Raw genomic sequence first — 255,533 nt, forward strand, 5'->3', positions numbered from 1 at the left:
TAATCACTGCACTAAACATTTGCTCCCAAAGTAGTTTTTTTTTTTTTTTAAATTGTTGTTTAAGATTATTTATTTGAAAGGCAGAGTGACAGAGAAAGGCATTCCATCTACTGGTTCACTTCCAAATGGCTACCAATGGCTGCGGCTGGGCCAGGAGCCCAGAGGTCCATCCGGAGCGTCCACATGGATAGCAGGGGCTCAGGCCCTCGGTCCATCTTCTGCTGCCTTCCCAGGACCATCAGCAGGGGGCTGGATCAGCAGCACAACAGCTGGGACCCAAACAGCACTCTGACGTGGGATGCCTGCATCCCAGGTGGCGGCCTAGCTCTCCGTGCTACCACACTGGTCCCCAGAGCTGCCCACTGCTGCTGTCATTTCCGTTAGTTTCTTCAATGCCTGAAGGCAATCTTATCCCAAAGCACCACTGGATAAGTCAGGTGCTGGAAGAGAGCTGTTGGCAGCTCGTGGAGGACTTGACTTTTGGGGTTCTTGGGGCACTCCAGAGTATCCCTTACGCCTGCCCTGGAAGCCATCTCCAACCCAGCTCCAAACAGGAGCTCAGATGGCAGTCACACGGAAAAGGCGTTAATTCCGGAAAGGAGGCAGAGTGTGGTCTCGCCAGGGTCTTCTGCCTGTTTCTATGCGCTTGTGGGAGGGGGCCCGACATCCTTGCTCTGTCCCTGGAGTAGGACAGCTCAAGGGTGAGGAGCACAGTGGAAACCAGGAAGCAAACAGAGCCACCGCCATCTATGCAGAGACCGAGTGTGTGGGGCCAACAGAGCGTGCAGTGGGGGGCTTCAGGCAGGCACAGGGGCCGTGGGACGCAGCCCTGTGGTTGGGAGCTGCTGAACACCGCACCTCCACGAGCGTAGGGTAGTGAGGAAGATGAGCCAACACAGGGCCAGCAAGGTCCTCTGCAGGTGAGCCGCAGGGCTGGGATTTGAAGGACAGGCCGTCTGCCCTCAGAGCAATTCCAGCTATACCTGGCCCCACCCCCAGCCTCAACTGACCACGCCCCCAGCCTAGCCTGGTCACGCCCCCCTCTCCCCCGCTGCAAAGGAAACCTGCAGCCTCCTAAAAAACCACTTCACTGTAGTCCCAGCACCCCCAGGCTCCCTGCCCAGTCTGTGGAACACTGTGTCCTGCCAGTGCGCTTGGGCACACCACTAGGGGACCCATCCCCCAGCCACCGGCTTGCTGAGGTACAGCCCCCAGGTTTTCCTGTCACTCGGCCTCACGCCAGGGGCACACAGGGACAGTACAGGGGCCTGCTTCGTGCTCCTGGGAACAGGTGGGGAGGGGCAGCAGGTGAACCTGGGAGAGAAAAGCCAGGCTGCAGTCTTTAGTCCAGAAGAGCCAGGAGCCAGCCAGGGTCCTGGGGAGGCCTCTTCACCATGCGTGAATGTTCGACCAAGTGCAGAGGCCACACGGCCCAGAAACTGCGCGGTTCAACTGTGCTGGGAGCCGCCGAGCTGGGACAGGATTTCTCTCACTTTGTCCACAATGGTCTCCACCTCCGCCATGGCTCCCAAACCTGGGAGCAAAGTTCTGTTGTGACCGTGGGTCTACCAGACAGGTCCTGCAGCACCCCATCCTGGGGCTCTGCCACGTATCCCACCCAGAGCCCGGGGTCCAGATCAGTGCCTCCGCCTCAGTCATCCCCCAGGATTCCCTCCAGCTCCTGGATAGCACAGCCCAGGCCCCGAGATTCCACCCAACACAACTCTGACCACATCCCCGTGTGCCAGTAGGGACAGTGGTGTTGCCCACCCTTGTGAACCCCTTCTGTGGCCAGGGCCGTGAGCCTGGTGAGATGCCCACCTTGGTCTCCACACACCAGCTTCTTGGCCACGCAGGGGATCTCAATGTAACCAAAGGCCTTGAGTTGGTCCACCTGCTGGGCGGTGATTGGGTGCTCCCACATGGCCGTGTTCATGGCTGGGCAGAAGAGCAGGGGCTTGCTGCGGTCCCAGGCCCGGATGACACAGGTCTGTGAAGAAGGCGGGGGATGAGGGCCCTAGTGCTCTGCCGGCCAGCCACCCTGTCCGCCCGTCCTCTGGGCCCTGCCGCCAGCAGCACAGGCCCCAGCTTGGGAAGAGGACCAGCTGCAACCAATCTGCAGGGAGCTGTCTTGGGGGCCCTCGTGGCCTCGCCCTAGGAAGGGTTCAGGCAACCGTCCAAGAGGCGGCCCTGTCACTTCCGCAAGCCTCAGCTCCTAGCAGGAAGTCTCCCTCAGCTGTGGGCTCACACCTCTTCTGGAGCCGACTGGGCAGGTGGGGCCTGTCTCTGCATAGCTGTGCCTCAGGGCCATCTCACACCTTCTCAGACACTCCCTCCCAAATGTCACTTTGACCCTGAAAAAGGAGCTCACTTCTGCCGCCTTGTGAAACCCCACTGCCTCCCAAAGCCAGGCCACCTGCACCTCTGTACCTTCCAGCCATAGGCTCAAGGGGCTCAGATTTCAAACTCTGGCTTCGCATCTCTCACTGGCTGGGACAAAACCCCTTCCCACATAGGGGCCTTCCCAGGGCCTGCAGGCTGCTGAAGCTCACACCCAGGGCCTGGTGTAAGACCCCATGCTTGAAGCAGCTCCAGCGGATGCCCCAGGCACAGGCTCCCCTGGGAAATGCCCAGTGCAGCATCCTGTCTTGGCTGTGACCCCCTCTCCTGACAGTGCAGGCCATCTGGGGTTAGGACCACAGCTGCCGGCCCTGGGCACCCTTGTCCTCTCCCCTGGGGACAGGAAGGAAGTGCTGTCCCCACACTGCCCTGAGTCCTGCTGCCTGTGTCACCCCAGGCTTGGGCTGGCAGCACAGCAGCTGGGCGGTGAGTGGTGTTTCAGTTGCACTTCCTCCTGACACCAGGCCACCTGCTGCTTTCGCCAAAGTCAGGAGCACACCTGGCAGAGCCCGGCCACTGCTTGGGGGTTGCTAGGTGTCCCCCTCAAAGCATAACCCAGCAAGCAGACACTCAGACTCCTCCCACCTCACCTCAGAGCTAAGCAGGAGGTAGGAGAGGTCGTGGGTTTGCACGGCCACTGCATGGGTCAGAAGGCAGGCGCAAAGGTGGGGAGAGCAGGCCCACCCCTGCCTGGCAGGCTTCCCTGGGTCTGGGCTGAAAAGAAGAGTTGGGGTGGGAGGAAGGCAGCAGAGGGTGCCTGCAGGGGGAGGAGAAGCCATTGCATGACTGCTGGGATTCCTCGATAGCTTTGGAACAGGGGGGCTGGGGGACGGGGCGCGGCTCTGGAGGGAACAGGAAGAGGCCCCTGGGGGGCAGTGTGCTTTGTCACATGGGCTGGGCAGACAGCAAGGAGCATGGGACTTTGTGGGGCAAACTGGTCACACATACTGACCACTCTGAAGAATAGTGGCCGGGGTCTCACATGCTGGTCCCCTAACCCGGGTTCCCTGTGAGGTCAGCTCTCTGCAGGATGAGGCATGGCCCCCTCTGCTCACCCCACGCCCCTCCTTGGCTGGGCCTGGCACTGGTGGGATCCCCTGGGGAGAGGGTTGTGGGGAGCACCCACACAGTGGCAAGCCCAAGAGGAACCCAATCCTGTGTCTGACCCCAGACCCTGCCTCAGCTTCACCACTTGCTCCGGTGAGGAGTAGGGCTGCTTGTGAGAGGGAAATTGCTGTCTGTATGCCTCCTACACATACTTGCTGGATAGTCACAGTTCCGGAGGTCTCCCCAGGTCCCGGGCAGCGCCCTGCACCTCTCCTCCAACAGCTCCCACGCCCCTCAGCCCTTCGGCCTCTTCTCTCCCTGTTCAGCTCCCCCTATCTATCTGTCGGGAACACAGTGTCTCAGCTGAGGCTGCAGCTGCCAGGGGACATGACGCACGTGGGAGACCCCTCTGGAGGTCAGCACCCTCTGAGCTTGGCCTCTTGTGTGCGCATCCACAGTTGACCAGGAGGCCATGCGGCTGGGCAAGGAGAGCAGCAAGAGACTGAGTGCCAAGGCGCAGGGAAGAGGCTGAGCACGCCAGGGCCCTGGGGCCAAGGTATCCTGGCTGCTTGCTACAGAGATGGTAAGGTAGGCCAGGGGCCCATCTAAGAGGCTTCCTTGCACTCACAATAAACTCTGCAGCTTAGCAAACACGGAGCCAGCCCCCGGGGGAAGTGAAGAGGGTGCTGGGGGGGGGTCACTCACAAGCAGGTTGTCACAGAGGCCGCTGGCCACCTTGCCCAGGGTGTTGGCGTCCAGCGGGGCCACCAGCATGAGGTCTGCCCACCTCCGCAGCTCAATGTGCAGCACCGGGTCGGAGCGCTGCTTCCACATCTGGCCAAGGAGGGGAGAGGGGAGGTCACCGAGCTGGCCACTCGCAGTGTGTGTGACGGGAAGGGGCAGGCCAGGTACATCAGGGGCCCACATTCCTCCCACAGCTAAGCAGGGGGCCTGAGAGAAACCAGGCCCAAGGAGACAAATGCCCCAGTGTCCTCAGAGCCACTCCCTTTATGGCCTGGTTTTTGAGCGTGCTGACATCTGGCAGGAATCTCCCAAGTCCTCCCCCTCCCCCAGCAGTTGGAGGCGGATGCTCCGACTGTCCAAGCCAGAGGAAGGGCTCTGGAGGTGGGGGGTGGGGAGGCAGGCCAGCTAGAAATGTTCTGGGCTGAGAATGTTTAAAAATCGCCCCGGGAGGGCAGACCCCGAGAGGCCCCCCACTCGCCCAGCATCCGGTGAATGGGCCTTGTGGTCGTGGGAAGGGAGGCGTGGATGCTGGGAGCCACGTGGACGGGGACTGGTGGGAAAACAGTCCTGCTGGGCAGCTCCGGCAGGCCAGGACAGCACAAGGGTGCTGGACCTCGGGACCTCGGGCACCCGGCCACGGAGCAGCTCCGCCCGCAGGCCAGCAGCCCGACAGATGTTCTCCTCTCTGCCTCTGCCCAGATGGCCTTGACGGGAAGCAGCCCGTCTGCTCTCGCCGCTGGCAGGACCAGAGGCTGCCCTGCTGGTGGGAACACGATGGTGGAAAGTTCTGGGGGACTCTGGGTGGGGTGGGGGTGTCACACTGACCTCCCACTCATCAGCGTCACTGTACAGGGTGACAGCAATATCCCGTGGGCTGTAGAAGTGCTTGGCTCTCTCAGTCGTGACCACCGCAACTTCCAGCTGGGGAAGGAGGAGAAGGGGGAGGGGAGGGGAGCAGTCACAGAGCAGCAGGCCCAGGGGACCTTCCAGGAGGCTGAGGGCTTGCCTGAGACAGCACTTCCTCCTCAGCTCCTCCTCATCCAGCTCCTGTCAGTGGCCTGGAGTTCAGGCTCTCCCAGGTGTGCCCAGGGCTGCTGAGCCATGAGTCATTGGCTAACCACTCGTGGTAGAACCTGCAGCGCTCTGCGGGCAGAACCGGGGAGAGAAGGCTGGTTACAGGAAAGGGTGCTAGGTCTGGCCCTGCAGCTATACCACCCCCACTCACAGGGAGAAAGCAGAAACTTCTGGGTGCTTCTAGGAACAAGGGCTCCTGGGTAAAGGAGCAGAGCCCACACACACCCCATCGCTTACTCCTAAATAACCCACGTAGCACGAGGTGTTCAATGTGCAGCAGGCAGTGGCTGTGTGTGTGAAACACAGGGTCAGGCTACCAAGGCTGGCAGAAGCGCCCTCCCCCCCGGGAAGTGGCTGGGAGGGGAAGGGAGATGGAAATGGCATCTCCACCCAGGGAGTCAGGAGGAGCAGGTGCAGGGGTGACCCTTAACCAGAGGCAACACACAGACTAGAAGGTTCCACGAGGAAAAGGAAACTTCCTGGCTTCCCGTGGGGGTGGGGCAAGAATTTGAGAGCCTGGGTGCTGCTGGCTCCACATCCCTAACTTGCTCAGGCCTTGGTGGGGAGGCCCAGAGAGAGGGCTGCCTCCCCAGCTGGTCTTGCGTGTACCACACCCATGCCACTCAGCCCCAGGCCCTCTGGATGGCACCTGGGAGCGCAGCTGGGAGCAAGACAGCACAAGTTTCAATTCATCTTCCACCTCACTCCCCTGAAGGTCTCCCTTACATTCCAGCCCAGCCCCAGAAACTGCACAAACCTTCAGGGACAGCAGGAAAAGGCTTTCGACCCCTCTCTGAGGGGAGCTGCCATTCACCCTCACCCCACAGCACGGCCCCACACAGGCCTTGTCCAGTCCTGACCGAGACAGGAAGTGGGCAGAGCTGCCTCCGTGAGCAGTTGTGTGTGTGTGTGGGGGGGGTTGTTACAGGACAGGGCCAAGGTCGAGTGGGGGGCATGGTCACCTAGGCTAACCACAGAGGACATGTAGGTGTGAAAAAAAAGGGGGAGGAAGGAGAGATCAGAGGTGACAGACAGCCTCAGACAAGGCGGCCTCCGCCTTAATAACCATTCTCTTGTTTGAGAGGCACCTGCTGGTTGACTCCCCACAACCAGCTCAAAATAGCTGGGGCTGGGCCAGGCCTTAGCCAGGAGCTTAGAACTCCGCACAGGTCTCCTACGCTGGTGGTGCAAATCCAACACTTGTTGCCCTCCTCTGCCAGGGTGTGTATGAGCAGGGAGCTGGATTCAGAGGCGGTGTCGGGACTTGAACCCTCTGATGTATGGCGTGGGCATCCCACCAGACAGGTTCCCCACCTGTAGGAGGAACCGTTACAGCCCAGGCAGCCTTCCTAGTACCCCTCCCTGCCCCAGCAGGAGTCAAACTTGGCAAACAGAGGTTAAAGGCATCTTGGAATAGAGAAGCCTACCATGTTGTAGCAAGCTAAGCCTCCACCTGTAGTGTTGGCATCCTACGTGGATGCCAGTTCAAAACCCAGCTGCTCCACTTGTGATCCGGCTCCCTGTCGATGCCCTTGGGAAGGCAGAGGAGGATGGCCCAAGTGATTACCCACATGGGTGACCCAGAAAAATCTGTGTGGGTCCTGGCTTCAGATGGGCCCAGCCCTAGCCATGGTAGCCATCTGAGGATAGAACCAGTGGATGAGAGGTTCTGTGCCTCTCCCCCTCGCCCTGAAACTCTGCCTTTCAAATACAGATAATTAAATCTTTTAAAAAAAGAGGGCCTGGCACGATGGCTCAACTGGCTACTCCCTTTACAAGCACTGGGATCCTATATGGGCGCTGGTTCTAATCCTGGCTGTTCCACTTCCCTTCCAGCTCCCTGCCTGTGGCTTGGGGAAGCAGTTGAGGATGGCCTAACTCTTGGGACCCTGCACTTGCATGGAAGACCTGGAAGAAACTCCTGGCTCCTGGCTTTGGATCAGCTCTGGCCTGTTGCGGCTACTTGGGGAGTGAACCAGCTGATCTTATCTCTACTATCTGTAAATCAGTCTTTCCAATAAAAATAAATAAATAATAAAAACCTTTATTTCCACCTAACACATAAACAGGCTGTTCCTGGTGGGCCTGAGGATCTGGCTCAGTGACAGAGGCTCTCTAGAATCTGAGGCACCTGTAGGCTTCACCTGCAGTCAGGTGGAGTCTACCATGTCCAACTTCTAAGGAGGACAGCTCCAGCCACTTCCAGACTCTGCCCCCTCCCACCCCAATAACCCCCCCCACCCACCCTGTGGGTCACCAGCCACAAACCCCATGCACCCCAGCAGCCCAGTCGGGAATTCAACAGGTTGAGAACAAACCCCAACCTGTGCCTAGGCCTCAGTTCATTCCAGCCGCCTCATTGTGCCTGTACGGCCTCCCGTCCGCCTGACCACTTGCTCAGCTTTTCTTCGACTTCCCATTGGCCTGCACCCTCTGCTACTCAGAACTCCTTGGGTCCATCTCCTGTCCACTGGGAAACTTGGAAAGCTGCTTTTGGACTGCCTGGCTCTCACTCTCTCAGGCCCTCCATCCTGCCTCCTCCAGCGACCCAGCTGACATACCTCTCCCCACCCTACACACATACACTCCAGCTTCCCTTGCAGGTGCCAGTCACGTGGCAGGGAGCTTCATGGGCCCACGTGTCCACTGGGTGCTGACGTGAAGCATGTGTGACAACAGGCAGGTCCCAGAGAACCCGGCAGGCCCAGGCTGGTTTTTCTGGTTTCCAGGGATGCCACTGGCCCTGAGTCAGGAGCCCTCAGGGCTTTGTTCTTTCATTTTCATTCACTGCCTCCTGAGGTGCCTGCAGCCAGGGGCTGGGGCCTGCGTGTGCACACCACACACAAAGGCATACTCTGTTTGCGTCCCAAGCACCCAGCCATGCAGAGCTGGTTCACTCTGACCTTTCTGGCAAATGCCACCCCGAGCCCTGGCAGGGCGGAGACTCCCTGAAGGCAGGAGCCCTCTTCTGTGTCCTCTCACATCCCCTCAGGTCCTGGCAGCACCAGGGTTGGGTGCAGAAATACCCCGAACACACGGGCAGCACACAGAAGAGTGCCCAGCGTTCCAGTCCCAGCTGCGGTTTCCAACTCCAGCTTCCTGCTGATGGAATACAGTGATGGCTCAAGCACTTGGGTCTCGCCACTCACACAGGAGACTTGCCAAGTTCCAGCCTCGCCTGGTCACTGCAGCCATCTGGGAAGTGCACCAGCAGATGGGGGCAGGGTGTATGTGTGTGTGCATCTCTAAAATATATTACAAAACGAACAAACAAAACCAGTTTTCCACACACTGCTGAATTCCTGAAAAGCAGTTCTGTGCTTGGTGCCCTGCTGAAGTTCCTGGGCACAGTTTCTGTATCTAATATTTTCCTAAAAGATTGACTTATGTGAAAGCATAAGGGACTGGGGAGGAGACACACACACAGATTTTCCACCTGCTGCTTCACTCCCCAGATGTCTGGGGCTGAGCCAGGTCGAGGCCAGGAGCCACTAGCTCCATGCTGTTCTTCCACGTGGCTGCAGGGGGCCCAAGTGTCCAGGCCATTGTCTGCTGCTTTCCCAGCGCGTTAGCAGGAGCCACATCAGAAGCACAACAGACTACCAAATGAGATGTTGGCACTGCAAGGGGAAGCTGACTTTGCTGCAGGGACTTGCCTGCCCCCGCCCATGGTGTCTAAGAATTCACCTTAAACTTCTGTGTGTGACCCACAGGGGCCTGGCCAGAAGCCTAGCACACCTGCTGCCTGTGGTTTATCTACCACCTCCCTACCCCCACCACCGATCAACCCCAAACCAGCCAGCAAGCCCCGCTTCCCTCCCTCCCTCCCTGCCGAAGCACCAACAAGCATCTCCACCTGGCACAGGGAGCCCCTGCTGGGTGGTAGGAAAAGGGGCACAGACCATATGGCCATCCCTTCACCCTCAGCTGCTGCCTGCTCCTGCTGTGGGCAGCTGGGAAGTAAACCAGAGGAAAGCAGACCTCTGCCTCTCATATGACAACAACAAACCCAAATTTAACTGACTAAATACATATATTTTTACTTTTTAAAGAAAAAAGACATTTATTTTTATTGGAAAGGCAGATTTGCAGAGAAAAAGATTTTCCATTTATTGGCTTACTCCCCAAGCAGCTGCAATGGCCAGAGTTTGAACTGATCTGAAGCCAGGAATAAGGAGCTTATTCCAGGTCTCCCATATGGGTGCAGGGTCCCAAGGCTTTGGGCCCTTCCTCAACTGCTTTCCCAGGTCACAAGCAGGGAGCGGGATGAAAAATAGAGTAGCCGGGACACACACTAGTGGTTCTTGTTGAACAACTTGTTTGTTTCCAGCTCTGGTTCCAAATTATAAACCATGTTACAATGAGCAACCTGTGTACATGCTGAGCTTTGTAAAGACTCACACAGGATTTGCATCTGGGGAATTGGAGGGCATCAAGGGGCTGCAGGCACTGGCACATGGTCCTCTAGGAAAGCAGCATTCACCTTGTCCTGCCCTTGACAGCCCCTGATGACCCAACAGGACACTCCACCCAGCTCCAGGCCGACCTCCCTCTAGCCCTCTGTCCAGCTGACCCTGCCCCAGGCAAAGCGTTTGTGCCTGTCTTCAGCCACACCAACCAGGGTAGAAGCTGACAGAGCTGACCCCGCCAGAATTCCTGGGCCCAGAACTCCAGGGACAGATGGCCTTTACATTCCAGCCCTTTCACCTAGAACCTTCTGGTCACTTGATGCCCTACCCCTCTGTCATGGTCAGAAGAAAATGGAGGCCAGAAAGACCCCTCTTGGGCCAGCACCATGCTATAGTAAATCATCTCTCCACCTGCAATGCTGACATCCCATATGGCCAGCGGTTTGAGTCCCGGCTGCTTCACTTCCCATCCAGCTCCCTGCTCATGTGCCTGGGAAAGCAGTGGAAGATGGCCCAAGTGCTTGGGGCTTGTACACAGAAATGGATCCTGGTTTCTGGCTTCAGACTAGCCCATGGAAGATCTCTTTCTTTGTCTCTCCTCTTTCTGTAAATCTGCAATATCAAATATAAATTTTTTTAAGATTTATTTATTTTTCTTGGAAAGTCAGATTTACAGAGAGAAGAGGAGGAGACAGAAAGATCTTCCATTCGCTGGTTCACTCCCCAAGTGGCCACACTTAAGAAAAAAAGAAAGACCCTTTTCATCTGCTGCCCCATCCCGCTGGCTCAGGCCTTCACTGCTGGTGGTTAAACCCACCCCTCCTGCCCCTACCCATACCCACTCCTGGAGCACAGCTGCTGTGGGATGCCAGGACATCCCAATGAACCCAGGGCTGCGGGGAGGCCAGCCTCCTGCGGTCCACACCCAACTTGTTCATTTGCCAGTCAAAGTCTGCGTGTCCCCAGGCAGCTCAGGAAAGCCCTTGAGAGAGGGAACCCATAACTCGGAGACCTGTCAGGGCACATGGGGAGAGCTTGGAGTGCTCAGGTGGGGAGCAGGAGGTGTGAGCACAGGCAATACAGGGGTCACCCTGGCCAGCAGCATTATCTCCTATAAGCCCCCGTGGTACAGTCAGACCGATGAGCTATCCACATGCAGGGGGTGAGGGGTGGGCTCGTCCCACGTGTCCCCAGTCCACGAAGGCTGACCCCAAGGCCTCTGCACCAGGAGCAAGACAGGGTGGCCTTCAGGATGTCCTCAGGAACGCCTCCTGAGCCTCACGGGAGCCTGGATGACACAGGGTGCTCACTCCCACCTTAAATTGAGAAAGGCAAACCCTAAGACACCATGCCCGGGAAGCCCTCTCTCAGCTCAGTAACCCCTGGCTGCCCCAGCCAGAGACATGGGGTCTGGTTGGGGGGGAGGGGTAGGAGCCAAGCTCTGTTCCAACTCTGTTCTAAGCTCAGCCTCTCCCCCCGGTCAGGGCCCAGGTGAGAAGGCCGGGGTGGCCTGGCCTGGCCGGCCTCCTGATGCAGGCTGCACTGTCCTCCAGCCCCGGCAGGAAGTGGTGGAGCTGCCGTTTTCCCCTGCTTGGAGGTGCCCATCTGTTTCCTGGGATAGGACTCCCCGCCCCTGCCCTCCCCCAGGCCGGAAGCTCGCTTGTTCCAGGCGATGGGAACAGAGAGCTGTGGGGTGCCCTCTCTCCAGGGACCTCCCAGCTAAGGCATCCTACCCTAACTGGCCAGCTCACTCCTACAAGCACAGAGCCCAGCTCTTACTCCTCCCATTCCACACATTGCATCCCCAACCCCAGGTCTGGCTGGTATCCCCAGCTGGCAGCTTCCCTGCTTATCCCAGCCTGAGGGCGGGGCAAAGGGTAAAAAGAATAAAAAGGGTAAAAAGGGGAAAAAAACAGTGAGACAAGCTTTCCCAGCCTCTGCAAGGCTTCCCAACCAGGCCGTCCATGAGTGAACACAGCCCCCTGCTGGCCAAGACACATACAGCTGCCCGGACTGCACAGGGAGCCCAGCACCGACCTGAAGGGACATGCCTGGCCTGCATCCGGAGCAGCGCGTCAGCAGGGGTCCCAGTCCCAGCTCTGCTCCTGCATGTCCCAAGAAGTAGCAGGTGATGGCTCAGTTTCCTGGGCGTCTGATTTCAGCCTGGACCAGCCCCAGCTAGTGTGGGTATTTGAGGAGTGAATCCAAATTAGCAGATGGAAGCTCTCTCTCCATCCCCCTTCCAAAACAAATCTTCAAACAGCCATGTCTCATGCACCCTAAGACTACACAGAAAACGAATAAAGAAAGAGGGGAAAAAAAAAAGAACCCACACAGGGCTGGGGCTGACATTGGTGGCCCAAGTGGACAGCTGGCACCGAGAGGGTCAGAGTGCTGAAGGCAGCATGGCCTGGCTAGAACAAGGCATCAGGGCAGAGGGAGGGGGAGTGGGAGGAGGCTGGGTGAGCCAACGGATCCACGACCTGTGGACTTCACAGCCTGAAACCTTGAATTTATGCTCTATCCCCCAATAGATGTCAAACTGGTCCAAGGTGGGGTGGTCCAGCCAAGGGTGGGGAACTCAGAGGTGGTACCTGGGGCACCCATGCAGAGGTTTTTGGGGTACCTGACCAGCAGGCAGGCGACAAGGAGGGAAGCCAGAGCTGCATGCTGACCACAGAGGGCAAGGGGTATCTTCCAGCCAGCCCTCCTCCCACATGGGACCTTGTAGAATCTCAGGGTCAATGTGGGGAACCCCGTACCCCATGCTGTGTGTAACCTAGCACTTGCCTCTGTCACCCATGAGATCTGTTTCCTATATGGCATCCCCACCCATGCACACATCATGCCTGGCAGGAAGCAGGCTGATTGGGAGCAGGGCTAGGCCCAAGCACTTACCCCAGGGACCTCAAGCAGCCCAGATACCAGGAGGGGAAGCTTTAAGGCCGCAACGCTGCCTGTGACCCCCACGAGGACCCGGAACTTTCTCTCCTCCGAAGGCTCCCCTGGTTCTGTGTGGGGCGTGGGGGCTCCAGGCCCTGGCAGCCTGGTAGGTGCCGGTTCCATGAGGCTGACAGGATTTAGGATCTGAAAGTAGAACAAAAGGTGCCCCACCAAACCCGTTAGTCCATCAGATGGTATCCGCTCTAGTGGGGAATGGGCTTGGGAACAGGAAGTAGCTTAGAAATGGGGCCAGGGGCTGGTGTTATAGCACATGGGTTAGGCTGCCCACCTCTGATGGCAGCACTGCTCCACTTCCGGTTCAACTACCTGCTGACATAGCCAGGTAAAACAGCAGAGGATGGCCTATGCACTTGGGTCCCTGCCACCCACACTGGAAACCTGGTTGAAGCTCCTGGCTAACGAATGTGGCCTGACCCAGCCCAACTGCTACAGCCATGCATAAGAGCAAACTAACAGATAGAAGATACATCTCTCTCTGTAACTCCACCTTTTCAAATATATAAAATAATTTTTAAGGGAGAGGGTAAATTGAGAGGTGGGTGCATGGCCGGAGGTCTGGCTGCAGAATCAGGCTGAGGCCTGAAGGCCAGGCATGGTGAGGAGGGTGCTGGTGTCAGTGCGGAGGGCACCTGGACAGGAGATGCGTCTCCTGCAGCAGGCTGGGCTGACTGAGCAAAGGGAGTAGCCAGAGGAGCCAGGAGCAACCCTGGCCAGCTAAGGGCTCTGCCTGCGTCAATGTGGATGGAGCTGGGTACCATCCTGCAAGTGACAGCTCAGGAAGGGATGGACCTAGAGGGGGAGACAGGTCTCCTACAAGGTCAGCTGGACTGGGCCTTCAGGCATTGCAGGAAGCACAGAACAACAGTCAGGCCGTGAAGCCAGAGTCCCAAGGTTGGGCTCCCGAGCCTGCCCTGCGGGTCACCGTCGTCCAGGTGGTCCAGGGTTCCATTTGCCAGGGACAAGGGTAAATCCTTCCAAAACCAGAGGTTAAGTTTCAGCGGGGGTCGAGTGGGTGTGTGTGTTTTCACCCCCAGGAAGCCCTAAGCTTCAGGCAGGTTAGGGGGCTGGAGACCCCAGGGTACCAGCTGTCCTCCAGCTCCATTCCCCACCAGCTAGCACTCTGCCCCAAGCAGTAACTCACAGCCCTCCCCCCAAAGTAAACCCAGAGTACCCAGGGCAAGCAGCTGTCCAGCCCTGGTTAGCCGACTGCCCGAGGGACCCCGTGCTCCCCATGCACAAGATGGCCAGTCCAGCCCCAGGCCGCCATCCAAACACTTCCGGGACCCCCTTTCGGCCAGAGGCCCCCCTCGCTGGCTACTCCGGTCCCCAGCGGTCCCCAGGCGGCCCGGTGAGGCTGCACCGGCTGCCCGGCCCACACACGCCCGCGTTCTCCGGGACGCTGGCCTCCCCGCCGACGCGCCTGCACCCACTCGCCTCCCGGCCGCCCTTCCACTGCTCACCCGCGCCAACCCCAAATCTCGCGTTATCTGGACCGCTCTTCCAGCTACACATAACCTTACGTCATGAGCGAGCAGCCAGCGTCGTCGCGAGGTCTTCTGGGAGTTGTAGTCCCTTTCTGTGCCTTCTAGCTCATTTCTCTGTCATCAGGCCTTGTGTTCATTTTTAATTTATTGATCTTTTTTTTATTGGTCTTATTTGAAAGGCAGAATTATATATAGAGAGAAATATCTTCCACCTGCTGGTTCACTTCCCAAATGGCCACAATGACCAGAGCTGGACTGACCTGCACCCAGGAGCTTCTTCCAAGTGGGTGCAGGAGCCCACACACTTGGGCCACCTTCTGCTGCTTTCCCAGGCCATAAACAGGAAGCTGAATGGGAAGTGGATCTGCTGAGACTTGAACCAGCACCCATATGGGATGCGGTGTCACAGGCAGTGGTTTTATCCACTACTCTACAAAACTGGCCCTTGCATACCATTGTTTTTGAAGGACACCAGGGCCAGAACTGCACGCTGTGTGAAGACTCAGCACGAGGAGCTGGAAGGCAGCAGCAGCCGGGTGTACATGCAATGGCTCTCTCACTGCCTCATTCCCCAACCCCCTGACCTCTTACCTGGGTCACTGAGGCTGCTCAGCCAGCTGGGGTGAGAGGGTCCTCCATGTAGGGTCCCTACCCCACACGCACAGTGAACCATCTGAATCTGTAAGCAGAGGCCTCTGCTGCCACTCCAAGGCCTGTTCAGGGTGCCAGAAGGAGCTACAAAGAACACGGGTAGCAAAGAACAAACCACCCATCCCGCCCGCCTCTATGCCTGCCTCCCCACCCCCTGACAGCCCTGGGCCCCTAGCCCACAGCCAGGCTCCACGCAGTCCCCCACAAAGACACAGGAAACAGCAGCCTGCACAGGGCCAAATGTTCCTTTATTACGACTCACGCAGTCACCACAGACAGACACATTGACTCAGGCAGATCAACTGCCAGCAGGGGACAGCCTGTCTCCCAGAGACAAGGAGGCCCACCAAGTGCCAGGAGGATGCATAGGTGACCCCTGGCTGGCTGCAGACCCCAGGGGAGGACCCTAGGCCTGGCCTGGGCCCTTCTTCATCCCCACCCCCTACCTTCCCCTCCCCCCGTGGGCCCCCTCCCCAGGAAAAGTGCAGAGTTGCCCAGAGGTGCAGCGTTCCAGGGCCCAGCTGGGCTACACACAGGTCCCAGGATCGCCAAGGGAAGAACTGGGGTACAGTCACACAGGGCTGTGCCAGGCAGGGAAGAGGAAAGCCAGGTGGGACAGAATGTTGGCTCGGTCACCGATACCAGGCTGGAGGCTGTAGCTTGGGCTGGGCAGAGGGACATGGGGGGCAGGGCCTCATCCAAGGTTCTTTGTAGGTATCAGGGCTGGGACCACTATTCTCCAAAGAGAACATGGCAGAGGAAAGGAGGCCCTGGGAGCCCAGACGGCGGGCTGCAAGCTGTAGCCGGCCCCAAGTGGGCGAAGGGTGTCCATGGGCTTCTCCTGGGAGGAGGGGGCTGGAGGCGGGACAATGGCAACATCTTTGGGAAGGACCCCTCCCCTCTAGGTCATGGCACTGGGACCCCACCAGCCTGGGGCACTCCCAAGTTGTCAGTCTCCTGGAACGTGAGGGACTCTGACAGTGCGCAAGGGCCTGTGGGATGAGGGCAGTAAATGACGTGGAGGTGAAGGCAGCCAGCCTCCCCTCCACACCTGCGCTTCTGTGCCTCAGCACACAGCCCACGCAGGGCCTCATGCTAGCAACTGGGATCGGCCTGCACTTCCTTCTGGAACCCGAGTCCAGGTGCCCAGAGTGGACCTGAGACCAAGAGCCGACTGTGCTGGGGACAGGTGAGCTCCCCTCTGCCCTGAGCTCTGCATGCCTGCTCTCCATCCCAGCCCCAGCCAGTCACCCAGGAGCCAGCCACAGTCACCCAGGATCCAGCCAGACCTCCCCAAGAAGGAACCTACAGTTCCATCTGTGCCCTGAACTCCAGCTCGGCCTGTGCCCCTGACACCTGTCTCCCACACCAGCCAGCCCTCAGCAAGGCCGGAGTTGGGGAGGGAGGCAGCGTGTTGCAGGGGACACAGGACACAGCAGCTACAGGGACAGGTAGGAGGCAGAGGGGCTTCGGGAGATGAGGGCATGGCGGGGACAGAGGCCCATCCTGTACTGCCCTGCCCTGGATAGGGCCTCTGCAGCTGCCTGCCCCACCCACAGAGGGCTCAAGCTCTGTGAGCTTCCTGGGCCTGGGCCTCTGCTCAGATTAGGGAATTCTGGCAGCAGGGGAGGGGGGTTGCAGGCAGGTGGGCAAGCAAGGAGGAGAGCCAGGGCAGAGCCCCCGCCGGTCCCACCTCCACCACCAGTGAGATCCGAGGTGGAGGCGGTTCCCGCCACAGCCGCTGGCTGCTGCAGACACAGGGAATGCAGGGTGCTGGGCTCTCTGTCACGCCTCCCTAGCCCCAGAAGGAGTCTTTGGGACCATGTCAGAGAGGGGGGTTTGGAACAGGGTACGGGTGGGGCTGGTTTGGTTCTAAACAGACATCTAGCACCACAACAAGAGACCTCCACGGCACGGTATTTCACAAAGGGACATGGACACAGCTAGCGCCCCTCCAGGGGCAAGTTCCCTTGTAACCCACCTCCTCCCCCAGCTCTAGGGGGAGGGGGCGGGGGACAGAGGCCAAGGTGCAACGTAGATATAGAACTCTGTACAAAGAGGGAGGAAGAGGAAGGAAGGGAGGAACCCTGCTTTGTCACCACAACACATAATGTGGCTTGAGCCCCCTGCCCCGCCGGCGGGCAGCCCTGCCCAGCAGCAGCGGCCTCGGCAACCACCTCACATCTCGTTGGAGTATGTGTAGCTCGGGGTGGCGGGGTACTGAGTCTGCGGCTGGCTCATGGCTCCCTGGGCCGCCCCCATCGCTGCGTTCTGTGCCGCCTGCTGCACGTGGGGGTTCTTCCACGCCCCCGTGGTCCACTCCTCCTGGGCTTTGCTGAAGCTGCCCCCACTGCCCCGGTAGAATTTATGAACCTGCGCAGGAAGGTGGGGGGGGTGCAGGCATTTCAGGTCACGGCCCCTTCCCAAAGCCCCACCACCCTCCAAGCAGGGGACTGCATACCATGCTGAGGGCAATGAAGGAGAAGACGGCCACGGCCGTGAACATGACGGTGGGAATAAGCATCACCACCGCAGAGCCCACGTTTGTCCCGAAGAAGGCGATGGTGGCGATCCAGCCGCTGGAGGAAGAGGCTGCCTGTGGATGTTCCGGCGGGAGGAGGGGCCCTGGGAACGCCCCCTCCCCTTTCTCACTCCAGCGGAGCAAGGGACCCTCTTATTGATCCCCAAGCCCTGAGGGCAGCTGGAGAGGCCCCTTCCACGTGTGGATCCTTCCACTCAGACCCACTCCTGAGACACAATGTGTGACACCCCTGGTAACCCAAAGCCACAGCCCAGCTCTCCTTGCCCTCAGAGGACCTTGAGACCTCCTTTGCTGCAATGCCTAGGTCTCCTCCCTCAGCAGGGAGGTAACTTAGCTCCCCAAGAGCCAAGCACCCCGCAGCCATGGGTCACCCTCGCTCTGCACACACACACACGCACGTCCCAGCCTCTTACCAGACTCCCCAACCAGGAATGCCCACAGCCTGGATGATGCTGATGACCAGCTGGGCCATGAAGGTGAAGAAGAACGCCATGAAGCTGAAGGAGCTGTCAGTCCTGTGGCACAGGAGAGGCTCTGAGCTCCGGGTCTCCCTGCCTGGAAGGCACCCACTGCTCTCCAGGCTGGAGCCAGACGAGGCCAAAAAGGTCTCAGCCAGACGGCCAGAGTGGCTTGGCGTACACTGGTACATCTTGTGAGAGTTTCTGTGCATCGGGGCTGGGCATCCACGGATGTCAGGAGGGACCCCCTCAGGCACGGGACCCCTGCTGGTGCCAGGACAGCCAGCCAGCCAGCTCCACAGGGGCATGGTCCCATAGGTTCTGGAAGGACACCTTATTGACACCAAGGCAGCAGCTGAGTGGCACTGGCTGGCCGTGAGGTATGCTCCACCGGCACTGAGAGGGACAGTCCTGCTGGTACATGCCCTTGTCCCACTGGCACAGACAGAAATCCCCGTTTGGCAGTAGGCTGACCCTAGTGAGTGAGACGGCCAGCCTGCCCTGGCAGACGGAAGGGCGGTGCCTCAGGCACAGGCTGGGCCATCTCCTGCATGATGTCGGGGTGCCCGGTTTTTGGCCCCTTTGGCTGGCACACGCACCGGTGGACAGTCATCCTGGCACTGAATCAGCTGGGTACTACCACCAGGACCAGGGGTGGGGGGAGCCCATAGGCAAAATCTAGGGAAGGTGAGGGCAGAGAGAGACAGCGGCCTGCTGCTACGCTGCCCCGACGCAGGAGCAGGAGGGGGAGTGTAGAGAGGATGACTCTGACCCCCAGCCTGGAGCTTCCAAGAAGCTGCACCACAGGTGAATGAGGAAAAGTGCGTTTAGGGGATGGCTACAAAAGCAGAGGAGTAGGGGAGACGGGGGGAGGAGATGCAGAGGCAAGACAGGGGCAGCGAGTGGGCAGCGGCAGGGCTAGGGGCTGGGGGCCATTGCCAAGCACTTACTTGAAGGCCTTGTAAATGGGCCGAAACCAGCAGACGTAGGAGCAGGGTGTGAAGAGGACGAGCCAGAGAAAGGCGAGGCCAAAGTTGGTGGCTCCCCCGCCTCCGATCAGCCATGCGAGACAGCCCACCAGGTTCACGGCCAGCGTGACGCTGTTCACTGCAGACCCGGGAGCACAGGCACACGCAGACACCCAAGCCCAGACACAGGGACACACACATATATAAACCACGAGGCCCACATTGCACACGGACAGACACATACACACCCACCCAGGCCAGCAATGTCATAAAGACATGTGTGGGTGAACACACACATATACAGATCACAAGACCCACACCCCACACAGACACACACACACAGAGAAGGAGTACAGATGGTAAGAAAGAAAGCTGGGAATTCAGGGCAAGCTCCCTCCTCACACCCTCTGCTGGGGACCCCAGGGTGCTGTGTGTGTATGTGTGTGTGTGTGCGTGTGTGTGTAGTGGGGGACCAGGGCTCTGCCCAGCCAGCTCCTTCAAAGGGCCCCAAAGCCTCGGCTAGTGGAAACGCTCTTTAAGCACGACAGATAACGGCCTCGGTCCCCACACCCTCCCACACCTGCCAACGCCGTGGGTCAGACACAGGAAACCCATCTTAGACCCTCTTCTGCAAGACAGGGGGACACAGAAAGGGGATAGGAGAATGCCTTGGTGCCATGGACCCCACATTTAACTAGGGTGCGTAGGCAGCAGTGTCTGGGATCTTGTCTTTATCTCTTCTGTTTCTCATGCGACTACCAAGCCACCTCCCGCACAAAGTCTTCCTTCACTCTGCGTATACCAGTCCCACTTGTCTCCTATACCTCAGGCCCCTACAGATTTGGGCTGAACTCACAACTCCCCCAAAACAAATCCCAGCCCATCAGTCAGACCAGAAGCTCCTGGAGGTGGTTGTGAGGCCCGGCTCCCCTTCCTCTATCCCCACACCAGTTCACTCAATCGAGGCACCACAGTGTCCCGGGGTGCAGAGGGCAATACCACAACACTGACACTGTCCGCCATCAGGGTGACCCCTGCCCTGAGCACTGGGCTGGAGTTCAGCCTCCGACAGCCAGCTGCCATGGTCCCGTCTTTGGAGAGACTCCGTGAGCCTCTCAAGGGTTTACATGCATTGCCCGGGAACCGAAGCACCTGGCGGCACCCACTGAGGACTTATGGAGGTATTTATAACCTTTAAATCCAGCTCCTTTGGAGGAGACGCTGCCCAAGTCGGGTCTGGCCTAGCTGCCTGTGCCAACGCCAGCTTGAAGCGCCTCATAAAGACGCGGGCATCCCTTCTTGTATATTTCCACCTGCCCTTCTCACTCACTGACCCAACATTTCCTATAACAGGCTCTTGCTGACTTTACCCAGCCCCCGCCACCCTGCCGAGCTCCTGGCTAGTAGCTCTCTCTCAGTCCCACGGCTCCCTGGCCTGCTCACTGCCTACCCCTCTTCCTCTGCCACCAGCCTGCTTTGCCTTAATGGCATACCTCACCAACTCCCACCTGCAGGGGAGGTTTGGAGAGCCTGAGCATGCTGGGCACGCAGTGAGTAGCCTGGCTGGCTGTAAATGGAGAGATGTGGCTCCCAAGTGCCAGGGCCACGCTTCCCTGTGCCAGCCGGTCATCACCCCCTCTGCCCACAGTATAAGCTCTCTCACTGGATGCCCCCGCCCCCCAAATAAAAACACTCCCACCTCCCTACTTCTACATCACAAAGGATGCAAACACTGGCTGCTATCAGAGACAACCTCCTCTCCTCTCCTCTCCTCTTCCAAGCAACTACAGGCCCCGTCACCTTCTGCGCCCAGAGGCCAAGCCAGGTCCCTAGACTGACTGCCTGACCCTCTTCCTGCCACGTCACAGATCAAGCATGCCAGCTCACCAGCTCCCATGCCCGGTGCAGCTCCCAGCTGCGCCCATGTAGTTGGCATGGGTGTCTAGGGCTCCCAGGATGGCCAGCTTTCGGGCCCACCCCCCGCCATGTCTATGACGTGCCTTCTCAGCAGCCCCAGTACAGCCAACACCTACCCATCCTCACCTTCACCCTAAGGAGGATGCCACTCCCACCAACCTGCAACAACTATCAGGAAATGGTGGGGGTTGGGAGCCTTCTGCTCTCAGCCTGAGCATGCTGGAGCCTGGCCACACAGCATGGGGCCACCTGGAGCCCTCGCCATGGCACAGCCCGTGGTGCCTTCTGCTGCTGGGGTGTGCCCCAGCACCACCCCCGGCTCCCACCAGAGGGCTCTTTGAACAGTATCAGTTAGAGAAAGCAAGGAAAAAAAAAAAATTAGTGCTTGGAGAGAAGGCAGCCTCCCTAGAAACCTGGAATCCTGAGGGCTGAGCCGTTGTTGACAGTGACCAGCCAAGGCCATTTCCTGGAAACTCTGATTCTAAGAGGAAGGGGAGGAGCAAATAAAAACAGAATCACACTGCAGAGACCCCTACCCAGATATGTATGAGTGGAGTGGGGGAAGCGGAGAAGGGGGACCCACAGGACAGGCTAGTGAAAGGAGCTGCTGGAGCCACACAGGGATACCCTCTCCCGGCCCTCCTGGCAGGGGCTGGAACCCCTCCCGGCAGGGGCTAGAACGGAGGGAGGGGGCTGCCCCACATCCTCACCCTGCCACACCCTTCCCCCACCACTCACGCATCCAGAGGTAGTAGAGGCGCTTGGTCATGTTGAGGTGCTGGGGTGGAATGTCCGCCTCGAAGTCTTGGTAGAAACAGGGCTTCAGTGGGATGAACTTGGGCAACGGGGGGAAGTTGTTCACTTTCTCTGCGGATGAGTGAGGTACATGTGTGACATCACCGATGAGCTCCGCTCCCCACCACCCATCCCATCTACTCCTCCCCTGGACACTAAGCAGCCCCCTCTCAGCTGCCCTGATGGCCCTACGTCAGCCGACCTGGACTTCCCTGAATGTCAGAGTCACTAAGGACCCCCAGACAGCATCACTGGCAAGAACAAGAACCGAGGGAGGCTGGGCTGCGCGTGGAGGACAAGCTCCCTTGGTGGCCAGGCAGACGAAGTGGGATGGATGGGTCTGGAGATGAGGCTGCCAGTCTCCACCCTGACATTCATTCATTCATTCATTCATTCCAGCCACTGCCGCCATGTGACCCCCATTCATTCAGGGGGCAAGGACTAGGACACACATTTCTACCCTCTGAGCCTTTCAAAGCCACAGGGAAGAATGGCAAGGGTGACCAAGGGGAGGAGCTGGGCCACCCATAGTGTCACTCAGTCGAAGGGACAGCGAGATAAGGCCGGTGCTGACCCCAAGGCCAGGCATCTGACAGGGTCATGGATTACACTGAGGTTCTTGGCCAGACTTTGGGGTGATGGGGCAGGAGACATGTGAAGACAAGAGGGAATCAAAAATAACCTGCAAAGACCGGGGAGGCAGGTGAACAAGGAAAAGAGCCACCCACCCGAAATACACTTTTCTACCCATCTCCACGCACATCCCTCTCCTTACCGGCCATGGTGGCACCAGCTGGTCCAGCAGCCTGCCCAAGCCTTTTGTCTCGAACTGCAAGGAAAGGAAGGCCAGAAACGGTTGAGGACCAGGGTCCTGCCTAACCCAGCCCCCCTGGAAGCCCCTGCTGGGCCAAGGCCCTGAGGCAGAACCCCTGGCTCACATCCCCCACAGCAGGTACTCCCAGTGCAACCAGCATCTCAACTGGCCCAGTCATGTTCCACCAGGGACACCTGTCCCCCACTCACACCTGCCGCTGGCCTCAAGGCAACAAGTTTGTCCTCAGAAGACCCCAACAATGGGTGGGAAAGAGCTTTGGGAGGCAACGCCATTCAAGAAGAGCCAAGTGCTGGAAAAATCCCAAAGAAAGATCTCTGCCCTTTTGCCTCTCACAGGTGGTTCACTCACTGGCAGACATGGGTGAGGCTCAGACCGTCCCCGTGGTGGCATGAAATGGTCAGGTCAATACCCTCTACTGGAAATCCCCACCATGAAAGCAGGTGCTGTGCGGGTCAAGGTGACCCAACCTGGGCTGTCAAGGCAATGAACCACACAGGGAGACTGGGAAAAGAAGCTGGCCTGGCCAGGGCCTCCAACACCCGTGGGCAGGAGGCAGAGAAGCAGTCAGGAAGACACCACCACCAGCTCTTCCATGACACTGGTAAGTGTGTCGAGCAGCACATAGAAGAAGAGACACAGGGCCCGGGGAAGGAAGGACCAGCAGGTCTGTCAGCCTTACACCCAGGCAGGGAGCATTTGCTAATCAACCAAAAACGAGCAAGGGTCAGGAGGCAGCGGCTTAGAGAGTACGGACACAGCGGCAGGCTTCGAAAGGCAACAAGCAGTTGGCCTAGCGGCTGAGATTTCCACGGCCCACATCGGAGTGCCTGGCTTCACCGCCTTGCACCAGCTCCTAGCCCCAGCTTCCTGCTGGTGCTAATGGCGAGGGCTTTAGTGACTGGGTTCCTCCCGCCAAGTGGAAGATCTGGACTGAGTTCCAGGGGTTACATGTAGGGGGGTGAGCCAGCACAGGGAGCTTCTCTCTGCATGTCTCCCTGTTTCTATTCTGTCTTTTCCCTCTCTCAAAAATAAATAAATAAATAAATAAATAAAATAGGGGGCCAGCATAAGCTACAGCCTGCAATGCAGGCATTCAGGCTCTGGTTCGAGTCCCAGCTGCTCCACTTCTGATCCAGCTCCTTGCTAATGTGCCTGGGAAAGCAGCAGAGGATGGTCCAAGTGTTTGGACCCATGCTATCCATGCGGGAAACCCAGAAGAGGCTCTAAGCTCCTGGGTTCAGACTGGCCCAGCTCCAGCCATTGAGACCATTTGAGGTGTGAACCAGCAGATGAAAGATCTCTCTCTTTCTCTCTGTAAATCTGCCTTTCAAGTAGAAATTAAATAAATTCTAAAAAAAAAAAAAAAAAAAAAAAAAGATAACTTTCAAAGACAAAAGTAACTAGAAGGAAAGCTGGGGCTTCAGCTGGCTTCCTGGAACTGCTGGGTCCATCCTAAACTTGGCCTTCTAGGACAGCACAGGAGTAAATGTGTGGATGGTCCTGGGAGTTCTCACGTCAGAGCAAACACACGTGGCTTGGCCAGGACAGGGACACAGCAGATGCACCTGCATTGTCCTGTATGGAAACAAACAATGAAATAACCAGCCCGGGTGCAGGAGCCAGGCTGAAGGACCACCAGTCAAATTGGGAACAACCAGAGCATGAAAAGTCAAAGTGATAGCCGGGTATTGTCACACTGATTTACCGCTTTTAGAGGTGGAGCAGGGCACAGCAGGGCATGAGGAGATAAGACTGCACACCCGCAGGTTCAATTCCCCAAGGCTAGCAATGGCTAAGACTGGCTCAGGCCAAAACCAGGAGTTGGGAACTCAATCTAGGTCTTGGCACACGAGTGGCAAAGACCTACCTGCTTGCCACTGCATTAGCAGGGAGCTGAGCCAGGGTCCAGCTCTGTAGCCCAGGCCCTCTGGACATCTCAACTGATATCCTAACTGTAGGCCCTAATATATTAAATTTTAAAGTAGGGGTCTGGCACAGTAGCCTAGCAGCTAAAGTCCTCACCTTGCACATGTCGGGATCCCATAAGGGCGCTGGCTCTAATCCTGGCAGCCCCACTTCCCATCCAGCTCCCTGTTTGTGGCCTGGGAAAGCAGTCAAGGACGGCCCAAAGCCTTGGGACCCTGCACCCGCATGTGAGACACAGAAGAAGCCCCTGGCTCCTGGCTTCAGATTAGTGCAGCTTCAGCCATTGTGGCCACTTGGGGAGTGAATCATCAGACAGAAGATTTTACTTTCTGTCTCTCCTCCTTTCTTCATCTACCTTTCCCAATAAAAATAAATAAATACAATAAAATAAATGATTTTTAAAAGGGAGAAACAAAGAGAAAGATCTTCCATCTGTTGGTTCACTCCCCAAAGGGCTACAATGGCCAGAGCTGAGCTGATCCAAAGCCAGGAGCCGGGAACTTCCTCCGGGTCTTCCATGTGGGTACAGGGGCCCAAACACTTGGGCCGTTCTCCACTGCTTTCCCAGGGCACATCAGCAAGAAGCTGGATGGGAAGTGGAGCAGCCAGGATTTGAACCAGCACCCGTATGGGATACTGGCATTCTCAGGAGGAAGATTAGCCATCCTCCATTGTGCTGGCCCCATCCTCAGAAACTTCTAACTCACAACAGAGAGATATACTTCTATATCTAGAGGCTCTGGCGGACCCACTGGACCAACAGCATTTCTGATAACGGGATGAAGGAATGTTATGTGTTTCTCAGTGGAGTGGGTGTAGAAGTGGTCCAAGTGGTAACACTGTTACCAGAGAAGTTTGACCTGAAATACCGACTGGACAACAATGTGACAAGACCAGACTGTAGGGTGTTGTCCCAAAGGTAAATGTCACTCCCAAAGAAATGGATAGAGGGGAGGCTTTCAGCACAGCGGTCAGCATAGTGGCTAAATCGCTGATGGGGGTGCCTACATTCCACAGCAAGGGTCCCAGGTCCACCTCCCATCTGGCTCTGGCTCATGTGCGCTGTGGGAGGCAGCAGGTGAAGGCTCCAGGACCTGGGCCTTTCACTCGGGAGACCTGGATCGAGTTCTAGGCTCCTGACTTTGGCCCGGCTCAGCCCTTAGCAACACAGGCACTGGGGGAGTGAAATAACAAATGGGACCTGTGGCAGAGAATCAAGAATACACAGCTGTGGAGAGGCTGGTGCTGTGCTGCAGTGGATAAAGCAGCAGTCTGCCATGCCAGCATCCCACATGGGAGCTGGTTCCAGTCGCAGCTGACCCACTTCCGATCCAACTCCCTACTAACATGCCTGGGAAAGTGGCAGAGGCGAACCCAAGTGAGTGAATCCCTGCCACCCACACGGTGCACCCAGAAGATGCTCCTGGCTCCTGGCATGAGTCTGGTCCAGCTCTCACCACTGCAGCCACCGGGGTGTGAACCAGCAGATGGAAACTCTCTCTGCGTGTCTTTTTCGTTTTGTGTCAACCTCTATCTTTTGAATAAATAAATACACCTTAAAAAGAGAGAAGAGAAAGAGAAAATAATAGCTAAGGTTCCTGGAGGGAGAGGTGTGGAGCCTTTCAAAACTGAATTCATCATTATATTTTTTAAAGATGTATTTATTTACAGAAAGACAGAGATTTTCCATTTGCTGGTTCACTCCCCAAATGGCCCCAACAGCCACAGCGGGCCAGTCTGAAGCCAGGAGCCAGATATTTTTCTGGGTTTTCCATGTGGGTGCAGGGCCCCAAGCGCTTGAGTCATCCTCTGCTATTCTCCCAGGAGCATTAACAGGGAGGTGAATCAGAAGTGGAGCAGCTAGGCCTAGCCCAGCACAGGCTGGTATCCCATATGGGCACCAGTTCTAATCCCAGCAGCCCACTTCCCATCCAGCTCCCTGCTTGTGGCCTGGGAAAGCAGTCGAGGACAGCCCAAACTCTGGGACCCTGCACCCACATGCGAGACCAGGAAGACGTTCCAGGCTCCTGGTGTCAGATTGGCTCAGCTCTGGCCATTGTGGCTACTTGGTTAGTGAGTCATCAGATGGAAGATCTTCCTCTCTGTCTCTCCTCCTCTCTGTATATCTGAGTTTGTAATAAAAATAAATAAATCTTAAAAAAAAAAAAAAAAGAAGAAGAAGAAGTGGAACAGCTGAGACTCAAACTAGCTCCCATACGGGATGCTGGCATCACAGGCCGAGGCTTTACCCACTATGCCACAGTGCCAGCCTCAAGAGGGAGTACTTCGACCTGGCACCTTTATGCCATGCTCTTACAACCCAGGATCCCCTCCTTTCTGAGAGCGGATCCTCCTCCTTTCTAAATCGTTATTTAGTCGCTGAGAGAAAAAACACTGCCAGTTTGTGGGATGCAAGCAAATCTGACACACAGACATTAAAATGCGACACACAAAATATCAAAACATCCACCTTAGAATCAACGACATTGGGGACATCATTTTGAATCACGAATCAAGTCAATGCACTTAACCTGTTAAATAGATCTTGGGCAGAGGAGGACAGTCTTAGAAAAACTGAAAAGCAGCAGCCGAGGAGGCAGCAGGTCAGTGGGGCAGCCTGGAATCTGTAGAGGACAAACACTACAGAGGCCACTAACGTGCCTCCGGAGGCAGCCAGGGCTGGAGAGTTCTCACCGCACACAGCAGCAGTGAGTCAGACACGGCCCCAGGGAGAGGCGGTAGGCGCAGCAGCCAAAGGCAAGCGAGCTGGCTGGGATGCAGAGCTGGTGCTGACAGCTCGTTTAAGAAATCTGAGGGGCGCGGCACAATAGCCCAGCAGCTAAAGTCCTCATCTTGAATGTGCCAGGATCCCATATGGGAGCCAGTTTCACTTCCCAGCAGACCCCACTTCCCATCCAGCTCCGTTTGTGGCCTGGGAAAGCAGTCGAGGACGGCCCAAAGCTTTGGGACCCTGCACCCTCATGGGAGACCCAGAAGAGGCTCCTGGCTTCAGATTGGCTCAGCTCTGGCCACTGCAGCTGCATAGGGAGTGAACCAACATACGGAATCTCTGTTCCCCGTCTCAGTTTCTGCCTCCTGTCTTCAGCCTGGCCCTGCCCCAGCCCTTACCACCACTGGGGGAGGGAACCAACAGAAAGAAAAATCTCTCTGCCTTTCAGCTTAAGTTCCTTTTTTTTTTTTCAAGACTTACTTTTATTTATATATGTGAAAGGCAACTTACACAGACAGAAGAAAAGACAAAAAGAGAGAGATCTTCCATCTACCGGTTCTCTCCCTAACTGGCCACAATAGCTGGGCTCTGGTTGAAGCCAGGAGCTTCCTCCGAGTGTCCCACATAGGTGCAGGGCCCCAAACTCTTGGGTCAGCCTCTGCTGCTTCACCAGGCACATTGGCAGCGAACTGGGTCGGAAGTGAAACAACCACTATGGAATGCTGGCATTGCAGGTGATGGCGTGAAACCTCTAGGCTACAGTGCCGGTTCCCAATAAAAGCTTAAAAGGCAGCAGCAGTTGCTGCTAAGACACTAGAGAGAGAGAAAACTACAGGATGGGACAGGGGTCCAGGTAGGGCTGCAAGTGGTAGGCATGTTAGAGACCTGATGGCTCCAGGGTGAAGCTGCGATTATGACAAAGACAGAAGCAAACTGAGAAAGGCCCCCCGAGAAGGGGAGATGCAGGAACTCGGGCAAGCGGTGGCAAGCCTAACCCGCAGGCCAGAGACGCGGGCCGGTGTGAGGTCTGCGAACACACAGTGACAGTCTCACCTATCTAGTTCCAGCCTCTCTCTGTGATCCAGGACACGACACTGGGATTGAGGAGGAGGACCCGGAGGAAGAGATGATACAGCTCCATCAACAGGCAATTAAAGCACTGAGAGAGACCATCACATTTTCCATCTGTTGGTGGCAGTGCCCTTGTCAGCCACCGAGAACTCAGGGAGGGCTTCCTGGAGGAGGCAGTAATCAGCCTGAGTCCTTATGGATAAACACGGGTCAGCCAAGGAGAGAAGCGGGAGAGCAGGCGTGCAGGAGGGGAGAGCCACAGCACGGCATATTGAAGGAATGCAAAGAGGCAGAGAGTTGGGCAGTAGTGGGATTGAAGGGAAGGCAAAGATTAGAATGCCAAGTGGGTGGTCTAGATCCCTCTGGCCTCGGAGGACTTCATCTCAGAACACGGCAGCAACTGAAGGGATGACTGAATTTCCAGCTCTCGGCTTCAGGCTGCTGCTGCTGGAATTTGGAGATGGAAGCTAGCGTTCTCTCTCTCTCTCAGCCTTTCAAATGAAATAGAAACGAGGGCAGGCATTTGGTGCCACTGTTGAAACATGGCTCAGGACACCCGCACCCCACAGCCCACTGCCTGCTTTAAGTCCTGGCTACTGGCCTCCAGACGAGCTTCCTGTGATTCACACCCCAAGCAGCAGCAGTGGCTCAGGAGCTTTGGCCCCTGCCACGTGGGAGGTTAAGGTCGGATCTTGGGCTCCCGGCTTCGGCCTTGCTGAGGTCTGGCTGTTGCCAGTATTTGGGGCAAAGTCAGCAGATGGAGGATCTCTCTCTCTCTCTCTCTGTCTTCCAAATAAAATGAAAATACATTTCAAATTTTTGAATGAAAATGTTTTCAAACTACATAGCCTACCATATACTGTCTTTCAGCTATGCATAAAAATATCTGAAAATGGACTAGCTTTGTGGCACAGTGGGTTAAGCCATCAAGGGCAGCGCAGGCATCCCACAGGAGCACCAGTTTGAGTCCTGACTGCTCCACTTCTGAGCCAGCTCCCTCACAATATACCCGGGAAAGCAGCGAGGATGACCAAAGCGCTTGGTCCCCTGCCATCCATGTGGGGGACGTGGATGCAGTTCCCGGCTGCTGGCTTCAGCTGGGCCCTGCCCTGGCTTTTGTCACTATCTGAGGAGTGAACCAGCTGATGGAAGGTCTCTCTCTCTCTCTTTCTCCCCCCACTCCGCAACTGCTTTCCAAAAACTTTTTGTTTAAAGAAACTAAAGTGCATGAGGTGGAAAGCATTTCTAGAACTAACCTTCTCAGAGGCCACCTATCAAGTTTTCGTTTGGGGCTTTGTTGTTCTTCGTCATTTCTAACATATACACAAGCGTATGTGGCAAACATGAGATAATATGTTCTTTCCACTCAAGCATTTCTCACTTCAACGAACAGAGATGTCATCTTTGTCATCATCGGGCAGTTGGGCAACAATGGCCGTGACCATGGAGCAGTCAGGTGTGGCCGAGCAGGCTGGACCAGGAGGCCACAGCCTCGGGGAGGTGGCTGGGTAGAAGCCAAGATGCCAGAGTACTGGGAAAATGGGGTGGGGGGAAGAAAGGGGAAGGGCGGCAGAGCAGTCACTCGCAGAGCTCAGCTGAGATGCGCACACACACACACACACACTGTGTGCGAGGCTCAGCGTGTGCACACCAGAAAATAACAGCCGTGGCCCCTTGTGAGATAAGTTCCAGGCTTCGAGCAGCCGGTGCAGGTATTTGGGGAGTAAACCAGTGGACAGAAGAGATTTCTCTCTGTCTGTAAAACCTGCCTTTCAAATAAATCTTTAAAAAAAAAAAAAATGGGCCCAGCGTGGTGGCCTAGTGGCTAAAGGCCTCACCCGGCAGCTCCACTTCCCAGCCAGCTCCCTGCTTGTGGCCTGGGAAAGCAGTCGAGGACGGCCCAAAGCCTTGAACCTTGCACCTGCGTGGGAGACCTGGAGGAAGCTCCTGGCTCCTGGCTTTGGATTGGCTCAGCTCTGGCCATTGCAGCTACTTGCAGAATGAATTATTGATGGAAGATCTTCCTCTGTCTTTCCTCCTCTCTGTATATCTGACTTTCCAAAAAAACAATAAAACAAATCTTAAAAAAAAAAAATGGCAGCAGGCAGAGGCTGACACATAGTAAGAGAAGCTGTGACGGCTATTTAAGAGTGGGAGGAATATGTTGGTTATTCGGTGGTGCATTTTTTGACTCCACAATGCTGTAAATTTTCTGTTTTAACTTCATACCTGTTGTTGACTTTGTTTTGTGGCTTTTCATTTAAGGGAATGGAGCTTATACGTTAAGGGAATGTACAGTGTCGGCATAATAGAGACTATCACATCCAGATGTAAAGATACAATGCAGTAGGCATCCCTACTTCCAAATCTAAGATGGACTTCCCATGAAACTGTTGGGCATTTCTGGACAATGGGATGCTGGACTGTCTGACATTGTCTGTATCAGCAATGTCGGAGCACACCTAAATAACAGACTGATAGACTTATGACTGCTTATGAAGGACTATCCTACTGTAATAATATGGGGAAAATCAGTCAGGGGGAATTTGGAAAGGGGGTCGGGAAATCCCAGACCCTATGGAATTATACACAAAATTCAAAATTATTATAAAATTGCCTGGCCCGGTAGCCTAGCAGCAAAAGTCCTCATCTTGAGTGTGTCGAGATTCCCATATGAGTGCCAGTTCTAATCCCAATTGTTCTACTTCCCATCCAGCTGCCTGCTTGTGGCCTGGGAGGGCGGCTGAGAACAGCCCAAAGCCTTGGGATCCTGCACCCACGAGGGAGACCCAGAAGAAGCTCCTGGCTCCTGGCTCCAATCGGCTCAGCTCTGGCCATTATGGCCACTTGGGGAGTGAACCAGTGGATGGATGATCTTTATCTCTGTCTCTCCTCCTCTCTGTATATCTGATTTTACAAAAAATAATAATAATAATAAATAAATCTTTTAAAAATGCACTTTTCAAGTTGCCTAGTACAAGAAGGAATTATAAAACTTATCCTCCTTAGAAATATATTTCATAGCTTTCCAAAAAAAGAGAGAAGAGTGGAAGGAGTGAAGCAACACCTGCAGGACCTCTCTCTTCCCCTCTGCCCCATGCCTGTCTTACATCCTTTCAAATAAATAAATACTCCTTTAGCTGTCAGAGACATACAAATCTTGTGGTCACCCAGCACGTAAAACTGAAGTTGGACCAAGGTCAGAGAAGGAAGCGGGGGTTTAGGGTTTCCGAGGTGGCTGCAGGCCAGGGATGGCCACACTCGGGGTGATAGGGGACAGACAGGCACAACCTCCTGCCAGACAAAGGCAGGGGTGGGAAGCTGGGACCAGCACCAAAGCCCCCAGGAAAGCCAGGAAGAGGAGCAGGGACAAGGACGGACACCTCAACAAGGGAGACTCCAAGCTCTGGCTCCAGCCTGACCCATCCCTACACTGAGGCTTTCACACCCAAGATGTGTCCACAGACACAGAAAGTCAGGGCAGGAGGACAGTATGGGGGACTCAGAGTGTGTGGGACACCGCTACTGTGGATCTAGGTCAATAGCAGGGAGCACTTAGGGAGGGCTGTGGGAGCTGGGTTACACAGACTGAAGGATCCAGCCCCTTGTCTCCCGAACAGCCTTGACACTTGAGGGGAAATGTGGGGTGGGGCAGGTGTACAAGGCAGACAGCAATCTGCTCCTCAACTGAGAACACTTCCTTTCTGCTGGTCCAGAGCCTTCCCTTAGCCCAGCCCTCAAGCCCCAGAACTATGAATCATCCTCAGAAAACAGCGCTCTCTCAGCCACTGTGACTCCTCAGCAGCAGACTCCCACAGATGCTGTGCCTACCGTTGCCAGGCTTGCTGCCTGCCAACTCCCGTTCTCCCATCCCAGGCTCACCTGCTTGCTGCCTGCCCAGCTGCTGCGTGCAGGAGGTCCTGGGGAGCAACCCCCACTGCCTGCAGCGCCCCTCAACTCCCAGCGTCTCTCAGTCCCACTGTTTTCTCACACCCCCGTGGCATCCATTCTGGGCATCAAGTGCTCATCCTCCCGGATCTATTTCCTCGGTTTCCTAGCAAGGTGGGGATTGGAGGGCTTCCGGGAGGGGCCTGACGCAGGGCACAGCCAATCCGTATGTTCGGGTGGAAATGGGGCAAACGGATGTTCTCTCTCTTTAGGCTAAGCCAAAGTCGCGCGCACGCGCGCCTGCCCGTCAAGCCTGCCGAGTCCACTTCCTCCAGGAAACTCGGACTCCAAGCTGGCGGCCGAGGAAGGAAGTGCAGCCCCCAGAGGGAGAGGCAGTGGGCAGCGGGGTAGCCCGAGGGGATCCAGGGAGGCGCGCGGCCCGGCCCTGGAGAAGCGGAGGTGCGGGACACCTGGCCTCCGGGCATCACCTGGCACAGAGGGGGCAGCGAGCGGAAGGGTTAATAGGATCAGAGCCGGCGCTCCTTCCAGAGCTCCCAGACTTGCTGGGCCGTGACCTAGCTGGGGGGGGGGGGGGACTTTGCCCTCCAGCTCACCGCGCCCCGGAAGAGGCCTACCCAACGGCACGTGCGCGCCCCCCACTCCACTGGCTCGCCCAGCCCGGCCCCTTCCCAAGCCCTGCCCGGTGAGACAGGGAAGGCGGGACCCCGGTGGCCAAATCCTCTCCCAACGCAGACCGTCGCCTCCTTCCTGGCAACCCCTCCTTGCACCGGTGGGAAGAAGGTCCGCTAAGGCCTTGCCATCACAACTCCCCCACACAGACCCCTCGCTCCAGGAGAGCGTCGCGGCCGCCAGGACCGCCCCCGCACCCGAGCACCCTTTCCTCTGCAGCTGGGGGTCACCAGGGCCCGGTGCACCTGCAGCCACCGGACGAGGGACGGCACCCACAGAGGTGCAGCCGCACCTGCCAGCAGCCGCCCTCACCCCAGCAGGTCCCTTCCCCTCGCCGCCCCTGTCCCCCAACCCGGGCTTCAGCTCCGGATCCTGGTCTGACGTCACCTCGTGGGGGGACAGGAGGAGGGGGGCTTCGGAGCGCCCTTCCCCCGCCCGAGCAGGGAAGGTCACCCCAGCTCCGGTGGCGCGGGCGTCGCGGCGAGAAGCCTGCAGCCCCAGGCTCCCCGCTCGCACCCCCAAGATGCGGGCACTTACCCGCCGCGGCCGGCCGGCTGTGCGGAGAGGCCGCCGCGCTGCGCTGAGCTGCGAGGCGCGGAGAATGCGGCGCGGGACCGGCCGCGAGCCGCTCCGGGGCGGGGTGGAGCGGGAGCGCGCGTCCGCGGCTGGCTCCGGGGCGCGCACACGCGCGCGTCCTGCCGGGCGGCCTCTCTCGCGAGACTCCCACTGGATCCAGTGCCCGCACTCGCGAGAGCCTTGGCGCGGCCACCCCCGCAGCCCGGGACCGGGAGCTGTCCACGGTGCTGGTGCCCAGGCCCGGCCGGAGCCGCAGGACGAGCAGAGCCCATGGGAGGGCTGTCAGGGCGCAGCGATCGGAGCCCTGGGTGTGGGGCGCCCTGGCTGTGGGGCGCCCTGGGTGTGGGGCGCGCTGGCTGTGGGGCGCCGGGGACAATCACCTCCTAGGACGGGGGCCTCCTGCACTTGCCAGTAAAGTAAAAGGGGGGCAGGGTGGGAATTTGGAGCAGCAGCCTGCACCCCCCATTAGATTGCCGTGCGAGTTCTGCCTCTATTTCTGGCTTCAGCCTGCCCCATCCCTGGCCGTTGCAGGCATTTGGGCAGTCCTGGATGGAAGATTCTCTTTGCTTTTCAAAATGAAAGAGACCGAATTTTACAACCCCAGGACTTTGGAGGGGTGAGAGGTGCCCTCTTGCACACAGGAGGCTGGCAGTAGAAGGCAGACTTTGACCTTGAATGGCAGCCCCCGTGTGGGATCTCCACGGCAGGGCCACCCTGGGCACTGCCCCCACCCACACCAGCCCTCCATCTTGGCTTCAAAGGGACCTTCAGTGCGGTGGCAGACACTGTGGAGATTCTTTGCCCAAAACAAGGGCCCATTGTCCAGCTGCAGCCTGCCAGGAGAGGGGGCCTCCCTCCCACAGCTGGGGAAAAAGAAGGGGTGGGAAGAAAAAAAAAAAAAGAACTAGGGCTGGCTGGAGAAGAAAGGGAGGGAGCCACAGGGGCAGGAAAGGACTCAGTAGGCAGTAACAGCTGACCGCTAGGGCAGCCAAGAGAGGAGAGGCCTGGGCTACGGGCAGGACTGCTGCTGCTCCTACGTGCCTGGCTGCCCCACAGCAACGGGGCAAAGACACAGAGGAGGGACCGGAGAGGCGCCAAACGGGAGGCTGCAGAGGTTGGTGAAGCAAGGCCCCCTTTGGAAGGCGATATTGGGGAGTCCCTATGGGCCTTCAGGTCGGGGGTCTGAGGTCCATGCTGCCGCCTGCAGGAGAGCTATCTTGATTCCACACATGGGATTTACTGGAGACATCTTGGGGTTCGTGTGGGCCCTGCAGGGGAAGCGTCGGAGTAAACAACAAACAAGCATGGCCGTCCGCATTTAGCTAATGGAAGAGAACAACACTAAGGGTAGGGAAAATCCTACGCTTTTATTTGAGGTCTTTGCCGTCTGCCTAGCACGGGCCTAACTGTGGTTAGGAAATGAACTGAACCATGGATGCCTGTGCATGCCAGCAGTGGGATTGGAGCAGAGTCCTCACACCGCCAGTTTTCCACATGCACCAAGGGTTCCTGAACCCCTGTAACAGCCCGGACGGTGCCTAGCACACAGTCAGGCTTCCGTGAGGGCTCCCCGTTCCCATGTGCCAGGCGCTGGGCAGGGGTGGGCCAGCCTGTGCCCAACTGTGAATTCTGCATCTCAAGGGCCTTCTCAGATGCAGTGATCTTATATCAGCCATCAGGCAGAGCCTGCCCTGGGTAAAACCTAAAGCTTACAGGGGACAGACAGGCTCTCCCTGTAGTATACCAGGGAACATTGTCCCATGATAGTCCGGAATCCAGCCAATGGCCAACCTGGAAGGAGGCTGCTGGCCACCAGGCCTTTCCAAGGGAGGCATGCCCATGCAGGGGTCTCTGGGAAAACAGTGGGGTTTCCAGCCAGCACGGAACCTGTGAGTGCTAGGGTGAGATGTTACACTAGGGACAACCGGTCACATAAGTGGCAGTGTCCCATCCACCCCCAATTTTATACACCAGCCAAGTGAGGTTCCAGCTCACGGGCTCTGATCTGCCTAAGGAGTCAGAGCAGGTGCATCTGAGAAGTGGAAGAATCCTCCTGCCTCTCCCATTTGTCAGCCAGCTGTCCCCAGAGGTGACCTCTGAGAAGGAGACAGAGTACAGACATTCACTTTGGGAGAGGAGGCCAGGAAATACCCATACAAGAGCTGCGAAGGTGAAACAAAGAAGGAAGGAAAGTGGGACCAGCTCAGTGGCCAGGCAGACAAACCCTCTACCTTGCAGAGCCGACATCCCATCTGGGCACCAGTTCTAGTCCTACTGATTCAACTTCCTGATTATGGCTTGGGAAACAGCAGAGGATGACTCAAATTCCTGAGTCCCTGCACCCATGTGGAAGTCCCGGAGGAAGCTCCTGGCTCCTGGCTTCAGCTCAGCTTAGCTCTGGCTCTTGTGTGGTCATTTGGGAAGTGAACCAGTAGACTGAAGATTCTCCCTCTGTTCCTCTCTGCAAATATACCTCTCAAGCAATAAATAAATCTTTTAAAAAGAAGAAGAAGGCAGCCAATACAGGGTGTAACAGTGAGCAGGGTACACTGTGGACAGCCAGGGGTCAATCCTGCTGGGCACCTGGCGGGCAGTGCAGAAGACAGCGCAGGCACACTTCAGGAGGAATGCACTGAAGGGATCTTGGTCAGTGGAAGGCTGCCCCAGCCCCACCAGCCTGCTTCATGCGCTTTTTGAAGTCTTAGGGCCTGGCACAACAGAGTCATCAGGAGTGGCTCAGGAGGGCTGGCAGGGCATGGGCAGTAGCATCCACCACAGCCTGGGGTCAGAAACCAGGACTATGCAGCTCCTGAGCCATAGCGCACTGCCCCAAGGAAACCCCAGTACTGGTCCTGCAGAAGTTTGCAATCCGGAGTGTCCTTTGCAAAGCCAGGGCCTCCCACATCCCTCAGCCCCCTTGGAGCTTCTGCTCTTGTGACACACCTGTCCCCCTGGCATGGATGCTGGAGCCGTGGATATGTCGGAGTAGTGCATGCAGCTGCCCAAGTGGGCAGCTCCAGGGCTCCTGGGAAAAATAAGACCTCCTTCCACACTGCCCTCACGCTGCCCTATGCTTATCCTTTCTGAGACAACCCACTGAAAGTGCACAAGTGTTGTGGGCTAAAGAGTTGATTAGTGCTCCTTAGCCTGGGCAGGAACAGGAACTGGGCTTGTGGCTAAGAACACCTAGACTAATTGGACTCATCTGTATCCAATATCCTGCTAAATGAGGATGTAGGGGGAAGAGTATATAAGGAGAGGTGAAGGAGCAATAAAGTGAGACTTCTACTATCACTGGTCTCCTGTTGGTGCTTCATCCCCAGACACTCTCTGTGTCCACCTGACTGGCTCTGCCGGAGTACAAAAGTACTCAGGAATTGCTTATCTGTTAGAGTCTCATAGAAAACGTGTGGAGGACCCGGCGCAGTGGCTTACTCCTTGCCTTGAACGCTCCAGGATTCCATATGGGCGCCAGTTCTAATCCCAGTGGCTCCACTTCCCATCCAGCTCCCTGCTTGTGGCCTGGGAAAGCAGTTAAGGACGGCCCAAAGCCTTGGGACCCTGCACCTGTGTGTGGGAGACACGGAGGAAGCTCCTGGCTCCTGGCAGTGAATCGGCTCAGCTCCAGCCGTTGCACTCACTTGGTTAGTGAATCATCGGGCAGAAGACCTTCCTCTCCGCCTCTCCTCCTCTCTGTATATCTGACTTTGTAATAAAAATAAATAAATCTTAAAAAGAAAAAAAAGAAAAGAAAACGTGGAGACAAATAGAATCCAAAACTGGGCAAAAGGGGACAGGCAATGCGGCAAAACAGGCAAAGCCACTACTTATACTGCCAGCATCCCTCATCAGAGCATGGTCAGCATCCAGCTCCCTGCTGATGCGCTTGGGAAAACAACAGGTGCTGACCCAAGGAACTGGGTCCCTGCCAGCCTAGTGGGAGGCCCAGATGGAGTTCTGATCTCCTGGCTTCAGCCTGGTTCAGCCCTGGCCATTGTGGTCATAATAGGGAATAGAAAATCTCTCTCTCTGTCTTTCTGCCCCTTTTCTTTCAGACAAATAAAACAAATATATTTTTAAGAATATACACGTTTAGGCCCGGCGCAGTGGCGCAAGTGGTTAAGGTCCTCGCCATGCACACCCGGGATCCCATATGGGCGCCGGTTCTAGTCCCGGCAGCCCCGCTTCCCATCCAGCTCCCTGCCTGTGGCCCGGGAAAGCAGTCGAGGACGGCCCAGAGCTTTGGGACCCTGCACCCGTGTGGGAGACCCGGAAGAGGCTCCTGGCTTCGGATTGGCATAGCATCGGCTGTTGCACTCACTTGGGGAGTGAACCATCGGACGGAAGATCTTCCTCTCTGTCTCTCCTCTCTGTATATCCGCCTTTCCAATAAATAAATAAAAATAAATCTTAAAAAAAAAAAAGAATATACACGTTTATTTATTTACTTGAAAAGCAGTTACTGAAAGATACAGCACTCTTCTATCCATTGCTGCGAGCCGGGCCAGGTTGAAGCCATACACTGGAATCCCATCCAGCTGTCCGGCATGAATGCAGAGGCCCGAGCTATTGAGCCGTCGTCTGCTGCTTTCCTGAGCGCATTAGCAAGGAGCTGGATTGAAAGCGGTGCAGCCAGGATAAGCCAGTGCTCATAGGGGATGCCAGTGCTGCAGTTGGCAGTTTAATTGACTGTTCCACAATGACAGACCCCAAATAAATCTTAAACTGGGCAAAGGAGCTAAACAGAAATTTCTCCAGGGAAGGTGTACAAACGGCTCCTTGCTGAGTGTCATTGGACCTCAAACAAATGCACCGCAAAGGCCCAGGCAGTACCACTTCACACCACGAGGTGGCTCTCGGCGACAACGCGGCTGATCCGCTCGCTGCAAAAATGGCAACGGGTTTTTAAAAATCCAAACCGAGTGATCAGTTGACCTATCCCTCCCTGATGTGTGCAAGAGACATAGAAACGTAGTCGTCCAGAGAATCTGGGTTGCAGCTTTAGTCGCGGCAGCCAAAGACTACGATCCCACAGCGGTAAGATTCGGCCACGGAAATGAATGAATGAACAGTCGGCACCCTCCTGGGAATGGGTGAATCTCAGAATCACTGTGTGGAACACAAAAGGCCAGACCGAAACCCCACACAATGGGATTCCACCGATGAGCCACTCCAGAACAGGAAACTCGGGACAGAAGCCGGGGTGGGCTGCCCGCTGGGGAGGCAGACCCACTGAAACAGGCCTGGAGGACATGTGGAATGAGGGAGATGTGCCTTTTATTGTATATAACGAAGTACAGATAACATTTTTTATATATGATTGATCCCTTGTGTATCTTTTTAAGATTTATTTATTTTTATTGCAAAGTCAGATATACAGAGAGGTGGAGAGACAGAGGAAGAGCTTCCGTCTGATGATTCACTCCCCAAGTGAGCGCAACGGCCAATGCTATGCCGGTCTGAAGCCAGAATCCAGGAACTTCCCCCAGGTCTCCCACGCGGGTGCAGGGTCCCAAAGCCTTGGGCCGTCCTCGACTGCTTTCCCAGGCCACAAGCGGGGAGTTGTATGGGAAGTGATGCTGCCGGGATTAGAACTGGCGCCCAGATGGGATCCCAGTGCATTCAAGGTGAGGACTTTAGCCACTAGGCCACCGCGCCGGACCCCCAGACAGCATTTTTTTCAAATGCTGTCCCTGAGTGGCTTGAGTCTAGGCAACAAGTCCCTAGCCCCCACCTTCTTGTTCTTCCGTTCCACAGTGGAAGTGCCTCCAATGGCCCACTTCGGGGGCACCCACATGCCAGCCTCCACAGACCTGCAGAGGTCACTCTGCCAGCTACATGGCTAGGAGAGCTGAACACTGGGCAAGCGACTGGCCTATACACAAACCAGCTTCCTCGGCACTGCTTTGCAGTTTATCCCACAGCTCTGAGCATAGAATCCGGAACGCTGCCCGCTGCCCACTTGCTGAGTTAGAACAGGAATAGCATAACCAGCAACGCCCATCTGAGCATGCTCCTGCCAAGTGCCTGGAAGAAAGACACGTTCTCCTGAGCCCCAGCCTGACCCAGCAGTAACTCCCAGCACCAGCCAAGGGGTGGCAAACCACAGGAGACCACCCAGTCTCCCCTGCCGGCCCTGCTGGACAGGTGGCCGAGCAGTTCTTACTTTCACCCCGAGCCCCCCTTCCTCCTCCGGCAGCCTTGCCCCATAAGCCTTCAGCTGAGGTGTAGGGCACTCCCAAAGCCCTGGGTCAGCTCTGACTGGTTCACTGCACCCCTGCCCACCCTACACTGGGGGAGTAGGTAAATTATCTTAGCATCTCTCCAAGGCCAGCCCCAGGGAATGGAGCTCCTGCCTGGATCAGCTGACAGGAATTCCACAAACATAAGGCTCCCAGCCCAGGTCCTCTGAAGGAGAGAGAGCTTTAGACGCTTGGAGTACCATTAAGTAGATTCACCCTTACACACACACACACACACACACACACACACACACACCAACTTCTACAGTGACTTCCCCAAGCCAAACTCAACAACAGTTTCATTTATGTTTCAATTCCAGTTAAAACACATGACACGGGGCTCAGCACCATGGCTCAATGGTTAAAACCTCACTTTACGGCAACTGGTTTCGCATATGGGAGCCAGTTCATGTCCTGGCTACTTCACTTCCCATCCAGCTCCCTGCTGGTGGCCTGGGAAGGCCTTGGAGGATGGCCCATCTCCTTGGGCCCCTGCACCCATGTGGGAGACCTGAAAGAGCTCCTGGCTCATGGCTTTGTGTTGGCTCAGCTCCAACCTTCACAGTCACTTGGGGATTGAACCAGTGGATAGGAGATCTTTCTCTCTGTAAATCTTTTAATAAAAATAAATAAATCTTTTTTTAAAAAAATAACTTGAAACGTTCCAGGTGTGTCATTGGGTGGTGTTCAGTATATTCGCATTGCTGAGCGACAGAGTCTAGACTTTACCACCTGTTACCCAGCACCTCCTCCCAGCACCATCTGTTTTCTGTGTCTACGAGTTTGATGATTGCAAGTACCTCATACAAGGGGCATTACATGGTACTTTCTTTTTTTTTTTTAAAAAAAAAAAGGTTTTTTTATATTATTTACATAATTGAGAGAAATACACATCATGTGGGCCTCTGATTAGGATGGAGAGGGTTGAGGCATGGAGGAAGGTGGGTGGGACAAGTATTTCCATTACTTTCTTTTTATTCTCCTGATCTTCCTGGGGGGGGGGGCGTTGAGGAGGGGACTGCTTTCTGCTGTCAAACTACATTAACACCCAGGGATGGGGGGTGGTTCTTTGGTGATGCCTTGGAGATCCCGATATGGGGAAGAGTGTTTTGCGGCTGTTGTTACTTGAGTGGCTTTTACAGTTGTGAGACATTGTTGGCTTCATTGCACCAGGGTTGAGAAAATCTTTCCAAGGTCTATTAGCTGACCCAGTCCACTTCAGTGTCCGTCCACACACCCAGACGCTTGCTGCAAAGCTTGGCCAGGAGAGTGGTCCACCTTGTTCTGCTTTCCAACATCTGAAGAGGCAGTTGACATCTCCTGTTGGCCTAGATGAGCTGGCTGTCATGTCCCCGTGTGCATCTGGACATGCTGTGCAATGCACAGGCATCAGCAACTGAGGAGGCTCAGTCCCAATACGTGTACTTCAAAGTCAAACCACATAGATTGTGATTTTCCTTGTGGCCAGGATTTTAAGTCCAATCATTTAGTTGGGGAGTTGCCCAAGAAACCTCACCTGGGGTGACCTCAGACTTGACTCTTCTGTGCACCAGCTAGTGCAAGGTCAGGTTTGGCCCATTACATGCCCCAGCCAACACACATATGGGTGGATGCAGCTGCCTAGTCAGTTTGCCTGCAGCCCCATCTCTCACATAAATGGACAGGTACTGCAGCCTAGCCTAGCCCAGCCCACCCGCCACAAGCCAGGGCCTCGCACACATCATCAGGTGTCGTGGCCTAGTCACAGTGACCCCCAATAATCCACAGCAGGTCCACCCCAGCACTGGTTTTTGCCATCTGTCACACATCCCATCTGCTTTTCATGCACACCCACGGGTACCCACACCAGACCTGGGTACTATCATCTTGACTAGTCTAGCCCATTCCCAGCCCTGGCTTTCACACTCACTAATGGGAACTACAGTTCAGTGGAGAGTGCCCACAGTTCCCCTACCAGGCCCACTTCCAGCCCCAGATCTTGTGCCTACCAGGGGGTTTTGTGATCCATGCACTCAGTCCTGGTACCTGCCAGCTGGTGCTATGGTCTAAACCTGACTGGCCTATACCTGTTTTGGCTCTCTTTCACATCAATGGGTGCAGTAGCCTAGTTCAGCCTGGTCTGCCCCTAAACCAGCCCAAATGCCAGCTAAAGGGTGCTTTATCCCTGCCCAGGTTGGTATGGATGGTTTTTAATACTTGTATTTAAATATTTTCATTGTATTTGAAAGGCAGAGAGAGAAAAACAGAGAGACAGCGGAATATAGACTTTTCATTGGCTGGCATACTGCCCAAATGCCCACAATAGTCCAGTTGGGTCAGGTCAAAGCTAGGAGCTGAGAACCCCAACATGGATGGCTTCTGGGTTTGGGTTGGCTTAGACCTGGCCGTTGTGGCCACTCTGGGCGTGAACGGCATATAGAAGATTGATCTGAAGCCAGGATCCCAGAGCCTCTTCCCGGTTTCCCACACAGGTGCAGGGTCCCAAAGCTTTGGACCATCCTCCACTGCTTTCCTAGGCCACAGTCAGGGAGCTGGATGGGAAGTGGGGCTGCTGGGATTACAACTGGCACCCATACGGAATCCTGGAGCATGCAAGGCAAGGACTTTAGCTGCTAGGCCACCGTGTCAGGTCTGGAATCAGTTCTGCCTCCCAATTCCAGCATCCTGCTAAAGCAAACCCTGGGAGAAAGCAAGTGAGGCCCATGCAGTTGAGTTCCTGGATTGAGCTCCTGGGTGTCCCAAAATTCAGGCTGGTCCAGCCCCGGCCACTGAAGGCATTTGGGGAACGAAGCAACTGATGGAAGCTCTGTCTGTCAAGCACGCAAATATTTACTTTTTAAAGGATTATTTATTTGAGGGCCCAGAGCGGTGGCACAATGATTAAGGTCCTCGCCTTGCACACCCGGGATCCCATATGGGCGCTGGTTCTAATCCCGGCGGCCCCTCTTCCCATCCAGCTCCCTGCCTGTGGCCCGGGGAAAGCAGTCAAGGACAGCTCAAAGCTTTGGGACCCTGCACCCACGTGGGAGACCCGGAAGAGTCTCCTGGCTTTGGATCGGCATGGCATCGACCGTTGTGCTCACTTGGGGAGTGAATCATCAGACGGAAGATCTTCCTCTCTGTCTCTCTTCTCTGTATATCTGCCTTTCCAATAAAAATAAAATAAATCTTAAAAAAAAAAGATTATTTATTTGAAAGGCATAGTCACAGAAACAGGAGAGAGAGGGAAAGACAGGGAGAAGGATCTTCCATCCACTGGTTCACTCCCAAATGGCCACAACAGTTGAGGCAGGAGCTTCAGACCCAAGGCAGGAGGCAGGAGCTTCTTCTGGATCTCCCATGCGGGTTCAGGAGCCCAAGCACCTTGGCCATCTACTGCTCTCCCAGATGCATCAGCAGGGGGCTAGATGGGAAGTAAAGCAGCTAAGACTGGTACTGTTGTGCCGGATTTTGATATCCCCAGAAAATCATCGAGTCTGAAGTCGGTGCTAAGCCATAAAGGGCAGTTTATTCAGGTTAACCTAGGTCTCCCAGCCACCTCTGGCACCCATACGGGATTCCGGTGCATGCAAGGCAAGAACTTAAACTACTGCGCTACGCTATCAAACCGCACCCCCCCCCATACACACACATTTAAAACCAACCAACCAACCAACCAACCTTGAAAGTGTCCTATGAAAACATGAATGTTGAGGTTTCTTTCTTGAAAACTGGACCTGAGTAGGACACTTGGACTTCAGGACAGAATTTTTAAAATGTGTCCACAGACACATCTGCAGCCCTCAGTTTAGTGGGCTTAGGAACCCTTAGCCCGGCTCTCCGTGTATCCCTGTCCCCCCGTGGCCCTGACCCCGGTCATGAAGGGTATTTCTCCTGCTCCAGCTCATAAGTGGCGTCTGAATTAGGATCTAGTGATGGTGAGAGAAGAGGACAGTGTGGACTTCATTCTGAAAGTTCCCAGCAAAGTCACTCCACTCTCCATGTTCTCAGAACACAACACCAGGATGAGGGCGGTGGTAGCAAGGTGTACAATTAACTTGCCCTTGAGGATCGCTCTCTCCTCCGCCTTTCCTGGGTCCAAATTTGTGAACTTTACAATCGCGCTCAGCCCCCCCACCATGCGTACTAGAAAGATCATTGGTGGCTCCGTCTCTCCCTGGTGAACAGTGATGAGCTGGCTATAATGCAGAGGCTCAATTTTTACTATTCTTCCTCCAAAATACAATAAATGAAGTTATTTTCTTCCCCACCCAAAAAGAAGTGTGCCCCCCAGCCCCCAGCAAAGACCCTGGAATGGGGCATGGGGGGTAAACAGGGCCAATTCTTCTTGCTCCTGTGACTTCTCCAGGGAGAAGTGATGGGAGCTGCTGACATCGAGTCCCAGCTGCTTCACCATCATCACCATCTCTGCTGAGGCTGGCGCTCTGGGCAGGCTATCTGTCAGCAAGCGCGGATAGAGCGAGCGAGAGCGTGTGTTCTCCAGTGAGTGTTTGCAAGCCAAATATGTTCTTTTTCCTTGTGGAAACATAAAATTTATCTTCTGGGAGGCTATTTACAGGGCACCTTGTGATTGATTTAGAACAGAGGACGGCAAGGCACACTTGAATAACTTCATCTTAGCTGAGGAGAAAACCTGACGGTGACAGGGGACGCCGGTGGCCATGAAAGGGCATGTGGTTGAGTGTCAGATGGAACCAGAAAAGTCCCTGAAGCAGCTGGCTTCACCAGGGGTCTCTGCTCTGGCCTGGCAGGCTGGGGCAGCGGGGTGTCCAACGCAGAGGAGCTGCGGGCTTTTTCTCTTTGCACTCTCAGCACGCCGAAGGACTTGGGGGAGGAACGGTGGTGGGAAAGGATGGAGCTGATTCCTGCAGACCCCGAGGGTCTCTCCAGCAGCAGAGCTGCGTTGTTTATCACAGCCTGGCTCAACAGGGAGGCTTGATGGAAACAACGACATTCAGAAACGCTGACGCAGCCACTCCCCATTGAAATGAAGCAGAAAATGCTCCCTGCGTCTCGCCACAGACAGCTGGGGCCCATGGCTCTCTGAACACCCGTTTCGCTGTTCTTTTTCTTTTTTTTTTTTTTTTCTTTTTGCTTATGGTTGCTGTTTTTCACCCCATTTTCCGCGTTTGCACATAAGCTACGCTGCTCAAACCTGAGCCTGTGGCCAAGGAATGAAATCTTGCTCTGAGAAATGGAAGTAATCGTGCCATGGAGGGGAAAGCTTGAGCCAGTTCCCAGAGGCAAGAACTACAAGCAGCAGGGCCCGGCGCGGTGGCCTAGTGGCTAAAGTCCTCACCTTGAACGCACTGGGATCCCATCTGGGCGCCGGTTCTATCCCAGCAACCTCGTTTCCCATCCAGCTCCCTGCCTGTGGCCCGGGAAAGCAGTCGAGGACGGCCCAAAGCTTTGGGACCCTGCACCTGTGTGGGAGACCTGGAAGAGGCTCCTGGCTTCGGATCGGCATAGCATCGGCCGTTGCGCTCACTTGGGGAGTGAAACATCGGACGGAAGATCTTCCTCTGTGTCTCTCCTCTCTGTATATCCGCCTTTCCAATAAAAAAAATAATAAAAATAAATCTTTAAAAAAAAAAAGAATTATAAGCAGTGTCATGCAGTGCTGTTGTGGCACAGTGGGCGCTGTATGCAACATCAGCACCCTTATGGGAACTGGTTTAAATCCCAGCTGCTCCACTTCTAACCGGCACCTGAAAAAGCACGGGAAGATGGCCCACGTGCTTGGAGCCCTGCAACCATGGAGGAGACTCGAATGGAGTTCCAGGATTCTACTTCGGACTGGCCTAGCCCTAGCTGTTCCAGCCATCCGGGGGAATGAACCAGCGGATGGAAGACTTCTCTCTCTATCTACCCCTTTCTCTGTAAATCCATCTTTCAAATAAATAAACCATGTCTACAAAGAATGATCAGCATCATTCCCATTGTATAGGGGGGAAAGCTGAGGCCCAGAGAAAGTCCATAGCTTAACCAAAGGCACGGCTAGCCTGTGATAGGGCTGAGAGCCAACATCCCCACACACACCAGCCCACACCCAGGCTCATACTCTATTTTTTATTTTTTCTAATTTGAGAGAAAGAGACAACCACTTGCTGACTATCTCCCCAGATGTCTGCAGCAGAAGCCAAGGCTGGGGACCCGGCATGGTAGTCTAGTTGCTAAAGTTCTCACCTTGCATGCGCTGGGATCCCATATGGGCGCTGGTTTCCATCCAGCTCCCTGCCTGTGGCCTGGGAATCAGTCGAGGACAACCCAAAGCCTTGGGACTCTGCACCCGTGTGGGAGACCTGGAAGAGGCTTCAGGCTCCTGGCTCCTAATTGGCTCAACTCCGGCCGTTGCAGTCACTTGGGGAGTGAATCAATGGACAGAAGATCTTCTCTGTCTCTCCTCCTTTCTGTGAGTAGATATTGAGGCCTAACCTAGCCAGAAATGGCCCTGAGCCCCAATCAGAGGGCAGCAAGCAATGCTATTTAACCCATCCCAGGTCTTCCAGCTGAGCAGGTGCCTTGGCCTAACCCAGACATGCCCTCCTGTATCCTCCAGTATCAAAATCCTATATTTCAACTCCCCCATCTACCTCTGAATGCAGTGACTGGGCCCATGGAAGCCCCCGGAAGTCAGTCCTCCTTTATCAAACATGCTCTCAGCCATTCCTTCTGCAGTGTGTTTCCAGACTCCCTTTCCTGGGCAATCTGCAGTCCCCCCTGCCTGGGGGCTAGGGTAGCGTGTCCCTGCCCAGAGATTTCTGCCTTCCCTACAAGCTGGAGAACAGCCCCGGCTGACTCGAGAGCTTGCAATGGATGCTTGGATCGGCAAGAAGACAAGAAGAGGAGGCTTGATGCTCATAAAGGACAACTCAGAAAAGTTGTCTTCTTTATTTATACACAAATCATCACAAGCTTTTTTTTTTTTTATTGGAAAGGCGGATATACAGAGAGGAGAGACACAGAGGAAGATCCCCCGTCCGATGATTCACTCCCCAAGTGAGCGCAACAGCCAATGCTATGCCGATCCAACGCCAGGAGCCTCCTCCAGGTCTCCCACATGGGTGCAGGGTCCCAAACCTTTGGGCCGTCCTCGACTGCTTTCCCGGGCCACAGGCAGGGAGCTGAAAGGGAAGAGGGGCCGCCAGGATTAGAACCGGTGCCCATATGGGATCCCGGGCGTGCAAGGCGAGGACCTTAACCACTTGCGCCACCACGCCGGGCCCTTTTGCATAACATCCAATTGTTTCATTTTTACTTCATTATAAAAGAATGATGACAAAAACAATCCTAAAAAACATGATTATTATTACACTTCAGAAAAAAAATATTTCAACAAGCTAGTACTCATTCAAACCTGCAGTGACCTGGCCGAAGCCAGGAACTCCATAGTTACATGCATTTACATAGTGACAAGTGGTTTACTTATATCCAAAATCAATTTTCACTAAACCTAAACCAATATTACTTAAAATATCAAAAAGACAGAACTGGGCCTGGCACTGTGGCCTAGTGACTAGAGTCCTTGCCTTGAACGCTCCAGGATCCCATATGGGCACCGGTTCTAATCCCAGCAGCTCCACTTCCCATCCAGCTCCCTGTTTGTGGCCTGGGAAAGCAGTCGAGGATGGCCCAAAGCCTTGGGATCTTGCACCCATGTGGGAAACCTGGAAGAGTTCCTGGCTCCTGGCTTCAGATCAGTTCAACTCCGGCCATTGCGGTCACTTGGGGAGTCAATCATTGGACGAAAGATATTTCTCTGTCTCTCCTCCTCTCTGTATATCTGACTTTGCAATAATAAATAAACAAAACTTTTAAAAATACAGAATTAAAAGGAAAACTCACTCTCTTTTCTGGCTAGAACCATGGAGGCTGCCGAAGAGAAGAAGGTTGCTGCCGTGCCAGAAACGCTGAAGAAAAAGCAGAGGAATTTCACAGAGCTCAAGATTAAGCGCCTGCGGAAGAGGTTTGCCCAGAAGATGCTCCGGAAGACCAGAAGGAAGCTCATCTACAAGAAGGCCAAGCACTACCACAAGGAGTACAGGCAGATGTACAGAATTGAAATTCAGATGGCGAGGATGGCAAGGAAAGCTGGCAACTCCTACATCCCTGTAGAACCCAAGTTGGCGTTTGTCATCAGGATCAGGGGTATCAATGGTGTGAGTCCCAAAGTCCGCATAGTGCTGCAGCCTCTTCGCCTTCGCCAGATCTTCAATGACACCTTTGTGAAGCTCAACAAGGCTTCTATTAACATGCTGAGGATTGTGGAACCCCATATTGCATGGGGCTCCCTGAATCTGAAGTCAGTGAATGAGCTGATCTACAAGCGTGGCTATGGCAAAATCAACAAGAAGCGAATCGCCCTGACGGATAACACCCTTATTGCACATTTTCTTGGTAAATACAATATCATCTGCATGGAGGAACTGAGATCTACACTGTTGGAAAACACTTCAAAGAAGCAAATAACTTCCTGTGGCCCTTCAAGTTGTCTTCTCCCCGAGGTGGGATGAAGAAAAAGACCTTCCATTTTGTAGAGGGTGACGATGCTGGCAACAGGGAAGACCAGATCAACAGGCTTATCACAAGGATGAACTGAGGTACCTGTTCCTGTATTTTTTTAATCTGGTCAGATAATAAACGTCAACTCCACTAAGATTGAGATAAACTATTGTATTGGTTAAAAAAAAAAAAAGGATAACTCATAAATGAAAGGAATTTATAAAGGCATATATCATAAATTCTTTATTAAATCTTATAATCAATCATGCATTAATTACCATTACCTTTACCTAGTACTAATTCAATTGTTTTTTGTTCTTTTATTAAAGGGCAGTTAAAGGGATCAGGGCACCTCAGCCAAACAGAGGGCCTTTACAAGAAACTTCCATTTTACCTTTATAAACTGTTTTATCTCCCTAAATGTAAGTGCCAATGGTAGAAGTTTCCAACCATTTTCTTGTGAGGGCTCACAGTATTTGTTTCCCTTAGAAGATGCTCCACGTACTTTCTGCTCTATGTGGTGGAAAGCCAAAATGTGTCATTCCATGTAATGCAGCAGTTTGAGACAAATTCTTTGTACCTCCATGATTGCCATCTGTTCCAAGATGTTATCAAGCCATTTCTTAAGGAGAACATTACTTATATTAAAGAAAGCTCCAGGACAAAGGCGGCCACGTAATAGGATGTTTGGGGACAATGTGGGCTTCACTTGTACTATTGTATGATTTCAGCTGTGTGTCATTGTCTTACGTTGCAATTGGATGTTGTGCAACTTAAAGATGCTTTTACCATAACTTGATTGATCAGTTTGAGGTATTATACCAGTTATAGGAATCATTTCACATTTGCAGAAAAACAACAACATCCTCAGGAGAATTCGATGAAACATCAGAGAGGTGGTTGAGTGTCCATACAATGGGGTGAGGCAGCAATGGGGTGATTAGAGACATTCTGCCGGGCCTTGTCACACAGCCAGAAACTCCTCGCAGCCTTGCTAAGCGAAGTGTGGTGCTCATCACACACCCATGCCATCCGACCCAACTGCATGGCTTCCCGCTCCTACATATCTTTTCTTTTCCTAAGACTTATTTATTTTTATTAGAAAGTCAAATTTACAGAGAGGAGAGACAGAGAGGAAGATCTTCCATTCACTGGTTAACTTCCCAAATGGCCAACAATGGCTGGAGCTGAGCCAATCTGAAGCCAGGAGTCAGCAGCTTCTTTGCAGTCTCCCATGTGGGTGCAGGGTCCCAAGGTTTTGGGCCATCTTTGACTGCTTTCCCAGGCTACAAGCAGGGAGTTGGAAGGGAACTGGAGCTGCCAGGATATGAACTGGCGCCCATATGGGATCCTGATGCAGGCAAGATGAGAACTTTAGCCAGTAGGCTACTGTTCCAGGCCCATCAAATGATTTAAAAAGTTTTAATGGGGCCAGCATGGTGCCAATAGTGCTCTGCCTGCAGTGCCAGCATCTCATTGGGCAGCAGGTCTAGTCCTGGCTGCTCCGTTTTAGATCCAGCACCCTGCTTGTGGCCTGGGAAAGCAGTTGAGGACGGCTCAAGTCCTTGGAACTCTGCACCTACATGGGAGACCCAGAAGAAGCTCCTGGCTGCTGGCTTCAGACTGGCTGAGCTCTGACTGTTGCAGCCATTTGGGGAGTGAGGCAGCAGGAGAAAGATCCTTCTCTCACTCTCTAAAACTCTGACTTTCAAGTACAAAATATATAATATATATGTATATTTAATAAATTTTATTTATTTTTTAAAGATTTATTCATTTTTATTACAAAGTCAGATACACAGGAGGAGAGACAGAGAGGAAGATCTTCCGTCCGATGATTCACTCCCCAAGTGAGCGCAACGGCCGATTCTATGCCGATCTGAAGCCAGGAACCAGGAACTTCTTCCGGGTATCCCACATGGGTTGCACGGTCCCAAAGCTTTGGGCTGTCCTCGACTGCTTTCCTAGGCCACAAGCAGGGAGCTGGATGGGAAGTGGAGCTGCAGGCATTAGAACCGGCACCCATATGGGATCCCGGGGCGTTCAAGGCGAGGACTTTAGCTGCTAGGCCACGCCGCCGGGCCTGATAAATTTTATTTTTGATGATGTTTATATGGTTGAGATGGATATGTACCCATGTGGACCACTGATTAGGGTTCGAAGGTTTGAGGACTGGGGTAAAATGGATAATATGATTGTTTCCAATTTTTTTTTTCTTCCTGTACCTGGGAGGAGTAAGGAAGAGAGGGCCGCCCCAGCAGCCCAACTATGTTAGCACTCAGGGATGGTGGCCAGCCACCTGATGTCATCCCAGGGTCCCCAATGTGGAGCATGTTGTGAGGGTATTGCGTAAGTAGTTTTAACAGTTCTGAGATGCTGCTGATTTTATTCTTCCAAGCTTGAGGAAATCCTTCTAAGTCCCATTGGCTGACACACTCCACCTTGGAGTCTCCACTCGCTTAGATATATGCTGCCAAAGCTTGGCTGGGAGAGCTGTCCAATTTGTTCTGCTCACCACCCTCTGCCATGGTATGAGACATCCTCTGCAAGCCTCAATGACCCATCACGTCCTCAATGTGCATCAGGGTTTGCGGTCCAATGCCCAGGCTACAACAACTGACACATGCACTCCACAGTCAGACCATATAGATCTGTGACCTTCCTCGAACCGGAGTTCTCAGTCCGGCAATCCAGTTGGGGATCCCCAAAGAAACCTCATCTAAGGTGAGCACAGACCTGACTGTCGTGTGTGCCAGGCAGTGTGGGGTCTCGCACAGTCTGTCATCCACATAAGCCTACGCATCTACTGGTGCTTGCAGTCACCCAGTTAGTTCTCATACATAAGCCAATGGATGCTGTGACCCAGCCCAACCCTGCCCACCACACACCCGGCTCTCACACATAGCAGCAGGAACTGCAGCCCAGTTAGAATGACCCCCAATAACCCCACCAGGCCCACCCCCAGCCCTGGTTCCTGCACATGTTGGTATGTGCAGCAGATTGGTTCAGCCTGTCCCACATCCCATTCAACTTTTGTGCATATTAATGAGTGGTGCAGCCTAGCTCAGCCCAATCAACCCCGCTATCCAGTCCACACTTACGCTGGTGGGTGCTACCGCCTATCCAGGAGGGCCTGCCCCCAACCCTGGTTCCCATGCTCACTGGAGGGAGCTTCAGTCCATCAGAAGGGTACCCATACTTTCCCTATTAGTTTCCCTATTAGGCCCACTCCCAGCCCTGGATCTTGTACTTTGTAATCCTGCCTCACAGGACTTGCTCCCAGTCCCAGCACTTACCAGCTAAAGCTATAGTAAAGTCCAACCAGCCCGCACCTACTCTGGTCCATGTATACACCAGCGGATACAATCAGTTAGCCCAGCCTGGCTCTCACCCTAACCCGGCTCACATGCAGGCCAACAGGTGTTGTAGCCCTGCCCAGTCTGGTCTGCCCTCAGTTCCAGTTCTCACGCTCACCAGGTTCAGCAGGGACGTCTGCACAACCCCCTTACCTGGCTTGCCGCCACCTACCCTGGATCTTAAGTGCGCTGGTGGGTACTGTGGCCCAGTCTGGCATGGCCCGCCTCACCTTGTCACTCACCAACTCCACCTGACTGGTCCCCAGTTCCAGCTCATGCTGGTAGGTGCTGAAACCTGGCCTGGTCTGGGCTGCTCCCAGCCTTGGTCCTTGTGCTCACCTGCAGGGACTGTATCCTGAAAGAGGAGTTCTCCAAGCTTCTCCATCAGGCCACTTTCCAGTCACAGATCTCACGCACATCAGTGGGTTCTTGACCCAGCTTGACTCAGCCTACCTCCTGTCCCTGCAGGTACAACAGTCTACAACATTTTTTTTAAAAGAAGTGGGAATCTAGTTTCTCTCTCAAATGCGAGCTGGGCATCTTTCCAAGTAATAGAATGAAGCGGAAATGATGGCTGTAATTCCAGAGGAAGGCCTTCAAAGGCCCTGCAGCTGCCTGCTCACTCATTCCCACTCTCCTCCCTGTCTTCCACGACTGACTCTAGGGAAAGCCAACTGCCCTGTCTCAACTAGGCCAGTGGGACACCTGGGGCCTGTGCCCCACAGACACACGAGAGTTATCCTGGAAGTGGATCCTCCAGGCCTGGCTGACTAATCGGCAGCCCTATTTCTCTGAGTACCAGGTCTTCAGATTTGGTGCGAAATAATAAACGTTAGTTGAAGGCAACTGTGATGGGGGGCTCTGTGTGATACAGCCAAGGGGACCTGAGGCATCCTGCCCACTGAAGAAGCCCCCTGTTACGCTGTGACCACCACCACTCTCTCCCTTACCTCCCCCCCATCCCAGAGCTCAGCAGGGGTGGGACCCCCAAGTTTTACATTGATGATATGAAGCCAATGACAGTGCAATGAGGAGGAATGCCCAGAGCTCATCTCAATGGTTTTTTGGGGGAGGGAAGGAGACTACACACACACACACACACACACTCTCCTCCTGTTTCTTACCCCTTTCTTGTGGTCCTGTTGCAGATCCCACCAGACAAGTCTAAGATGTGCCAAGGAGTCTTTGTTAAACAAAGCTTAGTGATGGCAGGGTCCTTTAGAAAGTAGCAAATGACAAGTCCACGTGGCAAACCAGTCTGAATCAAAACCTGAGAGGAACAAATGGTCATTACCATGAAATCCATCCATTAAACTGAAGACTTCAGTCCCAGCTTCCCCAGGAATATGTTACCCCAACAGACATGTAGCAAACAGCCTGGACACACTTACAAACCTGCAAACATTCACCTTTTCTTCTGGCTTCTCTGTCCACTTTCCATTGCTGCTAGGCCTCACCTCTCCTGGAACTCCTGAAAGTACACAATCTGGGGCCTGGGGCCATGGCCTAGCAGCTAAAGTCCTCGCCTTGAACGCCCCGGGATCCCATATGGGCGACGGTTCTAATCCCAGCAGCTCCACTTCCCATCCAGCTCCCTGCTTGTGGCCTGGGAAAGCAGTCGAGGACAGCCCAAGGCTTTGGGACCCTGTACCCATGTGGGAGACCGGGAAGAAGTTCCTGGCTCCTGATCGGCACAGCACCGGCCATTGTGCTCACTTGGGGAGTGAATCATCAGAAGATCTTCCTCTCTGTCTCTCCTCCTGTGTATCTGACTTTGTAATAAAAATAAATAAGTCTTTAAAAAAGGAATAAGAAAAAAGGAAATACACAAACTGGGCCAGTGTGATGGCCTAGCAGCTAAAAGTCCTTGCCTTGAATATGCTAGAATCCCATATGGGTGCCGGTTTTAATCCCGGCAGCTCCACTTCCCATCCAGCTTACCATTTGTAGCCTGGGAAAGCAGTCAAGGATGGCCCAAAGCCTTGGGACCCTGCACCCGTGTGGGAGACCTGGAAGAGTTGCTGGATCCTGGCTTCAGATTGGCTCAGCTCCAGCTATTGTGGTAACTTGGGGAGTGAAGCATCGGACAGAGGATCTTCCTCTCTGTTTTTCCTCTTCTCTATATATATCTGACTTGCAGTAAAAATAAACAAATCTTTTGTTGTTGTTGTTTTTTAGAGAAAACGATAGTGTAGTGGTTAAAGTGCTTGCCTTGAACGCACCGGGATCCCATATGAGTGACAGTTCTAATCCCGCCTGCTCCACTTCCCATCCAGCTCCCTGCTTGTGGCCTGGGAAAGCAGTCGAGGACAGCCCAAAGCCTTGGCATCCTGCACTTGTGTGGGAGACCTGGAAGAAGCTCCTGGCTCCTGGCTTCGGATTGGCTCAACTCAAGTCGTTACGGTCACTTGGGTTGAATGAACGGATAGAAGATCTTCCTCTCTTTCTCTCCTCCTCTCTGTATATCTGACTTTCCAGTAAAAATAAATAAATCTTTAAAAAACAAATTTACTTTACTTTTGGGGAAAAAAAAAAAGAAGGAAAAAGCATCTTAGCATTCGCATCTTCACTAACTTGCTCGAGCAGTGAACAGAGGGTGAGGAACACAGACATACAGGGGCCATGCTCAGGGGCTACCTCTGTCCTAGGTGTCTGTCCGTGGAAAACCAGAGAGCAAGCGGATACTGGGGAGGCCCAAGAGTCCAAATGCAAGAGCGACAGAAGCATATGACCCACAGAGTGAGCCCCTCCTTATCGTGGGTCTTTACAGGGACTTGTGAGGGGCGCAGTTACGTAACCAAGCAACACTGCCGTCACCCCCGGGTGATGACAGCATCATCAACCCACAGGTGGGCAGAAAGAATTACGTGGGAGAGGGGAGGCAGGGCCTCCAAGCTCGTGTCCCAGAACTAGCTGCCCAAGACCACCACAGTGCAAAGTTCTAGGAGGAGGCCTATATGCAAACGAGGCTCACCCAGTCCCAGGGTGTGAACCGTGTGAACCTGCAGAATGGAGACGAACCGAAACAACCCTCTTTTCTGGATCAAGTCAGTTTGCCCAGGTATTGCACTGCAACCGTGCGAAGTAAACACATACCTTCCTGGGGCAGCTGAGAAGTGACTTCTCCAAGCAGTGACAGGAGACGCCGCAATGGCCAGCTTCGAGATCTGTGGTTGCTGTTGGCACAGTAGCCACATCTCTCCACCTCTGAGACTCCACCTGGGCCTGGCATCCAGGAAGGCAAGGGGGTGGGGTTTTAAATTGGCCACTGCCACTAACGTCCCCTCTCCCTGACTCTCCCTGCAGGCCCTGTAGGAGCCACCCTGGGGCTGGAGGCTGGGACTGGCACCAGGGCTCAGGAGGAGACCAGTTCTGTCTAGGGGTGAGAGATTTGGCCGCAGGAGGTGTGGGGGGTGGTGACAGGGGCTGCTGGGCAGTCAGTCTGCAAAGGCCTCTGCACGCAGGCAAGGCCTGCCTCTCCCCAGGCCTCCAGTTTGCCACTCACAACGGAGGCGTTTTTTTCCCCAAGATACACCTGTTCGCTTTTCATCAGTTTTTCCCTTCATTGCCTTTTATAAAATTTGGGGGAGTGCCTGGTGCAAAGGCTCAGTGGCTGAATCTTCACCTTACCTGTGCTGGGATGCCACATACCTGTTGGTTCACATCCTGGCTGCTCCCTTCCCATCCAGCTCCCTGCTTGCGGCCTGGGAAAGCAGTACAGGATGACCCAAGGTCTTAGGATCCTGCACCTGTGTGGGAGACCTGGAAGAAGCTCATGGTTTCAGATGGATTCAACTCTGGCCATTGTGGCCACTTGGGGAGTGAACCAGAGAATGGAAGATTTTTTTTTTTTTTCCATTGGAAAGGCAGATTTATACAGAGAATGGAAGACAGAAAGAAAGATCTTCTATCTGCTGGTTCACTCCGCAAATGGCTGCAACGGCTCAAATTGAGCCTATCTGAAGCCAGGAGATTTTTTCGGTTCTCACACATGGGTGCAGGGTCCCAAGGCTTTGGGCCGTCCTTGACTGCTTTCTTCTTCTTCCTCTTCTTTTTTTTTTTTCTTTAAGATTTATTTATTTTATTGGAAAGTCAGATGTACAGAGAGGAGGAGAGACAGAGAGGAAGATCTTCCCTCCAATGATTCACTCCCCAAGTGGCCACAACAGCCGGTGCTGCGCCAATCTGAAGCCAGGAGCCAGGAAATTCTTTCTGGGTCTCCCACACAAGTGCAGGGTCCCAAAGCTTTGGGCCGTCCTCGACTGCTTTCTAAGGCTACAAGCAGGGAGCTGGATGGGAATTGGGGCCACAGAGACATGAAGTGGTGTCCATGTGGGATCCTGGTGTATGCAAAGTGAGGATTTAGCCATTAAGCCATCACACCAGGCCCATTGCACGGAAGATCTTTCTCTCTGTGTCTCCTTCTCTCTGTAATTCTGCATCCGTATCGGGGACCTGCAAGAAACGCTCCTGGCTTCAGACGGGATCAGCTCCAACCATTGTGGCCATCTGTGGAGTGCACCAAAGAATGGAAGATATTTGTCTCTCCTTCTCTCTCTCTCTCTGTAATTCAAATAAAAATGGATCAATCTTTAAAAAAAAAAAAAACCCTCAGAAACATTTTGACCACAGATGATACAGGAGAAACGGTAGCAGTCAGCATTGCCGACAGCCTGGCAGCTGGAGGCCCAGGGGTGAAAGAACCGGTCCATGGGAGGAGGCAGAGCAAAGCTAATGGAGCTTGGAGTCAGGGTCAGACCCCATTTACAGCAGCGGCTCCAAGGCCTGGGCCCCGACCTGGATTTGTGCTCATATGGAACAGCCCTTTTCCAAAAGACAGCCACCTAAATTGGATGCAGCCACAGAGGCTACAGGTCACATTCTTGAGGGTTTTTTGTTGTTGTTGTTGTTAATTGCATTCACGCCCAGAAGCGCAGACACACAGGCGCAGTTTGGGTTTTTGTTTAAACTTGGGAAGCCTGGGAAGCCCACTCCTTTAGCCCCTCACCTCCCCACTTGCCTCACCTGGCCCCTCTATCCCCTTTTCTCCTTGGATCCTGCTCTCCAACCCTGGCAACCTGCCAACCTCACCCCCTCTTCCGTCCGGTCTCCCGTTTCTCCCCTCTTCTTATCTCCCCCACTTCAGCACTGTCCCCAGTGCCCACTCTCCCGTCTCCGCGCCCTCCGGTTCCAGCTCAGTTCACCTCTACCCCGGCCCTCGCGCACCCCCAACTCGGTCCCCGGGCAGCTAAGCGGCGAGCGAGCGCGCAGCCGGCGGGCCGCGACGCGCGCTGACAGCGTAATGAATGGCTCTGGCGGTAATTAGCGACCCCGTGGCTAATCACCGCGCACATTTGCATCTTAAGTGCTGCAGAGGGAGCGAAGGCGGGGGACAGGGGGATGCGGGTTTTCTGCCTGCACCAACCGAGGAGCCCAAGGCTTGGGGACACTGGCGGCGGCGGCCGGTTACCGGAGCCGGCACCGAAACATAGCCGCCAGCCCCCTTGGGCCCATCTGCAGACCCCCGCCCACATCCGCTGCCATACAAGATGCCAGGCTGGAGAGGAAGGGCTCGGGGTGGTGAGGGTCATCCGGGTGCAGCGGCCACCACAGGGGGCAAGTCCCACCCAAGCTCTGCCATGCAGGAGACGCCAAGAACAGGAGGCCCAGGGTCGCCCCCTCAGTTCCAACCGAGATGGTGAAGGGAGGTGGAGGGAATGAAGGACACGCTACTCCCCTCAGCAGTTTTAATTCTCCTACAGCTGCTCTTGTCACTCGGCGGGAGACCCAGACCCCCCTCAAAAAAAGGGGCGTCCCTGGCTTCCCAAAGCCCCCTTCCCCCACTCCGTCCAAGTCCGCTCATCGTCCCCAACCAGCCTCTCTGAGAGAGGTCCCCCTAGCCACTCAAGGGTCCCACACCGACTGACAACGAATTCCCCCTCCAGGGGGTCGCGGGACGCTCACGGGCTGGGAGCAGCGCCTGTCCCAGCAGCTCCGAGGGCACCGACCATCAGCCAGCTAAGGTGGCCGGGGCCAGCACTTCCCGAGGGGGGTTAGTCTCGTTCTCCGGCCCCATTCACCACAGCGCATAACGCGGCCCCGAGCCCCGCTCCGTGTGCCAGGGGAGCCCAGGGCGAGCAGCCCCGCTTGGCGAAGCAGGAACTAGCGCCCCGGTCGCTCCGGTAGCACCCCGCCACGGGACATGGGGGTTCGAGCCCCTGCGTGCGCCGAGCTGGGGCCCGCGCCTCCCGCGCTCTGCTGCTAGCGCACTTGCTGTCCTTGAAGCACGAACGTTCTCGGGCGCATGGGTCGTCCCCGAGGGATGGGGTGGCGGAGGACGGGGGCGCGGGGGAAGCGAGGCCGCTCGGTGTCTCTCCCCCTCTGCAGAGGGGCTGCGTCGGGTTGGAACGGGAAGGGCAAGGGAGCCGAGTTTTTCTTCAGGCTGCGGGTTTAGGAGAGAGAGCTGATGGCGACTAACAGCGACAACTTGGCTTCCGAGGCGCCCCACCGCGCGCGCGCGCCTCTCCAGGCCGGGTAAGCAAGAAGAGGGGTGCCCGGGTCCGGGACCCCAGGCCTGGCGGGTCAGGCGGGTCAAGGGGGGCGCGGCAAGCTGGGGAGAAGGGGTCGACCGCCCGGGGCGGGGCCTCGACTAGGGGCGGGTGCTGTGCTAGGGGCGGGGCCTCGGCGAAAGCGCGGAGCCCGGGGTGCCCAGAGCGCATAGTAGCAGCTCCCACTTGGGAAGCAGCAGGGGCCTGGGAGCGCTCCGTCCCTGCCCTCCCGCCAGCATCCACGCGGCCCTGCGCCCTTACCCCTAGCGCGGCGCCACCGCCACCATGCAGCCCCGGGGCTGAGGCGGGCTCATGGCCACGCCGGGCCCCGGCGACGACGGCGCATGGAGAACTTCCGTAAGGTGCGCTCGGAGGAGGCGCCGGTGGGCGGCGGGCCCGAGGGAGGCGGCCCGGGCCCCGGTCCCTTCGCGGACCTGGCACCCGGCGCCGTGCACATGAGGGTCAAGGAGGGCAGCAAGATCCGGAACCTGCTGGCCTTCGCCACCGCCAGCATGGCGCAGCCAGCCACGCGCGCCATCGTCTTCAGCGGCTGCGGCCGGGCCACCACCAAGACCGTCACGTGCGCCGAGATCCTCAAGCGCCGCCTGGCGGGCTTGCACCAGGTCACGCGGCTGCGCTACCGGAGCGTGCGCGAGGTGTGGCAGAGCCTCCCGCCCCAGCCCGAGCCGGGACAGGCTCCTGGAGAGCCGGCCGCCAGCCTCAGTGTCCTGAAGAACGTGCCCGGCCTCGCCATCTTGCTGTCCAAGGACGCGCTGGACCCGCGACAGCCAGGCTACCAACCCCCCAACCCTCATCCCGGACCCTCGGCCCCGCCGGCCGCGCCGACGGCCAAGAGGAGCCGGGGGGAACCGGCAGCTGGAGAAGGCTCGGCCAAGCGAGCGCAACCTGAACCTGGAGCTGCGCACGAGAACCCGACGGCCTGAGAACTCCGTCCTCCCCGGGGCGCCTGCCACGGCTGGCTGGGATCTCACCCCCTCCATCCCATCCCACTCCACCACGGCCGGGGCCCTGGAGCGCACGGCTGGGACACAGCGCCTCGGAGCCACGGCCAGAGGGAGCCCCGACGACCCCAGGGAAGCCTTCCGGGATGGTGGCAGCTCTGCGGGTATAACCTGAGGACACCGGACTACCCACCACCTCCGCCTGGGAGGGAGCAGCCTGGGGCCTTCAGGGAGAGAACCGTGGACCCCGGAATTCCTGAGACTGCGGTGGGTTCACCCCGGCGGTGGAAGACACCCAGCATTCCCAGTGGAGGCGCCAGCTCCGGGGTCTCCCCTGGCCACTGACTAAGGAGAGCAGGGCGTGAGAAATTGGCTGCTTGGGAGAGGGGAGAAGGGAGGGATGGAGGGGGTCGCGGAGTCTTGGTTGCAGGGGCGGCCCTGCCCCTCTCGCTGCGCCCTAGGACAGTTTCTGGTTTTGTGTTTGGCCAGCAGCCAGGACGTGTCCGCAGGTTCTGTGTTTTCGCACCGCCCCCCCCCCCCTTTCCCAGGCTGGTCCAGAGGGAAAGAGAACCCAGGATTGCACATCCCCGCCTTCCCTCGCCCCCCCAACTGGAGTCATGCATCCAATAAAACAAACACAAAAGTGGCTGCGTCCCAGGATTTTTTCCTTAACCTCCAGCAAGTACAGCGGGTTCTGGCCCTCCGCAGGTCTCAGGCCCCAGCAGCCACTGGCTCCTTGGCTTTGGGAGCCTAAGGGGTCAGTCACTGGGTGGGCAGCCTCTCCTTGCCTTCCCCCCTCCCCAGCAAGCCCCAGGGAGGGGCTGTGGACGGTAAGGGGCTTGTCTCTCCTTGTGCAGCACCCCTGGGTGTGGGGCAGCACTTGGCTGTCTCTGGAAGGAAAGAATCGAGTGAATTGCTGGGGGTCCTTTCCTTGGACCCTACCCACCCGCACGCACACACCTGAGCCTTACCTGGAAGGCTGGCGCCAAACCCCTGTCCCCACACGCAGGAGCTCCCCCTTCACTGCTCGCTCTCACTCGCTCACTCTCTCTGCCAGAAAGGACAGCACACCCTTGGGGGAGGGGAGCGGAGGGAGCACAAATCGGGCTGCTGGAAATTACTATTCAGCAGCAGTGGCAGCGGGCGAAGCAGCGAAGCTGTGAATCACTGCCTGCTCCCTGATAAGCGCCTGCCACCGGCCCCGCACAGCTGGCTGCTGAGCGATAACAGCCTGAGCCCTGAGCCACTGCTGCTCGCCGCCCAAATCCGTGGCGGCCGGAGTGGGCAGGCCTGGGAGGGGGCTGGGGAGGGGGCAGCGCCACCAGAGTAGACCACACTTCTTGCAGTCCCTCCCCCCGCCCCACCCCGGGAGAGGAATGCAAAATGCTGGCAGATCCTTCCCAAATGCATCGTGCTGTTGGAGACTGTAGACAGCAGGGGCTCCTCAGGGGAGGCTGCCCTCGGAGGGTCAGCACCAGCAGTGAGAGTCCACATTTACTCTCTCTCCCTACTGTGTTGTTCTCTCTCTCTCTCTCATAGATTTACTTTATTTTTATTGAAAAGGCAGATATACAGAGAGGAGAGACAGAGAGGAAGTTCTTCTATCCATTGATTCACTCAAGTGGCCATAGCCAGAGCTGAGCCAATCTGAAGCCAGAAGCCAGGAAGGAGCCTCTTCCTCTAGGTCTCCCACCCGGGTGCAGGGACCCAAGGGTCATCCTCGACTGCTTTCCCAGGCCACAAGCAGGGAGCTGGATGGGAAGTGGGGCTGCCGGGATTAGAACCAGCGCCCATATGGGATCCTGGCACACTCAAGAAGGTGCAAGGCAAGGATTTCAGCCGCTAGGCTACCGCTCCAGGCTTTATTCTCTCTTTTTAAGTATTGATTTGAAAGGCAAACACACAGAGATCTTCACCCACTGGCTCACTCCTCAAATGGCCACCAACCATTAAAACTGAGCCAGGCTGAAGCCAGGAGCCCAGAACTCCATCTGGGGCTCCCGTGTGGGTGGCAGGGGCCCAAGTTCTCAGGCCATCTTCTGCTCCTTTTCCTGGGGCCTTAGCAAGGAGCTGGACTGCAAGTGGAGCAGCCAGGTCTGACTCTTTGGTCACAAGTGGCAGCTTAACCTGTGTGTCACAATGCTGGTCCCCAGGGTCCTCAGTGAACCGTGGGGTGGCCCAACAAGTGTGGGGAGAGAGACCCATGGTGTCCCCAGGCTCAGGTCATTCACCTGTCCCCGTGCCGGAAAACAGGTTGGCAAACACCTGGCACACACAGCCCACCCCAGCAGGTTGTGCTCCCAGACTTTTGATGGACAGGCCGTGGGCACCCTGCTCTGCCTTGCTGGTCCCCTGGCACTGCTCACCAAGGTGCAGACTCCTAAGGAAGTTTCCCTACCCACCCACCCTCAACCCCACAGGAAGGTGAGAAGTCCCAGAATGAAGGGAGTAGGTGGGGTAACACAGAAGAAGCACAGCCAACTCAGGGAACCAACCAGGGGCAGAACGGGAGAAGTGAAGAGCCCCTCGTGATGTGAGAACCACCCCCCATGACTTTCCTAGGTCCTGCCAGGTGTGGAGGGGCAAGGGGTGAAGCGTCACACCGAACCATCAGACCTCAACATCAAAATGCACTTGAGACTGTATGAGCATAAAATGCAAGGCCAGAACTCACACTCAGTGAACTCCCAGCTGGGCCTGCATTTAACACGCCGTCAGTGTCACTGAGGCAGGTACCAGGACAGAGGCAGGGTGGCATTTCACGCTAATCACCTGTGGTGCCAGCGTCCCATATGAACACTGATTCACGTCCTGGCTGTTCCACTTCCCATCCAGCTCCCCGCTTGTGGCCCGGGAAAGCAGTCGAGGACGGCCCAAAGCCTTGGGCCTCTGCACCCACATGTGGGAGACCCAGAGGAGGTTCCTGGCTCCTGACTTTGGATCAGCTCAGCTCCAGAAGGCTTTTAGGGAATGAGCAGCAAATGGAATACCTTCTCTTTGTGTCTCCTTCTCTGTAAATCCACCTTTCAAATGAATAATAATTATTATAATAATCCTAGACAAGGGAGAATTATACTGCCCTTGCATCCAGGAAAGGGGAAGGACTCTCTTTGGGCAAAAACTCAACCTGGCCAGGACCTGGCCGGCTTGGATGGCAGCCCAGGGCCTCTGGAAACAGCGAGGGGGGTTGACTACAGCTTCAAACTGTTCAAAGTCCTAGCAACGATAGTCCATTGGCCGCAAGTCAGCGCAGGGAAGGCGGGACCCCACAAGCGCTTGCAGTTTGGGTCCTTGTTCTCCCCTCACTGGCCACGAGGGGGTGCTCTAGCTCCCTTTTCCATTAGTGTGGATTGGATGAAACACAGCAAGTCACCCAGAGGGTCCAGGCAGAGAAAGGGCGAATAGAGGGATGGAACTATGACAGAATGGAGAGATGAAGGGATGTAGAGATGGATGGGGGAGCGATGAGAGGATGGGATGACGAAGGGAGGGAGGGAAAGATGACAAGATGGAGAAGACAAAGCACAGATGCTAGTCTAGTGTGTAATGTGACCCCCACAACTGCCTGTCTCGCTCTCTGACAGCAGCTGGCCACAAGAAGCCTCCACAGAGCTGTTCATCGAACGCAGAAAGATTTGCTGAGCTAGCTCTCCCAACTGTCCTAACGCCATGACAAAGTCCTTCAGGGCAAGAACTGCAGCTGCCCTATCCCCAGTACAGCAGGGGCCCCTTCAGGGCTCCGGGGGGCGAGGGCTGGGGCTGCCCCTACAGCATGGCTCCGGGGGCGAGGGCCGGGGCTGCCCCTACAGCATGGCTCCTGGGGCGAGGGCTGGGGCTGCCCCTGCGTCCAGCACAGCACTGGCTCCCTCAAAGCTCCGAGACCTCCTTGTATTTCGGAGACACTGGGTCATCCTGCTTGCTGAGCTTCTATATTCAGCCTGAATATGCCTGTGTTGCTTCTACTGCTGCTGCTTCTTCTCCTTCTTTTTAAAAATATTTATTTATTTTTATTGGAAAGGCAGATATACAGAGAGGAGAGACAGACAGGAAGATCTTCCGTCAGATGATTCACTCCCCAAGTGACTGCAACGGCCGGTGCTACACCAATCCGAAGCCAGGAGCTAGGAATCTCCTCCAGGTCTCCCACACAGGTGCAGGGTCCCAAGGCTTTGGGCTGTCCTCAACTGCTTTCCCAGGCCACAAGCAGGGAGCTGGATGGGAAGTGAGGCTGCCAGGATTAGAGCAAATACCCATATGGGATCCTGGCGCGTTTAAGGCGAGGACTTCAGCCATTAGACTACCGCACTGGGCCCCTCTTTTTTAAGGTTTATCTATTTGTTTTTAATTGGAAAGTCAAATTTACAGAGAGAAGGAAAGGCAAAGATCTTCCATTAGCTAATTTATTCTACAAACAGTCGCAATATCTGGAGCTGAGCCAATCCAAAGCCAGGTGGCAGGAGCCTCTTCCCAGTCTCCAACGCAGGTGCAAAGTTCTAATTACTTGGGCCATCACTGATTGCTTTCCCAGGGCACAAGCAAGGAGCCGGATGGGAAGTGGGGCCGGTGCTTATAATGTATCCCGGCACGTTCAAGGCAAGGACTTTAGCCACTAGGCTACTTTCCAGGCCCAATAAGTGAAAATTAATTCAAATCAGGTAATTCGGGGCAGAGCCGTGGATCTGTCTGGATCATCCATGTGGCCGTGGCTGGGCGTATCTGAGCTGCTCCAGGCTTCTTGCTGGGGACTCTAGGTCTCCATCCGCTGCTGCCAAGTGGTAGGCCAAGTGGTGGCAGAATTCTGAGCTTGTGGATTGCCAGAGCAACAACAGAGCTGGGCTTTGCCTGCTGGCTGCCCACCGATGGGGTTTGCGGTCTTAAAGGGTGTGGCATAACTGCCGAGGGACATCCACTAATAAGGCCACAGTACATGTAGGTGAGGAATGAATCCTAAGGGACACCCTATGACAAGGCCACTGTACTTGCAGCTAAGTGAGGGGGCTGAGACCTTCTGGTTTGGAGGGGAGGTGGGTCAGACTGATACACCAGCTCACATGGGAGTCCTGAGATGGGCTTGTTAGCATGGAACGTGGCTGACCACCACATGCCTTTCCATGTGAAAGCTAGGGCTGGGGACCTATCTACCAGGGCTAGATCCCACTACCTGACTGAATGTCAGAACAGGGGATGGGCCACATTAGGCAGGGCCATGACATTAACCAGCCCACGAGAGAACCAGGGGTAGGTTCTGGGGGGATGTGTGGGCCAAACCTTGTGAAAATAAAAGTCCACAGGTTAGCTCAAGAGTTGGGGTGGTGATGGGCTTAGAGTTAGGGGCACAAAAAGCCTCCACAGAGCTGGGTTAGGGTTAGGGTGATTGACTATGGAACCTGCCAACACTCACAGGTACAGGAACCGAGGATAGTCTGGGCAGGTCCAGGCTGCAGCACCCGCATGTGCATCCTAAAATAAGGTGTGGGGCCCGGCGCGGTGGCGCAGTGGCGCAGTGGTTAAGGTCCTCGCCTTGAACGCCCGGGATCCCATATGGGCGCCGGTTCTAATCCCGGCAGCCCCGCTTTCCATCCAGCTCCCTGCCTGTGGCCCGGGAAAGCAGCTGAGGACAGCCCAAAGCTTTGGGACCCTGCACCCGTGTGGGAGACCCGGAAGAGGCTCCTGGCTTCAGATTGGCATAGCATCGACCGTTGCGCTCACTTGGGGAGTGAATCATCAGACGGAAGATCTTCCTCTCTGTCTCTCCTCTCTGAATTTCCGCCTTTCCAATAAAAATAAAATAAATCGGGCCCGGCGCAGTGGCACAGTGGTTAAGGTCCTCGCCTTGCACGCCCGGGATCCCATATGGGCGCCGGTTCTAATCCTGGCAGCCCCGCTTCCCTTCCAGCTCCCTGCTTGTGGCCTGGGAAAGCAGTCGAGGACGGCCCAAAGCTTTGGGACCCTGCACCCGTTGCGCTCACTTGGGGAGTGAATCATCAGATGGAAGATCTTCCTCTCTGTCTCTCCTCTCTGTATATCCGCCTTTCCAATGAAAAAATAATAAAAATAAATCTTTAAAAAAAATAAAAAAATAAAATAAATCTAAAAAACAAAACAAAACAAAAAAACAAGACAAAACAAAAAAAACAACAGGGTGTGGAGCAGGCTGAGCCGCAACATTTACCAGCTTCTACAAGATCAAGATGGAGGGGGCAGGCTTAGCCTGGCAAGGGCCTAGCACCTGCTGGCATGCGTGAGATCTGAGTCTGGGAGTGGGCCGAGTGGGGGAACTTGGGTAATTCCCCAAGTAGGTCATTAGCTCCCACTGACGAGCCTGTGTTCCAGGCATGGGGATCGGGCAGGATAAGGTAGCTCGAGCTTTTGGCAAAGGTGTGGGTTGGTTTTTGAAGGGGGCAGACCGGGCAGAACCAAGTAAACCTTAGCTCACTGGCAAGTGCACAAACCAGGCTGGAGTGCAGGTCATACCGGGTTAGGCTGTCACACCTACCAGTCAGCATGAGCTAAAGATGGGAGCAGACTGAGCAGGGTCAGGTTCCAGCATCTGCCAGCAAGAGTTGGGACTGGGGGCTGGCCAGGCCAGACCAGGCTACGGCACCCAAACGCAAAGGCCAAGACAGGGTAGAGACTGCATCAAGCTGGGTCAGAGCAACCACGGGCACGTGCAAGACCTATGGCTGGGAACAGGCCTGGCTGGAGAACAAAGGGGATGCTCTGACTGGGTTGTGGTTCCCACTGGTGAGTGTGAGGGCCAGAATGAGGGTTGCTGCCTGGTCTGGATATGGTTGCAGTGTTCCTTGGGGCATAAGTGTGGACTGGGTCTGAGATGTGCCAGACTGGACTAAACTGCGTTCACTGGTGCTCATGAGAACCACGATAGGTGTGGGACAGGCTGCGTTAGGTCTCTGCCTCTGCCGAGCTGTGTCTGGGTGCGGACCAGGCTTGGCTGTGGTGTAACACCAGTAGTAAAAACAGGAATGGGTGAAGGCTGGTCAAGGAAGGCCACTGTTCCTGCTGGAACAGGAGGTAGACTGAGTCGGGCTGGCCCATGGACCCACCAGTGTGTGTAAGATCTGGAACTGGGAGAAGTTCTGATGGAGGAGCTTGTGAAACTCTTCTGTTGGGATACAGTCCCTGCAGGTGAGCGCAAGAACCATGATAGGGAGCAGCCCAGACCAGGCTAGGGGATGGTACTCCCCAGCATACAATTGGCACAGGTTGGGGGCAAAACTGGGCCAGTTTATATCATCAGTTGGCAAATCCGAGCATCAGAATGGAGTATGAGTCAGGCTGTTATGGGCTGCAACACAAACCAGTTCACATGAAAGCCAGGACAAGGGGTTGGACTGGGCTAGGTTGCAGCCTCAACCAGCATGAGCTGGAATTGGGGGTGGGCCGGGCCTGGCCAGGCTACAGCTCCCACTAGCAAATGCCAAGGAGAGGTGGGCCATGCCAGACTGGGCTACAGCACCCAACCAGCACATGTTAGACCCAGGGATGGAGGGGGCGAACCCTGGTAGGGGGACTGCATGGGGTTCTACTGCTGGACCACACTCCCTCTTGTAGGTGTGAGAGTTAGGATAGGGGCAGACCAGGCTGGGCAGGGCTACAACGTGTTGGCCTCATGTGAGATGGATCAGGGGAAAGCCAGGCTGGGTTGACTGTTCCTACTGGTACATGCTTAAGCCAGAGTGGGTGTGGGTAGGTTGGGCTTTGCCACAGCATCAGTTGGCAGATGCTGGCATGGGCGGCAAATTCTGTCAAGTTAAACTGCAGAACTACCTGGAGAGTGCAAGATCCAGGAATGGGAGTGGACCCGGTAGGGAAACAATGGGCACCTCCTTCTTGGGTTGCCACTCCCACTGGTGAGCCTGAGAACCACAACTGGGGTAGGCATGGCTAGACAGAGAGTGGCACACGCTGGCAGGTGTGTGGGCTGGATAGTGGGGCTGGTTGGGTTGAACTAGACTTCAATACTCATTGACATGTATGAGAGATGAATGGGATGTGGGATACACTGGACCTGTCTGCTGTGCATACTGGCAAGCATGGGAACCAGGGCAGGTGGTAGGCCTGGTGGGGGTTACTGCTGATCGCTCTGACTAGGTTGTAGCTCCCACTGGTTTGTATGAGGGCCAACTGTGTGGTGGACAGGATTGGGCTGGGCTGCAACACCCATTGGTTTATATGAAAGATAGGGCTGGATACAGAACTGACCTAGCAATCACAACCACCAGCATGTGCATAATAAGCTGATTGGGGCAATAAACTGAGCTGGACCCTGTATTGACAAGCACATAGAAGAATCAGGTCTGGGATCACCTCAGATGAGGTTTCTTTGGGCATCCCCCCAACTGAACCACTGGATTCCGAACCCCAGTCATGGAGACAAGTGGAGTTTCCATGGTCTGGCCGTGGAGTGCTTGTATCAGCTGGGCCTCAGTGGCTTAGATGGAGCAGTGGACAGCATATCCAGATGCACATGGAGGATACGGCAGCGCACTGGAGTCTGCGGAGGACACCTGCTGCCACAACAGAGGATGGAAGACAGAACAAAGGAATCAACAACCCCAGCCAAGTATAAGCAGTGAACTATCTGGGCAATTGGAGACTCTAAGGTGGACTACGTCAGCCAATGGATTCTGGAGATATTTCATTGTGATTGGAGTGGCGAGATTGGCAGTAATTCAGAACTGCTGAACTATCGAAACCACTTGAGCAGGACCCTCCGAGCATGCCCCGCATCAGGGACCCCAGGGACACCCAGGTGTTGTGTGGCTATCCTCCATCCCAGGATACAAAGGTGTTTGGGGGATTGAGTGTGGCTTTTCCCTTTATCTCCCTGCTTCCCCCAGATATAGGAAGAAAAAAAAAAAAAAGGAGAGTGTGGAAATAATGGTCTCACCCACCTTCCTGTAGCCCTTGACCCTTATCACCCTAATTAACTATGTACAATCGTCCAAAAATAAAGATGATTAAAACAAAAATTCACAGCCCGGTGCAGTGGCACAAGTGGTTAAGGTCCTCGCCTTGCACGCCCGGGATCCCATATGGGAGCCGGTTCTAATCCCGGCAGCTCCACTTCCCATCCAGCTCCCTGCCTGTGGCCTGGGAAAGCAGTCGAGGACAGCCCAAAGGTTTGGGAACCTGCACCTGCGCGGGAGACCCAGAAGAGTCTCCTGGCTTCGAATCGGCATAGCATCGACCGTTGCGCTCACTTGGGGAGTGAATCATCGGACGGAAGATCTTCCTCTCTGTCTCTCCTCTCTGAATTTCCGCCTTTCCAATAAAAAAAAAATTCACTCCAATAATAGAGTTCACCCCTTCTCTGGCTCACTGCCTCTGCTCCCCCAAATGCCCACAAGAGCAGGTGGTGGGCTAGACGGAAACCAGGAGCCAGGATATCATCCAGGTGTCCCACGTGGGTGGGAGGGGCCTAAACACTTTGATTATCTTCTCCTTTTCCCAGGCCATCAGCAGGGAGCTGGACTGGAAGTGGGGCAGCCAGGAACTTGAGCAGGTACCCATACAGGATATGGAAACAGCACAGTGCTGGCCCCAAGTATGGGGTTTCCTTTTTATAATGACAAGAATCTTCTGGAATTCAAAAATGGTGATGGTTGTACATTGTAGAGAACACACTCATTGCCACTGAGCTCCTCATTCTCTGTCTTGTGTTTTGTTTTTTTAAGATTTATTTATTTTGGGCCTGGCACAATAACATAGTGGTTAAGGTCCTCACCTTGCATGCGCTGGGAACCCATATGGTCACAGTTTCTAATCCTGCTGGCCCTGCTTCCCATCCAGCTCCGTGCTTGTGGCCTGGGACAGCAGTCGAGGACGGCCCAAAGCCTTGGGACCCTGCACCTGCATGGGAGACCTGGAAGAAGCTCCTGGCTCCTGGCTTCGGATTGACTCAGCTCCGGCCTTTGCGCTCACTTGGGGAGTGAATCATCGGACGGAAGATGTTCCTCTCTGTCTCTCTTCCTCTCTGTATATTTAACTTTGCAATAAAAATAAATCAATCTTAAAAAAAGGAAGAGAAATAGAAACTTCTCTCCCGCGTAGCGGGTCACAGCAACTGAAACCTAGGACCTGTGTGTGCGCTCCAGGCTCAGTGTCTTTCATACGACATGGGTGACCTCGGGACAGGCTGTTCAGTTCTCTGAGACCACAGACACTGCTGACCTCTTGATTTCATCCTGGGGCTCAGCACACAGAATCCAGTGCCACTGGCCTGGACTGCTGGCCGAGAAGCCCCATGAGCTGCCGCTGGGAAATGGTGTAATCTGTGGTAAACCCTGAGGCAGGGAAGGAAAGCCAACACACAGAGGAAGGGTGGAGGTCACTGCTGGGTCATCCCAGCCACTGGCAGGGGGAAGAAACTTCTGGAATCAGACTAGACTAGACAGAGCTGAAATCAGTTGTGACCAGGGGCAAGTATCCTTTCAGTCTGTCTTGTAAGACTTACCTCACAAGGCTGCCCTGAGGCAAGCACAAGATCCAAGTGACTCATGATGGGCCTCACACGGGAGTATTTAGTAATTGTGTTTAAGAAAACAGTTCTGGGGCTGATGCTGTGGTGCCATGGGTCAAGCCATTGCTCAAAACCTTGGTTGCCCCATCTTTTTCAAAGATTTGTTTATTTTTACTGGAAAGTCAAATATACGGAGAGGAGGAGAGACAGAGATCTTCCATGTGCTAGTTCACTCCCCAAGTGGCCACAAAACGGCCAGAACTGAGTCAATCTGAAGCCAGGAGCTTCTTCTGGGTCTCCCACACAGGTGCAGGGTTCCAAGGTTTTAGACCGTCCTCGACTGTCTTTCCCAGGCTACAAGCAGGGAGCTGGATGTGAAGTAGAGTAGCTAGGATTAAAACCGGCACCCAGGGAGTCCAGGCCTTGGGGTTGGGGGCGGCTTGCAGCTTCCTGCAGTGTGGCAGCTGTGGGGGTGCCCCTACCCAGCTGGATCCAAAAGCTGGGGACTCAAGCCAAAGCCACTGTGGAACGGCAGTGGCTGAGTCCTTGGCTTTGGGCAGCCCGTGCACCAAATGGTGTCAGGCTCTGCCTGCTGGCTGCCCAGCGGCGAGCTCTGGGGTTTTTAGGATATGAAATTGCTGCTTAGGGACACCCATGAATAAGGCCAGTTTTAATGTAGGTGAGAGATGAATGCTGGGTGATTCCTAGTAACAGGGTCATGAAACTTTCGGGCAAGCATGGAGACTGAGACCTGATGGTTTGAAGGGAGTGTCCATAAGATCTATTTGGGCCAGACTGATTCACTAGCCAAATTAGGAATCCTAAAATGGGCTGTTAACCTAGAGCATCACTGACTGCCACACACCAGTCCACACCAAAGCTATGGATGGGGGCCTGTCTGGTAGGGCTAGGTACCATTACTTGACTGGGTGGGGGAATAGTGGACTGGTCACATTTGGCAGGGTCAAGACACTAACCAGCACGCGAGAGAACTTGGTCCAGGGGTAAACTCTGTGGGGGAAGTATTGGCCCAACCCTGTGGAAATAAAAATCCCACAGGTTAGCTCGTGAGTTGGGGTGGCGATGGGCTAAGCTAGGAGTGACCATGGCACCTGCCATCACTTACAGGTAAAGGAACCGATGGCAATCTGGGCAGGTCAAGGCAGCAGCACCCGAATGTGCATCCTAAAATAGGATGTGTGGTGGGCCAAGCTGCAACTGGAAGGGGGCGGACTGGGCAGGGCCAAGCAAACCTCAACTCACAAAAAACGAAAAGAAATCAGGATGGAGCACATGTCATTCCGACCTAGGCTCTTACCCCAGCTGGTCTTCATGAGGCAGGGATACTACAGCACAGCATTGAAGGCAAAGGCTGAGACAGGTGAGGGGCTAAGCCAACTGGGTCAGAACAACCACTGGCACGCGCGCAATCTAGGGTTGGGAATAGACTTGATTGGGGAGCTGTGTGAGTGCACCCTTGCTGAGTTGGGATTCCCATGGGAGGGTACAGGGGGCTGGAGTGGGGGCTGCGTTCTGGTCTGGATATGGCTGCAATCTCCCTAGGCACAAGTGTGGACGGGGGCTGGGCGCACCAAGCTAGGACACCAGCACCATCTGGTGTTCTGGAGAACCTGGGTAGATGCAGGACGGACTAGGCTGGGTCTCTGCCCCTACCGAGCCATATGTGAGCAGTGTCTGGGTATGGATAAGCCTTGGTTGGGATGAAACAGCCAACACCAAGAACTGGAATGGATGGAAGGTTAGCAATGAGGGCTGACCCATGGAACCACCAGTATGTGGAAGACCTGGCATAGGGAGAGGTTCTGAAGAAGGAACTTGGGAAACTCCTCTGTCGAAACACAGTCCCTACAGGTGAGTGCAAGAACCACGATATGGAGCAACCCAGACCAGGCCAGAGGAAGATACCCACCATCATACATATGACATAGGGGGCAGACCAGGCTGAACCCGTTCACATCAACCGCTGGTGAATCTGAGCACCAGCATAGAGTGTGGGTCAGGCCAGTTTCAGTTGCAACACAAACCAGTGTACATTAAGGAATGCCAAGGTGAGGTGAGCCATACCAGATGTGGTTGCAGTGCCCAAACAGCACACGTGAGAACTGGGGCGGGGGGCGGGGGGAAGGAGGCAAAGCCGACAGGGAAATGTGGGCTTCCCTGCTGGACAACCACTCCCATTGGAGAGCATGAGTTGGGATGGGGGCAGAACAGACCAGGCAGGGCTATAGCACCTGTGGGCCTCATGTGAGCTAGACTGGGAAAGGGCCAGATTGGGCTAACTGTTCCAACTGATGCAAGCAAGCAAAAATTAGAGTGAGTAAGAGTTGGTTGGGCTTTGCCACATCATCAGCTGGCAGAGGCTCACACTGGGGGCTAATTCTGTTAAGTTAAATGCCAAAACCACTTGGAGAGTGCATAATCTGGAAGTTGGAGTGGCCTAGTAGGGAGACAGTGTCCCTAATCAACTAACCACTCCCACTGGAGAGCATGAAAACCAGGCCAGGGGCAGGGGTGGATAGATAGAAAGGCACCTGCCAGAGTATGTGTGTGGGTTGGATAGTAGGTTGGTTGGGTTGAACTAGGCTTCAATACCCATTAACAGTTACGAGAACTAATGAGACTTGGGACAGACTGAACAAGCCTGCGGTACATACTGGCAAGTATGGCAACCAGGGTAGGGAGCCGGCCTGGTGGGGGTTATGGGGAGTTGCCCCAACTAGGCTGCAGCTTCCACTGGTTTGCGTGAGGACCGAGTGGGAAGTGGGTAGGATCAAGCTGGACTACAACACCCATTGGTTCAATGGAAGACAGGACTGGAAACAGAACTGACCCAACAATTGCAACCACCAGCATGTGCATAAGCTGACTGGGGCGCAACGGACTGTGCCAGACCCTGCACTGGCAAACACACACAAGAATCAGGTTTGGGATCATATCAGATGAAGTTTCTCTGGAGATCCCTCCAACTGAACTGCTGATCTCAGAACCCCAACCATGAAGGGACTATGTCAGCCAGTGGATTCTGAATAGGTTTCATCATTATTAGAACGGCAAAATTGGCAGCAATTCAGACCTGTTGAACTATCAAAACTGCTTGAGCAGGACCCTCAGAGCGTGCCCCACGTCGGGGACCTGGGATGGGTGGGAGGCTGGGCGGGGCTTTTCCCTTTGTTTCTCCCCTGACTCCAGATACATGAGAAAAAAATGATATTAGTATGGAAACAATGGTATTACCCACTTTCCTGTAGCCCTTGACCCTTTGTACCCTAATCAACTAAGTAAGATTATTTAAAAATATAAATAAAATATACATATGTGTTTTTAAAAAACGGCACCCATATAGCATCCTGGTGCGTGCAACCTGAGGACTTTAGCCGCTAGGCTACCACCCCCGACCCCTGGTATCCCATCTAGGGAGTGTCGGCGATCCCAGTCCTGGCTGCCCTGCTTGCCATTCAGCTTCCTGTTAATGCACCTGGGAAAGGAGCAGAGGATGGCTCAGTGCTTGGCTCCCTGTCATCCTGCAGAGTGAACCAAGAGGTAGAAGACATCTTTTCCTTTCTGGCTCTTCCCCTAACTGTGCCTTTTCAACAAAATAAATAGATATATAAGTAAATATGTAAATAAAACTCCTACAGTACAGTGGACTGGGATTCCGTCAAAATACAATCCAGTGCTTTCTCGCTCGTGGGAGGGCTGCCGGCTAGGAAAGGGCTTTCCTGGACAGTAAGTGACCCAAATGTCCTTTGCCTTCGGTGGGAGCAGGGTGGGTAGGTGCGAGGCTATCAAATACACCTTCACGTTGACTCAGGCAGGTTCACATCCTACAGCTAAACTAGTAGGAAGGAACACTGACAGACACAGCAGGCCCAAGTGGGAGAGAGCGTGAGCTGGAGGATCTAGCCATTGAGCCATCACACTGAGCCCTGAGCAACCGGAGGAAAGGGGGCCCCAACTCTATCTTTCCTTTCCTCATTGGGTTCAGGGGTTAAGGACAGGACCAAGATCAGTGGGACAAGCCTTGTTACCTCTGGGCAGCATCAAGCCAGTTCCAGCTTGGGAAAAGCCCCTGATACCCAGGGACTCACGACAGGTGGCTGTTAGTGACAATAAGGCCAGGAGGAAGCTTCCTAGAGGAGCCCTGCCAGCCAGCCAACAAACAAACCCGCAAACAAAAAGCTTCTGAGTCTGTTTCTGCCGTCTGTGCTCCTATTTTTAGTGTAAGCATATCCACCGTCGCTGTTTTTTAATTGCAAAGTCATATAGAGAGAGAGGAAGAGAGACAGTCAGGAAAATCTTCCTTCTGTGCTTTTACTACCCATGCAGCCACAATGGCCGGAACTGAGTCAATCTGAAGCCAGGAGCCCGAAGCCTCTTCTGGGATCTCCCACGCGGGTGCAGGGTCCCAAGGCTTTGGGCCGTCCTCGACTGCTTTCCCAGGCCACAAGCAGGGAGCTGGATGGGAAGCAGGGCTGCTCAGGATTAGAACCAGTGACCCTATGGGATCCTGGCGCATTCAAGGCAAGGACTTTAGCCGCTATGCCACCTCGCCGGGCCCACCATCCCCATTTTTGAGGGTGATGCGAAGATAAGAGGAAGCGGGCCTTCCGGTTGGGCCAGGGACTCGAACTCCGATCCTCACCTTGCCGGCGTCCTCTCTCCTCAGGGCGTGTGTCCTCAGCGCGCCGCCGTAGTTCGCGGCGAGGGCCGGCCCGCGCGCCTCGCACGCCGTGCGTCGCTGCGTGCGTCGGGTGCGCCCGTTCCCCGCCGCCGCGCCGGAGCTGCCCGCCCGCCTCCCCGCCGGCTGCCCTGCGCCCCGCCGCGCGCCGCCATCGCCGTCATGCTGGGCTCCGCTCTCCGCCGCTGCGCCGCGGCCGCGGCCGTCCGAGCCGCACCGCGAGGCCTCCTCGGGCACCCGGCCCCGGCTCCCGGCGCTGCCGCCGGTAAGGTCCCCCCGCCGCCCGCGGCCGCGTGTCCTTGCGGTGACCTGGGCCGGGCTCCTCGGCGGCCTAGCCTCCGCTGACCGAGCCTGCTGGCCGTGTGCGCCGCCGCCGGGAGCCGAGGACCGGGAGGACGGGAGGGCGCGACCTCCGCGACCGGCCAGGTGTGCGGGTCTCCCGGGGGGCGCACAGCGCTGCCCCGGCCCGGCGACCGTAGCCCATGGTCGTGTGCCGGCCCCTGCCCCGTGGTCGTGTCCCGGGGTGTCCGGCCCTGCCCCGCTGCCCGTGGTCGTGTCCCGGGGTGTCCGGCCCTGCCCCGCTGCCCGTGGTCGTGTCCCGGGGTGTCCGGCCCTGCCCCGCTGCCCGTGGTCGTGTCCCGGGGTGTCTGGCCCTGCCCCGCTGCCCATGGTCGTGTCCCGGGGTGTCCGGCCCTGCCCCGCTGCCCGTGGTCGTGTCCCGGTGTGTCCGGCCCTGCCCCGCTGCCCATGGTCGTGTCCCGGTGTGTCCGGCCCTGCCCCGCTGCCCGTGGTCGTGTCCCGGCCCCTGCCCCGTGGTCGTGTCCCGGAGTGTCCGGCCCCTGCCCCGAGGTCGTGTCCCGGGGTGTCCGGCCCTGCCCCGCTGCCCGTGGTCGTGTCCCGGTGTGTCCGGCCCCTGCCCCGAGGTCGTGTCCCGGGGTGTCCGGCCCTGTCCCGCTGCCCGTGGTCGTGTCCCGGGGTGTCCGGCCCTGCCCCGCTGCCCGTGGTCGTGTCCCGGGGTGTCCGGCCCTGCCCCGCTGCCCGTGGTCGTGTCCCGGGGTGTCCGGCCCTGCCCCGCTGCCCGTGGTCGTGTCCCGGGGTGTCCGGCCCTGCCCCGCTGCCCGTGGTCGTGTCCCGGGGTGTCCGGCCCTGCCCCGCTGCCCGTGGTCGTGTCCCGGCCCCTGCCCCGTGGTCGTGTCCCGGAGTGTCCGGCCCTGCCCCGCTGCCCGGCGGCGACCTCTGGGCGGCCCGGTGAAGGTGACATTGAGCCTCCGGCGCAAGTGCGCAGGGGCGCAGGTGACCTCCGCGGGGGAGGGCGGCCAGCGTCTCGCCACAATGGGCTTCCTGTTTTTGTTTTATTTAAATAGGCCTTTGTAGGTTAGCGGTCTGGTGTGTGTGTGTGTGTGTGTGTGTGTGTGTGTGTGTGTGTGTGTGTGTGTGTGTGTGTGTGTGTGTGTGTGTGTGTGTGTGTGTGTGTGTGTGTGTGTGTGTGTGTGTGTGTGTGTGTGTGTGTGTGTGTGTGTGTGTGTGTCACCTTCCCAGCTCATTTTGTTCTTAGGGTTCTTGTGTGAGACAGACGGGGGTGGTGATGGTGGTGTGCAAGAGATTGGCTTGCCATAGCTGGGCACCTGCTTGTCCATCTGCCTTGGGATAAGGCTGCTGCTGTTGGGGAAGCGCTGCGCTCTGGCCACGAGGAGCGCCCTCACGGGTTCTTGTCGTTGCTCCTTTTGCCTCTTCCTTATATGCACCTAGGGAGCGGGTGGTTGCCTAGCGCCGAATGGGCACCTTGGACCTTGGTCCGTGGTGACGGCACATGTTAAAATTACCGAAATGGCAAAAGTGTCTTGGTCCCTTTGGGAAATGGTGGAGGTTTGGGCCATCTCTTGACTACTGGGTTTTCAAAACCAAAAAAGCCAAACACCACATACACAAACCCACGTTGTTGTAGACGTCTCTGCCACAGGGAGGCAGTGTTGGTCCTAGGCCACTGTGACCTTGGGTATTTTAATAAACCTTTTAAAGCCTCTGGTGCCTTTCTCCTTCCCACCTCCCCCTTTAAATACTCCTAAGCATTGTGAGAAATGCCATAGCTCTGAACACCTTGCCTAGCTGTGCGGGATTTGCTGCCTTCCACAGCGTGGATTGGGATTTGTTCACTGGTGTGAGCTGAAGAGCCCTCAGGCCATGCTGGTGGGAGGTTGACCCTCCACCTGTGACCCTGGCAGTCCCAGCTGTCCCACTTCCTGCTCCGAAGGTCTCTCTCTTTGCCCCTGGAACTCTGCATCGAGACAGAGAGAAGGAAGGTTCTTTGGTGACTGACAAGGTCGTGTACTTGACAGAGCGGTCTGAGACCCCAGAGACCTGTAGTTGGCAGTCAGCGCCCCATGTCGGGGTGGGAGGAAGCTTCCAGCTGAAAGCCTGATTGTACCCCAGGAACTGCTGAACCCAATGATTTACTGCTTTAAAATGCTGGTAGGCTCTGTTTGGTGCTTAAAATCAAAATTGCTACCCCAGTCCTCAGGAAGGCCCAGGGAACTGGGGTTCTCGATGCAGGTGCCACTTCTGCTGCCTTCCTGCCCTCTCTTCTGCGCTGGCACTCCTGGCCAGACGCCTAGCCCAGGTCCCCAAGGCCCAAGGCTGCAGCTGGCCAGCCTTGCACTGTCAGCATCTTCGCAAGCTTTGTGTGGGACCGACCATTGGTGTGCCGTCTGCGTCACCAGCCACCACCTTCCGTGCCTGCAGAGACAGGTGCCACCTGAGCTCCTCAGCTGCCAGTGTCCTTGGACTTAACTAAGTACAAACCCAAGGAATTACTAAGCCCTGTGTTTTCTAAATATATTAGCTTTTCAGCATTTTTAAAACGTATTTAAGAGCAGAATGACTAAGAAAGAGAGTAGAAGCAGATCTTCCATCTGCTGTTTATTCGTCAGATGGCTGCAGCAGCCAGGCTGAAGCAGTCGGGGACTGCATCGGAGTCTCCCGTGTGACTGGCTGGTGGCGGGGCTTCACAGTCACATAGTTGGGGATTGCAGGTAGGGGTTTGCTTGACTCCCTGGGCTACAATAGGGGCTGCTCTCCCACCTGCCTTTGTGTGTCATATAGACCACCTGACGGAATGTCGAAAAACAATGTTAGAAACTTGAGAAACATTCCTGTTTTTCTTCTTTCAAGATTTGCTTTTTGTTGGAAAGAGTGGAGGAGAGACAAAGATCTTCCATATGCCCATATGCTGATTCACTCCCCAATAGGCCGCAGTGGCTGGAGCTGAGCCAGGTCTGAAGCCAGGAGCCTCCTCTGAATCTCCCACACAGGTGCAGGATCCCAAGGCTTTGGGCCGTTCTCCATTGCTTTCCCAGGCCACAAGTGGGGAGCTGGAAGGGAAGAAGAGCAGCTGGAACACAGACTGCCACCTGTATGGGATCCCAGCATTTGAGAGTGAGGATTAGCTGTTTGAGCCCCCTGCCTCAGGGTCCCAGTTGCTCCATTTCAGAACCAGCTCCCACATGATAACAGTGCTAGGGCCCCTGCCGCCATGGGTGACCTGATGGAACTGCTGGCTGCTGACCTCAGTGTGGCCCAGTCTTGACTACATGGCCATCTGGGGAGTGAGCCAGCATTAAATCTTAAAAAATTAAAAAAGATTTTTTTTAATGTATCCATTTGTGTACATGAGTCCTGGTTTGCTTGCACATGGCGTGTGGGAAGTTAGCTCTCTGGTAAGATCAGAGACTGTGTGGTTCTTTTTTTTTTTTTTTTTTAAGATTTATATTTTTATTGGAAAGGCAGATATACAGAGAGGAGGAAGGAGAGAGCTTTCATCCAATGGTTCACTCCCCAGGCGGCCGCAACAGCTGGTGCTGAGCCAATCCGGAGCCAGGAGCCTCTTCTGGGTCTTCCACAGGGGTGTAGGGTCCCAAGGCTTTGGGCCGTCCTCAACTGTTTTGCTGAGCTACAGGCAGGGAGCTGGATGGGCAGTGGCGCTGCCGGGATTAGAACCAGTGCCCATATGGGATCCCAGCGCGTTCAAGGCAAGGATTTTAGCTGCTATGCTGGGTCTGACTTTGTGGGTTCTAAGTGGTGATTTCAATCAGATCTCCCACCTGCTCTAGCAGTGACGGTCACTCCAGCATCCTGCCTCCGCCCTCCTCTGTCCCTCACTGTTGCTTGCAGTATCCTGAATGCTCAGATTCTTCCTGTTAGATTCCACCATGTTCTGTTCTTTAGAACCACCTATTGAGATGTTTTTTGGTGAGATTTTTATAAAAACATATTAAGCCTCACATATAAGCTCGAATTTATACCAAATTTGTGTAGCACAGATAATTGGAAATGCAATTCATATGTTTTGTTTCTGTAAACTGATTTTTATTAAGTAGAAGATCAGGTTTTTTTTTTTTTTTTTCCGTTGGAAAGACAGATATACAGAGACCGAGAGGAAGATCTTCCATCCACTGATTCATTCCCCAAGTGACCGCAATGGCTGGTGCTGTGTCAATCTGAAGCCAGGAGTCAGGAGCTTCTTCTGGGTCACCTATGCAGGTGCAGGATCCCAAGGCTTTGGGCCATCCTCAACTGCTTTCCCAGGCCACAGGCAGGGAGCTGGAAGGGAAGCGGGGCAGGCACGATATGGACCAGCACCTGTATGCGATCCCAGTGTTTTCAAGGAGGAGGATTAGTAATGGGGCACAGCACCAGGCCCTGGTAAAATCATCTAAAATTACCATTGCTTTGTTGGGATGTTCAGTTTATTTTGGAATATAATGAGGAGGATAATGTTTTGAGGGAAAAAATTAAACAGAAAAAAAGCCTTTTTGTATGGCAGAAGGGGAGAGAGATCTCCTCCCATCACTGTTTTATTTGCCGGATGGCCACAAAGGCCAGGACTGGCCAGGGTCAGGAGCTCATGTTTCCCAGGTTCTTGCCCAGTGAGCTGGTTTCAAGGTGGAATGGCCAGGACTCGGACCACTGCCCAGGGAGGGAAGGGGCTTGGCTGCTGCTTCCAGCTCGCAGCCATCATTTTGGGTCTTCTGGAGCTGTGGGGGGTTGTGCTTTGGGCATAGTTTTCCAGGAATTTGGTGACTGCCCAGTTTCTGGGCTTTTCGTGAAGTAGTGTGCCGTCAGGTGTGTAGTGGAGAGGCGTGAGAGCCGTGATGGTTTGATTGGGATGGTCTTGTGATAGGCTGGAGGACATTGTGGGAATGGAGTCAGCAGTCCCTCCCACCCCCACCCCGCCTTAAGATTTATTTTCTTTCTTTGAAAGGGAGAGGCAGTTCTTCCACCTGCTGTTCACTCCCCAGATGGCTTCAGCCTGGCACAGCTTCGGCCATCGCAGCCCGAAGCCCCAGCTCGGTCTCCCAACGGGCAATCTTCTGATCAAAAGTGCAGCACCTGGGACTGGAACTGGTGTTCCCAGACGGGATGCCAGCGTTAACTGGGGCAGGACTTAGCAGCAGCCCGGAGGCTGTCCTGACAGCTCCCCTCTGGCCGTTTCAGTGATCCCTCACCTCGGAGATTTTCACCCCTTCATGGGAAGTTGAGGGAGGAAGTCCCTCTTCTGCCTCACCAGTGAATGACACCCCTGCAAGCTATTCTCGAAGGAAGGTCCTTCAAGGGAGCTAGAGTTTGGCCATCAGTAAGTTTGATCACTGGGATGAATGAGCATACGTACTTGGGCCAAGAAGGAGCAAGAGTGAGGACCGTGTTGGGGTCATCACTCCAGCCTGCCGGTGCTGCTGTACTGGAGCCCACATTCCTTTTTTTTTTTTTTAAGAATTATTTATTTTCATTACAAAGTTACAAAGTCAGATATACAGAGAGGAGGAGAGACAGAGGAGGAAGATCTTCCGTCTGATGATTCACTCCCCAAGTGAGCGCAATGGCCGGTGCTGTGCCGATCTGAAGGCAGGAGCCAGGAGCTTCTTCCTGGTCTTCCACATGGGTTCAGGGTCCCAAAGCTTTGCTTTCCCAGACCACAAGTGGGGAACTGGATGGGAAACGGGGCTGCCAGGATGTGAACCAGCACCCATATGGGATCCTGGTGCGTTCTAGGCGAGGACTTTAACCACTATGTTATCTTGCTGGGCCCCCCAGATGAGTATTTTTAAAAAGCCAAAGTTTTCCTTCCTAAAGATAGCCATTATTAACAATATGAAGCTAGTATTCCGTATGTAGCAGAAACATAACAAATATATTTCTGTAATAGCTTTTCTTCTATTTACTGTTCTTATTTTTTTTTAAGATTATTTTATCAGCAAGTTGATCTTGTAGCTGTTACTGAGAGACTATTGTGATAATTCAGGGAATAATAGTGGGGGGGGGGATGGGGAAGAAAAAAAGGGAGGGGAAGCCCTATGAGACTGTCATGGTAAATAATAAATACACCTTAAGAGAGACATTTATTTACCTACTTGAGGGCAGAATCACCGAGGAGGGGCAGGTGAGAATAGCCTTCATCCACCGTTTCTCTCCCCAGCTGACTTTAGTGGCCAGAGCTGGACTCCTCTGAAGGCAGGAACTTCCCTGGGGTCTCCCATGTGGGGGCAGGGATCCAAGGACTGGGGCCATCTTCCTCTGCTTACCAGGCAGATTATCAGGGAGCTGGATCAGAGGAGAGCAGCTGGGACTTAAGCTGGGCACCACAGACGGCAGCTTTACCCCCTATGCCACCACAGGCCCGGTTAATGTATAAGAGTTATGTGTGTATCTATTTATTTATGTCAGTGACAGAGAAAGAGCTCTTCATCTGATGGTTCACTCCCCAAAATGCAGCAGCCAGGACTGGGCCACGCCAAAGCCAGGAGCTGCATCTGGGTGTCCCATATGGGTGGCAGGGCCCAGGTATTGGAACTATCTACCGTTCTTTCCCAAGAGCTTTAGCTGGAAGCTGAGTTGGAGGCAGAGTAAGCAGGACTCGAACTGACGCTCCGTATAAGAAGCCTGCTTCGCGGATGGCTGTTTAAGGACTGTGCAGCAGCGCCTGTGTGCTGCATTGTACAGGCGTCTCCTCCATCAGTGCGCGGGAGTTCTTTCCATTGGCCACAGCACGTGGGGCGACTCACGGCTGTCATGCACTGTGGGAGGTGAGGGCTGTGCCAAGCTCTCATGGGGCTGCACTTTGTGTTACAGCGCTGCAGGCCGCCCGCTGCTACTCCCATGGCTCACATGAGACGGACGAGGAGTTCGATGCTCGCTGGGTGACGTACTTCAACAAGCCAGACATAGATGCCTGGGAACTCCGCAAAGGTACGTGAAGCTCTTTGGTGTGCAAGTGCTAGCTGTTTCCACTGCTTTATTAAAAAATGTGCATTGTGTAAACTGCTTGCTGTCCTGCGGCTTGTCGTTAGGAAAGTGTATCTCTCTTATATGTGTGTGTATATATAGATAGATATAAATCTAGTTTTGTGGTGTTTTTTTTTTTGGAAAGGCAAAGTGACAGAAGGAGAGACAAGAGAAATCTTCTGTCCACTGGGTCACTTCCCAGATGGCCACAGTGACCGGAGCTGAGCCAATCTGAACTTGTGAGCCTTGAGGTTCTTCTGGGTCTCCTAAATGGATGCAGGGGGCTATGGACATGGGCCATCTTCTACTGCTTTGCCAGGCCATTAGCAGTGAGCTGGATTGAAAGTGGAACAGCCAGGACACAAACCAGTGCCCATTTAGGATGCTGATATTTGCAAGGGGAGGATTAGCCAATTGAGCCATCGCTTTGGGCCCTGTTTGTTTTTAAAATATGCTTTTATTTGAAAGGTAGAATGGCCGAAAGGAGGAGACTGAGAGCCACTTCTATCCACCAGTTCTTTGCCCAGATGCTTGTACCATTGAAATCTGAAGCCTGGACCTCCATGTGGGTTTCCCATGTAGGTGTCAGGAGCCCAAGGATTTCTGCCATCAGCATCTGCTTCCCAGGCCCACCAGCAGGGAGCAGGATGGGAAGTGAGGATAGGCCAGGAATGCAATGGGTTTGTAGCAGGTGCTGTTGGCATTTGGGGCCAGAAAGTTCTTTCTTGTAGGAGGCTATTTTTTTTTTTTTTTTTTTTTTTTTTTTGCATGGTAACATTTTGGTGATAGTGCTGCCTTCTACCTGCTGGGTGCATTTTTATGACAATCAAAAATGTGTCTATACTGCCCAGTGTCCCTGGCGAATGAAACCACCGCTGATTGAAAACAGTTGCTACAGGGCTCAGTGCAATGGTTCAATTGACTAATTCTCCCCTTTCAATCTCTGGGATTCCATTGGGGCACCGGTTCCTGTCCCAGCTGCTGCACTTCCCATCCAGCTCCCTGCTTGTGGCCTGGGAAAGAAGCTGAGGATGGTCCAAAGCCTTGGGGCCCTGCACCCGTGTGGGAGACCTGGAGAAGAGGCTTCTGGTACCAGATGGCTTCAGTTCTGAGCATTGTGGTCATTTGGAGAGTGATCTTTCTCTGTCTTTCTTTCTCTCTGCAAATCTACCTTTCCAATAAGAATAAATCAGAAGAGAGCAGCTGAGTGACAGAACTGGGTGAGCCCTCAGGTCACAGCTTTCTACACAGTCATCTGTCATTTTCCCTGTGGATAATGGTCTGGATTTTTCATCAGTCAGTACTTGAGTATTTAATGTGAGTAAGTGATGTGACTAATAAGTAGTCATTGATTTTTAAATATTGGGTGATTTATGTCAGACTAAAACTTCAACATCCTAGCATCGCCTGCTCCTTCAGGTAAATACTGTTAGGATGCCCACGACAGCAAATCTCAGTGCTTCCACCTGCCTATCGCAATGTCATGACTCCTTAGCGCTGTAACCAGGGGAGACCTAAAGAATAATCTTGAGCGGAGTGAGGGAGGCAGGTGTGCCTGTCCGAAACAAGACCTTAGATGTGTCATTTGAGCAGAGAGCAGGTAATGAGGCCCTGAGATTTGAATGTGTTGGAGTCTGTGCTCTAATGTGTCTCTTTAGCATCCCCTTAATGTCCTCGTGCAGGCTGCATTAACTCTCTCTTTCAGCAGGTCTCTCACTGTTTTTAGATCTCTTTCCAGTTGAATCTTTTTTTAAAGATTTATTTTTATTATTTTTTTTTTTTTTTATTGGAAAGGCGGATATACAGAGAGGAGATACAGAGAGGAAGATCTTCCATCCGATGATTCACTCCCCAAGTGAGCCGCAACGGGTCGATACTATGCCGATCCGAAGCCAGGAGCCTCTTCCGGGTCTCCCACGCGGGTGCAGGGTCCCAAAGCTTTGGGCCGTCCTCAACTGCTTTCCCAGGCCACAGGCAGGGAGCTGGAAGGGAAGCGGGGCTGCCGGGATTAGAACCGGCGCCCATATGGGATCCCGGTGGCGCAAGTTGAATCTTTTTTAAGGCTTCCCAAATCGACACTTGGTTTGGAAGTTAGAGATCTGAATTGGAAGTGACCCTCTTGTTTGGAAAGAACCAGGTGTCTCCCAGGTGACTCCCTGCGGAGGGTCCCCTGTGGTGCCATCACCTGGTGATGTTCAGAAGCAAAGAGGGCCCCAGTGGGTGAAGTTGCATGGCTGTTCCTAGGCACAGATGGGGCAGCTCTATTGCTGTTGACCTGAGGAAAGTCCTCGCTGACCAGCCCTTCCCTTTTTTTTTTTTTGACAGGGATGAACACACTTGTTGGCTATGATCTGGTGCCAGAACCCAAGATCATTGATGCTGCTTTGCGGGCGTGCAGACGGTTGAATGATTTTGCTAGTGCAGTTCGCATCCTAGAGGTTGTTAAGGTCAGTGTCACTACTGTTCTGGAAGCCGGTTTGGTTGTTGGTCAGGTGTCAGAATGCTGTTGTGCTTCTGAGGATGAGGCCTCCCGGGGTGGGTGTTTCTGCGCAGCTGTCAGCAGGGACCTTCAGGCATTTCAAGGGAAATGCACATTAAAGAATTATCCTTGTACTGCAGATTTTTTTCCCATCAAAATAGCATGTTCAATTCCATCTTCCACACGTTTACAAGCACTCTTGTATACAACTCCTTTCCCTTTTGTTCAGATTTTGTTTAATTCCCTCTATGGAGCACATATAAGGCATTGTTTCTCATGGCCTGAGAGCATACTTTTTTTTTTTTAATCAAAAACAAAAGGGACCACGACCAAAATTATGGCACATACTGTGCATTGTAAGGAAAAATCTACTTGTAAGAATGCAGTCGAGGAGGCCTAGAAGTCACGCAGGCAGAGGAACAGCTGCTGCTTCATGGCTCATTTCTCTTTTTCACATTTGCTGCTGAGGGAGTATGCGCCAACACAGGTGTGAGCGCCAGGCACTGTGGTCCCTGCAGCTCCCCGGGAACTGGAGCGGCTGCTCTGTGAGTCGGGGAGGGGCCTGCCTTCACCCCAGTGCCAGGGGTCTGTAGGCTGTCAGTGCGCTCAGCACTGGGGGCTAATTCAGTTAAGATTTCAAATTGGAGGCAAATTACAAAAACACTTTTCCTGTGTTAACTTAATTATCGCTGTTGCCTGCCAGGCATGCTCAATTACCACTGTAGAGTTCTGTCATCACCACATTCTTTCCTAGGAATTCCAGGCTTGCAGATACTCTGTGGGTTTCATCCAATTGTCTGTTCCTCTCTGGGCATCTTAACACCTGCTATAAGCAGTACCTCTCTAGGATGGCCGTCTCTGTGGGCACGGGCAGATGGAAGTTCATTAAAGTGTGCTGTGCTGCTCACCTGTGCACCTGTGATCAGCGGAAGTTCATCTCACCTCTCAGACACTGAAATGTGACTGTTCTCTCTCTTGGCCAGGACAAAGCGGGACCTCATAAAGAAATCTACCCCTATGTCATCCAAGAACTGAGACCAACTTTAAATGAGCTGGGAATTTCTACTCCAGAGGAGCTGGGCCTAGACAAGGTGTAAGCCCCTGTGAGTAAGCCTCTGGTCGCCATGGACGGAGGGTGGAGCGGAGCCGGCTGCTCAGTGTGAGCACTGCCAGGCCTTGGCAGGGGGCTGCCTGAGCACGCAGGGGTGAGAGTGGCAGGGTGCAATGCAGGGAGCTGCAACCATGGTTTCCAGTAAGGCAAGTACAAGCTGCCCTACCTAAAGAAGTGCATATCAAATGTTGAGGCATGAAGGGAAGCACAGATGGCAGGGTGTGGGCCCTGTCCCACACTGAGGTCTCCAGGTGTTACTGCCATGTTTCCTTTGAGTCCCTTCATTATCTCCCTCCTATCTCACAAGAAATGACTGGGCTCGTAAATATCAGCCTTAACATGAACTTTGATAAAGAACATTCACATTAGAATTTAAGGTCAAGTAAATATCCATCATTGAATAAAACTCCCTTGATATCTTATTGTCTATAGAAAGAGATTAGGTAATAAAAGCAGTCACAGGATTATTTAGGCAGTAGGGGTGTGGAAAATTGTTCATAAAACAAAAATGTGAGCAGCAAGCTGTTTTTTTTTTTTTTTTTTTTTAAGATTTATTTATTTTTATTACAAAGTCAGATATACAGAGAGGAGGAGAGACAGGAAGGAAGATCCTCCGTCCAATGATTCACTCCCCAAGTGAGCACAACGGCCGGTACTGCGCCGATCCGAAGCCAGGAACCAGGAACCTCTTCCAGGTCTCCCACACGGGTGCAGGGTCCCAAGGCTTTGGGCCGTCCTCGACTGCTTTCCCAGGCCACAAGCAGGGAGCTGGATGGGAAGTGGAGTCGCCGGGATTAGAACCGGTGCCCATATGGGATCCTGGCGTGTTCAAGGCGAGGACTTTAGCCGCTAGGCCACACCGCCGGGCCCAGCAAGCTGTGTTTTTATTAAATAAGCACATGCAGTGTCTATAGCTGTGACTGTGCCAGGCACTGTGTGGAGTGCCCCTGGTGTGAACCAGCTGCCAGTCCTGGGGGGGGGGGGCTCTGTTACTGTTTCACTGAGGAGACGGGAGTGCCCTTGCGAGGTTGGGGTGGAGGGTTCCAGGGGCAGGATGTGGGCAGCACCCTGAGTCAGGGGCCCTTGCACCCTCCCTACGCGGGGCATCTCGGACGAGTGTTTCAGGACTGGGCTCTTGACCTACCACGCTGCTGTAAAGGGGAGGACCTGCTTCCTCAGAGCCAGAGGAAATTTATTTTTAAAGGTGGAACTAAACTGTTCTGTCAGAAGTTTCTGCTTCAGTGGAAAAAAGTTCATCAGGAAGCTAACATCAGATTGTTCAGGAGGCAGCGGGCTGGGGCTGGGTTGGGAGCTTGCAGCTAGCAAGCACCTCTAACACACCTCCAGAACTCCGAGCTCCCGATCCTCCCAACAGTCTCCAGGCCAGCCGACCAAGCAGAAAATGCAAGAGCTGTGTCATCTACTTTGGGGAATCCTTCTTGATGCCTGTCGTAAGGCAGTGGGGTCTTTTCATTTTGTCCTTGTCCACACACCCCAGCACATCTGCTGGGATCCCCAAGTTCTCGTTGAGTACCTTTGTCACTGTCCTGCAGCGATAGAATTGGTGCACGGAGCCGATAATAACACGCGTGGACTACTGACTGATGATCAATAGCCGAAATTTATTCGGGGCAACAGACTTTATAAACTGAGGGTCCTATAGGACTAGGGTGGAGGTATTGAGCTCATCAACAAACCCATCAACTGTTTCTATGCTTTTGTTTGGAAGTCCTTGTGTCTTGTATGTTCCACCAAGTGTTCTCATACACATACTTTATACAAGTGATATCCCATCAGGTATACAAAAGGTAGTCATTCCATGGTTCTCATGCAGAGGATATCCAGTCAGTCACAAAAGGCACCCATTCAGTTGTCCAAATATTGTCCAATCAACTGTAATCCTGCCCTCAAGGGTCACAATGTCCTCCTACACACCTTCAAGGTTTGTGTTGTTCTGAAGCTCTCAGTGAGGACGTGGAGAGAACACACAGGCCCTCAGAGTGAAGGCTTTTCCAGTTAGAAGGCTGCAGCTCCTGCCTGTGGTGCCTGCTGCATGGTGGTCTCTCCCCGGGGGACTCAGCCATGCTCAGCTAAGTGAGTTTATCTGGAGTACAGGACATCTTCACATAAGATACAGTCTAGCCACGGGTGTGTGTATGAAAAAAATCTGTTTCAGAAGAGGGCAATTGCTGAACACTTTCTGATGGAAAAGATGGGCCAGCACCAGGGTGTTCGTTAGGCCACGTGGCTCGGTCACAGGTAAGACTGGCATCAGAGTGGCTGCTGGCCCAGCCACACCCCGGTAGTTTCCATCAGAGGTGCACCTTCTCTCTGCACTTTCCTGGCTAATTCTTTATGCTTTCTCTTCCAGGTAGTTCCCAAGCACTTCCTGGTATTACTACTTGATTGTAACCGGCACCTGGAAATACTGATGATAACATATTACCTTATTCAGACCCGTTTTCCTTTATTGAGTGCTAAACCATGTTATGGCAATGTGAACTTTAATAAACGGGAAATGAGTTTGAACTGAACCCACACGTCATCCTGTGTTTTTGCATTGAGAAGCAGAAGATAAAAGTGCTGACAGGTTGTTCGTGTTTGCTGCTGCTGTTGTTTTGTTTTTTGTTTCCTTAAAAATTTTGTTATTTTTATGGGAAAAGCAGACTTACAGAGAGAAGGAGAGACAGAAATATCTTCCATCCACTGGTTCATTCCCCAAGTAGCTTCAATAGCTAGAACTGAGCCGACCTCAAGCCAGGAGCCTCTTCTGGGTCTCCCACATGGGTGCGTGCAGGGTCCCAAGGCTTTGGGCCAACCTCGACTGCCTTCCCAGGCCACAAACAGGGAGCTGGATGGGAAGGAAGCAGCTGGGACATGAACCACATCCATATGGGATGCTGGCACATGTGAAGCGCAGGCATGGGTTCCTTTCTTGGTGAGAGAATTATGAGAGCAGGAATTTCATCTGACCTCCTGAGCAGGGACTCTGGGCAAGGAGGCTGTCTATGCTTTGCTATGGAAGAGGCAGGACCCAGGAAAGAGCGTACATCCGGGATTACACAGAGGGGGTTACCTGTGTGGTCTGGTGGCCACAGGACCCGGGTCCCTGTCCCCAGGCCAGGATGGAGGGTTTATGTGTGAAGCTAGGCAGTGATGGCCCAGAGCTAACCTAGTGCACCAAGCACTGCCCCCCACTCCTGATCTTAGATAAGGGCCATTCTTGGGGCTTGTGTGTGGGACAGGCTTCTAGTTATCTTGTTGACTCCCATTACTTCAGGGAGTTTGGAGTCACTGTCAGGGTTCTGTCCCAGGATGGGTGACTGACTGTACTGGTGTCAAGCTGAAGCCCCACCTGCTCTCTAATTCCAGTGGACACAACGGTCCAGCTTGGTGAGCTCCAGCATGAGTGCCTGCATTGTAAAGATTTTTTATCCGGCTCTGTGGGTGCCTGCTGTAGGAGCAGCAGTAGCCCTGTGGTCCATGGGACCTGCCCTTCCTGTAGCTTCCTGGTGAGATTGTGATGGAAATGAAGCATAAGGAAAATGATCATGTTCCGGCCGTCACTACAGCCCTTCCCTATTACCAGGTTAACCAGACACTGCGGAGCTTGTCCTAGCTGCCTGGCGTCCACCTTCCACTTAGCAAGGGCGAGGAGACGTTCCCCAGCTGTGGAGAGACAAATCCTCCACTCACCAATTTACTTCTGAAACAGCCACAACAGCCATAGTTGAGCTGATCAGGAGCCAAGAGTTTCTTGCAGGTCTCCCATGCGGGTCCTGGGTCCCTAGGCTTTGGCCATCCTCCACTACTTTCCTAAGTCATAAGCTGGGAGCTGAATGGAAAGAGGAGCAACTGGGACACAAAACAGCACCCATATGGCATCCCAGCACTTGGAAGGTAAGGGTTCAGCCATTGAACCCTTACAGTGGTCCCAATTTTTTGTTTTGTAATGTTTTTTTTCTCTTCATTGGAAAGGCAGGTTTACAGATATCATCGATCCAATTGTTTCACTCCTCAAATGTCCGCAATGGCTGAAGCTGAGCCAGTGCAAAGCTGGGAGCCAGTGGTTTTTTGGGGTGTCCCACATGGGTGCAGAGGCCCAAGAACATGAGCCATCCTCCACTTCCCACTGCTTTCCCAAGCTGTAGATGGGAGCTGGATCAGGAGTTAAGAGCAGCCAGCACAGGAACCAGCAGCGGAATGCAGTGTTGACATTAAATGCAGATTATCCTATGAGATCACTGTGCTGGTTCTGAAGATTTGCGAGTGGCCAACATGGTCCAAGTGGCCACAACAGCCTGGGCTGGGTCAGGTTAACCAAAGCCAGGAGTGGAGGAGAACACCGAGTGTCCCAAGTGCATGGCAGGGACCCCAGCTCTTGGACACTGCTTCCCTAGACCCATTAGCAGGAGCTGGATGCTAAGTGGAGCAGCCAGGGCTCCAGGCTCGGGCTAGGATGCTGAATGCCGGCTCTGGCTTAACGCGCTCCGCCACAGGACAGGCCTGTGCACTTCAGGCAGTTTTCAGGCTTCCCCATGTTCCATCACAGAGCAGCCACTAGTGAATGCAGCAGCAAGTGGGGTCGGCTCCCGTTTCCCTCATCCGTCTCACAGGCGCACAGACATAGGAAGCGGGTGTTGCATTTTCCACCTGGCCAGGCTGAACCCTATTGTGTGACCCGAGGGCATGAGGAATAAGTCTGTGTCACGCGATATCGGTGTTTCTGGAGTCTTGCAGGTGGTCCCCTTGCTCCACCCAGCCGGCCCTGGGATAGGTCCTTCCTGTGCCCCAGCCGGCTGAGACACCCCCGCGGGACTCCGAGGGTGCAAGCTTCACCTGCCCCGCGGAGGCAGAGCAAGGCGCCAAGACCTGCAGCCGGCTCCCCGGCGCCTCCAGCGTCCTCTTGGGAGTCCCAGCTCCGCAGCGGCTCTTCCCTCTCGCCCGGCGCACGCCGCGAGGAGCGGGGAGAGCGCGTGCACATCAGAGCCTAAACGCCTGTTTCCATGGGAGACGGTCATCCTCCGCAGTTCTGAAGGTGTCCCGACTCGTGGGACAAGCGGACCCGGAACAGCCCAGTCCCTCGAGAAGCGGAACCTTAGGGGAGATATCCCCCCTACAGCAGACGAAGAAAATACTCGTACGCCGCCATCTTGCCGTGGCGGGCCCCGCCCCGCGCGGCATGGCTCGTCAGCAGTGGGCGGGCCCACGTCGGCTGTGGGCGGGGCCGTGTGTGGCCGTGAAGGCCGCGCTGTCCGCTGTAGGCCGGGTCACGTCAGCTGTGGGCGGGGCTCGTCTGTTGTGGGCGGGGCCGCGCTGTCCGCTGTGGGCCGGGTCACGTCAGCTGTGGGCGGGGCTCGTCTGTTGTGGGCGGGGCCGCGCTGTCCGCTGTGGGCCGGGTCACGTCAGGCGTGGGCGGGGCCTGTGCCGCCGTGAAGGCCGCGCCGCCGGCCGCGGGGAGGAGCCGAGCCATGGCGACCGCGGATCCCGGCGTGCGCGGGGCGCGGCCGTCGGCTCCCGGAGCCCGGCCCGGCGGGGTCCCGGCGCGCGCTGCGGGAGCGGCGGGGCCGGCCCTCGGGCGGAGCGGCAGCGGACCCCTGCGTGCGGGAGAGCGCACTCCGGCGGCCGTGGAGAAGCGAGGGCCCTACATGGTGGCGCGCGCGCCTTCCCTTCAGGCCAAGCTGCGTGAGTGTGCGGCGGTCCGGGGAAGGGTCTCCAGAGGGGCTCGGCACAGGGAGAGGGGCTCAGCCCTCTCCACCCCGCCTGGGGGCCGTCCGGCTGACCCGGGTCCCTTCAACTTCCAGAGAAGCACCGGGACCTGGCCAAGGCCGTGCTGCGGCGGAAAGGCGTCCTGGGGGCCCCGGCGGGACGGCCCGACTCTGCAGGGAGAAGGTCTCGGCGGGCCCTGCCCGGACGGGGGTGTCCGGCTGCCGCCGGCCAGGGAGGGGCGTGGAGGCCCGGGCGTCCTGGGGGCTGGATGGGAGCAGGTCCGCTTGCATGCGTTTGACACATTTGCGGGAGGACCTAAGTGAGGCGGGGATGTGGGGCCGGGAGGGGGTGAGCTGGAGGGCCTCTTCCCGGGGGCTGGATCTCCGGGAGTGGGCCCTTTTCCCGGGAAGACGAGGCCTCTGGCTTCCCCAGGGGGAAGGCCGGCGCTTTCATCTGTGCTTGGCCTCCTCCCCATCTCGCCCTCGCCAGGCCCGTGAAGTTTAACAAGGGCTACACCGCTCTGAGTCAGTGTCCGGATGAAAACCTGGTGTCCCTGGACTCGGACAGGTGAGTGGTCGTCTGCGTCCCTCGGGCTTGGTTGTCGCCGCCTTGGCGCGCCCGGGTCAGAGTGGCTGGGCTCCTGCAGGACCTGGCGGGGAGGGTGTGGGTGGGATCGTCCCTGTTCCCATGGGTGTCCGCGGGGCGCGGTCTGGGCTGCCCCCACACTCCTCCTGCCCGCTGCCCACCGTGAACTGTCTCCTCTTGTAGCGACGGGGAGCTGGGATCCAGATGCTCGTCCGGGTACTCCTCCTCAGAGGCAAGTCCAGGGCGCCCCGCTGCGGGGGGCGCCGCCACTGCCAGGGGCTTGTGTGGTGCCTGCCGTGGGCGCACGGCGCTGTCCCAGGGCTTCCGTTCTGTTCTCCAGTCCTCCACTCTGCCCTCTTGCCCCAGCAGAAGTATAAGGCACCGAGAAAGGCTGTGGAAAAACCCTCCAGGCTGGCAGTGTCCAGGCCACACCTTAGGAATCTTCCCATCACTTGCTTGAGTGCTTGTTGTGATGGAGTGCTCCCCACTTCCACTGCCCACCCCAACCCTCTTTGGAGGTGGACAAGCCTTGTTCATCGCAGCTGTTCCCAAATGCAGCCTGGACTGACGGGGCCTAGGCTTGCCTTCCAGCAGCACACAGTAACCCTAGCCACTTTTCAGTTGTTTTGAAAAGTTATCTGAAATGTACAAAGATACATACACACATCTCCTATCACTTGGTTTATTCCCCAGATGCCTACGGCAGCAGAGGGCAGGCCACGCCAAAGCTGGGAGATGGGAACTCTGAATCTCCCACCTGGGTGTGTCACCTGCTGGCCCCCCAGGACACGTTAGCAGGAAGCTGGGATGGGGCTGGGGCCAGGACTCAGGTCTGGGCACCCAGCTATGTGCTGCTGGCCTCCCAGGATTCTTGGGGTCGGCATTCCTGGCCCGCTCCTGCCCCTGTGCCACCAAGCTGTGTTCCTTCAGGGCCAGTTTGTGTCTCCCGTGTCATCCCTCCTTTGGGAATTCGGGCAGGGCTGTCCAGACCAGCTGTTTCCTGTCTTCTGCTGGACTTTGGATTTCTAAGTGTCTTGAGATTGTTCAGTCTTGCGCCTGGGCCACAAGAAAGCTACGTTTTTTTCCCTCCTGCTCAAACCAGGCTGACTGGTTCCACCCTGCACAGGGAGGGCCGCAGTGCACACAGCACTCCAGCCCATTCTGTCTGCCTCAGCGCTTGGGATGGTAGGGGCACTGTGATAATCCCATCAGCACCCCAGGGTTCTTCAGTGGAACAGTTCAGTGGTTGGGGGCGGGGTGGGCAGTGCAGCCTGGACAGTGCCAGCTGGAGCTCCTGGGTGTCCCTTTTTCCTGCAGCCCAGGGCTGTGTGGACAGGAAGTCCTAGTGGTCACAGTGGGATGCAGGCCTGCTCCCCAGCAGCAGTCACTTCTGCTTTGCCTCTTGGCTTATGGTTCCCTCCTCCACTCTTAGCAGGTGAACCAGGATGTGAGCCGGCAGCTGCTCCAGGATGGCTACCACCTGGATGAGATTCCTGATGACGAAGACTTGGACCTCATCCCCCCGAAGCCCGTGGCCGCCTCGGCTTGCTCCTGCTGCTGGTGCTGTCCCGGGGACTCCGCCTGCACCCTCCAGTAGGCGTGACCCTCCCTGGGACCCCTGCCTGCCCACAGCCTGACAGGGCCGCTGCCACCTGGCAGCTTCGGAGTTGCTGACCTATGCTGTCCCCTCTCTGGTACCTCTCAGTCCAGAAGGCCTGTGGGGGCCACGGACGGGCAGGTGGAGTTCAAGGTCAGACCTCCGAGAAGCCACTGAGGGCAGAAGCTTCTGAGGAAAGCACTGCAGACCTCCTGACTCACTTCAACACGACAAGCTCAGGGAGGGCAAAGGAAGGTGGCCAGGCCCGGGCCTGGTGTGCTGTGTGGTGGCCAGTGGCGCTTTGTGGGTTCAGCTGAGAATGGAACTGTTGGGACCCAGTTCCTGAAATCTCACGTACCCTCCTTCAGCTTGTACCTGCCTGGCTGTGGTAGGAACACAGCAGGCTGCCCCATGGCTTCCAGAACCCCCAGGCTTGGAGTTGTCCCAACTGGGACAGCCTGTGACTGGGTGTAGTGACTGTTCAGCTCCTCCCCAGCTACAGAGGAGCTGCTCTGTCCTGTCATGCACTTATTTATTTATATTTCCTTGGCCACAGTGCAAAGGTGGTTGTGTGTTGCAAACCCTGGACACCTGCGGTTGTTCTGGTCACCAGCAGAGGGCACCTTCCTTTTCAGCTGTTAAGATGAGCGATGCTGCTGCTATGCAGCATGGGTTTAGGCTTACCCTGGGACTTGCAGACAGGATGGGGGGCAGGGAACATAAGGCAGGCCCTGCCCCAGGGAATCCACATGCCAGAGCAGAGGGCCCTGCAAGATCCCCAGGACCCCACAAACCCTGGGACAGCATAGCACAGCACATGGACATAGTTTCTGGACAGGGTTCTCAGGGCAAGGCCCAAGGGAGTCTAAAGCAGCAAATTGGGCCCACAGGGCTTTGCTCAGTGTCACCCAGCAGGAGAGGCTTCCCCGTTACCTGCCAGCTGATCTCAGGAGGGGAATCCATAACAGGGACTACCTGGTGTCTAGGCCCATTCTTACTTGTCCTGCTGGTTATGTCAAAGGGAGGAGGAGCTGAGCTGAGAGCAGAGCCTGCCACTTGGGGGTCTGGGCTTCTGCAGCTCCACCCAGCTGCTCATACCCCTCCACTCAGAATCGTTGCCCAACTGCAGGTCCATATCAGGCCTTCCTGGTTCTGCAGAGCCCAGGTTCCCATGTGGGAAGTAGATGTCAGAGCAGCTAGACGGGCACTGGTGCAGGTGGCCAGGGTGCCAGGTAGCTGCTATGAGCCAAAGTGGTAAGCCCCCTGGGTGGCTGCTGCTGTGGACAGCCCCTTTTGAGCCTTATAGAAAAGGCAGCAGGGTGACCACAGTGAGGCCTGGGGGACCACACTACCACCCACGAAGGTGCCCCATGCCCATATCACACCTCCCTGCTGAGTGACAGCAGGTAGGACAGCACCTGGGCGGGGTTTGCTCCTCACACTTGGCTTGCGCACGTCTGCCTCTGTATGTTACAATAAACGCAGTCCTGCTGCTTGAGCGGTGTCCCTGTTGCAGCAGGCATACCTGGGGTGCCGGGCTGTTCCCCGTGGGCTGGCCGGGTTGTGAGACCTGCACTGTGAGTGCAGCAAGCCTTTGCAGTCACTTCTTAGAGCAGGCTGCTTTTCTAGCTCATTTTTGTTGTCCTAACTAAAGGGAATTTGGAGGCAAAAAAAAAAAAAAAACCCAAGCACTTTTCGGAGGTAGCTTCCTGGGGCTCCAGCACATAGGGGTCTAACCCCACCCAGGGCCTGTAACAGAACCTAAGGCTACAGGGCAGTGCCCTGTGTAGCAGCCACCAGCAGAGGGTGGCAGATTCACCCACACCCTGAGGCACTGCCCAGTGGCTCAAGAGAGTCGGGTCCCTTTCTCCTGGGTCCACTCCTGAGGCCCTATAACCTAGGAATTGAATGGTCCTGGGATGGAGCTGAAGGTCAGGGGTGCTGGGTTTGGAGCAGTGACTCAGGTGGCCTGCAAACTGGCAGGTGGTGCCCAGGCCTACACAACAGCAGCAGAACCTCACACTGGCACCTGGTGTGTGTGCTGAGCCTAAGGCTGTAAGGGAGGCTACAGCTGGCCTCCCCTCCCACTGCCACCCCAAAAAGTTCCTGGAACCCAGAACCCCAGGAGGCTATGTGAAATAAAGCAAAAGTGATAAGGGGGTGGGCATTGAGTCTAGCAGTTACGGTGCCCTCCTGTAGGGCCAGCACGGTACACAGGCTTAAGCCGCTGCCTGCCATGCTAACAGCCCCTGGGAGCACTGGTTCAAGTCCTGGCTGCTCCACTACCAATCTAACTCCCTGCTAGTGTGCCTCAGAAGACAGTAAACAGGGCTCAAGTGCTTGGTGTCATGTCACCCACAGGTGAGACTTGGTGAAGTTCTGGCTCCCAGCTTCAGCTGGCCCAGCCTATAAGCTGTTGTGGCATCTGCAGTGAACCAGTGGATGCAAGTTATCTGTGACTCCTTCAGTCAAACCTTTAAAATAAGATGCCCTCATCCCATTGCAGTCCCAGCTTGACTTCTGCCTACACAGCCCGGGAGGCAGTGGCAATGACTGGGTTCCCACAATCCATGCAGGAGACCCTAATGGAGTTCCAGCTCCCTGCCCTGCCTATCATGGGCAAATGGGGAGTGAACCAGCAGGTGCAATCTAATTCTCCAGTAAAATTTCCCAACTAAACAAGATCCAGGGTAGGGGCCTCTTTCTGTTCACTCCAGGGACAGGAATATCAAAAGCCACACAGGGACCACTCACACAGGTGGCCTTTAATTGCTTGGGGCAGGCAGCACACCGCCAGCTCCCCTTCTCCACAGTGACAACTGTCCTTAGAGGCTGACCCAGAGCCTGACTGTAGGCCAGGGCAAGCCTGCTGTCTTCTGAGCTGAGGCCTGGCCCAGATGTTGGCGAGACTAACAGCTGGCACATGGGGCTCTCCTCTCTAAAGATGGTGAGCCTGAGAGTGCTTTAGATTCGTTACCTACAACAAGCCCATCCCCTCTACTCTTACTTAGGAAGGGTGTGTCCGCAGTCCAGTGCTGAGCCTGGGCTGGGCACGAGGGTGCCCGGTTCTTACAACAGGCAACAGGCCCGGAACATGAGTAGGTCCTTGGGTGCAGTAAGCTGCAGGGAGACACTCTCGTTGGCCCCAATGAAGAGCACCCCACCGCGCTGCAGGGCAATGGCTGCCGGGGCGCTGGGTGTGATGGCCATCACCGTCCCCTGCACCATCAGGAGGATGCTGGCAGAGTCCAGTGGCAGCACCTTGTACTCCGAGACAGAGCCAGGGACCTGGGCAGGAAGAAGCAGTAAGACAGCACGGCATGGGCAGTTCCCAGGTGCAGGACAACCCCCAGGATAGCGGAAGCTGCATCTGTAGAGGCGTGGGCAGGTCTGGCCACACATCTACCCATCCCTCCCCACCCCAACTAGGCAACAGGTGAGCTGGACAGGAAAGAAAGTCAGGCCCAGGGGGACTTCACACCAGGGTTCAAGCCACGTGAAGGACGCCTGCCCTGCCCGCACGCCCCTCACCTCCATCTTCATAACAGTGAAGTCTGGCACCGGGGGGTCATAAATGGAGAGGTAGGGATCTTCCTGACTCCGTGTTGGGGCAAAGAGCCTGTCCCGGCTGGGGCTGGGACGATAGCTCAACATCTGGCACAAGGTAGGCACATCGATGAACTTGGGAGTGAGGCCGGCACGCACGGTGTTGTCTGAACATGCCATGCATTCCACGCAGTCTGGGAACACACAGAAGATGGCTTGCGAGATTCTAGGCTCCTGGCCTCGGCTCTATGAATGCCCTGCAGAACTAGTTGAAGGTACAGGACTAGCATTCCCTAGGATGGGGCTGAAATGGCGGGAATGGCAAGTGACATGTCAACCCACCTTTGTGATAGACATCATCCTAACCACGGGGGTGGGAGGCCCAGCCCTGGACCCTGCGACTTCCCACGCTTAGAAGTTTAAAATCCCCTGTTTGAGTGGATGGATGATCATTGGCAAACTGAGGCGCCCCTGGGTGTCTACACGCGTACTGTATTGTCAACAGTCCCAGGAAGACAGAGGACATGAGCTAGACAACCAATGGCCTCACCCCAGAGCAACCTGGGACCCAACTGGGAAGATGCAAATGGCACCCCACACTAAGGTAGCACCTGCCCATCCCTCCTGGTTGGTGCTTTGCTGAGCCAGGGACCCTTGGAGGACAGAGCTCAGATGAGGCCTCCTCCCTCCCTCTCTGTTCAGATGTGGACATGGACTTGGATAGTTGACCCTGGGGGGAGTGGGGAAGTTGCTCGCTGTGGAAGTAGGACTCACCTCCCTTCAGGTAGGCATGGGGCACGTTGGCCTCCAGGAACATGGCCTCGCCGGGCTGCAGGGTGAGCAGGTTCAGGAAGTAGATGGCGAAGCAGCCGATGTCCCCCGGGTACTGCTGGTGCAGCTCCAGCAGGAGCTCCCCGTGGATGTCCTTCATGTGGTTCCCAGCAGACACTGGAGGCCACAGCACACCCCATGGCCACTCATGGGGGTGTAAGGGGTCTCCCGGTCCCAGCCTGTCCAGCTCACACGATGCCATCTTTCACTACAGCATTGGCTAGCACTGGCCGGCAACACACCAGTCACTCAGAGGGGTTGAGCTTGGTCCTGCTCAGCACTGGCAATGCTTGGAGCCAGATAGTTCTTTAATGTGGAGGGGATGCTTCCTAGGGACTGTGAGGTCATCCCTCTGCTGCCATCTGGGTCTGGCTCCTGGGGACAGCAGCTGTGCCCTGGCTGCACACCACTGCCCTGGGGACCCAGAATCTACGAGGGGAAAACCCATCCACAGGCTGTGCACGTGGGGGACCCCCAGAGAATCCATAGAAACTCAGAGTCCCACATCTCAGGCAGACTCAGTCCTGGGCTAGCTAACTGTAGGAGCAGAGCATGCCAAGGGGACAGCCTGTGGGCCGGGAACTGAGCAAGAGGGTGAGCTTGGCTGAGCCGGAGGGGTGAGTGCTGGCTGCTGAGGGTGGGCTGAGCCAGATGTCCCCGCCTGCAGACGGGAGCCGAGCACCAGCAGGTGAATACCAAATGGGTTAAGTGCCACAACATGTCTGTTCCATATCAGGCAGGTCATGTGCTCCTGGTACAAGGCCTAAAGGAGGCACATCTCACACAGGGGTGGGAAAATGACCCACCTTACTTGAGAAGCACAGAAGGACCTGCTGATGGCTAGCTCTGCCATGCATAGGAACGAATCCCCCAGTTCAAAAAGCCAAGATGAAGAACCTTAGTTTTAACAAGTGCACATAACAACATACCTGCTCACAGGAGCCATGGGCTGTGCCCATGTGAGCAGTGCATTATGGGAACTCTGAGCAAAGGCTTATGGAGGAGGACCTGTGCCACTCACCCCCAGCATGGAATGGACTCTGGCCCAAGGGGACATGGCCACACCCTCACAGGCACTTCCTGGCCTCTCCTTAGTTAGCACAAGGTTGGGCAGGTTGGAGGAAAAAGCTAATGCATGAGCAATCCAGGCAACAGATCTGAGCAGAGGGAGGCTCCCCTGACCCCCTTCCTGCTCTGGCGCCCCAAAGTGTAAGCTCATGCGTGCAGGTGGGGGGGCAGAGCTCAGAGTGCCCCAGGGCAGGATAAAGGAGTGGTCCCGTTTTCCTCCAGGCTAGTCCACCTATACCCCACTGCAGGAAGCAGCACCAAACCCAGGGCCTAGCAGTGCCAACAGGCCATGGTGGTGCCAACCACATCAGGACCCACCCCCGACCCCTAGCCCCAGCCCACCTTGCTGGGAGATACGCATCACCAGCAGTTTGAGCTGCTCCACCACCGCTTTCTTCTCACTGGTCATCAGCTGGGAGAAGCAGCCTCGCAGAGCCGAGGCCACGGCCTGGGGTCCTCGGTCCACGCTCTGCTGCAGCTGCGTAGTCTCCGCATCTCCAATCAATAACTGCAACTCAGGAACCTCTGTGGGAAGACCGGGCTCGGATCAGCACAGGCAGGGCAGGGAACCTCCCTGCCTAACACCCTCTCCATGCACACAGACCCAGCGAGCATGCCCAGAGCATTCTGCCCAACCTTACTCTGCAGAAAGGCCACAATCTCCTCCACCGGCCGGAAGCCACACAGGCCCTGGAAGGGAGTGAGAGCAATGGCCATCTCGGGCTTGTGGTTGGCATCAGGGTAGTGCTGGGGAGCCTGGAGGTGCAGCCTCTCAGCCAGCTCCTGTGGGTGGGGTGGCCAGGGGGGAGAGCACGGTTAGGACACGACCATCACGGACAGCCTTGTTCCTCAGATACCAGTGGCTGCCCACGCTGGCAGCAAATCTCACACAGGGCAGGAGGTAGGCCCAGCTCCAACACTAATGGGCCATGTAGCTCCCTGCTCTGCCTCTGTCTTTGCATGCCTGGGGTCCAGTGTTCATGCAGGGACTGAGAGGCCCATCTGGGACGACCCCACAGCCCTGTCCCCCTGCCCTGGAAGTGGAACCCTTCAGACAGCCAGGTGAGAAGGCGGCAGACAGTCTTGTGGGGAGTAGGGCAGTGGAGTAAACCAGGAGCACGTCCTCAGGCCTGAGCTTAGCGAAGCATGCCTGGGCCCTGGTCAGGCCAGCTGGCCTGGCGCAGTTAGCCGCTTTCGCATCTCCAGCATCTGGCCTGCAGGGCTAAATTGGGAATCATCATATCTAGATTTAGCATTGGGCTGGAGCCTGCGACGGGGGCAGAAAAGGGCAGCCGGCAACACTGTCTTTCTCTGCCATGACCCCTGCCACCCACCCCGCCCCGCCCCACCCTACCCCCTCTACCTTGTTGGGGTGTGCCTGGATGGACAGAGCCGTTTCCACCGAGAGGACTTTGAAGAGGAAAGGCAGCTGGCCGTGGAAGGTGGCCCGCACCTTGGAGCCCAAGCTGTCCTGGTTCTCGGCGATCCACTGACCTAGGGTTTTTGGCATCATGCCGCTGTCCAGGATCTTGGCATCCCCCCGGGGGTGTGTCCCCATCCATAGCTGGAAAGACAAGAGGATCCTGGAAGTCGCAGACTTTCAGGACAGACACCCAACCCTGGGGCAACAGCAAGGACGGCTGGGCCCTGGGTCAGGCTGGCGCAGGAACCATCATGGACACACAGGCAGTGGCAGACCCAGCCCCTTGACAGCGCTCCCTATGGAAGCAAAGGATTACTAACCCTTTGGAGTGTCTCCTGTCTGTCTGACAAGGAGACCACAAAGTAAAAAACACTTGAATTGTCAGTCGATGAAAACTACAGGTGCTGACAGCTGCTGGAGCAAGGGGGACACAGGGACGCCCAGAGACCCTCCTCCACCCTGTCCCCTTATCCCCACCCTGTCCGGCTGACCTCTCTCACTGCCCAGGCCCTCCCCTCTCACCTCGGCATAGGGTTTGTCCTCGGAGATCTGGACCGAGGGGTCACTACTGGCCAGCAGCCGCGCCACCTCGCTGTTGGAGCCTGTCTTCCCCCAGGCATACTGCTGTACCACGCAGGACAGCGCAAAGACTGTGAGCACAGATGGGGAAACGGGGTCGGCTGCCACGCGCCTGCACCCGACCCCTGCCGACCCGGGACACCCGGCGCCGGCGCGCGCTGAGGGCTGTCGGTTGCGGGCTGAGATTCCTCCCGCCTGCCCCGCCTCCATGTCCCCTCTGTGAGATGAGCAGCGGTCACCCTCTGCTGCCGCCCTAAGTGGAGAGCTGCGCTGGAAGATGCAGGCCGGGGAAGCCAGCGCAGCCGGGGGACGGCGCACAACCCCCGGCCCCTCACCGCACCCCCAGACGGCTGCAATTCCCCCAAGGGCAGGTGCTCGCCCTCTGTGCGACGCCCACCCATCTCTCAGAGGAGCCCCGGGGCAATGCGAGGGATGCGGTTCGATCTGGCAGATCTTGCCAGGCAACGACTCGCCAAAAGGCGTCGCACAGCTCACCTCGCTGACCTGCCGCCATCCCGGCTGCTGAGGACCTGGCTGGGCGCACGTCGGCCCTTCCCGGCGGCCTCGCGGGCCGCGCCCAGAGCTTCACGGGAAATGTAGTTCTCCGAGCGCCCAGCGCCCTCCCCGCACCTGCCCAGCGGGCACGTCCCTCTCCTGGCCTCTGCCCATAAGTGGTACCTTGCGACTCAAGGGTTTCTGGCCACAAGCGGCGATCTCAGAAGGAATCTCCTTCCTTCCTTTCTTCCATCGTATACTTAATAGAGAATCGGCAAAGTACCACTGTTTGAAGCCCGTGAATAAACGAGAGCAAAACAACAGAGCTTAGGTTCCAATTGTCAGGGGAAGGAAAGAGTAGTAAACCATATGGGAGAGAGCAAGCTAAAGGCAAACTAGGGTTTGGGTGGCATACTTTAAAATTTGAGTAGTTGATGGCCTGGTACAGTAGCCTAGCAGCTGAAGTCCTCACCTTGTACGCGCTGGAATCCCATATGGGAGCCGGTTCTAATCCCAGCCACTATGCTTTCCATCCAGCTCCCTGCTTGTGGCCTGGGAAAGCAGTAAGGACGGCCCAAGGCCTTGGGACCTTGTACCGTATGGGAAACCCTGAAGAAACTCCAGGCTCCTAGCTTCAGATCGGCCCAGCTCAAACCATTGTGGCCATTTGGGGAGAGAATAATTGGATGGAAGATCTTCCTCTGTCTCTCCTCTGCTGTGTATATCTGACTTTCCCATAAAAATAAATAAATCGTAAAAAAAACAAAAACAAAAAAATGAGTGGTTGAGTACAGCACAGTAGCCTAATAGTTGAAGTCCTTGCCTTACACACACCAGGATCTCAGATGGGCTCCGGTTCTAATCCTGGCAGCCCTGCTTCCCATCCAGCTCCCTGCTTGTGGCCTGGGAAGGCAGTCAAGGACGGCCCAAAGCCTTGGGACCCTGCATCCATATGGGAGTCTTAGAGGAGCTTTCTGGCTCCTGGATTCTGATCGGCTCAGATTCTGACCATTGTGTCCACTTGAGAAGTAGATCAACAGACAGAAAATCTTCCTCTTTCTCCTCCTCTCTGTATATCTGACCTTTTTTGTTTCTTTTTTTTTTTTTAAGATTTGTTTATTTTTATTGCAAAGTCAGATATACAGAGAGGAAAGACAGAAAGGAAGATCTTCCGTTCAATGATTCACTCCGCAAGCAGGTGCAATGGCCGGTGCTGTGCTGATCTGAAGCCAGGATCCAAGAACCTCTTCTGGGTGTCCCACACAGGTGCAAGGTCCCAAGGCTTTGGGCCATCCTCGACTGCATTCCCAGGCCACAAGCAGGGAGCTGGCTGGGAAGTAGAGCTGCTGGGATTAGAACTGGCGCTCATATGGGATACCGGCATGTTCAAGGTGAGGACTTTATCACTAGGCCATGTCACCAGGCCCAAAAATAAAATAAATCTTAAAAAAAAAAAAAATCTTTCTCTATCTCCTTATCTTTAAATCTGCCTTTACAATAAAAATATTTTTTTAAAATAGGTTATTGGGCGGGAGACTGGAGTTGCAGTGCTGTGGGTTAAGCCTCTACCTACAACGCCAGTATCCCATGTGAGTTTTGGTTCAGGTCTCAGCTACTCCACTTCCAGTTCAGCTCCCTGTTAATGTGTCTGGAAAGGCAGCGGACAATGGTTTGAGCACTTGGGCCTCTGTCCCACTGCCTCCCACCCTGGGAGACCTAGACAGAGTTCCAGGAGCCTGGCTTTAGTTGCTCCAACGCTGACGATTACAGACATTGGAGGTCCTACCTAAGAACTGCTGCCATCATCGGGGGCTTGGTGGCATGATGATGGCAAACGTCACAAGCATGACCCTGAACTTGAGTTTTGGTCCCTAGCCTCTGCAGGATTTGGATGACGGTGTCAACCTGTCGGACATGGTGGAAGGACCTACGGCTCTGTAGGGACACATCACGCTCTGTGCTCCTCCAGTGTCCCCTATGCTGAGCACAACGTGAGCTCAGAACCCGGCCTCTGCTGAGGGCTGCATTCACGGATGTTGGGTGCCTGGCTGGGGAAGCCCGGGGCCCTAGCCTCGGCTGTGTGGCTGCATCCTGTGGAGGAAAGGCTGCTTGGTCAACGGCTCCAGTTGTTAGGATCAGACAGGAGCAGGTTCCTTGCTCCCACCAGCGTCCGCAGGTGAGGTCTGCCTGTAGCAGGAAGCCCCCAGATCCCCATGACTCCTTCTCAGCCGTCTGTGATCCCTCCACCCCTGAGTCATACTTAGGGGAGCCGGGTGGGGTGATGGGCAATGAAGCTCAGAAGGTCCCCAGTGCAGCTCTTCCACCCGCTTGACCACTGAGCGAGGGCCAGGACAGCTTTCCCTGAGGTCTGTGGGTTCATTTCCTGAACCTGAGGAGGACGCGTTGGGAACACCGATTCTCAGCTGGTTGCTCAGAAGCTACAGGAGGGGGTTGTGACTAGCATCAGAAGCTAGGGTCAGGGTGGTTCTGCTGGAATTGTTGATGGTTGTTTGAGAAACTTGGTGTTGGGGAAGCCACCCACCCACCCCCTGCCGAGATGGTGTCAGGAAGAGCTGCGTTGGCTGCAGGCCTTCAGGTTAGTGGCTAAGACGCCCTCAGCCCATACCGGAAGCCCTGGGCTCAAGTCCCGGCTCTGCTTCTTCTTCATTTTTTAAAAATGAATTTATTCATTTTTCATTTTTATTACAAAGAGAGGAGGAGAGACAGAGAGGAAGATCTTCCCGTCTGATGATCCACTCCCCAAGTGACCAAACAGCCAGAGCTGAACCTATCCAAAGCCAGGAACCAGGAACTTCCTCCAGGTCTCCCACATGGGCACAGGGGCCCAAGGCTATGGGCCGTCCTCAACTTTTTTCCCAGGCCACAGCAGGGAGCTGGATGGGAAGTGGAGCTGCCGGGATTAGAACCGTCGCCCTGCAGGTTCAAGGTGAGGACTTTATCACTACGCTACCGCCCTGGACCCCCAGCTCTGCTTCTGAGTGCAATTTCCTGCTGTGTCTTAAGTAGCTGGATCCTCGCCATAGACCTGGATGGAGTTCCTGGTGTCAGAGAAGCTGCAAGCACCATGAAAGCGGACACGCAGCTCCTTCGGGACCTTTAGGCTCAACTAAGAATTTTAAAGGACGCAAGAAAAATGACCGAAAGATTTTTAAGCAGCATCTCTGGGATAATTGTGTCACCTTTCCACAGCTCTCTGGTCACTTAATGCAATAAACAACACACAACACACATCTCCGCACCCGTCCCCGCCGCCACCGAGTAGGCCGGGCAGAGGGCGGGACGCGCCTCTGTGACGCCAGCAGGCCGCGCCCGTCGGGGCGGGCGTTGCGCCTGCGCACAAACGGCCGCCTGGCTCCCGGAAGTGGAGGGTCTGTTCCGAGCGCCGCTGGGTCTGCGCGCCCGGAGGCAGCAGCGCTCGCGGAGCTTGCCTGCCGGTCCCCGACCGCCATGTCGTCCTTCGACACCAACCCCTTCGCGGACCCAGTGGACGTAAACCCCTTCCAGGTAGAGCTCACAACTCTCAATTCTCTTCAGGGCCGAGGGCCGCCGCCTGGGCCTCTTCCACCGTCGCCGTGGCGTAGGAGGGACGGGCTGCTCGCCCAATGGGAGAGCGAGCTCAGAGAGCTGACCTATCGTAGTGTCCGGAAGGCGGGCGTAACTAGCAGGTGGCACGGAGGAGGGGCGGGGCGCTGTAGGTGGGTTGTAGGGTGGGATTTTTCCGACTCGGTGCCCTGCAGCCCCCCTGTAACTGCTGGATACTGTTGGGCAAAGGGTCCTGGAGCAGCCACAGGCGCACCCTTGGCGAGGCCCTGGCGGGGGGTGACTGTCATGTGCCTGCCCGTCCTGGGAAGGCACCTATCTTGAGTCACTTTGGGGAACAGGAGCTGACAGCAACTCCTTGAGGAAGTGGTAGGGGAGTCTCCGGAGGGATGAAGAAAATAGGGGAAAAGCCCAGAACATCCCCGACCTCCGGTCATCAGCAGCGGTTAGCCTGCAGGAGAGTCCCCTGAAGTTTCCAAGAAGAGAAGGCTAAGGGGTTGCTGGAAAGTTGGCCCAAGTTTCAAAAATGGCCTTGGCTCCCTAAACTGTCCAACACGTTGGGTCTGGTGCGAAAGGGGCTTGGAGCAGATGAGAGAGATCGAGGAAGGGAGGGAGGGAGAATTCCTGAAAGCTCAAGGAATGCTGGTGGATGGCCCTGTGTGCACTGGCAGAGCAGCGGAGACACACACTGACCCACAGGCTTGCCTGACCTTTGACCGTACAGTAAAGGAGGAAACTGCCTTTGCCTAAAACCAAAACCTTTGGAGCAGGAGCCCAGGTGGTTCCAGCCCTCTTTGCCCCCTTGTTGGTGAAAAGCTGGCTGTTCTGTGAGGTCCAGAACCCTTGGGCAAGGCTGGCTCTAGGGTGCTCTGCTTGCATTGACTGATTTCTGAGCCCTGGTGTTCCTGCCCTGTGGAGATGTCACACGCTTTGGTGCCAGGGACAGCTCCAGTGTCCTTGCAGGTGTCAGGGAAGTCCTGGGAGAGTTCAGAACACACACAAAAGGGACTTGGAACTAAATAATCAATCGCGCACCTTTGTGAGTTGGAAATTCTGTGTGTCTTTCTGGGTCTCAAGGTGACTTAGCCGACAGGTGCCCTTGAGGCAAGTTTTATGAACTTATTTCTGTATCAGCCAGGAATGCTGGGCTTTCCAGTTGTAGCTTAATGCTTCCTCGACAAAGCCTTTACAAGGACCTCCTCTCTCAGGCAAGGCCAGCAGTCCTGTCTCATAGTTAAGAATGAGTCCTTTGCTTGTTTTATTTGTGCCATTTGGGTTTGGGTAACTTTTTGCCTTTTACTTACCATACCACTGTGTAATAGTAGAGTTTGAATTTCAGTGATAACTAGTAAGCTTTTTTCCTTTTGTTTGTTTGTTTGTTTTTGGTCCTGTCTGCATCAGAAATAGGCTGGGTGCTGTTATCTGACCTGGGAGGTGATCAGCTGCCCCGAGCTTTTCTGGGGCACTGGTGGTGGGCGCGGTCATTTGTATTAATAGCTCCATGAAGGCCTCAGACCGCAGCTCCAGCCCCAGCAATGATTGTGTGGCTGGCAGCAGAAGTAACTTCTGCAATTCAGGCCAGATAGTCCGCCCAGTGGACAGGCACCAGGATATGCAGGGCAGGAAGCAGCTGTGCTCCCGGAAACCAGCAACATCTGGTGGGGAATCCTGTGTGGGAAGAAGAGAGTTGGCCAGCCACGACCCTGTCTCTCTACCCCACGTCCTCCGGGGCAGGCGCTTTCGCTGCTGGCAGGCAGCCACAGCCGTATAGAGCGAAGCAGCCTTAGGTGTGAGGCTTGCGTTCCTCTGGGCTCCCCTGCCTTCCCTTCCAAGAATGGAGCCTGCCTGCCTGCCTCCCAGGCTACAGGCCTGGGGGCTGGGTGTGAGCCCAGAAGCTTCGTTTGCTCAGGGTGTTGGCGCTGCTCAGCATAGCTGGTGCCCGTGGGGACAGACGTCAGAACTATCCACCTTGGTGACTTCCAGAGCAGGGCTAGTGTTCCGTTGTCACCCCACTTAAGGGTCAACTGTAGGAATATGCCTTTGGGACAGTGTCGGGGCTTGGCTGCTACAGCCAGGAACTTTCTCAGACATCTATTGCTAACTTCTTCAGTTCAGAGATGGAGACCCACGACCCCAGGAGTGTAAGGCAGGCCGAGTGTGTCACCAATGCCTGCTTGGCCGCAGGAAGGGCCCAGACCCGGGTCGCATTTCCAGAGCAGTGTGGTTTTATTTTTATTATCTATTTATAGCTTATTTATTTAAGAGGTGGAAAGAGTAAGCAAGGGAGTTCCCACTACTGGGTCACTCCCCCAAATGCCCGCAGTAGCCAGGGCTGGACCAAGCCGAAGCCGGGAGCCATGAACTCCCTCTACATCTCCATGGGAATGGCAGAAACCAAGTTAGCCAGGAAGCGCTGGAGTTGGGAACAGGAGTGGGGAATGTGGACAGAGCCCCTAGCCAACACTTAAGACCCCTGACACAGACTCTGGTGTTGGACAACCAGTGCGGCTAGGCTATGGGGGGGTTGTTTTCCTCTTGCTAAGGAAAGAATGTAACAGCATCACCCTTGCCACTGTTCTTGAAAGGAGAGTCCTGCTGTGGTGAAAGTAACACATTGGTACTCCTCCTTTTCGTGTTTTTTTCTTCCCCCAGTTTGAGAGGATAGAATAGTCCCAGTGTGTGTCCTGCTGTCAGCCGTGCCAGGCTTGGGAGGTGCCCGGGGCTCAGTGCTCCCCACCCTGTGAGCCGCTGCCAACGGTTTGGAGAAAATCCACAGTTAACACACCTGCTCAGCTTTGTCAGATCTCTCGTTTCTCTGAGCCACTCAACCATGGAACCCCATTTCTGCACACCCTGGTGACATCTGGTGGAAGTCCCAGTGTGGGCACTTCCTCATCCAAGTGCCTTACCAAGCCCCTGCTTGTCCACCCCAGCTCCGAGGTGCAGTGCGGCCATGGGCTTTAACCACCTTCTCCTCTTTTGCATGTTGTATAGAAAACTTCCCACAGAGTAAAGAGCCCCATGTGGGACGTTACACCACAGGGGAGCAGCTGAGGCCCAGCTCCCAGGAGGAAGCAGGAAGCTGCCCCCCAAGCGGGCCTGTTTCCCAGCCTTGGCACGTCCTCATTGCTGTGCGTTATGGTGCGTCTGCTGCGGGCCTGCCAGGTGTCCAGGCTTCTCACCGAGCCTCTTCTGGCGGTCAGGAAGCAGGAAGCCAAAGGAAGCTGCTGTCCCTCCTGTTCTGAAGTCTGCAGAAATCAGACCTCCCAGGCAGGTGTCAGGGCAGGCTCCCTGCCCCCTCTACCTCATGGCCCAGATTGTGCCAGCTGCCAGCTTTATGCACACGCACACGTTGTGCTGCCTCCTCACACTGGAACAATCACTCTGGTGCTGTGGTGCTCCCTGCCCTGTGGGTGGAGAGACATGATTTGGGTGTGAACAGAATTATACAAAGTCCCCTGCGTGCACACTGGAGACCTGGCTGCTTCCCAGCACAGTGTGCTGCAGCCGGATGGCAGCTCCGTGACCTGCCAGAGCCCCTTGAGAACCCAGCAGTGCACCCTGGCATCCACCCACGGCCGAGTTCACTCAGCGCAGAGTGGGCTGTTGCTGGCCTTCTGGTTGGCCCCTGGTACTGGGCTGTACATGAGGAAGAGCTTGGCCAGAGACACGGGGCACATGGAGCCTACACCTCTGGTTCCTTTGGAGCTGCTTGGCATGGGGAAATCCCACGTCCAAAGGTGCGGTGGCATTCTACCAGGACAGACCCTGGGGACTGAAGGAGCACCGTGCACAACTGCATGGTGTGACCTGCATGTCAGGTGCCCCTCCAGACGCTCCCCCTAGAGTTCCTGTCGCTGAGGCCCACCGCGGTGCAGACCTTTGTGAGGCCAGTGAGCACGGCCAAGCAGTCGATGCCTGTCCGAGCTGCTCATCTGGAGGGGAAGCCTGGATCGGTCACCCGTGAGGACAGGATGCGCTGGGCAGGAGGGCGGTGTTCCAGTGCTCCTGTGTGCTGTCACGCTGCAGCCCCAGCACCTCCACACTGTTAGGTTCTGAGGTCTCCTAGGAGACACGTGCTTACTATGCCAGGCTCGTGTGCATTCATCCCTGCCATGATGATGTTCACCTCAGCCCATCTTCCCACTGCTGAGGGCCCCAGATGTCTGTCCTCAGCCTCGCTTCCCTCACCCTCCCACTGGGCCTCTTGGGAACATCCTCACACCCAGTCCTGCCCTAGATCCCACTCCCACTGCCCTCCTGAGCTTCAGACCAGCGTTCCCAGCTCACAGCTGGGCCTCGCCAGCATCCTACTTCACGGGCTTCCCTGAGGCGCCTTTCACCAGGTGAAGGTTCTGCACCTCCGCTCCTCCCTCCTTTCTCTCCTCTCACCCCCTCTCTCCTCTCCCTTCCCTTTCCCTCCCCTTCGATCACCCTACAATCCTTCATTCCCTCCTGACCTCTGGCCTTGGCTTAAGGATGGTCCATGGGGTCTCTCCCTTGTCCGTCCCCAGTTGCAGTCCATCACTATCAGTCATGTCAGCCATCCTGTGCCACCATCATCCCCTTACCCCTTATCTTGCATTTTACCTGATGGCAGACCTCTAGTTCTCCCTTAGGGTCAAGTCCAGAGTCCTTCGTCTGCCCTCGCCGTCTTTGGGCACTCCTGGCTTTCCCCCCGACATAATTCCCTCCCAGGCTCCAGGACTGCCCATTTGTGGAACACACTAGTGCGCACGTGTGTGCGTACACGCACACACACACAAGCAAGCTGTTTACCTAAATTCTGTGCCTTGTCGGGGTGTCTCCTGCCGCTCTCTTCCTGCACCTCCAGGCTCACGCCACAGGCCTGACCAGCTCCCCAGGCTGTCTGGAGGAGCCTTGGGGCCTGATTGTCTTGTGAGCCGCTGCCCTGGCCTTGCAGCTGCAGCACTGACCATGCACCTCCCCTGCCTGCCTGCCTTCTGTCGGAGCTTTGTACTCTGCTTCCCAAGGACAGGAACTGGGACATTTTTTCTGGTGCTCAGTATGGACTGGTTTGTGCTGGGAGACCAGTAAGGGCAGTGGGAGGGGCTGACCTGTAGCTGTGCTCAGAGGAGGGGTGTTCGGTTAGGCAGATCCATTTCACTTTTCCGGGCAGGGAGGGAGGCCGGAGGGTGCCCCTTGGCTCCAGTGGCTCTCAGGCTCTCATCTGCAAAGTTGCAAAGCCTGTGGGGATGCACCTGTGAAGTGACGTCATCTTGTAAAACCCAGGAAGGGAAGAAGCTGGCTTTCCACCAGGGTTTCACAACCTTTATCACAAACCATGGTCTATAATTATGGTTATGCTTTTTTCGCAGCTATAATTTGGTATTCATATAGTAGAGTCTTTCTGTATTGCTGCACTATCTTTATATAGCCATGTTTTTGTTTTTTGTTTTTAAACAGAAAAAGCAAGTGAGCTTGCTAGTTCACTCTCCAAATGGCTCTAAGTTAGAACTGGACTAAGGCGAAGCCAGAAGCCCAGAGGAGGGTGGGGCAGGATGGGAGAGCAGGGAACAGGCGCAGAGGCCTGTGCCTGGTGAGGACCTGCAGGACCCATGGGAGGAGAGGGCAGGCCAGGCCAGCCAGTGTGTGTTCATGCCCTGCCTGGGTGCCGCAGCCCATCCATGCCGGGCACTTTCCTGGTGTGGAGGAGTTGGACAGGGTTGCTGACCCACACACCTGCTGCCCCCTTGCTGTCCCTCTCTAGCCCCCTCTGTCCCCATCATCACTCTGCACCTGGGTGTGGCCCCTGGCCCCTCTCAGGCTGCGTCCATGGTCTCAGCTGCCTGACTCTGGTCCCCAGAAGGGGATGACCACATCCTTTCCTTGCAGCATGTTGCCCAGGCACACTGTTGACTGGCTGTGAAGGCCTGTCATTCAGTCCTCGTCTTGGCTGGTCAGAGCGGAGCAGCACTGAGGGGGTTTTAGGTTACTTCTCCTTCGAAACTTGACCTCGGCATCCTTACAAGTGACTTTGACCCACTTCAGAGGCAGGTGGTGCCCCATGAGTGGAAGGAAGGCTGCTGACTTGGTGTTGTGACCCAGTGGAGTTCCCCACCCCCGCAGGCAGTCCCTGTGGCAGGTGACCTTCCGTGTGTGTCTCACCAGGGCTTCCTCAAGGACTACCTGCTTTTAAAAAAATTATTTTTTTGACAAAGATACACAGCCAAGAAAACCACTGATTAGGATGGGGAGGGTCAAAGCATGGGGGAAGGTGGGTGGGACAAATGCTTCCAATTTTTCTTTCCTCCTGTGTCGAGGGAGAATGGAGAAAGGGGGTTGCTCCCATCTGCCAAATTATATTAAGACCCAGGATAGGGGATGTCCACTTGATGTCATCTTAGAAGCCCCGATGTGAAGAGGATGCTCCGAGGGGATCACTTGAGTGATCTTAACAGTTCTGAGGTGCTGTTGGTTTCATTGCGCCAAGGTTGAGAAAATCCATCCATGGTCCATTGACTGATAGAGTTCACCTTGGTGTATCCACTCAAACCCAGACACTTGCTGCCAAGCTCAGCCAGGAGAGATGTCCAACCCGTTCTGTGCTCCATCTTCTGCCATGGCACTAGGCAGGCCCAGATGAGCTGGCTGCCTCATCCCCCATGTGGACCTGGGCATGCCGTCCACTGCACAGGCATCAGCAATTGCGGAGACATTAAGGACTGCCTGCTTCAAGTAGCTAGGAAAGGCCTCTGTCTATTGCCTCCTGGGGTGACCATGTTAACTGGCACCTGCCCTTTGGCCGGCAATGTCCTGGGCTCTGGGTGCTTTCCCTGCCCTTGGCCCCAGGCAGAGGGACCTGAGTCATCCTGGCGTGGCCTTGTCTTGGGGGGTGAACTGACCCACATCCTGCCTTGCCAAGCCAGCAGACATAGGCTCCTCCCCCGGGCCCTGGCACAGCAGCTACTGCCTGGCAGGGCCCAGGTCTGGTCCCACCTCTGCTTGCCATCCTCACCTGCTAGGGTGAATCTGGGGAAGCTGGGATGGAAGCCCACGTAGTTGAGCTCCTGCCACTCCTGTATGACATCCAGTTGGATCCAGTTGGGATTCTTGGCTCCTGGCTTTGGTCTAGCCCTGCTCCAACTGGTGCCAGCTTTTGGGGAGTAAACCAACAAGCTCTGTGTCTCTCCCTTTCATTCTGCCTTTCAAATAAATAAGTGCATTAAAAAAAAAAAAAAAAAAGCTAGTGCCACTGTAGAAGCGAGTGGTTAAGTGGTTGTAGACAGCGGATCCCAGGGCCATGGGCAGACATCTCCCGAGGTTTGGGGTTGAGAGGGGCTGGTGGGGCCTCTGTGGATGCTTGTCCCAGGGGCCACTGCCGCACTGTTGTGGGATGATTCTGGCCCTCAGTGTCAAGTCCCCGCCAGACCTCAGCTTCTCTTGAGCCCATCACAACTTTTAGACAGAAGCCAGGTCTGGTGAAGAGTGAAGCAGCTGGAGTTTCAGTGTTTTCAGCTCCCCTGCACAGGCCACGGGCCCCTGGGCCCTCGGGCCCCCACCATTCTGCAGGAGTGCCCTCCTCCACGCCCTGGCATCTGGGCAGAGCTTCTAGGGAAAGCGGAGGCCCTGCAGTGGGTACCATTGATCCTGAAATGTTGGCTAAGCTGGGCTCCGTCTCAGGCCCTTCACCAAGTACAGGGGCAGATGGGATGCAGTAGAAGATGTGGAAGGCAGACTCCTGGTCACAGAGACCAGCAAGTGTTTACAATGAGTCTGGGCCACGACTCAAAGATTTTACATCGTGTGGACACAGCTCACACACTCTCCTCCTACTTCTTGTCCCATACCCAGGACCCCCTCAGGCTGTCATAGTGGAAGAAATGCAGTCCGTCTGTGGTGCTGGAGGTCGCCTGTTGGCCACGGGTGTGTGTGCCAACACCTGGAGCTGCCACCAGAGCCAGCCTGTTAGCCTTGTCCTGCGCTGACTCAAACTGGAGGAGCTTGTCTGCTGGGGTGGAGCAGTGCCCTCTCTGACTCTGCCCGGCATCTCAGGTGTGGCCAGCATCTGCTGCATCTGAAAGGGGAACAGGCACTGAGCCCCAAACCTTGCTGCAGGAAGCCAGGGGCCTCTGAAAAACCACGAGCCACTCGGGCATGAAGTCCTGTGGGATACCCTCCAGCCCCTGCTCAGCAGCAGGTGGCCACCCAGACCTCACCTTGTCCCTTTGTCGAAGCTGCAAGGAGCCACTGTGTGTGCAGCAGAGGAGGCTGGGTATGGGGACTTGTGGAGAGTGAGGCTGGCCAGACACACCAGACACCCAAAACAGGTTCAGGCAGTGTGCCTGCTGCGGGCTGGGTCCTGGGGACAATTGGGCACAGCCTTATCCTCTAGCAGATGTAGTGTCTGAACAAGCTGGAGGACACGCCAGGTGCTGACTTCAGCTCTGTGGCCAGTGGGAATAGGGAATAATAGCTCGCTGTGACGGTGTCGGCCTCAGCCCCTACCAGTCCCCCAGGCTGCCATCTGAGGCTCAAATGTTAGCATTGTGGAGGAGAGGGCCATGGAAGCTTCCTGATGTAGGCAAAGCTAGGGGGCAGGGGGAGCAGAGACTGAGCTGATGGTCCTCTGGCCCCTCAGACCATCCTTCCCAGAGCCTGGGAGTGGCTGTGTGTTACACCTGTGCCTTCATCCATTGCCCAGAAGGAAGGGTGCCCTGTTGGGTGGGGCTCAGGGTGAGGACAGACTTACCTAGACCAGCAGGTGGCCCATGAGCTGAGAGGTGGCGGGAGTCCTGGACCAAGCCTGGGCAGACATCAGATGGGAAAACCTGAAGAAGGCCATGTTCTGAGGACATTTTTATGTTTGTTTCTTTTTCTTTTTTTTAAGAGAATCCAAAAGCAGCAACCAAAAACGATTTCCTATCTTTTCCCATCTCTACTCCCAGCAAGTATGCCTGACTTAAGTCGGCACTGGTGGCAGTTTATGTTCCAGAACCTTTGTCCTCCTTTGAGAAAGTGTAAGAATAATAAACGAAGCAGCAAAAGGAAGCCCAGAGACCACTTTGAGCCTGCAAGGCTGCTGACAAGACCCTGGGTGGCACCTCAGTCCACTTTAAGCCTGTTGTGGGAGGCTGTGGGTGTGGCCTTTCCAGGAAGGACAGGTATACAGCTGTGCCACAGGAGTGCATTCGGCAGCTGCACCTGTGCCTGCTGTCCCCAAAGACTCGCCCACCTGTCTCTGCATCTAATATGCCTCTTTCACTTTCTAGGACCCCTCTGTGACCCAGCTGACCAGTGCCCCACAGGGTGGCCTCGCTGAGTTCAACCCCTTCTCCGAGGTGGGTGCCCATGCCCTTCTGCCTGTGGTTCTACAGGCGGTTCTGGGGATCTCGGGGCACAGGGTGCAGCAGAGACCCCTGCACCTCCCAGCAGCCACCGTCCATAAGGGTTGGTCTCTGTGTACTCTCAGGGTAGGGGGAGGACAGGGTGGTCACCACAGGTTTCCCCTGGAACCTGTGACCCGAGGCCCCTTCTGAGGATGGGGTCAGGCTCTGTGCCCCAGAGCTCTAGCTGAGGGTCCTGTGTTTGGAACAAGCTGGGAATGGGCCTGGAGGGTGAGGCTGGCCAGATGATGGCCAGAGGGCTCTGGAGGGAATCCCCTGTAGCAAGAAGGGACAAGTGCTGTGTTCTAGGCTCGACACTCACTTCCCTCCTGGGATCTGTTTCGTGCAGACAAATGCAGCGACAACGGTTCCTGTCTCCCAGCTTCACGGGCCCTCGCAGCCGGCGGTTCTGCAGCCCTCAGTGGAGCCCACCCAGCCAACCCCCCAGGTATTGTGGGCAGGGGTTCCTGGGGCGTTCTGTGCAATGAGGGAGGGAAGCTCTGTGGCCACTGGGAACAAGGAACAGCTTGCTGTGACAGTGTCGGCGGGAGCTGCAGAACACTGTGGCCAGCCTGCATGGTAAGCAGACTGCTGGGCCCTGGCCACCCTGCCTGGCACAGAAGAAGGGTGCCTCGCTGGGGACAGCTCGGAGGCAGAGGGAGCGAGAGGCTGGGATGCGGAGCTCCTGCCCCCACCCTAGGCAGAGCCTAGCCCCAGCTCCCGCCACTGCCCTTTTGCTGATGTGTTTGCAACCATCACTTGCAAGGGAGGGGCTGCCCTCCCCTCTGATATCTTCAGCCCCTGTCCTCAGCCCTAGCCACCACCAACCCCACACACAGCCCAGCCAACAAGGGCTGTGGTATGCTCAGCAAGCCTTAGCCCACAGGGCGCACACACTCCTGCCCTGGGCCAAGAATGTCTCTCTCTCTCCTTGACCTCACTTGGCCCAACCTGCCCTCCTGTATCCCTCTGTCCCCACTCCATGTCCTATGACTCTTGTCTGCTCTGTGCCCAGCGCTCAGCCCTGTCATGTGCTGCCCGCTGGCCCATGAGCATGGCCCACAGCCGCGTGTGTGTTGCAGCTCCTGCTTAGGCAGGCCAGCAAGATCCTGCCTGCACGGTTCCTGGCAGTGGGTGAGCTCTCAGAGAGGCAGATGCTGCTAGCAGGAGATAGTGTGCTCAGACACAGCCACATGCGAGAGCTTCCGCAGGTAGGCCGAGGCGAGGCCAGCAGGTGCGTGGCCCTGCAGCTGTGCAGGTGAGGCAGCCCCTGGCGCAGGGCGGCCCTGTCGGTGGTGAGCCGGGAGACCTGTGTCCCGCCCCCAGAAGGCTTCGCTCAGTGCGGTCTACTGTGGTCAGCTGCTGCATCCCCCAGCTGCCTGCAGCACCTGTTGACTGCCTCTCAGACACCGTGGCAGTCTGGAGCGCCGCCTTTGAGGGGAGGTGCGCATGTGGATACACCTGTACACATGTGCCTGGCATGTCTGCATGTCCATGTGTACACACATGTCTGTATATACATCCTCCTGCCATTGCAACCAGTAGGATGTCTGCTCGGCAGGCAGCAGCAAGTCCCTGGACAGGAGCCTCTGAGCCCCTTACTCAGCCTACCACCCCAGAATGGGAAGAAAGCTGGGACAGGACACACGACAAAAGCCAAGAGGAGGGCCTGTTGCAGTGGGGGTGATTGGCTCAGGTCCAGTGGGCCAGCTGCTGGGGTTGGGAGGAAGGAGTGCTCAGGCCGTACCCTGAGGTCCGGGCATGCAGTGACCCCTCCGAGGCACCCTTCCCCTTACGGCTGCTGCCCCTTCCCACCCCTGCCAGGCTCTCAGGCTTCTGCTATGCGTCAGTCTCTTGTTTGTACCCATAGAGGTCACTGCAACTGAATTCTGCCTGGACTCCCACTGCCATGGAGGGGTGGGAAGCTCTGGGGATAGTCCCCTCTCTCAGGCCTAAGAGTGAGGGGAGATGGGAGCTATGGTGACGCTGAGGGGCTGGGTGGGGTGGGAGCAGCAGCGGTCGGGTCACCTAAGCGTATGTGGGACTTGCCCACCTGGGCTGGCACTCTGCTCCTGGTTCCCCTGAGTCCAGTGTCTCCCTCCTCCCTGTTCTCTGCAGGCCGTGGCTTCTGCGGCACAGGCAGGCCTGCTCCGGCAGCAGGAGGAACTAGACAGGAAGGCTGCCGAGCTGGACCGCAAGGAACGGGAGCTACAGAACACTGTGGCCAGCCTGCATGGTAAGCGGGCTGCTGGGCCCTGGCCACCCTGCCTGGCACAGAAGAAAGGTGCCTCGCTGGGGGCAGCTCAGAGGCAGAGGGAGCGAGAGGCTGGGATGCGGAGCTCCTGCCCCCACCCTAGGCAGTCACCCCATTCCAGCTCTTGATTCTTGGGTTCTTGGTCAGCATGGGGGGCGGTCTCTGGTTGGCCCAAGTCCCCTACTTGTCATGATAGCCTGGTTGCCATACTTGGGGGCTCATGATGAGTGAGAATAATCTTGATGTGGACAAGTTCCCAGTGCATTTGACCCTCTCTGTGGCCTTGAGCTGAGCTCTGTCCCCTCCCAGTCCATGCTCCATGAGGACCTGACTCAGGGATGCCTGGCTGGTGGGGCTGGACCTCACCTCGCCCTTCCTCCCTGCTCCACTCAGTGAGAGAGAACAACTGGCCGCCGCTGCCCTCCTGGTGCCCAGTCAAGCCGTGCTTCTATCAGGACTTCTCCACGGAGATTCCTGCCGACTACCAGCGGATATGCAAGATGCTCTACTACCTCTGGATGTGTGAGTGCTCCACGCAGCCTACGGGCCCTGGCCCTCCCCCAGGGGCAGCCTCATCTAGGACCTTCCTGAAAAGGGGCAGGCAGGCCACAGCGTGGGCGGGGGAAACAACTGCCCAGAGACCCTGGGTGCTTGTGGAGCTCATGGCACTGAGGGCCCTCCTTAGGCAGCAGTCTCCCAGGTGTGGGCCCCAGATGCCCAGAAAGTGCAAGAAAATCCTGCATGGGTTCTTTTGGACCACACAGGCCCTGGGAGCAGGGCTGCTGAGCCAAGGGCCAGCCTGTCAGGAGGGAGCAGGCCTGCCGTGCTGGGGTCCCGAGCGAGTGTTCCCTCTGCTCTTCCCAGTGCACTCAGTGACCCTGTTCCTGAACCTGCTCGCCTGCCTGGCCTGGTTCTCGGGCGACAGCTCCAAGGGTGTGGACTTCGGCCTCTCCATCCTGTGGTTTCTGATCTTCACCCCCTGTGCCTTCCTGTGTTGGTACCGACCCATCTACAAGGCCTTTAGGTGAGTGGGGCTGGGGGCGACAGGGGGGAGGCAGCATCCCAGAGAGGAGGCAGGAAACCCACTTTCCTATCCCCCACACGGCTGGGGGTTGGGCCACTGTCTGCAGTTGTACCTGTGTTGTGTCTTTGGATTTGTGGTTTTTTTTTTTTTTTAAGATTTGTTTTTATTAGAAAAGCAGATTTCCAGGGAGAAAGTGAGACAGAGAGAAAGCTCTTCTATCCACTGGTTTACTCCCCAGTGGCAGCAACAGCCAGGGCTGGGCCAGGCTGGAGGTAGTCACCAAGACCTTTTTCTGGGTCTCCCACCTGAGTGTGGGGCGCAAGCACTAGGCTCATCTTCTGCTGCGTTACCAGACCGGTTAGCAGGGAGCTGGATTGGAAATGGAATAGCTGGGAGTGAAACCAGTGCTTATAGGAGGTTCTAGCATTACACACAGCAGCCTGACTCACTGTGCCACCACCCTGTCCCCCTGTGCTGCCTTTTTTTTTAAAGATTTTATTTTATTATTTATTTTTTATTGGAAAGGCAGCTGTACAGAGAGGAGAGACAGAGAGGAAGATCTTCCGTCCAATGATTCACTCCCCAAGTGACCGCAGTGGCCAGTGCTGCGCCAATCTGAAGCCAGGAGCCAGGAACTTCTTTCTGGGTCTCCCACACAGGTGCTGGGTCTCAAGGCTTTGGGCCATCCTTGACTGCTTTCTTTCCCAGGCCACAAGCAGGGAGCTGGATGGGAAGCAGGGCTGCCGGGATTAGAACTGGCGCTCATATGGGATCATGATGCATTCAAGGCGAGGACCTTAACCATTACGCTATTGCACCGGGCCCAAGATTTTACTTATTTTTGTTAGAAAGGTAGATTTTACAGAGAAGGAGAGGCAGAAAGATCTTCCATCTCCTGCCTTACTCCCCAAGTGGCCGCAATGGCTGAAGCTAAGCCAATCTGAAGCTGGGAACCAGGAGCTTCGTCCAATTCTCCCACACGGGTGCAGCGTCCCTAGGCTTTGGGCCGTCCTCTGCTGCATTCTTAGGCCACAAGCAGGGAACTGGATGGGAAGTGGAGCAACCGAAACACAAAGCAGTGCCCATATGAGATCCCCAGCATGTGCAAGACGAGGATTTAGCCACTAGGTCATTGTGCTGGGCCCCTTGTGCTATGTCTCTGAACTAGGCCTAGGAGCCCGGGGAGGTGGGTGGGATCTCGGTCAGGTCACTCTCCCACTGCTCACAGTCCCTGAGAGGTGGAGGGTTCTGTGTGAAGGAGGTGCTCGCTCAGGGCTGTCCCCAAGTGGGACACCCCACAGGACTTTGTGCATCTGCACAGCACCAAGCCTGCAGCGTTAGCAGTTTCATCTGACTGACCGCTGGGGGTGGAACTGTACCTCAGAGTGAGTGCCTTCAGGGCCTGGACCACTGAGCACGACCTGACCCTTGCTGTGTTTGGGCTGCCAGGACATGAAGAAGGAAATATGCTCAGGCCTCATAGTTAGGCCCGCGTTCCCTCCCTGACGTTTCTTCCCACCCCCTCCCCAGTCATCCCAGCCCTACAGTTTGTTGTTGTTGGGTTTTTTTTTAGATCTATTTATTTATTTTATTGGAAAGTCAGATTTACAGAAGAAAGAAGGAGAGGCAGAAAGATCTTCCATCCGCTGGTTCACTCCACAAGTGGCCACAACATCCAGAGCTGAGCCAATCAGGAGCCAGGAGCTTCTTCCAGGTCTCCCACGCGGGTGCAGGGTCCCGGGGCCTTGGGCCGTCCTCTGCTGCCCTCCGGGGTCACAAGCATGAGGTGAATGGGAAGTAGAACAGCCGGCACATGAACCGGTGCCATATAGGATCCCAGCACATGCAAGACAAGGACTTTAGCCTTTAGGCTACCACGCAGGACCTCTTGTTTTAAAGATAAGTTTTTTGAGTCGTAGATCAGTAGAGTGAGGGAAAGACAGAAATCTTCCCTCCCCTGGTTCACTCTCCAAATGACTGCACTAACCAGATCTGGGCCAGGTTGAAGCCAGGAGCCAGGAACTCCATCCAGATCTCCCACATGCGTGGCTGGGGCCCAAGGACTCGAGCCTCTCAGGCGCATCAGCAGGGAGCTGGGTGGGGAGCAGCACAAGTGGGACTTGAATAGCACTCCAGCATGGGATCAAAAGCAGCGGCTTACCCCGCTGCACTGTGCTGCTGCCTCCAGGCCTCCAGTTGTACTGCGGCTTATGTCTTTGCCTCAGATGTTCTTTCCTGGTGTGAAAAGTGAAGAAACTACTCCTTGGGGCTGGCACGATGGCTCAGTCGGCTAATCCTCCACCTTGTAGCGCTGACATCTCATACGGGTGCTGGTTCATGTCCCAGCTGCTCCATTTCCCATGCGTCTCCCTGCTTGTGGCCTGGGAAAGCAGTGCAGGATGGCCAACGTCCTTATGACCCTGCACCTGTGGGCCCGGCGCAATAGCGTAGCGTAATGGTTAAGGTCCTAGCCTTGAACGCATCAGGATCCCATATGGGCACCGATTCTAATCCCGGCAGCTCCACTTCCCATCCAGCTCCCTGCTTGTGGCCTGGGAAAGCAGTCGAGGATGGCCCAAAGCCTTGGGATCCTGCACCCGTGTGGGAGACCTGGAAGAGTTCCTGGCTCCTGGCTTCAGATCGGTTCAACTCCGGCCATTGCAGTCACTTGGGGAGTGAATCATTAGCCGGAAGATCATCTTCTCTGTCTCTCCTTCTCTCTGTACATCTGATTTTCCAATAAAAATAAATACATCTTAAAAAAAAAAATGACCCTGCACCCAAATGGGAAATCTGGAAGAGCCTCCTGGCTCCTGACTTCGGATCAGCTTTTCTCCGGCTCTTGCAGCCACTACTTGGGGAGTGAAGCAGCAGACGGATTTTTCTCTCTGTTTCTCCTGTCCGTAAATCTGATCTGTCTTTCTAATAAAAATAAACCTTCTAGGGCTCAACGCTGTGGCCTAATGGCTAAAGTCCTCACCTTGAATGCATCACGATCCCATATGGGCACCGGTTCTAATCCGGCAGCCCGCTTCCCATCCAGCTCCCTGCTTGTGGCCTGGGAAAGAAAGCAGTTAAGGACGGCCCAAAGCCTTGGGACCCTGTATCTGTATGGGAGACCTGGAAGAAGTTCCTGGCTCCTGGCTTCAGATTGGCGCAGCACTGGCCACTGCGGTCACTTGGGGAGTGAATCATTGGACGGAAGATCTTCCTCTCTGTCTCTCTTCCTCTCTGTATATCTGACTTTGCAATAAACATTAAAATAAATCTTAAATAACAAATAAATAGATAAATAAATCAACCTTCTAAATAAAAAAATAAGCTCCTCCAGGAATCAGGGTGTTGGGTTTCAAGGGGCAGCACAGTCAGTTCTTTGAGGAGGGTACCAGCCCTAGGCCTTCAACGGAAGGCGAGTGAGGCCGACCGTGCCTGATGGTGGTTGATGTCTTGTCCTTTGGGGCCCTGGGATCTGTCTCCTGGTACCCCCTGCCTCCTCAGGAGGTGAGCTGTCACAGCCTAGGAGGGACACTGAAGCACACAGTCCCAGCACCCGCTGACTTCTCATGTCCTCTCTCCGCAGGTCCGACAACTCTTTCAGCTTCTTCGTCTTCTTCTTTGTATTTTTTTGTCAAATAGGGATCTACATCATCCAGTTGGTTGGCATCCCTGGCCTGGGGGACAGGTGAGACTCAGGGCATCCCGAAGGGTGCTGGGCCTTGGCCATGGGGCTCAGCCTTTCTCGCAGTCTCTGCTCCACCTCCTGGAGCATTGGAAGGGACCCGGGCCAGCACCTGAGGGCCCCAGGGCTGTATCTGCTCCCCTTGGCGCCCCCCTTGGAGCACATAGCTGGCTTGTCTCCCAGCTTCCTCAGTCCCAGGCTCCCACCGCACCTCAGAGCACATGGCTGACGTGTGCGTTTCTGCCCTGGTGCGCAGGGTACATTGCTAAAAGGTCAGGCTGGCTGCGCGCCTGTGCCTCTGCCTGTAAGGGATGGACTATTTTGGTCCTCTCCCTTCAGCGCAGCTGGCAGGTCTGGAACAGTGAGAAGGGGGCTAAGCCCCCAGCACCCCTCTTCCTTTTCACCCTGCTGTTGCTCATCTGGCCTCTTTTGATCAGTGACCTGATTTCCTCACTCGGGAGCGGGAGCCAGGCAAAACCCTGATGGAACGATGCGATTAGTCCCTGCTGTGCACACCCTGGGCCAGCAGGCAGGGCCCGGAGCTCCAGCACTGCCTGCCCTGCCTGGCCTGCCTGCCCTGCCTGGCTGAGCCCTCTGGCCCCCAATCGTGTTCCTCACTCAAGCCCCCCGTGACTATCTCTCCCGCCTTTTGTTTCCTTCCGGTAGAATACACACCCCATCAGATTCACCCTTTTTCTTGCCACTGAAAGCACACAGAGCTGCATGGCTCTGTGGCTTCTGGTGCAGCTACCACACTGTCACCATCCCCAAGAAATCCCTGCTCCCTTCCTCTCCTTTCTCAACCCCTTGGCAGCCACGAGCCTGCAAGGTGGGTCTGGTCCCTGGATCACACTGTGCTGAGGGTGTAGCAGTGCCTCACGGCGTCGGGTGGACACACTGCTCTCCATTGGTCAGCTGGTGGGCACGGCAGCTGGGAGCGTGTGTGTGTGTGTGCGCGCGTGCGCGCGCAGGTGTCTGTCCTCTGCATACCTGGGAGCAGACATACTCGCTCTGTGGGAATTCTGTGTTTCGCTTACTGAGGCGCAGCTGCACCAGGGACCCTAAGTGTCCCTGTCATCCATGCTTGGAATTGTTTTTTGGGTTTTTTGTTTTTTTTTACTTGTTTTTAAGATTGTTTACATAGTTGAGAGGGATACATACCTATGTGGACCCCCAATTAGGGTGGGGAGGTTAGAGATGTAGAAGGCGAGTGAGACAAATGCTTTAGTTCTTATTTTTTTTTTTCTTCTTTCACTTATCCACTTGTCTCTTATTTCCTGAATAGATAATGATGCTGAGCATCTTTGCTGTGTTCAGCCATTTGTGTCATCTTTGGAGAAATGTCTATTCAAGTCCTAACTTTTATATGAATTCTGGATGCTAGGGCCTGATTTACAAATTATCTTCTTTAAAAAAAAAATAGTATTTCAGGGAAAGACACAGAGCTCTTCCATCTGCTGGATCACTCCCCGCATGGCTGCAATGACCCAGGCTGAAACCAGGAGCCCAGAACGCCATCCGGGTCAGCCGTGTGGTTGGTGTGGGTCTGAGCACTTGACTCCTCTGCGGCTTCCCCATGCCCATACACAGGAACCTAGACCAGAAGGAACTCAGACTATCCTAGCTAGGCTAAGGGATGCTGGCAGTATCACAGGCAGCACTTATTAACACACCATACCACCATTCTGGTCCCTAAAATTTGTTTTTCCATTTTGTGTTTCTTTTTTAGTTTCCTTGATGGCATCCTTTGGTGCCCAAAACTTTAAAAAAAAAAATTTTTTTTTTTTGTGGATCCCAAATTTTCTGTTGTTCTCCAGCTGCTTGTGCTTCTGGTGTCGGGCACTGCAAGCACTGGGGACCAGCTGGCAGAGGTTGGAGTTGTGGCCCTGTCTGGTGCTGCCTAGCTTCATTCTGCAGCCACATCTAAGGTCATGAGGAGGTGCCCTTGGGCTCTTCCCACCATCTCAAGGTCCTCCTTGTCTGTGGCTGGAGTCGTGGGCCACCTTGTGGGAAGGCCTGCTTTTTCCTCCTTGGCTGGCTTGGAGGGCCTCATGCAGGCTCACTGGCGAGTGCATGTCCGAGTTTACTTCTGCTCTGTTCCATTGACCTACACGTGTGGCCCCCTCTGCCAGCTCCACAACTGTCTGGAGATGAGCCAATGGAATGCTCGTGGAGGGAACGTGACTGGCCGAGGACCAGGGAGGCTGTCCCCCCTGGGCCCTAGCTGGGAATCGGTGAGGGGACAAGACGTGAATACACGTGAGCCTGAGGCCCCAGTGGGGACTGGCAGGGACAAGGGCAGCGTGGCCTGCGTGTGGTCTGCTCCCAGCGCGCCCCTCCCTCTTGCCCATGCAGTGGTTGGATCGCAGCCCTGTCGACGCTGAAGCAGGAATCTCTGGCTGTGTCCATCATCATGATGGTGGTGGCTGGCTTCTTCACACTCTGTGCCGTGCTTTCCCTGTTCCTGCTGAAGCGGGTGAGTGGGGGGCGGCGGTTGGGCCTGGTTGGGCTCCCCGTGGGCCGGGAGGAGGCTTCTCTCACCTCTGCTTCTCCCGCAGGTGCACTCTCTGTACCGCCGGACGGGGGCCAGCTTCCAGCAGGCCCAGGAGGAGTTCTCCCAGGGCATCTTCAGCAACAGAGCCTTCCGTGGCGCCGCCTCGTCCGCCGCCCGCGGTGCCTTCCAGGGCAACTAGCCCAGTGGCCCTGGGCCCTCTGCCCCTGCCCTCGCTGTCGCCTGCCTTCTGAGCTGCACTTTCCGTGGGTGCCTTAACGCGGTGGTCACGGCCACTACAGGCCGTGTTGGGAGGGTCTCACCACGGCTCTCCCTCCTCCCCAGGAGGGGCCATGGGCTCTCCCGTCCACCCAGGGAAGGGGCGGGAGGGACAGGGACTCTCTCTCTTTTTTTTTTTTACATGGCAAAAGAAATCATACAAAACTGTTTTTCCCTTCTTGGGCGGGGCCTCAATAGGACTCTGGACTCAGTGGGGACAGAAGCTCTCGGGGTCGCTGGTTGACCTGCAGGGGTCCTGGGGCTCCCCCCCTCCCCGCCCCCAGCAGGCCTGCCTGCACCTGTTGCCACACAGACTACCCCCCTGCCCAGGCCAGGCTGGTCCAGCTGCAGCCAGAGCTCTGACCACCTGCTGGGGCAGCAGAAAGGGGGGAGGGAGGGGGGACACACTCCTGGGAGGACAGGGTATGGAGTCTTTCTGAACCCCAGGCAGGGTCACCAACACTCGGTCCCGTCTGTCTCCTCCTACCCCCAGCTCTGTAGCTGGGCTCCTAGAGAACTTCTCCCCAAGCCTTCCACCCCTGCCTGTGGGAGGCTCAGCAGAGCCACCCGGGTTTTATAAACTCCTTTTCTGGTATTTTCTCCTCCGTGTACAAATGTATATGTCTCAATTTTTGTGCTTAAATAAAAGATTTTCTGACAACACCGGTCGTGATGTAAACTGTGCGTGACCTGTGTGCTGGATGGTGGAGGGGCTGCCGGGCTGGGGTAGGTGAAGGGGTCGATCCTCAAGGCTCCGCCCTGATGAGCCCCTTCCCCTGGAAGACCTCCAGCCTTCTTCCAGAGACCACCTTCTCCCCATACTTCCTACTAGAAGGCAGGGGTGGGCCTTAGGAACGCGGGCAAGCTCCAGGGCGCCACATGCGCCTGGGGGGGCACCCTCAGCCGCTGGGGCGCACCTGCTGGCCTCGGCTCACTTCCGCCCCGAGCGGGGAGGAGCCCGCGGCTGCGAGGGCGGGGCCGCGCCCGTCCGTCCTCCCCGCGCACTTCCGGCAGGCGGCGCTGGGGGCGGCGGGGATTGCGCCCCGCGCCCCGCGCCCCGCAGGAACCGGGCGAGCACCGGGCGGGCGTGCGCGCGCGCGATGGCGGGGCCCGGCTGGGGGCCCCCGCGGCTGGACGGCTTCATTCTCACCGAGCGCCTGGGCAGCGGCACGTACGCCACGGTGTACAAGGCCTACGCCAAGGTGCGCGCGGAGCCTCGGGGTGTCGGGCCCTGGCGCGGCGGCCGCGCTCGGACCGAACGCGCGCACCGGCTGCCCTGGAGCCTCCGTGGCCGCCGAAGCCGCAGGGTCTCCTGTCCAAGGCCGCCCCGGGTGGGCTGGGCGGAGTCTAGGCCGCGACCAGTGAGGAGGCGGGACTGGGACTTGGCCGAGCTGGGTCGCTGTGGAGCTGGAGGGTGGAGGGTGTCCGGCCGGGGGAAGCCCGTCCTCCTAACCGGGCCTGGGTCCAGGACCCCTTCAGCACGTGGGCAGAGTCCCAAGCCCCCGTCCACCCTCTTCCACGCCCCAGAAGGACACACGCGAGGTGGTGGCCATAAAGTGTGTGGCTAAGAAAAGTCTGAACAAGGCGTCAGTGGAGAACCTGCTGACGGAAATTGAGATCCTCAAGGGCATCCGACACCCCCACATCGTGCAGCTAAAAGACTTCCAGGTGGGGCCTGGGCTGGGGGCTACCCCCGTAAAGGGGGCTGGGGCAAAGGAGACCTCCAATCTTCAACCCACCTTTCCTCTCCCACCCGCAGTGGGACAGCGACAACATCTACCTCATCATGGAGTTCTGCGCAGGCGGGGACCTGTCCCGCTTCATCCACACCCGCAGGATCCTGCCGGAGAAGGTGGCCCGGGTCTTCATGCAGCAGCTGGGTGAGCGCCCTTCATCCTGGGCACTGGCTAGGAAGCCCTGGCTAGCATACTTGTCCGATTCCTTCTGCCCAGCTCGGGTCCTAGGGCCCCCAGTGCCTGGATGCTGTGAGAAAGGTGGGAGGAGGGGAGGAGATTTGAGGCAGCAAGCAGAAACTCTGGGAGAACTCATAGAGTTGACCGGATCCTGTGCCGGCACCTGTGAGCTCAGGCAGGAGGAGAACGGTGGGCAGGAGACAAACTCCTCTGACGTGGCCCTCCCTGGCTGGGTCCTGCTCTTCAGCCAGCGCCCTGCAGTTCCTGCATGAACGCAACATCTCTCACCTGGATCTGAAGCCGCAGAACATTCTGCTGAGCTCTTTGGACAGGCCGCACCTGAAGCTGGCAGGTGGGTGGCAGGGCTGTCTGGGCCATTCTCAGGTACCCACGCTGGCATCCAGTGGCTGCAGTGTCGGAGGAGTGAAGGCTCAGTGTGTGTGTCCAGTTTTGGGGTTCCTTGTGAAAGCAGGCCAGGGTTAGGGGTGAGAGCAGTAAGTAGGTGCAGCCTGTGTCACTGAAGGTGTTAGGCAGCGTGGGGGCCGGGCAGGCAGGGGGCCAGGCAGGCGGGGGCTGTGACCCTGAGAAGGCTGGAGGGGGGGAACTGACTTGAGAACACAGGTCAGCCAGGAGGTAGAGCCTCCCTGTGTATCGCCATAGTCCAAATACCAGATGGGTTTCCTGGGAAGAAGCTTCCAGAAGGGGTTACCCAGGAGGGCCAAGCAAGGGAGGAGGGCAAGCCGGGGGCAGGCTCTCTCCTTCCTGCCCGGTCTCCTGGGAGGTGAGCAGGTGCCAGGAACACTGGCATTGACCCCTGTGTGCTGGCCTATCGTCTGCAGACTTTGGCTTTGCACAGCACATGTCCCCGTGGGACGAGAAACACGTGCTACGCGGCTCCCCCCTCTACATGGCACCGGAAATGGTGTGTCGAGGGCAGTACGATGCCCGTGTAGACCTGTGGTCCGTGGGGGTCATCTTGTATGGTGAGACCCCTGAACTCCCACCCCACCAAAGTGGGACCTTACTGGGCTTCCCCTGATTTTGCTAACCTGGGGGGTAGGAGGTGGGTCTGTCCAGCTATGGGTGGGGCCCGGCCTGACCCCGCCACCCCGTTCAGCTTCCCCTCTCCCTGGCATATACAGAGGCCCTGTTCGGGCAACCGCCTTTCGCATCCAGGTCCTTCTTGGAGCTGGAGGAGAAGATCCGGAGCAGTCGGGTAGTTGAGGTGGGTTTCACCAAGATTGTTGAGGCTGCTGTGCACTTGGACTTGCTCCTGTGCAGACCTCAGCGTGGGCTCTGGTCTGCTCCAAGCTCAGCTCGCGTGGCCAGTGCAGGGCCTGCCCCACTGATGGCCATGGGGAAGGCCAAGTTGACCTGGGCCCAGCTTCCCTCAGGGCATAGCCTGGATGGGGGAGGGAAGCAGGACCCTCATCAGGTTTAACTCACCCCCCCCCCCCCAAAGGGCTGGGCTCCGTCTCCTCGGACTGCCTAGTTCCTCCCAGCGTGGGTTCTCACAGGGCCTGGGACTGGAGGCCCGGGATCGCAGGGTGATGTGTGCCCGTCCCCCACCCTGGTCTGGAACAGCTTCCCCTACGGCCACCGCTTTCCAGAGACTGCCGGGATCTGCTGCAGCGGCTGCTGGAACGGGACCCCAACCGTCGCATCTCCTTCCAGGACTTCTTCACCCACCCCTGGGTGGACCTGGAGCACATGCCCAGTGGGGAGAGCCTGGCCCGAGCCGTGAGCAAGTGGGAGATGGGGTAGGGAGGGGGCAGGAAGGGGGCCAAGCTGGGCCTGACCCCCACACGCCATGTGCCTGTTGGACAGAGTGCGCTGGTGGTGCAGGCTGTGAAGAAGGACCAGGAGGGGGACGCGGTGGCCGCATTGTCACTCTATTGCAAGGCTCTGGACTTCTTCGTGCCTGCCCTGCATTGTGAGCAGCGGGCAGCGCCCTGTGTGGGTTTTGTGGGAGATTGAACAGGGTGCCTATATCTGGAATGTGGTGTTTGTGGGGGAGGAGGTGGGGCACTGGTGTCCCCACCCTGCTGTCCCAGACACCTCATACCGATCACGCCTTCCACAGATGAGGTGGATGCACAGAGGAAGGAAGCGATCAAGGCGAAGGTGGGTGCAGGGGTCCCCCATGCAGGCCGGTGGGAGCAGGCACAGGGAGAGGGCCAAGGAGGATGTGACGTTCAGAACCGGAGCTTCCTCTCAGTGACACAGCTGGGCGTGGGTTTGGTTCTGCTGAGGCCTTGGCGGTGGAAAATGGGCAGGGTGGGGGCTGGCAGCCCTTCCTCAGCTCCTTGCTTCCCACAGGTGGCTCAGTATGTGTCCCGGGCCGAGGAGCTCAAAGCCATCGTGTCCTCCTGCAATCAGGCTCTGCTGCGCCAGGGACCCTCCGCCCGCGACCTGCTCCGAGGTAGGGCTTCCTCCCCTCCTCTCCCCGGCTTGGGGTAACAAGAGCAGCAGATTCGGGTCCATGCCCTTCACCCCGAGCTTTGTCCCTTGTCCCAGAGATGGCCCGGGACAAGCCACGCCTCCTGGCTGCCCTGGAAGTGGCTGCTGCTGCCGTGGCCAAGGTCTGTACCCAGTGAGGGGGGTGGGAGGTGGTCCCAGCAGGGGTCGTGGAGGAACCCCGGCCCAAGCCTGACTTCCCTGATGTCCCCTGTGTCTGCAGGAGGAGGAAGCTGGCGGGGAGCAGGATGCCCTGGACTTGTACCAGCACAGCCTGGGGGAGCTGCTGCTGTTGCTGGCAGGTGAGGCCCCGCCCTGTCCCCACCCCGGGCATGGAGGGTACCAGACTATGCCCCCACCCTCACCAGCTGCCCTCTCCCTCCGCAGCGGAGCCCCCAGGCCGGAGGCGGGAGCTGCTTCACACTGAGGTGCCTGCTGGGTTGAGAGGGTTGGGGGCTTCATCTTCCCCTTGCTTGGTCTGCTCCTGCTCCTGTCTGCAGTGGGGAGGGGGGGCACACTCAGTTTCCCTGTGGAGCCCCCACCCTCAGGGGGCTCCAAATCTGGCACATCCACGTGCTTGGTGAGTCAGCAGGGATGGGGCGCAATCACAAGTTGCTCAAGTCAGGCCATGGGAGCCCAGCAAGGGGCTGCTGCAGCCAGGAGGACTTCCCGGAGTAGGGATACAAAGGGTGCTGGATGGGAAGCCCCCCCAACCCCCATCACTGAGCCTGAGCCTATCTCCTCTATGCAGGTGCAGAGTCTCATGGCTCGGGCCGAGTACCTGAAGGAACAGGTCAAGGTAGGCAGATGGGGCTGCACCAGGGCACACTGGGGTCAAGGTGGGCACACGGGGCTGTACCAGGGCATGCACAGGGTCAAGGTGGGCACACCGGGCTGTGCCAGGGCATGCACAGGGTCAAGGTGGGCACACCGGGCTGTGCCAGGGAACACAGGGTCATGGTGAGCACATGTGGCTGCGCTGGGTCACGGAGCTGTGGCTGCCCGACCAGCCCACCCATCCTTCCCTGTGCCTTTCCCACATAGATGAAGGAGTCCCGCTGGGCAGCAGAGAGCCTGGACAAGGAGGGGCTGTCAGAGTCTGTGCGGAGCTGTGAGTGCTGCCCTGGGGCTGCCCTCCATAGAGGAGGGGTATGCGAACTGCTGGTGGTCCTGGGTGTGGCCAGAGACCTAGGCCTCAGGCTTCTCTCTCCACTCCTCTCCCCTCTCCAGCTTGCACCCTGCAGTGACCCTGCAAGCCTGGACAGGGAGACTGATGCCCAGGACTCGGTACCCGCTACAAGCCAGGAGTGCCTCGACTGGGCCCCTCTGGGACACCCCCCATGTCCCCAGAGTCTACAGCCTCGCTCGGGACCTCCTGGCCTGGCCTCAGAATGGGGCTGGACGCCACAAAGACACTTTCCTGGGAGACCCTCGGGCCCTCATCTCACCTTGCACTTTTGCTTAGGGTGCCTCTGCCCCAGCCTCCAGCTGCCAGAGGGCAGCAGTGTCCTGGGCTGCCCCTTCCTGGTCTCCCTCTTACACTGGAACAAGACCCTTCAAGACTCCTCAGGGACCACCCCACGGTGTACTCAGCCCACAGCCCTGTCGTCTTCCTGAGTGCTGGCCCAACCGCCAGCGCTGAACACTTTCAATGCTCCTGCGGACCCGGGAGTCCATTCTCTTCCCTGGGGGGCAGGCCCGCTCCCGTCCCTGGGCCCTCGGGCCATCCATTGGGACATGGATGTAGGGGACCCAATGCAGCCCTCAGTTTACTAGCAGCGCCCTGGGCACGCCCCTTCCCCCTCCTGGGCTGACAGGGCCGGGGCCAGGAGTGCACTTGATCGTTTCTCTATTAAATTATTTTCTGTACTTGTTGTGTGTCTCTTGCTGCCTGGGAAAATAGGAGAGGTGGCCCCTGTTCACAGGCTGGAGCTCAGATAGAAAAACCTGGGGACACGGAAATGGGGCTTTTGGGGTCCCCTGGGCTCTGCCCCAGCCCCTCTTAACCTGTACTGGTCAGAGCAAAGAGCTGGATTGGAAGAAGGGCATCTTTTGGAGTGTTTTGTACTCGTACCCAAGGTCCCAGAGAATACCCCCAACCAAGAAACCATTTCCAGTGGGCTTTGCCCTACCCCCCCCACGTTGGTCTAGCCTGACCGCTGGGGGGCAGTGTGGAGCAGCATCTCTTAGGGCAGGAGAGGGTGGGAGACCCACCCAATCTCTAGCTGGGAGCTCAGACCCGGGGAGCAAGGCTCAAAGCAGCGACCTGCTGGAAATGAGCTGGACAGAGAGGGCTTGTGAAGGAGGGAGAGGAAATGAAGACCGGGTGGGATGCTGGGCCAACAGGGAGGGGATCGGAGGGGTGGGCCTGGCTGGGCGGGGGTGATTGCTGGGGTGGGGCTCGAGGCCCACAGGAACTCTTCTCATTGGCTGCAACACATTAGGAGTGCCGACTTCAGGAGCTAGGCGGATGCCATTCCCCCTGCCCTCCTTGCCTTCAGCTGACTGAGCTCAGAGCCCATGGAGGGTAGAGAGGCCCCATGTCCCACGGCCCACCTGTGCCATCCTGGCTAGGAGGTCATCTACAAGGGCCCCGGTATGAGGAGCTGGGCCTAAGGGAGGGACAGGGACTCGCCACTGGCCACTTTCCCAAGGTAACCCAGACACACAGAACCCCATGGCTGGCAGCCAGGCATGGCATGGTCTTCCCACGCCTGCAGACCACAACAGGTAGTCTGCACACTCCTCCTCACTGTTATCCCCAAGGCTTCACACAGACTCTGCCAAGGGCATGGCTGGAGGCTTCCTACCCCGACATGAGCAGTTTCAGACTGGGGGACAGAGGACAGATCAGACACTCCCCTTGGCAGAGCTGAGCATCAGCTGGGTCAGCAGGCAGTGTGGGCAGCCCAGCTCAGCGAGTTAGCAAGCCCCAGATGTCCCCCCATGCCTTCTGGGACCCTGCGGGTGAAGGACCATCTGGCCATAGGGACTGGCATACCCTGGACCATGTGAACCCGGGTTCTTTCCACCACACACACCCTGCTGCTCTGTCTGCAACCTCCTTCCCATGGGTAAACAAGACACCCTGGAGCCCATGGATGCCACAGACCTCTCCAAAAACCTCCACCAGGCAGAGCCACAGTCCCTGAGATGCTGGGGACCCGGGCAGGTGTCAGCCTGCTCTGTAAGAACATGGAGGGGGACCAAGGGTTTCCGCATTTCCTATGTTCTTGGACTCCCCCAAACAGGAGGAAGGACAGATTAAGTGCAAACCCTTGGTGTCCTAATGGCAGAGTTCAGATACCATGAAAGGGAAGTTCCAGAAGCAGGTGGCTTTTCTGACTTCCTTGTGTCACAAGGGAGGAATAGACCATTGGGGAGCAGGGTATTGAGGTCCAGAGGGGAGGGCAGGTGGCAGAATGATTAAAACATTGCTTGGGAAACCGACAGGCCAAATCAGGTACCTGGGTTCAAGTCTGAGTTCCGCTTTCAAGCCAACTTCCTGCTGCTGCACTGGGAGACAGCAGGTGACAGATTAAGTACCTGGGTCACTGGCACCCACATGGGAGACCCAGAGTGGTTTGCTGGCTCCTGGCTTCCATTTCATCTAGTTCTGGGTTGTGGGTATTTGGGGAGTGGACTTGCAGAGTAGAGGATCCTTGCCTTCCTCCCTCTTTGCTGTTCAAATAAACAAAAATAGATTTTGAAAAGAGAGAGTGAGAGAAAGCAGCAGCAGAAAGAGGAGAAAGCAGGAATCTATGGGTGCAGTGCCTGAGGACTTCGGAGGGGGACAGGTTAGCCCCCAGCCGGGGGCCAAGCTCCACCCCTGGTTCTCCCAGATGAGAGACCCAGGGACCAGGGCTGATGGGGAGAGAGAGCAGGCAGGAGGCACGACCTGGCCAGCAGAGCTAGGCACCCCACAGCCTGCACTGTGTGCCCAGGCAACCATCTTTGTGTGGCTCCCCGCATGCTGTCCCCCTCCCCAGCCCTGCCAAACACAGACACGGAGGGGTCTGTCCAATCCCATTAGACAGAAGGTGCCTGGGGTGGCGGTGCTGACGCGGCCTCTCCACTGACGTGGCTCAGCAGCTTCGCTGTGGCCCCGCCTGGCTCGGGCCCCGTCAAGGTCGGGAGGGGTTTGTTTGTTGGTGGCCACCGGGAATATCTGAGAGTGAAAGGGACCCAGGGTGACAGGCTCAAGCTGCTCTGTCCTTGTCCTGTGTCCTTCGGGGTCCTCTCTTCCTCCTCCTGTCCCCCACTGCCCCAGCACTGGCTCCATGTCCTGACTTTACCCAGAGTAACCCTAATGGGAACTTGCCAATGAAACCTGGCCTGGGTAAGTGTTGGTGCCAGGCACATTGGCTGCCTCCCTACAGGCTGCCACCTGAGCAGCAAGCCGTGGACCCAGACCCTTTTTTGGGGAATTTGCGAAGGGACCGGTAGCACCTGCTTCCTGCTATGGGCCCAACTGCTTGGGTAGCTGCCGGCCCCCAGCACAATGACTGAGGGGAGACTGGAGCTCTGTCCTGCTTTGAAAGACTGAGTTGCACTTTATTGGTGAACAGTTACCAGGGCTTTACAATAACTGATGATCCTCCATGACGTGAGATGGGGAGGGCTAAGTGGGCTTCTACGAAAGGGCCTCTAGGTCTCTGCATTCGTGTTGTATCTCCCGGGTCCAAAACGAGGAGGGGAGTGGGCCAGACACAATACCCAACAAGGCTATGACGTGAGCTGTGACCCTCCCTGTCTCATTGGATGCCCCATGAGCAGCCCCATCTAGCAGGTACATGCCCACCTCAAAACCCACCCTCATGTACTCCCACCCCAGGCTTGGCCTGGGCTTAGCCTAGAACCTGAACAACTTGTGGGGGGCTGCTGCTGTAGTAGCATCTAGTAGGTGCTCCTAGCCCTGAGGACACCTCCCTCCAGACAATGGCAGCTGAGGGGATGGAAGCCACCCCTCCCGGCCAGGGGAAGTCCACCCTCCCAGAAGTGGGAAAGAAGGGAGAAGGTCAGCATGTCACACGGCTCTTTTATTTTTCACGGAGCTGGGAGAAAGGAGACTCCAGCTATGGAATCCGGAGAGAGCTCTACAGGAGCAGAAACGCACTGGGCCCTGGGCCCAGATGGGGCCCGGGAACCGCCTGGGCTGCTGTTCTGTGCCAGCTTCATCCTTGGCTCTGCGCCCCTCGCACAGCAGCGCTTAGCCTGCTGAGCTGCTGAGGCAGCCACTGGAGGACTGTGGTTGCAGCTGCCGCCCTGACCGGGAGATGGGGAAAGGGGGCTGTGTCAGACCTGTCCATGCATTCCTATTTTACAGATGGCCAAGGGAGGCCCAGAGGCCTTTCATGTCTGCAGAGGATGCCTGCCCAGAGCCACTGCAGGGGGGTCTATGTGTTGGTCTGCGGGGGCTGTGCCCAGGTGCCTGCGCTCTAAGAGTGACCAGAAGGCTGGCCTGGGGGCTCGGATCTGACAGGTTCTGGGTTCGGATGGGCAAGGGAAACAGCATCCCCAAGTGGGGTTGGGTCCCCCAGGGGGCTGAGACACACTTGGAGCACCCTCTCTGGCCCATCCCCAGTGGACCACCCCAGTTAGGGGTAGGGGATGTGGTCACATGATGTGGCACTTCTCAGCCGACTGCTTGAGGTCCCCCAGTGTGGCCTGGGCCTTGTCCTTGATGGAGCTGAAGTCCAGGCCTGGGAGGCTGGCCAACTGCCCGAGCACAGACGCTTTCTCCTCCTCCTCCTCTGTATCCTCCTCAATCATCTTGGCCAGTTCCCGGGGCAGCTCCACATCTCCCCCTGCCATCTGGATCTGGCTCTCGTCCGTTTCATTCTGGAGGGAAGAGGGGAGACAGGGCTGTGAGTGTCAGAGTTGAGGGTACAGGAGGGGCCAAGACAGGCTTCCTGGCCTTGGGCTCTCAAGCCCAACATTGCAGGTAGGAGCCAAGCAGCTGATGTCATTGAGAGCACGGAGGACCCAGCAGGTCACCTGCCAGCTGAGGGGCGTGATGGATGATGGCATCTCTGTCCATCACTCACCTGTGATGGAGCCTGGCCCCTTCCAGTTCTCATGATAACCCTGTGAGGTGGGTGAAGCCGTTACACCTTACAAATTAGGACATGGATGCTCAGATGGGTCAGTAACCTGCACAAGTGTGCAGGCAAGCAAGCTGGGGAGCTCAAGCCAGAGACCGCCCCCCCACCACTGCTCATTCCCTCAGCTGTGACCTCTGCACAAGACACTCCACTAAGAGGCCACTCCACTTCCCTATCCTTGTGATGGAGGGGACCTGGGGGCATCTCCACTCTTCCCTGCCCCCTGCCAGAGGCTCCCCAAAGCTGGGAATGCTGTGTGGATCCCAAGGCCTGGGCCACAGCAAGTTCAACAAAATGAGTGTGACATCTTCTGACTTGGATCACCTGTGCCTGAGTTGTCCTTCCGGTCCCCCTCCAGGCCAGTGTAGATCTGGGCACGTGGAGAGGAGGAGTGGCCAGGACCTCTCCATCCTTGGCCCTCTATGGGTCCAGGCCATGCATGGCCTTCTCTCTTACCCAGTCTGAGAACTGTAGAGTTCAGGGTCTGGGGTACCCCTGGCAGCTGTGCCCACTTACCTTGGGCAGTCGGTACTTATCCCGGAAGTGGCTGCGCAGGGTGGCACGTTCAGCCTTCCTTTGGGCAAACTGTGCATCCCGTTCCATCCTGTAGCATACAGAGCAGGGGTGGGTGAGGGTGGGCAGCATAACTACCAGGGTTGAGCAAGATACCACTGCCCACCCTAGGCCCACCTGTGCATAGCCAGGGCGCTCCAGCCTGGCTGTGGGCTCTGTGCCTGTCCTAGTGTCCATTGTCCCACTGGATGGAGGCATCAGTTGAGCTGGCCACAGACCCTGAGACAGGAGTCCCATGCAACTCCCCACCTGCTCTGTCCCCTCCTGCCCTGTCGACCTGTGCCTGGGGCCAGGCCGGGGTGGGTGGGAAAGTATTGAGGATAGACTTGAGTTCATCAGCACTTTAGGGATTGTCCTTAGGGAAACATTTTGCAATTTAATGCAATGTTTTCAGGATTAAGAGGTGTGACAGTTGGCCAGTGTTTAACAGGGATGAAGCCACATGCTAGGCAGTTGGCAGGTGTCAAGTCACTCACACTCTGCCTTGTGTAGGGTGGATAGTACCTCACTGTCCAGAGAGAACAGGGGCACAGACAGGCTGAGGAACTCGCCTAATGTTACCCGGAAGATAAGGAAAAAGTAACTTCAGCATTTGAACCTCAGCAGCATAGCTCTGAGGTCCTGTCCTAAAAAGCCCCTTCCCACTCTCCTGGCCTTGTTCTCCTGTCCCAGCACTGGGGGGCGGCGGGGGGAGGTGGGGGACACAGACAGGTTCCTTGCCTCACAGTGCCCCCATCCCAATATCAGTCTCCCATGGCCACACCCTCCCTGCTCCCAGCTGGAAGAGAGGCAGCTGGGACCAGATCGGATTAAAGGATTACTGGTTCTGTCGGCAATGCACGTGCGAACCCCCCCCACCCCCCAGTCCCCATCCCAGACCCCCTACTCCTTCTAAGCAAGAGTGGGATGTGGAGCAAGGTCGTGCAGTTGAGATGGGGTGACTCCAGGGGCAGCATGGAGAGTGCGTCCCAGCCCCAGCTAACACCATCTCGTAAAGTGGGTTGGGGGCTCAGGGCTGAGCCGGTGGGAGGACGGAGCAGGGGTCACTAGAGCCCGGAAGGGTCCCCACTCACTTCTCCTCCACCAGCTGTCTCTGGTACTCCTCATACTCTTCTCGGCTCATGCCCTGTGCTTCGGCCGCCGACTTCTCCCCTTCTCCCTTGTCCTCGCCGCCCCCCAGACTCCCCGTGAGGTTCTTCAGCTGGCCGCCCACCATGGTCTTCACCATGAACGCCATGGTCCTGGCGGGGCCCCCGGGAGCCGGCCACGTCCGCACCTGCTTCAGCACTGGGCCGGCGGACAGCGCCCGCCGCGCGCGCTCGCTGCCCGCCTCCGCCCCTTCCCCAGCGGGGCGGGGGGCACGCACGGGGCCGGGCAGCGGGGACCACGTGCCCGCGCCCCACTCCCGCCTCTCCCACGTGCCTCCCTCAATGCCAGCTCCGCCGGGCGCCGCCGGGCGCGCAATCGGGGCCCGCGGTGTGCGACTGGGCTGTCCCGTGCTCCCCCACCCTGCCTCCGACGCCCTTCCCTCTCCGGGGAGTTTTAGCTGGGAGATGGGGTAGCAACCAGGCGACAAAACCTTGTCTTGGGCCCCACCCCGTTCTCCCATTCCCCTTATTTTCCGATTCCCCTTATTCCCCTCTCCCCCATTCAACACATACACCCTGCCCAACAGCAGCTGGCCCAAGGAGCTTGGCCAGAGAATGGGAGAGGGACTGGCTGCCCCAGGCGAATCCCAATTAAGGCCTTGGAGCTGTGGCCTTGGAGCTGTGGGCAGAGGCTTGCCGCTGGCAAAGGTCAGCTGGGACCCTGAGCCCCCTGCTTTCGGTGCTTATGGGGTCCAACTGATACCCAGCGGTAACTAGGGCTGCCTGACGGCAGTTAGCTTAGCCCTGGGCCTCCTTGCTGGCCAGGAGCCCACACCTCGCTCCCAGCCTGGCGGAGGTGGATGCCTCTGGGAGAGATTAAGGGATGCTTGCAAGGTCAGTGACAGTATCACAGCCCGGGGATCCGGGAGATCACTTTTAATAAGGCAGGAGCTTGCCAAAAGCTGAGGCGTGAGAGGTGGCTGGGCGCACAGCAGATTCAGGCAGCGGAGCACCGCCCACTTGGTTGTGGTCAGGCTTGGGTGCTGGGGTTGAAAGGCTGTCTCCTGAGAGCACCCAGGGCCCCCGCTGGGTGTAGGGCAGGGCCCAGAGCAAGGGCACTTCTAGACAGACACTCCCGGAAGCGCTTGTCCAGCTCCTGTCTGCAGCCGGAGATGGGGGCGGGGAGGTGCGCAGACAGAGAGAAGGGAGCTGAGTCTCTGTGCCACTGGAACAGAGCCCCCCCAGCTCTCGCCTCCTTCACCCCACAGCCTCTTCCGTCTGTGACCGTCCTTCTGGGCACCCCCCTTAGTGCTGTACATTGCAGATCTGTTGCCTGTCACTCTGTTGTCCCTGCCCAAGCCTGTAACTGTGGCCATCTCGCGGCCTCAGAAGCTTGACACACTTTGCTACACCTCTGGGATCACCCAACACCTTTCTTTCTGGGTCCCTCTGTGCCCCAACTCTTAATTGATGCATATTTACTCAACAAACACCCACTGAGCAAACTTTCCTACCTCCACCCCATACACACATACCTCTTCATTTCACACACTGGCTCCTGCCCTTTGCTGCAACAAGACTTGCCACTGTGTTTTTTGTCTATGTCCCCCATGCCTTTTCTCGGGTCTGCGACCCCACCCCCACCCCGCCACCATCCCATCCATCAGCAATCTCCTTATTGTCACAGGGTGACCCTTTTCAAATGGCCCTGATGTCCCCAGGCTGGGTCCCAGTGTCCTGGCCACACATTGTGCAAGCGCCCACCCATGAACTCCATGACAGTAGTACACAGACAGACCGGACAGGGACTAGCCCTCGCTGCTCCTAGCCTATATTGTCTGGCTCCAGCCCCCTACTGCATGCTGAGCAGCTAGCCGCCCTCTGGGCCTATTCCGCAGCCCAGGACCAGAGATGCCTGGCTGTGAGCGCAGGAAGGCCTGCCCAGGGAGAGCCTACCTGAAGTGCAGGTAGCAGAAAAAGCCCACGGTTTGGGTGACCAGAAAGAGCAGAAAGACTCCAGGCCGCAGGCAGGAGGAGGCCCTTGGGCGCCCACCAGGGCTGCGGGGGGCCTGGGATGCTGTTTTCTGAAATGGGCAAAAGCTACAGTCCTGCCTGGCTCCACTTCTTACCCCATAGGAGGGAGGGGAGACTGAAATCTGGGCGGTGTGGGGGTCCCGTGTTGTTCTCCCGGGCTTGGGGGTGGAGGTGGGGACTGCCCAGGCTGTTATCATCCAAAGAGTCTGAAGAAGGGGCGGCAGACAGAGCCAGCCGCCTCTCCAACCCCCACCCCAGCTCCCACGGCTCCATCTGTGGGAACAGCTGGGAAGAAGGCCCAGGGCCTGGGATCATAGGGGTGCGGGGAGGAGGAGAAGCCTACAGCACCAGGCAAGGGGGAGGGGAGGGGAGGCAGCAGGTGCTGCAGGCGGCGCTGCGGGCTGGGCCTCAGGGAGGGGGCTTTGTGGCTTCCCTCACCACCACACCCCGGAGGTCCTTGTGCAGGAGGCTGAGGGTCTGCTCCAGCTCTGAGAAATGGTGTGCGGTGCCCAGGGGCAGGAAGGACACCCGGGCACCGGAAGCCATCAGAACTGCCCGGTGCCTGGCAGGGTGCAAAAGGAGGGAGCTGTGTTCAGACAGGCTACCCTAGGGGTGGGACCCTTTGAATTCACTCCATACTTTCTTTTTAGACCCTGGGTCAGCTTCTCCCTTCCCTAGGGCTGCCACTAAGAGTAGTCCCAGCCCCAGGTTTCCTGGGCCCTCTGCCTCCTCCCATCCGTCAATACCCTTGGGCATCTGGGGGTGGGAGGAGGTTGGCCTCCAGCCACAGTGTCCACATCATGCAGGGGATCATCTGTCCTTGTTCCGGAAGGCTCTGTGGACAGCTCTAGGGGCTGGGCCCACAGGGACTGGCTCCTCCCCCTGGCCTGACGTTGGCCCCCCACTCTTCCTTTTAGGATTGCTTCAGTGTCCTGATACCCCTTGGAGGCTGGGGAAGTTGTTGCTTTTGAACTTGGCCGTTGAGGACCTTAAACTTGGCTCCATTCAAATTCAGGTCAGCTCAGCAAACCTCCCTCTACCTCCAACCCCTGCCAGGGGGCCAGCCAGACTTTGTGCTGGGAAGTGAGGAAGGGGGTTGGGGAGGGAGAGGGAATTCAGGCACTGAAGGGAGGTGGTTGGCCCCCCTCCCCCATCATCCTCCACCTGCTAGTCCCCTGCTCCTCACCTCATCTCTTGCAGGGCCTGGAGCAGAGTCTGCTGTGCAGAGAGCAGGGTGCTGAGCTTGGCAGAGTCCTGGGGGCCGAGTAGAAGGACCAGCCTGTTGCCTAGGGCCACACAGCCATGGCCCTTGCCTTCTTGGAGCCCCTCCCCCACACGCCCTCCAGGGGCATCAGCCCATCTCCTGCACCCTCATTTTGGACACCTGCACACTTCAGGGGCTGCTAGAGTTCCCCCCTCCAACCCCTCTCCCCAGGAGTCTTCTTAAAAATCCCTTTCCTTCTTAAAAATAGTGCTGCCCCACCCCACCAAGAGAGACCCCTTTTCCCCAAATCCTTCTCCCATGGTGGCATCCAAGCTGGGGCCATTGCTGACGAAGCCCTCATGCTTGGGTCCCCATCTTGTGACCTGGAATTGAGGGCATCACTTTTGGAGGTAGAGAACAGAATCTGGCAGGAGGGGTGGGAGTGGGGCTCTGGACTGTGGGCCCCCACTCTCCCACCCTCCCAGCCACACACACACACACACACACACCAGGACACTGGAGAACGCCGTGGAGCTGCCAGAGCCCAGCTGGCCTCCCTTGCCTGTGCCCGTGTCTGATTCCTACCACCTGGGCCAATGCAGCCCTCAGGCACCCTCTGGGCTGGGCTTATCCTGGGGGAGTAGCTGGGCCGGCGGCAGCAAAGCCACCCAAACGGGGATTCCGGGTGCAACTGAGCATGAAGCTAGCCCTGTGCATGCTGTGTGCTCCATGCAGATTAGCACCTGGTCTATTTCTGTCACTTGCCTGCGGCCCCCTGAAAACCTGACCTCCCTCACTCTCCCGGTGCCAGCTGGAGACTCCGTGGGTATTCCAGGGCATGGAGGCGCCCTCCCACGCTTGCCCTGTTCCCCTCTGCCTGACCTTTTCCTGTTTTTTGTATCATCTGTTCCTCTCCCAAGCTTGTTGGAGCCCAGCCTACCCAGTACCCTTGCCCCAAGCCTGCAGGTGGAGTTTTGGTCGCTCTGGGAATGCCGCTCACCCAGCCGCCCTCTGGCCTGACCTGGCCTGGAAGGCCCAGCTGCTGCTTCCACTGTCTCTCAGCCTGGACCAGCTGTTCTGAGAGAGCCCGAAGGGCCTGCAGGACCTGGCTGTATCTGCTGAGGGTTTCGTCCAGGTCAGGCAACCTTTCCCCTGTGGGTTGGGACAGCCCAGAGTCAGGCAGGCAGGGGTGCAGGGTGCCAGGTGCTGAGTGGGAGGTGTGGGGAGGGGAATCAGGATGTGTGGCTTCTGTCCCTAGAGCCACCCCCGTGTTGCCCCGTAAATGTGCCTGGAGGGAGGGGTGTGTCTAGACCCCAGCCCCCAGCATCTCTTTCTCTCCATTGAGTAAAGCGATGCCTTTTTCCCCACCCCACCCCCACCCTGCCTTACTTGCCCTCTCCCTGGATCCTTACCCATGTCCTGGGCTTTGAAGTCCAGCTTTGGAACAATGTCCTCCCGAGTGCCCAGGGCCAGCCTCGCACGCAGCCCTTGCAGCTGTCCAGCCAGGCGGAGCTGCTCCGACTCCGAGATGGGATGCGGGGCATCCTGCAGCAGGACACTGTGAAGTCTAGCCGGAAGCCCAGGGAGGGGCAGAGGCAGAGGGTGCCTTCCCTAAGGTCCCCCAAGGACCAGCCTCCACAGCCTCCCTCCTCAGGCTTGTGTCCCCCCAGATTCGCTTGCTCCCTGATGCTGTCTTCATGCCTCCGCGCCACCCCACCCCCGTGCCCTCTGACTTCTGGTCTGGAGCAGGCAGGGCTCTGAGCTGCCAGCCTGGGAGGCCGTAACAACGAGGCCTGGCCCCTGCACTCTCCACCCAGCACCAGACCTGAGGTCAGCTGGGCATAGGAACTGGGGCGGCAGCTCTAAGGGCTGATACATCCAGGGGGACGGGGGTGTGTCACCTCTGGACTCGGCTCCTGCAAGCTGAAGGTCAGGAAAGTCAGCAGGTCATGATCATCTGGAAGGCAGAGAGCAGGTGCAGCCTCCAGCCAGCAGCCCCGCCCTCCTGCCCGCCCCAGGCTGCTTCCGGACCCTTGCGCTGGTCGAGTTGCAGGGCAGGTGTGAGGTAGGGTGAGCAGTGGGCAAGAGTGATAACAGGTGATCAGGAAGCGCCATGGGCTGGGGACCCGGGGCACAGTTGCTGCCGCCTACAGGGGCCTCATGGTAGCTGCTTGCACAGCTTGGCTGTGGCCAGTCTCTTCCTCAGGAATCTTCCAGGCTGCTGCGTCCCTGTATTCTGCTTGCTCCTTGCTTTCCCGCTGAGGGAAAGCTTGGACCCCTCCAAGGCCCTCAATGTTCCTTTGGGTGTTCCCCTTCTGCTTGCCCTGCTGCATCCTGCTGGGGGCCCTTCCAGGGCAGGGCCAGCACAGGGCACCGGTGTGTATGTGGGGGGATGAGCCCGCCCTTGCCTTATTTTCCCGCCCCCCCTTCCCAGGAGCTTCACAGGGTAGGCAGGTGGCTCTGCCCCCAGGCAGGGCACTTTAGAAGGTGGCTAGGGAGCAGTTGCTAATACTGCTCCCCCCAAAACCATTTACCTTCCTGAGCTCATAGAAGCCTTACCTGCCAGGGTGCCGGTGGCTGCTGAGACTCCAAAGAAACCTCCAGAGGGCAAAATCAGGGGCCCCACATCCACGCAGAACTCTTCAGGATCGTAGGGGGTGAGGCCGCTATTAGAGGATACCTACAGAGGGCCAAGGCGAGAGGGGTCCGAACCGCCTGGACACTAGCTCGGGGTCTCCCAGGAGCTACGCACGCACTCACACACCCCCATCACAATGCATGCTGGGGGACCCCTTGTGGGGATCAGTTTGTGTGTGCTAGGGGCTCCAGGACGGGTCTGTTGGGGGACCCAGACACCCACATGGTGTAACACGCACCTGTCTTCTGCACTGCCCCCCTCCATAACCCCTGCAACAGTAGAGGGGGTTACCCACTCACACGCAGTCTGTGCTCCCAGTAGGTGATTCGCACTCGGAAGGGATACGGCCAGTTACGGAAGTTCCGGTGACACAAACCCAGCACCCGGCTGGCTCGGTCCCTGTGGGCACTTGGGAAGTCTAGCAGGGCCAGCAGCTTACTCTGCCCAGGCCTGCAGTGCCACCCTCCTCGACCCCTACAGTAGGGACTTGGTAACGATGGGGGACGTGGCCCTGGAGTGGCTTTCCAGTGTCCCACAGAAGTCCGGGGCAACCCAGAAGAAAGGGCAGAATGGGGGTGCCTCCCTGGGTTTCTCTCTCTCTTCCAGAACCTTGTCCATCCCACTGCCGCTCCCTCCCAGGAGTCCCCTTCAGCTCCAGGCTCCCTCCGGGTGGGACCTCTCTCCCTGCCCCTCTGCTCTGAAGGGAGGTTAGCAGGACTGACAACGTGACCAGCCCTCCCCTACGGGGTGGCAGGGCCAATGGAGAGAAGCGTCGGGGTGCCTGTCCCTGCCGCCCTCGGCCAGGAGGGGGCAGCACAGAATGGCAAGCTGTCCCTGGTCTGTCCCTAGGTTTGGCATGCACTGGCATGACCTGGGGCAGCGGCCTCAGCCCTCCGAGCTGCCCAGGGTGTTCCTGCCTTTACGAGGAGGAGGAGGAGGTTGACGTTAATTGCAGTGACCTCCTAAGGACGTGACCAGGGTTAACCAAGCAGGCTAGGGGAAGGTGTTAGGCATAGTGCCAGGCTACCAGCAATTATTCTAATTGTTATGAGCCAGTCAGTGGAATGAGGAGAGAGCCAGGGGCTATTTGCTGAGATGAACCGACAAACCGGCTCGGCTAGGGCTGGGGAGGGTGGGAATGCCACGTCAGCTGCGTCATCTCCCAAGACTGGAGATGGATGGTGCCTTTGTGGCATTGTGTATCCGTGGGCAGGTTGCTTGCCTTCTCTGGGCCTCTCTGTGCCCCGGGATGTGCCAGGGAGGCTCCTAATCCCCACTTACTGGCAGTGACAGTGGCTCTTGGGTGTGAAACCCTCACCCCAGACCTGCCCCTGTGGTGCCCCTCCTCCCCCTGGGGACAGCCCACATCTCAGAAAGAGGAGGGTAACTGGGATTGTGAGGGTGGGGGTGCCTGGGGTGGTGCCAGCCTAGCCCCTTGTGGGGGGTTTCCTTCCAGGCCCTTACCTGGGCTGTGCACTGGAGCTGTGGCCGTCTCCAACCAGCACACGAATGACAGGGCTGTCCTATGGGGGATGCGGCCATCAGCTGGACTGGGGGTGGCGGGTGCAGGTGGGGGGACAGTGGGGGCAGACCCTCCACTCACCTGGGCATCCCCGGCTGAGGAGTCGAAGAGGATTCCTACGCCGTGCCACTCGGCTGGCCCCCCAAGGATGGGGCCTTCTTTGCTCCTTTCCCGCGTGTACCACACTGCCTGCAGAGGCCCCAGCCCTCAAGTTGGGGGTCATCTCCAGCTCCCTGCCTCATCCCCACTCAGGGACCCCGGGCTAGGAGTGGCAGGGGTGGGGGGGCACTCACCATGCCTTGTGCCCCTCGGCGCCCTGGCCCTGTCACCCTCAGCTGCACCTCCACCTCCCAGGACCGGAACAGGACAGGGGCCCTGGTCCACATGGCGCCGCGCCGGTCCCGCAGGGAGGGCACCAGGCGCACTTCCTCCAGGCCCAAGATGGCATCTGTTGATGGCACAGCTCAGGCCCAGCCCAGGGTCCTCACTCCCACTGGCCTGGGCTGAGTTGTGGGCAGAGGGGATAAGGCAGCAGCAAAGCCGGCCCTGAATGAAGGCTGGGGGGTCCAACGTCAGAGGGGCTGGGGCAGCTGGTCTGGCCACAGGACTGTGGGATCTTCATCTTCACAGGGGAGAGAACTGAAAGTCTGAAGCTAAAGCAGGGGCTGGAGACCATTTCCCCTTGTGTCCCACCGCGTTGTGGACTTGGCAAACCCTTCCCATTCCTTCAGCCCTGGGAATGCAGCCAGGGACAGGGACGTGTCCCGCAAGGCCACACCTGACTTCCTGTTGGAGGGGACCTGAGTGGGGGTGGCAAGAGCTGCACCTCCACCTCCCAGCGCCCCTCCTCATGTGCAAGAGCCTCACTCACTTGGACCTGTGTGTTTGAGCTTGGCACAAGGGGCACCAGGCAGGTGTCGGGAGGGTGGTTGCTAAAAGACTGGATGAGTTCACTTAATAGACAAGGCGGTTGTGCTGGGTGACCTTGGCGTGGTACTCAACAGCCAGGAGGGAAACAGAGCACCCTGTGAGAGGCTGCCCACTTCTGTTTCCACTGGTACTGCAAAGGGCCAGCCCTGCTCCCTGCTGGCCTGGAGGGTCTTCGGCGCTGGCCTCGAGCAGGAATCACACCTGTCCCCAGAACTCGGCAATGCACGGACTGCAACACACAGCCCGGCTGTTGTTTCTCTGCCTGCTGGGATGCTCTAAAAACAGCAGCTTATTTCCTCAGCCCTAAGCTCCATGGAGTCACCACCGAACATTTTGCCAACAGGAAGATCTGATGGGAAGCCGACTCGCTAAGTCATTTTCAGACTGTGCCCCTGTGGGCTGGACACCCTTGTGCCTGCTTCTACTCTATCTCCCCACCCTTGTGTCCCGGCGCAAGTCCTAGCGAGGGAGAGAGAGGCAGACGGGAAACTGAGGCTTGGAGGGCGCGGAGATGGTAAGGAGTGGGGCAGGAAGCAAGTCTGGGAAGGGTCCTTGAGCAGGGTCAAGGGTCCTTTGTGCACCTACTACCCAGAGCACCCAGGGCATGGCCAGTCCCCCCGCTCCTCACCGCCCTCACCTCCATGGTGGCTCCAGAAGGGTATTCCAGCCCCGGGAGGCGACCATCTTGGTCCTTTGAAGCTGAATTTGTACTCGAACCTGCGGCGTGGGGCCCGCCTCCCACCAGGGCCACAGAGACCTGGGAGCAGCAGCAGGAGACCAAGCAGCAAAGGCACTGGCCCGCTGCTCCCCGACATCATGCAAGGAGCTGCGGTCGGAGTCCCAGGTGGCTGGTGGCTGGGAGGCCGGGGAGGGGCTCCTGGGGCTGGGCCAGGCCGGGAGGAGCTGGAGCCGGAGCTGGGCACTGGCCAGGGGCTGGGTTCTGGCCCTCACCTCCCTCCACCTCTCCTATGCACACATCCGGTTCCTTTGTGGCCCCTCACCTCTTTCCGCAGTGTGATCCCTCCCTGACATAAGCCCAACTCACTACCACTTCCAGCCAAGGCCACCTGGCCATTTGCCCTGGGCTCTGGCGGCTGGGTCGGGGGGACTCAGGGATGTACCCCCCTGGCCAGTGCTCCCTCGGGGTGGGTGGTGACGGCTGCATCTTGCCTCTTCCCACCTTGTGTTCTGTCCTCCGCTTCCCCTCCCCCACTCCCAGTAGTTATCCTTCCCAGCACCTGCCCGCTAAGTACATGCCATGAAAAAAGGGAGGAGCAGGAGGCAGCGCTGTGGTGCAGGCGGCTAAGCCAATGCTTAGGATGCTAGCATCCCACATCAGAGTGCTGGTTCAAGTCCCGGCTGTTCCACTTCACATCAGGCTCCCTGCTAATGTTCCACGGGAAAGCAACAGAGGATGGCCCAATTTGCTTGGGCCCCTGAACCCATATGGGAGACCTGGATGAAGTCCTGGGCTGCTAGCTTCAGCCTGGACCGGCCAGATGAGTGCAAGGAACTAGTGGACAGAAGATCTGTCTTTACCCCTCTCTTTAACTATGCCTTTCAAATAAATAACTAAATGCATTTTTAAAAGAGCAAATCAATGCAATGCATGGACCTTGTTTAGAACTTATATGTTCTGAAAAGCTATTTTTTTTTTAAAAGATTGATTTGGGCCCATCGGTGTGGCCTACCAGCTAAAGTCCTTGCCTTGAATGCACTGGGATCCCATATGGGTGCCGGTTCTAATGCCGGCAGCCCACTTCCCATCCAGCTCCCTGCTGTGGCCTGGAAAAGCAGTAGAGGACGGCCCAAAGCCTTGGGACCCTGCACCCACGTGGGAGACCCGGAAGAGGCTCCTGGCTTCGGATTGGCTCAGCTCCAGCCATTGTGCTCACTTAGGGAGTGAATCACCAGATGGAAGATCTTCCTCTCTGTCTCTCCTCTTTGTATATTTGATTGCAATAAAAATAAATCAATCTTAAAAAAAAAAAAAGACAGAGATGAGCTTCCAACTATTGATTCTCTTCCCAAATGGCCATGACAGCTGGAGTTGGGTTAGTCAAAAATAGAGGTCAGGAGCTTATTTTTTTTTTTAGAAAAAGATTTATTTATTTGTATTGAATAGTCAGATATACAGAGAGGACGAGAGACAGAGAGGAAGTTCTTCCATCCAATGGTCGCCTCCCCAAGTGACTGCAATGGCTGGAGCTGAGCCGATCTGAAGCCAGGAGCCAGGAGCCTCTTCTGAGTCTCCCACGCGGGTACAGGGTCAAGGCTTTGGACCATCCTCCACTGCTTTCCCAGACCAACATGGAGCTGGAGGGGAAGCAGGGCTGCTGGGATTAGAACCAGCACCCATATGGGATCTTGACACCTGCAAGGTTAGGACTTAAGCCATTAGGCTACCGTGCCAGGCCCCATGAACTTCTTTTGAATCTCCCATGTAGATGCAGTGGTGCAAGCACTGGCGCCATCTTCCACCTATTTCTAAGGCCATAACCAGGAAGCTGGGTATAAAGTGGAGCAGCTGGGACTTGAACTGGTGCCTACATGGAATGCTGGCATCCCAGGTGAAGGATTAACCTGATATGCCATCGCATTGGCCCAGGAACCTAAATTATTTTTGAAGATTTTATTTGAAAGGCAGAGTGATAGGGAGGGACACAAAGAGATCTTCCACCTGTTGCTACACTCCCCAGATGGCCAGAACATCTGGTACTGTGCTAGGCTGAAGCCTGGAACCGGGGTTTCCAACCAGGCCTCCCACAAGAGTATTAGGGGCTCAGGTATTCGCACCATCATCTGCTACATTTCCAGGCTCACCAGCAGGAAGCTGGGCTGGAAGCAGGGTGGGAGCAGGCACTGATATGGAATGCTGGTGTCCCAAGCAGTAGACCCACAGTGTTTGCTGTGACTGCTAATTTTAACTCATTAACTTGCAAAAGAAAGAAAGAAAAAAGATGAGATGGCAGAAATTCAACCAATAGATATTTGACTAAACAGCTATTATTAAAACTTTTAGATATAATATGGCATTGCTAAATTAAAAAACTATTGGGCCTGGCGCCGTGGCCTAGTGGCTAAAGTCCTTACCTTGAACACCCCGGGATCCCATATGAGCACCGGTTCTAATCCCGGCAGCTCCACTTCCCATCCAGCTCCCTGCTTGTGGCCTGAGAAAGCAGTCGAGGACGGCCCAAAGCCTTGGGACCCTGCACCCGCGTGGGAGACCCGGAAGAGGCTCCTGGCTCCTGGCTTCGGATGGGCATAGCATCGGCCGTTGCGCTCACTTGGGGAGTGAATCATCGGATGGAAGATCTTCCTCTCTGTCCATCCTCCTCCTCTCTGTATATCTGACTTTGTAATAAAAATAAATAAATCTTTAAAAATAAATAAATAAATAAGTAAATTAAAAACTATTTTTTTTGAGATGCAGATTTATAGTGGGAAAGATAAACAGAGAGAAAAATCTCCCATCTGCTGGTTTACTCCCCAAATAGATATCATAGTGGAGCCTGGGCCAGGCTAAAACCAAGAGCCAGGAATCTCATCCGGCCTCCCACATAGGCAGGGTCGTAGGTCCTGAGTCATCTTCCCCTCCTTTGCTGGGCATACTAGCAGAGTCGAACGAAACAGTTGGGATTTGAACCAACACAAGCAGGGGCTTAACCTGCTATACCACCATGCCAGCCCCTATGGTTATATCTTTTGTCTTTTGTCATTTAGAGAACACGTGAGGGCACTTCAGAAGTTGTGTGGGGAAATGACATGAAAAGATTAGTTCAGGAGCTGTGGAGGCTCTGGGCGAGGGCTCCGACCCACGTTGGGAGTGCTTGGGTTCAGTCTGTGCCGTGTCAGCACTGACTCTGGGATACAGTAGGGCGGCTCAAGCACTGAATTCCCTATGGGTCACACAGGACACCTTAGAGTCCCTGCCTCCTGTCTCTGCGTAGTCCAGCTCCTTAGGATAAAAAATAATAATAATTTTAAAACTTTGTGAATAAAAGGAATTGTAAGCTGCGTGGATAGGACTGGTGCTGTTTCATCAGGCTATTCCTCCACCTGCAAGCACTGGACTCTTGTGTGGGCACAGTCTTGTGTCCCGGTGGCTGCACTTCCACCCAGCTCCCTGTTTGTGGCCTGGGAAAGCAGTCGAGGACGGTCCAAAGCCATGGGACCCTGCACCCGCATGGGAGACTCAGAACAGGCTCCTGGTTCTTGGCTTCGGATTGGCTCAGCTCCTGCTATTGCGGTCACTTGGAGAGTGAGCCAGTAGATGGAAGATCTCTTTGCCTCTGTAAATCTGCCTTTCAATAAAAATAAATCTTTAAAAAATGCATAGTGATAAACAGAATCAGAGATAATTTTTAAAATGTTTGTTTGAAAGGCACAGATAGAGATCCATATTGCAAAATGGCTGCATGGCCCAGCACAGTAGCCTAATGGCTAAAGTCCTCGCCTTGTACTTGCCAGAATCCCATGTGGAAACCAGCTGTAATCCCGGCAGCCCTGCTTCCCATCAAGTTTCCTGCTTGTGGCCTGGGAAGGCAATCGAGAACGGCCCAAAACCTTGAAACCCTGCATCTGCATGGGAGACCCAAAAGAGGCTCCAGGATCCTGGCTTCAGATTGGCTCAGTTCTGGCTGTTGTGGACACTTGGGGAGTGAATCATTGGACGGAAGATCTTTCTCTCTGTCTCTCCTGCTCTCTGTATATCTGACTTTCCATAAAAAAAAAATGGCTGCCAACAGCAAGGGTTGGACCAGGCTGAAGCCAGAAACCAGGAACTCCACCCAGGTATCCCACAGGGAAACAAGGGTCCAAACACTTGTGCCATCGTCCATCAGGTACAATAGCAGGGAGTAGGATCAGAAGGAACTCATTGCAACAGGTGCTGCGATGTGAGATGCTGACATTGTTACAAGTGGTTGTGGAGGTTTAATCTGTTGTGCTACAACACCAGCCCCAGTTGTTCCAACTTTCTGAACTCTAGAACTTGACCCTGGTGTGAAAGTCTTGTGGATGAATTGATACAATGTCTGCAATTTCCTGCCTTCAAGAAAACCTCTCTGAGCTTGGGAGGTGGGGAGCAAGGTAGGGTGTACACTGCCCAGAGCTACCTTCTCTCTCTCTCTTTTTTTAAAAGATTTATTTATTTATTGGAAAGTCAGATATACAGAGAGGAGGAGACAGAGGAAGATCTTCCGTCTGATGATTCACTCCCCAAGTGAGCGCAACGGCCGATCCAAAGCCAGGAGCCAGGAGCCTCTTCCGGGTCTCCCACACGGGTGCAGGGACCCAAAGCTTTGGGCCATCCTCGACTGCTTTCTCAGGCCACAGGCAGGGAGCTGGATGGGAAGTGGAGCTGCTGGGATTAGAACCGGTGCTCATATGGGATCCTGGGGTGTTCAAGGTGAGGACTTTAGCCGTTAGGCCACGCCGCTGGGCCCTAACTTTTCTCTTTTGAAGATTTATTTATTTTTATTGGAAAGGCAGATATACAGAAAGCAAGAGAGAGAGGAAGATCTCTGTCCAATGATTCACTCTCCAAATGACCATAACAGCCGGTGCTGTACAGATCTGATGCCAGGAGCCAGGAACCTCCTCCAGGTCTCCCACACAGGTGCAAGGTTCCAAGGCTTTTGGCCGTCCTTGACTGTTTTCCCAGGCCACAAGCAAGGAGCTGGATGGGAAGTGGAGCTGCTGGTGCCCATATGGGATCCCAGTGCATGCAAGGCGAGAACTGAGGCCACCAGGCCGGGCCCCAGAGCTAACTTTGAATGGAGACCCTGGAGGCCCCATGTGGGGGCTGGGTTTCGGCATATTCTCCCTCCGTTTGTGTTTCCATTTGTGTTAAATGTCTTCTCAGGCAAGCTTTTCAAAGTGAAGCAATCCTACATGGCATTTTGGGAATAAAGGCTGGGTCTCCAGAGTGGCTTGTCTGTTCCTTTGCTACTCAACTCCCAGCAGGAGCCGGTTCCTGAGGCTCCAGGAATTGATCAAAGTCAAGGCTATAAATGGGAAAACTGGAGGACGCCTTAAGAAAAGTCCTCTTGTGGGTCTCTACTGTGGCAAAGCGGCTTAAAGCTGCCCCTGCCTGCAGCGCTGGCATCCCGCACGGGCGCTGGTTTGAGTCCTGGCTGCTCCACTTCCCATCCTGCTCACTGCTAATGTGCCTGGGAACCAGCAGGTGATGGCTCAAGTCCTTGGGCCCCTGCACTCACGTGGGAGACCAGGATGCAATTCCTGACATCTGTCTGGCCCAGTCCAGGCCCTTGCAGTCATCTGGGGAGTAAGCCAGGGACCAGTCTGCCTCACCCTCTCTCTCCAACTCTGTCTTTCAAAAAACAAAACAGTCATATTTCCACAGGAAGCCACAGACCACCCAGACTGGCGTCTGCCTTCAGTCCGCGGTCCTGGCTTCCTTCCACGCTCCCCATCTCTTGGCCTCCAAGGACCTTGTCCCCTGAGGCTGCCACACTTCCAGACTACTTGCCTCCTTCCTTCCCGGCATGTGCCCTGCTCTCAGGCTGAGCTGTGCATGCCCTGGCTGTCCGTGGGGCTCCCAGGCCCAGGTCTCAACATGCAGCCCAGCCTCTCCCTGGAGCACAAGCCAGAGTGAATGTCCTGCTCTGCTGGGGACAGCTTGTCTTGACCTCACCAGCCCTCAGGGGCATTCTGCTGACTCATTCCCCACAGCCCAGGCCTCAGCTGATTCTTCAGGTCACTCACTCATGCAGGTGACCTGCATCCTATACAGCCCCGGGGCCTCAGTCTTCTTATCTGACAACTGGGGACAATAGCAGCATCCACTTCCCGGAGTCTGTGGGGGGTTACTTGGGAGCCCTCCAAACCTCTCTGCTCTCCATGCTCTGCCCCCTCCAGCCTCCTCACTGTCCCCATGTCCCTTTCTCTGTCCCGTCACCTCTGCAAGAAGTTGAGCCCCTCATGGGGCCTGTAGATTCTGCTTTCTCCTGGGTCCCACTTGCTTCCACTCCACACCCCTTGGCACCTGTGCTGCCCACACACGCACCTCCCTGGGGCCCCACACCTCACTACCTCTGCTCAGTACCTGCAGTGCCTCCCTGTGACATTTGCTCTTGTCCAATCCCCTGCCAGCTTGACGGCCTCGTGTAGCCTCTGATGCCCCTTTCCCCTGCTCTCTGGCCTTGCCCGTGTCCACCTCTACCCACTGCCATCTGTGGTTGGCCTATCAGCCACAGGCACCACCGATGCCAGCAAAGGTCCCCTCTGTGTAGGAAATGCATCAGGCTGGTCCTGCTCCTGTGTTCCCATGGGGTTTGCATCTGGGTTCTTCCCTCCAAGTCTCCTCAGCCCTGCCCCTTTCCCAGCTTCCTCCTCTCTGCCCAGAGGTGCTCCCCACTTCTATGTCCTCCCAGTCTGTCATCTGAACTCTTACCTTTCATTCCCCCCTACACATCTACCACACCTGACCGTGTCCCCAGTGCCCGCGCCCTGCCCTGCAGGCTCCCTCTGCTGGCACCCAGAGCCTGTCACCATCCCCTTCAAATGTCCCTCATGACTCCAGCTGGACAAAATCCGGCTTGTACTCTTGGTTCTGGGCTGTGTAGTTCGCCACCCACTCTGGTTCCACCTTGCAGAAGTTGCTAACTCCTGTCCTGATCCTACTCCCAGCCTGCAGGAGCCTCTTCTAGGAAGCCCTCCCTGGTTTGCAGAGAAGGCCCCCGTGATACAGGTGTCTTCCCCAGCACTCATCAGCCTGGCCCCGTCCATGTGAATTCCACAGGGTCACTGCTGAGCCCTGGATGAGCACAAGCAGGTGGCAGGTGCAGGGGGCGAATGAAGGGTATATGTGTGTCTAGTGGGTGTACTGGGCCAAATGAGGGTGGCTGGAGCCACAAGGTATGCTGCCATCATAGGGCTTCCTATGGACTAGGGCTTCCGGTCCAGCTGGCTGGGGACCCAGAAGGCACAGGGTGGGTTAAGCCTGGCTGTGTCACTGAGTGAAGGATGCTTCTGATGGCTGCCCCCACCTCCTGTGCTGGGACCGCTCAGCCCACGGGTCCTTAGATGCTGAGCGCTGGTTGCCCACACCCCCACAGCCAGGTGCCTGGATGCAGTCTGCACCAGGCCACTGGGGTACACAGTAGGTAGGCGGGCACCTTGTCCCAACCCAGGGCAGACACAGGACACTCATTCGTGCAGCTGGACACAAAGCGAGGCTACATTTCCCGGCCATGCTACCTGCCCACAGACACAAGGGCACACACAAGATGGCGACGGCAGAGGGAGGCGCAGGCTGCGGGGCAGTGTCCGCATGGAGGGGTTTATTACGCTTCCGGCTCACAACGTGGTGACAGTGGTGGCGGTGGTGGTGGCGGCGGCGGCGCGTAGACCCCAAGCCCTGGATAAACGCTGCCGCGGGCGCATGCAACAGTGCGACAATGGTCAAGCGCAGACACGGGCGACCAGGAGACGACATGGGACACGGGACAACGAGGGTGGGGGCCGTGGGTCTCTCCGCGGGCGTTGGGTCCCAGTCCCCGCAGTGACCCCTCCCACCCTCACCCCCAACCCGCACAGGCAGGTCGGGGAAAAATAAGATTCGTACTTCTTGTAAAATGCCCACTTGACTGGGTATTTTCTTTGTCCTTATCTTGAAAAATCATAAAAAATAAACACACAGAAAGAAAAAAAAATCTCAGAAAAAAAAGGAAATAAAACTCTAAAGGCGGCGAGTGTGGCGAGGCCGGGAAGGGCAGCCCCTGGCAGCCTCCTTCTCCTCCTCTTCTTCCTCGGCCTGCCAGGCAGGTGGCAGGCCCTAGAGCAGGGCCGGCGGCGCTGGGGCAGGGCAGGGGCTGTGCCCACCTGCCTGCTGGGCTCAGTTCAGGAGCGGCCCTGGCCAGGATGGTCCAGGCTCAGTCCCCACAGGGCGAAGGTCACAGGTGCAGCTCGTGGCTCTTGATGTGTTCCAGCTGTTCCCGCAGCTGCAGGAAGGAAGGCCGTGTGGCCGCGTCCAGGCGCCAGCAGTTCTTCATGACATCGTAGACGACAGGCGGGCAGCCGTCGGGGGCGTCCATCTTGTAGCCCTTTTCCACCCGAGGGACTACGTCCTTCAGGGGCTGTACAGTGCCGGGTTGGGGGGAAGACAGGAGAGGATTGTATCGGCGTTGGGCCTCGGCGTGACCCCAGACCCAAACTGGAAGTGGCTGGGGACCCCACTCCCCTTCCAGGGCCAGGCCCCACACTTACAATTCTTGGGTAAGGCACTCGCCCGAAGGAGTAGATCTCCCATAGGAGGATTCCGAAGCTCCACACGTCGGACTTGGTGGAGAACTTCTGCAGGGGGAGGCGGGGGAGGGGGTGAGACCCTGGGGAGGGGGCAGGAGGCGGCCTAGGCTGAGGTGCACCCTGGCCCCGCCCGCTGCCCCCGTGCGACCCCACCTTTTCCCGCAGGGCTTCTGGTGCTGTCCACTTGACAGGCAGCTTGCCCGTGTCCTGGGTGCTGGAGGCCTCCTTGGTGAGGCCAAAGTCGCTGACCTTGGCCATGTTGTCCTCAGACACCAGCACGTTGCGGGCGGCCAGGTCACGGTGCACGAAGTTATTACCCTCGAGGTACTCCATGGCCTCACACACGTCTCTGGGGGCAGCCCAGGTCCCCTCAGACAGGGCTGCCCCCTCCGAACGCCAGACCCACTCCCCAACCCTCTCCCCTCTCTCTGGGGGCGGCGGCCTCACTCACAGCGAAAATTTGAGGAGACAGTCTCCGCCCAGCACCGACCGGCCCCGGGAGCGTAGGTAGTCCACCAGGCTCCCCTGTGGGCAGCAGACAGACGGGGACCCAGGGTCAGACCTGCCCCAGCCCTGTCAGCAGTGGGCACGGGGGTGGGGCTGAACAACATTCTCCCCCTGCCAAATGGGGAGGGGACACCCCGTCACCGAGGGAAGAGCCGGGACAGAGGAGCGGGGCCCACCTTGGCCATGTACTCGGTAACGATGTACAGGCCGCTCTTCTCCTCCAGGATCACACCCAGCAGCTGGACCAGGTTGTTATGCCGGAGTTGCCTGGGGTGAGGCAGGGCAGGCGTCAGGGTCAGAGCTGGCCCAGCTGCCCACCCGCCCTGTCCCAGCCCCCCCCAACTCACGTCATGACCGAGGCTTCGGCCAGGAAGGCCTGGGCTGTGGCGTCATTTTTAATGCACTTGACCGCAACCTTGTTGCCTCGGTAGTCACCCAGCATCACGTCTGTGGAGAGGACAGGTGCTGAGCCCCGGCCTGCCCGCCCGAGCCCAAGCCTCTCCTCGGGTCCCTGCATGGCTGGCCCCCCAGCTCACCTCCGAACTCCCCCTTCCCTATGGTCTGCAGCAGTTTCAGCTCCTTCATGTTCAGCGCCCAGCCGCCTGTGGAGAGGCAAGTGTTGAAGGGCAGTCACAGCGGGGAGGACTTTAGTGGGTCTCCAGGGGCTGGGGACTGAGAGCAGGCAGTACAGGGGAGTCCGGGCGGGAGAGGCACAGGCTGGGCACACTCACTGCGGTAGAACTCGTCCTGGGCAGCCACTGTGCCTTCCATGACCTTTGGTTTGATGAGGCGTGTGCAGAGTCCATCGGCGTCCTTAGTGTAGTGCTGGGAAGGGCAGGTGGGGGGGGGCGCTCAGCCGGCCACCGGGCACCCCTTCTCTGGCAGCTGGCACACACCCACCCGGCTGTGACCACCAGAGGGCGGCAGACGCCGCTTCCGCCCTGCCTGGATAGCACCCTATTTCCGGCTGGCCAAAGATTGGGGAAGTTTAGCCTCTGGCACATGGCTTGCTCTCCGTGTCTCCCCACACCTGCCTGTGGCCGCCACTCTGGGCCTCACTGGCATTCTGAGGCTCAGGGCAAACTCTGGCTGGGTTCTGACACCAACCTTCAGTCAGGTGTACCCCCAGGGACCCCTACCTCCCCTGCCTCAGGCCAGAAAGCAGGAGGCTGGAGGGGGGGTGGGGGGGTGGGGAAAGCATGGGCATCGTCCAGGCAGGTGCAGGTGCCTATCCCCACCTGGTGGCCTGCAGTTTGTGAGTGGCTGCCATCAGGGCTGCTCCCCCTCGTGGGAGCACAGTGGGACACGTGACAGGTGTGTGAGGACACTGAGGCTGGCAAGGCCGGATGGGGTGGTACAGTCCCCCGCTCACCTCCACAAGCTGCATGAGATTCTCGAAGTACACCTCCTCATCGATGCTGAGCTTGCTGGAGTGGTACATGATGCGGTAGTGCTCCACCTTGCCCTCGCAGCTCACGCACAGCGTGTAGTCTCCCGGGTAGTTGGTGCTCTCCCGCACCAGGAACAGGCCGGTCTCCGGTGGGTAAAGGAGCCGCTCGGCCTGCTCCCGCGTGATCTTGCCATGGAACCAGCTGGGGGCGGGGGTGGGGTGAGGTCCAGGGGTCACGGTGGCTCAAGGCTGCCCCTGGGCCTGCCTTCCTGCTTCCCACGTGCCCCTCCTGGAGGCCCTGCGCCCTGGGCGGTACTCACGGCATGAGGCTGAGCTTGGTGCCTGCCTTCACGCCCTCGCGCTTCTGGACATAGTTGGCAGGGATGATGCCCTCCCGGCCCACCTTGTTCTTGGCTTTGTACCAGTTGGGGTCCTGGGGAACAGGAAGGCCCACACACTCTCAGGCTCGACCTGCCCCATAAGAATCTGGACTCAGAGCAGGGGCTAGGGGAGTTGCAATATGACCCCATTACCTTGGTGACAGCCACAATTGTGAGCACGTCTCCTTTGCAGAATGGCAAGTCCTGCTCCGCGGTGCCGTGGAAACTGTACTTGGCAATGCACTCGGTGCCAGTTGGCCAGACGGCCTGTGGAGGGAGGGGCTGCGGGTGGGCGGGGTGGCCAGGACTGTCAAGGTCTCTTTCCTGGCCTTCCACAGGCCTGGATGAGGTGGCCCCTTGCAGCCAAGTCCCTCAGCGTTCCCCTCCCCCATCTAAGCCACTACTGACAGCCGGTGCTGGCACCGTCCCTTAATGTCCTAGACGCCCCCTCGCTTGCCTGTACCTGTATAGCCGACATGGTCCCAGGAGAGCGGGTGTCCCTGAGTCACAGGAGGGCCGGTCTATCGCTGCGTACCATCAGAGCTGCAGGGAAAAGATAACATGAGCAGGGCTGAGGGCAGAGGGCGTCCTCCTACCAACACTGTCAGGAGTGTGACAGGCACTGGTGCTCCCATGGTGGGGACCCAGTGTGAAGGGTCGGTGGCACTGCAGGCACTGCCCACCGGCCTGCCTGACCCAGGCAGCTTCAAAATGGGGTCTCTCAGGCCCTTGGCCCACGTGGGTCCTTCCCAGACACGCATGACCAGGCGTTACCCCCAGACCCACCAGAGCCCATGTCTTGGTCTGCATTTTGAGCTCAACCGTGGCACGTGTTCACTGACGGGCACCACCATCAGTGGATTGATGACAGACCTCACGCCACACCTGCCTGGACGCTCACTGAGGGAAAGGGGGGGGCCACTGGGGCGGTGGTGGCCCAGCACGGACACCTCCTGGCAGCGAACATGGGCAAACCCAGCCGTGAAGCGAGCAGGTGCAGGAGCTGCTGCAGAGCCTGGCCTGAGCCTCGCAATGCAGGCTCTGGGGCCTGGGCAGGGGAGCAGGTGGCCTTAGGGGCCAGCTGGAGTCCACGAGGAAGGGGCACGCTCACTGCTGGGTCACAGCCAGGCAGAGCTGAGCCTGATTGGGGGCAAGTGGGTCCCACGTCCCTCAGCAAGGAGGACCCCCTGGAAGCAGGCCGTGGAGATCCACATGGCTGAGCTCCCATGAGTGCAGGACCCTTCCATCCTGTCAGCCCTTTGCAGTGCCTGGAATGGGAGAGCTCCTTGCTCCATTTTACAGAAGTGCAGGCTTGAAGCTCCAGCCAGAGCAAGCTCTCTCTGCCTTTCCCTGAACATGTGCCACCTCGGCTGCCACCACAGGAGGGCGCGCCGGTGGTGCGCTGGCAGTGAGCGACCAGTCTCCCCCAGCTGTCAGTTTGCAAACACTCCTTCCGGCCCGCAGCTGCCGCCGCCGACACCTCCCCGCTGCCTGAACGACAATCATAAAAATAATAACAGGCCCGTGTCCCGGGCGTGGGGTCTGTGCCAGGCCCAGTCCTTGGCACAGGCGGCTGCCGCGGGGGCTGTTATTACCTCTGTTTTTGTTTTTATTTTTACAGATGAGCTTCCCCCTTGCCTGAGGCCACCCCTCCAGGCAGCTCCCTGTCCTGCCTAGTCCTCCTGGCCTCAGGCAGGGACCACACCAAGCTGGGAGACAGATGGGGGAGGAGGAGAGCAGAGGGAGAGGCAACTCAGGGAGAGTGGGCTTGGGGGGTTCCTCCCTACACCTTGGCATGGTCACTGCCTCCCCATCTTTCCACCTAGTCTTGGGGGTGCAGCTCAAAGTGCAGCACCCAGGAGGCAACCCGCAAGGCTGCTGATGGGGGTCGGGGTATCAGGTGTCGCCCTGCTCGTGGTCAGCTCAAGCCACTGAAGGAAATGGTGGTGGTGGCCAACAGCATAGGTGAATGGCTGCCGAGTGGCAGCCTTCACAACAGGGAGACCCGGAAGACATGCCTGCACCAAGTGACACAGCACCCACCGGAAAAAGCTGAGGCCCGCCGAGCCAGTGTCTGCGGCTGTGACATGCCAGGGTGGCCACAGTGCCTACCCTTGCTGGGCCTGTTTTATCCAACCCAACCGGGAAGCCACAGGGCCCCCAAAGCGACTGGCTCAGACCCTAATCACTACCAAAGATCCCCCCGAAAAAAAGCAGGAGTATATTCTAGATTGTTCTAGAGTACATCAGATGCCAAAGAAACATGTCACAAAGTTGCAATGAGTGATCCTGAAATGGATGTCCTTGACGAGGGAAAAGTAGCTATGAGAAGCATTTTTTCTGGACAAGTGGGAGAATGGAACAGGTTTAGGGTCACCATCAGTGTTCCCAATAGGACAATGCAACAGTAACATGAGCAGGAAACCACCACCAGGCGTGGGGGTCTGGCACAGCAGGGAAGACACAGCCTGGGAGGCTGGTAATCTTCACTTCTCATCCAGTTTCCTAGCAATGAATACCCAGAAAGGCAGCGCATGATGGCCCCTGCCACCCACACGGTGAGACGCAGGTGGCATTCCTGGCCCCCAGCTTCGGCGGGACTGCTGCAGGAAACTGGGGTGGGCCCGGGATGGACGCCCTCCTGGTCTCCATCCTTCTTGCAACAAAGACATACAAGTAAAACAAGTACACACACGTGCCAGCCCTCCACTTTCTCAGGTTCCTCTGTGGTAGATTCAATCAACTTTGCATGAAAACCATCCAGGAAGCAAGTTGCATGTGTCCCCAGCACACGAACGCCTTGTCATCGCTCCCCACCAGCCACTGTGCGCCTAGTGCAGACTCTGCGGAGGCCTGGCCCCGTCTTCAGAGCTGGGGTCAAGTCCACAGATGACATGCACAGGGAAGTGACATGCAAACATGTGGCCACTTGACAGAAGGACCCCAGCATCCTCCGTGGACACTCCCGTGTGCAAGGAACCCTGGAATCCATTGCCTGCAGACTTGTCCACATTGCATACAAGAGGTAGCAAGTCACGCCACCGCCTGCAATGCCCACCATCCAGGTCAGAGCATCAGTCTGAGCCCCAGCTACTCTGCTCCCCATCCAGCCCCCTGCTAATGCACCTGGGCAAGTGCTTGGGTCCCTGCTACCCACGCTGAAGACCCAGACAGAACTCCACACTTCTGGCTTCAGCCTGGCCCAGTCTCCCCTGTTGAGGTCATCTAGAGAGTGGGACACTGTGATTCCTTCTGCCTTCTAGGCACAGGCTGGGCCTGAATGACCCAGGGGGAGCCCAGCTGGCAGTTGGAAAATCACTCCCTCTCTCTGTTGCTGTTTTTCAAATATATAAACCTTGGGCCCGGTGTGATAGTGTAGTGGCTAAATCCTCATCTTGCATCCATGGGGATCCCATGCAGGTGCTGGTTCGTATTCTGGCTGCTCCACATCCGATCCAGCTCCTTGCTTGTGGCCTGGGAAAGCAGTAGAAGATGGTCCAGAGCCTTGGGACCCTGCACCTGCCTGGGAGACCTGGAAGAAGCTCCTGGCTTTGGATCAGCTGAGCTCCAGCAGTTGTAGCTAGTTGGGAAGTGAACCAGTACATGTAATATCTTTCTCTCTGTCTCTTCTCCTCTCTGTATATCTGCTTTTCCAATAAAAATAAGTCAAACAAACCTTAAAAAAAAGGGGGGGGCCCGGCACGATAGTGGCTAGAGTTCTCCCCTTGCATGCACTGGGATCCCATATTAGCACCAATTCGTATTCCAGCTGCTCCACTTCCCCTCTAGCTCCCCACTCGTGGCCCGAGAAAGCATCAGAGGACGGCCCACGGCCTTGGGACCCTGGCCCAAGCTCCTGGCCCCTGGCTTCGGATCAGCTGAACTCCGGCAGTTGCTCAGGGAGTCACTTAGGGAGTGAACCAGGGAGTGAACAACAAGTCTTTAAAAAAAAAAAAGATTTTAACAATACCTCTTTATAAATACATAAATATACAAAACTCAAAAAATAAAAAAGCTAGGTGTAGCCCATCTGTGGAATCTGATTCTACTTCAAAACGTCAAAAAACTGGAAAAGACAAGTTGATCTGGGTGCAACAAAATTCTGAAATCCAGGCTTTTTTGATAACATTCACTGCTAGAAACTTTTTGTAACACCCTGTGTACACGCGGGTTGCACCTCCTTTTATGTGAAAGTAGGCTTTTGTTTGTTTTCCAGACTTCTTCAGGTCTCCTGTACTGCCAGCTGTGTTTGTAAACACATTCGCACAGCTCGTGCTCAGGCACAAGGAAAGTTAACTTTTTAACTGGATTGCTGGCTGTCTCATCTTTATTTTTTTAAATAATGATTTATTTATATTTATTGGAAAGTTAGACATACAGAGAGGAGGGAAGACAGAGAGAAAGATCCTCCATCCAACGATTCACTCCCCAAGTGACCACAACAGCCACAGCTGAGCTGATCCGAAGCCAGGAGCCAGGAACCTCCTCCGGGTCCCCCCTGCGGGTGCAGGGTCCCAAGGCTTTGGGCCATCCTGGACTGCGTTCCCAGGCCACAAGCAGGGAGCTGGATGGGAAGTGGAGCAGCCAGGATTAGAATTGGTGCCCATATGGCATCCCGGCGCGTTCAAGGTGAGGACTTTAGCTGCTTGGCTAACGTGCCGGGCCCGATCTTTGTTTTTTGAAAATTTGCCCGCAGGAGGTCTTCCAAGACCTCTTGGTGCTACTGGGTTCTGGGGAGAGCTGGCTGCCAGGGCCTGGGTCGGTGTGGAAAGTGACACTGTGATTCCTTCTGCCTTCTAGGCACAGGCTGGGCCTGAATGACCCATTCAGGGGGAGCCCAGGCTGGCCAGCCCACTGTGTGCACCAAGGTCCCATGAGGGTCCAGGAGGGCCGGACTATATTTAACCCCAGTGGGACAGCAGCTGCTATACACATACACAGCTCCTGGGACAGGCCCTGGGGATGTGGCAGGGCAAGCTCTGAGCTCTGACTTCCTGCCCCAGAGCCTGCTCCCAGCAGCCCTTGTTCCGGGGTCCTGGGGGAACAGGCTGGGCATTGTGCCCGGGTGCTGAGGTCAGCGGCCACGGCCTGGGGCAGGCCTTTCTTGGTAGCGCAGACTGCCAGGGAAGGGAGGGAGACCAGGCAGGAATTGGGTCCAGGGCTCCAAGGCTGCACTCTCCCCCTTGTTGGCAGCTGTTAGATGCTCCCATCCACCCCCCCTAAAAAAAAGCCAGGCACGTGCCAAGTGCCAGGGGTAACCAGGGGACTCTCCCCCAGTACCCCTCTCACCGAAACTTCATTGCTTAAAGGGGCGTGGGAGAGTTCCGTAAGTGTTTACACCCAGCTAAAAATACTTGCTGAAAAGGGAAGTGTACAGAGACCTAGGGGCACACACAGCCACTGCCCTCAGAGACTGGTGCAGCCACAGGACCTGCCGGACGCCGGGGGTGGGGACGACAACCAGAAGGTCTCGGCCCGCTCAGGCCCAACACAGCACTTCGGGAGCTGCCCCCCACCCCTTTGCACCCAGCGGAGGAGGGAGACACCCCAACAAGACAGGGCTGACCTTCATCCAGGCACATGTGGGGGAGGGGAACACCAGGGCCAGGACAGCCTGGGAGAGGGTTGGGCCGGGAGTTCCCTCCAGGCTCCAGGACAGCCAGCAGCAGCCTTGTGGGTCCGGTTTGGGCACGCCCTCGGGAAGGCCAGTGCACCTGTGGGCGGGAGCCAGCAACTGGGCTGGTTTGGCAGCGCTGAGCTGAGATCCGGGCCCAGCCCTGAGTGTGCACGGGGCACCTGGCTGAGGGACACCTGACACCCCGGGCCACATGGGGTGGAGCAGCTTCACAGTCCACTGACCCCAGTGCCCCACCATGCAGTGGGGCGGTCTCAGGGATACCACTGCCTTCCCAGGCAGGCGTCTGGCAGGACTGGAAAGACGAACCCCCCTCCCCCACCCCAGGCTCTCTCAGCCTTGGCATCCCCAGCCTAAGGGAAAGAGTGGCAAGTTTAATGGCTGAAAAATGTTCCCCACCAGCATGACAGCAACTCGCTGGCCCCAGCAGCTAAGGGGTACCGGAAATCCTGTCTAGCGGTTTGGGAGAGCTGGGGACTGGGGTCAGAGGCAGCCAATGGGGTGCTGCCTCCCTGGTTCTCCCCTCCACACACCACTGACTGCAACTGACTGACCCAGAAAGCCTTCTAATTACCGTTCAGGAGCCTAATTACCTAAGTCATTGGCTGCAGGGACCGTGGGCTCCCCAGGGTCCTCACCCAGGCCACTGTGCCCCCTCCACCCCTGCAGCCCCGACAGCGGCCTTTGCATCTCAATTTGCCTACATTTGCATAAGCCCCTGGGGCCCTGACCTGTGACACCAGCACCGAGGTCTGAGGCCAGGAGGTCCTGAGCAGTCTAAGATTGCCAGATTTCTAACCTTCCCATTTGAAAACTGGGACCTGCACAGCTCTAGCAGAGGACCCGGTTAGCAAAGCTCTCCCCAAGCAGGCCTACTGTCCCCACCCTGTGTGGCCTTGCGTTCAAAACCTCCCTTACTCTGTTGACCCTGAATGATGAGGGCCCAGGGATGGGCACTGCAGGCCTCTCTTCCTACCCTTCTTCATTGGGCAGGTCAGAGGACACCTGATGACAACACGCAGACACTGTCCCAGGTGGGTGGGCAGGGAGAAACTCAAGTGGCACAGAGCCATGGGTGCCCACCTCGGGTTCCTCTGCAGACCCCCTGCTGGCCTTGTACAGAGAGGCCACGGGAGTGCCCAGGACCATCCAGCAACAAGGACATCTCAGTTCTCATCCTGCTGCCCTTTCCCTTCCAGGAAGTCCTCCAGGTTGCTCCAACCCACACGGCTCTCCAGCTTCTGAACTCCCACCAAGCCCTGCCAGGAAATCAGAACCGCAGGCCTCCCTGTATGATACCCTCAGGCCTGGCCTCCCTTACCAGCCAGCAGGGGCCAGATCCTGGGCTGCAAGGGGCTGAGCAGGAGTAGCAGCTGCCAGGGGAGGGGGAGCACCTGGGGTCACGGGACACCCAGGTTCTCATGCAGGCAGCCAGACCACAGGAGCAATCTCTCTGCTGCTAGCTCCCAGACCAGGAAGGGGAGGGCCGTGGCGGGAAGCTGCGGTCGGAGGGGGTGCAGAGTGAGCGAGTGATGGGAAACTGCCCTCCTCACTGCATCTCAGAACCAGGAAGAGAAACTGAGCAGGCGTCAGAATGGGAGCTTCCCTCCTGCCCGGGGTCACAGGACAAATCCCCAGGCCTCAGTTTCCCTAGGTGGACTAAGTGGGTGCCTCCTCTACTCTTTTTAGATCCTGCCAATCTGCCTGATGGATGTGTGCAGGCTGCATCCAGAGGGCGATACAGGCAGCCTGGTGCCCAAAGCGCACACTTTCCAGGGTGCTAAGGCCCTGGGCAGCCGCACCCTGCTTCCTCTAGCCATGCAGGGTGCACTGCTGCTCCCCTCCCCGACTCTTTATTTTTAGGTCTGAATTTGACTTTAATCATTACTTAGCAGATTCTATTTCCAGCCCTTGGATGAAGGGACCGTGAGAGGAGAGAAAGAAGGGAGGAGGCAGTGCTCCCTGCTGGGCGTGGGGGGCGGCCCGCTCCTCCACCCATCCTGTCCCCAACCGAGGGCAGAGGGAACTGAGAAACACCCAAAGGGCTCACCACAGCGGAGCCAGCATCTTTAGGGTGGACCGCACCCTGTGACCTCATCGCAGCCCAAGAGCTGCGAGATGGACGGGAGGGCAGCTAGGGTACCCACATCCCCTGCACTGCCACCAGAGAGGAGGAGATGGCAGCAAGCAAAACCTGGCATGGCAGAGTCCAGGGAGCCCGCTGGGGTTAGGCTGGGGCCTCCTGAGGGTCAAGTTGGGCTACAAGGGGTTCAGGGCCAGGCCAGTTGCCCTCCTCCTGGTGCTTGAATGCTTGCGTGAGGTACACCTGCTGCTGTGGAGGAGGCTGCGCACACACTCCCTCCCAACACGCAGCTGGGAACCAGTCCTGGTGCTCCTGCCCAACGCCTTCGGGCACTGGGAAGGGGCTGGGAGGCCAGGCTGGCTGGCAGGGTGGTGTCTGGACTGGGGGCCCTGAGGGAGACCTCTGTTCTCCAGGCAAGTGCTGGGCCGGGCTGGCCTCGCCCAAGCCAGAAGGCAGCTGCTGGTGGCAGCAACGAGGAGAAGGAGGTGGTGAGGTGGTGGTGGTGGTGGTGGAGGAGGAGGCTTTCTCCACTCAGCTTGGATGCTGGGAGACCGGAAGGAGGATGGGTGGGGTCAGGCCGGACACCAACCAGCGAACGTCTGCCCAGGGCCAGCCCCATGGCCAGGGCCAGCCAATCACAAGATGATGGCGTGGGTAAGGCAGGGAGGCCAAAGTGGTCCAGATCCTCGGGTCCCTAGCTAGGGACCCCTTCTCTGTCCCTGACCAAGGGTCCCTCTCTGCATGCCAAGGCAGCTGGCCATGGGGACTCCTTTACGACCACCAACCCCTACTCACTTGGGGCAAGAAGAGGAAAGGGGCTATGCCAGGCAGGTACCCATGGCTCTGCAGCAAATTCACACAGCCCTCACCTGTCCACTGAAGCAGGTGCCGTCACCCGCCTCCCCGTTACAAAAAGGAACCCTGTTCTAGGCTCAGGGACCTGTCCAGCATCCCTCCCTCCACTCCAGCCTATGTGGCGTGGCTGGGGTCAAGTTATCTCCTCCCCAGGATGCTCTCAGAGCCCACGGGGGTGACCACTGCAGCCACAGAGGGGCAGCAGCGTGGACTCTGGGCATGCAGCACCCATGCCACAGGGTCTCTTGATGCACCGTCCAGAAGCAAAGTTCTTTGGGGTGTTTGGCACTGCGAGAAAACGCTCAGACACACTACTATCCGTGCAGCCACCAAGGGGTGAGCTGGGGGTAGGGTGGAGGGAGTGGGGGGGACACTGCCAGGGAAGGCAGCAGCATTCCTCCTCCCCCCTCTAGGGAAGGGGGATTGCTATTCTGCATCCTGTGTTTCCCTGTAAGGTTTTTCTGAATTGGGAAAATCATCAGCAGACATAACCCTGGGACCACGAGCTCACAACTGTCCCCTGGCTTCTTATCTGCTCGCCAGCTCAGGCCCAGGTGCCAGGGTGGGGGGACATTTCTGCCCTTCAGAGGGCAAGGATGTTACCCTGTGGCCTCTTGCCCAGATCACGTGCTGAGGTACCAAAACTCAAGAGGAGGGCCCTAGCGCAGCACCCCAGTGGCTCTGCCCACATAGGCTTTTTGGGGGCAGCCCCGTCCGTCACACTGTGGCCATCTGCTTGCGCTAGTTTGGGGGGAGGCTGAACTCTGCCCCCTCCCACACTTTAGGGGTTGTGGTGTGTGGCTGTGGGTGGGTGCTGGCACACCCTGGCACCCGTGGCACTGGAAAAGGTGGGGGGATGTATGTATGTGTGTGTGTGTGTGGGGGGTGTTTTCTGATCTCTCTTCAACCCCGGTCCAGTGCAGGGGAATGAGTGGCCACTGTGAGAGCGAGGAGGGACCTAATCAGCTCCCTGACAACTGCTCCAGTGCAAAGGGGGCAGGTGCAACTGCCCCCAGCCCCCACCCACCCTGCCCCGCTTGGGTGCGCAGCAGTAGGCAGGGGCAGGAGTGGGGTGCCTCACAGCCCCTGTTCTTCCGCTGCTGCTGCTGCTGCTGTGGTGGCAACCGGAAAAACCCTACAGCTCAAGCAGGGGCCTGCGCAGAACAAAACCCCTGGTGGCTCCCCAAGGCCCAGACATGGCGGGAGGGGACTTGGGGGGGGGGGCTCCTTCAAGGAACAGCCTGGCCTTCTGCTCCCCACCCACCTTCCTGCTGCCTCTGTGCCCCTTCAGGTGACTCTGCTTCCCCGGGACTGCTGCTGTAGCAGGTGTAGAAGGTGTAACTTGTTCCCACTTGGGGGTCCCTCATTGCAGCACACTCTGCCCTGGTCACTCCAGTGTGGACAGGGCAAAAGGTGTGGGGAGGACTGGAGGGGGCTCCCCCATACACACACCCACTCACTTCGTCCCCGGCAGGTGGGAGCCACCACCACAGGCACCTCACAGGGCAGTGCAAAGTCCGACGGGGCCGGAAGCCCCCTGCTCCCCATTTCCAGCACGTGCTCAGCCCCCCCATCAGGCCACCACGGGACCAGACTGGGTGAGGGCTTCCTGCCACCAGCAGTGGCCAGCCCTCTTCTCTGAGCTGGGGAGGCAAGAACTGCCTACCTCGTGTCAGGCAGCGGCTGCTGGGCCCTCACCTCTCACCCCTACCACGCCAGCCTCAGAAACTGGCCAGAGGAAGGAGGCCCTTAGTTCAGCTCCCAAGATCTGCCGGCTGGTGGCTGGACACACCCCTTCTGACACCTGGGCACCCCCGCCCCCCGGTGGAGGGGGCCTGAGCAGCTCGGGAAAAGGGGCTGACCACCAGTGTCAGGAGGTGGGGGCACAGAGACCAAGCTTGGTATCGCCTCCACCCATACTCAAGCCCTGCCCCGTGTTCCCATCCAAGGGTCACAGGTCTCTGCGGGTGACAGGTTCAGGCCCTGAACTTGAGTTTCTGGCTGGCTCCAGCGGCACTTCCGTGCGGAACCGAAAGAGGTCCGGACTAAGCAGGCTGGGGCACCTGCAAGGTGGACCCCTACCCCCCCACGGATGCTCTGGTCCCCACCCCACCGCCGCCCCGGGCTCCCACCACTACCACCACCACGACCTCCTCCTCTTCCTCTCCACTCTAAGCTCCGGGATGGAGAAAGAGACGGGTCTTCCCTCCCTCCCGGCCCCGGTTCTGACAGGGAGGATTCGAACTCGCGAAGGACGGGGGGCGCGGGCAGCGGGGGCGGGACCCGCGCCCTCCGCGCTCGCCTCGCCCCCCACCCCTCAGTCCGCCGCGGGCCAGCCGGCCACTCACCTCGGTCGGTCGGGGACACTGCGGTCCGGGCGACATCAGCGGCCTGCGGGACGCTCCATGCGGCCGGCGGACAGGGGCGGGGCGGGGGTCCCCGCGGGTGCGGCACAAAGCCGGGCGGCCGGGCGGAGGCAGGGGGCGGCCGGGCGGAGGCAGGGGGCGGCCGCGCGGCCCGGGGCCCGGCGCGAAGAAAGGCGGCGGAAGGGGGTGGAAACAATGTGGCCCGCGCGGCCCGGCGGAGTTCCGCTTCCCCACGCCGCCTCGGGGCTCGCCGGGCCGGGGAGCGGGGGGCCCGCCCCGGACGCTCGATCGGGGGGCCCGGGGGTGCCGAGGGGGGCGCCTCGAGCTTGCACACCCCGGAGGCTCGGAGGGCCGGACGCGGGGCTGGGCAGGGCTGGGCTGGGCGGGACGGGCAGCCGGGGACGCCCCGACGGTGGCGCGTACGCGCGCGCGCGCGCACGGACAGTCCCCGCGCTCGGACCCCGCCCGACGGGACCCCGGGGGCGGCGCGCTGCGGCGGGCGGGGACGCGGCGGCGGCGGCGGCGGCCACCCTCGGCTCTCGCCCGGGCTCCGCGGGAGGAAGCTCGCAGGCCCGGACAGAGGAAGCGCGGCCCGGATCTCCGCCCGCCGCAGCGCGCCTGCGCGAGGGCCTGGCCCCGCGCGCGGTGCTGCGGGGCGCGGGCGGCGCCCCCTGCCGGGCTCCGGTGGGCAGCGCGTGAAGGAGAGGGTGTGTGTGTGTGCGAGTGTGAAGGGGAGGGTGTGTGTGTGTGTGTGTGTGTGCTGTCCCGCGCTGGCCCTCCGCTGGCCGCGTCGCCCCGGGGCGCCCGTGAGGGTCCCTCCCGGCGCGGGCCGCGGGGTTCCGGGTTTGGAGAGGGCGCACGCCTCGCGCGCAGTGACCGCTCCTGGCTTCGCGGCCTCGTGCGCCCTTAGGCGTCTCCTACGGGCAGGATGGTGTGTGTGTGTGTGTGCGCGCGCGCGCTCCGGGGGGTAGCGCGTGAAGGGGAGGGTGTGTGTGTGTGGGGGAGAGGGGGTCCCCTTGTCCCGGAGTGTCCTCGGCGGGTGGGCAGCTGACTGACCCGGCGTGCAGACGCTCACCCAGTCGGGTGGTAGGTACAGCAGGGGAAGCAGCCAAAGCGGGGGACTCCCGGTGGATCCCAAAGCTGGGACCCAGCCCCGCGGCGGTCCGAGGCTGCGCCGAGGGAGGGCGGAACGGTCAGCGGCTCCTAGGCTGAAGCTTGGCCCGCTGCAGTTCTCAAGGACTTGAATGGAAGCTTGGAGATGATAATAAGGAAGTGGCCCCTGGCTGCGTGACCTTGGGCTAGTTACTTAACCTCTCTGTGCCTGAGTTTCCGCATTTGATAAAAAGCGGGGGTAGTGGTGGTGAGGGAATAACAGCTTCTACTTCTCAGGGTTTGTGGGGAGGAAATGAGTTAATATGTTTAAATTGCTCGGCTTGCAGCCGCTGCTGACACACGTGGCGGGCCCTGGGAAAGGAACTGGGGATGGAGAGGGGAGAGCTGGGCGCTTGGAGCAAGGGTTAGGTGTAGGCGGACACAGGGAGGGCCATGCCCACTGGGTGACGTGAAGTACATTGGCAATGGACTTGGTCAGACTGAATAGGGGAGGGGGCGGAGGGGGGAGGGCCCAGCGGCTGCAGGCTGCAGGAGAGCCTGCCATGCCAGGGCCCCTGAATGCCAGGATCTGGCGTGCCAGAATTGGCTGTCTCTGCCTGCCACCCAGGCTGGTCCTGACACCCCTGGGAGCCGTGACCCAGCAAGTCCCAGGGGAAAGTGGGGGTGGGAGTGATGGCAAGAGTGTGGATTTGGCTGTAGACCCCAAGAGCTGCAGTCCTAGGTGCCAGGGACTGAGCTGGGTGACCTTGGGCTGGCATGGTCTCTGGGCTGTTTTTTATAACAGTGAGGCTGACAATCCGGAGAGGGTGCAGATTCAGCAGATAAGGGCTGGCGGGGAGGAGGTGCGTGCTTGATCTAGTCCTTATTTCCTCTGAGCGCAAGATGGACCGATAACAGAGGGAGGCAGGCAGGCGATGCCCGCCCCGCCAGCCTCTGGGCACTGCGGAAGCTTCTGGAAGGGAGTGATTGACACTGCCCCTCCCCTGGGAGCCCCAACCAGCTAGCAGAACGGAAAGCAGCCATGGGGTGGGAGGATGGGGGAGTGGGGGATCCATTCCCTGTCCCGGTGTGGTCACTAGTTCCTCTCTCCTGACCACCCCACACACTTTTCCCTTGTGCTGTACCCCCCCCCCCGCCCCAGCCCCGCAGGGGCAGGTGGGGGGAGTTGAACGAACTTTGGAACCAAACAAAACAAACCTGCCTTTGAGTCCTGGCTCCACCTTGTAGAGTGAGCCTTTTTTTTTAAATCCTTCCTGAACCTTAGGGATGAAATCAGTAAAGTTGCCCCCTCCCCCTCCCAAACACATATACCAGGCTATCTGCTGTGCGGCAGCGCGCGCGCACACACACACACACACACACACACACACACACACACACACACCTGGGCTAACCCCTGTAGGCAGCCAAAGGCCTCTTGGCCTCTCTCGCTGGCTCCTTCAGTAGGCATTGCTCTGGACCCTGGGATGGAGTGAGCAACATCTCCATGGGGCTCCCCCAAGAGGACAAACAACCATCAGCCAGGTGTGTGTGTGTGTGTGCAAGTGCCTGCAATGGAGTGAGGCTGTGGCCCCAGGTCCAAGAAAGGACAGGATAGAGTGAGGAAGGTGTCAACCCACTGCCTCCTTAGGGAAAGCAGACTGTGGGCATCCGGGAGAGGGCAGGTGCAGGGTGTCAGAGACCGCCAGGCTGGCATGGTTGACACTCCAGGTCTCGGCTGAAGACAGAGTCTGAGGCAGTGTGGAGTTGGTGGGCTTGTCCAGCCTGGACCACTTGGGACAGGGGGCAGCCCCAGGGTGGGGGCAGAGGTTATAGTGGTTGGGGTGTGGAGAGGTCATGCCTCGAGGACCGGAGCCGCGGTTGCCCACGCAAAGCTGGGTTGGTGGCCAGGAGGGCCCAGGTGGCCTGTGGCCTCTGCTGTTCCCAGGGCAGGGGTGGAGCGGGAGAGGGAAGGGCCTGTCCCCCCTTCTCTGCACCCAGACCTCCCTGCTCGTAGGAGAGGATGACAGTTTAGAGAAGCGGGTGTGAAACAGCTTGAAACTCAGCCGGGTTGGGGCAGAAAACAGGAAGCTAAGATTAAAGGCAGATTTCCAGCAAAGTCTCCTTCCACTTCCTGTAGTGCAGGTGCTGGCGGGAGGGGGTGGCTGGCGTAGGCACGCTGCACACGGAGAGGGACCAGGCCAGCCTCCCTGGTGCTGGCACCTCTCGGCTCCCTCCCTCCAGCTGCCGCTCTTTGGCCTTGGACTTTTTTAAAATAGGGGTGGGGTGAGGGCGTGTCCAGGGAGACCCAGTTGCCAGGGAGTAACAAGTGGCCACCCAGTGCCCCACAGCCACTAGGCCGGATGGCTAATCTGATATCCATCATGGGTCCTGGCACCAGGGCCCAGGATGGGGGGCTCCCCTTTTGCCCCTCTGGACTCACAAGCCAGCAGGTACCTGGCGACTCCACTGAGGGCGGTAGCCGAGCCTGGCTCCTGTTCCACTGTCCACCTGACCCTCCCTGACTCTCCCTCCAGGCCTGAGTACCCACATCCCGAAGCTGCCCTTTGCAGGGGTTGGGTGGCGGGGCGGGGGCGGGGGAGCACAATAGCAGAATGAGAGAGAGAGAAAGCTCTCTTCCATGCTCTGGGTCACTCCCCACGTGGCTACAACAGCTTGTGTTGGACCGAACCTAAGCCTCCAGGAACCTGGAATCCATCCTGGTCTTCCACGTGGGTGCAGAGGCCCAAGCACTTAGAGCCATCCTCTCTGTGTGTTAGCTGGATAGAAAGTGGAGCAACTGGGACTGGAACCGGTGTGTCTGTCAGAAGCCAGTGCTGCAGGCCAGTGGCTTAACAGGTACACACCTCCCTCCTCAAGCTGGATGGATTTCTCACGGGGCTGATGCCTGTTCCGTTTTGGAAACAGACCTTGCTTCTAATTTGGGCAGGACCATACATGGAGGGGACTCAGTCTCCCCAAGTGTTGGATAAGGTGTATAGATCTGAGGCCTCGGGCACAAGTAGGAAGCTCTGGGAGAAGGTGGGACCACCACACAGGGCTCCAAGTGGCCCCACATGGCCAGCTGGCTGACCCCCGACCCCTACAGGCACAATCTCGGCGTCTCCCCCAGCCAGCACAGATCCCCCCGCCGGGTCCCTGTCTTCTGGATCTTTTCTACCTTGTTGGGGTGGTGGACTTGGCAGGGAGAGCCCCGAAGCTCAGCCAGTTCCCAGGAGGGTCAGGGTCGTCCTGGGAGCCCTGAGAGCCTGCAGGAACAGAGGGGCCTGGTGATAAGACGAGGGCTCGAGAAGTCCTATATTTAATGATGAGGCTGGAAGATGGAGTGGGCAGAGGCAGGGCAGCTAACCGGTGAGCCTTTGTGCGCAAAACCTATGTAAGGCATGTTCCTGAGTGTGTGTGGAAACCCTGACTTAAACCCCACCTGCACCAGGCCCGCTGCTTACCACCCACTCCAGGGGCAGGGGTTGATATGGGGTGGTAAATGGCACCGTGGCTGACACCTGCCTCACAGAGGGCCTGGGTTCAAGTCCCAGCTCTGCTTCCCATCCCATCCTCCTACTGCTGGATGGATGGATGCTGCAGGTGGGTGGGACCCTGTGCCCTGTACGACTCCCCGAGTTCCTGGCTTTGACCTGGCTGCTGTGGGCATTGAAGGAGTGAACCAGTAGATAGAAGACCTCTCTGTTAACTCTGCTTTTCAAATACATAATGTTAAAAAACTTTTTTTTAAAATTATTTTCATGTTACTGGAAAGGCAGAGAGAGAGCTTCTATTGACTGATTTACTCCCTAAGTTCCCATGACAGCCAGGGTTGGACCAAGCTGAAGCCAGGAGTCAGGAGCTCCATCCTTACAAAGTATATGGCAGAGCCACCACCCTCTGCTGCCTCCCCCAGAATGTACTGGCAGGAAGCTGGTCTGGAGCGGAAGAGCCCCGTGTGGGAGGAGGGTGTTCCCACAGTAGCCAATTGCCCCTCCCCCCCCCCGCCCTCTGCAAGAAATTAGGGAGCAGGTAGGTGGAGTCCAGTGATCCTGCCAGGGATGGATCTTGGACGGCTCTGGGCATGCTCAGGATCATGGCTTCTCCGACTGTGTCTGGGAGTACCCATCATGGCTGTGGCTGGGGGTACCCATGCTGGCCAGGCTTCCTGCTGGGAATCCTGGCTCCTCACCCACTGCTGCTAGGTGGGAGGAGGGTCCTGGGCTTGTGGGCAGCCAGAGTGCCAACTGGCACCGGGCTTCGCTGCTGCCCCCGGCAGTGAGCTCTGGAGACTTGGGGATATGGAATTACTGCCTAGGGATGTACATGGATAAGGCCATTGTACATGTAGTTGAGGAATGAATCCTAAGGGACAGCCGACGACAGGGCACTGTACTTGCAGGTAAGCGAGGGGACTGAGACCTGGTAATTTGGAGGGGAGAGACCGGAAGATCTTTATGGGTCAGACTGATGCACCAGCCCACATGGGAGTCCTGGGTTGGGCTTGTTAGCATGGAACATGGCTGACTGCCACATGCCAGCACACACGCAAGCTATGGCTGAAGACCTGTCTGGCAGGGCTAGATCCTAGTACCTAACAGTGAATGTTGGATCAGGGGTCACATTAAACTGGGCTGTGACACCAACCAGCACTCAGGAGAACCAGGCCCAGGGGTAGATTCTGTGGGGACCCAACCACTGGTTAGCTTGAGAGTTGGGATGGTGATGGGCTGAGCTAGATGTGACCATGGAATTCACTGACACTCACCAATGTTGGGTCTGGGAACAAGTGAGGCAGGTCCAGGCTGCAACACCCACATGAGTACCCTAAAACAGGGTGGGGGGCGAGCTGGGCCACTCCAGCTCTTACAAAGACCAGGATGGATGGGACAGGCCATTTGGGTAGGGCCAAGCACCCACTGGCATGTGTGAGATCTGGGTCTGGGATCCCAAGTGGGGATACCTGGGAAACTCCCCTAGTGGGTCAAAGCTCCTGCTGATGAGCACGTGATCCAGGCCTGGGTGTTGGGCAGGCTGGGCAGGGTAGCTCTATTTGTCGGCAAGTGTGTGAGTTGGTTTTGGAAGAGGGCAGACTGGGCGGGGCTGAGCAAAAAAACCATAGCCCACTGGCAAATATAGAAACCAGGATGAAGTGCAGGTCATGCTGGGTTAGGCTGTCACAGCTACTAGTTTGCATGAACCAGGGCTGAGAGCAGAATGAGCAGGGCCAGGTTACAGCATTGGAAGGCAAAGACCAAGATAGGGGAGGGGCTATGCCAAGCTGGGTCAGAGCAACCATGGCACATGTGAGATCTGTGGCTGGGATCAGGCCTAGCTGGAGAGCTAAGGGGACGCCCTGGCTGGGTTATGCGTTCCACTGGTGAGTGTGGGGGCCAGAGTGGGGCTGCTATCTGGTCTGGATGTGGATTCAGTCTACCTTGGCTTGGGTGTAGACTGGGTTTGGGGCTTGCAAGACTGGGCTAGACTCTAGCACCCATTGGAGCTCATGAGAACCAGGATGGATTGGATGGGCTAGGCTAGGTCTCTGTCCCTGTTGAACCATGCGTGAGCTGTGCCTGGATATGGACCAGGCTTGACTGGACTGTAACACCCAATGGTAAAAATCAGAATGGGTCAGGGCCAGTCAGGAAAAGCCATTGTTTCTTCAAGGACAGGCGATGGACTAGGTAGGGCTGGCCCATGGACCCACTGATGTGCGTGAGATCTGGCATTGGAGAGGTTCTGATGGAGGAGCTTAGGAAACTCTTCTGTTGGGACACAGCCCCTGCAGGTGAGCACAAGAATCAAGAAAAGGAGCAGCCCGGACAAGGCCAGGTTATGGTACCCATGGGGCTTACATTTGGCTCAGGTCTGAGTCAGCCAGACTGAGCCAGTTCATATCACCCACTAGCAAATCTGAGAGCCAGAATGGTATGTGGGTCATGCCAGGTCAGGCTGCAATACCAGCCAGTTTACATTAAGACCAGGACTGGGGGCTAGCTGGGCTGGCTAGGCTGTAGTCTCCACCAGAGTGAGCTGGAACTGGAGGAAGGAGGGGGAGCTGGGCTGGGACAAGCTACAGCACCCACTGGCAAATGCCAAGGAGAGATAGGTCATACCAGACTGGCCCACAGCACCCAACCAGCACATGTGAGACCCCGGGGGAGAATGGGGGAACTCAGTAGAGAGGTTGCAGGGAGCTCCCCTGCTGGATCACCATTCCCACTGGTGAGTGTGAGAGCTGGGATTGGGGGCAGACCAGGCTGGGCAGTGCTACAACACCTGTTGGCCTGCATGTGAGCTGGATCAGGGAGAAGCCAGGCTAGGTGGACTGTACCTACTGTTACATGCATAAGCCAGAGTGGATTTTGGTTGATTGGGCTTTGCCGCAGCATCAGCTGGCAGCTGCTGGCACAGAGCAGCTGTGAGCTGCTAAACTCTGTTGAGCTAAACTGCAGTGCCACCTGGAGGGTGCAAGATCCGGAAGTGAGAGTGAGTCCATTAGGGAAACAGTGGGCACCTCCCTCTTAGGTTGCCATTGTGACAGGTGAACATGGGAACCAGGAGTGGGACAGGCATGGCTAGACAGAGAGTGGCACCTGCCAGCATGTGTGTGGGCTCGGTAGTGGGGCTGGTTGGGTTGAACTAGGCTTCAATGCCCATTGACATGTATGAGAGCTGAATGGGATGTGGGACAGACTGGAGCAGTCTGCTGTACATACTGGCAAGCACATTAACCAGGGCAGGGGGCAGGCCTGGTGGGGGTTATTGCCAGTTGTTCTGACTATGCTGTAGCTCCCACATTAGTAGGTGAGGGCCGAGTGTGCAGTGGGCAGGATCAGGCTGGACTGCAACACGCATTGGTGTGCGTAAAAGACAGAGCTGAAGATAGAACTGACCCAGCAACTGTGTGCGCCTAGGCCAATTTGGGCGACAGACTGTGTCGGCCCTGTATTGGCAAGCACACACAAGAATCAGGTCAGATCCGGGGATCACCTCAGATGAAGTTTCTTCGGGAATATCCCCTGCTGAACCGCTGGACCCAGAATTCCATCCATGAAGAGAATTGCAGGTTCCGTGGTCTGACTGGGGAGTGCATGTGTCAGAGCCGAGCCTTCTCAGTGGCTTAGACGGAGCAGTGGACAGCATATCCAGAAGCACACAGAGGATATGATATTATACTGGAGCCTGCAGAGGACATCCGGTACCATAATAGAAGACAGAGGACAGAACGAATCAACCAACTACCCCAGGCAAATGTTGTCAGTGAATACCTGGGCAAGCGGAGTCTCTAAGTGGGCTCTGTCAGCCAGTGCAGTCTGCAGAGATTTCATCGTGATTGGAGTGGCGAGACTGGCAGCAATACAGAACTGTCGAACTATCAAAACCACTTGAGCAGGACCCTCAGAGCATGCCCCACATTAGGGGCCTGGGATGGGTGGGAGGCTGGGTGGGGCTTCTCCCCTTATCTCCCCCCTTCTCCCAGATACAGAAAGGAAAGAAGAGAATGTGAAAATAATGGTGTCACCCACTTTACTCTAGTCCCTGACCCTTTGCACCCTAATCAAATATGTAAAATTTATCAAAAATAAAATTTAAACAATTAAAAAATAGCGAATAAATCCGTTAGATGGCCAGCCAGCCTGGAAGCAACAGGACTAAGTTTTCTCCCTTGCATGGTCCTCCGTCCCACCACTGGGAGAACAGTCAGGGCTTCCTAGCTGGCTCAAGTGGTGCTTATGGAACTACTGCCTGCTCAGGGCCCCTGGGGACAGCTTTGGGGGGAGGCGGATTTTAAGGGGACTGTTAGTGGAAGGAGGCAATCTCAATCCTTACTGCTGGCATGAAGGAACTTGTCCCAGGGCCTGGGCCTTTCAATGAAGCCTTTTGTCACACTCGGCAGCCTCCTCCAGAGCTTTGGGGTTAACCCCAGGAGTGCAGCCTGAGGGAGCAGCAGCAGCAGAAGCCCCAGGGAAGGAAAGCAGCTGGGTTTTGAACTTCAGAGAGGGACAGAAAAGGCGGGACAGAGCCCATGTTCCTCTCCAGCCTCAGCGGATGTGACTTACAAATGACCAGGAACAGTCCAGTGCCATGGCTCTTAGCTAATCCTCCCTTTGTAAGTGCCAGGCTCACAAATGGGCATCAGTTTGTGTCCTGGCCGTTCCATCTCCCATGTAACTCCCTGCTTGTGGCCTGGAGAAGCAGTGAATAATTGTCCAAGGTTTTGGGACCCTGCACCTGCACGGGAGCCCTGAAGAAGTTCCTGGCTTCAGCTCGACTCAGCTCTGGATGTTACAGCCATTTGGGGAAGAGCCAGTGGGTGGAACATCTTTCTCTCTGTGTTTCCTCTCTGTAAATCTGCCTTTGCAATAAATATTTTAAAAATCTTTGGTAAAAAGTTAGGGGGAAAAAAAACCCCAAATTACCAGGGTCCCAAGGCCCCCTTGCATGCTTGAGTCTTAGCCTGCAGCTGGATTCTCTCAGTTGCCAGAGGCAGGAACAGGTAAGCGGCTTGCAGGTGACTGTCTTCATCATCGTGGGAAGTGCTAGCATCAGTCCCAGGACATGCCCGCGCCAGGGGCAGCCCAGGCCTGGGGGCCTGCCCAGATGTTCTCCCTGCCCGTCAAGTGCCCATGGAGATACGGAAGGGGGTTCCAGCAGAGGACTGGGTCCCATGCTTCTCACTGTCTTAACAGCTTCAGGGTTCTGCTCCTGCCAGCCCTCATCCCTGCCTGGCTGCGCCACGTGGTTTGGGATGCCCGGGCCCACCCCCGCAGTGCCCGGGGCCAAGGTGCTGCCCTCCCACTTGCTGCTGATCCTGCTCTCCCTGAGAAGCAGCAGCGATGGGTGGCTCAGCAGCCCATGCGGGAGACCCAGATGGAGCTCCCTGTTCCCAGCTCTGGGCTGGCTCTGCCCCTGCCTTATCTCCGTCTGGGTCTCTCCGTCTTGCAGTCTTGCAAAGAAATACAGTTTCTCATAGGCGCATGAATAGCTACTCCGAGTGGAGGTACTGGCAAATGTCCTATTTTCCAGGCAAAATGCAGGAGACTGAGGCAGGCCAGTGTGACCCCTGGGTTCTCACCTGAGTCTCGGGCTCCAGAAGTGTCCACAGCTGCTGCTGCTGCCCCCTCGGCCCTGGCCCCATCACAGTCCAGGAGGAGTTCCCAGGCTCCGTGTAGCACTGGGGCTCCTCGCGATCCTGTGAGTGATGGTAGAAGGAACCAGAGGTGGCCTTGGGTGTGACTCCCGTAAATGACATACAAATCCTCCTCGGCCAGCTGAACTGGACCTGTGGGTACCAGCCAGACTGCAGGTGCAGGTGACCTGGAAGCCCTTCCTTCCGGTTCTGGTCTGGGGACGTGGGTGTTAGCTGCTCAGCTTGGCCTGCCAGTCATCAGTGGGTGGTTGAATCCTCTCTGGGGTTCTCCAGCCATTATCCCTGCTCCATGGCCTAGGGAAAGGCCCTGGCCTGCCGGTGGGGGCTCCTTCCAGGTCTCCCGCGTGGATGGCAGGGACGCAAGCCCTCCCTGAGCCTGGGCGAGAGGAAGGTGAATGAGGGGGAGGCGGTTTCCAATCTCTTGACCTTGAAGCCACAGCCAGCTCTGATTGGACAGAGGAGCCTCTCACCCCAGCCATGGCCTGGTGACTGGCTGCCACTGGCGCTGGCGCGCGCTCCCCACGGGGCCAGGAGCAGCCTGGCTGGAGAGGAGTAGGGGAGGGCAGGGCCCAGGCGCGGAGGAGCTGGGGGCTTCAGAGCAGTGAGGGTGGACTTCCCAGTGGTGACTGGGAATCCAGGGGCGGTCTCCTGCTCTTCCTCTTATGGACAGCCCCTTGCCCAGCCCCCTGGGGTGAGTGGGAGGACGAGACAGGGTCTTGTGTGGGAAGGACCAAGCTGCATGAGACAAAGGCCATTGTGCCTCCAGGCTGCCGGGCTGGCCTGGCCTCCTGCCCTTCCTTGGGGCTTGTGGATGGCCTGGGCTGATCTGCAAGGCAGCAGCGCCCCCTGGTGGGCACAGCACATAACCCCCTACGCGTGGCTGTCCCACGGACCCTGACCCTGACCCTGAGTCTGACCCTGAGTCTGATCCTGAGCCTGAGCCTGACCCTGAGCCTGAGCCTGACCCTGAGTCTGATCCTGAGCCTGAGCCTGACCCTGAGTCTGAGCCTGAGCCTGACCCTGAGCCTGAGCCTGAGCCTGAGCCTGAGCCTGACCCTGAGCCTGGGCCTGGGCCTGAGCCTGACCCTGAGCCTGGGTCTTATCCTGAGCCTGAGTCTGAGCCTGAGCCTGACCCTGAGCCTGGGTTCCAGAACACTGCGCTGTTAGGGGACCAGGGCCAGGGCGGGGGGCTTAGTGTACCCTGCCAGCCAGATGGGGGTGAGGCCAACAAGCCGGAAGGGACAGAGATAAGGTCACTTCCGGAAAGCATGGGCTCCAAGAAAGCATTCCTCTGCAAGGGCAATGAAGAGGGGCCCTGGTAGGGAATGGCTAGATCGGGCACGTGGCTGCTCGACTCCCGGAGTCCCCTCCCTTGGGCTGCATCCGGCTGTTGTGGCTACCGCCACGCTGGCCCCTGGGGCTGCTGGACTGGCCTTGCCGATACCCTTGGGATTGTCCTGAATAGGGCAAGACTAGATGGGGCAGGAGGGCTCTGTCGGACACCTTCCCTGGCCGAGGCTTTGTCCCTTTGCTTTTGTTTATTCCTTGTCCTTCTTGGACAAGCCCAGCACCCAGCTCTCAATGGCGTGGCAAAGGAGGCCTCCCAGCCCCAAAGCCCACAACCCTGTTCTTTCTCTCCTGCGCCAAGCCACCAGGGCCCCGGGGCTTTTTAGAGACACTGCAAGGGGGTCTGGAGGCAAGGGTGCTGCGTCCTCCCCATCTCACACACACACAGGGAGCAGAGCTGAGAAGAAGGTCAGAGCCGAGCAAAGCTGCATGGTCTCCAGGCTCTGGCTGGATCCGGCTCTGGGAGGGGGCAGCACAGGGCCCCGGTGTTTAGTTGTGGTGTCGGTTGTGGGTACAGCTGATTCTGCAGGTGCCACCAGCCAGCCTTGGGTCCGAGCCAACTCCCCGAGGGATCAGAGGCGTCATGCGGGATGGGTCTCTGACCCCCTTTCTGCTTAGGGGACACCAGCATGCAGTCCCTGCTGCCCCTGGACCAGAGTGCAGAGGCTGATGAGGGGGTCACCTCCCCAGGAAGGCCTGGCTCAGAGCAGGCTCCAGGACCCTCAGCTGCTTCCCAAGGGGTGGCTTGATTCTTCAGAAAATGAGAAGCCTGACAAGAGTTGAGGAGGGAGTCTGGCAAGATGGCTCCATTAGCTAATCCTCCCCTTGCAAGCACCAGGATTCCATATGGGCTCTGGTTCATGTCCCAGCTATTCCACTTCCCATTTAGCTCCCTGCCTGTGGCCTGGGAAAGCAGCAAAGGACAAGTCAAAGCCTTGGGATCCTGCACCTGCATGGGAGACCCAGAGGAAGCTCCTGGCTCCTGGATTTGGATCGGCTCAGCTGTGACTGTTGTGGCCACTTGGGGAGTGAGTCATCAGACAGAAGAGCTTTCTCTCTGTCTCTCTTCCTCTCTGTATATCTGGCTTTCCACTAAAAATAAATAAATCTTTTAAAAATGTTTTTAAAAAAGTACAATAAAAAAGGGTTGGGACCCGATGTGGTGGCCTAGCGGCTAAAGTCCTCGCCTTGAATGCGCCAGGATCCCATATGGGCGCCGGTTCTAATCCCGGTGGCCCTGCTTCCCATCCAGCTCCCTGCTTGTGGCCTGAGAGGGTGGTCGAGGACGGCCCAAAGCCTTGAGACCCTGCACCCGTGTGGGAGACCTGGAAGAGGTTCCTGGCTTTGGATCGGCTCAGCTGTGGCTGTTGTGGACACTTGGGGAGTCAGAGATTAAGCGGAGGACTTCGGATATGGGATGTGGATGTCCTAACTACCAGAAGAATGCCCATCCATGTTCATTTCTCTTCCTAGTTTTGAGATTTTTAAAAGAAGATTTACTTTTATTGCAAAGTTAGATATACAGAGAGAGGGAGAGACAGAAAGGAAGATCATCCATCCGATGATTCACTCTCCAAGTGGCTGCAACAGTCAGAGCTGCGCCGATCCGAAGTCAGGAGCCTGGAGCTTCTTCCAGGTCTCCCACACGGGTACAGGGTCCCAAAGCTTTGGGTCGTCCCCGACTGCTTTCCCGGGCCACAAGCAGGGAGCTGGATGGGAAGTGGAGCCATCGGGATTAGAACTGGTGCCCATATGGGATCCTGGCGAGTTCAAGGCAAGGACTTTAGCCGCTAGGCCACGGCGCGGGGCCCAGAAGGAGCTAAGTCTTGCCTGCTGCATTTGCAGAACAGACTCACATAGCCTCAGTTGGCCTGTTTAATTTTGGGTCTAGTGAGATGTCAGCGATCAACGTGCATTATTCTTTGCGGCCACGAGGGGGCGGCGCAGACTGCACTCTCACTGCTGCATCCCCAGGGCCAGAGCAGGTTTGCGAGGTGCGGGATGCGGGGGGCCTTGGCCGAGGCCAGAGGCAGGAAGGAGGCCAGGGGGTTGTGCAGCTGGGCTGCGCCAGGAGAACTTCCTCAGGGGGTCCCGGAGCAGGTTTGGCAGAACCAGAACATTGCAAGTGTTATGAAGGCTCAGAGCAGCTTCTGGCCAGCAGGGAGCAAAGCGAGAGGACGGCTGCCCAGAGGAAGCGCGCAGGGCGGAGTGAGGCGGCTGTGTTTTGTTTTTATGAAAGGCAGAGCTGCAGAGCGAGGAGAGAGACCCTCCATCTGCTGGTTCTCTCTGGAGTGGCCGGAAGCAGGCCAGTCCGAAACCAGGAACTTCTTCCGGGTCTCCCGTGTGGGTGGCAGAGGCCGGAGCTCTTGGGTCACCCTGCACTGCGTGCCCAAGGGCATCAGCAGGGAGCTGGATGGGAAGTGGAGCAGCTGGGACAGGAACCAGTGCCCACATGGGATCCTGGTGCATGCAGGTGGAGGATTGCTCTGTTGAGCCACCACTCTGGCTCCAAAGCAGCATTTTCAGGGCAGATTTCAAGGGCTGGGCTGTGGGACACAGGGGGGGAGGGTCTGGCTCCCCACTCACCTGCACGCTGAGTTTCCGTTGTCTGCTCCTTTCTTGGTCCCCTGAGACGGGGTGGGGGCAGAGCCAGGGAGAGGCAGGGCCAACTTCTTCCCCACCATCTCCCTACAGTGCGGCAGCAGGTCCCAGGCACGCAGATGGGATAGCTCCAAGGTTCACATGAGCCAAAGGTCTGGGCTTCCTGGTGCAGGCCACCTCTCCCTCTCCATTCATGAAAAGGGCCTGGATCGGGCCCAGTGCGATAGCGTAGCAGTTAAAGTCCTCGCCTTAAACGTGCCAGGATCCCATATGGATGGCAGTTCTTATCCCAGCTGCCCTGCTTCCCATGCAGCTCCCTGCTTGTGGCCCGGGAGGGCAGTCAAGGTTGGCCCAAAGCCTTGGGATCCTGCACCCGTGTGGGAGACCTAAAAGAGCTCCTGGCTCCTGGCTTTGGATTGGCTCAGCTCCAGTCGTTGCAGCCGCTTTGGGAGTGAGCCATCAGACGGAAGATCTTCCTTTCTGTTTCTCCTCCTCTCTGTATGTCTGCCTTTCTAATAATATAAATAAATATATATAAAAAAAAGGTCTGGATTGGTGAGGTGACACAACAGACTAATCCTCTGCCTGCAATGTCGGTGTCCCAAACGGGTACAGGTTTGAGTCCCGCCTGCTCTACTTCCAATATTGCTCCCTGCTAAAACAGTCTCATGAAATCTTATGGAAACTTCTTTTCTAATTTTTCAAGATTCATTGATTTTTATTTGAAAGGCAGAGATAACGAGATTCTCTGTCTGTTGGTTTACTCCCCAGATGAGCAGAGAATCCGGTCTGGGTTCACCTCAGACAAAGTTTCTTTCTTTTCTTTTCTTTTCTTTTCTTTTCTTTTTTTTTTTTAAGATTTATTTATTTATTTATTGGAAAGTCAGATATACATAGAGGAGAGACAGAGAGGAAAATCTTCCGTCCAATGATTCACTCCCCAAGTGAGTGCAACGGCCGATGCTATGCTGATCCGAAGCCAGGATCCAGGAGCTTCTTCCAGGTCTCCCACGCGGGTGCAGGGTTCCAAAGCTTTGGGCTATCCTCGACTGCTTTCCCAGGCCACAAGCAGGGAGCTGGATGGGAAGTGGAGCTGCTGGGATTAGAACCGGTGCCTATATGGGATCCTGGCGCTTTCAAGGTGAGGACTTTAGCCGCTAGGCCACGGCGCGGGGCCCTCAGACAAAGTTTTTTTGGGGATATCCCCCCTTCAAACTGCTGGGCTCAGAACTCTAACCATGAAGAGACAGAGGGCAGAACAAGTCAATCAAAAACCCCAGCCATATGTTGGCAGTGAAAAACTGGGCAAATGGAGACTCTAGGATGGACTATGTCAATCAGTGGATTCTTCAATGACCTCATCGTGCTTGGAGTGGCAAGATTGGCGGCAATTCATAATTGTTGAACTATCAAAACCACTTGAGCAAGACACTTGGAGCATGCCCCACATCCGGGACCTGGGATGGGTGGGAGGCTGCGTGGAGCTTCTCTCTTTATCTCCCCCTTTGCTCCAGATACAAAAAAGAATGTGGAAATAATAGTCTTACCCACTTCCCCACAGCTCTTGAACCTTTGTGTCTTAATTAACCACGTAAAGATTATCAAAAATAAAGAAAAAAGTAAAAAAAAAAAAAAAAGAAGAAAGAAAGAAAGGGAGTGTGTTGAAAGAACATAAAATTGAGACAACATTTTGTTTTAGTTTTTAATATGAGAAAATTACTATGCTTTCTTTCTTGGGAAAGATCCTTTGGTGCAGGAAAAAATAAGATTTGTTAATAAAATCAAACATTGGAGTTTAAACTTCCAGCAGCCTGTCGGCTGTGGGTGGGTCTCAGGACGGGGTGTCTCATGCCCAGATCCCTAACTCCAGCCACCACGTGCACATGGTGAGCTGTCCCCCGGCTCCCCCTGCTGGCTGCCCTGCCGGGGTCCTCTGGGGTTTTGGTTCTTTGAATTGCTGCTTAGGTAACTCCACGTTTGAACCCACTGTGCTTTTGGGATGTGAATCAATCCTAAAGATTCCCAATGACAGAGTAACTCTTCCTTTGAAGAACTTATAATCACTGAACAATGCTGACCACCGTACACCAGTCCATGCAAAAGCTAAGGCTTGGAGCTTGTCTAGCAGGATCACATCCTATTACCTGACATGATGGTGGGTCAGGAGACAGGTTACATTAGGCAGGGCCACGACATTAACTAGCACGCCAGACAACCATATCCGGGGGTAGATTCTGTGGGGGATGTGTGGGTCAAATCCTGTGCAATTTCTAGCCGTACCAGTTAGCTCAAGAGTTAGGGTGGTGATAGAGTAAACTAGGTGTGACCAAGGAGCCTGCCATCAATCACAGGTAAAGGAACTGACAATAGTCTGGACTGGTCAAGGCAGCAGCACCTGAATGTGCATCCTGAATAGGGTGTGGGGTGGGCCAGGCTGCAACAATCACCAGCTCATACAAGGCCAAATGGAAGGCCAGACTTCACCAGAACCTGACCTAAAACCCAATGGCATGTATGAGAACTGGGTCTGGGAGTGGTTCAAAAGGAGGAACTTGGGAAACTCCCCTGGTGAGTCATAGCTCCCACTGGTGAACATGTGGTCCAGACCTGGGGGTCAGACAAGCTGGGCAGAGTAGCTCCAATGGCTAGACAATGTGTGAATTGGTAATGGAACAGGGTGGACTGGGCAGGACTGAGCAAACCTTAGCCCACAAGCAAAACTAGAAACCAGGATGGAGCACAGGTCATGCCCAACTAGGCTCTTGCACCTACTGGTCTGCGTGTGACAGTGACGCTAAGCCACAGTGTCTAAAGCAGGGGTTGGGACAGGTGAGGGACTGAGCCAAGCTGAATCAGAGCAACCACTGGCATGCGTGTGATCTATGGCTGGGAACAGGCCTGGATGGGGAGCTAAGGGGACAACCTATCGGGGTTGAGGTTCCCACCAAGGGGGCACATGGGCTGGAATGGGGGCTGCATTCTGATCAGGAAACGGTTGTAGTTTCCCTTGGCACAAGTGTGGACTGGGACTGGATGCACCAAGCCAGGCAGACTCCAACACCATCTGGTGTTCTGGAGGACCAGGGTAGATGTGGGATGGACTAGGCTAGGTCTCAACCCCTATTGAGCCATGTGTGAGCTGTATGTGGGTATGGACGAGCTATGGCTGGGCTGAAACATCCAACAGCAAGAACCAGATTGGGTTGAAGGCCTGTCAGGAAAAGCCACTGTTCCTGCTAGGACAGGAGGTGAACTGAGTAGGGCTGGCTCATGGACATCCTGGTAGGTGCAAAATCTGGCATTGGGAGAGGTTCTGATGAAGGAGCCTGGGCAACTCCTCTGGCAGGACACAGACCCAGCAGGTAAGTGAAAGAAACATGATAGGAAACAGCCCAGAACAGGCCATGGAAAGATTCCCACTGGCATACATTTGGCATGGGTCAGGGGAAGACCAGGTTGAATCAGTTTATGTCATCCACTGGCAAATCTGAGCACCAGAACAGTGTGGGTCAAGACGGGTTTGGTCGCGAGAAAAACCAGTGCACAATACAGAATGCCAAGGTGAGGTTGCCTGTACCGGATGTGACGCCCAACCAGCACACATGAGAACGAGGAAAGGAGTGGGCAGAACCAGCAGGGAGAATGTGGGGGTGCTCCCCTGCTGGACAGCTACTCCCACTGGAGAGCATGAGCTGGGATGGGGCAGACCAGACTAGGCAGGGCTACAACACCTGTACACCTCATGTGGACTGGATCAGGGAAAAGCCAGGCTGGGCTGATTATTCCTACTGGTGCAAACAAAATTTGAATGGGTGAGGGTTTTTGGGCTTAGCCGCAGCATCAGCTGGCAGAAGCTGGCACTGGGGGCTAATTCTGTCAAGTCAAACCACAGAACCACCTGGAGAGTGCATAATCCGGGAGTGGAGGAGGCCTGGGAGGGACATAGTGGGCACCTCCCTCTTGGGTTACCACTCCCACTGGTGGGCACGAAAACTAGGACAGGGGCTGGGGTGGCTAGACAGAGAGGCACCCAAAAACATCCGTGAGGGCTGGGTAGTTGAGCTGGTTAGATGGAACTAAGCTTCAATACCCATTGACATGTACGAGAGCCGAATGGGATATGGGACAGACTGGACTAGTCTACTGCACATACTGGCAAACCAGGGCAGGGGGCGGGCCTGGTGGGGGTTATTGTGGGTCGCTCTGACTAGGCTACAGATCCCACTGGTTTATGTGAGGGCCGAGCATGTGATGGGCAGAGCCAGGCTGGATTGCAATACCCATTGGTTCCAGTGGAAGGCGGGGCTGAAAACAGCTATCGCAACCACCAGCTGATTGGGGTGATGGACTGTGCCGGGCCCTGTGCTTGCTAGTGCACACAAGAATCTGGTCTGGGAACACCTCACACAAAGTCTTTGGGGATCCCATCCTTCAAACTGCTGGACTCAGAGCCCAAACCATGAAAAGACAGAGGACAGAATAAGTCAATCAACCACCCAGCCATATGTTGACTGTGAAAAACTGGGCAAACGGAGACTCTAGCATGGACTGTCAATCAGTGGATTTTTCAGCGACCTCATCATGCTTGGAGTGGTGAGATTGGCAGCAATTCATAACTGGTGAACTATCAAAACACTTGAGTAAGAACCTCGGAGCATGCCCCACATCTAGGACCTGGGGTGGGAGGGAGGCTGCGTGGGGCTTCTCCCTCAATATCCCTCTTTACCTCAGATACATGAAGGAAACAATATGGAAATAATAGTCTTCCCCACTTCCCCACAGCCCTTGAACCTTTTTACTCTAACTATGTAAAGATTGTCAAAAATATAATAAAAATAAAATAAAAACAAACATTTATTATGCACACATCCAAAAAAAAAGCAAATGTGGGTTCTGCCTGGGTGACACTGTTTCTCCTCTCTGGCATGTGGTCATTTCAGAGGGCACATAGCACGCTCTGCCTGCCCAGGGCCTTTGCACACGGCTCTTAACTGCCCCCGCTCTGGGAGGCCTGGCCAGGTCCCAGGTCCTCACATCTGTCTGCCTCTTCCCGGCAGCCCTGCTTCTCCATGGCCGCTTGCAGTCAGGCTCAGCTCTGAGTGTGCGTCCCTCCCCCAGCCTGGCCTTGAGCTTCCTGAGAGCAGAGCAGAACCCGCTGAGTTTGCCCAGCTCTGTGTCCCTGCCCACCGCCTGGCATGCTCTTCCAGGGCTCCTGTCAATATCAGACACTTTGTTTATGTGAAACATGAAATATGTATCCGAGGCACGAGGCCTGGAAGTTCCCAAAGGGTGACTCCAGGGCTGGTGGTATGGCCTAGTGGGCAACACCATCGGCTGCAACACAAGCATCCTGAATGGATGAAGGTTCAAGTCCCGGCTGCTCCACTTCCCATCCAGCTCCCTGCTAATCCACCTGAGAGAGCAGCAGAGGATGCCCAAGTGCTGGGGCCTGTATCCACATAGAAGAGCCCTTTGGAGAGTGGAGGAGCAGATAGGAGGTGTCTCTCTCACACTCTGTCATTGCTTTCAAATAATGTATTTAGTTGTTTTCCCCACTGTTAAAATCAGACACTGCTGCAACACACCCATGAATGTGTGAGCTCATCTGAAGGACATATTCTACAGATGGGATTGGCAGATCAAGGCGAATGTGCTTTTAATATGTTGATGAACATTTTTTAAAAGATTATTTGTTTTTATTGCAAAGTCAGATATGCAGAGAGGAGGAAAGACAGAGAGAAAGATCTTCCTTCTGATGATTCACTCCCCAAGTCGCTGCACAGGTCGGTACTGCGCTGATCTGAAGCTGGGAACCAGGAGCTCTTCTGGGTCTCCCATGCGGGTGCAGGATACCAAGGGTTTGGACCATCCTCAACAGCTTTCCCAAGTGACAAGCAGGGAGCTGGATGGGTAGCGGGTCTGCCGGGATTAGAACTGGTGCCCATATGTGATCCCGGCATGTTCAAAGTGAGTACTTTTTTTTTTTAAAGATTTATTTTTATTATTTTTTTATTGGAAAGGCGGATATACAGAGAGGAGAGACAGAGAGGAAGATCCTCCGTCCGATGATTCACTCCCCAAGTGAGCGCAACAGCCGATGCTATGCTGATCCAAAGCCAGGAGACTCTTCTGGGTCTCCCATGTGAGTACAGGGTCCCAAAGCTTTGGGCCGTCCTCGACTGCTTTTCTGGGCCACAGGCAGGGAGCTGGAAGGGAAGCGGGGCTGCCGGGATTAGAACCAGCCCCCATATGGGATCCCGGGCGTGCAAGGCGAGGACCTTAACCACTTGCGCCACCGCGCAGGGCCCCAAAGCGAGTACTTTAGCCGTTAAGCCACTGTGCTGGGCCCTGTTGATGAATATTGTAAATCTTTTTTGTAAGAGCTTTTTTCCCACCCCCACCTTACATGCATATTTCAAGCCTATTTCATTTGTTTGAATGGCATAGTGGCAAAGACAAGGACAGGCAGAAAAAAGATATCTTCCACCTGCTGGTTCCCTTCCTGCTGGGTTGCCATGGTAAGGCCTGGGCCAGGCTGAGGTCAGGAGCCAGTTGCTTGTTGCAGGTCTCCTATGTGGATCCGGGACCTAAGCACTGTTCCACCTTCTGTTGCCTTCCCAGATGCCATGGCGGAGAGCAGGGTGAGAAGCGGAGCAGCTGGGACTGAGGGCCAGTGCTCCAATAAGGGACGCTGGTGTGCAAGCAGCACTTCAACCTGCTGTAGCACAATCCTTGCTCCCTTGTCCCAATTCTCATCTTGATAAAATGCACATACAGTAAAATTTACCACCTAGCCAATGATGAATGCACAATTTGGTGGTAGCCATGTTTGGCCCCCCTGTTGCCACCCGCCATAGCCATGTCTTTTTTTTTTTTTTTTAAGCGTATTTACAGAAAGAGACATAGAGAAAGGTCTTTCATCTGTTACTTTACTCTGCAAAATGCTGCAACATCTGAAGTTGAGCTTTCCAAAGTCAAAGGCAACAAGCCTACCTCAGGTCTCCTATGTGGGTGCAGGGTCCCAAAGCCCAGGGCCCTTCTAGATTGCTTTCCTAGGCCACAAGCAGGGACTAGATGGGAGTGGAGCAGCTGGCACATAAACTGGCACCCATATGGGATCTCAGCACTTGCAAGGGGAGGATTAGCCAATTGAGCAGTTGCACCAGCCCAGATAAACATTTCTTTTAAGATTGAAACTCTACCCCATCACACAGAAGCTCTGCCCAGCTCCCCGCCTCCACACACTGACAACTGTGACTGCTTTTTAAAACAAATTTAAAAGATTTAAAATTGGCAGCAATGGCTGGAACTGAGTCGAAGCCAGGAGCCAGAAGCTTCTTTCTGGGTTTCCCAAGCGGGTGCAGGGTCCCAAGGCTTTGGGCCATCCTCGACTGCTTTCCCAGGCCACAGGCAGGGAGCTGGATGGGAAGTGGAGTCAGTGTGATACAAACTGGCGCCCACATGGAATCTTGGTACTTGAAAGGGAAGAGCTAGCCAATTGAACCATTGCACTGTGCCCTGTAGTAACTGTTTTCAATCAGGGACACTGAGCAGTGTAGGGACATTTTTGGTTGTCATAATTACAGACATGTAATGCACCCAGTGGGTAGAAGGCAACGAAATCACGGAAATGTTACCATGCAAAAACAAAACAAAACAAAACAAAACAAAATCCCAAAAAACAAAGATGGCCTCCTATAAGAAAGAACTTTCTGGCCCCAAATGCCAACAGCACCTGCTACAAACCCATTACATTCCTGGCCGATCCTCACACCCATCTTGCTCTCTGCTGGTGGGCCAGGGAAGCAGAGGCTGATGGCAGAAATCCTTGGAACCAGAGCCAGGAGCTCCTTCCGGGTCTTCCACACGGGTGTAGGATCCCAAGGCTTTGTGCCATCCTCGACTGCTCTCCCAGGCAACAAGCAGGGAGCTAGATGGGAAGTGGAGCAGCCAGGACATGAACCGGCATATATATGGGATGCTTGTGAGGGTAGTATTAGGAATTGAGTCATTGTGCCAGGTTCTGTGAAAATTTTTAAAGATTTATTCTTATTTATTTGAAAAGCAGAGCTAGAGAGAGAAAGGGAGGGAGATACGAAGGACATTAATCTCTCATCCAACCTGGGGCAAGAAGGTCACAGATGCAATGCTAAGCCAGGGGGCTCCTTGGAAGGTTTAGCATGGGGACTCTGCAGGAGGCAGTAGGCAGGGAGCAGAGGGAGGAGGTTGGTGAGGGGCTGCTGTCCACAACTCCCCTTGGGGCCCACATGGGATCCTAGCACATGCAAGGCAGGGACTTTAGTCACTAGGTTACAATGCAGGGTCCTCCGCCTGCGGTCCTTAAGAACACAGAGCTGGTTGATCCATGTGGGCTCAACTTCATCTTCTTCCTTGTGGCTTTGATGCTCCATGGATTGAGAGGTGAATTTTCCATGACAAGCATCACAGATGAACAGGCTGGCCAGCAGTCTCGCCATCTCCCACCCCACAGAGGGCATGGGATCTCACAGCCTGGAGCACCTGCACAGGATGCAGGTGCAAGGTCTGGGTGCAACGGGGCTGAGCAAAGGGCAGGGGCAGCCGTGGTTTGCCTGTGGGAGGCGTGAGGGCAAGTGCACACACACGGGCAAGCATGGGCCTGCTTGCACACGGTTTGTGGGAGTTGGCCAGGTGTGTGCTCAGGTGGATCAGCACGGCAGCCAATATGTGCGTGCTTGCAGGTGGGGGCATATGTCTGCAGGTGCACCACCCTGACCCTGTCCTGTGCCCTCAGTCCTTCTCCTCTGAGTGATGGTAGGGGCTAGTTGTCAGGCAGGGTGGCTGTTCGGGTGTGTCTGCTTCTCCCACTCCTTGGCTGAGGTCCCACCTGAGGTCTGAGGAGCAGGCCAAGAACAGAAGGGGTGTGGCAGGAAGATGAGGAACACGATGCAAGCCCACCTCAGGGTCCAGCCCTATGCTTTTGGCCACCTGCCTGTGAGGTGAGGACCACTGGGCTCTTGTGTGGGGTGTGAGCCTGGCAGCCCGTGGCCCTGCCTCAGAGGGCACCAGGTCTGATGGTGGAGGCACAAGAGCCACCTGGAGCCTGGAGCCAGCGTGCCTGTGCACGTGCAAGAGAGAGTGCATGTGGGGGTTCTGGAGGTGCCCCGTGTTCCCTACAGGGAATTCTGTCCCCAGTGTGGGAGTCCCGGCTGCCCCAGCTGCATCATTTCCTGTCATCTCTGCTGCTCAGCCCCTGGGACCCTGCCTTCCTTCCCCAGGTCGTTGCCTCAGTGCTCAGCACCCATGGATATTGCTATAGAACAGGCAACACACTGGCAAATGGGAGTAACACCCAGCCCAGGCACAGATGAGCATTCCCAGATGGGACGAGCTCCTCAAAAGTAGGAGTGAGGGGGCCCAGTGTGGTGATCTAGTCATAAAGTCCTCTCTTTGAATGAACTGGAATCCCATATGGACGCCAGTTCTAATCCTGGTAGCTCCACTTCCCATCCAGCTCCCTGCTTGTGGCCTGGAAAAACAGTCAAGAATGGCCAAAAGCCTTGGGACCCTGCACCCACGTGGGAGAGCTGGAGGAGATTCCTGGCTTTCAGCTTCAGATTGGTGCAGCACCGGCCATTGTGGTCACCTGAGAAGTGAATCATTGGATGGACGTTCTTCCTCTCTGTCTCTCCTCCTCTCTGTTTTTATGACTTTGCAATAAAAAGAAATAAATCTTTTTAAAAAAAGAAAAAAGTGGGACTGAGAGAGTCTGTGCTGTTGGTGGGGACAGAATGCACCCAGGGAATGTCTTGGGCCTCCCTGGGGCAGGCAGCAGGGGGCGGTGGCCCGTCCCTCTGGGAGTTGAGCTTCCTGCAGCAGCTCCTTCTCACGCAAGGAGCCGGAAGGGGTGGGGGGCCCATTGTTCCTTGGCACGCCAGCACCCCCAGCCCTCCCTAACTCCTGGGTGTGTGGGGAAGCGAGCAGTGGAAGGAAGTGGGCTGAGCCCAGGCCCTGGCAGGACCCCACGGACAGTGTCCTGGGAATGCTGCCTCCCCCTATCCTGGTGGATGCACCAGCCAGAGACTGGCATTCCTGGTGTGTGTGTGTGTTTGCACGTGTACGCCTGCACACATGGGAACCTAGCACTTTATACAGCCTTCTCCTTACACCTCCTGCCAAACCAGGTGCAATCATCTGTATGCACAGAGCTCAGGTGAGCAGCCCCAGCTGAGGGCCGTGGGACCTGGGCTGTGCCATGCATGCCAGGGTTGCCTTTGACTGTCCTGCACCTGCTGGGAACCGGCCCTGTCAGTCCCCATGGCCCAGGTGAAGGCTGGCCTGGCGAGCTGACAGGTGTCACCATGGCTTGCCAAGAGCAGACAGCCATTACCTCTTTAACCAAGCACACAGAGCTACACCCAAGGTCCACAGGAGGCCTCCATGAGGGACCAGGTGGAGGCTCAGGGGAGCTCCTCAGGAGTGCTCCCCTTACCAAGTGCTCGGCCAATGCTGTGCTGTTTTACTGCCTTTTGATTTGCATTACTAATGGGCTTTTGGGGTTAGGGTTTTAATTTTAGGTTATAGGAACAGTGAAGGAATGGCTGTTGTTGGAGGGCAGCAGCTTAAGCTGCTCAACGTCTCCTATACGAGTACCAGTTCAGGTTCCAGCTGCTCTGCTTCCTATTGGCTCCCCTGCACACACACCTTTGGGAAAGCAGTGAAGGATGGCTTAAGTGCCTGGGCCTCTATGCCCATGTGGGAGACCTGGGTGGAGTTCCCAGCACCTGGTTTTGGAGCAGATTTGGCTAATGTGTCCATTTAGGCAGTGAACCATTTGCTGCAAGGCATCTCTCTCTGCCACCTGACGTTCAAATAAACAAATAAGCCCCGGTGTGTTAGCTCAGTGGCTAAATCCTTGCCTCGTAAGTGCCACCACACCATATGCCACTCATTCATGTTCCAGCTGTTTCACTTCCCATCCAGCTCCCTGACTGGCTTGGGGAACGTAGTGCTGGAGGATGGCCCAAAACCTTGGGACTCTGCACCCACACTGGGGACCCAGAATTTGCTCCTGTCTTCGGATTGGCTCATCTGCTGCCGTTATTGCCATTTGGGGAGTTAAACAGCTACTGAAATAATTTTCTTTTTGTTGTCATTCTCCATTTAAATTTACCTTTCTAATAAGATTGGGGAAATTTTTGCCAAGAAACAAATAAACATATAAGAAAATAAATAAAGCTTTAGGAAGAAAAAAATTAGAAACAGATGCATTCCTTGAACCCAATCCTTAACATATTACACCACTGACATTACCTATTTTAACTGATGGCAAAAGTGAATTTTTTAAAAAGGATTTATTTATTTATTTAGAGGGCATAGATACAAAAAAAAATGGGAAAAAAGGAAGGGGAGAGAAGGATCTCCCAGGCCCTGGGTCACTACTTAAATACCCACCAGCGCCAGGCTGAAGTTCGCAGTCAGGAGCTTCTTTCAGGTCTTCCACACTTTAGTGCAGAGCCCCAAGGACTTTGGGCATGCTCTGCTGCTTTCCCCAGGTGCTTTAGCAGGGAGCTGGATCATACTTGGAGCAACCAGGACTCAAACTGGTGTCCGTGTGTAGGATGTGGGTACTGCAGGCAAACACTTATCCCGTTGAGCCACAAAGCCAGCCCCTGACTGTAACTATCTCAGTGTGTAACTCATGGATGTCAGTGACATTCCCAGTGATGTGGGCACACCGCCTGTATCTATGTCTAGACTCTAGTCTCCAGACAGAAGCTGCAAACAAATCCTGTCTTCCCCACTCTCAACCTCGGTCAAACTTTTGTTTACTTTTTAAAAAATTTACTTATTTTTCACTGAAAGGCAGTGTTAGAGAGAGAAAGAGACAGAGAGCACTTTCATCTACTTGATCCACTCCCTCAATGGCTGCAAGCGCTGCAGCTAGCTCGTCCAAAGCCGGGAGATCGAAGCTTCCTCCAGGTCTCCCACTTGGGTGCAGGGTCTCAAGGCTTGGTACATCCTCCACTGCCTTCCCAGGTCCCAAGCAGGGAGCTGGATGGGAAGTGGAGCAGCCAGGACTTGAACTGGCACCCTAAAGGATGCTGCCATGTGATGGCTTAAGCTGTGGTACTTCCTCTCAGGTGCTAGAGCTCAAACGTGGGGCATGAAGAATCTCCATTCATGCACCGGGGATGGTCCCTTCCTCCCCTTTCTCTTCAGGTGTTCCACACTGGGGCCAGTGATGAAAGCAGTGAACGGGGAAAGAGGTGCCTGGGAAGTAGGGAGTCCAGGCGCTGGTCTCAGGACTCAAGAGATCAGAACCCATCACAGGCACACTGGAGCATGAGCAGCCAGCAGAAAGTCACGACACACCACGTAGTGGACAGTTTCATTTATAGGACGTGCCAGGATGTCAAACCCACAGCGCAAAGTAAATGAGCAGCTGCTTAAAGTAGGGAGGCTGGGAGGCTGGGGCAGCAGGGTCGGGGAGCTGGTGACTGTGGGCACGTGAGGGGAGGTGACATAACTGCAAGCATGGTGCAGGCAGATCACAGGGGTGTGGATTTCCTCCAAGATAGTGGGCTGCATGCATTGAGGGGGTAATGACCAGTGTGAGAATCCAACGCAGTCAAGAAAAGCAAGGAAGGAAGGGCCAGGACACTCCTCCCTCCCCAAGGTGACTGTCCTGCCCTGGTCCTCTGCTGGCTTCTTCACTGGGTGGAGAAGCGCAGGGTCACCTGCACGTGCTTGCAGTGGGGGTGCTTCATGGTCAGCCCGTAGATGGGGGTCAGGTCCACGGGCAGGCCGGGCGGCACACTGAACTCCAGCCGCTGCAGCAGCATGGCCAGGAAGAGGAAGACCTCCCAGCGGCCCAGGGTCTCTCCGATGCACCTGCGCTTGCCCATGCCAAACAGCGTGACCTTCTCACTCAGGGGCTTGTTGATGGCCATGCCATTGGCAGTGAGGAATCGCTCGGGCCGGAACTCCGATGGATCTCCCCATACCTTCCTGCCAGAAGGAGGAGAGGAGGCAGGCTGCGAGGGTGGGCCTGGAAGCAAGGGCCCTGGACAATCCATGCTGGAATGGGGGCGGGAGAGGGTGGGCTGGGGTACTCCAACAGGGGCTGTGAACACCTTCACTGCTGAGCTCAACACCAGCTCCCCGGCTGCCACTCATGGCAGCGAAGTCTGAGAAACATGGACTTGAAGCTGGTCATTTGGAAGAGGTTGCCCTGCCGTGAGCCCTGCGCTGTGCCCACTGTTCTGCCTTCTGCTCTCACCTGTGCCCTCTGCTCTGACTTGTGCCCAACCTTGTGCCCAACCCTGTGTCATATGCCCTTCTTTGTGCCATGTGTTCTGCCATGTCCCTTCCCTGCTCTCTGTGCTCTGCATACATGCCTTGTGCCCTGCTGTGTGCCTTCTGCCCAATGTCCTGTGCTCTATGCCCTGTTATGCCCTGTGCCATGGCATTTGCCCTGCCTTATGCCCTCTGCTCTGCCCTATATCTGTGCCATGGTTGGAGTGGGGACAAGCAGGCTCTGGGTGACTCAGCCCATCAGGTCTCCACCCATCATCCCGAGGGACAGGCACTCACGGGTCTTGGTTGATTTGCCACTGGTTGATGAAGACACAGCTGCCCTTGGGAATGTGGAAGCCATTCAGGGTGGTGTCCCGGGTGGTGCTGAGCAGGGAAGAAGGGTGCCGTCAGGAGCACTCAGGGCTGAAAGCTGGAACCACTCTCCCTCCTGTGCCCACTGTGCTCCAACTTCCTCCCTTGAAGTCATGCACCCGCACCATGGGAGGCAAGATGAGGGGCAGGGAAGGGACAAAATCTCCTCCCCATGCCTGAGCTGGTGGCCAGCCACTTAAATCTCTGCAATTCTCCTTCCCTCCACCTCCCTGCTAACACCCTCCCAGGAAGGATGCAGAGGTTGGCCCAAGTGCATGGGCCCCTGCCACCCACAGGAGAGACCCGGTTGGAGTTCCAGGCTCCTAACCTCAGCCTTGGCCCAGCCCTGGCTGCTGTAGGCATTTGGGGAATGACCCAGTGGGTGGGTGATGACATGGGAACCAGGTGCTCCAGTACTTGGGCAATTAAGGTGCATCAGTGGGAGCTGGACCAGAAGTGGTACAGCTAAGACTTGAACCGGGCAGTCTGATGCTGACAGGGAAAGCAGCAGCTTAGCCTGCTGCACCACAAAAGCCTCTTGCTTCTTGCCAGAGTGAGTGTCCACTCACTCCCTGGACACCATGTGTAATGTCAGGCACCAGAGGCTGTAGACCAGGGTGAGGGCAGAGAATGAGGTTTGTGCCACCCAGTTGGGGCCCAGATGCTCTCCCCAGCGAGAGAGGGCAGGTGTGTGTTGGGATAGCCCACTGGCCCCCATGAGGGCTGGACGGTGGGAGCCAGGGAGAAGGCCTGGTCACTCTAGACGAAAGTATATGCCCAGGAGACCCGGCCCTGCCCTCCGCAATCCCCTGGGCTGGGGTCTGAGGCAGAGGCTGCTGGTGCTTGCAGGGGCAGAGGGGTGCACGCAGGAAAGGAATGGGTGGGAGAGGTGAGGTCGGGAGTGTGGCTGGGAGGAGGCAGAGGAGACCAGGCAAGGCTGGGAGGGCAGAGCAGGCAGCCTCACCTGTGCGGGATGGTGAAGGGGACGAAGGAGGAGTGGCGAAAGAGCTCCAGGATAAAGGCCTCCAGGTAGGGCAGCTTGGGACGGTCAGAGAGCTGGGGCTTCCGGGCCCTGCCAATCACAGTGTCTGCAGAGAAGCAGGCAGAGCTTGGAGCTGCTGTGGCAATGCTCCTTGGCACCCTTGCCATGCTAGGTTGCACCTGCTGAAGCCCCATGCTAGGTTGCACCTGAAGCCCCACACCCCAAGTCCCACTCGACCCCACCATCTTTGGGGACAAAGGTGGGCCTTGCTCTAGGGGCTGGACTGTCACAGAGCAGGTGCATTGCAGGTGTGTGGATGACCAAGGCCTGAGCGCAGGGGCTGGGGGCACCACCTACCCAGCTCCTTCTGGATCTTCTTCTGAATCTGGGGCTTTGTCACCAGGTGCATGATGCTCCACGAGAGGGCTGTGGTGATGGTGTCGAACCCTGTGCAGTGTAGGGTGCAGGGAGGGAGAGAGGAAGGCAGGAGCAAGGAGACTCGCATCTTCCAAGCACCTGCCAGCTGCATCTTCCTGAGACCCCAGCTCATGGGATTCCCGAGGGCAGGGCCATGTCTCCTGGGCATTGGCTTGGGACATTGACATCAGCATCAGCTCCCCAAATGGTCGCAACAGCCAGGGTTGTGCCGAGCTGAAGCCAGGAGCCCAGACATTCCTCTGGGTCTCCCCTGAGTGTTCTGGGACCCAAGCACTTGAGCCATCCTCTGCTGCTTTCCCAAGTACATTAACAGGGAACTGGACCAGAAATGGAGCAGCAGGGACTTGAACTGACACCTTTAGGGATGCTCTTATTGCAGGTGGAGGCTTAACCTATTATGCCATGGCACCGACCCCAAGAGCATCCTATATTGTTCAGATGGGGAAATTGAGGCACCGAGGAGGAGGAGAGGGAGCCAGGGAAGCCTTTTGCATGGGGAGTTGGTGGCACAGTCTGGGCAGAGGTGCCCAGCAGGCACCTGTGGCTAAAGGGATAGGTCTCTGGCTCGTACCAGCTCCGAAGATGTCGTTGACCAAGTTCGTGATCTTCTCCCGTGGAATGAGACCACCATTCTCCTTGGCGCTCTTTTCGCAGTGCTTGAACAGGGCACCCGTGATGTCCTGGATGCTGTCCTGGAGGGTCACAGGCTTAGGGCACCCACAGCAGGTCTTTGGCCCTCCCACTCCTGCCCTGTGCTCCTGGCAGGGGGTTGGGGCTCACAGCAGGGAGGCTGATCCAGTTACAAAGCAGGAAGAGGCGTGGTGTGAAGAGGGAAGCAGGCAACAGGAGTGCTGGGGATCAGCCAGTATCAGGGTTCAGGTTCCTGAAGGACAAAAACCTCCCCCCACCCCAGTGAGGGCACCCCCACCCTCTGCTTGGACCCTGATAGGGAAGGAGGAGGGATGCAGATGCCTAGGCTCAGCTTGGAGGCGTGGTTGGTCCTAGGCCATGTGACTGCATCAGCCGGCCATGGTCCCAGAGCACCTGCCACTGGGCTCACCTTGTCAAAGTCCTGGTAGTGCTCCTGGACCGTTCTCTGCAGGAACTCCAGGAACCTGTTGTTGAAATGCTTGTACTTCTGCAGGGCGGGATTGGGCAGGTAACGCAGAAAGGGGAAGAAATCCACAGGGTTGCCAGACGAGGCTGACTCCACAAAAATACTGCTGTTCCTCACGAGGTCCAGCATCTCCTCGCTCTCCTTGGGGAAGCGCCGGCCAAAGAGCATGGCCCCAATGACGTTGGCCACAGATGATACCAGGTGATCATAGGGGTCAAAGCGCCCTGTCTTCGCCATCAGCTCCTGGAACTTGCGGATGAGGTGATCGGCCTCGTGGCTCACATGCTCCTCCATGTAGCAGGAGCTGGAGGACGCAGGGTCAGAGGCCAGGGAGAAACTCTTCAGGGAGTCCTGGGCCAGGCGCCTGCGGGCAGCCCACACGGGCCCCGTGTCTGGGCTGAAGGACATGCTCTGGCCATTGGTGATTAAGGAGGAGGTGTAGAGGTTCGGCCGGCCCTTGAAATCGTCACCCTGCCGCACCAGCGCCTGCTTGACCGTGTTCAGGCCACTGAGCACTACCACGGGCGTGGAGCCAAGGCGGATCTGAAACACATCTCCATAGCGCTGGCTCAGCTGTGTCAGTACCAGGTGTGGATTCTTGCCCAGGGTCAGCATGTGCCCCAGCAGGGGCCAGCCCCAGGGCCCCGGCAGACTCTTCAGGCCTTTGGGGACCCGAGGCCTCATGGCCCTTACCACCCAGAACACCAGGCAGAAGATGGCAGAGGCCAGGAGCAGCTCCGTGGCTGAGAGTGAGACAGTCAGGGCCATTGCCATCTGTAGGGAGAGAGGCAGAGAGAGGAGAAGGGGCCATCCATCTGTGTCCTCACTTGGGCTCTGTGCTGAGTCCACGCTGCAGCCCACAAAGCAGCCACTGCCCAGAGCTGGACGGTGCAGACAGCACAGCACAGCTGCCAGTCCCCAGCACCGTGTATGTGTGTGTGTGTGTCTGTGTGTGTATGTCTGTGTGTGTGTGTCTGCGTGTGTGCATGCATTGTAGAGTTGGCGTCCTAATGGTTCCTCTTCACATCCAGGAGAAGGAGCTTGGCCACCATCAAGGTCCCAGGGCAGGGTAAACAGCCTGGGGCACACCTCCTCTGTACACCCCGTGGTATCACTAGGTAAGATTCCCCCTCCATCCCCACACGTACACACACCAGGGATGAGTCTGTCTGCCATTGCCTGGGAGGCTGAGGTTGGGCAGCAGACACCAGGACCCTCCCCTCCTCTCCTCCACTCCAGGCAGGAGCCCTAGGTCCTACTCACATTGGTCCTTGACAAATGGAAAAGGTAGGGTCCAGAGCTGGATGTTCTCCATGACCAGGACTGGGCAGGCCTCCTACATGGAACCTGGTCCCTGGCCACAGTACCCACACCCTCCTGTCTTCCATCATTGCTCCCCGGGATGTAGAGTGGGGAGTCCCGATGGCCCAGGCCAGTTACCTGCAGAGGTGGGTGCTCAAGCTCAGCACAGGTAACAGGAGCTGTCCACAGCGTGTGCCTCCAGGCCAAGGGGCTTTTATGTTGCCTTCCACCTATCAGGTGGCTGGACTGGCCGGATTGTTCATTTGATGTTGAAATTGAATCCCTGAACAAACCTGGTAGGATCAACACTTGGCTTCTGGCCATGATCCCAGAGTTCACCTGGCTGCCCATGCCCAGGGCCAGGAAGGGTGAGGGGCCCTTGAGGTGAGCTCCCCGCTCAGGATTGGGGAGATCTGCTCCTCTCCAGGGCAGGCTCCTCAGACTTGAAGCTGTAGCTGGTAGTGTCTCAGCCCAGCATGGTCTTGCTCCAGATCAGGTTCCAAAGGGATCCCCTCCAGCTTCTGGGCCCCAGCAGGTCCAAATCTAAACATTAGAGTCAGTGATGTGGTTCTGCAGAGTTCTCTCAGGCACCTGCCTCCAGGGAAAGACACAGGGAGAAGCTGAGATGCAAAGGAAGGACTCCAGGGTGTGGGCAGCTCCTGGTGTGTTGGACTGGAGCCCTCCAACGTGGTCCCGGTCACCAGGAGGGATGTGGACAAGGGGTTGGATGAGGGATGTGGTGATCCACTGTGACATGGGGAGACAGGCCAGAGCCTGTGGGACCCAGGAGATCTTTCATAGGCCACAGAAGATGGCTTTGGGGCTCTCACGCAGGGGCTATCTGCAATCTTTGGCTTGCTCTGTCTCATCTATCATTTAACATCTCTGTGAATCATCTCCCTGTCATCAGCCTTCCATCTTTTGATCATGTATCTATCCATTGATGAATCGCTGTCTGCCTACCTATTAATCTACCTCTTTATCTATATCTCTTTATCATCTATCTATAGATGTCTTTCTCTATTCATCTCTTAACCACCTGCCATCTACTGACAGCTGTTGCCTCTCTGCCTGTCATGTAATGATTGACAAATCATCAGTCTCCCTATTGAACCTTCCTTTACCTTTCTGCCCCTACCTACTATATCTATGGCGTGTATGCGGAGTGCCATTCTTCTGTGAAGCTAGGTGAAGACACACTGGTGCAACTTTAAAGAAAGGAGTCTCCTTTTCTTTTCTTTTTTTCTTTTTTCTTCTAAAGTCCTCTCCTTGAACGCGCCGGGATACATATGGGCGCCGGTTCAAATCCCGGTAGCTCCACTTCCCATCCAGCTCCCTGATGTGGTCTGGGAAAGCAGTCGAGGACGGCCCAAAGCTTTGGGACCCTGTACCCGCGTGGGCGACCCGGAAGAGGTTCCTGGATCCCGGCTTCGGATTGGCACAGCACCAGTCCCTTGGGGAGTGAATCATCAGAAGGAAGAACTTCCTCTCTGTCTCTCCTCTTCTCTGCATATCTGAATTTGTAATAGAAACAAATAAATCTTTAAAAATATACATATATATTTTGGGTAGGGAAACAAGATGGCAGAATAAACTAAGGGCACATTTAAACAGATGGAGAAACATCAGCCAGTATAAAGCCGACTACACATTCCATGAAATAGGAGAGGACAGATTGATAGCACATGGGCACCTGGAGACTGGCACAGGAAAGCAGAGACACAATGGTGTGGTGTTGCAGTGACTGATACCCCAGCATTATTCGAAGAGCAGCGATCTGAATTGCACCGGCAGCCAGAACTCCACCAGCAACAAGGTGGGAAGGGGCATTCACCAGGAGCTCAGGCTGTGAACCCAAACACTGCCTGTCCTACTAGTCTGTTTGATTAGACCAGGAGCATAGACAGAGTGGCAGATCCCAGATGGGCATTGAGGGAACAGGTTGGATTTCATAGCTTGCTTTTTCCTCTAGTGCCAAATAAGGTGTCATTTTGTATAGGAAGGCAAAGGCTATGGAACAGAACTGCCTATGCCCTGAGCCGGGAGTGGACTCACTTCTGGCTTAGTGAGCTGCACCAATGTGGCATCCTACAGTTCCCATCCAAAATGGGTCTGGGTAGACCTCAGACCTGATCAAGAACACTAGTAGTAGCACATCATGACCCATTTTGTAAGATGTGGAAAGACTTGAAGACTACAGGGATAATGGTGAACTGTGCATGTGCTGAGCTGGTGAGAACTCACTGAGCTCAGTACATTGCACTGCTCCCACAGGAAAATAATACCAACTTTGGCATTGTATGGGTCAAAATAGGTCCAGGTGGCTCTCAGACCTAATAGCCAACAGGTTTCAGCATGATCAGCACCACCAACAATCTAGTTATATAAGATACTTGGTATCTCCCTAATCCTGGGAACTGCTCCAACCAGAAGTGTGAGAAAGGTTGTACAGAAAACGGTGCAGCCTCAGCACGGTATCGCAGGAGGTGGAGAGTGGTGAGCCAGGAGCTGGGGCTACCGAGACCTTGGTGGAAGTCTAACGTAAGAACTCAGGCCTGGAACTCGGGAGGGAGTGGCAAAGCTGACTGCAAACAAAGAGCTGTATACCAACTGCAGTAAGTAAAATCGAACTGTAGACCTGTGGGTACAGAGCTTAGAAACCTGCCCCAAGGAGGAGATCTGCTAACCAGAAGTACAATGACCAAGAGCAAAAGAAGAGACAAAGGCACAATGAATATTACTGAAGACTCCCCTGAAAGGAGCAAAACCCTTTGCCAAGCTCAGATTTCACTGAAGAAGACATCGAGAAAATGGGGGATACAGATTTCAAAACATTTGTTATAAAGCTTCTTATCAACAAGGAGAAGCACATAATGCAGGAGTTGAAGGAATTTAAGGAAATTGTCACACAGAAGATGAATTAAATGAAAGCTGATATATCAGAAATGAAGAATACAGTGGAGCAAATTAAAAGTACAGTGGAGAGTGTTGAAAATAGAATGAAGCAAGCAGAATAAAGGATATCAGAATTGGAAGATATTTTCTGCCACTAGGAGAAAACAAAAATCTGGAAGCAGAGCTGGATCAAGCTAATAAAAAGTATCCAAGATTTGAAAGACACTATCAAAAGGCCAGATATAAGAGTTTGGGTGTCCCAGAAGGTGCAGAAAGAAAAGCTGGGTTAAAAAATGTATTTAATGAAATAATAAGGGAACATTTCCCTAGAGAAAGAATTGGGAAACAACATCTAGGAGGGACACAGAACTGCCAACAGGGTTGACCAAAAGCGATCTTCACCGTGACACATGATCATCAAGCTCTCTTCAATTGAACATAAGGAAAAGATCCTGAAATGTGCATGTGATAAAAGTCAACTGACATATAAAGGAATGCCAATTAAACTCACAGGAGACATCTCACAGGAAACTTTACAAGCCAGCAGAGAATAGAGCAACATATTCCAGATTCTAAAAGCAAAAATTGTCAGCCCAGGATAATGTACCCAGCAAAGCTTTCTTTTGTCTTTAAAAATGAAATAAAATTCCCCCACAGTAAAGAAAAGTTAAAAGAATTTGCCTCTTCCAAACCTGCTCTACAAATGATATTTACAGATGTTCTCTTGACAGAGAAGAGGAATAGCACCCACCAAAACCAAATGCAAAGAACATCCCAGTAAGATAACAACAGAAGACTAAATCAATGAACAACCCATTGCTACAATGACAGGACCAAATTGCCATCCATTCATATTAGCCCTGAATTTAAATGGCTTAAACTCATCAATCAAATATCATGGATTAGTAGACTGCATTAAAAAAAACAAAACCAATTTATTTGTCGCCTACAGAAGATATATCTCACCAACAAAGATCAGCGAAAACCATGTATCATGGATTTTTATTTCTTTAAATTTAGTTTCGTTTCTTCCAAACTCTCATTAAATTCTTCACTCACTCACAGGTCATACAGTAGCATCATTTTCTTCAAGAAGGTTCTTGATTTCCTTTTTTATTTCTTCAGTGACGCATTAGTCATTCAGTAGCATGTTATTTAACTTCATGGCATTGTAAATTTCTATTTTTCTTCTTGTTATTGTAGTGGCTTTTCATTTAAGGGGATGTATAGTAACTGTGTAATGGACACTATCATATCCAGATGTGAGGATACAATGTGGTGTGCATCTCTATTTCCAGACCAGAGATGGACTATTAATGAAACTATTAACTGTATCTTGACAATAGGATGCTGGTGTCTCTGCTATTGTCCATGTCCGCAATGATGGACTGTTTATGAAGAACTATACTGTAGTAATAATATAGGGGAACTCAGTGGGGGAAGGGAACTTGGAGAGGGAGTAAGGAAAATCCCAGGGCCTTTGGAAGTATTTCATAAAGTTATAATAATAATAGAAGTAAAAATAAATAAATAAGTAAATATGTATATATTAATTTTTTTTTGTAATTTGGAAGGCATAGTTATACAGAAAAAAGGAAAGACAAGAGTGATTGTCCATCCTCTGGTTCATGCCCCAAATGGCCACAATGGCTGGAGCTGAGCTAGTCCAAAGTCAGTACCAGGAACTTCTTCTGGGTCTCCCACGTGGGCACAAGGATCTCAATGGGGTGTCTATTTCTGCTGCTTTCCCAGGCCATTAGTAGGAAACTGGATTAGAAGTGGAACACCCAGGACTTGAACATATAGGATGCTGGCTCTGCAAGTGGAGGTTTAGCTTGTTATACCACACTATTGGCCCCTGAAGTCACCGCTATTTTTTTCTTTTTTTCCCTTTGTTTTTAAATTTCTGTTTATTTTTGATAATGCTTACATAGTTAATCAGGGTGGGAAGGGGTAAGGATTAGGGAAAAGTGGATAAGACCATTTTTTTTCAAAGATTTATTTTATTTTCATTGCAACGTCAGATATACAGAGAGGAGGAGAGACAGAGAGGAAGATCTTCCATCCGATGATTCACTCCCCAAGTTACCACAATGGCCGATGGATGCTGTGCCGATCCGAAGCCAGGAACCAGGAACCTCTTCCGGGTCTCCCACGCGGGTGCAGGATCCCAAAGCTTTGGGCTTTCCCAGGCCACAAGCAGGGAACTGGATGGGAAGTGGAGATGCCAGAATTAGAACCGGCGCCCATATGGTATCCCGGCGCGTTCAAGGTGAGGACTTTAGTCACTAGGCCATGCTGCCGGGCCCTGAGACCATTGTTTTCAAAACAAATTTTTTTTCTTCTTCCTGTATCTAGGGGAAGCAGTCGGGAGGCCGGAGCTGGGAAGAGGGGAGATGCTGTACCCAGCCTCCCAACCGCCTCAGTTCCCGGGATGGGGAACAGCCACCTGATGTCATCCCAACTTCCTCGATGTGGAAATTGGAACCAGGAACAAGGTTGGTAGGATTAACACTTGGGTGACAGACTGTGCCAGACCCCAAACTGTCAAGTATACAGAACTGTCAAGTCTGGGATCGCTTCAGATGAGGTTATTTTGGGGATCCCCAACTCAACAGCTGGACTCAAAACTCCAACCATGGAGAGAATTGCAATTTCTTATTCTCTCAGGGTTCTGCTCAAATGGTTTCGATAGTTCTGAAATGTTATTGGTCTTGCTGCTCCAAGGATGAGGAAATCCATCCAAGGTCCATTGGCTGACATAGTGCACCTTAGCATCTCCATTCACCCAAATATTTGCTGCCAATGCTGCTATGGTACCAGATGTCCTGTGCAGACCCAAATGGACTGCGATATCCTCCATGCGCATCTGGGTATTTCATCCACTGCTCTGTCTTAGCCACTGAGGTGGCCTAATTCTGACACACGGATTCCATGGTCAGACCACAGATCCTACAATTCTCCCCTTGGTTGGAGTTTTGAGTCCAGTTGTTCAGTTGGGGGATCCCCAAAGTAACCTTGTCTAAGGTGATCCAAAACTTGACTGTTTTGTGTGCCCCTACAGTATGGGGTCTGGCTCAGTCTGTCACCCACAACCACCTACACACACATTGCTAGTGGCAATTGCTGGGCCAGTTCTGTCTAGCCCCATATCTTACATAAGCCAAAGATTGCTATGGCTCTGTCCAACCCATCCTGCTACACATAAAAACCTCACACACACCAGTAGCACTTACAGCTTATTTAGAGCAATCTCCAATAGACCCCATCAGACCTGCCCCCAGTCCTGGTTCCTATGCTTGCCAGTATGTGCAGCAGACTGGTCCAGTCTATCCTATATCCCATTTGACTCTCTTTTTTTTTTTTTTTTTTTTTTAAAGATTTATTTTTATTATTTTTTATTGGAAAGGCGGATATACAGAGAGGAGAGACAGAGAGGAAGATCTTCCGTCCGATGATTCACTCCCCAAGTGAGCGCAACAGGCCGATACTATGCCGATCCAAAGCCAGGAGCCTCTTCCGGGTCTCCCACGCGGGTGCAGGGTCCCAAAGCCTTGGGCCGTCCTCGACTGCTTTCCCGGGCCACAGGCAGGGAGCTGGAAGGGAAGAGGGGCTGCCGGGATTAGAACCGGCGCCCATATGGGATCCCGGGCGTGCAAGGCGAGGACTTAACCACTTGCGCCACCGCGCCGGACCCCCATTTGACTCTCATACACAATTTGCTTTGGAGCCTAATTCAACCCAACCAACCCCACTACCTAGCCCACACTCACACGGGTGAATGCCACCACCTGTCTTGTCATGCTGTCCCCAGCTCTGGTTCTCATGCTCACCAGTGAGAGTTGTAGCACATCAGAGATGCCCACAGTTTCCCTACTGGACCCAATCCCAGTCCTGGATCTTGCATTGTCTAGGTGGTTCTGCAGTCCAGCGATGAGTCTTGCCCCAGTCTCAGCATTTGCCAGCTTATTGGTCTTTGCTGCTGCAATAAGCCCGTACCTACTCTGGCCCATGCATATACCACTGGATTGGTCAGTTAGCCCAGCTTGGCTCTCCCCATAACCCAGCCCACATGCAGACCAACAGGCATTGAGGCCCTACCCAGCCTGATCTGCCCCCAGTTCCAGTTCTCATGCTTGCTGGTGTGAGCAGTGGCCCAGTTGGGAAGCTCATGCTGCTCCCCTACCAGGCTTGCACCCCAATCCCTGAGGCTCATGTGGACTGATGGGTGCTGTGACCCATCTGGCACAGCCTGCCTCACCTTGGAATTTGCTGGTGGGTGCTGTAGCCTGGCCCGGCTTGTCCCACACCAGGTACTAGCTCATGCTGATGGGTGTTGCAGCCTAGCCTAGCCTAGCTTGTCCCCAGTCCTGGCCTTCATTTGAACTGGCTTGTGTTGTGGCCCAAATTAGCTTGTCCCATACTCCATCTTGGCTCTTAGATCTGCCAGTGGGTGCTATGGGCTGGGCCAGCCTAGCCCACCCCAGGACCTGACCCACATGTACGCCAGTAAGTACTATAACCAGGCCTGATCTGGGCTGGGCTGCTTCCAGACTTAACTCTTGTGTTTACCTGCAGGGACTGTGTCTTGATAGAGGAGTTTCCCAAGCTCCTCTAACAGGTTTCCTCCCAGTGGCAGATCTCAGGCACACTGGTGGATCTTGGTCCAGTGTTAGCCTATCTCCTGTTCTGGTAGGAACAGTGGACTTGCCCAACCGGCCCATACCTCTTGGTTGTTAAGCTCAGCAATGCCTGGTCTATGTCCAGACACAGCACTCACATGGTTCAGTGGGAGCCAAGACCTAGCCCAGCCCATCCTTCACCCACCCTGACTCTCATGAGCACCAGCAGCTTCTGGGGCCTAACCCAGTCTGGCACCACCCCAGACCCAGTCCACACCCATGCTGAAGGACACTGTAGCCACGTCTAGCTCACTATGCACATTCTGGCTCTCACACCAGTGGGACCATAATCCAGCTTGGGTAGCCCTTTAGCTCACCAACCAGGCCTGTTCCAAGCTACAATTTTGTGCATTCCAGTGGTTTATCTGACCCATCTCAGCATAGCCCATTCCTTGTCTTAGCCCTTGTTACGGGATGCTGCAGCCTGACTTGTCCCTGCCTGCCTCAGTACCAACTCACACTAGCGGAGATGTAGCTATGCACTGCCCAGCCAATTCCCAACCCTGGCTTATGAGACCGGGCCCTGCCTAGTCTACCCCACTCCAGAACTACCCCAACAGGTGCAGCTAACTTGCTTGGCCTGTCCAGCACCCTGGCCTGAATCACATGGTCACCAGCAGGGTCTATGAATCACCAGGGAGATTCCTAAGACACAGATCTCACATGTGCCAGGTGATGTGAGACCCTTATCCAGCATAAGCCACTTCCTTTGTTCAGGCCTATGTATGACCTGCTGAATGTTGCAGCCCGGCACACCCATCCTACACCTTATACTTGGGAGTGCTTGTGGGGGCTGCAGCCTGGACCAGCTCAGCCTGTTCCACACCCAAGTGTTCCCGCCCCATGGGTGTCAGAGGTAACATGGTCATGCCTAGCTCTGCCCATCACTACCCTGATTTTAAGCAAACCAGCAGAGATGGCGGTTCCACAGGTGTTGCAAGCCGCATCTGTATGCACTGGCCACATGCCGTACCTAAAATGGCGCCGGCCGAAGAAGCCACACCTTCGTGCGTGATGGAGAGTCACGTAGCCTGCGCAGTGAGCTGCTGCGTGGCCGGCACGTGAACACTGGGGACTGACGAATCCGGTCGCCCAGGACCCTGCATGATCATGACGCCGACCTATCATCGGCGGAGGCGGGGCCAGTCAGCACATAAGAGCAGAAAGCCTGCCGGGGTCGCCCCCCCTTCCTCTCTCTTCCTCATCTTGGTGCGCGCAATAAATTTTACCGCAGAAGACTTCACTCGCGTCTGCGTCTTATTGCTGGACGGTAAGACATGTGGGCGCGACAACTGGTGCCCGAAACCCGGGACCTGGAGGGGGCCTCCCGTTTCAAACGGGTGGAAGTCAGAACTGCGGCCAAAAAACAGGTAAGGAGCTCTGAGAGGGAGAACTTTTGGGTGACTAGGAGCGAGGTATATGAGCCACCGCTTCTGGTTATAGACATGGGCGCACGGATCTCTCTGGTGAAATTTTTGCAGATGGTTTATGCCCTCCGTAAGGGAGCGGTCAGAGAGAGTGACAAAGCCCTTCAGTCTGCCCAGGATAGTCTCTCAGAAACAGAGCGGGAGAGGAGAACCGGTTTGAAGCAAAAAATAGAGGTGAAATTGAAAGCAGTATCTTCCTCATCAAGTTTGGAGACGTCCGACGCGGAGGAAGGGTACAAGCGGGATAGGCGCTTAGGATGCAAACAACCCGCAGGAAACAGAGGAGGATCAGAAAAGGAGAAGAAAGAGAATGGCGGTGCTACTGCACAGGCCACGCTCGGCCCATGGCCTCAGGGCTCTGGAGCCATTTCACTAATGGCTCCTCCTGCTGTGACGCCATCTGCCCCGCCCATGAGTTGTGGTGCCGGCTCCTCCTTCATCGATCCAGCCACACGCCGGGAACTTCAAAATATGTTCCCCGTCTTAGAAGAAGAAAGGGAAAGAGTTTACAGACAGGTAGATGCATCATTAGTGCGAGAATTGGCCATGTCTGTAAAGCAATATGGTCTTCATGCCAATTACACTTTGTCCCTGTTAGAACGTATGGAGGGAATGAATATGACTCCCTCTGATTGGCAATTTATGGTGAAGGCTGTTCTCCCTAATATGGGATCATATCTAAATTGGAAGAGCCTATGGCAAGAGCTTTTGGTTGAGACCGCCCGGGCAAATCAACAGCGTGGCGGCGATGCTCTGACGTGGACTTATAATATGCTTTCCGGACAAGGCCAATACTCTGATGATCAAAATAGCTATCCATGGCCAGTGTATACCCAGATCTCTACTGCAGCTATAAAGGCATGGAAGGCCCTTTCACTTAAAGGGCAAGAGAAATTGGGCATCACACAGGTTAAGCAAGAGCCGGATGAGCCCTTTGCTGATTTTGTGGCACGCGTAATGCAGGCCGTGGAAAGGACCTTTGGAGAGGGAGATCAGAACACTAGAATGGTAGAGCAGATAATTTGGGAGCAGTGTAATGCAGAATGTAGAGCCCTACTCAAGGATCGTAAGTCCAAGGGAATTTCAGATTGGCTAAAGGTTTGTAGGGATACAGGAGGCCCCTTAACAGCTCATGGACTAGCAGCCGCCATTTTGAGGTCTAATCATAGGGAGAGAATATCACCTGTGTGCTTTCAGTGTGGCAAACCAGGACATATGAAAAGGGAATGCCGTGCAGGGCCTAGCAATAAGCCTCCTGGGATATGCCCACGGTGCCGCAAAGGTAGACATTGGGCCAATGAGTGCAAGTCAGTGAAGGACATAGAAGGACACCCTCTCTCGAGCCAGGAGTCAAAAAACGGGATATGGGGACCGAAGGCCCAGGTCCCCTTGACCGACCGGGCACTCCTCCATCATGCATGAGGGGACCCTGCCAGGAGCGACACCCTGCAAGCCCGGACCTCTGTGCCGCCACCGGAGTCCTCTTAAAACCAGAGGACGGCATTACGCCGGTACCGGTCATCTTAACAGACACGGTACCACCTGGTGCGGTCGGGCTTGTGATAGGCCGAGCAGCCTTGAGCTCTCAAGGTTTTATTGTAACACCTGGAATTTTACATCCGGAAGCTAGCTCCTTTTCAGTGCTGTGCTCAGTCGCACGAGGTGCTTTTGCTGTCGCGCCAGGTGATCCTATAGCCCAACTCATATTTTTACCAGCTTTAATTAGTGCAGATAAGACTGTCCAGACCCAAGTAGAGGTTCCTTATATAAATTTAATGATGGATATGGTCGATAGACCCATGCTTGAGTTGCAAATAGAGAATAGACCGTTTATGGGACTTTTAGACACAGGAGCTGATAAGAGCATCATAACCTCCAAGTATTGGCCGCGTGATTGGCCTTTGATTCCAACTTCTCATAGCCTACGCGGTCTGGGGTTTGAACAAGCTCCATCCCAAAGTGCCAGAGCCCTACAATGGAAGGATAAGGAAGGCAATTGCGGGACAGTCACACCATATGTCCTGAACCTACCGGTTTGCCTTTGGGGAAGAGATATTCTTCAACAGATGGGGATACGACTAGTCTCCAATGCCTCTGGTTATTCTGAAGTCTCTCAAAAGTTGATGGATAAAATGGGCTATATTCAAGGAAAAGGTTTAGGTAAACAGAGTCAAGGTATTGTCCAGCCAATTGAACCCCGGGGAAATCCAGGCCGTAAAGGTCTGGGTTTTTAGTAGCGGCCATTGGCACGCAGCTGCCCATACCCTGGAAAACAGCGGAGCCGGTTTGGGTTCCCCAATGGCCGCTTTCTCTTGAAAAATGCCAAGCTGCTCAACAATTAGTTCAGGAACAGCTACATTTGGGACATCTGGAGCCCTCTGTTTCTCCTTGGAATACTCCTATCTTTGTTATCAGAAAGAAATCAGGAAAGTGGCGCCTCCTACATGATTTAAGAGCTGTAAATGCACAGATGCAGTACTTTGGTCCCGTTCAACGTGGCCTTCCAGTTTTGTCATCCCTCCCTAAGCAATGGCCGTTATTAGTGATTGATTTGAAGGATTGCTTTTTTTCTATACCATTAGCATTGAAGGATAGGGAGAGGTTTGCTTTTACTATTCCCTCCATTAATCATGAAGAGCCGGATAAACGATATCAATGGAAGGTTTTGCCCCAGGGGATGGCTAACAGTCCTACCATGTGTCAACTTTATGTTGCCCAAGTGTTACAACCACTGCGAGATCGTTTTCCAGCGGCTCGCATCGTCCATTATATGGACGATATTTTAATCTGTGCTCAAGAGCAAGATCAGTTGTTACAGATTTACGTTGATCTGAAGCGGGCTCTACAGGATTATGGCCTTATGATTTCATCCGAGAAGGTTCAAATACAGCAGGTGAAAGCCTTCTTAGGGTCTTTAATTACAGAAACATATATTAAGCCTCAAAAGATAAGCCTCAAGATTTCTCATTTGCGAACTTTGAATGATTTTCAGAAATTAGTGGGGGATATTAATTGGTTGCGACCCTTCCTTAAGATCTCTTCTCAAGAGTTACGGCCTTTGTTTGCTCTGCTTGAAGGCGATTCTGATCTCGCTTCCAGGCAAACCCTCACCCCTGAGGCACAACAGGTCATAATAAAAGTCCAGGAAGCTATTGAAAAGGCTCAATTAGTACGCCTAGATCAAAATCAGCCTTTTGAGCTATGTGTATTGCCTACAGAAGTTTTCCCCACTGCTGTATTATGGCAACAGGGCCCGTTACTTTGGATTCATTCTCAGGTTTCTCAGATTAAGTCTATTCAGTGGTATCCATCTGCAGTCGCATCAATAGTGTTTAAAGGATTAAAATTAGCCTTAATTCATTTTGGGCGTCATCCAGACCGCATAATAGTCCCCTATACTGTCCAGCAATTACAAGTGCTGAGTGGGTGTAGCAATGAGTGGTCCATCTTAATGTTTGTCTATCAGGGAATTTTTGATAATCATTTTCCAAGGCATCCATTACTACAATTTTTACAGCGACATCCTGTGGTTTTTCCGATAAGAACCAGTGCCTGTCCTCTCCCAGGTGCTCTTACAATTTTTACTGACGGTTCCTCGACAGGAGCCAGAGCCTTAGTTGCCGGAGATACTGTGATAAAAAAGACCTTTGCGACGGTCTCTCCTCAGAGGGTAGAATGCCATATGGTGCTTTTTGCCTTACAAACCTTTCTAGAACCTTTGGATATTGTTTCTGATTCTCAATATGTAGTTAATGCAGTGAATGTTTTGGAGGCCGCTGGCTCTATTTCAGGGTCCGGCCCGGTGGCGGATCTCTTTAAACAAATTCAACAGGCCATCTGGCATAGAAGCCACCCCTTTTATATAACCCATATCCGAGCTCATTCAGGTTTACCAGGGCCATTAGCTCAAGGGAATGCTCTTGCCGATGCCGCCACCAGAACCCAAATCATGATTATGATGGTGTCTCCACCATCCTCAGGGGAGAGAGCCCGCCAGTTTCATTCACAATTTCATGTTTCAGCCCAGACCCTCAGACTCCGATTTGGGATCACTAGAAAGGAAGCACGCCAAATAGTTCTTGATTGCCCTGCCTGCTGCGAATTTAGACCTGCTTCACATGAGGGGGTCAATCCTAGGGGATTGAGACCCAATCAATTGTGGCAGATGGATGTGACACACATCCCATCCTTTGGGAGGAACCAATTTGTTCATGTATCCGTGGACTCCTTTTCTGGTGTGCTCTTTGCATCAGTTCTAACCGGGGAGAAGGCCATCCATGTAATCCAGCATTGCTTAGAAGCATGGGCCGCATGGGGTAAACCTGAATGTATTAAGACTGATAATGGTCCCGCCTATACTTCAGCCAAATTTCGTGATTTTTGCATGAAGATGGGCGTCAAATTAGTGACTGGCATCCCTTATAATCCACAAGGTCAGGGGATAATCGAACGTGCTCATCGCTCTATTAAGGAATTGTTACAAAAACAAAAAGCCACCTGGGAATCACTTGGTCTCGCCAGTCAGAGCCCTCGGGCCACTCTAGCCCTGGCTCTTTTCACCATCAATTTTTTACAGCTGGATGAGCAAGGCCTTAGTGCTGCAGATCGTCATTCCTTAACACGGCGCAAGAGCAATCTTGGGTCAAGTGGAAGGATGTTCTGGAGTCCAAATGGAAGGGCCCAGACCCAGTTATTAGGCAGGCTCGAGGAGCCATTTGTGTGTTTCCACAGGACGCCCCAGTTCCGGTTTGGGTTCCAGCTCGATTGACTCGTTCCTGTCCATCACCGCCTTCTGACGTTTCTGCAACCGTTGGAGTGCTTACACCAGGATCTGACTAGGGGAAGATTCATGCAACCCCGCAATCAGAAGCTCCTCCTACAATCCCACAGGACAATGGTGCCCCGCCCAGTGCAAACACGGCTGATGGTACAACTAATGGTCTGTATGGCGCTGGTGAGGACCGTGATTGCTGAGCCACGATGAGGAGTTTTGAGTGTTTTTCCACGACCCTTACCGGTCGCCCACTCAGCCCGAGTGTTTCCTTGATTTTTTCTTCTTTGGATTTGCCTTTTCTCCCTTATGATGATATTAAGGAGAATGTGAGTAATTTTTTATTCCCCCTACAGGACGCGCTTTGTTTTCAAGCATTTCCTGAGAATTTTAGTGTCAAGGTTTATGTGTTACTTCTATTCCTTTTCAAAATGTTTCAACGGCTGCTAATCTTTCTTGCCAGCTTTCTTCTTATCTTTTAGGAAATTGGACGAGAGAATTTGATATTCCACAGTCTGAGTTGTGAATTGCCATTGTCCAGATTAATTCTACACGGGTGGAGCCTGTTGTTGCTGAAACCCTGGCCACTTGGATTTGGAACATCACTTCCCATATTAAGGAATGGGTGGGAGTGGTTGTGCTGATTCTGCTCTTGTGTGCAGGCTGTGCCTTATGCCTTTTTTGCCTGTGTCGTCTGAGACACCGTGCTCAGCGAGATCGTGTGGCAATACATCAAGCCCTACTAGCCATGCAGAATGGTGACTCCCCCATTGTATGGTTGAGCATGCTTCAACAGGTTTAGTTAAGAGCATGGACATCATGGCTCCTGCACCTCAGGCCATTATGGCATTGCACTGAGTTCGAGCATGATGCATGATGCACCTGACTAGCCCTTGCACCTCGCAGGACTTATCCATTGCACGCGAGAGGGTAGTCAATCTTATAACTAACTTGTCGAGACATTGCTCTTTACAACCACCGCGGTTGTAGCCCATGACGGGTAAGATAGACCCAGACAATTATCGGTCTAAGACAGGGACTACGTCAAGCTACGCAGCCTCCCTATGACGGATCGTGCGCCTTGAGTCTACAACCTAAGACAGGCCCATACCAGCTTATTTTTTCTATTGTATAAGAAGGGGAGAGATGTTGCAAGCCGCATCTGTATGCACTGGCCACATGCCGTACCTAAAATGGCGCCGGCCGAAGAAGCCACACCTTCGTGCGTGGTGGAGAGTCACGTAGCCTTCGCGGTACTGCGCAGGCGCCTAGCGCATGCGCAGTGAGCTGCTGCGTGGCCGGCACGTGAACACTGGGGACTGACGAATCCGGTCACCCAGGACCCTGCATGATCATGACGCCGACCTATCATCGGCAGAGGCGGGGCCAGTCAGCACATAAAAGCAGACAGCCTGCCGGGGTCGCCCCCCTTCCCCTCTCTCTTCCTCATCTTGTTGCGCGCAATAAATTTTACCGCAGAAGGCTTCACTCGCGTCTGCGTCTTATTGCTGGGCGGTAAGACACGTGGGCGCGACACACAGGGGCAGGCCCACATATCCCTCACAGAATCTGTCCCCTGATCTGATTCTCTCGAGTGCTGGTTACTGTCATCACCCAGCCTAACATTACCTATCCCCATTCTGACTCTCACTGGTGGGCACTGTGATCTAGCACAGCCAGGTAAAACCCAGCCCTAGCTTTAGTGTGCACCAGTGGGAGGTGGTCATCCATGGTCGATGCTAACTAGCCCTGCTCAGCTCTCCCACGTGGGTAGGTACATTGGTCTGACCCTTAAAGGTCTTCCAGTTCCCCTCTCCAAAGCACTCAGCATCAGCCCCACTGCTTACCTGCAAGTACAGTGGCATTGTTGATGCAAGTCCCTCAGTAGTTATCCCTCACCTGTAACATACTCCATACATGTGTGGTCCTCCCTCCCACACATCCCTTCACCCCATTACTTGAGCACTCTGCCTTCCATCCTTTGCTATGGTATCAGATGTTCTGTGCAGGACCCACTGGACTGCCATATGCTCCATGTGCATCTGAGTATGCTATCCACTGCTCTGTCTAAGCCACTGAGGAGGCTCAGAGCTGCAAAAATAGCAGCCTTGTTGATGCAAGTCCCTCAGAGGTCATTCCTCACCTGGGCATAAACCCCCAGGCCCTCTGCACGCCTACACACCCAGGACCCCATAAGCACACCACTGGGAGTCCCAGGGGCTTCTCCCACACCATTGGTGCCCTGGACTGCCCAATCTGAGCTGCCTCTGCTCTTTCTGGGGTCATGGGATGACTCCCTCCATGCACAAGGAACTAAATAATCCACGTTAACCTGAGCCCTCTTGCGGCTCACAGACTAGGAGCCATTTTTTGTTTGCTTATTTGTTTGTTTTTTGTTGTTTTTCAGGACTTTTGATTTTTATTGTAAAGGCAGAGCAGGTTCACAGCGAAGAGCAACAGAGAGAAACATCCTCCCTCCACAGTTCACTCCCCAAATGAGCACAATAGTCTGAGCTGAGCCGATCAAAGCCACAAAGCAGGAGCTTTTTCCAGGTCTCCCACGTGGACACAGGGTCCTGAGTGTTCGGGCCATTTTCCACTGCTTTGCCAGGCGACAAGCAGGGAGCTGAATATGAAATGGAACATCAGGGACAAGAACCAGTACCCATATGGAACACTGGTGCTTAGAAGTGAGGATTTAGCCATTGAGCCATCGTGTTGTGCCCTGTGAAAAGAGCCTTTAAAAAAGACTTAGGAAAAAAAACAAAACAAAAAAGAAAGACTTAGGTCTTGGTCACATCTCAAGGGAGGGTGAGGAGCTGCATCTGCTTGGGTGTGGGATGCAAACCTTAATTTAGAATGAGCAGGCTTGTTTATTCTTGCAATCAGAAAAGGTGTAAAGCCAGCACCTGAAGCCATGGAGGGGCAAGGACGGCAGGTGGGAGAGCTGGGACCACGTCACAGAGGACATTTGAGGCTGGAGACGGCCATAGGGTGGTGAGGGCCAAGAGAACTGGTCTCTCATTAATGAACTAACGGTCACGGCTGACTCAGATGTCCTCCCTTTGCCTAAGGTGTCTTCTCTTCTAGGATCCCATCAAAGATACAAGGTGACATTGAGTCCTCTGACTCCTCGGGGTGGTGACAGTTTCTATGTCTATGCGTATTGGAAAGGCAGACTTGCAGAAGAATGGAGGGAAGGGACACAGATCTTCTATGAACAGGTTTGCTCCCCTTATACCTACTACAGCCAGGACTGCACAAAGCTAGAGCCAGGAGTGCAGAATTCCATCTGGATAGCCACTCGGGATGGCAGGGCCCAAAATACTTGGACTATCCTCCACTGTTTGCCCCAAGTGTGTGAGCAGCAGGGTACTGCATCGCGCGATGGAGCAGCCAGAAGTTGAAGTGGTGCCCATATGGGATTCTGGAGCTGTAGGCAGCATCTTAGCTTGTTGTGACACATGATTGGCTACAACGAGACAGACACACAGAGAGAACTCCCAACTGCTGCTTCACAACCCAGTCGACAGCAAGAGCCATTGGCAGGTCCCACTCGGGTCTCCTCCGTGTGCCCTTCGCATATTTCCCCAGACACCATGAGAAAGGACTTTGGTGGCACCAGGAGGCACAGATGAGAGTAATGCTGTGCCTGGTATTCTCCAGGCTCTGCTACACACTGCCCCCCGGAGTGAGCTCCCTGCCACTGCAGGTCTGAGTGCTAAAGGGAGGCACAGCTGGGCACAGGGCTTAAGCTGCTAGTCAGGACACCACAACCCCTGTCAGAGGGCCTGGATTGCACTGGGGCACCTGTGCATCCCACGTGGGAGTGCTGGTTCCAATCCCCGCTGCTCACTGCCAAGCTAGCTTCCTCTTGATGCACCTGGGAGGCAGCAAATGATGACCTAAATGCTGAGCTCCTGCACTGCAGCTGGGAGAGCTGGCTGGAGCTCCTGACTCCTGGCTTCCACCTGGCCCAGCCCTGGTTGCTGGGGTGTTCAATGCTTCAACTTGAAAAGATTGAGAGGTAGATTGACAGAAACAGAAGTACAGGGGAGAGCGGGAGGGGGGAGAGAGAGAGAGAGATCTTCCATGTGCTGATTCACTCCCCCAAATGACCACAACACTCAGAGTTGAGCTGATCTGAAGCCAGGAGCCTCTTCGGGTCTCCCACGTGGATGCAGAGGCCCAGGTACTGGGGCCAACTTCCACTCCTTTCCCCCGGGCCAGCAGCCAAGAGCTGGATTGAAGTGGAGTAGCTGGGACTTGAACCAGTGTCCATGTGGTATGCTGGCACTGCAGGCAGCAGCTGTTACCCACTACTCCACGGCACCAGTCCCAGGCACCTGAATTTTAGCAGGTGGGGGCCAGGGAGCTGAGGGCTGCCTCTCAGGAGCTCTGTGGGGACACACAGCAGGAGAGGGGAGGTGACTCAGAGCTCAGCTGGGACACAGGGTGGCTGTTTGGGGTGAGGGCACAGCAGGACACAAGTCCCAGTTCTCCACACATTCCCCACCCCACGCAAGGTCCTCCTGCCACTGCCCCAGCCCACATTGGGATGCCTCATCCTGCCTACCTGCCTTGAACCCCCTGGCTGGCTCCTCCATAGCCTTTCCTGACCCTGTGTGGGCTTATCTTGGGGTGCAGCCTCTGCTGGTCCCCTGGCCTGTGGCCCTTGGCAGTGCTGGCCCGAAGCTTTGGGCAGGATGGCTCTGCTGACCCCAGAGCCCTCCGTGTACCCTGCTGCCCCCTGCTGCCCCTCTGCTCCTGGTATTGATCCCCAGGGAAGCCTGGCCAAGGGCTTCTCACGCAAACCTGGGACCTTTGACCCAGCATTGTGTTGAGCTCCAGGCCAAGGTTCTCCACTGCTGCCCAGCTCCTTCCTCCTCTGGCCAGTGAATGCTGACAATGGCCTCCTGTGACCCCACGAGCCTGACTCTTGTCCAGGGGCTTGTGGAGATTGCAGGGTGCTGATTGGTTGCTGCTCTTTAGACTGAGTGAGCCCTGAAGAAGCTCCTGGCTCCTGAATTTGGATTGGCTGAATTCCAGCTGTTCCATCCACTTGGGCAGTGACCTGGTAGTTCAAAGATATTTCTGTGTTTCTCTGTATTTCTCCCTTTCAAATAATAATAAATAAATCTTGCGCCCCGGTGTGACTGCCTAGTTCCTGAATCTTGCCTTATGTTCCATGGATCACATATGAGTGCCGTTTTGTGTCCCAGCTGCTCCACTTTCCATCCAGCTCCCTGTCTTGCCTCGGAAAGCAGTGAGGATGACCCAAAGCCTAGAGACCCTGTACCCGCATTGGAGACCCTGAGCAAACTCCTGGATTTTGTCTTAAGATCAGCTCAGCTCTGGTCGATGCGGCCACTTGGGGAGTGAATCATCAGATAGAAGATCTTCCTCTTTGTCTCTCATCCTCTCTGTACATCTGCCTTTCCAATAATAATAAATTAAAATATATGTACATATAAGGTGAAAAAAGCAAAGCATTGATAAAAAGATTTACAGTATTAATCAACATGTTAGCAGCATATTCCATATAATCCCATCTGTAGAATATCTCCCTCAGATAAGCTCACAGATTCACGGACGTGTTGTAGCAGTGTCTGATTTTAACAGTGGGGAAAACAACTAAATACATTATTTGAAAGCAATGACAGAGTGTGAGAGAGACACCTCCTATCTGCTCCTCCACTCTCCAAAGGGCTCTTCTATGTGGATACAGGCACCCAACACTTGGGCATCCTCTGCTGCTCTCTCAGGTGGATTAGCAGGGAGCTGGATGGGAAGTGGAGCAGCCGGGACTTGAACCTTCATCCATTCAGGATGCTTGTGTTGCAGCCGATGGTGTTGCCCACTAGGCCATACCACCAGCCCTGGAGTCACCCTTTGGGAATTTCAAGGCCTCGTGCCTCGGATACATATTTCATGTTTCACATAAACAAAGTGTCTGATATTGACAGGAGCCCTGGAAGAGCATGCCAGGCGGTGGGCAGGGACACAGAGCTGGGCAAACTCAGCGGGTTCTGCTCTGCTCTCAGGAAGCTCAAGGCCAGGCTGGGGAAGGGACGCACACTCAGAGCTGAGCCTGACTGCAAGCGGCCATGGAGAAGCAGGGCTGCCGGGAAGAGGCGGACAGATGTGAGGACCTGGGACCTGGCCAGGCCTCCCAGAGCGGGGGCAGTTAAGAGCCGTGTGCAAAGGCCCTGGGCAGGCAGAGCGTGCTGTGTGCCCTCTGAAATGACCACATGCCAGGGAGGAGAAACAGTGTCGCCCAGGCAGAACCCACATTTACTTTTCTCTGTGTGTGTGTGCTTAATAAATGTTTGTTTTTTATTAACAAATCTTGTTTTTCCCTGCACCAAGTGATCTTTCCCAAGAAAGAAAGCATAGTGATTCTCTCATATTAAAAACTAAAACAAAATATTGTCTCAATTATATGTTCTTTTAACATACTCCCTTTCTTTTTCTTTTCTTTCTTTCTTTTTTTTTTTTTACTACTTTTTTCTTTATTTTTGATAATCTTTATGTGGTTAATTAAGGTACAAAGGTTCAAGGGCTACAGGAAAGTGGGTAAGACTATTGTTTTCACATTTTTCCCCCCTGTATCTGGGGCAAAGGGGGAGATAAAGGGAGAAGCCCCACCCAGTCACCCACCCATCCCAGATCCCGGATGTGGGGCATGCTCCGAGGGTCTTGCTCAAGTGGTTCTGATAGTTCACCCATGAAGAGTCGCTGCCAATATCGCCACTCCAAGCACGATGAGGTCATTGAAGAATCCACTGATTGACATAGCCCATCCTAGAGTCTCCATTTGCCCAGTTTTTCACTGCCAACATATGGCTGAGGTGGTTGATTGACTTGTTCTGTCCTCTGTCTTTTCACGGTTAGGGTTCTGAGTCCAGCAGTTCACTTGAGGAGATCCCCAAAGAAATTTTGTCTGAGGTGTTCCCAGACCAGATTCTTGTGTGTACTTGCAAGTACAGGGCCCGACACAGTCCATCGCCCGATCAACTGGTGGTTGCAATTGCCGGGTTGGTTCTATTTCCAGTCCTGTCTTATATTGGAATCAGTGGGTGTTGCAGTCCAGCCTGGTTCTGCCCAGCACACGCTCAGCCCTCACATAAACCAGTGTGAGCTGCAGCCTAGTCGGAGTGACCCACAATAACCCCCACTTTTACTTAAAAAAAATTAAGAACAATTCCCCCCCCCCCCCCCCGTAGGCAACTGCTTTGGGTGCTTTGTACCTAGGTAAAATGTAACATTTACCTAGGTAGAAATGCTGGGAGAAATGGTCTGTGGGGGCACTGAGGTAGACAAGCACACCCAACAGGCCTTAGAATGTCTCACTCATGTAACAACACTGACAACTTCTCTGAACAAACAAGATCGCTTAAATAACATCCTCACCTCTTTAACCTTGCCTTTCAAATGAATATAAATAAACATTTAAAAAATTTTTAAAAGCTTTTACAATTTTTTAAAAAGATTTATTTATTTTTATTGGAAAGGTAAATTCACAGAGAGGAGAAACAGAGATAAAAATCTTCTATCTGCTGGTTCACTTCCTAAATGGCCGCAATGGCAGGAGCTGAGCTAGTCCAGAGCAAGGAGCATCTTCTGGGTTTTTCATGTGGGTGCAGTGTCCAAAGGCCTGGGCCATCCTTGATTGCTTTTCCAGGCCACAGGCAGGCAGCTTATGGGAACTTGAGCATGTGGGATATGAACCAGCGCCCACATGGGATCCCAGTGCATGCAAGGTGAGAACTTTAACTGCTAGGGTAAGTGCTAGACCCTCTTTTACAACTTTTTTTTTTAAGATTTATTTTATTTTTTTATTGGAAAGGCGGATATACAGAGAGGAGAGAGAGGAAGATCTTTTGTCCGATGATTCACTCCCCAAGTGAGCGCAACGGCTGATGCTATGCCGATCCGAAGCCAGGAGACTCTTCCGGGTCTCCCACGCGGGTGCAGGTTCCCAAAGCTTTGGGCCGTCCTCGACTGCTTTCCCGGGCCACAGGCAGGGAGCTGGAAGGGAAGTGGGCTGCCAGGATTAGAACAGGCGCCCATATGGGATCCCGGGTGTGCAAGGCGAGGCCCTTAACCACTGCACCACCGCGCCGGGCCCTTTTACAACTTTTAATGAGATTTTTTTAGTGGGAGCACGATGGGAAGTGCAGAAGCTGGGACACAAACCGGTGCCCATATGGGATGCTGACATTGTAGGCAGAGGATTAGTTTGTTGTGACACCTCACCAACCCAGGCCCCTTTTATGCATGGAGAGGGAGAGGTGGCCTCAGCAAGGAAGCCCAGACCTTTGGCCCATGTGAACCTGGAGCTGTCCCATCTGCGTACCTGGGACCTGCTGCAGCACTGTATGGAGATGGTGGGGAAGAAGTTGGTCCGGCCTATCCTGGCTCTGCCCCACCCCATCTCAGGGACAGAGAGAAACAGCAGAAGCTGTGTGTGCAGATGAAGGCACCTCACGCTCGGAGGAGCCAGACCCTCTTCCCCTGTGCCCCACAGCCCAGCCCTTGAAATCTTCTCTGAAAACGCCTCTTTGGAGCTGGTGTGGTAGCTCAGCTGACTAGTCCTCCACTGCAAGCACCGGCATCCCATCTGGGTGTCAGGTCCTGTCCCAGCTGCTCCACTTCCCATTCAGCTCCCTGCTTGTGGCCTGGAAAAGCAGCATAGAATGTTGAGATACTGGACCCATGTGGGAGCCTGGGAAAAAAGCTCCTGGCTCCTGGCTGCAGTTTGGACAATTTTTGGAGTGAGCCAACAGACTTTTCTCTCTGTCTCCCAGCAAATCCAATAACAAATAATTCAAAAATAAACAAAAAGTCTGTAGAAAGCCAGGCAGGAGCAGATTGTAATTCCAACAGAACCGGTGGGCAGGGACCCCTCCCTGACTCCCTTATACCCTACACCCCCTGGGGAGAGGCAGAACAGCACCTGGTGCAGGGAGCAGGGCTCTCCGGGGTTGGGAGGGAAGCAGAGAGAGGGGTGCCTCTCCCTCGCGGGTAGGGGGGACCTGGCATTTAGTGGTGAGGTGGATGTGGAGGGAGAACCTGGTGAGCAACATGGGACAACATGGGACTCGGTGTGCCCTGTGAGCCACGAACACGTCTCAGGTGGCTGTGTGAGAGCCAAGGTTTCGGGGACAGATCATGCTAGGGGACAGACCATCCTTTCCCGGCACGAGGAACAACAGGGTCTCCCATGTGACACCTGTGTTCCCATCTGCCTCCTGCCGTTCTACCTCCTCCTCCAATTGGCAGCACCAGGGTTTGTTTTCCATAAAAGGCCTTCTTCCTTTCTTTTGGCAACTAGACAGCCTTTAGGGGGTCTGGGAATTTGCACTGGGGGCCAGGAGAACAGGATAGGCCTGGGAACTCGTGGGATGGTCAATATGGCGGTGCTGTTCTAGGATACTAGGGGATCCTAGTGCTAGGACGGGACTTGGGAACATGCTAACATGGTTGAGTCATGGCTGGGCAGAGGGGTAGGGTCCCAGATTGGTATGTTTGCTGGAGGACTGAATCTGGGGTCCCACGTGGGCGGGCAGGGTTTCAGGCTAGCATCCCACCCCACCGGAAGACTGGGCTTGGTAACCCAAGTGTTCCTGGGCACAGGGGCTGTGGATCGATCAAGGAAAGGGATATAGGATGTGTGGGAGGGAGGACTGCTGAGGGAATATGTTGCAGCTGAGGATGACTTCTGGGGGTCTTCTGCAAACAGGGCCACCGTACTTGAGGGAAGCAAGGCAGCTGAAGCTGAGCGGTATGGAGAAGGGCAGCTGGATGACCATTATATGTCAGAACAATACTCCACCCAGTTAGCCTAGTTAGCACCAATCATTGCTGAGCACGAATCATTAGCACACACTAAAGTTAGGGCTGAGGCCTACCAGCGAGTGGTAGATCACAGTACCAACAGTGAGTGTTGGAACAGGGAATGGGTCATATTAGGCTGGGCCATGACACTAACCAGCATTCAAGAACAGTCCTAATTGCACACACCCTGTGGGGGTAAGGTAGCCAGAGCAGTAGGGGATGGCAGGGCTATCCTGCTGAGCCAGTGCTCCAAAGTGTGAGTATGAGAACTGAGACAGGGGTTTACCAAGCTGGACAGGGTCCTGTGTGTGCTTGGGTTAGGAGAAGAGCTCCGCTGGGTTAAAAAACACACACATGGATGCAGGTTCAGCTTTTGGACCAGTACCGTCCTGATCCATGCAACTTTCCCGGGCCTCAGGCTCATGGGGTTATAGGAGGCCATCGTCAGCAGGCACTGGCCAGAGGAGGAAGGAACTGGGCAGCAGGTGGAGAACCTTGGCCTGGAGCTCAACACAATGCTGGGTCAAAGGTCCCAGGTTTGCGTGAGAAGCCCTTGGCCAGGCTTCCCTGGGGATCAATACCAGGAGCAGAGGGGCAGCAGGGGGCAGCAGGGTACACGGAGGGCTCTGGGGTCAGCAGAGCCATCCTGCCCAAAGCTTCGGGCCAGCACTGCCAAGGGCCACAGGCCAGGGGACCAGCAGAGGCTGCACCCCAAGATAAGCCCACACAGGGTCAGGAAAGGCTATGGAGGAGCCAGCCAGGGGGTTCAAGGCAGGTAGGCAGGATGAGGCATCCCCGTGTGGGCTGGGGCAGTGGCAGGAGGACCTTGCGTGGGGTGGGGAATGTGTGGAGAACTGGGACTTGTGTCCTGCTGTGCCCTCACCCCAAACAGCCACCTTGTGTCCCAGCTGAGCTCTGAGTCACCTCCCCTCTCCTGCTGTGTGTCCCCACAGAGCTCCTGAGAGGCAGCCCTCAGCTCCCTGGCCCCCACCTGCTAAAATTCAGGTGCCTGGGACTGGTGCCGTGGAGTAGTGGGTAACAGCTGCTGCCTGCAGTGCCAGCATACCACATGGACACTGGTTCAAGTCCCAGCTACTCCACTTCAATCCAGCTCTTGGCTGCTGGCCTGGGGGAAAGGAGTGGAAGTTGGCCCCAGTACCTGGGCCTCTGCATCCACGTGGGAGACCCGAAGAGGCTCCTGGCTTCAGATCAGCTCAACTCTGAGTGTTGTGGTCATTTGGGGGAGTGAATCAGCACATGGAAGATCTCTCTCTCTCTCCCCCCTCCCGCTCTCCCCTGTACTTCTGTTTCTGTCAATCTACCTCTCAATCTTTTCAAGTTGAAGCATTGAACACCCCAGCAACCAGGGCTGGGCCAGGTGGAAGCCAGGAGTCAGGAGCTCCAGCCAGCTCTCCCAGCTGCAGTGCAGGAGCTCAGCATTTAGGTCATCATTTGCTGCCTCCCAGGTGCATCAAGAGGAAGCTGGCTTGGCAGTGAGCAGCGGGGATTGGAACCAGCACTCCCATGTGGGATGCACAGGTGCCCCAGTGCAATCCAGGCCCTCTGACAGGGGTTGTGGTGTCCTGACTAGCAGCTTAAGCCCTGTGCCCAGCTGTGCCTCCCTTTAGCACTCAGACCTGCGGTGGCAGGGAGCTCACTCCGGGGGGCAGTGTGTAGCAGAGCCTGGAGAATACCAGGCACAGCATTACTCTCATCTGTGCCTCCTGGTGCCACCAAAGTCCTTCCTCATGGTGCCTGGGGAAATGTGCGAAGGGCACACGGAGGAGACCCGAGTGGGACCTGCCAATGGCTCTTGCTGTCGACTGGGTTGTGAAGCAGCAGTTGGGAGTTCTCTCTGTGTGTCTGTCTCGTTGTAGCCAATCATGTGTCACAACAAGCTAAGATGCTGCCTACAGCTCCAGAATCCCATATGGGCACCACTTCAACTTCTGGCTGCTCCATCGCGTGATGCAGTACCCTGCTGCTCACACACTTGGGGCAAACAGTGGAGGATAGTCCAAGTATTTTGGGCCCTGCCATCCCGAGTGGCTATCCAGATGGAGTTCTGCACTCCTGGCTCTAGCTTTGTCCAGTCCTGGCTGTAGTGGGTATAAGGGGAGCAGACCTGTTCATAGAAGATCTGTGTCCCTTCCCTCCATTCTTCTGCAAGTCTGCCTTTCCAATACGCATAGACATAGAAACTGTCACCACCCCGAGGAGTCAGAGGACTCAATGTCACCTTGTATCTTTGATGGGATCCTAGAAGAGAAGACACCTTAGGCAAAGGGAGGACATCTGAGTCAGCCGTGACCGTTAGTTCATTAATGAGAGACCAGTTCTCTTGGCCCTCACCACGGCCATCTCCAGCCTCAAATGTCCTCTGTGACGTGGTCCCAGCTCTCCCACCTGCCGTCCTTGCCCCTCCATGGCTTCAGGTGCTGGCTTTACACCTTTTCTGATTGCAGGAATAAACAAGCCTGCTCATTCTAAATTAAGGTTTGCATCCCACACCCAAGCAGATGCAGCTCCTCACCCTCCCTTGAGATGTGACCAAGACCTAAGTCTTTCTTTTTTGTTTTGTTTTTTTTCCTAAGTCTTTTTTAAAGGCTCTTTTCACAGGGCACAACACGATGGCTCAATGGCTAAATCCTCACTTCTAAGCACCAGTGTTCCATATGGGTACTGGTTCTTGTCCCTGATGTTCCATTTCATATTCAGCTCCCTGCTTGTGGCCTGGCAAAGCAGTGGAAAATGGCCCGAACACTCAGGACCCTGTGTCCACGTGGGAGACCTGGAAAAAGCTCCTGCTTTGTGGCTTTGATCGGCTCAGCTCAGACTATTGTGCTCATTTGGGGAGTGAACTGTGGAGGGAGGATGTTTCTCTCTGTCGCTCTTCGCTGTGAACCTGCTCTGCCTTTACAATAAAAATCAAAAGTCCTGAAAAAAAAAACAAACAAATAAGCAAACAAAAAATGGCTCCTAGTCTGTGAGCCGCAAGAGGGCTCGGGTTAACGTGGATTATTTAGTTCCTTGTGCATGGAGGGAGTCATCCCATGACCCCAGAAAGAGCAGAGGCAGCTCAGATTGGGCAGTCCAGGGCACCAATGGTGTGGGAGAAGCCCCTGGGACTCCCAGTGGTGTGCTTATGGGGTCCTGGGTGTGTAGGCGTGCAGAGGGCCTGGGGGTTTATGCCCAGGTGAGGAATGACCTCTGAGGGACTTGCATCAACAAGGCTGCTATTTTTGCAGCTCTGAGCCTCCTCAGTGGCTTAGACAGAGCAGTGGACAGCATACTCAGATGCACATGGAGCATATGGCAGTCCAGTGGGTCCTGCACAGAACATCTGATACCATAGCAAAGGATGGAAGGCAGATTGCTCAAGTAATGGGGTGAAGGGATGTGTGGGAGGGAGGACCACACATGTATGGAGTATGTTACAGGTGAGGGATAACTACTGAGGGACTTGCATCAACAATGCCTCTGTACTTGCAGGTAAGCAGTGGGGCTGATGCTGAGTGCTTTGGAGAGGGGAACTGGAAGACCTTTAAGGGTCAGACCAATGTACCTACCCACATGGGAGAGCTGAGCAGGGCTAGTTAGCATCGACCATGGATGACCACCTCCCACTGGTGCACACTAAAGCTAGGGCTGGGTTTTACCTGGCTGTGCTAGATCACAGTGCCCACCAGTGAGAGTCAGAATGGGGATAGGTAATGTTAGGCTGGGTGATGACAGTAACCAGCACTCGAGAGAATCAGATCAGGGGACAGATTCTGTGAGGGATATGTGGGCCTGCCCCTGTGGAACCGCCATCTCTGCTGGTTTGCTTAAGATCAGGGTAGTGATGGGTAGAGCTAGGCATGACCATGTTACCTCTGACACCCATGGGGTGGGGACACTTGGGTGTGGAACAGGCCGAGCTGGTCCAGGTTGCAGCCCCCACAAGCACTCCCAAGTATAAGGTGTAGGATGGGTGTGCCGGGCTGCAACATTCAGCAGGTCATACATAGGCCTGAACAAAGGAAGTGGCTTATGCTGGATAAGGGTCTCACATCACCTGGCACACGTGAGATCTGTGTCTAGGGGTGTGCCTCTTCTGGGAACGTGGAAATCTCCCCTGGTGGTCCAAGGACCCTGTGTGTGAGCATGTGATTCAGTCCTGGGAGTTTGTAAAGCCAGGAAAATTAGCACCATCAGTTGGTAGGTGTGTTGCCTGCTTCTGGTGCTTTGGGGCAAACCAGGCTAAACCTTAGAGCACACTGCCATGTGCAAGAACGATGACTAAGTGTGGGTCATGTTAGAGATGAATAGAGAAACAGATCAATAGTTAGATGATAAAGAGATATAGATAAAGAGATAGATAGATTAATAGGTAGGCAGACAGCGATTCATCAATGGATAGATACATGATCAAAAGATGGAAGGCTGATGACAGGGAGATGATTCACAGAGATGTTAAATGATAGATGAGACAGAGCGAGCCAAAGATTGCAGATAGCCCCTGCGTGAGAGCCCCAAAGCCATCTTCTGTGGCCTATGAAAGATCTCCTGGGTCCCACAGGCTCTGGCCTGTCTCCCCATGTCACAGTGGATCACCACATCCCTCATCCAACCCCTTGTCCACATCCCTCCTGGTGACCGGGACCACGTTGGAGGGCTCCAGTCCAACACACCAGGAGCTGCCCACACCCTGGAGTCCTTCCTTTGCATCTCAGCTTCTCCCTGTGTCTTTCCCTGGAGGCAGGTGCCTGAGAGAACTCTGCAGAACCACATCACTGACTCTAATGTTTAGATTTGGACCTGCTGGGGCCCAGAAGCTGGAGGGGATCCCTTTGGAACCTGATCTGGAGCAAGACCATGCTGGGCTGAGACACTACCAGCTACAGCTTCAAGTCTGAGGAGCCTGCCCTGGAGAGGAGCAGATCTCCCCAATCCTGAGCGGGGAGCTCACCTCAAGGGCCCCTCACCCTTCCTGGCCCTGGGCATGGGCAGCCAGGTGAACTCTGGGATCATGGCCAGAAGCCAAGTGTTGATCCTACCAGGTTTGTTCAGGGATTCAATTTCAACATCAAATGAACAATCCGGCCAGTCCGGCCACCTGATAGGTGGAAGGCAACATAAAAGCCCCTTGGCCTGGAGGCACACGCTGTGGACAGCTCCTGTTACCTGTGCTGAGCTTGAGCACCCACCTCTGCAGGTAACTGGCCTGGGCCATCGGGACTCTCCACTCTACATCCCGGGGAACAATGATGGAAGACAGGAGGGTGGGGTACTGTGGCCAGGGACCAGGTTCCATGTAGGAGGCCTGCCCAGTCCTGGTCATGGAGAACATCCAGCTCTGGACCCTACCTTTTCCATTTGTCAAGGACCAATGTGAGTAGGACCTAGGGCTCCTGCCTGGAGTGGAGGAGAAGAGGAAGGGAGGGTCCTGGTGTCTGCTGCCCAACCCCAGCCTCCCAGGCAATGGCAGACAGACTCATCCCTGGTGTGTGTACGTGTGGGGATGGAGGGGGAATCTTACCTAGTGATACCACGGGGTGTACAGAGGAGGTGTGCCCCAGGCTGTTTACCCTGCCCTGGGACCTTGATGGTGGCCAAGCTCCTTCTCCTGGATGTGAAGAGGAACCATTAGGACGCCAACTCTACAATGCATGCACACACACGGAGACACACACACACAGACACAGACACACACACATACACGGGGCTGGGGACTGGCAGCTGTGCTGTGCTGTCTGCACCGTCCAGCTCTGGGCAGTGGCTGCTTTGTGGGCTGCAGCGTGGATTCAGCACAGAGCCCAAGTGAGGACACAGATGGATGGCCCCTTCTCCTCTCTCTGCCTCTCTCCCTACAGATGGCAATGGCCCTGACTGTCTCACTCTCAGCCACGGAGCTGCTCCTGGCCTCTGCCATCTTCTGCCTGGTGTTCTGGGTGGTAAGGGCCGTGAGGCCTCGGGTCCCCAAAGGCCTGAAGAGTCTGCCGGGGCCCTGGGGCTGGCCCCTGCTGGGGCACATGCTGACCCTGGGCAAGAATCCACACCTGGTACTGACACAGCTGAGCCAGCGCTATGGAGATGTGTTTCAGATCCGCCTTGGCTCCACGCCCGTGGTGGTGCTCAGTGGCCTGAACACGGTCAAGCAGGCGCTGGTGCGGCAGGGTGACGATTTCAAGGGCCGGCCGAACCTCTACACCTCCTCCTTAATCACCAACGGCCAGAGCATGTCCTTCAGCCCAGACACGGGGCCCGTGTGGGCTGCCCGCAGGCGCCTGGCCCAGGACTCCCTGAAGAGTTTCTCCCTGGCCTCTGACCCTGCGTCCTCCAGCTCCTGCTACATGGAGGAGCATGTGAGCCATGAGGCCGATCACCTCATCCGCAAGTTCCAGGAGCTGATGGCGAAGACAGGGCGCTTTGACCCCTATGATCACCTGGTATCATCTGTGGCCAACGTCATTGGGGCCATGCTCTTTGGCCGGCGCTTCCCCAAGGAGAGCGAGGAGATGCTGGACCTCGTGAGGAACAGCAGTAATTTTGTGGAGTCAGCCTCGTCTGGCAACCCTGTGGATTTCTTCCCCTTTCTGCGTTACCTGCCCAATCCCGCCCTGCAGAAGTACAAGCACTTCAACAACAAGATCCTGGAGTTCCTGCAGAGAACGGTCCAGGAGCACTACCAGGACTTTGACAAGGTGAGCCCAGTGGCAGGTGCTCTGGGACCATGGCCGGCTGATGCAGCCACATGGCCTAGGACCAACCACGCCTCCAAGCTGAGCCTAGGCATCTGCATCCCTCCTCCTTCCCTATCAGGGTCCAAGCAGAGGGTGGGGGTGCCCTCACTGGGGTGGGGGGAGGTTTTTGTCCTTCAGGAACCTGAACCCTGATACTGGCTGATCCCCAGCACTCCTGTTGCCTGCTTCCCTCTTCACACCACGCCTCTTCCTGCTTTGTAACTGGATCAGCCTCCCTGCTGTGAGCCCCAACCCCCTGCCAGGAGCACAGGGCAGGAGTGGGAGGGCCAAAGACCTGCTGTGGGTGCCCTAAGCCTGTGACCCTCCAGGACAGCATCCAGGACATCACGGGTGCCCTGTTCAAGCACTGCGAAAAGAGCGCCAAGGAGAATGGTGGTCTCATTCCACGGGAGAAGATCACGAACTTGGTCAACGACATCTTCGGAGCTGGTACGAGCCAGAGACCTATCCCTTTAGCCACAGGTGCCTGCTGGGCACCTCTGCCCAGACTGTGCCACCAACTCCCCATGCAAAAGGCTTCCCTGGCTCCCTCTCCTCCTCCTCGGTGCCTCAATTTCCCCATCTGAACAATATAGGATGCTCTTGGGGTCGGTGCCATGGCATAATAGGTTAAGCCTCCACCTGCAATAAGAGCATCCCTAAAGGTGTCAGTTCAAGTCCCTGCTGCTCCATTTCTGGTCCAGTTCCCTGTTAATGTACTTGGGAAAGCAGCAGAGGATGGCTCAAGTGCTTGGGTCCCAGAACACTCAGGGGAGACCCAGAGGAATGTCTGGGCTCCCAGCTTCATCTCGGCACAACCCTAGCTGTTGCGACCATTTGGGGAGCTGATGCTGATGTCAATGTCCCAAGCCAATGCCCAGGAGACATGGCCCTGCCCTCGGGAATCCCATGAGCTGGGGTCTCAGGAAGATGCAGCTGGCAGGTGCTTGGAAGATGCGAGTCTCCTTGCTCCTGCCTTCCTCTCTCCCTCCCTGCACCCTACACTGCACAGGGTTCGACACCATCACCACAGCCCTCTCGTGGAGCATCATGCACCTGGTGACAAAGCCCCAGATTCAGAAGAAGATCCAGAAGGAGCTGGGTAGGTGGTGCCCCCAGCCCCTGCAGTCAGGCCTTGGTCATCCACACACCTGCAATGCACCTGCTCTGTGACAGTCCAGCCCATAGAGCAAGGCCCACCTTTGTCCCCAAAGATGGTGGGGTCGAGTGGGACTTGGGGTGTGGGGCTTCAGGTGCAACCTAGCATGGGGCTTCAGCAGGTGCAACCTAGCATGGCAAGGGTGCCAAGGAGCATCGCCACAGCAGCTCCAAGCTCTGCCTGCTTCTCTGCAGACACTGTGATTGGCAGGGCCCGGAAGCCCCAGCTCTCTGACCGTCCCAAGCTGCCCTACCTGGAGGCCTTTATCCTGGAGCTCTTTCGCCACTCCTCCTTCGTCCCCTTCACCATCCCGCACAGGTGAGGCTGCCTGCTCTGCCCTCCCAGCCTTGCCTGGTCTCCTCTGCCTCCTCCCAGCCACACTCCCGACCTCACCTCTCCCACCCATTCCTTTCCTGCGTGCACCCCTCTGTCCCTGCAAGCACCAGCAGCCTCTGCCTCAGACCCCAGCCCAGGGGATTGCGGAGGGCAGGGCCGGGTCTCCTGGGCATATACTTTCGTCTAGAGTGACCAGGCCTTCTCCCTGGCTCCCACCGTCCAGCCCTCATGGGGGCCAGTGGGCTATCCCAACACACACCTGCCCTCTCTCGCTGGGGAGAGCATCTGGGCCCCAACTGGCTGGCACAAACCTCATTCTCTGCCCTCACCCTGGTCTACAGCCTCTGGTGCCTGACATTACACATGGTGTCCAGGGAGTGAGTGGACACTCACTCTGGCAAGAAGCAAGAGGCTTTTATGGTGCAGCAGGCTAAGCTGCTGATTTCCCTGTCAGCATCAGACTGCCCGGTTCAAGTCTTAGCTGTACCACTTCTGGTCCAGCTCCCACTGATGCACCTTAATTGCCCAAGTACTGGAGCACCTGGTTCCCATGTCATCACCCACCCACTGGGTCATTCCCCAAATGCCTACAGCAGCCAGGGCTGGGCCAAGGCTGAGGTTAGGAGCCTGGAACTCCAACCAGGTCTCTCCTGTGGGTGGCAGGGGCCCGTGCACTTGGGCCAACCTCTGCATCCTTCCTGGGAGGGTGTTAGCAGGGAGGTGGAGGGAAGGAGAATTGCAGAGATTTAAGTGGCTGGCCACCAGCTCAGGCATGGGGAGGAGATTTTGTCCCTTCCTTGCCCCTCATCTTGCCTCCCATGGTGCGGGTGCATGACTTCAAGGGAGGAAGTTGGAGCACAGAGGGCACAGGAGGGAGAGTGGTTCCAGCTTTCAGCCCTGAGTGCTCCTGACGGCACCCTTCTTCCCTGCTCAGCACCACCCGGGACACCACCCTGAATGGCTTCCACATTCCCAAGGGCAGCTGTGTCTTCATCAACCAGTGGCAAATCAACCAAGACCCGTGAGTGCCTGTCCCTCGGGATGATGGGTGGAGACCTGATGGGCTGAGTCACCCAGAGCCTGCTTGTCCCCACTCCAACCATGGCACAGATATAGGGCAGAGCAGAGGGCATAAGGCAGGGCAAATGCCATGGCACAGGGCATAACAGGGCATAGAGCACAGGACATTGGGCAGAAGGCACACAGCAGGGCACAAGGCATGTATGCAGAGCACAGAAAGCAGGGAAGGGACATGGCAGAACATATGGCACAAAGAAGGGCATATGGCACAGGGTTGGGCACAAGGTGGGGCACAGGTGAGAGCAGAAGGCAGAACAGTGGGCACAGCGCAGGGCTCACGGCAGGGCAACCTCTTCCAAATGACCAGCTTCAAGTCCATGTTTCTCAGACTTCGCTGCCATGAGTGGCAGCCGGGGAGCTGGTGTTGAGCTCAGCAGTGAAGGTGTTCACAGCCCCTGTTGGAGTACCCCAGCCCACCCTCTCCCGCCCCCATTCCAGCATGGATTGTGCAGGGCCCTTGCTTCCAGGCCCACCCTCGCAGCCTGCCTCCTCTCCTCCTTCTGGCAGGAAGGTATGGGGAGATCCATCGGAGTTCCGGCCCGAGCGATTCCTCACTGCCAATGGCATGGCCATCAACAAGCCCCTGAGTGAGAAGGTCACGCTGTTTGGCATGGGCAAGCGCAGGTGCATCGGAGAGACCCTGGGCCGCTGGGAGGTCTTCCTCTTCCTGGCCATGCTGCTGCAGCGGCTGGAGTTCAGTGTGCCGCCCGGCCTGCCCGTGGACCTGACCCCCATCTACGGGCTGACCATGAAGCACCCCCACTGCAAGCACGTGCAGGTGACCCTGCGCTTCTCCACCCAGTGAAGAAGCCAGCAGAGGACCGGGGCAGGACAGTCACCTTGGGGAGGGAGGAGTGTCCCGACCCTTCCTTCCTTGCTTTTCTTGACTGCGTTGGATTTTCACACTGGTCATTACCCCCTCAATGCATGCAGCCCACTATCTTGGAGGAAATCCACACCCCTGTGATCTGCCTGCACCATGCTTGCAGTTATGTCACCTCCCCTCACATGCCCACAGTCACCAGCTCCCCGACCCTGCTGCCCCAGCCTCCCAGCCTCCCTACTTTAAGCAGCTGCTCATTTACTTTGCGCTGTGGGTTTGACATCCTGGCACGTCCTATAAATGAAACTGTCCACTACGTGGTGTGTCGTGACTTTCTGCTGGCTGCTCATGCTCCAGTGTGCCTGTGATGGGTTCTGATCTCTTGAGTCCTGAGACCAGCGCCTGGACTCTCTACTTCCCAGGCTCCTCTTTCCCCGTTCACTGCTTTCATCACTGGCCCCAGTGTGGAACACCTGAAGAGAAAGGGGAGGAAGGGGCCATTCCCGGTGCATGAATGGAGATTCTTCATGCCCCATGTTTGAGCTCTAGCACCTGAGAGGAGGCACCACAGCTTAAGCCATCACATGGCAGCATCCTTTAGGGTGCCAGTTCAAGTCCTGGCTGCTCCACTTCCCATCCAGCTCCCTGCTTGGGACCTGGGAAGGCAGTGGAGGATGTACCAAGCCTTGAGACCCTGCACCCAAGTGGGAGACCTGGAGGAAGCTTCGATCTCCCGGCTTTGGACGAGCTAGCTGCAGCGCTTGCAGCCATTGAGGGAGTGGATCAAGTAGATGAAAGTGCTCTCTGTGTCTCTTTCTCTCTGTAACACTGCCTTTCAGTGAAAAATAAGTAAATTTTTTAAAAAGTCAACAGAAAGTTTTACCGAGGTTGAGAGTGGAGAAGAAAGGATTTGTTTGCAGCTTCTGTCTGGAGACTAGAGTCTAGAAAATGATACAGGCTCTGTGCCACAATGTGATAAGTGGTTGCCTGCAGTACCTACATCCTACACATGGACACCAGTTTGAATCCTGGTTGTTCCAAGTATGATCCAGCTCCCTGCTAAAGCACCTGGGGAAAGCAGCAGAGCATGCCCAAAGTCCTTGGGGCTCTGCACTAAAGTGTGGAAGACCTGAAAGAAGCTCCTGACTGTGAGCTTCAGCCTGGCGCTGGTGGGTATTTAAGTAGTGACCCAGGGCCTGGGTGGTCTTTCTCTTCCCTTCCTTCTCTCCCACTTTCATTGTACCTTTGCTTTCTAAATAAATAAAGAAATCTTTAAAGACAAAATTCAGTGGTAAGGGCCCAGGTAAGGTGCCGGAGTCCAGCTCCAGCTGAGTCCAGAGCTTGGAAAGTTGTGTGGAGTTGGCAACAAAGACACTGACACTGTTACTTGGTGCCCTCTCGCAACCGCTCAAGAAGCTTTCCTTTTTTATTTACTCAGACACCTCACAAGCTTCTATACAAGCACTAATTGTTCTATTTTTACTTCAAGAGTAATGGAATATGTACAGACGTTTGGTCACTCTGTCTGCACTTCAGGGCTAATCAGGTGTCCCTAAAGATAATTCTGCAAAATACTGCATTCATATTCTTCATAGCAAGCCATTATTCATTCTTCAGTAATAGCCATGGAGTGACGGCCAAGACTCCAAGGCCAAGGCACATGCGATTACCTGCTAATCAGTAGTACATTCCTACCACGTTTCTTTGTCACCATTTACTGATTATTTAATGGGAAAACAGGTTACAATGGAAAAAAACGTAAAAATCCAAGACAAAAGTTTCAAATGTTAAATCACCCTACAACTATCGGCTCTACAACCCCATAAACAATGAAACAATAATCAGAAGCATATTTCTTTAATAAGAGCATCCTTAATTCCTCTAGTTAAAAATTATAAAAGCAGCTAAAACAGTTACATTTTCTATGCTCCAAAGAAATTGCAAAGACAGGCTAGCCTTTGAGATGACAATAACTATATTTATTGCCAAAGCAGTTTCAGCTCTCACTCTCATCACTTGCATTAATATTTAGGATACTTTCAAGCCATTTCCCAGAAGAAGTGCTACATGTCAGGGCCAAATTCTGAGGCAATGGTTAAGTACCCACTAAGATGTCCAGAAATGGCACGGGCTTAATGGTGCTCCTGTGTGTAAACTGTCAAAGACCCACTCCCCAAGACTTTATTAGTGACATTAACTCTCAAGCTCACATCAGTTGCAAAAGCCATCTCACAGGGGCAAACAACAATGCCTCAATAGATTACAGAATTCTTAGTGGGGTGCTTGAGTGTCCATGCAAACAGGGGGTGAAACAGCATCAAGGTGGTCAGAGAGAAATCCGCTGTGTCCTGTCAAACAGCTGGAAGCTCCCCTGGGCCCTGCCAAGCAGGGGAGCTGTTCTCTTCATACCTTCGTGCCATCCACACCCACTGCACAGACCCCAGCGGTAAGGAATGAACCCTGAGTGACTCCCAACCACAGGGCTACTGTACTTACATGTAAGTGAGAGGACTAACTTGTGGCTTGGAGGAGAGAGACCGGAAGATCTGTATGGGTCACTCTGATACAGCAGCCTATATGGGAGTCCTGAGTTGGGCTTGTTAGCATGGAACATAGGTGACCACCACACGCCAGTTGACACAAAAGCCATGGCTGCAGTCCTATTTGGCAGGGCTAGCCCCCAGCACCTGACTGAATGTCGAAACAGGGGACAGGTCACATTAGTCAGGGCCATGACACTGACCAGCATATGAGAGAATCAGGTCCAGGGGTAGATTCTGTGGGGGTTATGTGGGCCCAACCCTGTGGAATTACAAGTCCCTCTGGTTAGCTCAAATGTTGAGGTAAGTCTCATCGCCACAGTCTAGCGCCTGAAGTTCTTGCCTTAACATGCCGGGATCCCATATGGGCACAGCTTCTAATCCCGGCAGCTGTGCTTCCCTTCAGCTCCCTGCTTTTGGCCTGGGAAAGCAGTCGAGGACGGCCCAAAGCTTTGGGACCCTGCACCTGTGTGGGAGACCTCAAAGAGCTCCTGGCTCATGGGTCCTGGCTTCAGACTTGCGCAACTCCAGCTGTTGTGGTCGCTTGGGGAGTGAATCATTGAACAGAAGATCTTCCTCTCTGTCTCTCCTCCTCTCTGTATATCTGACTTTGCAATGAAAATAAAATAAATCTTAAAAGAGGAAAAAGTTAAGTTGGTGATGGGTTAGTTAGGTGTGACCATGGAACTTGCCAACACTGATTGGTACAGGGACTGAGAATAGATTGGGCAGGTTCAGGCTGCAGCACCTGAATGTGCATCCTAAAACAGGGAGTGGGGTTGGCCGGGCCACAACATTCACCAGCTCATACTAGGCTAAGATGGAGAGACAGGCTATGCCAGGCAAGGGCCTAGCACTCTCTGGCATGCATGAGATCTGGATCTGGGAGTGGGCCAAGTGGGGGAACCATAGCTAGTGGATTCCCTAGTGGATCATAGCTTTCGCTGGTGAGCACATGGTCTAGGCCTGGTGGTCAGGCAAACTGGGCAAGGTAGCTCCAACTCTTGGCAAATGCGTGAGTTGGTTTCAGTGGGGGACTGATTGGACAGGGTTGAACAAACCTTAGCTTGCTGGCAAGTGCACAAATCAGGATGGAGTAAAGGTCATGTCAGGCTAGACTGTCGCACCTACTGGTTTGGATGAGCCAGGGATGGGAGCAAACTGAGCATGAGCAGGGTCAGGTTCCAGCAGCCGCCAATGAGAGCTGGGACTTGGGGCAGGCCGGGGAGGCCAGCCTACAGCCTCCAAAAGCAAAAGCCAAGACAGATGAGGGACTATGCCAAGCTGGGTCACTGGCATGAGCAAGATCCATGGATGGAAACAGGTTTAATTGGGGAGCTAAGGGGATGCCCTGGCTGGATCGTGGTACCCACTGGTGAGTGTAAAGGCCAGATTGGGGACTGCTACCTGGTCTGGACATGGACGAAGTCTCCCTTGAACAAGTATGGACTGGGTCTGGGGTGCACCAGACTGGGGTAGACTCCAGCATGCACTGGTGCTCATAAGAACCAGGGTAGGTGGGGCCCAGCGACGTGGCCTAGCGGCTTAAGTCCTCGCCTTGAATGCACCAGGATCCCATATGGGCGCTGGTTCTAATTCTGGCAGCTCCACTTCCCATCCAGCTCCCTGCTTGTGGCCTGAGAAAGCAGTCAAGGACGACCCAAAGCTTTGGGACCTTGCACCCGTGCGGGATACCCGAAAGAAGTTCCTGGATCCTGACTTCGGATCGGCATAGCACCGGCCGTTGCGCTCACTTGGGGAGTGAATCATTGGACGGAAGATCTTCCTCTCTGTCTCTCCTCCTCTCTGTATATCTGACTTTCCAATAAATAAAATAAATCTTTAAAAAGAAAAAAAAAAAGAACCAGGGTAGGTGTAGGACAGGCTGGGCTAGGTCTCTGCTCCTGTTGAGCCAGTGTGAGCTGTGTCTGTGTGTGGACCAGGCTTGACTGGGCTTTAATACCTAGCAGAAGAAAATGAAATGAGTAAGGCAAGTCAGAAAAGGCCACTGTTCTTGCTAGGACAGGAGGTGGACTAGGTGCAGTTGACCCATGAACCTACTAATGGGTGCAAGATCTGGAACGGCTGTGCTGGGCTAGGCTGTAGCCCCAACCAGTGTGACCCGGAATTGTGGGTCGCCACAGCACCCAAACAGCACATGTGAGACCAGAAGGGGGAATCCAGTAGGGGGTCTGTGTGGGGCCCCTTGCCGGATCACCACTCCCGCTGGTGAGTGTGAGGGCTGGGATTGGGGTCAGACCAGGCTGGGCAGGGCTACAATATCTGTTGGACTCATGTAAGCTGGATCAGGGGAAAGCCAGGCTGGGCTGACTATTCCTACTGGTGCATGTGTAAGAGAGATTGGGTGTGGGTTGGTTGGACTTTGCTGCAATCAGCTAGCAGATGCTAGCACTGGGGGCACATTCTGCCAAGTTTAAACTGCACAACCACCTGGAGAGTGCAAGATCTGGGAGTGAGAGAAGGCCCAATAAGAAAACAGTGGGCACCTCCCTCTTGGGTTGCCACTCCCACTGGTGAGCATGAGAACCAGAACTGGGGCAGGGGTGGCTAGACAGAGAGTGGCACCTGTCGGCAGGTGTGTGGGCTGGATAGTGGGGCTGGTTGGGTTAAACTAGGCGTCAGTGCCCATTGACATGTATGAAAGCTGAATGGGATGTGGGACAGACTGGAGCAGTCTGTTGTACATACTAGCAAGCATGAGAACCAGGGCAGGGGGCAGGGTCTGGTGGGGGTTATTGCTGGTTGCTCTGACTGTATGCAGCTCCCACATGTGTACATGATACCTGGGTGTGTGGTAGGGCAGGATCAGGCTGGGCTGTAACACCCTTTGTATGAAAGACAGGGATGGAGACAGAACTGATCCAGCAATTGCAACCAACAGCATGTGCGTACACCAATTTGGGTGACAGACTGTGCTGGACCCTATATTTGCAAAGCATACACATGAAATCAGATCTGGGCCTGGCGCAGTAGCCTAACAGCTAAAATCCTCGCCTTGAATGTGCCAGGATCCCATATAGGCACCAGTTCTAATCCCAGTGGCCCTGCTTCCCATCCAGCTCCCCTGCTTGTGGCCTGGGGATGGTCCAAAGACTTGGGAACCTGCGTCCACATGGGAGACCCAGAAGAAGCTCCGGGCTCTTGGCTTTGGATCAGCTCAGCTCCGGTCAAGGCGGTCACTTGGGGAGTGAATCAATGGGCAGAATATCTTCCTATCTGTCTCTCCTCCTCTCTCTATATCTGACTTTGCAATAAGAATAAATATATCTTTTTAAAAAATCAGGTCTGAAAATAAATCTTAAAAAAAACAAAACACAACCAGTTCTTGGATCACCTCAGATGAAGTTTCTTTGGGGATTGCCCCAATTGAATCCTGGACTCAGAACCCCAACAATGGAGAGAATTGCAGGTTCCATGGTCTGACCGTGGAGTGCATGTGTCAGAGCTGAACTTCCTCAGGGGCTTAACAGAGCAGTGGACAGCATGTCCAGGTACACAAGGAGGATATGGCAGTACACTGGAGCCTGCAGAGGACACCTGGTGACATAATAGAGGACAGAGGGCAGAATTAATTCTTCAACTATCCTGGCCAAGTGTTGGCAGTGAAGATCTGGGCCGAGACCCCAGTGGAGTCTGGAGAGATTTCGTCGTACTTGGAGTGGCGAGATCATCAGTAATTCAGAACTATTAAAGTATAAAAAACTTCTTGAACAGGACCCTTGGGACATGCCCCACACTGGGGATCCTAGGGTTGTGTCGGGGGGCTGTCCTTCATCACAGGGTACAGAGGCGTTTGGGAGGCTGGGCGTGGCTTCTCTCCTTATCTCCTCCCTTCCTTCAGATAGAGGAAGGAAAAAAAGGAGAGTGTGGAAATAATGGTCTCACCCACCTTCCTGTAGCCCCTGACACTTATCACCCTAAACAACTATGTAAAAATCATCAAATATTAAAATAGTGAATAAAACATTTTAAAAACAAGCAACAAAAAAACCCAAAATTCACTATTGGCCATCATTCTAACAGGTGATGTCACTGGTGTAAGATGTTAAGGATTGAGGGAGCATGTGCAAAGAAACCATCTGCTTCCCACTGATTTTTTTTTTCCTCTCTTCTTTAAAAATCTTATTTATTCATTAAACATTTATTCAATCTTACCGGAAAGATGGATTTAAATGGAGAAGGACAAAGGAGAGAAATATTTCCATCAGCTGTTCCACTCCCCAAATGGCAGCAATAACAGCAGATGAGCCAATCCGAAGACAGGAGCAAATTCTGGGTCCCCAGTGTGGGTGCAGAGTCCCAAGGTTTTGGGCCATCCTCCAGCACTACGTTCCCCAAGCCAGTCAGGGAGCTGGATGGGAAGTGGAACAGCTGGAACATGAATGAGTGGCATATGGTATGATGGCACTTACGAGGCGAGGATTTAGCCACTGAGCTAACACACTGGGGCTTATTTGTTTATTTGAACGTCAGGTGGCAGAGAGAGATGCCTTGCAGCAAATGGTTCACTGCCTAAATGGACACATTAGCCATATCTGCTCCAAAACCAGGTGCTAGGAACTCCACCCAGGTCTCCCACATGGGCATAGAGGCCCAGGCACTTAAGCCATCCTTCACTGCTTTCCCAAAGGTGTGTGTGCAGGGGAGCCAATAGGAAGCAGAGCAGCTGGAACCTGAACTGGCACTCGTATAGGAGACGTTGAGCAGCTTAAGCTGCTGCCCTCCAACAACAGCCATTCCTTCACTGTTCCTATAACCTAAAATTAAAACCCTAACCCCAAAAGCCCATTAGTAATGCAAATCAAAAGGCAGTAAAACAGCACAGCATTAGCCGAGCACTTGGTAAGGGGAGCACTCCTGAGGAGCTCCCCTGAGCCTCCACCTGGTCCCTCATGGAGGCCTCCTGTGGACCTTGGGTGTAGCTCTGTGTGCTTGGTTAAAGAGGTAATGGCTGTCTGCTCTTGGCAAGCCATGGTGACACCTGTCAGCTCGCCAGGCCAGCCTTCACCTGGGCCATGGGGACTGACAGGGCCGGTTCCCAGCAGGTGCAGGACAGTCAAAGGCAACCCTGGCATGCATGGCACAGCCCAGGTCCCACGGCCCTCAGCTGGGGCTGCTCACCTGAGCTCTGTGCATACAGATGATTGCACCTGGTTTGGCAGGAGGTGTAAGGAGAAGGCTGTATAAAGTGCTAGGTTCCCATGTGTGCAGGCGTACACGTGCAAACACACACACACACACCAGGAATGCCAGTCTCTGGCTGGTGCATCCACCAGGATAGGGGGAAGCAGCATTCCCAGGACACTGTCCGTGGGGTCCTTCCAGGGCCTGGGCTCAGCCCACTTCCTTCCACTGCTCGCTTCCCCACACACCCAGGAGTTAGGGAGGGCTGGGGGTGCTGGCGTGCCAAGGAACAATGGGCCCCCCACCCCTTCCGGCTCCTTGCGTGAGAAGGAACTGCTGCAGGAAGCTCAACTCCCAGAGGGACGGGCCACCGCCCCCTGCTGCCTGCCCTAGGGAGGCCCAAGACACCCCCTGTTTGCTTCCTATCCCCACCAGTAGCACAGGCCCCCTCACTCCCACTTTTGAGGAGCTCGTCCCATCTGGGCATGCTGACACACATCTGTGCACTCTCTCTTGCACGTGCACAGGCACGCTGGCTCCAGGCTCCAGGTGGCTCCTGTGCCTCCACCATCAGACCTGGGGCCCTCTGAGGCAGGGCCACGGGCTGTCAGGCTCACACCCCACACAAGAGCCCAGTGGTCCTCACCTCACAGGCAGGTGGCCAAAAGCATAGGGCTGGACCCTGAGGTGGGCTTGCATCGTGTTCCTCATCTTCCTGCCACACCCTTTCTGTTCTTGGCCTGCTCCTCAGACCTCAGGTGGGACCTCAGCCAAGGAATGGGAGAAGCAGACACACCCAGACAGCCACCCTGCCTGACAACTAGCCCCTACCATCACTCAGAGGAGAAGGACTGAGGGCACAGGACAGGGTCAGGGTGGTGCACCTGCAGACACATGCCCCCACCTGCAAGCACGCACATATTGGCTGCTGTGCTGATCCACCTGAGCACACACCTGGCCAACTCACACAAACCGAGTGCAAGCAGGCCCATGCTTGCCCATGTGTGTGCACTTGCCCTCACGCCTCCCACAGGCAAACCACGGCTGCCCCTGCCCTTTGCTCAGCCCCGTTGCACCCAGACCTTGCACCTGCATCCTGTGCAGGTGCTCCAGGCTGTGAGATCCCATGCCCTCTGTGGGGTGGGTGATGGCAAGACTGCTGGCCAGCCTTTTCATCTGTGATGCTTGTCATGGAAAATTCACCTCTCAATCCATGGAGCATCAAAGCCACAAGGAAGAAGATGAAGTTGAGCCCACATGGATCAACCAGCTCTGTGTTTTTAGGAGCCGCAAGCAGATCCACAGGCAAGCACAGCCATGCTGGCATTTCCACCTGCCTCAGCCTTTTAGGGTTAAGTTTCAGTTTTAGCTTACAGAAAAAATTGCAAGAACGGCTTTGTTAGAGGGCAGCAGCTTAAGCTGCTCAGTCTCTCCTATCCGAGTGGCAGTTCAAGTCCTGACTACTCCATTTCCCATCTAGCTCCCAACCTGTGGCCTGGAAAAGCAGTGAATAATGGCCCTAGGCTTTGGACCCTGCATCCTCATAGGAGACCTGGAAGCAACTCCTGGCTCCTGGCATTGGATCAGCTGACTTTTGACTTTTGCAACACAGCTTGGGAGAGAAACTACTGATGGAGTCTTGAACCCTGTGTCCTCTTCTCTCTGTAAATTTGCCGTTTTAGTAAGAATCAATCAACCAAACAAACAGTAAACCTTTAAAAAGAAGAGAGTAAAAAAAAAAAAGGGAAACAGCTGTCTTCCTTGTAATTGTCCCCCCAACCCTTAGCATCTTATACCAGTGACACCACCTGTTATAACTGATGGCCAACAGAGAATTTAAAAATATATATATGTATTAATTTAGAAGGCAAAGGTACAATGAAAGTGGGAGAGAAGGAAGGGAAGGATTGCCCAGGCCCTGGGTCACTACTTAAATACCCACCAGCGCCAGGCTGAAGCTCACAGTCAGGAGCTTCTTTCAGGTCTTCCACACTTTAGTGCAGAGCCCCAAGGACTTTGGGCATGCTCTGCTGCTTTCCCCAGGTGCTTTAGCAGGGAGCTGGATCATACTTGGAACAACCAGGACTCAAACTGGTGTCCATGTGTAGGATGTGGGTACTGCAGGCAACCACTTATCATATTGTGGCACAGCGCCTGTATCTATTTCTAGACTCTAGTCTCCAGAGAGAAGCTGCAAATTAATCCTTTCTTCTCCACTCTCAACCTCGGTAAAACTTTTGTTTACTTTTTAAAATATTTACTCGGGGCCCGGTGGCGTGGCCTAGTGGCTTAAGTCCTCGCCTTGAACACGCCAGGATCCAGTATGGGCGCTTATTCTAATCCCGGCAGCTCCACTTCCCAACCAGCTCCCTGCTTGTGGCCTGGGAAAGCAATGGAGGACGGCCCAAGACTTTGGGACACTGTACCTGTGTGGGAGACCCGGAAGAGGTTCCTGGATCCTGGCTTCGGATCGGCATAGCATCGGCCGTTGGGCTCACTTGGGAAGTAAATCATCGGACGGAAGATCTTCCTCTCTGTCTCTCCTCCTCTCTGTATATCTGACGTTCCAATAAATAAATAAATCTTTTAAAATAAAACAAAATAAAATATTTACTTGGGCCTGGCGATGAGGCTTAGTGATAAAGTTCTTGTCTTGAATGCGCCCCGGGATCCCATATGGACGCTGGTTCTAATTCTGGCAGCTCCACTTCCCATCCAGCTCCCTGCCTGTGGCCTGGGAAAGCAGTAGAGGATGGCCCAAAGCCTTAGGACCCTGCACCCGCGTTGGGTCCTAAAGGAGTTCCTGCCTCTCGGCGTCGGATCGGCGCAGCACCGGCCGTTGTGGTGATTTGGGAAGTGAATCATCGGACAGAAGATCTTCCTCTCTGTCTCTCCTCCTCTCTGTATATCTGACTTTGTAATAAAAATAAATAAATAATTCTTTTAAATTTTTTTACTTATTTTTCATTGAAAGGCAGTGTTACAGAGAAAAAGAGACACAGAGAGCACTTTCATCTACTTGATTCACTCGCTCAATGGCTGCAAGCGCTGCAGCTAGCTCGTCCAAAGCCAAGAGCTTGAATCTTCTTCCAGGTCTCTCACTCAGGTGCCGGGTTGGTCACAATGAGAGACAGACACACAGAGAGAACTCCCAACTGCTGCTTCACAACCCAGTCGACAGCAAGAGCCATTGGCAGGTCCCACTCGGGTCTCCTCCGTGTGCCCTTCGCACATTTCCCCAGACACCATGAGGAAGGACTTTGGTGGCACCAGGAGGCACAGATGAGAGTAATGCTGTGCCTGGTATTCTCCAGGCTCTGCTACACACTGCCCCCCGGAGTGAGCTCCCTGCCACTGCAGGTCTGAGTGCTAAAGGGAGGCACAGCTGGGCACAGGGCTTAAGCTGCTAGTCAGGACACCACAACCCCTGTCAGAGGGCCTGGATTGCACTGGGGCACCTGTGCATCCCACATGGGAGTGCTGGTTCCAATCCCCGCTGCTCACTGCCAAGCCAGCTTCCTCTTGATGCACCTGGGAGGCAGCAAATGATGACCTAAATGCTGAGCTCCTGCACTGCAGCTGGGAGAGCTGGCTGGAGCTCCTGACTCCTGGCTTCCACCTGGCCCAGCCCTGGTTGCTGGGGTGTTCAATGCTTCAACTTGAAAAGATTGAGAGGTAGATTGACAGAAACAGAAGTACAGGGGAGAGCGGGAGGGGGGAGAGAGAGAGAGATCTTCCATGTGCTGATTCACTCCCCCAAATGACCACAACACTCAGAGTTGAGCTGATCTGAAGCCAGGAGCCTCTTCGGGTCTTCCACGTGGATGCAGAGGCCCAGGTACTGGGGCCAACTTCCACTCCTTTCCCCCAGGCCAGCAGCCAGGAGCTGGATTGAAGTGGAGTAGCTGGGACTTGAACCAGTGTCCATGTGGTATGCTGGCACTACAGGCAGCAGCTGTTACCCACTACTCCACGGCACCAGTCCCAGGCACCTAAATTGCAGCAGGTGGGGGCCAGGGAGCTGAGGGCTGCCTCTCAGGAGCTCTGTGGGGACACACAGCAGGAGAGGGGAGGTGACTCAGAGCTCAGCTGGGACACAGGGTGGCTGTTTGGGGTGAGGGCACAGCAGGACACAAGTCCCAGTTCTCCACACATTCCCCACCCCACGCAAGGTCCTCCTGCCACTGCCCCAGCCCACACGGGGATGCCTCATCCTGCCTACCTGCCTTTAACCCCCTGGCTGGCTCCTCCATAGCCTTTCCTGACCCTGTGTGGGCTTAGCTTTGGGTGCAGCCTCTGCTGGTCCCCTGGCCTGTGGCCCTTGGCAGTGCTGGCCCCAAGCTTTGGGCAGGATGGCTCTGCTGACCCCAGAGCCCTCTGTGTACCCTGCTGCCCCCTGCTGCCCCTCTGCTCCTGGTATTGATCCCCAGGGAAGCCTGGCCAAGGGCTTCTCACGCAAACCTGGGACCTTTGACCCAGCATTGTGTTGAGCTCCAGGCCAAGGTTCTCCACTTGCTGCCCAGCTCCTTCCTCCTCTGGCCAGTGCCTGCTGACGATGGCCTCCTATAACCCCATGAGCCTGACTTGTGTCCATGGGCCTCAGGAGGATGCAGGTATGGGGTTTGGTACTGGTCTAGTGGCTGATGTTGCCCACCCTTGGCCTTCTTATGCAATCAGCTGAGCTGGAATAACCCCATTTGCCAGCAGGAGACCACAGAGCTGCAGGTGTTGCTTGAGGTTGCCTTTCTCACATCGCTTAGTCCAGCTGGCAGGTGTGACAGAAACTGGCTTTCTTAGTGAATCAACTATCTTGGCAAGAAGGCCCCTTGGATAATGCCACCAGGGCAGTGTACCTTCCATCATGAGATGAAGCGGCTTGAGACCCTAGTCCGGCGCCTCAGTATGTGACCATCTTCTAGCCTGGGGACAAGGGCACAGTCAGGGGAGCCTCGGAGAGGGGATGAGGGACACAGCTGGGGTTCATTGCCTTTCCTTACTGCCACGGCTGCCATGCCAGTTGGCTGTTCTCTCTGCATCCCCAGCACGGCTTGGATTGAAGGGCACACCCCTTTGGTGGGGACCTGGATGACATAGAGGGTTGGGTAATACAGTAGATGATAAGAAGTGGTTCAAGTTCTCCATCTCTGGGTGGCACCTGTGTCTGTGTCTGCCAATCAGTACGTGTCTTGCAGAGTTGGCCTCACAGGTCTGCTTCCTGCAGCTTGGTTTGTCCATGTAGGGCCCAAGGGAAGAATCGGCAGGTGGCATAGACCTCCCAGCCAGCCTAGGTTGGCCTAAGAGCTACCACAGGGAGGATGGCCAGAAGCAGAAATCTATATGGCTGAGGATGAGATTTCAAAGGGCATCCTGGAGGAGGTGGTGCTCCATCTGAGTTTCCATCTATGAACCTGGGAGGCACAGAAGGGATCGGGAACCCTTTTCATGGCGAGAGGTTGGCTAGGTAGAAAGAGGTGCAAGTAACATGGTGATGGAATGAGGCTTTGCATTTGGGCGGGGGGGAATCCTGGTTTTGCTCTGTAGAGGAAGAGGTGGAAGGGCAGGAGCAGATGGGGACACAGGTGTCACACAAGAGACCCCATCCTTGCCCGTGTCCTCTCACAGCCACCTGAGGGGTGACCGTGGCTCACAGGGTGCGTGGAATCCTGTGTTGCCCACCACATGCTCCCTCCACATTCACCTGAACACTAAGTGCCAGGTCTCTCCCAGGCTAGAGGGGAGGCACCCCCTTTCCACCACACCCATCTCAGCAGTAACCTCTAAGTCTCCCCCACATGCAGGGGAGAGGCACCCCCATCTTCACCATTTCTGGTGACTGCTTCTCTCTCCCCCCACCAGGTGTTGTCCCGCCTCTCCTGGGAAGTGTGGGGGTGTTAGGAGTTGGGGGGGGGCATACACCTGCCCACCCTGTTTTGTTGGAATTACAATACTTCTGCTTGGCTTTCTACAGACTTTTTATTTTATTGAAGATTTATTTATTCTTCTTGGATTTACAGAAAGAGAGAAAAATCTTGTATCTGCTGATTCACTCTTCACTTCCCAAATTGGCCAAACAGCAACCAGGAGTCTTTTCTGAGTCTACCACACGGGTGCAGGGTCCCAAGGCTTTGAGCCATCCTTCCCTGCTCTCCTCAAACCACAAGCAGGGAGTTAGATGGGATGTTGACCAGTCAGGACAGGGACCGGCACCCATATGGGATCCCTGTGCTTGCACGTGGAGTACTAGCCTGTTGAGTCACGTACCCACCCGTACCCATCCCTCTGGAGACGCTTGTCCCCATCCCTCCGAGCGCAGGCCTCTTGTTCCTTGTGTTCTCCTGCCTGGCAAACGGTAGGCGCTTGGGGACACATTTTGCGCCACGCGCACAGCCGGAGTCAGAGGAGCGGCGGGGAAGGCTGTTGTCTGGCCTGGGCCAGTGTGCGTGCCCTGCCGATGCCATTCACCAAGGGCAGGTGATGATGAGTGAGTTGGGGACGGGTTGAGCCAGACATGCAAACATGGCTTTTGTCCCCAGACGTGCGATGTCGGCAGGGTTCGGCCTCGCGCAAAGCCGGCGTCAGAGCAGGCAGCCTTGGGTGTGGACCCAGAACGCGGCTGCGACACGAGAGCTCCGCACGCAAACCCGGCCCTTTGGCCGCCTCGCCCCCCTCTCCAAGCGCGCGCCTGCCACGCTCGGGCGCCTCCCCACACCCTTAGGCCCCTGACGGCCAGGCCCTGGCCCTTTAAGAGCCGCGCCCCCTGCCCTCTGTCCCCCTCCTCCACCTTCGCGTGACTGCGCCGGGACCCGTGCCGGACCAGGGACCGGGCGGCGAGGTGGCTGCGCGGGCCTCCAGCCCTTCTCACGCAACTCCCGGGCGCCGCGCCTCCAGCCAGGTGGCGCGGGGAGGGGCCGCGCGACCTCTGGCCCCGGCAAGCCGGGCAGGTGCAGGCTCGCGGGCGGGGGGAAGCTCCCGAACCCCTCGGCTCTTCCAGCCCGGGCTGGAGCCTGGGTGCGAGTGGCTGGGGGGCCCTGCAGGCCTTTCCCTTGGCCCCTGCCTAATTTCTTTTGCTCCCGGGCCCCGGTAAGCGCCCTTCCAAGCGCTAGCGACTCCTGACCTCTAGCCCAGAGCCAAGGGATCAAACTCGTCGGGCAGGCAGGGAGTTCTGGGTCATCGTGCCCTAGGAGAGACTCTGGGACCCTGGGTTAGCCAGTGCAAAGCGTTGCTCTGTCGCCCAAGCCCTGGGGGCCGGGGCCAGCCCAGCGGCGCCTCTGGCCTTCCGGCGGCCGTGACCTCGGGCACAGGGTCGCGGCTCTTCTCACGCGAGCGGGGACTCAGTAACCCCGAGGGAATGGTCGCCAGCAGCTAGCCCCGCCCCGCCTGGCCGGTTGGCTGGCAGTGAGGGGAGAGGCCCTGGCACCATCGTGCCACAGTTTTTGCAAAAGTGATGGCTAAGAAACCCCGTTATCCAGAACCGAGCGCAACCCCACCAACCCACTCCCATCCCAGGCCCCCTCTCTGGCTTCTGCCTCTGGCCTTTGCCATGCTTAAGGGGTGCGCCTTGGAACTGGGGTGGAGGAATGGTGCTAGGTTCCCCTGTAGTCACCCCTGTATGTGCTGGCACCTAGATGAGGCGTTCCCTCCCCCCTCTCTTCCCATCCTGGAGCGCCAGCCAGCTCCCCCGACGCCCCTCCCTCACCGCTCCAGTACCAGGAGGCGTGGCTACCCTCAGGCCTCCTATAAAGGTGGCTGTGCCCTCCTGCTCACCCTGAAGGTGAGCCCTTGCAGCCTTCCGTCCTCCTTCCCGAGGGTCCCTGACTGCAAAGAGGCTCTTCCCAGAGCAGTCCAGCACCTGCCCGGCATCCACAGGTGAGTGCCTGGGTGCACTTGGCTTGCACTTTCCCTCGCCCACCAAAGGAAACTTCTGGTGCCTGCAGGCTTCCCTAGGGGGTCCCTGGCCTTGCCTTGCCACTAAAGGTGGCCAGGACTGTCCAGTCCCTCATATGAACATTGAGACTGGGGAAAGAACAGGACTTGTCCCAAGTCCCACATCAGCACCCCACCTCTGGGGACTTCGCTGAGTATTAGGGTAGACCAGTAGCTCTACTCTCCAGGGTGGTGCCCTGCAAATCTTAAAAGTCCTGGCTGTATTGAGTGGGACACCTCCTTCACTGTTGCCCCCCACCCTCCGGGCACTACCCAGGAACCTGTCATGTCCATTGACTTTTATGATTGCTACTGAAAGCAAGCAGCAGAATACCCCCTCCCCACCATGGCCACCAAGGCCTGGCTATGTCCCTGGCTCACCCAGGGACATCGTAATGGTGCTGGTGGTGGGCTCGTCCAGGTAAACATGCCGACAATAGGAGGTGTGGCTCTAGTGCTGGGAAGAGGAATGGTCCCCAGTCCTGAGGCTCTAACAGAGAAACCCCATTGTGAGACACAGGTTCTGCAGAGTGGAGTGGGATGGTATCTCCAGCTCTGAGCCGGCGGGTCTTGGTCTCTAATAGGTCATATCATCAGAGCCCAAGTAGCGGAGTGAGCTTCAGTCTCACTTGAGCTCCCGCCCTGGGCCTCCTGACCTCCCTACAGCCCAGAGCCCCAGGCGGAGCTGGATCCAGGGGAAGAGTGTGCTCAGTGAATTTACATACCCTTTGGATTCATTCCTGATATCCAGTATTCCAGTCAGGACTTTCTTTGTAGCCCTGGTCTAGTGGGACTGTTCCATTTAGTCTCCACACTCTGGGGAGGCGCACAAGGGGGAGGTGTGACCTCTTCATTCATTAGAAATGGAGCTTCACAGAAATCCTGGCCTGGAATTTTGTGATTGGGAGCGCTATCTACCCGCTGTGCAGCAAGCAGCTTCTAAACTGTGGTTAGGTGAGAGCAGGGTGGCTGAAACAGTGTGGCCTGGACAGTGGCCCCTTCTTGGGTCCGGTGGGGTTCCCTAGATGCTGGGAATGAGCAACAAAGAAGGAGGGATCTGGGGGAACCCCTGCAGGGATCAGAAGAGGGGGTGGGGTGTGTTGGGGGAAGCTGGTGGTACCTAGAATGTGGCAAGAGCCCTTGCCATGTGTGGGCCATACAGAGTGATCAACTTAATGTCAGCCTGTTGTAGATGTATCGAATTTGGCGACCCACCTGCAGTTGCCCTAATAAGGTTGCTGTTCTTATAGGACCCTGAGGGCTGGACATTCCCCCTCCCTCAATCCTTCTGTTAGGGGAAAACACCGAAGCCGCGTGTACTTGCATACTGATATCTTTTAAGATTACAGCCCCCCCAGTACCCCACCAAGTGGATGGGAAGCTAGTGTCAGGCAAATGTAAAGTATGGGCCACTAGATGCTGAGTATGACTCACGGTTCAGTGGCCAGTGAGTCCTGGCTGAGTGACCTTAGGCAAGTTACATGCCCTCTCTGAACCCCACTACACCTCCCTCACGGACCGAATGAAGGGTGACTAGGACGTTCTTGGCATGCCGTGGGGGTAGCATGGCAAATGGCTTCCTCCTCTTTGTCCTGGTGGGCCATTCTGGGTGGGAAAGCCACTCCTCATCCTCTCCCCCCATCTCTCAGCTTCATCCCTTCTTCTGCAGCCTCGGGGAAGACCCCCACGCCCTCACATCATGATTTCTGCGTTGGGATTCCCAATCCCCCTCTCGGCCACCTGGCTGCTCCTGGCCTCTGCCGTCTTCTGCCTGGTGTTCTGGGTGACTGGAACCTCAAAATCTCAGGTTCCCAAAGGCTTGAAGAGTCTGCCGGGGCCCTGGGGCTGGCCCCTGCTGGGGCACGTGCTGACCCTGGGCAAGAATCCACACCTGGTACTGACACAGCTGAGCCGGCACTATGGAGACGTGTTTCAGATCCGCCTTGGCTCCACGCCCGTGGTAGTGCTCAGTGGTCTGAACACGGTCAAGCAGGCGCTGGTGCGGCAGGGTGACGATTTCAAGGGCCGGCCGAACCTCTACAGTTTCTCCTTCGTCAACAATGGCCAGAGCATAACCTTCGGAACAGACTCGGGGCCTCTGTGGGCTGCCCGCCGTCGCCTGGCCCAAAATGCTCTGAGCAGTTTCTCCCTGGCCTCTGACCCTGCGTCCTCCAGCTCCTGCTACTTGGAGGATCACGTGAGCCACGAGGCCGAGCACCTCATCCGCACATTCCAGGAGCTGATGGCGAAGAAGGGGCACTTTGATCCCTACAGGTATGTGGTGGTATCTGTGGCCAATGTCATCTGTGCCATGCTCTTTGGCCGGCGCTATGACCATGACCACCAGGAGCTGGTTAGCCTCATCGACCTGAACAACGAGTTCGGAGAGGTGGCAGCCTCCGGAAATCCAGCTGACTTCATCCCACTCCTCCGTTACCTGCCAAATCCTGCCATGGAGTCCTTCAAGGACCTGAACAAGAGGTTCTTCAGCTTTACCCAGAAGATAGTCAAAGAGCACTACAGAACCTTCGAGAAGGTATGGCGGGAAGGAGGGGGGCCAGTGGGGCTGTGGAAGCCCATGGGACCAGCGACTAGGAGGGGAGGCAATGCATGTGGGGATTCTGGAGCTAGCGGAGAAAATGGGACCCCCCCCCCCACTCCCAAGCCCTGGGAGAGGTGGGTGTGACTGTGGGATGGCACTCACCCACCCAGGGCTACATTCGGGATGTCACAGACAGCTTGATCAAGCACTATCAGGATGACAGGCTGGATGAGAATGCCAACATCCAGGTGTCTGATGACAAGATCACTGAGATCGTCTTGGATCTCTTTGGAGCTGGTATGAGCCACTTCCCCCTCCCAGCACCCTCCCAGCATGCAGCCAAGTGTCTTGAGCCGCTCAAGCCTCACTTTTCCCCTCTCTTCTGCTCCATCCAGGGTTTGACACAGTTACCACAGCCATCTCTTGGAGCCTCATGTACCTGGTGACGAACCCCGACATCCAGAAACGGGTCCAGCAGGAGCTGGGTAGGTGGCAAGGGCTCCCTTCATGGGGCTCAAGGCAGCTTTCCCAGGCAGTTCCCTAACCCACCTGGTTCTGGGTGCTCCGCAGATACTGAGATCGGCAGGGCACGGCCGCCGCGGTTCTCAGACCGCCCTCAGCTGCCCTACCTGGAAGCCTTTATCCTGGAGACCTTCCGGCACGCTTCCTTCCTCCCTTTCACCATCCCCCACAGGTGAGAGGCCCCGGGCTTCACTCTTGTGTCTTAGGGGTCTTCCTGCAGTCTGTCTGCATGCTCCTACATCCTCGCTTGGGGCTGGCAGGTGGGGCAGGGTGTCACCCTGAGTCTCACTGAGCTTCCTCTCTGGGCAGCACCACAAGAGACACCAGTCTTGGTGGCTTTTATATCCCCAAGGGGCACTGCGTCTTCGTGAACCAGTGGCAGGTCAACCATGACCCGTGAGTTGAGAGGGAGGGAGGGAAGGGCAGAGACAGCCCCGGGTGGCGGGAGGCTCCTGTGTGCAGGCTGGAGCTTTGGAGGGGGGAAGGGGGCCTGATCTGCAGGAAGGAAAGTTCGGAGCCTGGGACAGACCGCTCAGTGCAGCCTTTCTGTGGCTCCAGGGAGCTGTGGGGTGACCCATCCACCTTCCGACCCGAGCGATTCCTCACCCCTGGTGGAGGCGCGGTGGACAAGGCGCAAGCAGAGAAGGTGTTGCTGTTCGGCTTGGGCAAGCGCAGGTGTTTGGGAGAAAACATCGGCCGTCTGGAGGTCTTCCTCTTCCTGGCCATGCTGCTGCAGCAGCTGGAGTTCACGGTCACACCTGGTGCCACGGTGGACATGACCCCCATCTATGGGTTGACCATGAAGCATGCCCGTTGTGAGCATTTCCAGGCAAAGCTGCGCTTCTAAAAGGAGTACTCCCTACTGAGGTCTAGTCGGTTTGAACTCTGTCCACCTGACCAGCCTGGGCCCCAGAGTGGGTGTGGGGCAGGATGGGGGTGACCATGCTTCACCCCAAAACTCACAGATGCTAGTGAGATCATGCCTGTCCCCTCTGTGGACTTGTCCCTCTGGGTGCTGACCATGGCAGAGGCCACCCCAGGGGCTGCCGCTGGAGGAAGGAGGCCCTCTGAAGAAGTCTCTGGAAGCCCACAATGGCCTTGTGTGGGTGCTGGCTGGCAGGAGACACAGGGAGATTTAGATCTCCGTCAGGACCTGTGCAGCCTGTTTGATGACAGGAGGAGACTCCTCAAGATACTGCTGCTACTCCCTCCTCCCCAGGGTGGTCTTGCTGCAGAACAAGGCTGAGCAGCGTGCCACCTGTGGGCCTGGGACACCTGTCCCTGTGGGAACACACAGGGCTGCCTCCTGGCCTTGTATCTGAAGGGAGCAGAGTGTGTGGACTTGTCCTGGAGCCGGGAAAGGCTGGCAGCTCTAACACCTTCTCCATATTCCGTGTAAAGATGTCTTTGATGGTCACGTGTGCCGTGACACTCTTGGCTGCTTGCATTTTTTGTATCTCAGCGCTTAAGGCCAATTTACTCAGTGCAAGAGAGATGTCTAACCAGCTGTGCATGTGCAATTTGTGAATAAAGTCATTCTTGACCTGCTGCTGCTGGGGACTTTCTGTGTCTTGAATGAAGCTGTCATTTATGTGCCTGCCCACCTAGAGCTGTCTTGTGTTGGGTTTTCATGTGCGAGGAGGAAGGAAAGTGAAGAGGGCATAGCCATTGTTCTTGGGCAGTCGGCTTGACTCTCTGCCTCCCTCTCTCGCAGGAAACATTCTCTAACCAGACTCAGTGACCAAAACCTTGCCTTCAGGACTGGTGCTGTGGTGTAAAGCTGCCACCTGTGGTGTTGTTATCTCATAGGAGTCCCAAACAGCTGCCACGGCCAGGACTGGGTCGAGCAAAAGCCAGGATCCGGGTGCTTCCTCCTGGTCTTCCATGTTGGGGACAGGGACCCAAGCGCTCAGGCCGTCATCTGCTGCTGCTCAGGATGTAGTTAGGGTCAGAAGCTGGTGCGGGACTCCTCAGGGGGGCATCCCAAGTGGTGGGTTAACTTGCTGTGCTGCAAGGCTTACTCTTTTTTTTTTTTTTTTAAGATTTATTTATTTGTATTGGAAAGACAGATATACAGAGAGGAGGAGAGACAGAGAGAAAGGCAGATATACAGAGAGGAGGAGGGACAAAGAGGAAGATCTTCCATCTGCTGGTTCACTCCCCAAGCAGCTGCAATGGCTGGAACTAAGCCAATCTGAAGCCACGAGCCAGGTGTTCTTCTAGGTCTCCCATGTGGGTGCAAGGTCCCAAGGCTTTTGAGCCATCTTCAACTGCTTTCCCAGGCCACAAGTATGGAGCTGGATGGGGAGTGGGGCCGCCAGAATTAGAACCGGCGCCCATATGGGATCCCGGGGCAGGCAAGGCAAGGACTTTAACCACTGTGCTATCATGCTGGGCCTAAGGCTTACTCTTTAAGTCATTCTTGTGATTTATTTTTGTATTAAAAAAAAACAAAAAACAAGACAAGTGATATTGTATGCCAAGACACAGACGAACCTTGAAAATAAGTTCAGTGAAGCCAGGAGCAGGGGTGGGGTGGTTAGTAGCACTGTGGGTTAAGGTGACGTTATGGCCTGAGGACACCCACATCCCACCAATCCTGGCTACTCTACTTTCTTTTCTCATTCTTTTTTTATTAATCTTACTTAGTTGCTTAGGGTACAAAGGGTCAAGGGTTACAGTAAATCATTTTTTCCCCTGTATCTGGGGTCAGGGGAGAAACAACGGAAGAGCCCCACCCAGCCTCCCTCCCATCCCAGGTCCCCACCGCGATGCACTCTCCAAGGGTCCTGCTCAAGCAGTTTTGATAGTTCAATAGTTCTAAATTGCTGCCAATTTCGCCGTTCCAATCACGATGAAATCTATTCAGAATCTACTGGCTGACATCATCTCTTCATGGTTGGGGTTCTGAGATCAGCAGTTCAGTTGGAGGGATCTCCAAGGAAACTTCATCCCAGACCCGATTCTTGTGTGTCTGCCAGTACAGGGGCTACTCTACTTTCCATACAGCTCCATGCTGACTTACCTGGGAAGAAAGTGGATGCTGACCCCACTTCTTAAGCCTCTGCCACCCTACACTGGAGACCAGGCTGGAATTACATGTTTCTGGCTTCATCCTGGCCCTGCCCTAGCTGTTGTGGGCATTTTGGGGGGTGGAGGGAATCAACAAACCAAAGATATCTTTCTGTTTCCCTCTTTCTGTCATTCTTTCAAATAAACAATCCTTTGAAAAATTAGACACAAAAGGCCACATACTTCATGTGCACATCTTGCAAATGAAGTTAAAAGATAGGCTTATTTTGTTGATTTTGATGCAAAAATGTTTGGAGATCATGCAGCTGAAAGATCATTTCGTCAAAAAGTTCATAGGAAATGTATATTCTGCATGGATAGCAGAACATGTTTGTAACACAACTTCTCCATCAATTTCATTTCCAACAAACTTTTCAAGAGTACCTGAATTTGATTCCATTTATATGAGATGTCCGTCCAGAAGAGGCGAATTCAGGGACCAGTGTGGTGGTGTCAGCTGCCCTGCACTCACAGCACTGTGCTGCATCTCAGAGCAGTGGCGATTCAGGTCCTGGCTGCCCTTCTGCCAGGCAGAGGGAAAGCAATGCGGGATGTTCTGAATAACCTGGGTGCCCACACCCATGTAGGAGACCCAGAAGAAGCTCCTGACTCCTTAAGAGAAACCAAGATGCTTTTTTCTAATCATGTCCGTAACAAAACTAGGGAGTCAGAGAAGGCTCGGGGGTGGGAGTCCTCAAAGCTTGGAGGCCTCTTAGGGTTGTGTGTACAAGAGATTCATGGAAATTGCCTGCACTTTCTGTTCATCATTGCCCCAAGCCACAACTGCTGTAAAAACTCACTTCTGACAAAATTCCAAGGCCCTTTCAGACCTGGTGAGTCTTTTGGCAATGCCTCTGTGTGTGTGTGTGTGTGTGTGTATGTGAGTGCACATACATCATCCTCTAGAAAGGGGAAATTAAAAAAAAGATTTATTTATTTTTAGTATAAAATCAGATATACAAAGAGGAGGAGAGACAGAGAGGAAGATCTTCTGTTTGATGATTCACTCCCCAAGTGGCTGCAATGGTCACAGCTGAGATGATCTGAAGCCAGGAGCTGGGAGCCTCCTCAGGGTCTCCCACACGGGTGCAGGGTCCCAACGTTTTGGGCTGTCCTCGACTGCTTTCCCAGGCCACAAGCAGGGAGCTAGATAGGAAACGGGGCCACCGGGACACAAACCGATACCCATATGGGATCCCAGTGCACGCAAGGCGAGGACTTTGGCCATTAGGCTAAATTTCCCAGAAAGGGGAAATTTTATGAAATTCCTGTTTCAGAACAATCCTCCTCAACAGCTGAAGCAATTGTACTACAATCCCCTCCCTCTTCCAACTGGGGTCACTCTTTCAATGCCAAGCCAATCTCTGACATTGAAAGCAAGTATTTATTTGCAAAGCTCTGAGCAAGGAACTCTATTATTATTGCTTAATTCCCGGGCTCCTGAGAGGCCAGAGTCAAGGTTCTTGTGGCTTGAACTTGGGGCTGATAGGGAAGCCTTGAGGCTCCTGTCCAAGTTTCTGGACGTCAGTGATGTCCTGTTCTCGAGGGATTGTGTTTTTTGACCACCAGGTGGGTTTCATTGGTGAGTGATTGCCAAGCAGGTGGGAGGTTCTGCCCAGACCGGAATTCTCCTCAACTGACAACCCCCAACAATACTGGTCAAGGTTCTTACTTACCAGACGTGCAACTGACTCCTGGGCGAGGCGGCTCACAGCACCTTTCCTCTCATTAAGTGTTCATCCCAGAACACTGGCAAGGACACCTTGGGCTAAAGGAGACAGCTGAGAAGCCGTGATCTCATCCACTAACCACATCAGTTAGGGTTGGGTCTCATCTCTCAACTGTTCCTGTAAAGCCAGGTTTGCTATCCTAGCTTCTGCCACTCACCCCCATGGCAGTTCCCACCAAATCGCACATCAGGCTTTATATATGGTCTTTCAAATTTTATTTCAGCTATTTTCAAAAGATTTAAAGAGGGCATAGGAGGGGGAGAAATCACAGATCTCCTCCCATCCCAGTTACTGCAGTCAGGGGCCAGGTGCTGGTTCTGAGTCTTCCATGTGGGTGGCAGGGGCCCAAGCCCTGGGGACACTGTCCGCTGCTTTTCTCCAGGTG

At 55.6% G+C, this 255,533-nt stretch overlaps 14 protein-coding genes, 1 non-coding gene and 1 pseudogene across 25 annotated transcripts; 8 read left to right on the forward strand and 8 right to left on the reverse strand.

The window, feature by feature from the left end:
* Positions 1 to 472: 472 nt before the first annotated feature.
* Positions 473 to 13,155, reverse strand: PPCDC (phosphopantothenoylcysteine decarboxylase). 4 transcript variants are annotated; one of them, XM_040969647.1, is made up of 5 exons: positions 12,573 to 13,148; positions 5,017 to 5,112; positions 4,153 to 4,281; positions 1,822 to 1,990; positions 473 to 1,534 (listed from the first exon to the last, which is right to left on the reverse strand). In XM_040969647.1, exons 1-5 carry the CDS (start codon positions 12,738 to 12,740, stop codon positions 1,449 to 1,451), a joined length of 648 nt encoding a protein of 215 aa, XP_040825581.1. In that variant the 5' UTR covers positions 12,741 to 13,148; the 3' UTR covers positions 473 to 1,448. The 4 variants fall into 4 exon arrangements, with proteins under 4 accessions (XP_040825581.1, XP_040825582.1, XP_040825583.1 ...); XM_040969648.1 differs by lacking the exon at positions 5,017 to 5,112 and having other exon boundaries at positions 12,573 to 13,155; XM_040969649.1 differs by lacking the exon at positions 4,153 to 4,281 and having other exon boundaries at positions 12,573 to 13,152.
* Positions 13,156 to 16,951: 3,796 nt separating this feature from the next.
* Positions 16,952 to 38,967, reverse strand: SCAMP5 (secretory carrier membrane protein 5). Its single transcript, XM_040968477.1, has 8 exons — positions 38,905 to 38,967; positions 33,132 to 33,474; positions 22,229 to 22,282; positions 21,397 to 21,525; positions 18,724 to 18,880; positions 17,729 to 17,830; positions 17,235 to 17,352; positions 16,952 to 17,146 (listed from the first exon to the last, which is right to left on the reverse strand). The coding sequence occupies exons 1-8, from the start codon at positions 38,965 to 38,967 to the stop codon at positions 16,952 to 16,954; spliced, it is 1,161 nt and encodes a 386-aa protein (XP_040824411.1).
* An 8,310-nt stretch (positions 38,968 to 47,277) lies between these two features.
* On the forward strand, positions 47,278 to 48,091 carry LOC121148299 (annotated as a pseudogene).
* A 10,071-nt stretch (positions 48,092 to 58,162) lies between these two features.
* RPP25 (ribonuclease P and MRP subunit p25) lies at positions 58,163 to 59,166 on the forward strand. The gene has a single exon (XM_040968360.1). The coding sequence runs from the start codon at positions 58,163 to 58,165 to the stop codon at positions 58,760 to 58,762; it is 600 nt and encodes a 199-aa protein (XP_040824294.1). The 3' UTR covers positions 58,763 to 59,166.
* A 14,930-nt stretch (positions 59,167 to 74,096) lies between these two features.
* On the forward strand, positions 74,097 to 87,361 carry LOC121148304 (cytochrome c oxidase subunit 5A, mitochondrial). Its single transcript, XM_040968364.1, has 5 exons — positions 74,097 to 74,227; positions 81,085 to 81,201; positions 83,563 to 83,684; positions 84,700 to 84,819; positions 87,199 to 87,361. The coding sequence occupies exons 1-4, from the start codon at positions 74,125 to 74,127 to the stop codon at positions 84,811 to 84,813; spliced, it is 456 nt and encodes a 151-aa protein (XP_040824298.1). The 5' UTR covers positions 74,097 to 74,124; the 3' UTR covers positions 84,814 to 84,819; positions 87,199 to 87,361.
* A 2,937-nt stretch (positions 87,362 to 90,298) lies between these two features.
* FAM219B (family with sequence similarity 219 member B) lies at positions 90,299 to 94,214 on the forward strand. Of its 2 annotated transcripts, none has more exons than XM_040968361.1 (5): positions 90,299 to 90,512; positions 90,632 to 90,719; positions 91,026 to 91,103; positions 91,305 to 91,353; positions 92,554 to 94,214. In XM_040968361.1, exons 1-5 carry the CDS (start codon positions 90,299 to 90,301, stop codon positions 92,716 to 92,718), a joined length of 594 nt encoding a protein of 197 aa, XP_040824295.1. In that variant the 3' UTR covers positions 92,719 to 94,214. The 2 variants fall into 2 exon arrangements, with proteins under 2 accessions (XP_040824295.1, XP_040824296.1); XM_040968362.1 differs by having other exon boundaries at positions 92,557 to 94,214.
* A 1,251-nt stretch (positions 94,215 to 95,465) lies between these two features.
* On the reverse strand, positions 95,466 to 100,834 carry MPI (mannose phosphate isomerase). Its single transcript, XM_040968357.1, has 8 exons — positions 100,661 to 100,834; positions 100,109 to 100,236; positions 99,527 to 99,727; positions 98,805 to 98,946; positions 98,506 to 98,688; positions 97,039 to 97,212; positions 96,250 to 96,458; positions 95,466 to 96,006 (listed from the first exon to the last, which is right to left on the reverse strand). The coding sequence occupies exons 1-8, from the start codon at positions 100,677 to 100,679 to the stop codon at positions 95,788 to 95,790; spliced, it is 1,275 nt and encodes a 424-aa protein (XP_040824291.1). The 5' UTR covers positions 100,680 to 100,834; the 3' UTR covers positions 95,466 to 95,787.
* Positions 97,826 to 97,925, reverse strand: LOC121149702. The gene has a single exon (XR_005882835.1). It is a non-coding gene; the product is annotated as a small nucleolar RNA U13 (small nucleolar RNA).
* A 3,192-nt stretch (positions 100,835 to 104,026) lies between the features above and the next one.
* Positions 104,027 to 123,956, forward strand: SCAMP2 (secretory carrier membrane protein 2). Of its 2 annotated transcripts, XM_040968358.1 has the most exons (10): positions 104,030 to 104,185; positions 113,455 to 113,523; positions 113,918 to 114,016; positions 114,651 to 114,779; positions 115,687 to 115,804; positions 116,216 to 116,344; positions 116,687 to 116,846; positions 120,427 to 120,528; positions 122,881 to 123,001; positions 123,084 to 123,956. In XM_040968358.1, the coding sequence occupies exons 1-10, from the start codon at positions 104,129 to 104,131 to the stop codon at positions 123,216 to 123,218; spliced, it is 1,119 nt and encodes a 372-aa protein (XP_040824292.1). In that variant the 5' UTR covers positions 104,030 to 104,128; the 3' UTR covers positions 123,219 to 123,956. The 2 variants fall into 2 exon arrangements, with proteins under 2 accessions (XP_040824293.1, XP_040824292.1); XM_040968359.1 differs by lacking the exon at positions 114,651 to 114,779 and having other exon boundaries at positions 104,027 to 104,185.
* ULK3 (unc-51 like kinase 3) lies at positions 119,439 to 129,534 on the forward strand. Of its 4 annotated transcripts, XM_040968344.1 has the most exons (17): positions 119,439 to 119,445; positions 124,359 to 124,497; positions 124,823 to 124,963; positions 125,055 to 125,175; positions 125,456 to 125,560; positions 126,048 to 126,191; positions 126,351 to 126,433; positions 126,793 to 126,948; positions 127,036 to 127,141; positions 127,292 to 127,332; positions 127,528 to 127,630; positions 127,726 to 127,790; positions 127,889 to 127,967; positions 128,053 to 128,093; positions 128,417 to 128,464; positions 128,710 to 128,776; positions 128,896 to 129,044. In XM_040968344.1, the coding sequence occupies exons 2-17, from the start codon at positions 124,396 to 124,398 to the stop codon at positions 128,910 to 128,912; spliced, it is 1,419 nt and encodes a 472-aa protein (XP_040824278.1). In that variant the 5' UTR covers positions 119,439 to 119,445; positions 124,359 to 124,395; the 3' UTR covers positions 128,913 to 129,044. The 4 variants fall into 4 exon arrangements, with proteins under 4 accessions (XP_040824278.1, XP_040824279.1, XP_040824276.1 ...); XM_040968345.1 differs by lacking the exon at positions 119,439 to 119,445 and having other exon boundaries at positions 124,348 to 124,497; positions 128,417 to 128,458; XM_040968342.1 differs by lacking the exons at positions 119,439 to 119,445; positions 128,053 to 128,093 and having other exon boundaries at positions 124,363 to 124,497; positions 128,896 to 129,534.
* Positions 129,535 to 133,281: 3,747 nt separating this feature from the next.
* On the reverse strand, positions 133,282 to 135,585 carry CPLX3 (complexin 3). The gene is made up of 3 exons (XM_040968363.1): positions 135,416 to 135,585; positions 134,286 to 134,373; positions 133,282 to 133,506 (listed from the first exon to the last, which is right to left on the reverse strand). Exons 1-3 carry the CDS (start codon positions 135,577 to 135,579, stop codon positions 133,282 to 133,284), a joined length of 477 nt encoding a protein of 158 aa, XP_040824297.1. The 5' UTR covers positions 135,580 to 135,585.
* An 875-nt stretch (positions 135,586 to 136,460) lies between these two features.
* On the reverse strand, positions 136,461 to 144,573 carry LMAN1L (lectin, mannose binding 1 like). Its single transcript, XM_040968478.1, has 13 exons — positions 144,396 to 144,573; positions 143,122 to 143,276; positions 142,910 to 143,017; positions 142,771 to 142,829; positions 141,606 to 141,705; positions 141,228 to 141,348; positions 140,570 to 140,625; positions 140,081 to 140,213; positions 139,669 to 139,820; positions 138,651 to 138,718; positions 137,903 to 138,026; positions 137,387 to 137,514; positions 136,461 to 136,590 (listed from the first exon to the last, which is right to left on the reverse strand). The coding sequence occupies exons 1-13, from the start codon at positions 144,571 to 144,573 to the stop codon at positions 136,461 to 136,463; spliced, it is 1,512 nt and encodes a 503-aa protein (XP_040824412.1).
* A 7,474-nt stretch (positions 144,574 to 152,047) lies between these two features.
* On the reverse strand, positions 152,048 to 166,352 carry CSK (C-terminal Src kinase). Of its 3 annotated transcripts, none has more exons than XM_040968356.1 (13): positions 166,230 to 166,352; positions 155,772 to 155,851; positions 155,462 to 155,575; positions 155,249 to 155,361; positions 154,911 to 155,130; positions 154,273 to 154,363; positions 154,075 to 154,140; positions 153,886 to 153,985; positions 153,715 to 153,805; positions 153,483 to 153,556; positions 153,185 to 153,380; positions 152,993 to 153,079; positions 152,048 to 152,862 (listed from the first exon to the last, which is right to left on the reverse strand). In XM_040968356.1, exons 2-13 carry the CDS (start codon positions 155,784 to 155,786, stop codon positions 152,680 to 152,682), a joined length of 1,350 nt encoding a protein of 449 aa, XP_040824290.1. In that variant the 5' UTR covers positions 155,787 to 155,851; positions 166,230 to 166,352; the 3' UTR covers positions 152,048 to 152,679. The 3 variants fall into 3 exon arrangements, with proteins under 3 accessions (XP_040824290.1, XP_040824288.1, XP_040824287.1); XM_040968354.1 differs by having other exon boundaries at positions 153,486 to 153,556; positions 154,270 to 154,363; XM_040968353.1 differs by having other exon boundaries at positions 154,270 to 154,363; positions 166,230 to 166,351.
* Positions 166,353 to 193,139: 26,787 nt separating this feature from the next.
* On the reverse strand, positions 193,140 to 197,408 carry LOC121148290 (cytochrome P450 1A2). The gene is made up of 6 exons (XM_040968349.1): positions 196,578 to 197,408; positions 196,089 to 196,209; positions 195,437 to 195,526; positions 195,062 to 195,185; positions 194,023 to 194,109; positions 193,140 to 193,437 (listed from the first exon to the last, which is right to left on the reverse strand). Exons 1-6 carry the CDS (start codon positions 197,406 to 197,408, stop codon positions 193,140 to 193,142), a joined length of 1,551 nt encoding a protein of 516 aa, XP_040824283.1.
* A 29,998-nt stretch (positions 197,409 to 227,406) lies between these two features.
* LOC121148294 (cytochrome P450 1A2-like) lies at positions 227,407 to 231,656 on the forward strand. Its single transcript, XM_040968352.1, has 6 exons — positions 227,407 to 228,237; positions 228,606 to 228,726; positions 229,289 to 229,378; positions 229,630 to 229,753; positions 230,706 to 230,792; positions 231,359 to 231,656. Exons 1-6 carry the CDS (start codon positions 227,407 to 227,409, stop codon positions 231,654 to 231,656), a joined length of 1,551 nt encoding a protein of 516 aa, XP_040824286.1.
* A 17,325-nt stretch (positions 231,657 to 248,981) lies between these two features.
* Positions 248,982 to 251,193, forward strand: LOC121148292 (cytochrome P450 1A1-like). Its single transcript, XM_040968351.1, has 6 exons — positions 248,982 to 249,818; positions 249,995 to 250,121; positions 250,220 to 250,309; positions 250,395 to 250,518; positions 250,656 to 250,742; positions 250,905 to 251,193. The coding sequence occupies exons 1-6, from the start codon at positions 248,982 to 248,984 to the stop codon at positions 251,191 to 251,193; spliced, it is 1,554 nt and encodes a 517-aa protein (XP_040824285.1).
* Positions 251,194 to 255,533: the final 4,340 nt, after the last annotated feature.

The sequence above is a fragment of the Ochotona curzoniae genome, unplaced genomic scaffold (genome assembly GCF_017591425.1).
Source record: "Ochotona curzoniae isolate NIBS_2020 unplaced genomic scaffold, NIBS_Ocur_1.0 scaffold_4701, whole genome shotgun sequence".
Lineage (NCBI taxonomy): Eukaryota > Metazoa > Chordata > Mammalia > Lagomorpha > Ochotonidae > Ochotona > Ochotona curzoniae.

Excerpts from the sequence above, each read along its gene's own strand:
- PPCDC (XM_040969647.1), bottom strand. The coding sequence starts at position 12,740 with ATGGAACCGGCACCTACCAGGCTGCCAGGGCCTGGAGCCCCCACGCCC. Across the intron at positions 5,113-12,572 it reads GGCTGCTTGAGGTCCCTGGG|CTGGAAGTTGCGGTGGTCAC; the intron begins GTAAGTGCTTGG and ends CTCCTTCCCCAG. Across the intron at positions 1,535-1,821 it reads GCTGGTGTGTGGAGACCAAG|GTTTGGGAGCCATGGCGGAG; the intron begins GTGGGCATCTCA and ends CTTTGCTCCCAG.
- SCAMP5 (XM_040968477.1), bottom strand. The coding sequence starts at position 38,967 with ATGTGGGTGCCCCCGAAGTGGGCCATTGGAGGCACTTCCACTGTGGAA. Across the intron at positions 18,881-21,396 it reads CCTCTACTACCTCTGGATGC|TGAACAGCGTCACGCTGGCC; the intron begins GTGAGTGGTGGG and ends CCGGGTCTGCAG. Across the intron at positions 17,353-17,728 it reads ATTCCTGGTTGGGGAGTCTG|CGGCTGGATCGCCACCATCG; the intron begins GTAAGAGGCTGG and ends CTCTTCCTCCAG.
- RPP25 (XM_040968360.1), top strand. The coding sequence starts at position 58,163 with ATGGAGAACTTCCGTAAGGTGCGCTCGGAGGAGGCGCCGGTGGGCGGC.
- LOC121148304 (XM_040968364.1), top strand. The coding sequence starts at position 74,125 with ATGCTGGGCTCCGCTCTCCGCCGCTGCGCCGCGGCCGCGGCCGTCCGA. Across the intron at positions 81,202-83,562 it reads TGCCTGGGAACTCCGCAAAG|GGATGAACACACTTGTTGGC; the intron begins GTACGTGAAGCT and ends TTTTTTTGACAG. Across the intron at positions 83,685-84,699 it reads GCATCCTAGAGGTTGTTAAG|GACAAAGCGGGACCTCATAA; the intron begins GTCAGTGTCACT and ends TCTCTTGGCCAG.
- FAM219B (XM_040968361.1), top strand. The coding sequence starts at position 90,299 with ATGGCGACCGCGGATCCCGGCGTGCGCGGGGCGCGGCCGTCGGCTCCC. Across the intron at positions 91,104-91,304 it reads GTGTCCCTGGACTCGGACAG|CGACGGGGAGCTGGGATCCA; the intron begins GTGAGTGGTCGT and ends CTCCTCTTGTAG. Across the intron at positions 91,354-92,553 it reads CCGGGTACTCCTCCTCAGAG|CAGGTGAACCAGGATGTGAG; the intron begins GCAAGTCCAGGG and ends CTCCACTCTTAG.
- MPI (XM_040968357.1), bottom strand. Across the intron at positions 98,689-98,804 it reads GATTGTGGCCTTTCTGCAGA|AGGTTCCTGAGTTGCAGTTA; the intron begins GTAAGGTTGGGC and ends GTCTTCCCACAG. Across the intron at positions 96,007-96,249 it reads TCACTGTTATGAAGATGGAG|GTCCCTGGCTCTGTCTCGGA; the intron begins GTGAGGGGCGTG and ends CTTCCTGCCCAG.
- SCAMP2 (XM_040968358.1), top strand. The coding sequence starts at position 104,129 with ATGTCGTCCTTCGACACCAACCCCTTCGCGGACCCAGTGGACGTAAAC. Across the intron at positions 104,186-113,454 it reads TGGACGTAAACCCCTTCCAG|GACCCCTCTGTGACCCAGCT; the intron begins GTAGAGCTCACA and ends TTCACTTTCTAG. Across the intron at positions 113,524-113,917 it reads AGTTCAACCCCTTCTCCGAG|ACAAATGCAGCGACAACGGT; the intron begins GTGGGTGCCCAT and ends TGTTTCGTGCAG.
- ULK3 (XM_040968342.1), top strand. The coding sequence starts at position 124,396 with ATGGCGGGGCCCGGCTGGGGGCCCCCGCGGCTGGACGGCTTCATTCTC. Across the intron at positions 126,192-126,350 it reads CGTGGGGGTCATCTTGTATG|AGGCCCTGTTCGGGCAACCG; the intron begins GTGAGACCCCTG and ends TGGCATATACAG. Across the intron at positions 127,791-127,888 it reads CTGCTGCTGCCGTGGCCAAG|GAGGAGGAAGCTGGCGGGGA; the intron begins GTCTGTACCCAG and ends CTGTGTCTGCAG.
- CPLX3 (XM_040968363.1), bottom strand. The coding sequence starts at position 135,579 with ATGGCGTTCATGGTGAAGACCATGGTGGGCGGCCAGCTGAAGAACCTC. Across the intron at positions 134,374-135,415 it reads AGACAGCTGGTGGAGGAGAA|GATGGAACGGGATGCACAGT; the intron begins GTGAGTGGGGAC and ends TGTATGCTACAG. Across the intron at positions 133,507-134,285 it reads ATAAGTACCGACTGCCCAAG|AATGAAACGGACGAGAGCCA; the intron begins GTAAGTGGGCAC and ends TCTTCCCTCCAG.
- LMAN1L (XM_040968478.1), bottom strand. The coding sequence starts at position 144,573 with ATGTCGGGGAGCAGCGGGCCAGTGCCTTTGCTGCTTGGTCTCCTGCTG. Across the intron at positions 140,626-141,227 it reads AGCCACCGGCACCCTGGCAG|ATGATCATGACCTGCTGACT; the intron begins GTAAGGCTTCTA and ends TCTGCCTTCCAG. Across the intron at positions 139,821-140,080 it reads CTTCAAAGCCCAGGACATGG|GGGAAAGGTTGCCTGACCTG; the intron begins GTAAGGATCCAG and ends CCCAACCCACAG.
- CSK (XM_040968353.1), bottom strand. Across the intron at positions 154,141-154,269 it reads CCAGGACGAGTTCTACCGCA|GCGGCTGGGCGCTGAACATG; the intron begins GTGAGTGTGCCC and ends GCCTCTCCACAG. Across the intron at positions 153,080-153,184 it reads CAGAAGCCCTGCGGGAAAAG|AAGTTCTCCACCAAGTCCGA; the intron begins GTGGGGTCGCAC and ends CTCCCCCTGCAG.
- LOC121148290 (XM_040968349.1), bottom strand. The coding sequence starts at position 197,408 with ATGGCAATGGCCCTGACTGTCTCACTCTCAGCCACGGAGCTGCTCCTG. Across the intron at positions 195,186-195,436 it reads GAAGATCCAGAAGGAGCTGG|ACACTGTGATTGGCAGGGCC; the intron begins GTAGGTGGTGCC and ends GCTTCTCTGCAG. Across the intron at positions 194,110-195,061 it reads CCCTTCACCATCCCGCACAG|CACCACCCGGGACACCACCC; the intron begins GTGAGGCTGCCT and ends TTCCCTGCTCAG.
- LOC121148294 (XM_040968352.1), top strand. The coding sequence starts at position 227,407 with ATGGCAATGGCCCTGACTGTCTCACTCTCAGCCACGGAGCTGCTCCTG. Across the intron at positions 228,238-228,605 it reads ACTACCAGGACTTTGACAAG|GACAGCATCCAGGACATCAC; the intron begins GTGAGCCCAGTG and ends GTGACCCTCCAG. Across the intron at positions 228,727-229,288 it reads CAACGACATCTTCGGAGCTG|GGTTCGACACCATCACCACA; the intron begins GTACGAGCCAGA and ends TACACTGCACAG.
- LOC121148292 (XM_040968351.1), top strand. The coding sequence starts at position 248,982 with ATGATTTCTGCGTTGGGATTCCCAATCCCCCTCTCGGCCACCTGGCTG. Across the intron at positions 250,310-250,394 it reads ACGGGTCCAGCAGGAGCTGG|ATACTGAGATCGGCAGGGCA; the intron begins GTAGGTGGCAAG and ends GGTGCTCCGCAG. Across the intron at positions 250,743-250,904 it reads TGGCAGGTCAACCATGACCC|GGAGCTGTGGGGTGACCCAT; the intron begins GTGAGTTGAGAG and ends CTGTGGCTCCAG.